Below are 207,500 nucleotides of genomic sequence, written 5' to 3'. Positions count from 1 at the left end.
GGTGTGTGTGTGCATGTGTGTCTACCCCCTTCCCTCCAGACACTCCACAGTCATACACCATTAGAAATGCAAAGCATTTCTCTCCCAGCAAGGAATCCCTGATTATATTCTCCTGATAGGGTCTGTGGTATGAACAGGGGAAGTGATTATATTGGTACTAGCTTGACAATGACATTATCCAAATAGCAATAATTGATCAAAAGATAAAGCCTTCAGTGTAAATCAATACTAAAACTGTCTCAACCTCGAGGCCTATTCCTGACGTTTATGTTAGCTAGAGCTGGGATGCTAAACACTGAAGGGTCCAACCATTTAATGTCCTAACAACACCGACCAAACCCACCATTTATCAAGGACATTTTACGGATGTCGATAATAATGATAAGTAGCCTTTACTAGAGGAATGTGAAGTTTAAAAATAAATAAGTCTGCTAATATGGGACTTTGCTAACGGAACAATTGATAGCTACAACATTCAAAGTAATAGTAGTACTTTTAAGGGTAATATAAAACATTAACTGGTACACATTAATGTGGTAAAGTTATCGTTCAATTTATGGTTATGGTAATTCAGTCAACTTATTTTTGTCCATATCACCCAGCTCTAGTGTGAGCACTGAGCAGGACTAAGTCTAGTCTATACCAGAACAGAATAGCTTGTGAATGTGTTTGCTTCCCTGCACATATAGGCTCAAACGGCAGGCAAGGATAACCCCATCCCTGTATTCCTGTACTGCCCCTACTGTCTCTCCCTCCTGGAGGCTGATATTATTAACTGGTGTTTATTTAGAGCAGAGTTCTCCTCTCCTACCCCCTCCTCCCAGGGAGCAAGGGCAGTCATTTTACTGTTCAACAGAGCAGACACTTCTCCTTGCCAGGGGCATTTATTCTCATTCCTGGTGCAAAAATCACAAATTAGCACTAGAAGTTACCCAGCCTCTGTCCATCCCCTCCACCCTGAGATTACACAGACCCAGAAAAGAACTTGAAAACAAATCCAATTTTGATAAACTCCCATATCTATTGGGTGAAATACCACAGTGTGCCATCACAGCAGCAAGATTTGTGACCTGTTGCCACAAGAAAAGGGCAACCATTGAAGAGCAAACACCATTGTAAATACAACCCATATTTATGTTTATTTATTTTCCATTTTGTACTTTAACTATTTGCACATCATTACAACACTGTATATAGACATAATATGACATTAAATGTATTTATTATTTTGGAACTTTTGTGAGTGTAATGTTTACTGTTAATTTTTTATTATTTATTTTACTTGCTTTGGCAATGTAAACATATGTTTCCCATGCCAGTAAAGCCCCTTAAATTGAATTGAATTGAGAGAGAGAGAGAGACCGAGAGAGCGAGAGAGAGAGACAAAAACAATCACATTTTATTTGTCACATGCGGCAAATACAACTGGTGTAGACTTTACCGTGACATGCTTGACCGATTGGCATTCGTCAGTCACGGTCAAAGACAAAGACAGTCATTACTCAGCCAGGGGGTGAGGGAGAGAATGTGTAGAGAGACCACTCAGACCATTTAGAACCCTCTGCATGGGGCGTCTGGGGGTTAGGGTGGCAGTGTCCACTGGGCAGCATGTCCAGGCTCTGACAGTACTTACTGGACATAGTCTGGGCTGTATCACTAGAAGGGATACAGCTTATGTCAAAAGAACGTCACACTCTCTCTGAATTCAGGGGAAATGGAAAGAGAGCCTGTGAAGCGACTTCTGCTTTCGGATGTTAACAAGGCGACACTCCACTTAACTCCTCCTCCACATGTACTGGATTGGTTGAAAAGTGCCAGGACCAGAAAGAAAGAAATGCCGCTCAGGCGTCAATTACTTACATCAAAACAGAACAACTGGGCGCGTTTGACATTGCAGCCGACTTTAAAGGTGAGTCGAGACAAATCACCTTGCATCATAAATAACTACTCAAGTTTCAAACTCACGTGGTAGTTTGACATCACTTTGACATAAGAGTGATTCCAAATGAAAGACCATGATTTGGGGGATTTTCACAAAATGTAATCCATAGAATGGTCCTTTGGAGGAAGGATTGTTTACATATATTTGACATGTGTATCTAAAAGTATAATTGAGAAATAATTCATCAAAGTTGGCATATTTATGGCATTTTGGCCTTACCCAGGCCTCCTTTAAGACTCCATAATGTTTCATCTGTAGGTGCTACAAAGCAAAATTAAGCAAAATTATTTGAATATGATTGTTGTCATGTGAAGCTTAACCGTTTCCCCTGTAATATGAGTAGTATTTAGATTTTGTTACATTTATGAATCTTAAAAAATATAAACTTTAATATTGAAAAGCCACCATTTTTGATTTGCCATTTTATATATACAGTGAGGGAAAAAAGTATTTGATCTCCTGCTGATTTTGTACGTTTGCCCACTGACAAAGAAATGATCAGTCTATAATTTTGTGGTCCTCTGTAGCTCAGCTGGTAGAGCACGGCGCTTGTAACGCCAAGGTAGTGGGTTCGATCCCCGGGACCACCCATACACAAAAATGTATGCACGCATGACTGTAAGTCGCTTTGGATAAAAGCGTCTGCTAAATGGCATATTATTATTATTATTATTATTATTATTATTATTATTATTATTAATGGTAGGTTTATTTGAACAGTGAGAGACAGAATAACAACAACAAAATCCAGAAAAACGCATGTAAAAAATGTTATGAATTGATTAGCATTTTAATGAGGGAAATAAGTATTTGACCCCTCTGCAAAACATGACTTAGTACTTAGTACTTGACAATGACCCAAAACACACGGCCAAGGCAACAAAGGAGTGGCTCAAGAAGAAGCACATTAAGGTCCTGGAGTGGCCTAGCCAGTCTCCAGACCTTAATCCCATAGAAAATCTGTGGAGGGAGCTGAAGGTTCGAGTTGCCAAACGTCAGCCTCGAAACCTTAATGACTTGCAGAAGATCTGCAAAGAGGAGTGGGACAAAATCCCTCCTGAGATGTGTGCAAACCTGGTGGCCAACTACAAGAAACGTCTGACCTCTGTGATTGCCAACAAGGGTTTTGCCACCAAGTACTAAGTCATGTTTTGCAGAGGGGTCAAATACTTATTTCCTTGACCAGCTATTGAAAGTGAATTGGGACATGAAAATATATCAGCTTAAACAAAATATAGATTTCTGGAAAACTCTGCCTATTTCCTTGGTTGGTCGTATAAACGCTATTAAAATGGTTGTCCTACCCAGGTTTCTTTACCTCTTCCAATGTCTACCCAATTTCATACCACAAAGCTATTTTAAGAAACTGGATTCAATAGTAACTCCATTTTTATGGGATAACAAGGCAGCCAGAATTGCAAAGAAGCATTTATGCAAGTACAAGATAGAGGGGGGCTTTGGCCTTCCTCACTTCAAACTGTATTATTGGGCTGCTAATCTGAACATTGTGTCTTTCTGGAGGGAAAGTTTACCTGAGATGAGACGGAAGGATATGCCTTCATGGCTTTTGATTGAGCAGGCCTCCTATCAACGTTCCTCACTCCCTGCACTTGTTAATAGCCCATCATATGTGAAAAAAGCCACTTATGACTCCAATCCAGTCATTTGTCATACTCTTAGGATCTGGAAACAGATTAGGGATTTTCTTAACATACCCACTGTGTACATAGACAGCCCGATTAGCCGGAATCATGCTTTCCACCCTGCAATGGATGATGTGGTGTTTTCACAGTGGAGGGAGAAGGGGCTCACAACAATTGGTAATCTATACATAGATGGTCAGTTAGCTTCATTTCAACAACTACAGGCAAAGTTCAACATGCCAACAACACATTTTTTCAGATACCTCCAAATCAGGAATTTCTTAAGGACACACATCCCACAGTATGGCATGAAGCCAAATAGTCCTACATTAGATAGCTTGATCCTTGTCAAACCCCATTCAAAAGGGTCGGTCTCCAGACTGTATGATGTGCTACAGGCCCACATAGAGGTATCCACAGACACCATTAAAAGGGCTTGGGAACAAGAACTTGGTTCAGAAATCTCAAATGAGGACTGGATAGAAGCTCTCAGGAATATAAACCACAGTTCAGTGAATGCCAGACACAACCTTGTACAGTTTAAGGTGATACACAGGTTACACTACTCAAAAGTAAAACTGCATAAAATATTCCCGGACACCTCACCACTGTGTGAGAGGTGCAAGCAGGAGGAGGGGACGTTGTCCCACTTATTCTGGACATGCCCTAAATTACAGGCTTACTGGGCTCTCATTTTTGATTACTTATCTAAGGCCTTTGATAGAGTTCTAGCCCCAGACCCATTGATCGCTCTGTTTGGTACAGTTGATGGGAATAACCAGGAGGGGAAAGCTGTCTCTCTTTGTACTCTATTAGCCAAAAGGCTCATATTGCAATTTTGGAAATTGGAGACTGTACCTACCTTTGAAATGTGGTTACGGGATTTAGGGAATGTAATCCATATGGAAAAGATTCGATACAACACCTCCAATAGAAGTCCATTGTTTTACAAAATATGGCAGCCGATACTGGATAAATGGTCTAGTCCCGCTTCATAACTGGGCTGACGATCTGCTGCTACTCTGTGCTGTACCCCACTCAATATTTATTTTTGGCTGAACTACACTGCTTGTAATGACTATATGCTGTCTTCTTATACACGTACCACCTAATAGGATTTTGTTTTATTTTGTGTATGAGTGAGTTAACTTTGGTTTTGTCCTCTAAACTGGCCATCCCATCCAACAGTACAATGAATGTCATTGTTTGTATTGCTGTCTCTTTTACTTTATTTTTATTGGAAAATAATAAACATATTATAAAAATTTTTTAAAAAATACTTATTTCCCTCATTAAAATGCTAATCAATTCATAAAATTTTTGACATGCGTTTTTTTGGATTTTGTTATTGTTATTCTGTCTCTCACTGTTCAAATAAACCTACCATTAAAATTATAGACTGATCATGTCTTTGTCAGTGGGCAAACGTACAAAATCAGCAGGGGATCAAATACTTTTTTCCCCTCACTGTATATAGTTGAACATAATATACTCTATAAGCATCCCAAAGTTCAAGAGTGGGATCCCTGCTAGTTTTAAAGTTTTGGCCCATTTTATACAGAGAAATTGGAACAGTAGGCAATGTAACCAATCACAGCCCTCCTTTTACTTGTATCATTGCACATCCTGCAAATCACCAGCAGAGTGTGACCATTTTGAATCCATTTTCACATTCACTCTGTTGGTAATGCTTACAAATTGGATCATAACTCTAAAAGTGGCAGAGATTCCACTCTGGAACTTTGATTTGCCCGTAGAGCAGGGATGGGCTGCTGGAAGCCCGCGGGATCACAATTATCCCATGTCAGCTACAGTGGAGGCTGCTAAGGGGAGGACGGCTCATAATAATGGTAGGAACAGAGCAAATGGAATGGCATCAAACACCTGGAAACCATGTGTTTGATGTATTTGATACCATTCCACTGATTCCGCTCCAGTCATTACCACGAGCCCCTTCTCCCCAATTAAGGTGCCACCAACCTCCTGTGGTCAGCTATCTAAACTTGTTTCATGGTCGAATTACTGGCCGTGGGGCCCCCATTGATTTTGTTAGTCAATCTCACTCAGATATCATATTAAAAACATCAAAAATGTCTCTCCACCCTATGGCAAAATGAGTAGAATTGCATGAAATTAGTTATCAAATTGCAAAATCTTCTCTCCGCCCCATGGTAAAATGTGTAGAATTGCAGCAAACTTGCTTTAAAACAAACATTTTCTCTACACCCAATGGCAAAATGTGTAGAATTGCACGAAATTAACTCTAAAACTCCGCTTTCAAGAGGAGGGCCACTAAAATGTTTTGCTCGCAATGTGTGTGTGGGGGGAGGGAGGTTTGGATGTGCATACGCAGACCCGCAAGCAACTGAGGCCCCTCATGATAAGTTGCCCATCCCTGCCATAGAGTATATTATGTTATTGAAATCAAAATACTATTCATATTACAGAGCAAGTGTAAAGCTTCATATGATCCAATGTTTGCTTTGTAGCACCTACAGATGAAACACTATGGAGTCCAAAGGAGACCAAAGGAGGCCTGGGTAAGGCCAGAATGTAGAAAATATGCCAACTTTGATTAATTACTTTGATAAAATGTCAAATATGCATCAACAATCCTTCCTCCAAAGGGCCATTCTATGGATTACATTTGGTGAAAATCCCCAAAAGCATGGTATTTTTTTTTCCTGGTTTCATATGGAATCACTCATGTAAATTGTATCCAACCAGGCTAGTGCCCAATCATCTCGTGCAAATATAGGGAAGGATCTGAGCCGTACTGCACTGTAGTCTAAGAATCACTGGAAGAAAATGTTTTGTTTGTTCACACAGCGAGGATATATCAAACTCAACTCCTTTTAAATATTAGGCTACATTTCACAATCAAAAGTTATTACGTAATGATGAACCATGATGGAGTGGAAGCAAATCATTCAAAAAGTCTCTTCTCTTTTTAGGAGTTTGTCTACAGACAAGAGTCGTCAGAGCACTCAGAAAGCTGAGAATATCCTAAATGTAATCTTTTCACTCTGCCAAGTACAGAACTCAGAGACGCCATCATCAGATTAATATATGAATTGCTCTGGCTGTGTTTCAAACGGCACCCTATTCCCTATGTAGTATACTACCTTTTGACCAGGGACCTATGGTCTCCTGTCAAAAGTAGTGCACTAAATAGGGAGCCATTTGGGAAGCACACGCACACATGCACACACAGTGCCCTGTCAGAAAGTAGGCCTCCATTACCAAAACAACTGTCACTAAAAAGAGCCCTCATCAACATAAAGCTATACAAAATTTAACACATACTTAGAGCTTTGTAAATCCATTCCATTCCCACCTTTAAAAAAAATTAATCTAATTCTAGTGGAACCCTTGTTGTGGGAATAATAATAATAACAGCAGAAGCAGAGAGCAATTTACATTTCAACGCCTATTACCACTGCTGTCAGTTACTAGAGCAATTAACGAAGGTGACAAGACATTTTTCTTTCAATTAAACAATAACTGGTCATCCAGAAATTGATTTGAAAACTAATTTTGCCTGCTAAGAACCAAGGTGACGCTATGACACACACAGACACACACACACACACACACACTGGGAGACTGGGCTACAGAATTAATTGCTACAGATGTAGGATCTTAATTTGAGCCAGTTTGCTAAAGCAGGAAAATAATCCTGTAGCAACAGGAAATTGAATTATTATGTGGATTATAGTGAATGGACATTTTTGTAGGGGTTGATACAAATTTCGTAAGGGAAAATCAAGTCTGAAATTTCAAAGTGGAATTAAAAACTTCAGAAGCCTTTTTAAACCTCAAATACACTACACGTTTTAAATGTACAGCATTGCAGGGTGATCAAATTAAGATCCTACACCTGTATGTAGGAATTTAATTTACACTGTGTGATACGATTTCACAAACAGAAACATAACAGTTTTAATAATACAAATAATAATAACAAAGACTAAAAAGGTCCTTCCAACAATATTGTTCAATGAAAAATATAGTTTTATAGCTGCCTAAACTAATTCCATACAGGTAACCCTACAGGTTTCTTTGAAACATTGTCTTTTCGATCAATCAATCAATCGCTTTATTGTCTCAATTGGAAATGTGTAGTGCAATCAGGGCAAAACTTTAAAACAACAACAATCACACAACAAAGTGTAGGCTACTGTTTGAACCATCCTGCACACCACAAACAGACAGACACATTCAGACTGTGTATGGTTGTATTATACCTCACTAATACTCTAATCAAATCTCTGATGCCTGAATGTGAATGGCTTCGCTGCATACCACAGCATACCAATAACCATAACCTCTGTGGCTGGCACTCCAGACACGGGTTCAAATATTATTCAAAATAATTCTTAAATACTTGACCTGGGCTTGATTGTGCTTGCCTGGTGCAATGGAAGTATGGAACCAATAGAATTGTCACAAAAGAGCAATACCTCACCCATCTGCCACTCCAGGAAGACTAAACAAATGCTCAAAGTATTTGAAAGATGTCAAATAGTATGTGAACCCAGTTCTGCTGGGCTGGCGCTCGTCTTAGCTGAGACCCTCTAGAATGTTTGATTGGCCTCATAAGCAGACGCCCTACAAAGTAAATTGACAATCGAATACAGATGCATGCGAGAATAGAGGGATGAGAGGAGAAAGGTTTATGACTGGTTATGGATCCTGAATCAACCTCTTCTCTTCTCCTATAATTACACCAGTCATCATTATAATACGCTTTTTCCCCTTCACACACACACACACACACACATATGCACACACATACACGCACGCACGCACACACACCACACAGTCGTAGGCACACACGCAAAACACACTCACTCAGCTATCTTTACGGCCTCATTCTGTTCAGTCGAGTAGCAATGAAGTTTAGAAGTTTAGTTCAGATTGTATTCTATTCCTTCATTGTGACAGACGGACAGTGAGGGGGGAGGAAAATGATTGAACATTAAATTGTGTTTTAGAAAGAAAATAACAAGGATTAGCTGTAAATCCTGACTGAGCCTCATCCCATCATCCTGGTACTGTCCCAAGTGGCACCCTATTCCCTAGCTAGTGCACTACTTTTGACCAGGGCCCATAGGGAATAGGGTACCATATGGGGACCCGTGAAATGCAGAACGAAGTCACAAAGTCATCTGCACTGTTTTTCTTTTTCTTTCTGGCAGCTAGACACTTAATCCCACTAAGATTACTGCAGATAATCCTTCTAAATGCATTGGATTAGCAATCAGTAAAATTACCCAATAGATTTATCGAATCTCAGTGAGATTAAGACACACAGCGAATCCACCTGTTTTTTAAAGCACGCCTGGGCCATTCCTGGGCCTTACTCGCTAATAACAGAATTATGTACATTAGTCTATGAGAAACACAGACACAGAGACACAAACACACACCTACACAAACACAGTCGGTCAAACCCTGCGGATCAATAGCTGAGACAAACCAAGCCTCATCCCAACTTCCATCTCTCACTGCGTTTAATGAACTAGTTAGCAGTACATTGTGTGATGGTGCGTTGAATGCTACCACCAGTCCCTGTATGGGGGGGGTCCGGCTGCTATAGTAGACTACCACCAGTCCCTGTATGGGGGGGGGTCCGGCTGCTATAAGACACTACCACCAGTCCCTGTATGGGGGGGGGGGGGTCCGGCTGCTATAGGAGACTACCACCAGTCCCTGTATGGGGGGGGGGGGGGGGGGTCCGGCTGCTATAGGAGACTACCACCAGTCCCTGTATGGGGGGGGGGGGGTCCGGCTGCTATAGGAGACTACCACCAGTCCCTGTATGGGGGGGGTCCGGCTGCTATAGTAGACTACCACCAGTCCCTGTATGGGGGGGGGGGGGGGGGTCCGGCTGCTATAGGAGACTACCACCAGTCCCTGTATGGGGGGGGGGGGGGGGGTCCGGCTGCTATAGGAGACTACCACCAGTCCCTGTATGGGGGGGGGGTCCGGCTGCTATAGGAGACTACCACCAGTCCCTGTATGGGGGGGGGGTCCGGCTGCTATAAGACACTACCACCAGTCCCTGTATGGGGGGGGGGGTCAGGCTGCTATAAGACACTACCACCAGTCCCTGTATGGGGGGGGTCAGGCTGCTATAAGACACTACCACCAGTCCCTGTATGGGGGGGGTCAGGCTGCTATAAGACACTACCACCAGTCCCTGTATGGGGGGGGGGGTCCGGCTGCCATAAGACACTACCACCAGTCCCTGTATGGGGGGGGGGTCCGGCTGCTATAGGAGACTACCACCAGTCCCTGTATGGGGGGGGGGTCCGGCTGCTATAGTAGACTACCACCAGTCCCTGTATGGGGGGGGGGTCCGGCTGCTATAGGAGACTACCACCAGTCCCTGTATGGGGGGGGGGTCCGGCTGCTATAGGAGACTACCACCAGTCCCTGTATGGGGGGGGGGGTCCGGCTGCTATAGTAGACTACCACCAGTCCCTGTATGGGGGGGGGGGGTCCGGCTGCTATAAGACACTACCACCAGTCCCTGTATGGGGGGGGGGTCCGGCTGCTATAGGAGACTACCACCAGTCCCTGTACGGGGGTTCCGGCTGCTATAAGACACTACAACCAGTCCCTGTATGGGGGGGGGGGGGGGTCCGGCTGCTATAAGACACTACCACCAGTCCCTGTACGGGGGGTCTGGCTGCTATAAGACACTACCACCAGTCCCTGTATGGGGGGGGGGTCCGGCTGCCATAAGACACTACCACCAGTCCCTGTATGGGGGGGGGGGGTCAGGCTGCTATAAGACACTACCACCAGTCCCTGTATGGGGGGGGTCAGGCTGCTATAAGACACTACCACCAGTCCCTGTATGGGGGGGGGGGTGGGGGTCCGGCTGCTATAAGACACTACCACCAGTCCCTGTACGGGGGGTCTGGCTGCTATAAGACACTACCACCAGTCCCTGTATGGGGGGGGGTCCGGCTGCCATAAGACACTACCACCAGTCCCTGTATGGGGGGGGGGGGGGTCAGGCTGCTATAAGACACTACCACCAGTCCCTGTATGGGGGGGGTCAGGCTGCTATAAGACACTACCACCAGTCCCTGTATGGGGGGGGGGTCCGGCTGCTATAAGACACTACCACCAGTCCCTGTATGGGGGGGGGGGGGGGGGGGGGGTGTCCGGCTGCTATAGGAGACTACCACCAGTCCCTGTACGAGGGTTCCGGCTGCTATAAGACACTACAACCAGTCCCTGTATGGGGGGGGGGGGGGTCCGGCTGCTATAAGACACTACCACCAGTCCCTGTACGGGGGGTCTGGCTGCTATAAGACACTACCACCAGTCCCTGTATGGGGGGGGGTCCGGCTGCCATAAGACACTACCACCAGTCCCTGTATGGGGGGGGTCCGGCTGCTATAGTAGACTACCACCAGTCCCTGTATGGGGGGGGGGTCCGGCTGCTATAAGCCACTACCACCAGTCCCTGTACGGGGGGTCTGGCTGCTATAGGACACTACCACCAGTCCCTGTATGGGGGGGGGGGGGTCCGGCTGCTATAGGAGACTACCACCAGTCCCTGTATGGGGGGGGGGTCCGGCTGCTATAAGACACTACCACCAGTCCCTGTATGGGGGGGGGGGGGGGGGGGGGGGTCCGGCTGCTATAGGACACTACCACCAGTCCCTGTATGGGGGGGGGGGGGTCCGGCTGCTATAGGAGACTACCACCAGTCCGTGTATGGGGGGGGGGGGTCCGGCTGCTATAAGACACTACCACCAGTCCCTGTATGGGGGGGGGGGGTCCGGCTGCTATAAGACACTACCACCAGTCCCTGTATGGGGGGGGGGGTGGGGGTCCGGCTGCTATAAGACACTACCACCAGTCCCTGTATGGGGGGGGGGGTGGGGGGGGGGTCCGGCTGCTATAGGAGACTACCACCAGTCCCTGTATGGGGGGGGGTCAGGCTGCTATAAGACACTACCACCAGTCCCTGTATGGGGGGGGTCCGGCTGCCATAAGACACTACCACCAGTCCCTGTATGGGGTGGGGGGGGGTCCGGCTGCTATAAGACACTACCACCAGTCCCTGTACGGGGGGTCTGGCTGCTATAAGACACTACCACAAGTCCCTGTATGGGGGGGGGGGGTCCGGCTGCTATAGTAGACTACCACCAGTCCCTGTATGGGGGGGGGGTCCGGCTGCTATAAGACACTACCACCAGTCCCTGTATGGGGGGGGGGGTCAGGCTGCTATAAGACACTACCACCAGTCCCTGTATGGGGGGGGTCAGGCTGCTATAAGACACTACCACCAGTCCCTGTATGGGGGGGGTCAGGCTGCTATAAGACACTACCACCAGTCCCTGTATGGGGGGGGGGTCCGGCTGCTATAAGACACTACCACCAGTCCCTGTATGGGGGGGGTCAGGCTGCTATAAGACACTACCACCAGTCCCTGTATGGGGGGGGTCCGGCTGCTATAAGACACTACCACCAGTCCCTGTATGGGGGTTCCGGCTGCTATAAGACACTACCACCAGTCCCTGTATGGGGGGGGGGGGGGGGTCCGGCTGCTATAAGACACTACCACCAGTCCCTGTACGGGGGGTCTGGCTGCTATAAGACACTACCACCAGTCCCTGTATGGGGGGGGGGTCCGGCTGCCATAAGACACTACCACCAGTCCCTGTATGGGGGGGGTCCGGCTGCTATAGTAGACTACCACCAGTCCCTGTATGGGGGGGGGTCCGGCTGCTATAAGCCACTACCACCAGTCCCTGTACGGGGGGTCTGGCTGCTATAGGACACTACCACCAGTCCCTGTATGGGGGGGGGGGGGTCCGGCTGCTATAGGAGACTACCACCAGTCCCTGTATGGGGGGGGGTCCGGCTGCTATAAGACACTACCACCAGTCCCTGTATGGGGGGGGGGGGGGGGGTCCGGCTGCTATAAGACACTACCACCAGTCCCTGTATGGGGGGGGGGTCCGGCTGCTATAGGAGACTACCACCAGTCCCTGTATGGGGGGGGGGGGGGGGGGGGGGGTCCGGCTGCTATAGTAGACTACCACCAGTCCCTGTATGGGGGGGGGGGGGGGGGGTCCGGCTGCTATAAGACACTACCACCAGTCCCTGTACGGGGGGTCTGGCTGCTATAAGACACTACCACCAGTCCCTGTATGGGGGGGGTTCCGGCTGCCATAAGACACTACCACCAGTCCCTGTATGGGGGGGGTCCGGCTGCTATAGTAGACTACCACCAGTCCCTGTATGGGGGGGGGTCCGGCTGCTATAAGCCACTACCACCAGTCCCTGTACGGGGGGTCTGGCTGCTATAGGACACTACCACCAGTCCCTGTATGGGGGGGGGGGGGTCCGGCTGCTATAGGAGACTACCACCAGTCCCTGTATGGGGGGGGGGGGTCCGGCTGCTATAAGACACTACCACCAGTCCCTGTATGGGGGGGGGGGGGTCCGGCTGCTATAAGACACTACCACCAGTCCCTGTATGGGGGGGGGGGTCCGGCTGCTATAGGAGACTACCACCAGTCCCTGTATGGGGGGGGGGGGGTCCGGCTGCTATAAGACACTACCACCAGTCCCTGTATGGGGGGGGGGGGGGGGGTCTGGCTGCTATAGGAGACTACCACCAGTCCCTGTACGGGGGGTCCGGCTGCTATAGGAGACTACCACCAGTCCCTGTACGGGGGTTCCGGCTGCTATAGGACACTACCACCAGTCCCTGTATGGGAGGGGGTCCGGCTGCCATTAGATACTACCACCAGTCCCTGTATGGGGGGGGGGTCCGGCTGCCATAGTAGACTACCACCAGTTCCTGTATGGGGGGGGGGGGGTCCGGCTGCTATAAGACACTACCACCAGTCCCTGTATGGGGGGGGGGGGGTCCGGCTGCTATAGGAGACTACCACCAGTCCCTGTACGGGGGGTCCGGCTGCTATAGGAGACTACCACCAGTCCCTCTATGGGGGTTCCGGCTGCTATAGGACACTACCACCAGTCCCTGTATGGGGGGGGGGGGGGGGGGTCCGGCTGCTATAAGACACTACCACCAGTCCCTGTATGGGGGGGGTCCGGCTGCCATAAGACACTACCACCAGTCCCTGTATGGGGGGGGGGGTGGTCCGGCTGCTATAAGACACTACCACCAGTCCTTGTATGGGGGGGGGGGGGGGGGGGGGGGGGGGTCCGGTTGCTATAGGAGACTACCACCAGTCCCTGTATGGGGGTTCCGGCTGCTATAGGACACTACCACCAGTCCCTGTATGGGGGGGGGTGGGGTCCGGCTGCTATAAGAGACTACCACTCCTGGATCTCACTTGACTCAAGCAGCAAGCAGCAGATCTTATTTGACTCCACACACACACACACACACACACACACACACACACACACACACACACACACACACACACACACACACACACACACACACACGCTATAAGAGCCTATCATTCCTGGACTCTAGCATTAAAGCAGCAGCCAGTTTAATCTCAGTTTAATCAAGGCCTCAGTGTTTGTAGACAGCTTTAACAAGATGATGAGGCTTCAGTGTTTGTAGACAGCTTTAACAAGATGTCACTGACTGGGCTAGGAATGAAAGTCCAGGAACTTAGAGGGAGGGAGGGAGGGAGGGAGGGAGGGAGGGAGGGAACCGAAAAGTGAACTGATCCTGATTAATGACGACAAGAGGGAAAGCGAAAGGGGGGAAAAAGGAAAAACAAGGACATACTGTAGCTGGCAGGGAGGTAGGGTAGGATTGGGGGCTGTGCCCAGATATCCAGTATGGTGGTGGTAGACATTTGCCCCCCTCCATGTAGACACTATTCTTAACAGCAGGTTACATAGTGCCATCTGCCTGATCAGACAGAGAGCTAGTCCATTAATGTCCACCCTCCAACTCCACAGACAGACACACACACCCACCCACACACACACCCCTCCTGCTCTCTCTCTCCCGACAGCTCACCACCCCAGCTGACATTTTGAGCACCTGCTGTCCAACCTCTGTCTAAACATAATCAAGGAAGAATTAGAAACTCAATGATCCTAATAATTAAACTTTAATAGGAGATATAAAGCACCCTGATGTCCTGATAAAGCTGAGGAGGAGCTGTGGAAAGCAGCACTATGTTACACACACAGCAAATTGGCCAGTGTTGATTTTTCAGAGTAACATTTCTAGTGTTGATTCAGGAGTTAAATTCACTCTGTACGAGTGAGATTAACACTAAGTGGTGTAAAATAACCCCAGTGTTGGTGTTAATAACCAGAGTTATTGTTTTACACTGTGGAGAGCAAAACAGTCCCATCAAAACCACACCTATCATTATCATATTTCCCAGCATGCTATGTGGGTTGATTTTTTTATAGGACTGTTTTTAATATCTGTGTTTTTGCATGTACATTGATTAATTGATTAATCTTATGCTACACAAAGATAAATAACATACATTTTTCTAAAATAATCAAATTAGTTAGTTACATTTATTGCCCCCATTATTGAAATGGTTGTTCCGGTTTAAATGGTTTAGGTAGTGTTTTTTATGAAGTCTCCTAACCCTGACAGTCATTCTGAATGCAGGTTGTGGATGAATAAAAATTCCAACTGTTGGATATCCTAACGCTGGCTGGATTCAAATAGGAATTACACCACTTTGCAAGCCAGCATAATGTGACTTGCAGGCCTGATGTGGCCTGTAAACCAGGAGTTTCCTAACACCACTGTGTTAGGGTAAAACTAGGCCATCAACCAGGCCAATAAGCACGGCCTTATGATATATGTAATGTATTGTCATAGAGTTTAATTTGAATGTCTAAAAGCATTGTATTTGAGACAAATAATTAGCTAAACCTGAAACCTCATCTAAATTTTGAAATGAATAATGTGGCAATTAAGCAAGTTGAGGAGACTAAACTGCTTGGTGTAACCCTAGATAGTAAGCTGACATGGTCAAAACATTGATTTAACGGTTGCTAAATTGGCACTAGCACAGGAACTCACTTGGTGAAGGTCACAGGCCTTTAAACTGCAAGACTTCAACAACCATGTCTCTGTCGCTAACAAATACAGTCATGGGTGTTGACTCTAGAATTTACTTTAAAAGAAAAGGAACCCTGGGAAATATGCAAATAAGGATTTAAACCATACAGTGTTAAAACAACACCCCAGAAATGATTTACTGTAACACTTAAAGGTGTTAATTTCTTACACTGAGAAAGTGAGTCCAGTTTACTCTAAATCAAGTGTTATGTTTTACACTGTAGGTGTTGTGTATTACTCTACAGTAGAGCTATGCAAACACCACAATCATTTGAACACTTTAAGAGTTGAATGGGGAACACTGCAACAGAGTTACATCTTTAACACTTTCAAACGTGTTATTTTAACACCAGTTCAGTGTTCACTGAAAATAGTGTACATTTTACACTGTCAGATTTAAATGTACACCATTGAGTTTGCTGTGCAGACAGAGCATACACACAGAGCATACACACAGAGCATACACACAGAGCACACACACAGAGCACACACACACACAGCATACACACACAGAGCACACACACACAGAGCATACACACAGAGCATACACACAGAGCATACACACAGAGCACACACACACAGAGCATACACACAGAACATACACACAGAGCATACACACAGAGCATACACACACACAGCACTATGTCACACAGACATGAAATGTCCTGCTGAAGTATTTAATTGTTAATGAAAGTAGAAAAGTCAGAAAGTCAGACAGGTTAAATGCATGTTTGTATTCCAAATAATGTTTCAGCCTTTGTTTATACAGGTTAGTCTCAAGAGAGACTTGTATGAGTTCAGACTGGTTAAAACCTTTTACTGCAGTGGGCTAAATCAGGGTCACACAGAGTGTTTCTTGGTAGTCTTAAACAAATCTACTTCGAAACAAAAGTATACACCTCATACACATGGTTATGGGCTTACAAAAAGAAGAGACCTGTACCATGTCAGATATAGATTTGAAATGTATTACATTTTGTGTTTGCATCCCAATATTACACTTTACATACATCACAGAAGACTGAAATATAACAAAACCGTTTGACATAGATTCACTGGATTTTCGGTGGGTATTTTTGAAATAAAGTTAATTAATTATGAAATTATGACAAATATTAATAACATTCCACCCATGAGGCCACTAGAGGGCGATATGGTAATTTGACTGCAGGAAAGGGCTACATATTTTAGATGCAACACTTACAGTGTAAGCACATTCCGTTTCTGCTTTCTACGGCTGATATAGAACAATAAACATATTCCTTATGCAAATGCTCCGTATGTTCCATCTGGCCGTATGCATTCATACATAAAAGACACAGGCAAACCGACACATCCCCTATGCTAATGTTCTGTGTTATTTGCGTCTTGTGAATGTGAGTACAGATGCTGCTGGCTCAAATAGAGGTTATGTACCAAGATGTTAATGTGCATTTAAAAAAGGCTGGTAACACAGGAGACAGTAATAACCATTGAGATCGAATCTATCGATCTCTCTCTACAGTAATAAAATAATCTTTAAGCACTGCCACTTTAGTTCCATAGAGACATATCTTCTTCACATTTAAAATGACCACTAAACCTCTGATGCCCCCGATGGTTATTCAAACGTAATATCAATGCACTGAACTGTTGAAATTAAGAATGGACTAAAATATACAGCCGAGGGAGAGGGTAACACAGCTGTTTCGTATTTTGGCCTTCGCTGGAAATTAGTAAAGGTAGCCAATTAAACAACACTGTGGAAAAACACTGGGGGAAAACCGCTGGACAAGGCTACATTTATTTCTGAAACAATGTTTGCTTGACATGATCGCAGTGTGAGGTTACGCGCTGCCGGTAACTGTGGGTTCACTATCAAATTGCTCCATTATAAGGGATGGACCAACCATCATCACAACAAACAATAATTGGAACACAATTCTATCATCCAGAAATGCATGGGTTCCTATTCTGCTATTTAGCACAATGTTTTATATTGTTCTGGCTCTCTGCCATACAGTAAGTAGATGGTGAGTAACACAGGCGCTCTGCCATACAGTAAGTAGATGGTGAGTAACACAGGCGCTCTGCCATACAGTAAGTAGATGGTGAGTAACACAGGCGCTCTGCCATACAGTAAGTAGATGGTGAGTAACACAGGCGCTCTGCCATACAGTAAGTAGATGGTGAGTAACACAGGCGCTCTGCCATACAGTAAGTAGATGGTGAGTAACACAGGCGCTCTGCCATACACTAAGTAGATGGTGAGTAACACAGGCGCTCTGCCATACAGTAAGTAGATGGTGAGTAACACAGGCGCTCTGCCATACAGTAAGTAGATGGTGAGTAACACAGGCGCTCTGCCATACAGTAAGTAGATGGTGAGTAACACAGGCGCTCTGCCATACAGTAAGTAGATGGTGAGTAACACAGGCGCTCTGCCATACAGTAAGTAGATGGTGAGTAACACAGGCACTCTGCCATACAGTAAGTAGATGGTGAGTAACACAGGCGCTCTGCCATACAGTAAGTAGATGGTGAGTAACACAGGCACTCTGCCATACAGTAAGTAGATGGTGAGTAACACAGGCGCTCTGCCATACAGTAAGTAGATGGTGAGTAACACAGGCGCTCTGCCATACAGTAAGTAGATGGTGAGTAACACAGGTGCTCTGCCATACAGTAAGTAGATGGTGAGTAACACAGGCGCTCTGCCATACAGTAGGTAGATGGTGAGTAACACAGGCGCTCTGCCATACACTAAGTAGATGGTGAGTAACACAGGCGCTCTGCCATACAGTAAGTAGATGGTGAGTAACACAGGCGCTCTGCCATACAGTAAGTAGATGGTGAGTAACACAGGCGCTCTGCCATAGGTTGGTGTGAATAACAATAGAAAAGGAAGTGAACTACTGTTCTGCTAATCTCTCCAGCCACCTGTCAGAATAAAATACCAGGAAGAGAACACACACACACACACACACAATTAGCGTGCTTCTACAGATAATGGGCTGTTCATTACCAGACTACTAGTAACCTAATTTCTCTAACCTCTACATTAAAAACATACTCACATCATACACTGTATCATCGACAGGGCTGTAGTGGAACAGGTTGAGAGCTTCAAGTTCCTTGGTGTCCACATCACCAACGAACTATCATGGTCTAAACACACCAAGACAGTTGTGAAGAGGGCACGACAAAGCCTATTCCCCCTCAGGAGACTGAAAAGATTTGGCATGGGTCCTCAGATCCTCAAAAAGTTATACAGCTGCACCATCGAGAGCATCCTGACTGGTTGCATCATCGCCTGGTATGGCAACTGCTCGGCCTCCGACCGCAAGGCACTACAGAGGGTAGTGCGTACGGCCCTGTACATCACTGGGGCCAAGCTTCCTGCCATCCAGGACCTCTATACCAGGCTGTGTCAGAGGAAGGCCCTCAAAATTGTCAAAGACTCCAGCCCCCCTAGTCACAGACTGTTCTCTCTGCTACCGCACGGCAAGCAGTACCGGAGCGCCAAGTCTAGGTCCAAAAGGCTTCTCAACAGCTTCTACCCCCAAGCCATAAGACTCCTGAACAGCTAATCATGGCTACCCGGACTATTTGCACTGCCCCCCCACCCCCCTCTTTTACGCTGCTGCTACTCTGTCTATTATTTATGCATAGTCACTTTAACTCTACCCACATGTACATATTACCTCAATTACCTCAACTAGCCGGTGCCCCCGCACATTGACTCTGTACTGGTACCCCCTTGTATATAGTCTCCCTACTGTTGTTTATTTTTTTACTTAACACTTTTTAAAAAACATTTCTTTAAAAATGCATTGTTGGTTAAGGGCTTGTAAGTAAGCATTTCACTGTAATGTCTACACCTGTTATATTCGGCGCGTGTGGCAAATACAATTTGATTTGATTTGATTTGGTATCCCACAAAGGCCCACAAAAAGTGTGGCCCTCAAGGAAAGTCTTAGCAAACAAATCCTGAAATAGAAATGATGCTTTCTCTCAACCCACAATGAATTACTGCAGAACTGCTCAAAGTCAATGATTCACCATATGTAGTGTGTTTGTTTCTATGACCACCAATCCACCAGTCAATCCAGCAAGTCAGCACTTTACACCCGCCAACACTAGAGGGCAGCAAACACATAAAAAGCACACTGCCTGCATGTTGTAAGCTTGTAGAGTGAAACAACTTTCCATAGATTATGAAAAACCACAGCTTTTGCTGATTTACACCCTCTGAACTGTTGAAAGTTCATTTATAAAAGCACCTTACCAGAAATAACACACATAGAAAATCCATGGCTTTGCTTGTTTCACAGCTTCCTACATTAAACCATTGTAACTCAGTTTAAAAAGCACCTTACTGGCATTAACAAATACAGAAGAACTGTTTGCATGTCATGAGGTTGTAGTGTGAAACAGCTGATCACCATAGGTATGGCTTCCCTTGTTTCAGTTCAAACTGCATTAAAGCAGTGCAAACACAACAAAATGCATTGCATGTAGCCACAGTTTGACAAACTCCTGCATCAAACCAATGTAAGTTAATAACAAAGCACCGTACCTGCGTTAACTATGGCATCAACCTCGAGGATGGTGATGTCACCCTTGTAGAGAGATACTTTGTCTCTCAGAAGGTCCTTCCCCTCCTCTTCCTCAGTCACTAGAAACAACAAGAGCAGGGGTGTGTTCATTAGGCACACCGTACAGGTACACAAGAGCAGGGGTGTGTTCATTAGGCACACCGTACAGGTATACATTTACATTTTACATTTTAGTCATTTAGCAGACGCTCTTATCCAGAGCGACTTACAGTTAGTGAATACATATTTTTTTTTTTATACTGGCCCCCGTGGGAATCGAACCCACAACCCTGGCGTTGCAAACGCCATGCTCTGTCAACTGAGCTACATCCCTGCCGGCCATTCCCTCCCCTACCCTGGACGACGCTGGGCCAATTGTGCGCCGCCCATGAGTCTCCCGGTCGCGGCCGGCTGCGACAGAGCCTGGATTCGAACCAGGATCTCTAGTGGCACAGTTAGCACTGCGATGCAGGGCCTTAGACCACTGCGCCACTCAGGAGACAGGTACACTCAGACTCAGGTACACAAGAGCAGGGGTGTGTTCATTAGCCACACCGTACAGGTACACAAGAGCAGGGGTGTGTTCATTAGCCACACCGTACAGGTACACAAGAGCAGGGGTGTGTTCATTAGCCACACCGTACAGGTACTCTTAAAGACAGGAGCAGAAATAAAGACAGATAACTCACATTTTTTTAGCTTAGTTCCTCTTGTTTACTGTCCTTGTGGAATACAGTACATCTGGAATGATGTACCATATCGTTGTTGTCCTATAGACTAGTGCATTATTTAGGGTTTATAACAGTAAACTTACAGACACAAACACACAACCTGCCAGCAAGCCAGACAGACAAACACTCAGACAAACACAGACATACAGTGCATTCAGAAAGTATTCAGACCCCTTCCCTTTTTCCAGATTTTGTTACGTTACAGCCTTATTCTACAATACAGAGAGATCCTTGATGAAAACCTGCTCCAGAGCGCTCAGGACCTCAGACTGGGGCGAAGGTTCACCTTCCAACAGGACAACGACCCTAAGCACACAGACAAGACAATGCAGGAGTGGCTTCGAGACAAGTCTCTGAATGTCCTTGAGTGGCCCAGCCAGAGCCCAGACTTGAACCCGATCTAACATCTCAGGAGAAACCTGAAAATAGCTGTCCAGCGACGCTCCCCATCCAACCTGACAGAGCTTGAGAGGATCTGCAGAGAAGAATAGGAGAAACTCCCCAAATACAGGTGTGCCAAGCTTGTAGCGTCATACCCAAGAAGACTCGAGGCTGTAATCACTGCGAAAGGTGCTTCAACAAAGTACTGAGTAAAGGTTCTGAATACTTACGTAAATGTAATATTTCAGTTTTATATTTTTAATAAATTTGCTAAAATGTCTAAAAACCTGTTTTTCTTCGTCATTATGGGGTATTGTGTGTGGCTTGATGAGGGAAAAAAACGATTTAATCCATTTTAGAATAAGGCTGTAAAGTAACAAAATGTGGAAAAAGTCAAGGGGTCTGAATACTTTCCGAATGCACCGTATATATATAGACAGACAGACAGACACAACTGGGGTAGGGGTATGTATTGAATGCATGAGAAAAAGTTACCAACTACAAACAGATTCATTTGTGTACTGTAGTGACACATTCACGAAAGTGTTCTGCTCACAGGAGGCTGGTGAGGGGAGGATGGCTCACAATAATGGCTGGAATAGAGTGAATGGAATGGCATCAAACACATGGAAACCATGTGGGTGATGTGTTTGATACCACTCCATTCATTCCAGCCATTACTATGAGCCTCCCCAATTAAGGTCCCACAAGCCACCTGTGGTTCTGCTAAATATGCCCACCGACATTTCAGATTGAATCTACAAAACCCCATAAAACAGCTTCAAAATAATATTTCTACATTTATACCACGGTGGCACACACACACACACACACACACACACACACACACACACACACACACACACACACACACGAACAAACACAGACATCCAGTAACTAAGGAAATTCAGTGTCAGGCATCAGATTATGATAATCACATCAGGACTGTGTTCCATATGGCACACTACTGCCAATATACTACGTTTGACTAGGGCCTTATGGGCCTAATAGAGACTGGGTAATTAACATTGATTCCTACAATACAGTCAGTACCACATGCCTGCAGGTTGTGTGTGTGTGTGTGTGTGTGTGTGTGTGCATAACATGTATCTATACAGGTACTGGCTGGCCTACCCTTCTCCTAGACTTTGATTGTTGTTTTCATGATATGGTTAGATGTTTACATGTATTTATTCATTCATTTTACTATAGTAAATGTTTTATTTTATTCACTTTTGAGATTATTCTTGTAATGAAAAGCACCTTACAAATGTAATATATTATTATTACCATTATTATGTGGCCAAACTAGTCTGAAATGTTTCTATGTCTGTGTCAACGTGTAGTCTAGTCAAGAGTTAAATTGTACAATCTGATATAAAAACCTTAATCATCATAGGCATAGACAACTCTACGATAACATATTTTTCTTCCAAGACAAAGCTAACTTTATAAGCGAGATGGGCAAACTGAAAAGATTACAGGCTTGGATTGATTCCTCTGTCCTTGTCTCTTCCCTTGAAGGGCAGATGTATTTTCCCATGAATTAAACCTCACCAGGGTTGAGGGTAGCTGAAGGATGGGACTAAAAACAAACAAAAGATAACTAATGTAAAATATACTTTGTCTGTAAAATGTATATAGCATGTATAAACTGGAAGTAGAAGCCTACATGTTGTTGTCCATTAGTTTACTCCAATTAGGGGAGGGGTGGTAGGGTTAGGGGAAAATAACAAAGGAGAATATATTTTTAAAAATATATACAGTACCAGTCAAAGGTTTGGACACACCTACTCATTCAAGGGTTTTTCTTTATTTTTACTATTTTCTACATTGTAGAATAAAAGTGAAGACATCAAAACTATTAAATAACACATATGGAATCATGTAGTAACCAAAATAAAGTGTTAAACAAATCAAAATATATTTTATATTTGAGATTCATCAAATAGCCACCCTTTGCCTTGATGACAGCTTTGCACACTCTTCGCATTCTCTCAACCAGCTTCATCTGGAATCCTTTTCCAACAGTCTTGAATGAGTTCCCACATATGCTGAGCACATATGCTTTTCCTTCACTCTGCCGTCCGACTCATCCCAAACCATCTCAATTGTGTTGAGATCGAGTGATTGTGGAGGCCAGGTCATCTGATGCAGCACTCCATCACTCTCCTTCTTGGTCAAATAGCCCTTACACAGCCTGGAGGTGTGTTGGGTCATTGTCCTGTTGAAAAACAAATGATAGTCCCACTGAGCCCAAACCAGATGAGATGGCGTATCGCTGCAGAATGCTGTGGTAGCCATGCTGGTTAAGTGTGCCTTGAATACTAAATAAATCACAGACAGTGTCACCAGCAAAGCACCCCCACACCATAACACCTCCTCCTCCATGCGGAGATAATCTGTTCACCTACTCTGCGTTTCACAAAGACACAGCGGTTGGAACAAAAAATCTCAAATTTGGACTCATCAGACCAAAGGACAGCTTTCCACCAGTCTAATGTCCATTGCTCGTGTTTCTTGGCCCAAGCAAGTCTCTTTTTCTTATTGGTGTTCTTTAGTAGTGGTTTCTTTGCAGCAATTCGACCATGAAGGCCTGATTCACACAGTCTCCTATGAACAGTTGAAGTTGAGATGTGTCTGTTACTTGAACTCTGTGAAGCATTTATTTGGGCTGCAATTTCTGAGGCTGGTAACTCTAATGAACTTAATCCTCTGCAACAGAGGTAACTCTGGGTCTTCCTTTCCTGTGGCGGTCCTCATGAGAGCCAATTTCATCATAGCGCTTGATGGTTTTTGCGACTGCACTTGAAGAAACACTAATGTATTTGTCCTCTTGCTCAGTTGTGCACTGGGGTCAAAGTTCTTGAAATGTTCCGTATTCCGACCTTCATTTCTATGATGGACTGTAATGATGGACTGTTGTTTCTCTTTGCTTTTTTTGAGCTGTTCTTGCCATAATATAGACTTGGTCTTTTACCAAATAGGGCTATCTTCTGTATACCCCCCCCTACCTTGTCACAACACAACTGATTGGTTCAAACGCATTAAGAAGGAAAGAAATTCCACAAATTAACTTTTAAGAAGGCACACCTGTTAATTGAAATGCATTCCAGGTGACTACCTCATGAAGCTGGTTGAGAGAATGCCAAGAGTGTGCAAAGCTGTCATCAAGGCAAAGGGTGGCTATTTGAAGAATGTAAAATCTCAAATATATTTTGATTTGTTTAACACTTTTTTGGTCACTACATGATTCCATATGTGTTATTTCATAGTTTTGATGACGTCGCTATTATTCTACAATGTAAAGAAATGTGTACAAATAAAGAAAAACCCTTGAATGAGAAGGTGTGTCCAAATTTTTGACTGGTAGTGTATATCTTTTGTATATATACAGTATTTTCACAAAATATATGGGGGGTTGGAAATTATGCAGACAATTACACTGATGGAAGCCACAGTCTATCTGCAATATTAAAGCTGATCTACCCTCCCCATGGTGGCCATGAAGGGTTATGTCAATCTTATGACAGTGTTATTAAGCTGTTATGTCAGGCTAGAGTTGAAGATTGAAATTGGGAAGTTGTTCCCTTTGAATGTCTCTTCAAGTGAACTAGCTTGTTCATTGTTCAGATTCATTGCTTAGTCTGATTATTAGCAGTCTCCACATCAGTAGGCTCAGGCTCTGGGGGGGGGGGGGGGGGGGGATCTCTCTGGACTTGTTCTAATACTTTAGAAATGCATCCTTCCTTCCTTCCTTGTTTCCTTGAGGTAAGCACATACTTTTTAGTGATTGGATAGGTGTAAGGTAACTACCCTATCACTTTCACCAATACTCTACCAATTCAGACCTGTGATTACTTCAAGAAAGGAAGGAAGGAAGGAAGGATTTCTGAAGAATTCGAACAAGTCCAGCCTGCTGTGTGTATCTCTCACCTTCTGTGCTCTGAGACTGTTTCCAGGTGTTGATTTGTCCAGAGGTACGTATTCAGACCGACGGTACTCCTTACGCCTCTCCTCCGATGACATATTCAACACTCTGCCTGAAGGAAAGAATAGATAGACCATTTCAGAACAAATTACTAAATTGTAGAACAAACTACTCCGTTTTAGAACAAACTACTCAATTTTAGAACATTTTAGTCCATTTTAGAACATAATAGTTCATTTTAGAACAAACTACTCCATTTTAGAACAAACTACTCCATTTTAGAACATAATAATCCAAACAAATAATGTTTTCGTCATGCAAACAAATGAGTGAGTGTGGAACAGACAAAATAGTCCATTTTCAAAAAATTATGAAACAAGACAGGTGAAGCTGAGCTAAGAATATCATAGTAGGACAGAGCCAGTCTGGACATCCAGGCTCAGAATATTGTTGCAGCACCAGAGAGAAAAGTTTAGCGATTGAGGCGAGATGAGGTGAGGTGAGCCAGATTGCTGCTGGGCAAATGGTATTTTTGTCTGATGCATTGTTACATGTTGCCAGCACTTCATGTATTTTCCTGTATTTATGGCAGTATACTACTTGCCAGTGATAAAAATAAAAAAATGGTTAATTCGTTCATTTAATGCAGGAAGTTGTGTTTGTAAAAGTTTTCAAGTAAGACTTGAAATAAGTGACATGATTTTCAGGTGAAGCTGAGCTAAGAATCTTACAGTCACTAAATAAGCCACTCCCTCCTTCCTATTCCCCCACCACCCCGCCGGTTAAGAGCACTTGGCCAGTAACAAAAGGTTGCGGATTCGAATCCCTGAGCCGACTATGTGAAAAATCTGTCGATGTGCCCTTGAGCAAGGCACTTAACCCTAAATGCTCCTGTCAGTCGCTCTGGATAAGAGCATTTGCTAATTGACTCAAATGTAAACGTAAAATGCCTTATAGTAGCATATTGTAAGCTACAATGAGAGCATCTTTGACTAGGCCTAACACTTTATAATGGTGTGACTAGGCCTAACACTTTATAATGGTACAGAATTCTTAGAGATGACGATGGTTTTGTAATAGCCTACTGGGCAGTGGGCTGTGTGTGGGCTACGTCTTGTCTGGTTCACATTAGGATAATAAATATATACACTGTGATATGTTAATCTACCTGAGCTGAGGAAAGTGTTTAGAATGTTAGAAGAAAATAGACAAATAAAACACACTTAAGCCAATGATAAAATCCTGACAACATTGTAACTATAACAGTTATTATTACCTCTCTATATCTATGTAGCATAATATGTGTTATTCATAATAAGAAAATAGTATTATAGGCCACACATTGGGCTTATATTACACATAGGCTAACTGTTTACAATAGCCCCTTCATGCCATGACAGACTTAGCTACCTACCTACCTACCTACCTACCTATTCATCTATAAGTCGTGCTCTCTCTTGGGAGCCATTGTCATTCATTCTAACAGGTGAACTTGCAGAAATAGACGGCCTAGTGGACAAGCCTCGAGTAGCAGCTATATTGCCTTGTTAAAGTCCACCAACGCACCGTGTGTATATATATGTGTGTAAGCTAAACGTGGGTTACTGTTATGACAGCAGCGGTGTGGTAATGGTGCGTTTGGCTAGTATGGTTCGGTACCAGGCAGAGGCACCGGCGCATCCTGCTTAGCGCAACATCTGTAGGCTTCGCGGGCTCGCATATGTCCGGATGCTGGTGCATGTAGCCAGCCCTATAATAAGTGCCTTCTAATTAACAGCCGGTGCTCACAGATATCCTGGACTGTCAGATAGATCGTCTATGGCAGACAGTCAGCTGTAAAGGCATGGGAGACATGGAGAGAGATGATGGTACAGATTCATTGTAGTGGTCCCCAACCCAAAAATAAGTATTCTTACCTTTCTCTGTCTTCCAGTCCTTTTTCTTTTTGCTCATGGTGCCGTGGTGATTGGACTTGGAGTTCGTGTTTTTTGACTGTGGCAACCCCAGACTCGAAGCGTATGGTAGGACCGGGGAACTGAAAGAGAAAGTAAAACAATCCTGGAGCTAGCAGCTTAACCCACGACGTCTCTCTCACCTGTGAAACTGTCAAGATTTCTATGGACCTCAGTAATGCAGGCTCGATGCAACCTAGCGTGATGAGCACCGTAAAATACGTGTTGTTGGAATCACGGCCAAGCGATTGGCTGTCGGAGACAAGGAAGTAGATGTGCGATAGGAGCGCCTGATGTGGCAGTCAGAGTGATTGGCCACAATAGCGGAATTTGCTGTTCGCCATCAAAATAAAGTCCCCCATTGAAACTGATCCAAACGGATCCAAATAGTGGAATAATGCCATATTTGGAATAGATAACGCTAAACAAGGTTGGAATGTTGTTATATAACTTAAAAATAAATAGACTGCACAACTGCAATGGGGACATATATGCACTGTACAGCTTTACCAACTCCTCTCTTACTTCATTTGGAATTGTAATCTTTGGGTGTCACGGAGAAGGCAGATACCCCATTTCATGGGCGAAAACTTCATAGGTAAGGCTGTACAGTGCATATATAAATGCCCCAAATGTAATTATCTAATACATCCACAGCAGTGGAGGCTGCTGAGGGGAGGACGGCTCATAATAATGGCTGGAACGGAGCAAATGGAATGACATCAAACACATGGAAACCATGAGTTTGATGTATTTGATACCATTCCACTGATTCCGCTCCAGCCATTACCACAAGCCCATCCTCCCCAATTAAGGTGGGTTTTTTGTCAAATTAATAAATAATTGTATTGATTTATTTATACAGCATTCCAACCTTGTTTAGCATTATCTAGTCCAAATATAACATTATTCCGCTATTTGGATCCGTTTGGATCAGTTTCAATGGGGGACCATTATTTTGAAGGCAAACCACAAATTCCACTATTGTGGCTAATGCTTATTGTGGCTAGCTTCACACAGGTAAGCGCCATGAGGTAGGTTAGGTTGATTCGTCCTACTCCACGGCTTGACGTGCGAGGTGGTCGGGTAGCAACGCCAGGCTGTACCGTTGTCAATCTGGACAGCAGGCTAGATGGTGAGAATGGTGACAGGGCCATAGCATAGATATGGAAAGAGGCCTCATCATTGTATCTGTGCCATTATGGCGTCTGTGACAGCATGGGCAGCACCATTGAGGCTATCTCCATTTTGAAGTAGTCCATTTACTTCTTCACGATTGGCTGAACCCTCATGATGACCCGGTTGCACATGACTCCAAAAGGGTCACCAGGAGGGATCAGCCAATGAAGTTGGAAGTCCCAACCAATGTTCCCTCTAAGCTGTGCATGGGCGTTCAGCTTCCCTCAGACTGCCACCAGAAGAAATATGAGCCCCAGCAGAGAGAAGCACGAGATTGAACTTCACTCAACTTTCTAGAGTTTTCCCCTTTAAACACTATCAACGTTTTGTTCTACTGTAGGAATTGTGATCGAATCAATGCAATATTAGCCACTTTCAATGTAATATACCGAAACAAAACGAACTATGCAAGATTTAGTATGCAAAACGAACTGTGCAAGAGATTTTCTTGTAGGCAGAGCGCATTGGAATAGGCTTCTATTGCATTGACAGGCACGACTCAGCCTGTACTCTACACAGACTGGTGGACCATAACCAATCAGAGCTGCAGTAGGCCTATATGCAAATAGCCATTGCCATATATGGATCTGTGCCATTCACTTTGAACTGGACTGTGTTTAGTTTACAGTGGTAGCGAGTAGATGCGCTTGTTTTGAGATCAAATGCATGTAGCTACTTGTGCACATTTGTTCATATTCTTTGCTAGTTAGTGAGTTATTAGCCCAGTTATAGCTAATTTCTAGTCAACAATGGGGAGTGGTTGCTTCCAACAAGAGCACAAAATGTGTGCATTTCTAGCCATCTTTAAAAGGGAAGTGTTGTATTTCGAGACGGTCGTGAATAAGCCAAGTAGCCAATAGGCAGAGGGTAGTATAATTTGTCTGATTCTCTGTAATGATGGTATGGGAATAATAATGAATCTTATTTTGTAAAGTCATTTCATGCATCAAACACAATATTTTCAGTCACCTCCTTGTCTGAAGGACAAGTGAATAAACAGGTTAATGTCAAGCCCTGCATGTTTTTTTTTTTTGTCTTATGGAATGTAGACATTGAACACCGCACATTGGTTGCTACTGTAGGCTGAATGATAGAACAGCTATTTCCATGTTAAAATGTTATGGAATGCATTAAAAAAAAGTATGGTAGGCCACTCTGGTAGGCCTACATTATGATCAAATAGTCACAGTAGCCACTGTTAAAACTGTAACTTAAAGAGGGTACAGCCTCAGTGTTCACAGTAAATGCGCGCCGAAAGTTTCACAGAATTTACACAATGTTCAAATTTGCGCTCAGCAGACCTGAAATTTGGTCAGTGCCTAAAAAAATTAGAGGGAACAGTGGTCCCAACCAGTTGACTATATTAAAATGGTGGAAGCCCTCAATGGCTCTGCCCATGCTAATACGGCCTTTTGGCCACTAGAGGCCTCTGTCATTTTCTATGGGCCGTAGCTACATATGAGGACACTGTGGTCTGGACGGACCTCTGGAATTGTTTCTAATTTGATTTTATATACAGTACCAGTCAAAAGTTTGGACACACCTACTCATTCAAAGGTTTTTCTTTATTATTACTATTTTCTACATTGTAGAATAATAGTGAAGACATCAAAACTATGAAATAACACATATGGAATCATGTAGTAACCAAAAAAGTGTTAAACAAATCAAATTATATTTTTCAAAGTAGCCACCCTTTGCCTTGATGACAGCTTTGCACACTCTTGCCATTCTCTCAACCAGCTTCATGGAGGTAGTCACCTGGAACACATTTCAATTAACAGATGTGCCTTGTTAAACATTGATTTACATTTTAGTCATTTAGCAGACGCTATTATCCAGAGCAACTTACAGTTAGTGCATACATTATTTTAATACTGGCCCCCCGTGGGAATTGGCATTGCAAACAACCCTGGCGTTGCAAACGCCATGCTCTACCAACTGAGCCAGCCATTCCCTCACCTACCCTGGGCCAATTGTGCGCCATGAGTCTCCCAGTCGCGGCCTGCTATGACAGAGCCTGGATTCGAACCAGGATCTCTAGTGGCACACCTAGCACTGCAATGAAGTGCCTTAGACCACTGCACCACTCAGGAGATACAGATTTGTGGAATTTCTTTCCTTCTTAATGCGTTTGAGCCAATCAGTTGTGTTGTGACAAGATAGGGGTGTTATACAGAAGATAGCCCTATTTGGTAAAAGACCAAGTCCATATTATGGCAAGAACAGCTCAAATAAGCAAAGAGAAACGAAGGTCCATCAATACTTTAAGACATGAAGGTCAGTAAATCCGGAAAATTTCAGGAACTTTGAAAGTTTCTTCAAGTGCAGTCGCAAAAACCATCAAGCGCTATTATGAAACTGGCTCTCATGAGGACTGCCACAGGAAAGGAAAGGAAGACCCAGACTTACCTCTGCTGCAGAGGATAAGTTAATTAGAGTTACCAGCCTCAGAAATTGCAGCCCAAATAAATGCTTCACAGAGTTCAAGTCACAGATACATCTCAACATAAACTGTTCAGAGGAGACTGCGTGAATCAGTCCTTCATGGTCGAATTTCTGCAAAGAAACCACTACTAAAGGACACCAATAAGAAGAAGAGACTTGCTTGGGTCAAGAAACATGAGCAATGGACATTAGACCGGTGGGAATCTGTCCTTTGGTCTGATGAGTCCAAATTGGAGATTTTTGGTTCCAACCGCTGTGTCTTTGTGAGACGCAGAGTAGGTGAACGGATGATCTCCGCATGTGTGGTTCCCACCGTGAAGCATGGAGGAGGAGGTGTTATGGTGTGGCGGTGCTTTGCTGGTGACACTGTCAGTGATTTATTTAGAATTCAAGGCACACTTAACCAGCATGGCTACCACAGCATTCTGCAGCGATACGCCATCCCATCTGGTTTGCGCTTAGCGGGACTACTATTTGTTTTTCAACAGGACAATGACCCAACACACCTCCAGGCTGTGTAAGGGCTATTTGACCAAGAAGGAGATTGATGGAGTGCTGCATCAGATGACCTGGCCTCCACAATCCCGACCTCAACCCAATTGAGATGGTTTGGGATTAGTTGGACCGCAGAGTGAAGGAAAAGCAGCCAACAAGTGCTCAGCATATGTGGGAACTCCTTCAAGACTGTTGGAAAAGCATTCCAGGTAAAGCTGGTTAAAAGAATGCGAAGAGTGTGCAAAGCTGTCATCAAGGCAAAGGGTGGCTATTTGAAGAATCTAAAATCTAAAATATATTTTGATTTGTTTAACACTTGTTTGGTTCCTACATGATTCCATATGTGTTATTTAATAGTTTTGATGTCTTCACTATTATTCTACAATGTAGAAAATAGTAAGAATAAAGAAAAACCCTTGAATGAGTAGGTGTGTCCAAACTTTTGACTGGTACTGTATATAGAGTGCATTCGGAAAGTATTCAGACCACTTGACTTTTTCCACATTTTGTTACGCTACAGCCTTATTCTAAAATAGATTTTTTTTAAATCCTCATCAATCTACACACAATACCCCATAATGACAAAGCAAAAAAGGTTTTTAGAAATGTTTGCAAATGTATTTATTTTAAAACCCAGAAATACCTTATTAACTTAAGTAATCAGACCCTTTGCTATGAGACTTGAAATTGAGCTCAGGTGCATCCTGTTTCCATTGATCAGCCTTGAGATGTTTCTACAACTTGATTGGAGTACACCTGTGGTAAATTCAATTGATTGGACATGATTTGGAAAGGCACACATATGTCTATATAAGGTCCCACAGTTGACAGTGCATGTCAGAGCAAAAACCAATCCATGAGGTCGAAGGAATTGTCCATAGAGCTGGATTGTGTCGAGGCACAGATCTGGGGAAGGGTAACAAAAAATGTCTGCAGCATTGAAGGTCCCCAAGAACACAGTGGCCTCCATCATTCTTAAATGGAAGAAGTTTGGAACCACCAAGACTCCTAGAGCTGGCCGCCCGGCCAAACAGAGCAATCGGGGGAGAAGGGCCTTGGTCAGGGAGGTCACCAAGAACCCGATAGTCACTCTGACAGAGCTCCAGAGTTCCTCTGTGGAGATGGGAGAACCTTCCAGAAGGACAACCATCTCTGCAGCACTCCACCAATCAGGCCTTAATGGTAGAGTGGCCAGACAGAAGCCACTCCTCAGTAAAAGGCACATGACAACCCGCTTGGAGTTTGCCAAAAGGCACCTAAAGGACTCAGACCATGAGAAACAAGATTCTCTGGTCTGATGAAACCAAGATTGAACTCTTTGGCCTGAATGGCAAGCGTCACATCTGGAGGAAACCTGGCACCATCCCTACGGTGAAGCATGGTGGAGGCAGCATCATGCTGTGGGTATGTTTTTCAGCGGCAGGGACTGGGAGACTAGTCAGGATTGAGGGAAAGAAGAACGGAGCAAAGTGCAGAGAGATCCTTGATGAAAACCTGCTCCAGAGCGCTCAGGACCTAAGACTGGGGCAAAGGTTCACCTTCTAGCCAAGACAACACAGGAGTGGCTTCAGGACAAGTCTCTGAATGTCATTGAGTGGCCCAGCCAGAGCCTGGACTTGAACCCGATCGAACATCTATGGAGAGACCTGAAAATAGCTGTGCAACTATGCTCCCCATCCAACCTGACACAGCTTGAGAGGATCTGCAGAGAAGAATGGGATAAACTCCCCAAATACAGGTGTGCCGAGCTTGTAGCGTCATACCCAAGAAGACTCGAGGCTGTAATCGCTGCCAAAGGTGCATCAACAAAGTACTGAGTGAGTTTCTGAATACTTATGTAAATGTCATATTTATTATAAATACATTTCTAAACTTGGTTGTGCATCAGGAGTTTTCCTCTTGTTATGTCAGTCACTGACAATCACTCAATTAGCTCATGTCAGTAAAATATTATTATATTGGAAAACTAGTTAGTCTAGCCAGCTATCTAAACTACTGACCGGGCACACAGGGCAAGTGCCCAGGGGCCCTGACCTCCAGGTGGCCCCAATTGATTTAGTTAGTTACTCTCACTCAGATATCATATTAACATGGCAAGTCATGGCAAAATGTGTGGAATCGCAGGAAATTAGCTTTAAAACTGCAAACATTTCTCCCCACCCAATGGCAAAATGTGTAGAATTGCAGGAAATTAGCTGTAAAATTGCAACAATTATTAATAAAATGTATCTGTATATATGAAATTATACTTTTTAATCCCGGTGATAATGTGAGTTAATGTGTAGTGGCTATTTGTATAGCTAATAGGCTATGTGTTTGTAGATCGACTGAGGTGAATGAAGCTACAGCAACCAATGTTCTAATGTACAGTGCCTTGCAAAAGTATTCATCCCCCTTGACGTTTTTCCTATTTTGTTGCATTACAACTTGTAATTTAAATAGTTTTTTATTTGGATTTCATGTAATGGACATACACAAAATAGTCCAAATTGGTGAAGTGAAATGAAAAAAATAACTTGTTTCAAAACATTCTCAAAGATAAATAACGGAAAAGTGGTGCGTGCATATGTATTCACCCCCTTTGCTATGAAGCCCCTCAATAAGATCTGGTGCAACCAATTACCTTCAGAAGTCACATAATTAGTTAAATAAAGTCCACCTGTGCGCAATCTAAGTGTCACATGATCTGTCACATGATTTCAGTATATATACACCTGTAATGAAAGGCCACTAAGCAAGGGGCACCACTGAGTCTGCAACACCACTAAGCAAGGGGCACCACCAAGCAAGCGGCACCATGAAGACCAAGGAGCTCTCCAAACAGGTCAGGGACAAAGTTGTGGAGAAGTACAGATCAGGGTTGGGTTATAAAAAAAAATCGGAAACTTTGAACATCCCACGGAGCACCAATAATCTATTATAAAAAAATTGAAAGAATATGGCACCACAACAAACCTGCCAAGAGAGGGCCGCCCACCAAAAGTCACAGACCAGGCAAGCAGGGCATTCATCAGAGAGGCAACAAAGAGACCAAAGATAACCCTGAAGGAGCTGCAAAGCTCCACAGCTGAGATTGGAGTGGTCCATAGGACCACTTTAAGCCATACACTCCACAGAGCTGGGCTTTACGGAAGAGTGGCCAGAAAAAAGCCATTGCTTAAAGAAAAAAAGAAGCAAACACGTTTGGTGTTCGCCAAAAGGCATGTGGGAGACTCCCCAAACATATGGAAGATGGTATTCTGGTCAGATGAGACTCAAATTTAGCTTTTTGGCCATCAAGGAAAATGTCTGGAGCAAACCTAACACCTCTCATCACCCCCGAGAACACCATCCCTACAGTGAAGCATGGTGGTGGCAGCATCATGCTGTGGAGATGTTTTTCATCGGCAGGGACTGGGAAACTGGTCAGAATTGAAGGAATGATGGATGGCGCTAAATACAGTGAGGGAAAAAAGTATTTGATCCCCTGCTGATTTTGTACGTTTGCCCACTGACAAAGACATGATCAGTCTATAATTTTAATGGTAGGTTTATTTGAACAGTGAGAGACAGAATAACAACAGAAAAATCCAGAAAAACGCATGTCAAAAATGTTATAAATTGATTTGCATTTTAATGAGGGAAATAAGTATTTGACCCCTCTGCAAAACATGACTTAGTACTTGGTGGCAAAACCCTTGTTGGCAATCACAGAGGTCAGGCTTTTCTTGTAGTTGGCCACCAGGTTTTCACACATCTCAGGAGGGATTTTGTCCCACTCCTCTTTGCAGATCTTCTCCAAGTCATTAAGGTTTCGAGCCTAACATTTGGCAACTCGAACCTTCAGCTTTCTCCACAGATTTTCTATGGGATTAAGGTCTGGCTAGGCCACTCCAGGACCTTAATGTGCTTCTTCTTGAGCCTCTCCTTTGTTGCCTTGGCCTTGTGTTTTGGGTCATTGTCATGCTGGAATACCCATCCATGACCCATTTTCAATGCCCTGGCTGAGGGAAGGAGGTTCTCACCCAAGATTTTACGGTACATGGCGCCGTCCATCATCCCTTTGATGCGGTGAAGTTGTCCTGTCCCCTTAGCAGAAAAACACCCCCAAAGCATAATGTTTCCACCTCCATGTTTGACGGTGGGGATGGTGTTCTTGGGGTCATAGGCAGCATTCCTCCTCCTCCAAACACGGCGAGTTGAGTTGATGCCAAAGAGCTCCATTTTGGTCTCATCTGACCACAACACTTTCACCCAGTTCTCCTCTGAAACATTCAGATGTTCATTGGCAAACTTCAGATGGGCCTGTATATGTGCTTTCTTGAGCAGGGGGACCTTGCGGGCGCTGCAGGATTTCAGTCCTTCACAGCGTAGGGACTCAGCATGGAGCCCCAGGCTGAGGGAGATTGACAGTTATTTTGTGTTTCTTCCATTTGCGAATAATCGCACCAACTGTTGTCACCTTCTCACTAAGCTGCTTGGCGATGGTCTTGTAGCCCATTCCAGCCTTGTGTAGGTAGTTTGGAATCTGATTGATTGATTGCTTCTGTGGACAGGTGTCTTTTATACAGGTAACAAGCTGATATTAGGAGCACTCTCTTTAAGAATGTACTCCTAATCTCAGCTCGTTACCTGTATAAAAGACACCTGGGAGCCAGAAATTTTTCTGATTGAGAGGGGGTCAAATACTTATTTCCCACATTAAAATGCAAATCAATTTATAACATTTTTGACATGCGTTTTTCTGGATTTTTTTGTTGTTATTCTGTCTCTCACAGTTCAAATAAACCTACCATTAAAATTATAGACTGATCATTTCTTTGTCAGTGGGCAAACGTACAAAATCAGCAGGGGATCAAATACTTTTTTCCCTCACTGTACATGGAAATTCTTGAGGGAAAACTGTTTCAGTCTTCCAGAGATTTGAGACTGGGACGGAGGTTGACCTTCCAGCAGGACAATGACCCTAAGCATTCTGCTAAAGCAAAACTTGAGTGGTTTAAGGGGAAACATTTAAATGTCTTGGAATGGTCTAGTCAAAGCCCAGACCTCAATCCAATTGAGAATCTGTGGTATGATTTAAAGATTGCTGTAAACCAGCGGAACCCATCCAACTTGAAAGAGCTGGAGCAGTTTTGCCTTGAAGAATGGGCAAAAATCGCAGTGGCTAGATGTGCCAAGCTTATAGAGACATACACCAAGAGGCTTGCAGCTGTAATTGCTGCAAAAGATGGCTCTACAAAGTATTGACTTAGGGGGGATGAATAGTTATGCGCACTCAAGTTTGTTTCACAAGAAAAAATATTTTACATCTTCAAAGTGGTAGGCATGTTGTGTAAATCAAATGATACAAACCCCCCAAAAGTCCATTTTAATTCCAGGTTGTAAGGCAACAAAATAGGAAAAATGCCAAGTGGGGTGAATACTTTCGCAAGCCATTGTATGGGGTCATTTTTGCCTGTTTTTGCTGTTCTCCAAATAGCATTTTAGAGTTTTTAAATTGTATAGAAATACAGAAAATGAGCTTCAACTTTCTTTGGAATTCACTAAAACTCAAGACCTTGGCTATGGCCCTGTCTATGATATTATACTAAACAAAAATATAAACGGAACATGCAACAATTTCAAAGATTTTACTCAGTTACAGTTTATATAAGGAAATCAGACAATTGAAATAAGGAAATTAGGCCCTAATCTATGGATTTCACGAGACTGGGAATAAAGATATGCATCTGTTGGTCACAGATACCGTAAAAAAGGAAGGGTAGGGGTGTGGATCAGAAAACCAGTCAGTATCTGGTGTGACCTCATGCAGCGCGACACATCTCCTTTGCATAGACTTGATCAGGCTGTTGATTGTGGCCTGTGGAATGTTGTCCCACTCTTCTTCAATGGCTGTGCGAAGTTGCTGGATATTGGCAGGAAATGGAACACGCTGTCGTACATGTCGATCCTGAGCATTCCAAATATGCTCATTGGGTGACATGTCTGGTGAGTATGCAGGCCATGGAAAAACTGGAATATTTTCAGCTTCCAGGAATTGTGTAGAGACATGGGGCCGTGCATTTTCATGCTGAAACATGAGGTGATGGCGGCAGATGAATGGTACGACAAAGGGCCTCAGGATCTCGTCACGGTATCTCTGTGCATTCAAATTGCCATTGATAAAATGCAATTGTGTTTGTTTTCCGTATCTTATGCCTGCCCATACCATAACCCCACCGCCACCATGGGGCACTCTGCTCACAATGTTGACATCAGCAAAAACCGCTCACCCACACGACACCATACACGTGGTCTGCGGTTGTGAGCCCGGTTGGACGTATAGCCAAATTCTTTAAAATGACGTTGGAGGCGGCTTATGGTAGAGAAATTAACATTACATTCTCTGGCAACAGCTCTGGTTGACATTCCTGCAGTCAGCATGCCAATTGCATGCGCCATCAAAACTTGAGACATCTGTTGTGTGACAAAACTGCACATTTTAGATTGGCCTTTTATTGTCTCCAGCACAAGGTGCACCTGTGTAATGATCACGCTGTTGAATCAGCTTCTTGTTAGTATGTGGTCCTCTGTAGCTCAGCTGGTAGAGCACGGCGCTTGTAACGCCAAGGTAGTGGGTTCGATCCCCGGGACCACCCATACACAAAAAAAATTTATGCACGCATGACTGTAAGTCGCTTTGGATAAAAGCGTCTGCTAAATGGCATATTATTATTATTATTATTGATATGCCACACCTGTCAGGTGGATGGATTATCTTGGCAAAGGAGAAATGCTCACTAACAGTACACTCGTAACAACCTAAGCGTTATGAAACTTCTATTCAATTAAATAAACCCCACAGAGCAAATAAGCCATACATTTTTGTTGTTGGCCAAATTAGACACTCATTGACCTCCATACAAAAACTCCTTACTTAGTGGGCGAAAAAATTGAAACACGCCACCTGCTGGAGGGAGCTAGATTTTCAGCCGAGTTGGGCATCTTTCTTTAACTGTTCCTCTCTGGCTAAGTCTGCCAGGTTATCTGATGGGAGCAGCTAACATATAGCGTTTGATCACGTGCAACTACGTCAACGATTTTAATTGGCTGATGCACATTTTGAGAAGGAGACTAAGTTTAAACATAAACATTTTCTAATGTTCGCAAATAATATGTACACGTGAGTTTTAGTCTTGCTCTCCATCACACAGACCCTTCAGGGATTACGAGGGAAGTTACTGAAACAAATGTATTGTATTTGTTGTTTCTGAATTGTTCCACTTCCATCTGCAGAGTGACCACACCCACAAAGAAAATGACTGCAGATACATTTACACACCATGATTTTATTAGAGGTAGTGAGGTATAAAGAATCTGCTTACATTCATTCAGTGATAAAATAATTTAAAAATAAAACATTTATAACTTTCCATGTTACAATCTATGCAATACATTAGAGTGCATTAGAAAAAAATAAAAACAAATGGAAACTTTTCAGAAAGGCACTTCTAACTTTTGTTCTAAATGTATGGTTGTCCTTCAGTAAACGTTGTGTCTTGGTCGTTCTTAAGGAGGCCTCAGCTCAGCTGTTATAGGGTGAAGTTGACCCTAGACACTGATCTGGTCAGTTTAAAATTTCCCCCACTAATGGTTAAGGTTAGGATTGGGGGAGGGGAAGCTGATCCTAGATCTGTACCTAGGGGAAACTTCACCCCGGAGCCAACTCAGCTAGTTAGCGTTTGGAAAGCTGGTCAGCCAACCAGTCCAGTCCCTCCAACAGACCTGAACCCATGGTCGCACAGGTAGCCTGGACAAACCACTGAGGAGAGAAGAGAAACAGTCAGTCATTAACAGGTAGCCTGGACAAACCACTGAGGAGAGAGGACAAACAGTCAGTCATTAACAGGTAACCTGGACAAACCACTGAGGAGAGAAGAGAAACAGTCAGTCATTAACAGGTAGCCTGGACAAACCACTGAGGAGAGAGGACAAACAGTCAGTCATTAACAGGTAACCTGGACAAACCACTGAGGAGAGAGGACAAACAGTCAGTTATTAACAGGTAACCTGGACAAACCACTGAGGAGAGAAGGGAAACAGTCAGTCATTAACAGGTAGCCTGGACAAACCACTGAGGAGAGAGGACAAACAGTCAGTCATTAACAGGTAACCTGGACAAACCACTGAGGAGAGAAGAGAAACAGTCAGTCATTAACAGGTAACCTGGACAAACCACTGAGGAGAGAGGACAAACAGTCAGTCATTAACAGGTAACCTGGACAAACCACTGAGGAGAGAAGAGAAACAGTCAGTCATTAACAGGTAGCCTGGACAAACCACTGAGGAGAGAAGACAAACAGTCAGTCATTAACAGGTAGCCTGGACAAACCACTGAGGAGAGAGGACAAACAGTCAGTCATTAACAGGAAACCTGGACAAACCACTGAGGAGAGAGGACAAACAGTCAGTCATTAACAGGTAACCTGGACAAACCACTGAGGAGAGAAGAGAAACAGTCAGTCATTAACAGGTAGCCTGGACAAACCACTGAGGAGAGAAGACAAACAGTCAGTCATTAACAGGTAGCCTGGACAAACCACTGAGGAGAGAGGACAAACAGTCAGTCATTAACAGGTAACCTGGACAAACCACTGAGGAGAGAGGACAAACAGTCAGTCATTAACAGGTAACCTGGACAAACCACTGAGGAGAGAAGAGAAACAGTCAGTCATTAACAGGTAGCCTGGACAAACCACTGAGGAGAGAAGACAAACAGTCAGTCATTAACAGGTAGCCTGGACAAACCACTGAGGAGAGAGGACAAACAGTCAGTCATTAACAGGTAACCTGGACAAACCACTGAGGAGAGAGGACAAACAGTCAGTCATTAACAGGTAACCTGGACAAACCACTGAGGAGAGAGGACAAACAGTCAGTCATTAACAGGTAGCCTGGACAAACCACTGAGAAGAGAAGAGAAACAGTCAGTCATTAACAGGTAGCCTGGACAAACCACTGAGGAGAGAGGACAAACAGTCAGTCATTAAAACAGTCAGTCATTAACAGGTAACCTGGACAAACCACTGAGAAGAGAAGAGAAACAGTCAGTCATTAACAGGTAGCCTGGACAAACCACTGAGGAGAGAGGACAAACAGTCAGAGTGCATTATTTACCAAATCTGGGCAGGGATTCAATCTGAGGTGCATTGTAGTATGTTTAACATTTAAAGGGATACATCAGGATTTGGGGAATTAAGCCTTTTATCTACTTCCCCAGAGTCAGGTGAACTCGTGAATACCATTTTTATGTCTCTGCATGCAGTTTGAAGGAAGTTGCTAATTAGCGTCAGCGCAATTGCTAACTAGTGTTAGCGCAATGACTGACAGTCTATGGTAACAGATAGCATGTTAACTGCTAGCATGCTAGTAGATACCATAGACTTCCAGTCATTGTGCTAACGCTAGTTAGAATTCTCTCGTGAAACCTTAGAGATTCTAAATGGTCATACTTACAGGAGTACTCAGTTGAAGTTTTCTCAGTCCCAGTTTATTTGTGATGTCACTGACAGACATGGCGTTGGGAAGGTCCTGTTTGTTGGCGAACACCAGCAGAACTACATCTCTCAGCTGGTCCTCTTCAAGCTGTGGGTCAACAGCACAGAACACAGGGAATCAGAACAGCCACAGCACTCACTGAGTTATTACACTTTTCTCTGTAATGTTGCATCAATTATTTTTACAACTAAACCAAGATAGACCACAGCCTGTCGTTTCCAGTGGGAACAAATGAGTCATAGTGGGTAGAACAAGCAAGGAGGTGGGCACGCGTTCTAGCATAAATCTGCATATTTCCGTTAGGGAACGCCTCCTCTGTGAAGTGCACGTGTGCAATAACTAAATTCGCCTTTGCACTCCTTCTAAACAACGCAATTTTTAACAACTTTTGCAAAGGGTAAAGTCTACAAAACTTATTCCACTCTGTTCATAACAGATTTTAGTATTGGGAACAGAAAACTGTATTAAGATCAAATGTTTAATCGATGAGAAAATTTGCAGAATGTCGGCCAAAATCCATGTCGTTCCATCTTCTCCCACTGCCGGCCAGTGGGCTTCCTCTCACTACCATATTTGGTAGTGAGTGGAAACGCTAAGCGGATGCTTCACATTTATACATCCGGTGAAATATCTGTCTCATTGTTTTATCTGTGGTTGCATCCTGTGTGGAGGATCAATAACACAGAACACAGGGAATCAGAACAGTCACATTAAACAGGAAAACACTCTCTTCTATATCTATTAGAACAGTCATATTACTGTATTATTACATTCCTTGTAGGTAATCAGAAAGGTCACACTATACCGTTACTACGCTCCTCTCCGGTGGCCAACAGCAAACTTAAGAGTTGCTATAGGAAAGTGTGGAAAGATGAATGGAAGGACAGATGACTCACCATGTTCTGTAGTTCCTCTGTAGCATCATTTATCCTCTCAGGATCGTTGCTGTCTACCACAAATATAAGACCCTGGATGAAGACATTGGAACACAGACACACGCTTTTAAGGAATGAGGAAAATTTGAATTTGAGTTCATTTTTTGAATTGACTGGATATGAAATGGATCCCATATTTAAGGCTGTTTGGGTTAGGTTTAGTTGAGGCTGTTGGGGTTAGTTGAGGTTGTTAGGGTTAGGGTTAGTTGGGACTGTTAAGGTTAGTTGAGGCTGTTAGGGTTAGTTGAGGCTGTTAGGGTTAGTTGAGGCTGTTAGGGTTAGTTGAGACTGTTGGAGTTAGGGTTAGTTGAGAGTGTTAGGGTTAGGCTTAGTTGAGAAGGTTAAGGTTAGTTGAGACTGTTAGGGTTAGGGTTAGTTGAGGCTATTAGGGTCAGTTGAGGATGTTAGTGTTAGTTGAGGCTGTTAGGGTTAGGGTTAGTTGAGATTGTTAGGGTTAGAGTTAGTTGAGAGTGTTAGGGTTAGTCCTACCTGAGTGTTCTGGTAGTAATGCTTCCACAGAGGTCTGATGACGTGCTGACCACCTACATCCCACACCGTGAAGCTGATGTTCTTGTACTCAACCGTCTCCACATTGAACCCTATGGTGATCAGCACAAAGGACATTCAGCTATGCTCTGTCTAGCAGTCCTGGGTCAAATACATATATGAAGCGCAGGTTGTCAATCAGTGCATATACCCTATATATCAATCAATGCTTACCAATAGTGGGGATAGTAGTGACAACTTCTCCAAGTTTTAGTTTGTACAGGACTGTGGTCTTCCCTGCAGCATCTAACCCAACTGTGGGAACAATATGGATCATTTTAAAACCTAAGTAATATTAATAATATGCGTATAATATAGGCCTATGTAAAATCAATCAAACAAAGTAAATGTTTTCACACATTGTAACAAATACATTGCAACATTGTAATAATAACACAATGTCATTAACAAAATTGTAAATAAGTCTTACCCATCAGAATTCTCATCTGTTTCTTCTCGAAGAAACGAGAGAAGAGTTGCGAAACCATAACACCCATTATTGCTAAAAATATGTTTTGCTTTATCAAATAATCCAAAAGGAGCAAAATGTCACGATCTGCAGCAGCCAATCTCGCTCTTCAACCAATTCTGCAGGGGTAGACAGCGGCACACACTGATTTATACAACCGGTTTGCATTGCGCTGCTTATATAGTCTACTCAGCCACAGGTGCAACGGGACACCAACACAGCGCACTGTCATTTCAGCCTGGTCACACAGGTACAACATGCAAGTGACTGCTCCGATTCCTCTCTACCCGTTTCCTCCACGTCACTTTCACTTTGTTGGCCTCGGAATACAGGATGTTGTAATGTTTCTCATGTGTAGAGATATAATCTGATTGGTCTACAAGGCTGCTATTCATTCACTGTTATCTAAATACTGTCTGAAGTTAAAGTCGATGTCACACGAAACAACCTGTAATGCAATTTTTGTTGCTGGCAACAGAGTTGCATCTGGGTTGCTTCGTGAGTCAATTTCAATCGCGTTTAAGTTGCTTCGTGTATCAGCAAAGTTGCTTGAGATCATGTCACTTGCTACTTGCATCTGCAACAGAAATTGCCTCCAGGTTGCTTCGTGTGACTGTCGTCGGCTCTACAGAGAAATAGGTCAACTCCTCGGTGTGTGTGTGTGTGTGTGCGAATTTCACAATGCTCCCTATTCAAGCAAAATAACAGAGAAAGCAACTGTGATGAAATAAAGACAAACCATTTAGTAATGAGATACTAGTGTGTTGTTCATTCACATAAAAATGACTTCCTCTAAATGAAAGCTATTATTGCACAGAGTTTCTAAACCCAGAGGCGGAACATCGCGAGACTTCCGGGAACGCTGGCGAAACAGACATGGCCGGGGTTTTGAGTTTGAGAGGTCAATGATAGAAGTGAAAAATTCTTCCTTAGTTGTTAATTTTCTTGAAATCTAAAAGCACAGCCTAGATTCGTGCCAATGTTTTAAGTAGTAGAACATGGTATTACTCCAAACTCGTGAACGTGACAAGCTGACACGTTTTCATTTTCGTCAAAAGCAACTTTATATCGAACAAGTGCCTTTGATTTGACGGCCTGAACTTTCGCAGTTTGGCGCGAGACGATGACGTGTTTCTATGCATGACTTTAGTTAGCCATAGTCGCCGTGACATCGCCTACAAGTGTGATCGGGATATCTATCGGAGAAGCAGTTTTAGCATATCTTCATACTGTACTGTCTTTGATTATAGTCTGTAAACAGGGCTTAGCTACATACAGTATGAGGACACCGAGGTTTGGACCTTATTTTTTAGAATAACAAAAACACGTCATCAGTGGGGGGTGCCCAGGGGCGCTGACCTCCAGCGGGCCCCCATTGATTTTGTTGATCAGTCTCACTCAGATGTCTTATTAACATGGCAAAAATTATGGCAGAATGTGTAGAATTGTAGGAAATTAGCTTTAAATCTGCCAACATTTATCCCCACCCCAATGCAAAATCTATAGAATTGCAGGAAATTAGCTGTAAAACTAAAAAAAAAAGTATATAGCTAATAGGCTATGTGTTTGTAGATCGACTGAAGTGAAAGCTACAGCAACCATTGTTCTAATGGCTGGGGTCATTTTGCATGTTTTTGCTGTTCTCCAAATTAAACTAATTAAACATTGTAGAAATCATGAAAACAAAACATTGTAGCAACCCACACAGTAGGAAACATTGTAGCAACCCACACAGCAGGAAACATTGTAGCAACCTACACAGTAGGAAACAATGTAGCAACCCACACAGCAGGAAACATTGTAGCAACCTACACAGTAGGAAACAATGTAGCAACCCACACAGCAGGAAACATTGTAGCAACCTACACAGCAGGAAACAATGTAGCAACCCACACAGCAGGAAACAATGTAGCAACCCACACAGCAGGAAACAATGTAGCAACCCACACAGCAGGAAACATTGTAGCAACCTACACAGCAGGAAACATTGTAGCAACCTACGCAGTAGGAAACATTGTAGCAACCTACACAGTAGGAAACATTGTAGCAACCTACACAGCAGGAAACATTGTAGCAACCCACACAGTAGGAAACATTGTAGCAACCCACACAGCAGGAAACATTGTAGCAACCCACACAGTAGGAAACGTGGGCTAGACTAGTCTCTGCCATGGAATAAAAAATATATAAAAAACAAACAGTGTCAAAGCGACCAGAATACCATGTAATCTCTTTCCAGTTTCGAAGTAGTTTTATGAATAATGTATCATGCCTACAAACAAACAAAACATACACAAATTCACCTTTTTATAAACATTTGTGTCTCTTCTAGTCTGTTTGTCACGCCCTGGCTCGGGGGACTCTCGTATGTTGAGCCAGGGTGTTAGTTTCTATGTTTTGTGTTGTGGGTCTAGTTTGATTATTTCTATGTTGGCCTGAGTGACTCCCAATCAGAGGCAACGAGTGTCAGCTGTCAGCTGGTTGTCTCTGATTGGGAGCCATATTTAAACAGTCGGTTTTTCTTTCGTGTTTGTGGGATTTTGTTTCTAGTCTGTTTATGGTAACCGTGAACTGTCACGTATCGTTCGTTGTTTTGTTCGTGTTTCCTTCAGTGTGAATAAATATGTTTGCATTCAACGCTGCGCATTGGTCCTCTCTGTTAGACGATCTTGACAGAAAATCCCACCACAACTGGACCAAGCAGCGAGTCGAGGAGCCATCGCCAGGGAAATCCCTAGCAGATCTCCGTGGCAGCCTCGACTGGGTCAAGCCGAAAGAAGAGCGGAGAGAGTGGACTTGGGAACAATGGAGGAAGAGTTTCGACTGGGTCAAACCAATTGAGGAGCTGAATAGCGGGAGTTGGAAGCAGAAGAGCGAGAGTTGGGCGAGAACTATAGAGGCCTGGCCCACGGGGAGGAGAGACCCCCAGAATTTTTTTAGGGGGGGGCTCACGACGTCGGGGCAGCAGGAGGCCGCGGTAGAGCGGTCCAGCGGGTTGGCAGAGGAGGCCGCCAGGTTACGGGGGCCACTGGCCGAAGAGGGGGTGGAAGGTGTAGAGGCACGGCGAGAGGTACTGGGGTGTGTTACCAGTCCGGTCCGGCCCATTCCAGATCCCGGCGTAGGACCAGTGGTGTGTGTCCCCAGTACGGTCCGGCCTGTTCCTGCTTCCCGCACCAAGTCTGTGGTGCGTTTCGTCAGCCCTGTCCGGCCCGTTCCTGCTCCCCGCACCAAGTCTGTGGTGCGTTTCGTCAGCCCTGTCCGGCCCGTTCCTGCTCCCCGCACCAAGTCTGTGGTGCGCGTCGCCAGCCCAGTCCGGCCCGTTCCTGCTCTCCGCACCAAGTCTGTGGTGCGTTTCGTCAGCCCTGTCCGGCCCGTTCCTGCTCCCCGCACCAAGTCTGTGGTGCGCGTCGCCAGCCCAGTCCGGCCCATTCCTGCTCCCCGCACCAAGTCTGTGGTGCGTTTCGTCAGCCCTGTCCGGCCCGCTCCTGCTCCCCACACCAAGCCAGTGGTGTGCGTCGTCAGTTCAGCACGGCCCGTGCCTGTTCCCCACACCAAGCCAGTGGTGTGCGTCGTCGGTCCGGCACGGCACGTGCCTGTTCCACTGGTGCCTGGTCCGTCGCCGGTCAGATGCGTTACGCCGGAGCTAGAGCAATCCGCTCCACCAGTGTGCAGTCCAGCTCCGGTCAGCAGGGCCAGACCGGACCAGGGGTACTTTGGGGGGTTAGAGAGCGAGCGGGGATCATGCCCGGAGCCGGATCCGCCGCCTAGGCGGAGTGCCCACCCGGTCCCTCCCCTGTTGTGTTTCGTTGGCGCGGTCGGAGTCCGCTCCTTTAGGGGGGGTACTGTCACGCCCTGGCTCGGGGGACTCTCGTATGTTGAGCCAGGGTGTTAGTTTCTATGTTTTGTGTTGTGGGTCTAGTTTGATTATTTCTATGTTGGCCTGAGTGACTCCCAATCAGAGGCAACGAGTGTCAGCTGTCAGCTGGTTGTCTCTGATTGGGAGCCATATTTAAACAGTCGGTTTTTCTTTCGTGTTTGTGGGATTTTGTTTCTAGTCTGTTTATGGTAACCGTGAACTGTCACGTATCGTTCGTTGGTTTGTTCGTGTTTCCTTCAGTGTGAATAAATATGTTTGCATTCAACGCTGCGCATTGGTCCTCTCTGTTAGACGATCTTGACACTGTTCTCTGACCAGATAAGGGAGTTGACCTTGGCTTAGGTCTATATAAACTGACAGACTTTAAAACATGGATAAAACAAACTTCCAATAAATAATCAATCAAAATCGATCTGTAACACTAAGAAGCTTGAGATAATATGATATAATGTAATGCCTTATATTACAACATCAGATACAGTGCATTTGGAAAGTTTTCAGACCCCTTGACCTTTTCCACATTTTGTTACAGCCTTATTCTAAATGTGATTCATTTGTTTTTTTCCCTTCATCAATCTACACACAATACCCCATAATGACAAAGCAAAAACTGTTTTTTAGAAATTTTAGATGGTGCCAGGTTTCCTCCAGACGTGACGCTTGGCGTTCAGGCCAAAGAGTTCAATCTTGGTTTCATCAGACCAGAGAATCTTGTTTCTCATGGTCTGAGAGTCCTTTATGTGCCTTTTGGCAAACTCCAAGCGGGTTGTCATGTGTCTTTTACTGAGGAGTGGCTTCCGTCTGGCCACTCTACCATAAAGCCCTGATTGGTGGTGCTGCAGAGATGGTTGTCCTTCTGGAAGGTTCTCCCATCTCCACAGAGGAACTCTGGAGCTCTTTCAGTGACCATCGGGTTCTTGATCACCTCTCTGACCTAGGCTCTTCTCCCCAGATTGCTCAGTTTGGCCGGGCGGCCAGCTCTAGGAGTCTTGGTGGTTCCAAACTTCTTCCATTTAAGAATGATGGAGGCCACTGTGTTCTTGGGGACCTTCAATGCTGCAGACATTTTTTGGTACCCTTCCCCAGATCTGTGCCTCGACACAATCCTGTCTCGGAGCGGTACGGACAATTCCTTCGACCTCATGGCTTGGTTTTTGCTCTGACATGCACTGTCAACTGTGGGACCTTATATGGACAGGTGGTGCCTTTCCAAATCATGTCCAATGAATTGAATTTACCACAGGTGGACTCCAGTCAAGTTGTAGAAACATCTCAAGGATGATCAATGGAAACAGAATGCACCTGAGCTCAATTTCGAGTCTCATATCAAAGGGTCTGAATACTTATGTAAATAAAGTATTTCTGTTTTTTATTTTTAATAAATGTGCTAAGATTTCTAAAAACCTGTTTTCGCTTCATCATTATGGGGTATTGTATGTAGATTGATGAGGATGACATTTAATTTAATCAATTTTAGAATAAGGCTGTAAAGTAACAAAATGAATGAATACTTTCCGAATGCACTGTACGTAGTAGGCCAACTAGTTAATAATTACCAAAACAACACTGGTGAGGCCATGTCTGTTTCAGTTCAGGAAAACAGTACTAAATACTGTCGATTAGAAGCATGATTTCCTTTATTGGCCCCAAAATGACAAATGAGACTGAGCGATTATTCTCCCACACTGTAAAGGTTAATCCTCGGTTAGTCCTAATTTACATCTCCCTTAGGGAAATTGAAGCCCACTGTGCACAGACGTCAATTCAACGTCTTTTCCACGTTGGTTCAGCATAATTTCATTGAAATTATGTGGAAACAACGTTGATTCAACCAGTGTGTGCCCAGTGGGAGATCGCTATCTCAGCACAATGCTGTTTATTGGAAAATAAACTATATACTGTAGTTTAAATGTTTTTATACATCATACTGTTTATTTAATCAAGGGTCGCTGTCAGACATTCTCCATGCAATTGTGAAATCCTACCACTAGATGTCGATATTGCATCGTTAATATGTTTCCAAAAAATATGTCCCCGATGACCTTTAGTCTTGCTCTCCATCACAAGTTACTGAAATAATTGTCTTGTATTTGTTGTTTCTGAATTGTTCCACTTCCATCTGCAGAGTGACCACACCCACAAAGAAAATGACTGCAGATACATTTACACACCATGATTTTATTAGAGGTAGTGAGGTATCGGAAGTCAGGAAATAAATACAGGGGGATTGATAAAGAATCTGCTTACATTCATTCAGTGATAAAATAATTTAAATATAAAACATTTATAACTTTCCATGTTACAATCTATGCAATACATTAGAGTGCATTAGAAAAAAATAAAAACAAATGGAAACTTTTCAGAAAGGCACTTCTAACTTTTGTTCTGAATGTATGGTTGTCCTTCAGTAAACGTTGTGTCTTGGTCATTCTTAAGGAGGCCTCAGCTCAGCTGTTATAGGGTGAAGTTGACCCTAGACACTGATCTGGTCAGTTTAAAATTTCCCCCACTAATGGTTAAGGTTAGGATTGGGGGAGGGGAAGCTGATCCTAGATCTGTACCTAGGGGAAACTTCACCCCGGAGCCAACTCAGCTAGTTAGCGTTTGGAAAGCTGGTCAGCCAACCAGTCCAGTCCCTCCAACAGACCTGAACCCATGGTCGCACAGGTAGCCTGGACAAACCACTGAGGAGAGAAGAGAAACAGTCAGTCATTAACAGGTAGCCTGGACAAACCACTGAGGAGAGAGGACAAACAGCCAGTCATTAACAGGTAACCTGGACAAACCACTGAGGAGAGAGGACAAACAGTCAGTCATTAACAGGTAACCTGGACAAACCACTGAGGAGAGAAGAGAAACAGTCAGTCATTAACAGGTAGCCTGGACAAACCACTGAGGAGAGAGGACAAACAGTCAGAGTGCATTATTTACCAAATCTGGGCAGGGATTCAATCCGAGGCGCATTGTAGCATGTTTAACATTTAAAGGGATACATCAGGATTTGGGGAATTAAGCCCTTTATCTACTTCCCCAGAGTCAGGTGAACTTGTGGATACCATTTTTATGTCTCTGCATGCAGTTTGAAGGAAGTTGCTAATTAGCTTCAGCGCAATTGCTAACTAGTGTTAGCGCAATGACTGGAAGTCTATGGTAACTGCTAGCATGTTAACTGCTAGCATGCTAGTAGATACCATAGACTTCCAGTCATTGCGCTAACGCTAGTTAGAATTGGCTTGTGAAACCTTAGAGATTCTAAATGGTCATACTTACAGGAGTACTCAGTTGAAGTTTACTCAGTCCCAGTTTATTTGTGATGTCACTGACAGACATGGCGTTGGGAAGGTCCTGTTTGTTGGCGAACACCAGCAGAACTACATCTCTCAGCTGGTCCTCTTCAAGCTGTGGGTTAACAGCACAGAACACAGGGAATCAGAACAGCCACAGCACTCACTGAGTTATTACACTTTTCTCTGTAATGTTGCATCAATTATTTTTACAACTAAACCAAGATAGACCACAGCCTGTCGTTTCCAGTGGGAACAAATGAGTCATAGTGGGTAGAACAAGCAAGGAGGTGGGCACGCGTTCTAGCATAAATCTGCATATTTCCGTTAGGGAACGCCTCCTCTGTGAAGTGCACGTGTGCAATAACTAAATTCGCCTTTGCACTCCTTCTAAACAACGCAATTTTTTAAAACTTTTGCAAAGGGTAAAATCTACAAAACTTAGTCCACTCTGTTCATAACAGATTTTAGTATTGGGAACAGAAAACTGTATTAAGATCAAATGTTTAATTGATGAGAAAATTTGCAGAATGTCAGCCAAAATCCATGTCGTTCCATCTTCTCCCACTGCCGGCCAGTGGGCTTCCTCTCACTACCATATTTGGTAGTGAGTGGAAACGCTAAGCGGATGCTTCACATTTATACATCCGGTGAAATATCTGTCTCATTGTTTTATCTGTGGTTGCATCCTGTGTGGAGGATCGATAACACAGAACACAGGGAATCAGAACAGTCACATTAAACAGGAAAACACTATCTTCTATATCTATTAGAACAGTCATATTACTGTATTATTACATTCCTTGTAGGTAATCAGAAAGGTCACACTATACCGTTACTACGCTCCTCTCCGGTGGCCAACAGCAAACTTAAGAGTTGCTATAGGAAAGTGTGGAAAGATGAATTTACATTTTTTACATTTTAGTCATTTTAGCAGACGCTCTTATCCAGAGCGACTTACAGTTAGTGAGTGCATACATTATTTTTTTTATTTTTTTCATACTGGCCCCCCGTGGGAATCGAACCCACAACCCTGGCGTTGCAAACGCCATGCTCTACCAACTGAGCTACATCCCTGCCGGCCATTCCCTCCCCTACCCTGGACGACGCTGGGCCAATTGTGCGGCGCCCCATGGGTCTCCCGGTCGCGGCCGGCTACAACAGAGCCTGGAATCGAACCAGGATCTCTAGTGGCACAGCTAGCACTGCGATGCAGTGCCTTAGACCACTGCGCCACTCGGGAGACAAATGGAAGGACAAATGAATGGAAGGACAGATGACTCACCATGTTCTGTAGTTCCTCTGTAGCATCATTTATCCTCTCAGGATCGTTGCTGTCTACCACAAATATAAGACCCTGGATGAAGACATTGGAACACAGACACACGCTTTTAAGGAATGAGGAAAATTTGAATTTGAGTTCATTTTTTGAATTGACTGGATTTGAAATGGATCCCATATTTAAGGCTGTTTGGGTTAGGATACCTGAGTGTTTAGTTAAGGCTGTTAGGGTTAGGTTTAGTTGAGGCTGTTGGGGTTAGTTGAGGTTGTTAGGGTTAGGGTTAGTTGGGACTGTTAAGGTTAGTTGAGGCTGTTAGGGTTAGTTGAGGCTGTTAGGGTTAGTTGAGGCTGTTAGGGTTAGTTGAGGCTGTTAGGGTTAGTTGAGACTGTTGGAGTTAGGGTTAGTTGAGAGTGTTAGGGTTAGGCTTAGTTGAGAAGGTTAAGGTTAGTTGAGACTGTTAGGGTTAGGGTTAGTTGAGGCTATTAGGGTCAGTTGAGGATGTTAGTGTTAGTTGAGGCTGTTAGGGTTAGGGTTAGTTGAGATTGTTAGGGTTAGAGTTAGTTGAGAGTGTTAGGGTTAGTCCTACCTGAGTGTTCTGGTAGTAATGCTTCCACAGAGGTCTGATGACGTGCTGACCACCTACATCCCACACCGTGAAGCTGATGTTCTTGTACTCAACCGTCTCCACATTGAACCCTATGGTGATCAGCACAAAGGACATTCAGCTATGCTCTGTCTAGCAGTCCTGGGTCAAATACATATATGAAGCGCAGGTTGTCAATCAGTGCATATACCCTATATATCAATCAATGCTTACCAATAGTGGGGATAGTAGTGACAACTTCTCCAAGTTTTAGTTTGTACAGGACTGTGGTCTTCCCTGCAGCATCTAACCCAACTGTGGGAACAATATGGATCATTTTAAAACCTAAGTAATATTAATAATATGCGTATAATATAGGCCTATGTAAAATCAATCAAACAAAGTAAATGTTTTCACACATTGTAACAAATACATTGCAACATTGTAATAATAACACAATGTCATTAACAAAATTGTAAATAAGTCTTACCCATCAGAATTCTCATCTGTTTCTTCTCGAAGAAACGAGAGAAGAGTTGCGAAACCATAACACCCATTATTGCTAAAAATATGTTTTGCTTTATCAAATAATCCAAAAGGAGCAAAATGTCACGATCTGCAGCAGCCAATCTCGCTCTTCAACCAATTCTGCAGGGGTAGACAGCGGCACACACTGATTTATACAACCGGTTTGCATTGCGCTGCTTATATAGTCTACTCAGCCACAGGTGCAACGGGACACCAACACAGCGCACTGTCATTTCAGCCTGGTCACACAGGTACAACATGCAAGTGACTGCTCCGATTCCTCTCTACCCGTTTCCTCCACGTCACTTTCACTTTGTTGGCCTCGGAATACAGGATGTTGTAATGTTTCTCATGTGTAGAGATATAATCTGATTGGTCTACAAGGCTGCTATTCATTCACTGTTATCTAAATACTGTCTGAAGTTAAAGTCGATGTCACACGAAACAACCTGTAATGCAATTTTTGTTGCTGGCAACAGAGTTGCATCTGGGTTGCTTCGTGAGTCAATTTCAATCGCGTTTAAGTTGCTTCGTGTATCAGCAAAGTTGCTTGAGATCATGTCACTTGCTACTTGCATCTGCAACAGAAATTGCCTCCAGGTTGCTTCGTGTGACTGTCGTCGGCTCTACAGAGAAATAGGTCAACTCCTCGGTGTGTGTGTGTGTGTGTGCGAATTTCACAATGCTCCCTATTCAAGCAAAATAACAGAGAAAGCAACTGTGATGAAATAAAGACAAACCATTTAGTAATGAGATACTAGTGTGTTGTTCATTCACATAAAAATTACTTCCTCTAAATGAAAGCTATTATTGCACAGAGTTTCTAAACCCAGAGGCGGAACATCGCGAGACTTCCGGGAACGCTGGCGAAACAGACATGGCCGGGGTTTTGAGTTTGAGAGGTCAATGATAGAAGTGAAAAATTCTTCCTTAGTTGTTAATTTTCTTGAAATCTAAAAGCACAGCCTAGATTCGTGCCAATGTTTTAAGTAGTAGAACATGGTATTACTCCAAACTCGTGAACGTGACAAGCTGACACGTTTTCATTTTCGTCAAAAGCAACTTTATATCGAACAAGTGCCTTTGATTTGACGGCCTGAACTTTCGCAGTTTGGCGCGAGACGATGACGTGTTTCTATGCATGACTTTAGTTAGCCATAGTCGCCGTGACATCGCCTACAAGTGTGATCGGGATATCTATCGGAGAAGCAGTTTTAGCATATCTTCATACTGTACTGTCTTTGATTATAGTCTGTCACTAGGTCTTAGCTACATACAGTATGAGGACACACAGCAGGAAACATTGTAGCAATCTACACAGCAGGAAACATTGTAGCAACCTACACAGTAGGAAACATTGTAGCAACCTACACAGCAGGAAACATTGTAGCAACCTACACAGTAGGAAACATTGTAGCAACCTACACAGCAGGAAACATTGTAGCAACCCACACAGTAGGAAACATTGTAGCAACCCACACAGTAGGAAACGTGGGCTAGACTAGTCTCTGCCATGGAATAAAAAATATATAAAAAATAAACAGTGTCAAAAGCGACCAGAATACCATGTAATCTCTTTCCAGTTTCGAAGTAGTTTTATGAATAATTTATCATGCCTACAAACAAACAAAACATACACAAATTCACCTTTTTATAAACATTTGTGTCTCTTCTAGTCTGTTCTCTGACCAGATAAGGGAGTTGACCTTGGCTTAGGTCTATATAAACTGACAGACTTTAAAACATGGATAAAACAAACTTCCAATAAATAATCAATCAAAATCGATCTGTAACACTAAGAAGCTTGAAATAATATGATATAATGTAATGCCTTATATTACAACATCAGATACAGTGCATTTGGAAAGTTTTCAGACCCCTTGACCTTTTCCACATTTTGTTACAGCCTTATTCTAAATTTGATTAATTTGTTTTTTTCCCTTCATCAATCTACACACAATACCCCATAATGACAAAGCAAAAACTGTTTTTTAGAAATTTTAGATGGTGCCAGGTTTCCTCCAGACGTGACGCTTGGCATTCAGGCCAAAGAGTTCAAGCTTGGTTTCATCAGACCAGAGAATCTTGTTTCTCATGGTCTGAGAGTCCTTTATGTGCCTTTTGGCAAACTCCAAGCGGGTTGTAGCTACTAAATACAATATCCTTTTAGCCAGCTACATTCGTTCGCAGCGACGCCGTTTTTCAAACAAAGTCAACACCGCAGCCATTGCTAGCTAGCCAACGCTACCAGCTAGCAGTACTGTAGCAACTAAATACAATATAATTTTAGCCAGCTACATTCGTTCGCAGCGACGCCGTTTTTCAAACAAAGTCAACACCACAGCCATTGCTAGCTAGCCAACACTACCAGCTAGCAGTACTGTAGCAGCTAAATACAATATAATTTTAGTCAATGAGAATTTTGCAACATAAAGCTTCCCTTTCTGAACATTTGAGATGTGTAGTCCACTTGTGTAGCTAGCATGACTGACTTTGTGCTAGCTAGCCAACGTTTAATTATTGCTGCGTTATGAAAGGAACTAGACACGGACACGAATTATCTGTTTAGTGTGTTAACACACTATTGGTAGTTTGTTGTAACCAAGTATTGGTGCTAAACCGTGTGTTATTGGATGCTAGCATGCTAGTTAGCTATGGCGTCATAGGATACGGTGCCCTGGGCGGTTTTTCATGGAAGAATACTGTACCAAGTTAGCTTGCTGAATAAAGTAAGTTAGAGTCTATTCCTAGAAAAATTTAACCGTTGTAGTTTACAATAATTATAATTTCTAAAGTGGAAGTTGGGAGAGTTATATTCGGGTGTTTCAGTGAAACAATTATAGTTTCTGAGGTGGAAGTTGGGAGAGTTATATTTGGGAGTTGTGGTGAGGGAGGCCCCGCTCTCTCCTTTCCCAGATGTTTAGTTCATTTCATTCCGATCTCCTCTGCATTATTGTAGCCATTTGCTGCAGCCTGTCAACTATGCCTCTGCCTATCCCTGTTCTCTCCTCTCCGCACAGGCTACACAAACGCCTCACACCGCGTGGCTGCTGCCTCTCTAACCTGGTGGTCCCTGCACACACCACCCACCTGGAGTTCCAGGTCTCAGGCAGCCTCTGGAACTGCCGTTCTGCTGCCAACAAGGCAGACTTCATCCCAGCCTATGCTACCCTCCAGTCCCTCGACTTCTTGGCGCTGACGGAAACATGGATTACCACTGAAAACACTGCTACTCCTACTGCTCTCTCCTCGTCTGACCATGTGTTCTCGCATACCCCGAGAGCATCTGGTCAGCGGGGTGGTGGCACAAGAATCCTCATCTCTCCCAAGTGGACATTCTCAATTTTTCCCCTAACCCATCTGTCTATCTCCTCATTTGAATTCCATGCTGTCACAGTCACTAGCCCATTTAAGCTTAATATCCTTGTCATCTATCGCCCTCCAGGTTCCCTTGGAGAGTTCATCAATGAGCTTGACGCCTTGATAAGTTCCTTTCCTGAGGATGGCTCACCCCTCACAGTTCTGGGGGATTTCAACCTCCCTACGTCTACATTTGACTCATTTCTCTCTGCCTCCTTCTTTCCACTCCTCTCCTCTTTTGACCTCACCCTCTCACCGTCCCCCCCTACTCACAAGGCAGGCAATACGCTTGACCTCATCTTTACTAGATGCTGTTCTTCTACTAATCTCACTGCAACTCCCCTCCATGTCTCCGACCACTACTTTGTATCCTTTTCTCTCTCGCTCTCCTCCAACACTACTCACTCTGCCCCTACACAGATGGTAATGCACCGCCGCAACCTTCACTCTCTCTCTCCCGCTACTCTCTCCTCTTCCATCCTATCATCTCTTCCCTCTGCTCAATCCTTCTCCCTCCAATCTCCTGATTCTGCCTCCTCAACCCTCCTCTCCTCCCTTTCTGCATCCTTTGACTCTCTATGTCCCCTATCCTCCCGGCCGGCTCGGTCCTCCCCTCCAGCTCCGTGGCTTGATGACTCATTGCGAGCTCACAGAACAGAGCTCCGGGCAGCTGAGCGGAAATGGAAGAAAACTAGACTCCCTGCGGACCTGGCATCTTTTCACTCCCTCCTCTCTACATTTTCTTCATCTGTTTCTGCTGCTAAGGCCACTTTCTACCACTCTAAATTCCAAGCATCTGCCTCTAACCCTAGGAAGCTCTTTGCCACATTCTCCTCCCTGCTGAATCCCCCCCCCCCCCTCCTCCCTCTCTGTGGAGGACTTCGTCAACCACTTTGAAAAGAAGGTTGACGACATCCGATCCTCGTTTGTTAAGACAAATGACACTACTGGTCCTGCTCACACTGCCCTACCCTATGCTTTGACTTCTTTCTCCCCTCTCTCTCCAGATAAAATCTTGCGACTTGTGACTGCAGGCCGCCCAACAACCTGCCCGCTTGACCCTATCCCCTCCTCTCTTCTCCAGACCATCTCCGGTGACCTTCTCCCCTACCTCACCTCGCTGATCAACTCATCCTTGACCGCTGGCTATGTCCCTTCCGTCTTCAAGAGAGCGAGAGTTGCACCCCTTCTCAAAAAACCAACACTCGATCCCTCTGATGTCAACAACTACAGACCAGTATCCCTTCTTTCTTTTCTTTCCAAAACTATTGAGCGTGCCGTCTTTAGCCAACTCTCTTGCTATCTCTCTCAGAATGACCTTCTTGATCCAAACCAGTCAGGTTTCAAGACTGGTCATTCAACTGAGACTGCTCTTCTCTGTGTCACGGAGGCTCTCCGCACTGCTAAAGCTAACTCTCTCTCCTCTGCTCTTGTCCTTCTAGACCTGTCTGCTGCCTTTGATACTGTGAACCATCAGATCCTCCTCTCCACCCTCTCCGAGCTGGGCATCTCCGGCGCGGCTCACTCTTGGATTGCGTCCTACCTGACCGGTCGCTCCTACCAAGTGGCGTGGCGAGAAGCTGTCTCCGCACCACGTGCTCTCACCACTGGTGTCCCCCAGGGCTCAGTTCTAGGCCCTCTCCTATTCTCGCTATACACCAAGTGTCTTGGCTCTGTCATATCCTCACATGGCCTCTCCTATCATTGCTACGCTGACGATACACAACTAATCTTCTCCTTTCCCCCTTCTGATAACCAGGTGGCGAATCGCATCTCTGCATGTCTGGCAGACATATCAGTATGGATGACGGATCACCACCTCAAGCTGAACCTTGGCAAGACGGAGCTGCTCTTCCTCCCGGGGAAGGACTGCCCGTTCCATGATCTCGCCATCACGGTTGACAACTCCGTTGTGTCCTCCTCCCAGAGTGCGAAGAGCCTTGGCGTGACCCTGGACAACACCCTGTCGTTCTCCGCTAACATCAAAGCGGTGACCCAATCCTGTAGGTTCATGCTCTACAACATTCGGAGAGTACGACCCTGCCTTACACAGGAAGCGGCACAGGTCCTAATCCAGGCACTTGTCATCTCCCGTCTGGATTACTGCAACTCGCTGTTGGCTGGGCTCCCTGCCTGTGCCATTAAACCCTTACAACTCATCCAGAATGCCGCAGCCCGTCTGGTGTTCAACCTTCCCAAGTTCTCTCACGTCACCCCGCTCCTCCGCACACTCCACTGGCTTCCAGTTGAAGCTCGCATCTGTTACAAGACCATGGTGCTTGCCTATGGAGCTGTGAGGGGAACGGCACCTCCGTACCTTCAGGCTCTGATCAGTCCCTACACCCAAAGGAGGGCATTGCGTTCATCCACCTCTGGCCTGCTGGCTCCCCTTCCTCTGCGGAAGCATAGTTCCCGCTCAGCCCAGTCAAAACTGTTCGCTGCTCTGGCACCCCAATGGTGGAACAAGCTCCCTCACGACGCCAGGACAGCGGAGTCACTCACCACCTTCCGGAGACATTTGAAACCCCACCTCTTTAAGGAATACCTGGGATAGGATAAAGTAATCCTTCTACCCACCCCCCCCCTCACCCCCCCCAAAAAAAAAAAAAATGCCACTGCTATAAGGTGAATGCACCAATTTGTAAGTCGCTCTGGATAAGAGCGTCTGCTAAATGACGTTAATGTAAATGTTGTCATGTGTCTTTTACTGAGGAGTGGCTTCCGTCTGGCCACTCTACCATAAAGCCCTGATTGGTGGAGTGCTGCAGAGATGGTTGTCCTTCTGGAAGGTTCTCCCATCTCCACAGAGGAACTCTGGAGCTCTTTCAGTGACCATCGGGTTCTTGATCACCTCTCTGACCTAGGCTCTTCTCCCCAGATTGCTCAGTTTGGCCGGGCGGCCAGCTCTAGGAGTCTTGGTGGTTCCAAACTTCTTCCATTTAAGAATGATGGAGGCCACTGTGTTCTTGGGGACCTTCAATGCTGCAGACATTTTTTGGTACCCTTCCCCAGATCTGTGCCTCGACACAATCCTGTCTCGGAGCGGTACGGACAATTCCTTCGACCTCATGGCTTGGTTTTTGCTCTGACATGCACTGTCAACTGTGGGACCTTATATGGACAGGTGGTGCCTTTCCAAATCATGTCCAATGAATTGAATTTACCACAGGTGGACTCCAGTCAAGTTGTAGAAACATCTCAAGGATGATCAATGGAAACAGAATGCACCTGAGCTCAATTTCGAGTCTCATATCAAAGGGTCTGAATACTTATGTAAATAAAGTATTTCTGTTTTTTATTTTTAATAAATGTGCTAAGATTTCTAAAAACCTGTTTTCGCTTCATCATTATGGGGTATTGTATGTAGATTGATGAGGATGACATTTAATTTAATCAATTTTAGAATAAGGCTGTAAAGTAACAAAATGAATGAATACTTTCTGAATGCACTGTACGTAGTAGGCCTTCTAGTTAATAATTACCAAAACAACACTGGTGAGGCCATGTCTGTTTCGTTTTAGGAAAACAGTATTAAATACTGTCGATTAGATGCATGATTTCCTTTATTCCTTTATTGGCCCCAAAATGACAAATGAGACTGAGCGATTATTCTCCCACACTGTAAAGGTTAATCCTCGGTTAGTCCTAATTTACATCTCCCTTAGGGAAATTGAAGCCCACTGTGCACAGACGTCAATTCAACGTCTATTCCACGTTGGTTCAGCATAATTTCATTGAAATTATGTGGAAACAACGTTGATTCAACCAGTGTGTGCCCAGTGGGAGATCGATATCTCAGCACAATGCTGTTTATTGGAAAATAAGCTATATACTGTAGTTTAAATGTTTTTATACATCATACTGTTTATTTAATCAAGGGTCGCTGTCAGACATTCTCCATGCAATTGTGAAATCCTACCACTAGATGTCGATATTGCATCGTTAATATGTTTCCAAAAAATATGTCCCCGATGACCTTTAGTCTTGCTCTCCATCACAAGTTACTGAAATAATTGTCTTGTATTTGTTGTTTCTGAATTGTTCCACTTCCATCTGCAGAGTGACCACACCCACAAAGAAAATGACTGCAGATACATTTACACACCATGATTTTATTAGAGGTAGTGAGGTATCGGAAGTCAGGAAATAAATACAGGGGGATTGATAAAGAATCTGCTTACATTCATTCAGTGATAAAATAATTTAAATATAAAACATTTATAACTTTCCATGTTACAATCTATGCAATACATTAGAGTGCATTAGAAAAAAATAAAAACAAATGGAAACTTTTCAGAAAGGCACTTCTAACTTTTGTTCTGAATGTATGGTTGTCCTTCAGTAAACGTTGTGTCTTGGTCATTCTTAAGGAGGCCTCAGCTCAGCTGTTATAGGGTGAAGTTGACCCTAGACACTGATCTGGTCAGTTTAAAATTTCCCCCACTAATGGTTAAGGTTAGGATTGGGGGAGGGGAAGCTGATCCTAGATCTGTACCTAGGGGAAACTTCACCCCGGAGCCAACTCAGCTAGTTAGCGTTTGGAAAGCTGGTCAGCCAACCAGTCCAGTCCCTCCAACAGACCTGAACCCATGGTCGCACAGGTAGCCTGGACAAACCACTGAGGAGAGAAGAGAAACAGTCAGTCATTAACAGGTAGCCTGGACAAACCACTGAGGAGAGAGGACAAACAGTCAGTCATTAACAGGTAACCTGGACAAACCACTGAGGAGAGAGGACAAACAGTCAGTGATTAACAGGTAGCCTGGACAAACCACTGAGGAGAGAAGAGAAACAGTCAGTCATTAACAGGTAGCCTGGACAAACCACTGAGGAGAGAGGACAAACAGTCAGTCATTAACAGGTAACCTGGACAAACCACTGAGGAGAGAGGACAAACAGTCAGTCATTAACAGGTAGCCTGGACAAACCACTGAGGAGAGAGGACAAACAGTCAGTCATTAACAGGTAACCTGGACAAACCACTGAGGAGAGAGGACAAACAGTCAGAGTGCATTATTTACCAAATCTGGGCAGGGATTCAATCCGAGGCGCATTGTAGCATGTTTAACATTTAAAGGGCTACATCAGGATTTGGGGAATTAAGTCCTTTATCTACTTCCCCAGAGTCAGGTGAACTTGTGGATACCATTTTTATGTCTCTGCATGCAGTTTGAAGGAAGTTGCTAATTAGCGTCAGCGCAATTGCTAACTAGTGTTAGCGCAATGACTGGAAGTCTATGGTAACTGCTAGCATGTTAACTGCTAGCATGCTAGTAGATACCATAGACTTCCAGTCATTGCGCTAACGCTAGTTAGAATTGGCTTGTGAAACCTTAGAGATTCTAAATGGTCATACTTACAGGAGTACTCAGTTGAAGTTTACTCAGTCCCAGTTTATTTGTGATGTCACTGACAGACATGGCGTTGGGAAGGTCCTGTTTGTTGGCGAACACCAGCAGAACTACATCTCTCAGCTGGTCCTCTTCAAGCTGTGGGTTAACAGCACAGAACACAGGGAATCAGAACAGCCACAGCACTCACTGAGTTATTACACTTTTCTCTGTAATGTTGCATCAATTATTTTTACAACTAAACCAAGATAGACCACAGCCTGTCGTTTCCAGTGGGAACAAATGAGTCATAGTGGGTAGAACAAGCAAGGAGGTGGGCACGCGTTCTAGCATAAATCTGCATATTTCCGTTAGGGAACGCCTCCTCTGTGAAGTGCACGTGTGCAATAACTAAATTCGCCTTTGCACTCCTTCTAAACAACGCAATTTTTAACAACTTTTGCAAAGGGTAAAATCTACAAAACTTAGTCCACTCTGTTCATAACAGATTTTAGTATTGGGAACAGAAAACTGTATTAAGATCAAATGTTTAATTGATGTGAAAATTTGCAGAATGTCAGCCAAAATCCATGTCGTTCCATCTCCTCCCACTGCCGGCCAGTGGGCTTCCTCTCACTACCATATTTGGTAGTGAGTGGAAACGCTAAGCGGATGCTTCACATTTATACATCCGGTGAAATATCTGTCTCATTGTTTTATCTGTGGTTGCATCCTGTGTGGAGGATCGATAACACAGAACACAGGGAATCAGAACAGTCACATTAAACAGGAAAACACTCTCTTCTATATCTATTAGAACAGTCATATTACTGTATTATTACATTCCTTGTAGGTAATCAGAAAGGTCACACTATACCGTTACTACGCTCCTCTCCGGTGGCCAACAGCAAACTTAAGAGTTGCTATAGGAAAGTGTGGAAAGATGAATGGAAGGACAGATGACTCACCATGTTCTGTAGTTCCTCTGTAGGATCATTTATCCTCTCAGGATCGTTGCTGTCTACCACAAATATAAGACCCTGGATGAAGACATTGGAACACAGACACACGCTTTTAAGGAATGAGGAAAACTGGAATTTGAGTTCATTCTCTGAATTGACTGGATTTGAAATGGATCCCATATTTAAGGCTGTTAGGGTTAGGCTACCTGAGTGTTTAGTTAAGGCTGTTAGGGTTAGGTTTAGTTGAGGCTGTTGGGGTTAGTTGAGGTTGTTGGGGTTAGTTGAAGTTTGTTAGGGTTAGTTGAGGTTTATTAGGGTTAGGCTTAGTTGACTCTGTTAGGGTTAGTTGAGGTTGTTAGGGTTAGGCTTAGTTGAGACGGTTGGGGTTAGTTGAGGCTTTTAGGGTTAACTGAGGTTGTTAGGGTTAGGGTTAGTTGGGACTGTTAAGGTTAGTTGAGGCTATTAGGGTTAGTTGAGGCTGTTAGGGTTAGGGTTAGTTGGGACTGTTAAGGTTAGTTGAGGCTGTTAGAGTTAGTTGAGGCTGTTAGGGTTAGTTGAGGCTGTTAGGGTTAGGGTTAGTTGGGACTGTTAAGGTTAGTTGAGGCTGTTAGGGTTAGTTGAGACTGTTGGAGTTAGGGTTAGTTGAGAGTGTTAGGGTTAGGCTTAGTTGAGAAGGTTAGGGTTAGTTGAAACTGTTAGGGTTAGGGTTAGTTGAGGCTATTAGGGTCAGTTGAGGCTGTTAGGGTTAGTTGAGGCTGTTAGGGTTAGGGTTAGTTGAGAGTGTTAGGGTTAGAGTTAGTTGAGAGTGTTAGGGTTAGTCCTACCTGAGTGTTCTGGTAGTAATGCTTCCACAGAGGTCTGATGACGTGCTGACCACCTACATCCCACACCGTGAAGCTGATGTTCTTGTACTCAACCGTCTCCACATTGAACCCTATGGTGATCAGCACAAAGGACATTCAGCTATGCTCTGTCTAGCAGTCCTGGGTCAAATACATATATGAAGCGCAGGTTGTCAATCAGTGCATATACCCTATATATCAATCAATGCTTACCAATAGTGGGGATAGAAGTGACAACTTCTCCAAGTTTTAGTTTGTACAGGACTGTGGTCTTCCCTGCAGCATCTAACCCAACTGTGGGAACAATATGGATCATTTTAAAACCTAAGTAATATTAATAATATGCGTATAATATAGGCCTATGTAAAATCAATCAAACAAAGTAAATGTTATAACACATTGTTACAAATACATTGCAACATTGTAATAATAACACAATGACATTAACAAAATTGTAAATAAGTCTTATCCATCAAAATTTTCATCTGTTTTTTCTCGAAGAAACGAGAGAAGAGTTGCGAAACCATAACACCCATTATTGCTAAAAATATGTTTTGCTTTTTCAAATAATCCAAAAGGAGCGAAATGTCACGATCTGCAGCAGCCAATCTCGCTCTTCAACCAATTCTGCAGGGGTAGACAGCGGCACACACTGATTTATACAACCGGTTTGCATTGCGCTGCTTATATAGTCTACTCAGCCACAGGTGCAACGGGACACCAACACAGCGCACTGTCATTTCAGCCTGGTCACACAGGTACAACATGCAAGTGACTGCTCCGATTCCTCTCTACCTGTTTCTTCCACGTCACTTTCACTTTGTTGGCCTCGGGATACAGGATGTTGTAATGTTTCTCATGTGTATGTAGTATCTGAACATTTATAGCTTTAGCTGAGGTTTTCATATTGTTGGTTAAATGAACTTTGCTTTGCTTTGCTGAAACATCTGGAAAGTATTACTATAGGGGCCCCCTAAAACAGTGGAGATTGGGATATGTGGAGGCCAGGGATTGGTCTATTCAAAACACGCCATTTTATGTTACATGAAGCATAGGATATATACCATGTTTGAACAAAGGAAGTGGAGAGTGATCATATTTGAGATTGGGTTTGTTGCTCTCCAGATTCTGCAGAAGTCTGTAAATTGATGCTGAAATCTTTGATATAATAAACCATTATAATCAAGTACAGTGTCAGCGGATTTCTTATCAACACATCATCGCAGCATTGTTCGGCTACCACATGTAGAGATAGAATCTGATTGGTCTACAAGGCTGCTATTCATTCACTGTTATCTAAATACTGTCTGAAGTCAAAGCCGATGTCACGCGAAACAACCTGTACGCAATTTTTGTTGCTGGCAACAGAGTTGCATCTGGGTTGCTTCGTGAGTCAATTTCAATCGCGTTTGAGTTGCTTCGAGTATCAGCAAAGTTGCTTGAGATCATGTCACTTGCTACTTGCATCTGCAACAGAAATTGCCTCCAGGTTGCTTCGTGTGACTGTCGTCGGCGGTCAACTCCTCCGTGTGTGTGTGTGCGAATTTCACAATGCTCCCTATTCAAGCAAAACAACAGAGAAAGCAACTGTGATGAAATAAAGACAAACCATTTAGTAATGAGATACTAGTGTGTTGTTCATTCACATAAAAAATACTTCCTCTAAATGAAAGCTATTATTGCACAGAGTTTCTAAACCCAGAGGCAGAACATCGCGAGACTTCCGGGAACGCTGGCGAAACAGACAAGGCCGGGGTTTTGAGTTTGAGGGGTCAATGATAGAAGTGAAAAATTCTTCCTTAGTTGTTAATTTTCTTGAAATCTAAAAGCACAGCCTAGATTCGTGCCAATGTTTTAAGTAGTAGAACATGGTATTACTCCAAACTCGTGAACGTGACAAGCTGACACGTTTTCATTTTCGTCAAAAGCAACTTTATATCGAACAAGTGCCTTTGATTTGACGGCCTGAACTTTCGCAGTTTGGCGCGAAACGATGACGTGTTCCTATGCATGACTTTAGTTAGCCATAGTCGCCGTGACATCGCCTACAAGTGTGATCGGGATATCTATCGGAGAAGCAGTTTTAGCATATCTTCATACTGTACTGTCTTTGATTATTGTCTGTAAACAGGGCTTAGCTACATACAGTATGAGGACACCGAGGTCTGGACCTTATTTTTTAGAATAACAAAAACACGTCATCAGTGGGGGGTGCCCAGGGGCGCTGACCTCCAGCGGGCCCCCATTGATTTTGTTGATCAGTCTCACTCAGATGTCTTATTAACATGGCAAAGATTATGGCAAAATGTGTAGAATCTGCCAACAATTCTCCTCACCCCAATGCAAAATCTATAGAATTGCAGGAAATTAGCTGTAAAACTACAAAAAAAATTGTATAGCTAATAGGCTATGTGTTTGTAGATCGACTGAGGTGAATGAAGCTACAGCAACCAATGTGCTAATGGCTAGGGTCATTTTTGCTTGTTTTTGCTGTTCTCCAAATTAAACTAATTAAACATTGTAGAAATCATCAAAACAAAACATTGTAGCGACCCACACAGCAGGAAACAATGTAGCAACCCACACAGCAGGAAACATTGTAGCAACCCACACAGTAGGAAACGTGGGCTAGACTAGTCTCTGCCATGGAATAAAAAAATAAAAAAATAATAAAACAGTTTTAAAAGCGACCAGAATACCATGTAATCTCGCTCTTTCAAGTTTGAAAGTAGTTTTATGAATCATTTATAATACCTACAAACAAACAAAACATACACAAACTCACCTTTTTATAAACATTTATGTCTCTTCTAGTTTATTCTTTGACCAGATAAGGGCATTGACCTTGGCTTAGGTCAATATAAACTGACAGACTTTAAAACATGGATAAAACAAACTTCCAATAAATAATCAATCAAAATAGATCTGTAACACTAAGAAGCTTGAGATAATATGATTTAATGTCTTAAATGACAACATCAGATACATAAAAATGGTTTCCACGAGTTCATCTGACTTTGGGGAAGTAGATTAAGGGCATCATTTCAAAATCTCTTTCAAATAGCTACTTTGAGCGTTTGTTTTTAGCCTGCCTGGAGTGCCAGATGGGCGGGTTTGCGACTATTCTATTGGTTCCATTGCACCAGGAAAGCTTATTCAAGCCCACATAAAGTACTATAAATTATTTGAAATAGTATATGAACCCAGGTCTCATGCCTTTTGCCATCTATATCACTGTACCTGCTCTCAAAGAAGAGTATAGGCTAGTTATGATTACCATATTGATATTAGACATATACGTAGGCCTTCTAGTTAATTATTACCAAAACAACACTGGTGAGGCCATGTCTGTTTCAGTTCAGGAAAACAGTACTAAATACTGTCGATTAGAAGCATGATTTCCTTTATTGGCCCCAAAATGACAAATGAGACTGAGCGATTATTCTCCCACACTGTAAAGGTTAATCCTCGGTTAGTCCTAATTTACATCTCCCTTAGGGAAATTGAAGCCCACTGTGCACAGACGTCAATTCAACGTCTTTTCCACGTTGGTTCAGCGTAATTTAATTTAATTGACGTGGAAACAACGTTGATTCAACCAGCGTGTGCCCAGTGGGAGAGCTCTATCTCAGCACAATGCTGTTACTTGGAAAATAAGCCAGCAAGCACTGGGCTCGGGTAGTGCTGTTGAAATTGAAGTTGCTGAACTTCCAAGAGCTCACACACAACCTTATACTCAACAATCAATACTATCATGTTGAGGCTATATACTATAGTTGAAATGTTTTTATACAACATACTGTCTATTTAATCAGGGGTCACTGTCAGACATTCTCCATGCAATTGTGAAATCCTACCACTAGATGTCGATTTTGCATTGTTAACACCCCAACTAAATGTCCAGTCCCTGATTTTTAAAAATCCTTTGCTCTTGATCAGAAATGGCATAACATGCTTCTTTCATTTTCTTGGATAAAACCCCTCTTTTTACTTGCAGCAGGCCGAGCCAGCACAATACAAAATAACATAAAGGTGTTCCAGTGAGAGGTGGTGCCATAAAAGGGTTGCAATTCTATTTCAAATACTCGTTTCGATGTCTCACTATGGGATTCGTTCAGCGGGTCACTGACGGCTCGAAGAACCAATCACACAACGTCTGTTGGAGACCGACAGGTCGAGTGGCGAATAAGGTGAGCCCCTCTCCTCCTTATAAGGCACCACTTGCCTCTTTGCGGAAGAGATCACTACACTCCTGAAGCTCTCCTCAGCATGACTAGATCCCTGTCTTCCTATTGAACTGTTCTCAGGTCAACCGTGAGGTTAGCACTGCTGTCTTCCAACTGAACTGTTCTCATGTCAACCGTGAGGTTAGCACTGCTGTCTTCCAACTGAACTGTTCTTAGGCGAACCGTGAGGTTAACGCTGCCGAATGTAGACCCTCCGCTCCTGTCGATAGTGTTGAGTACTGACCGAAATATACGCTTTGCTTCGAGTATCATTTATTTTCTACTCCTCAGTCTCCGGTGGTAGCTAGCATCACAAAACTAGTTATCGAGACTTGGTTAGCCCACACCGTAAGGCTAGCTAGCTGGTTGAATCTGGCGCCCTTCCTAAATCAGTTGCCGAAGAGGAAGGAAACCGCTCAGGGATTTTACCATGAAGCCAATGGTTATTTTAAAACAGTTACAGAGTTTAGTGGCTGTGATAGGAGATAACTGAGGACGGATCAACAACATTGTAGTTACTCCACAATACTAACATAAATGACGTAGTGAAAAGAAGGAAGCCTGTACAGAATAAAAAATTTCCAAAACATTCATCTAAAGTAATACTGCAAAAAAATTGTCAGAGAAATGAACTTTTTGTTCTGAATACAAGCGTTATGTTTGGGGCAAACACAACACATCACTGAGTACCTCTCTTCATATTTTCAAGAATGGTGGTGGCTGCATCATGTTATGGTTATGCTTGTCATCGGCAAGGACTAGGGATTTATTTGGGGGGGGGGATAAAAAGAAACGGAATAGAGCTAAGCACAGCAAAATCCTAGTTTTGAGAAGTGGTGTGACCTACACAGATCATTCCTTAAATGCTCTGTATCCAAGGTTTCTATGCTTCATTGCAGGACCTTTTTGGACAGAGGGAAGATCTCTACTGCCAAGGTCTGTTTAGATCTCCACTGCCTGTAATACAGGCCTCGACAGTTACACAGTAGAACACCCTCTGTTATGTTGTTGATAAAGGGTGTGCGTCGCATACCTCCAGTCTTCAAGGCTTTAGACCCGTCTTGGGGCATGTCTGTTGTGCTTGATGCTTCCTCACGGCAGTCTCTTGAGGCGCTGGAAAGCGTGGAGATGTAATACCTCTCCTTCTAAACCGCTTTTACACCTGCAAAGTGAGTGAGTGGGCTGCACGCCCTGTTATTCGTGCCTACAGTTTGACCCAGGGTTCTCCTAGGTAACCGTGTTACCCAAATCCCGCCTTTATGCTTAAGGTCAGCGGCAACTGAGATTGTCTCGCATTAGAGCTTGGTTTCCATGGTTTCCACCCGTAGCTCTTCCAGTCTACAGTAGCGCGTTACACATTTGTTGGATAAAGCCAGAGTATTGCGAAAACACCTCTTTGTTATTTGGGCGCCTCCCTGCAAGTTGGGGCCTCCATCTTGTTAAGGGCTATCCCTTTCAGTGGAGGCTCCACAGTGGAGGAAGGGGAGGACCATCCTCCTCAGTGAAATTTCATTAAAATAAAAATAGTGAAACTTTTAGATATAACTATACTAAATATATTCATATGTCACCAAATAATTGATTAAAATACACTGTTTTGCAATGAAGGTCTACAGTAACTTCAACAGCACTGTCTGGGGTAGCCGGAGGACAGCTAGCTTCCGTCCTCCTCTGGCTACATTGACTTCAATACAAAACCTAGGAGGCTCGTAGGCCTCACCCCTTTCCATAGACATACATGGTAATTATGACCACATCCAGAGGACGGCCTCCAACCAATAAAAGCTTTTGCAGCATGAACTGACATGTTGTCCATCCAATCATAGAATTAGGATCTGAGCATGACCCTAGTGTGTTGTATTGGGATTGTGCTGCAGAGCATTATGAGGGTTTTATGTGTTGAGAAGCTTGGTGACATTGTTGGATAGAGATTAAGAATGAGCATTTTTTTGAAATTATTCAATTCAAATTAGTTTTTTCAAATTACAGGAGATGGAGGTGGTATATTATAAATTGTTTTGCCAACGCTGCCGAAAATGTTGTGGACTTTTTGTTGAAGAACCCCTTTCATTCTCTGGGGTACACGGAAAAGGTGCGAATTAAAAGCGAGGGTCGACCTCTGCCTGAGATCAGTTTCATGAAGAAGGATGAAAAGGTGAGGGCGTTCAATACCAACTGGTATCAAAAGTATAGCTGGTTAACTTAACAGGGACCCTTTCATCAAGCCGCCTGTATTGCTGGCCTTGCCTGCTTTTTGGAAAGTCTGAGCCTTGGTCAAAAGGTGGGTACAATGACCTGAAGAACATCGATCGTTCAGCTAAACGGAAAAACAAAAGCAGGGAGCATATAAATGCCCACATCAGATTCAAGTTTCTGGAAAAAAGCTGCATCGATTATGATGAAGTTCTGCGTATTCAAACTGCGCAACATAACGAGAAAGTAAGAAGAAACAGGGATGTTCTAAAGCGGCTAATCAAAACCACTGCGTTTTTGGGCATGCAATAATTGGCTTTTAGAGGACACGACGAGAGGGAAAGTTCCGCCAACAAGGGCAACTACAAGGAGCTTGCAGAGGTAATTAGACGTTACGATGCTTTACTTGCTCAACATATCGAACTTTCGACTGTCTTTTCTTGGATGTCGAAAACAATTCCGAATGATTGATAGCTTCCATCGCATCATCCATTAAAAGTTAGATTAAAGAGAGAGGTTGACGCAGCGCATTTTTTCGCGTGCGCTCAAGTAGGATTTCCACCTTTCTCCAGTATTTATTTAGCAAAGATGATAACACATAATCACTCCGGACAGGCACAAGAAAAAACTCATGACATAAATGTTGTAGCAGCCTAGACTACACCTAAACATCAGACATCTGACATTCTTTATGGGATGAAAACGAGAAAAAAATTCAGTCTTATCAACTGTAGGCTACTAATAAGAGCAGCTGCAAACAGCCTATGTGCCCTGTCCATCTGGTCAGGGTAAACTAATTGGTAACGTTATGTGTTTATAGTCCATTTGTGTGTCAGGAGAAAATGTGAACGTGATCAAATTTAGTTGATATGTTTTTAATCAATTTTTTAAAACTGGAATTAATCAATCAATCAATCAACATAATAGTGATGACAGATGTTTTTTATAAGGCCTACAGTTGCATAGGCCTGCATGATGCAAACATGCATAAAGCAAGCTCAGCCCTGTGAGTTCTATTGTCTATCAGTTGTTGGCTATGTGTCTGGGTAGAGGAAATCCCCCTCCTAATCTAGTCTAAATAAAATGTATATGAACAAATATAAGGTAGCTGCAGTTTGACAGGGTTTCATACCCCCCAGGGCCAGAATATTTTTCCCGGAGTTTTTTAAAACCATGTGACCTGATTAGGAAAAACTGGTCCCATCATAGCCCATATAAAACCTTTTTACAACTGATTTATCACTGTCATACCTTATAGGGTCCAGAGTTTTCCTAGTTAGGTTAACATATAAGGAACAACTCCAGGCCCCAGGGGGTAAAGACTGCCCCACTGCTCTGGGACCTATGGTGCCACCAGTCTGCTTGCAGTTGTCAGGTATGTGGATGATCAGGGCTTTATTCCGGAACGTTTCTTGGGCTACTTTGATGTGTCAAATGGGCGAGATGCGCAGTCTGTGTTTGAATTTATGAATTTTGAGATGTCAGAGTTTAATTTCATAGAGAAACTCGTTGTCCAAACCTACAATGTAATGTATCTGCTATTTGTGTTTACAGCAAATAGCAGAAACAGTCCCCTCCTGTTCCCTGATTAAGAGGTGATGACTACTCCACTCCACTACCATTGTCAACTTTCTACTGACATGAACTGAAGCCACGTCTCATGTGCCCGCTCATCCACTGGCACATTGAATGTTTCCCCTCCAAGCACTGTGAGTATCCCTATCAATTTTCTCTCTTTACTGTATGTAGAGTCAATCACATACACAAACACAATCACATTATTACACATCAATGATTTTACTCCTTGCTTGGACTAACTCATTCTTAGCTCTTTTGTCTAACTGTGTAGTGTGTTGTGATATTGTTTTTTGCCTTCCCAGTCAAATCCTGTCCTGCATTGGTCAAGCCTCTGAACACCTCAACCCATGCCTCATAACCTCATTCAATCACTGCTGTGATCTCTTTCAGTCACTGTGTAAGTAGCCCTCTCATTCCCATTCACCATAATATTGTACTATAAATGTATTTATTAAATGCTTTAGGTTAAAATAATTATTCTTTGACGATTTTTGAAACACACTTTGACGTCTCCGTGCGTACCGCGCCTATACCGTGGGTCTCCCATCCTCCTCAATTTTTCAAGTCACCAGCCTCCACTGATCCCTTTGGATAGTGGAGGCTATTGTATTGGAAAATATAAAAGCAAGGGTTAGAGCCCGGAAGCCCATATGGAAAATAAACATGAAAATCAAATAAGAATCTGGTATGGCAGAAGATTATTTGTACAAAAATCTAATAAGTAATCTATTAAGGATCTGGTACAATTTTGTATGTTTTTCCTTACACAGTATAATAATAATAATAATAATATATCAGTGGTGTACTTGTATATGTGTTAACTTATATGACATACACAATAATATTTTGTCTATGTCATGCCATATCTTTGTAGGAAATGCACCACAATCATGTATTCAGTTATATGAATTATATGTGTCATCTATGAATATTAAAAGTGTATGTTCTGAGAATGAGTACTACCAATGTGCTATCGTGAGAATGATTGTTGAGAGATCTCCACTTAATAACTAAATAGATTCACTGCTGCTATCAGTCATTCCTCCTCCTGTTCTCCTTTTCTCTGCTTCCTCCTCTCCTCCTTTTCTCCTCTTCTCTCCTCGCCCTTCCTCTCCACCTCCCCCTTCTCCTCCTCCCTCTCCTTCCTTCTCCCCCTCTCCTTCCTTCTCCTGCTCATCCCCTCCTCCTCTTCCTCTTCCTCTCCCTCTCCTCCTCCTCCTCTCCTCCCCTTCCTTCTCCTGCTCATCCCCTCCTCCTCTTCCTCCCCCTCTCCTCTTCCTCCTGTCCTCTCCGCTTCCTCCTCTTCTCTCCTCTGCTTGCATCGATGACGTCAGACAATGTGACACTTTCTGAAAAAAAAGTCCACCGCGAGGAGGAGCAGGAGGGGAGGAAGAGGAGAGGAGAACAGGGGGAGGAGGAGGAGGAAAGGAGGAGGAGGACAGGAGCAGGGCAGGAGGGGGAGGAGAAGAGAAGTGGAGGGAGAGGAGTTCCTTGGCGTACACATCACTGACAAACTGAAATGGACCACCCACAAAGACAGTGTGGTGAAGAAGGCGCAACAGAGCCTCTTCAACCTCAGGAGGCAAAGAAGTTTGGCTTGGCACCTAAAACCCTCACAAACTTTTACAGATGCACAATTGAGAGCATCCTGTCTGGCTGTATCACCGCTGGTACGGCAACTGCACCGCCCGCAACCGCAAGGCTCTCCAGAGGGTGGTGTGGTCTGCCGAACGCATTACCGGGGGCATACTACCAGCCCCCCAGGACACCTACAGCACCCGATGACACAGGAAGGCCAAAAAGATCATCAAGGACATCAACCACCCGAGCCACTGCCTGTTCACCACGCTATCATCCGGAAGGCGAGGTCAGTACAGGTGCATCAAAGCTGGGACCGAGACACTGAAAAACTGCTTCTATCTCAAGGCCATCAGACTGTTAAATAGCCATCACTAGCACATTAGAGGCTGCTGCCTATAGACATAGACTAGAAATCACTGGCCACTTTAAGAAATGGAACACTAGCCACTTTAATAATGTTTACATATCTTGCATCACTCATCTCATATGTATATACTGTATTCTATACTATTCTACGGTATCTTAGTCCATGCCGCTCTGACATCGCTCATCCATATGTATATATTCTTAATTCATTCCTTACTTAGATCTGTGTGTATTGGATATACAGTGGGGAAAAAAAGTATTTAGTCAGCCACCAATTGTGCAAGTTCTCCCACTTAAAAAGATGAGAGAGGCCTGTAATTTTCATCATAGGTACACGTCAACTATGACAGACAAAATGAGAAAAAAAATCCTGAAAATCACATTGTAGGATTTTTAATGAATTTATTTGCAAATTATGGTGGAAAATAAGTATTTGGTCAATAACAAAAGTTTCTCAATACTTTGTTATATACACTTTGTTGGCAATGACACAGGTCAAACGTTTTCTGTAAGTCTTCACAAGGTTTTCACACACTGTTGCTGGTATTTTGGCCCATTCCTCCATGCAGATCTCCTCTAGAGCAGTGATGTTTTGGGGCTGTCGCTGGGCAACACGGACTTTCAACTCCCTCCAAAGATTTTCTATGGGGTTGAGATCTGGAGACTGGCTAGGCCACTCCAGGACCTTGAAATGCTTCTTACGAAGCCACTCCTTCGTTGCCCGGGCGGTGTGTTTGGGATCATTGTCATGCTGAAAGACCCAGCCACGTTTCATCTTCAATGCCCTTGCTGATGGAAGGAGGTTTTCACTCAAAATCTCACGATACATGGCCCCATTCATTCTTTCCTTTACACGGATCAGTCGTCCTGGTCCCTTTGCAGAAAAACAGCCCCAAAGCATGGTGTTTCCACCCCCATGCTTCACAGTAGGTATGGTGTTCTTTGGATGCAACTCAGCATTCTTTGTCCTCCAAACACGACGAGTTGAGTTTTTACCAAAAAGTTCTATTTTGGTTTCATCTGACCATATGACATTCTCCCAATCCTCTTCTGGATCATCCAAATGCACTCTAGCAAACTTCAGACGGCCTGGACATGTACTGGCTTAAGCAGGGGGAAACGTCTGGCACTGCAGGATTTGAGTCCCTGGCGGCGTAGTGTGTTACTGATGGTAGGCTTTGTTACTTTGGTCCCAGCTCTCTGCAGGTCATTCACTAGGTCCCCCCGTGTGGTTCTGGGATTTTTGCTCACCGTTCTTGTGATCATTTTGACCCCACGGGGTGAGATCTTGCGTGGAGCCCCAGATCGAGGGAGATTATCAGTGGTCTTGTATGTCTTCCATTTCCTAATAATTGCTCCCACAGTTGATTTCTTAAAACCAAGCTGCTTACCTATTGCAGATTCAGTCTTCCCAGCCTGGTGCAGGTCTACAATTTTGTTTCTGGTGTCCTTTGACAGCTCTTTGGTCTTGGCCATAGTGGAGTTTGGAGTGTGACTGTTTGAGGTTGTGGACAGGTGTCTTTTATACTGATAACAAGTTCAAACAGGTGCCATTAATACAGGTAACGAGTGGAGGACAGAGGAGCCTCTTAAAGAAGTTGTTACAGGTCTGTGAGAGACAGATCTTGCTTGTTTGTAGGTGACCAAATACTTATTTTCCACCATATTTTGCAAATAAATTCATAAAAAATCCTACAATGTGATTTTCTGGATTTTCTTTTCTCAATTTGTCTGTCATAGTTGACATTTACCTATGATGAAAATTACAGGCCTCTCTCATCTTTTTAAGTGGGAGAACTTGCACAATTGGTGGCTGACTAAATACTTTTTTTCCCCACTGTATGTTGTGAAATTGTTAGATATTACTTGTTAGATATTACTGCACTGTCGGAGATAGAAGCACAAGCATTTCGCTACACCCGCAATAACATCTGCTAAACACGTGTATGTGACCAATAATGTTTGATTTGATGTATGCAATTGCTTTGAAATGTGTGAGACCTCAGAAGGCTTAGCTTACATGTCTCTTGTATGTTTTTTATATAATACATGCAACATTTCTGTTATGTCTAAATGTTAACCACCCACATAAGTCACATATTACAAGAATCTTCTATGAATCTTGTAAGTGTATTTGCTGCCATAGGTATTATTTACAAGTTCCAGGTAGAACAAATAAGAATCTTGCTAAATTCTTCTATATATTTTCCATATGGAGGGCTCGTTCCACCAGAGATATGGCTACCTCTTGGGCTCTGTTCTAAGGGATCACCTTACAGGCAATTTGCGTTACGGTATCTTGGGCCACCCCTCATACATTTATGAGCTATTTACCTGCTGCGCCTTCGTTGGTGGTCAGCGGGCTGGTGATTTTATTTGGCCCCCTAAGTTTTCTGAGCAAAAAATAATAAAAATGTTTGGACATAAAAGACTGTAAAAACACCAGCAATCGTATACAAATGTGAGCAAGATTTAAAATGAGTACGTTTTAGTACAATATGATATCTGTTTGGGTTTCTTGCAGTCAATTTGCAATCTACAAACAATTTGTAATTATATTCCGGCCCCCTGACCATCTGCTCAAGAAGAAATTATGATCCCTGCTCTTAAGGGGTGATGCTATTGGGACTACTCTGGCTTCGGAGAGCATATCCAATAGTGAGACAAATAAAAAAGTATTTGAAATATAATTTAGGGTTACTTGCGTAACCCCGGTTCTATGAGAATATGAGTGAGATGTCTCACCACATGTCCCTGCTGGCAAGAGTGCAAGGAAGAGATGCTTGAGAATGACAGGTCACTCGACCTGTCTGTCTCCAACAGACGTTGATCCCCTGAGCGAATCCCATAGTGAGACATCTCACTCATATTCTCATTGAACCGCAGGGTAACCATACGTTTTCTCTGCCAAATGTAACATTTTCAATTAACCTTCAACAGTTTCCATGGGTTTATTTACCCATCTGCCAAAACGGCACCGAGTCGGCACAGGATGCCCACTAGGTAAAGAGGCTGCCAAAGGGCGCAGTGGAGCCCTCGACAACTTGACAACTAGCCATTGAGATTGACTCGATTGATTTGTGAACACGCAAATCGAGTGATTGAGTGATTGAAGGGGTCAAAGGGTTTGGTTTGAGATTTAGGCTTAGTAAATTAAAAATAGGGTTGCAAAATTCCAGTAACTTTCCCCAAATTCCCTGGTTTTCCAGAAATCCACGATTGGAAGATTCCTGGAATAAGGAGAACATCTGGGAATCCTTTAACCAGGGTTTCTAGAAGATCTTGGGAAAGTTACCGTAATTGTGCATCCCTAGTTAAAAGTAGGTGATTGCTCTGATTACTGTAATTACCATAGTATAACTGTAACCCCAGGGCCTGATTACTGTAATTGCCATAGTATAACTGTAACCTCAGGGCCAGTTCTATCCCAAAGATTAGATTAGAACAGCTACTTGCTATCTTTACATAAAAAATAACCTGACAGAGACCGCCTGCCCAACCATCCATCGTCTCATGAATTAAAGAAAACAAGGGCTAATGTCTAGCAAACATTTTTCACCATAATTCTACCCCTGTTGGTGTTTTGCATGGCCAGTGGAACTTAACAGTTAAGTAAAACTGTCTATTGACTCTTTGAGGACGGATATGGGGAAGTTGTATGCTTGTATGATCACACTCAAGCTCAGGCCCCGTATTCATAAAGCGTCGCAGAGTAGGAGTGCTGATCCAAGGTCAGTTTAGCCTTTTAGAGTATGGTGAATACGACTATATGGACAGCGTGGCCTGATCCTAGATCAGCACTCGTACTCTTGAAAGCAGTATCCACTTCATGTGTAGCGAATCATTTATCTAAGCTTGTGAGATCAGGCTGGTTTTACGAGGCTATAAAAAATTATATTAAGAAAATGCAGCTTAGGAAAATCCATGTAGCTTAAATGTTCAAGTTGGCTGGACTTAAAATTGGGAAATTGTTGATCTGACATGGAATACTCCACCAACCCAATGATTTTTGCTCAATTTTAAAATGTAAGTGTGCTGAGACTCTGTGTTGGCTCAAAATACATGTCTTATTAACTAGTGAGCCATTCGACATGTTGTATTTTAGTCAATTTACTTGTCAGGGACCAGTTTATAATACAAAAATGTATTTCAGAGGATGAAATACTATGCAGTAAAACAGATGTAGCAAAAAAATAAGTAAGCAGATTTGTTCAAACCATTATTGAGGATGTTGTACCTGTTTATCTGGTCTGTGGTTAGTCACGACAGAAAAAAATATTGTCAGGGCAATTAATTGGATCATCACTGAAACTGGAAAGGAGTCAAAGGGGACTCTAAGGACAACATTAACATACTGTAGCTCTCTAAGCTCTTCAATGACTGACAAAACAAGAGGAAAACCGCTGATGCACTAACACATTTCTTGGGGTCCAGCAAAATTAAGGGAATTCTACAATTGTAAAAACAATACATTCACAACAGATTTCACAACACAATAAGTGTGTGCCCTCAGGCCACTACTCTACTACCACATATCTACAACATAAAATCCATGTGTACGTGTGTGTATAGTACGTATGTGATCGTGTGTTTGTATGCATGTGTCTGTGCCTATGATTGTGTTGCTTCACAGTGCCCGCAATTCCATAATGTGTATTTTTATCTGTTTTTTAAATCTAATTTTACTTCTTGCATGAGTTACTTGATGTGGAATAGAGTTCCATGTAGTCATGGCTCTATGTAGTACTGCGACCCATAGTCTGTTCTGGACTTGGGGACTGTGAAGAGACTTGGGGACAGGTGGCATGTCTTGTGGGTTATGCATGGGTGTCTGAGCTGTGTGCCAGTAGTTCAAACAGACAGCTCGGTGCATTCAACATGCCAATACCTCTCACAAATACAAGTAGTGATGAAGTCAATCTCTCCTCCACTTTGAGCCAGGAGAGATTGATGTTAGCTCTCTGTGTACATGTAAGGGCCAGCCGTGCTGCCCTGTTCTGAGCCAATTGCAATTTTCCTAAGTCCCTCTTTGTGGCACCTGACCACACGACTGAACAGTAGTCTACAGTCGTGGTCAAAAGTTTTGAGAATGACACAAGTATTTGTCTTCACAAAGTTTGCTGCTTCAGTGTTTTTAGATATTTTTGTCAGATCTTACTATGGTATACTGAAGTATAATTACAAGCATTCCATAAGTGTCAAAATCTTTTATTGACAATTACATTAAGTTTATGCAAGGAGTCAATTTTTGCAGTGTTGACCCTTCTTTTTCAAGACCTCTGCAATCCGCCCTGGCATGCTGTCAATTAACTTCTGGGCCACATCCTGACTGATGGCAGTCCATTCTTGCATAATCAATGCTTGGAGTTTGTCAGAATGTGTGGGTTTTTGTTTGTCCACCCATCTCTTGAGGATTGACCACAAGTTCTCAATGGGATTAAAGTCTGGGGAGTTTCCTGGCCATGGACCCAAAATGTCGATGTTTTGTTCCCCGAGCCACTTAGTTATCACATTTGCCTTATGGCAAGGTGCTCCATCATGTTGGAAAAGGCATTATTTGTCACAAAACTGTTCTTGGATGGTTGGGAGAAGTTGCTCTCGGAGGATGTGTTGGTACCATTCTTTATTCATGGCTGTGTTCTTAGGCAATATTGTGAGTGAGCCCACTCCCTTGGCTGAGAAGCAACCCCACACATGAATGGTCTCAGGATGCTTTACTGTTGGCATGACACAGGACTGATGGTAGCGCTCACCTTGTCTTCTCCGGAAAAGCTTTTTACCGGATGCCCCAAACAATCGGAAAGGGGATTCATCAGAGAAAATGACTTCACCCCAGTCCTCAGCAGTCCAATCCCTGTACCTTTTGCAGAATATCAGTCTGTCCCTGATGTTTTTCCTGGAGAGAAGTGGCTTCCTCGCTGCCCTTCTTGACACCAGGCCATCCTCCAAAAGTCTTTGCCTCACTGTGCGTGCAGATGCACTCACACCAACCTGCTGCCATTCCTGAGAAAGCTCTGCACTGGTGGTGCCCCGATCCCACAGCTGAATCAACTTTAGGGGACGGTCCTGGCGCTTGCTGGACTTTCTTGGGCGCCCTGAAGCCTTCTTCACAACAATTGAACCTCTCTCCTTGAAGTTCTTGATGATCCGATAAATGGTTGATTTAGGTGCAATCTTACTAGCAGCAATATCCTTGCCTGTGAAGCAGGTAACCATGGTTAACAGAGGAAGAACAATGATTTCAAGCACCACCCTCCTTTTAAAGCTTCCAGTCTGTTATTCTAACTCAATCAGCATGACTGAGTGATCTCCAGCCTTGTCCTCGTCAACCCTCTCACCTGTGTTAACGAGAGAATCACTGACATGATGTCAGCTGGTCCTTTTTGTGGCAGGGCTGAAATGCAGTGGAAATGTTTTTTGGGGATTAAGTTAATTTTTATGGCAAATAGGGACATTGCAATTAATTGCAATTCATCTGATCACTCTTCATAACATTCTGGAGTATATGCAAATTGCCAGCATAAAAACTGAGGCAGTAGACTTTGTGAAAATTAATATTTGTGTCATTCTCAAAACTTTTGACCACAACTGTAGGTGCGACAACAGGGCCTGTAAGACCTGCCTTGTTGACCTGCCTCAACTTCCACAATTTCCACATTATTCATTACAAGATTTAGTTGAGGTTTAGTGAATGATTTGTCCCAAATACAATGCTTTTAGTTTTAGAAATATTTAGGACTAACTTACTTCTTGCCACCCATTCTGAAACTAATTGCAACTCTTTGTTAAGTGTTGCTGTCATTTCAGTCGCTGTGGTAGTTGAAGTGTATAGTGTTGAGTCATCCGCTTTACTTAAAGCCAGTGGCATGTCGTTAGTAAAGATTGAAAAAAGTAAGGGGGCTAGACAGTTGCCCTGGGGAATTCCTGATTCTACCTGGATTTTGTTGGAAAGCCTTCCATTAAAGAACACCCTCTGTGTTCTGTTAGACAGGTAACTCTTTATCCACAATATAGCAGGGGGTGTAAAGCCATAACACATACGTTTTTACAGCAGCCGACTATGATCGATAATGTCAAAAGCCGCACTGAAGTCTAACAAAACATCCCCCACAATCTTTTTACCATTAATTTCTCTCATCCAATCGTCAGTCATTTGTGTAAGTGCCGTGCTTGTTGAATGTCCTTCCCTATAAGCGTGCTGAAAGTCTGTTGTCAATTTGTTTACTGTAAAATAGCATTGTATCTGGTCAAACACAATTTTCCCAAAAGTTTACTAAGGGTTGGTAACAGGCTGATTGGTCGGCTATTTGAGCCAGTAAAGGGGGCTTTACTATTCTTAGGTAGGGGAATGACTTTTGCTTCCCTCCAGGCCTGAGGGCACACACTTTCTAGTAGGCTTAAATTGATTATATGGCAAATAGGAGATGCAATATCAAGTTAAAGTTTACGAAATCACAGACCACTTTAATTATTATCTCCCTGTGTCATCTATGTGAATGTACAGCATATTCATCCCAATTTCTTATATAGTGCACTACTTTTGAGCAGGGTTATGGTCGAAAGTAGTGCACTATACAGGTAGAGGATGGTCGAAAGTAGTGCACTATACAGGTAGAGGGCTCTGGGGTATTTTTAGTGCCAGAGAGGGGTTGGGAGCTCCCCAGCACAGAGAAACTGAGACAACAGCTGCACAGTGATTCAGAAGAAGAGGAACTGAAATGTGAACACAAACCACACTTCAATGCACATACAAACCCACATTATTTTACTAACATGGCAGCATCCCAAATGATGTGCTCCTAATTTCAGCTCGTTACCTGTATAAAAGACACCTGGGAGCCAGAAATCTTTCTGATTGAGAGGGGGTCAAATACTTATTTCCCTCATTAAAATGCAAATCAATTTATAACATTTTTGACATGTGTTTTTCTGGATATTTTTGTTGTTATTCTGTCTCTCACTGTTCAAATAAACCTACCATTAAAATTATAGACTGATCATTTCTTTGTCAGTGGGCAAACGTACAAAATCAGCAGAGGATCAAAAACTTTTTTCCTTCACTTTACCTATCCTATGCTAACAGTGGCTAGCTATTGCTTTCAGTTTTACTCTCAGGCATTGGTTGTCAGACCTGAGACCTTGGCCACTGGTCCCACTGCACTGTACATACATGTATTTTGTGTTGTTGAACTATAGATCAATTGCCATATGGCTGTAAGCCATATGACATCATTCACTAATGTTAGCCTGCTGAGGAAAGGTCTCTGTGTGAAACCATTCTGGATACATCATCACCAAAACGCGTCGGTGGTATTACTGACGGAGGTTGTATTGTGATGGCTCGCTACAGTACAAAAACATGTCAACAGCTAGCTAGCAATGATTGTATGGACTATGGACAACAGTGGAGGCTTCTGAGGGGAGGACGGCTCATAATAATGGCTGGAACAGAGCGAATGGAGTTGCCTCAAACACATGGAAACGATTTGTCTGGTGTTGTTGATACCATTCCACAAGCCCGTCCTCCCCAATTAAGGTGCCACCAACCTCCAGTGATGGACAACCAAATGCTTGGTAGTGACACTGTGACTGTGATTACATAATTCTGCATCGTTCGCTTCCCCTCTCTCATCAACTCACCCATTCTCCCCCTTTCTCCCCCATCATAGTTTACTTTGATCTGTTATGTGTTAAATTAGTTTCGGTTCAGTTTCGAGGCAATTATCGGGGTGATTATCAACTGGGCACAGGAGAAGGAGCGGTAAACAGATTGAACGAGGTAAAACAGATTTAAGTTTCCCTGCATTAAAGTCCCCAGCCACTAGGAGTGCCGCCACTGGATGAGCGTTTTCCTGTTTGCTTATGGCCGTATACAGTTCATTGAGTGCGGTCTTAGTGCCAGCATCGGTTTGTGGTAGTAAATAGACAGCTACGAAGAATATAGATGAAAACTCTCTTGGTAGATAGTGTGGTCTACAGCTTATCATGAGATACTCTACCTCAGGCGAGCAAAACCTTGAGACTTCCTTAGATATCGTGCACCAGCTTTTGTTTACAAATATACATAGACCGCCACCCCTTGTCTTACCAGATGCTGCTGTTCTATCCTGCCAATACAGTGTATAATCCGCCAGTTGTATGTTATTCATGTCTTCGTTCAGCCACGACTCTGTGAAACATAAGATATTACCGTTTTTTATGTCCCGTTGGTAGGATATTCGTGCCTGTAGTTCGTCCACTTTATTATCAAGCGATTGTAAATTGGCCAATAGTATCGATGGCAAAGGCAGATTAGCCACTCATAGCCGGCTCCTTACCAAACACCCCGATCTCCTTCCGCGATATCTCCTTTTCTTTCTACTGCGAATGACGGGGATGAGGGCCCTGTCGGGTGTCTGGAGCAAATACCTCTCGTCCGACTCATTAAATAAAAATTATTTGTCCAGTTCAAGGTGTGTAATCGCTGTTCTGATGTCCAGAAGCTCTTCTCGGTCATAAGAGACGGTAGCAGCAACGTTATGTACAAAATAAGTTACAAACAATGCGAAAAAACACACAAAATAGCATGGTTGGTTAAGAGTCAATAAAACGGCAGCCATCCTCTCCAGCGCCATCTACAATGTAGAAAATAATACAAATATAGAAAAACCCTTGAATGAGTGGGTGTGTCCAAACTTTTGACTGGTACTGTGTATATACAGTGGGGAGAACAAGTATTTGATACACTGCCGATTTTGCAGGTTTTCCTACTTACAAAGCATGTAGAGGTCTGTAATTTTTATCATAGGTACACTTCAACTGTGAGAGACGGAATCTAAAACAAAAATCCAGAAAATCACATTGTATGATTTTTAAGTAATTAATTTGCATTTTATTGCATGACATAAGTATTTGATCACCTACCAACCAGTAAGAATTCCGGCTCTCACAGACCTGTTAGTTTTTCTTTAAGAAGCCCTCCTGTTCTCCACTCATTACCTGTATTAACTGCACCTGTTTTAACTCGTTACCTGTATAAAAGACACCTGTCCACACACTCAATCAAACAGACTCCAACCTCTCCACAATGGCCAAGACCAGAGAGCTGTGTAAGGACATCAGGGATAAAATTGTAGACCTGCACAAGGCTGGGATGGGCTACAGGACAATAGGCAAGCAGCTTGGTGAGAAGGCAACAACTGTTGGCGCAATTATTAGAAAATGGAAGAAGTTCAAGATGACGGTCAATCACCCTCGGTCTGGGGCTCCATGCAAGATCTCACCTCGTGGGGCATCAATGATCATGAGGAAGGTGAGGGATCAGCCCAGAACTACACGGCAGGACCTGGTCAATGACCTGAAGAGAGCTGGGACCACAGTCTCAAAGAAAACCATTAGTAACACACTACGCCGTAATGGATTAAAATCCTGCAGCGCACGCAAGGTCCCCCTGCTCAAGCCAGCGCATGTCCAGGCCCGTCTGAAGTTTGCCAATGACCATCTGGATGATCCAGAGGAGGAATGGGAGTAGGTCATGTGGTCTGATGAGACAAAAATAGAGCTTTTTGGTCTAAACTCCACTCGCCGTGTTTGGAGGAAGAAGAAGGATGAGTACAACCCCAAGAACACCATCCCAACCGTGAAGCATGGAGGTGGAAACATCATTCTTTGGGGATGCTTTTCTGCAAAGGGGACAGGACGACTGCACCGTATTGAGGGGAGGATGGATGGGGCCACGTATCGCGAGATCTTGGCCAACAACCTCCTTCCCTCAGTAAAAGCATTGAAGATGGGTCGTGGCTGGGTCTTCCAGCATGACAATGACCCGAAACACACAGCCAGGGCAACTAAGGAGTGGCTCCGTAAGAAGCATCTCAAGGTCCTGGAGTGGCCTAGCCAGTATCCAGACCTGAACCCAATAGAAAATCTTTGGAGGGAGCTGAAAGTCCGTATTTCCCAGCGACAGCCCCGAAACCTGAAGGATCTGGAGAAGGTCTGTATGGAGGAGTGGGCCAAAATCCCTGCTGCAGTGTGTGCAAACCTGGTCAAGACCTACAGGAAATGTATGATCTCTGTAATTGCAAACAAAGGTTTCTGTACCAAATATTAAGTTCTGCTTTTCTGATGTATCAAATACTTATGTCATGCAATAAAATGCAAATTAATTACTTAAAAATCATACAATGTGATTTTCAGGATTTTTGTTTTAGATTCCATCTCTCACAGTTGAAGTGTACCTATGATAAAAATTACAGACCTCTACATGCTTTGTAAGTAGGAAAACCTGCAAAATCGGCAGTGTATCAAATACTTGTTCTCCCCACTGTATATGTGTCCTTAATCAGTATAAAGAAGAAAATGTTGCTTACTTGTTGAGCAAAATCAAAGCTGTAATGCATCCTGATTATGTCTTTGCTTGCTGGTTCAGTAGGGCCCCCCAGAGACAACTGCAGGTCTTGACAGGTGGTCTTGCAGTCAGCAACCATCTTCTGGTAGACAGACCGCTCACTCTGAACAAGCAGGAGATGTTGCTCTTGCTTCTTCAGCTTGGCTGACTTAACAGCTTCTGGCAGATTGGCAGATCGGAAGACCTGATAGTTGTTCCTCTGGCACTGCCAGCACAAGCTTAGTGCTTAAGATGTGGGGCAGCAATTTTCTCCACAGATTCCTGAAGGAAGACAGCCCAACTACACATACCTCTGGAAAATGAACAAATAATGTGAGATCAATAAAAGTAGTGCCAATCATGTTGGAGGTAAATTAAATAATCAAAATGTGTTGTTTATGCTTTACATACCAAGTGTTGTCATCGATTCCTTGTAGAGAAGCCACACCGCTGCTTTTGTCACATGAGATGGCAGAAGCTTTCCACCAAAGTGTTTGTGTCCTGGGTGGTGTCCTGGTAATACTATTGCATTATCCTCTGTGTAGTTGTTGATGAAGTTCACAACTCACTGCAAGTCCTCATGCTTCAGGTGTAACCTGTGCTTGCTTGGGCCAGCTCTCACTTTTGATGGGAGGCATTTGACCATTCTCCTTGTATGACTGGTGGAGGAGAGTCAGGTGTGTTCTACTGATGCTGAAAGACAAATTCCAGATACCAATATTTTTTGCATTATTATACAATAGATATAATAATCAGACAGACACACCTGGCTAACTTGTTGGGTCAAGTAATCATCTGGTGAACTGGAGTCTTTTGTTTAGACATGTAGCTAGCTAGCTAGCTAGCTAAACAATGAACCATAATCCCAATCCACAGAGTACTAGCAATACAACCGATGGTCATAGCTAGCTAAAGTTAACCAGATAGGTTCAATGTTAGCTAGCTAACATTAGGCTATAACTAGCAATGCAAATGGCTTTCTGAGATAATATTACTACACAGATCATACACGTAATGTTAGCTAGCGAGCCAGCCCCCTAACGTCAGCTAGCTAGCTAAAAGTAAGCTTTAACTTGCAATGAAAACAACTTTCTGACAAAATTAGAAACGTATAATATCTGAAACTGTAGCTAGACTCTTACCCGTATACATGGATGAACGCTTTAAGGCAGACTGCAACCCCTTTCATTAAATAAGACATCCTGTGTTGTTTCCGTTTTGTTTGTACAGCTTGCTTGGCCCGTTGTGTCAAGTCACTCTGGTTCACATGTGCAATGCCATAAGAATCATCAGATCTTTCTCCCTCTCTGTCACGGATGCCATGGGGTTGCCCTTAGTTTGAAGATGTAATCCGGAGACAGGTGTCAATCAAACGTCAGAATTCTATTAATCTCCTTATCATCCTCTGCTTCTACCATACATTCCACTGATTTCAAAACTTGGTCAACTTCTTCCGTGACAACAACACTGTTGATCGCCGTTTCTTCCCCATCACTGTCATCAGAAGACTCTACAATGTCTTCTTCAATGAAAATGTTTTTACCTAAATCAGGGATTTCCTCATCGTCTGATTCATTTTCAGAGTCAGAGAGAGTCAGCATGGTACGATCGTCCTCCTGAAAGTAGTCCATCACAACTTTTTCCAACTGTCCTTTGTCGATAGCGCCTGATAAATTCAGGGCATCAATGTTATTGAGAGCAGTAGCAACACATTTGCAGTTCTCCATGGCTAACGTTATATATTTCGAAAAAACTGCAGTAGAAAGGATTATCTACACATAACGAGCAGCTCATTTTATAGACAGAAGATGCTACACGGCAGACCAATCCGAAACTCATTTCTCGGCATGTCCAGCCCATTCATTATCTCAGCCAATCATGGCTAGCGGGAAGGTTCCTGTCTTTTTCTGTGGCTAAACCAACTAGGCTTGTAATTTAATAACTTTATTCGTATTTATAGATGGCATACAAGTTTGTTATTAAGGCACATGAAAGGTCAAATGTTTCAGAAGGCATTTCTGCCAAAAAACGCATTTTGATAAAAAACTAAAATAAACATTTGAATCCCTCTCCTGTGAAGTCGTGACATGCGACATACGCCTTAGTTTCCTGAAACTAGTCACATTTGCTGATTCCTGCCAGTGACGCGCTGGTGTCAGTCATTACTATGGCAATTTAAAATGGCGCTGACCATAGCTCAAATAAACCTTGTCTTCTTAACATGGTTATTATGTCCTGTGTTGCTCATGCGTCATGTTCTTGATCTATTGCACTTCTTCAATGTTTCTTCAACTCTTTTTTAATGTGATGGTGCCCAAGCTCCTTCTGAGAAACAACACCGACACGTCCCACAAGGAAAACAACGTGGAGTCATAGACTGAGATGACGTCCCTCCACCACCGCCACCATCCGATGCCAAGTGGATGGGAAGCCCCATCAGTGAGCTGAGGGTGCCACAGTGTGGTCGACCTGAAAGATGCTCCTGTCCAGCACACTGGTCATGATGAGAGAGAGAGAGAGAGAGAGAGAGAGAGAGAGAGAGAGAGAGAGAGAGAGAGAGAGAGAGAGAGAGAGAGAGAGAGAGAGAGAGAGAGAGAGAGAGAGAGAGAGAGAGAGAGAGAGAGAGAGAGAGAGAGAGAGAGAGAGAGAGAGAGAGAGAGAGAGAGAGAGAGAGAGAGAGAGAGAGAGAGAAAATGATGAACACCAATGCTCATTATTAATTGGTGAAATTTAGCAAAACACATGCTTCATCATCTGGAAATCAGGTACTGCAAAGTTCAGAGACACCTGGGAGGACGTCCATGTGAAAATGCCCTTGTTCATAGAGCAACCTATTCCCAGTAGGAAATCAGGTACTGTCATGTTGAAATTGGACTCACTAACTACAAGTGTTCTTTTATAATTTACAACTCCTACATCTCTCCCCTTTAGGGAAAAAGCTGATATATCACCCTAACTAACTGTAATAAATCAATGGGACCACAATGGTAATAAGTCATTGATGTTATTGTGTTATCCCTGTAAAGTTGTTAAAATCTACTGTGTGCATATGTATTGTTTTTCACGGCAATAGATTAAAGTATTGATGATTCAAATCAACTTCACGTCCTTGGAAGAACTAACCCCTGCCTGACCTGTAAAATATGATAAGGAAAGATGGTTTCTTCCAGGAGGTGCAGGAACAGTAGGAACTGATCCAGAAGGTTTCTTCCAGGAGGTGCAGGAACGGTGGGAACTGATCCAGAAAGCTCATTAAAATGCTAATCAATTTATAACATTTTTGACATGCGTTTTTCTGGATTTTTTTGTTGTTATTCTGTCTCTCACTGTTCAAATAAACCTACCATTAAAATGATAGACTGATCATTTTTTTGTCAGTGGGCAAACGTACAACATCAGCAGGGGATCAAATACTTTTTTCCCTCAGTGTACATGCTGACCACACCACTCGGGTTGCAAAATAAATGTACACATACATGTTATTCAATCATTTCATCCAAACTGCTCATGCAAGTCAACGAGCGTCTTCTTCTTCTTTGATGAGGTTTAACGGCGGTTGGCATCCAATTTGTTGCATTACCGCCACCTACTAGACTGGAGTACAACTCCCTTATATTTTGCTTGAAAAATAAAATAAAATAAAGAAATACCCTACCATCTAACGCTACACTTACAAATTCAAAATTATTATTAATAATTAACACCACCCCACTCCACTATTTAAATATATTCATTCCTACCTCATGCCCTCAACCTGAGATGATGGAACATCACCACTTAACACTCCCTGTAACTCTTCTGATGTCAAGTCTCGCACACCCAAATACCTCTCTGCAGCTGCCACCACAACCTCAATTTTCTTAGACTTATGTTCCATCCCTGCAGAACAATTAATAACCATTGCTATAAATCCAATATTACTGAAACATATATCACTTGTTGGCCTATCTCTCTGCATTGGTACATCTCTACTACTCTCACCACTCCTCCCCCTTGACCCATCTTCCTCTACTTTCTTCACTGCCTCAGCATATGACAACTTCTTCACTACTCTTACCCTGGAAACCTCAACCTGCCTCTCTCGCATGGGACATTTCTGATCCCCAGCCCCATTAGCACCCCTACAATTAGCACATACCACTACTTTCCCCAATGCTACACATTCTTTTGTCTCATGCCCTTCTGCACACTTCTCACACCTTGGAACCTCCCTCCTACACACTGCTGCCACATGCCCATAAGTTTGACACCTGTAACATCGTAATGTATTCGGCACATAAGCTCGTACAGGATAACTTATATACCCTAACTTCACTTTATCAGGCAAAGACTCAACTTAAAAACTCAAAAGAACAGACAATGACTCCTCTGTTTCCCCACTCTCGCCCCCGTTTGTGTCGCACCAAACGACGAACATCACACACACCAGGAATCTTCCCCTTCAGTTGGTCAACTTTTACATTTACCGCTACCCCAGTAATCACTCCTTTTACATTTACATTTTAGTCATTTAGCAGACGCTCTTATCCAGAGCGACTTACAGTTAGTGAATACATTTTCTTTTTTCTTTTCTTGAGAGCGAAACAATTCACCATTCTTTCCCCCATTTGTCTAAATCTGAGCGCCTTCTCCCTCTGACCAACAGAAACACAAACAATTATCACTAGACCACTTCTGGTTACCCTCACCGATTCCACTTTACCCAACGCTCTTTTCACCCATCTTGAAACCACAAATGGATCAGCCAAAAGGCAAGGCTCCACTTTTTCCACAAACTTCACTCCTACTGTCACAGACTCATCTTCATCCTGACCCTCTGTGCAATCCTCGAGCTCTGAGTACTTCACCACACCTACCACCTCCAATACTTCACCCTCATTCACTTCCATTTCTCCTCCTGTCTTCAGCTCACTTTGCTTACATTTCCTACCATTCTTCTTTAACAAACCTTCTCCCTTTTTTCTGCCATTTTTAACAGACTCAGGCTCACAGTCTTCCTCCCTCTCTCTCTTAGACCTCCTCTGCCTCTCTTTTTCCCTCCATTCCTCCTTCGTCATCCAGGTATACGTTTCCTTATGATAATACTGCACTTCTCCTGACATACATCTGTTTCTTGCTTTCTCAAGGGACTCCATATACCTTTCTACACTTATTCATAGCGCTTTTGATAAAATATGAGCAATAAACTTCGGTCCTTCTTCGCTACCTGGGCGTCCTTTACTCGAGCTCTCCGCACCCAACCGTCAACGAGCGTCTGCGTAGCCAGGCGCTAAAATAGACCTTGGTTCTATTTTTTTTACGCATGACGCGCTACAAGTCCCACCTCTCCCATCTCCTCATTGTTTTTTTAGGAGCATATACCCACATGGGTCATTGAAGCTGAACTAAGGTCCACACTCCAGTCCAGTCCAGTTGGTGGTGGTAATGCACCTCAAAGTTGGTTGCCAACCGCCATATAAAATCCAAAGAAGAAGAAGACCGAAGAGGAGAGATTACTAGAAATTAACTATGTTTACTCTTTTATCTGTGGATTAATTGTCTGTGCATTTCAGGTAAAATAACAACCCAATGTTTATATCCCAGGACAAATTAGCTAGCAACATTTGTGCGTTTCGACCTGTCCCCAAATTAATATAGTTGGTTCAGAGTTCGTTTTGATATTTCAACCTGCGTTACCTGATCACGTCTGGTGTGGATGGACAAAATCAACTAACTGTTAGTCAGCATGTTAGTCATACATTTTACATGTGGGTCGCCACGAGAATCGAACCCATAACCCAGGCGGTGCAAGCGCCATGCTCTACTAACTGAGCTACAGAGGACAACATTTCTCCTCAACCAAATGCAGGAATCCATTATTTGTGTTAAGAATGTTTGTGGTGTTCGGTCAAATGTGTTCAAGAGAAAACGATACATCAAATCCAAGATTGTAGAAATAATAAATGTTGTTACCTGAAGTGACCATGAGGTGGCGCCAAGACCCCAGAAATCAAGGCGAAGACAGTTACTGGCAAAAAAAGGCAAGTGCCTCCCGTGCAGAACATTTTTAATGACATTTATTGGTGTGCATTCCTCATTTTAAAATGCCATATTGAAATACAATGCCGCTCATGCAAAGAGATGTGTCTACACAGCGTTTAATTTGTACTGCAGCAAGGTAAGAAATAATGTTATTTAGTAATGATCAAATCAAATTTACACATATTTAACAGATATAATCGCGGGTGTAGCAAAATGCTTATGTTCCTAGCTCCAACAATGCAGTAATACCTGACAATATAAAACAATACACGTAAATCCAAAAAATAAAATATAATAATAATATAATTTAGTGATCAGATTTAGTGATCACACACACAATCATCATCATCATGTTTTGAGAACCACTACTAAACTCATCAAGTGTTTATTATCCATGATGATGATACCAGTCAGATTGCCCAGCAGAAGGTATCATAAACCACAGTGCTAGTGGTGTAGTGATCTAGGTTCAGACACAGCACAGATGGCTCATTAGTCAATGATCATATTGGCTGTGTAAGTCAGAGGCAGTCACAGTCTGTGCCCAAGAATGCCAAGGTAACCTGTCTAAATGACTACCGCCGCGTAGCACTCACATCTGTAGCCATGAAATGTTTTGAAAGGCTCATGGCTCACATCAACACCATCATCCCAGACACCCAGGACCCACTCCAATTCAACAGATCCACAGATGATGCAATCTCTATTGCACTCCACACTGCCCTCTCCCACCTGGACAAGAGGAACACGTATGTGAGAATGCTGTTAATTGACTACAGCTCAGCGTTCAACACCATAGTGCCCTCCAAGCTCATCAATAAACTCGGTTCCCTGGGTCTGAACACCTCCCTATGCAACTGGATCCTGGACTTCCTGACGGGCTGCCCCCAGGTGGTGAGGGTAGGCAACAACACATCCGCCACGCTGACACTCAACACTGGGGCCCCTCAGAGGTGCGTACTTAGTCCCATCCTGTACACCCTTTTCACCCACGACTGCGTGGCTACGCCCGACTCCAACACCATCATTAAGTTTGCTGATGACACGACTTGGTAGTCCTGATCACCGACGACAATGACACAGCCTATAGGGTGGAGGTCAGTGACCTGGCAGTGTAGTGCCAGGACAACAACCTCTCCCTCAACGTCAGCAAGACAAAGGAGCTGATCGTGGACTACAGGAAATGGAGGGCCGAACACGCCCCCATCCACATCGACAGGGCTGTAGTGGAGCGGGTCGAGAGTGGCAATATCGTCCAAGTTCCTCTGTGTCACTAAGGAATTAACATGGTCCACACACACAGCAACACAGTCGTGAAGAAGGCACGACAATGCCTCTTCCCACTCAGGAGGCTTAAAAGCTTTGGCATAGGCCCTCAGATCCTCAAAAAGTTATACAGCTGCACCATTGAGAGCATCTTGACTGTCTGCATCACTGCTTGGTATGGCAACTGCTTGGAATCCGACTGTAAGACACTACAGAGGGTAGTGTGTACGGCCCAGTACATCACTGGGGCCGAGGTCCTTGCCATCCAGCCCTAAAGATTGTCAGACTCCAGCACCCAAGTCCCAGACTGTTCTCTCTGCTACCGCACGGCAAGCAGTACCGATGCTCCAAGTCTGGAGCCAACAGGACCCTGAACAGCTTCTACCCCCAAGCCATTTTTATATTATTTTATTTCACCTTTATTTAACCAGGTAAGCCAGTTGAGAACAAGTTCTCATTTACAACTGCGAGACTGCTAAATAGCTAACCAAATAGCTGCCCGCACAATCTGCATTGACTCTTTTTGCACTAACTCTTGACTCCTCACATATGCTGCTGCTACTGTTTATTATCTATCCTGTTGCCTAGTCACTCTACCTTTATGTACATTCACTACATGACCAAAAGTATGTGGACACCTGCCCGTCGAACATCTCATTCCTTAATCATAGGCATTAATATGGAGTTGGTCCCCCCTTTGCTGCTATAACAGACTCCACTCTTCTGGGAAAGCGTTCCACTAGATGTTGGAACATTGCTGCGGGGACTTGCTTCCATTCAGCCACGAGCATTAGTGAGGTCGGGCACTGATGTTGGGCGATTAGGCCTGGCTCACAATTTGCGTTCCAATTCATCCCAAAGGTGTTCGATGGGGTTGAGGTCAGGGCTCTGTGCAGGCCAGTCAAGTTCTACACCGATCTTGACAAACCATTTCTGTATGGACCTCGCTTTGTGCACGGGGGCATTATCATGCTGAAACAGGAAAGGGCCTTCTCCAAACTGTTGCCACAAAATTGGAAGCACAGAATCGTCTAGAATGTCATTGTATGCTGTAGTGTTAAGTGTTCCTCCACCAAACTTTAGTTGGCACTATGCATTGGGGCAGGTAGCGTTCTCCTGGCATCCGTCAAACCCAGATTTGTCCGTCAGACTGCAAGATGGTCAAGCGAGATTCATCACTCCAGAGAACGTGTTTCCACTGCTCCAGAGTCCAATATCGGTGAGCTTTACACCACTCCAGCCGACACTTGGCATTGCGCATAGTGATCTTAGGCTTGTGTGCGGCTGCTTGGCCATGGATAGCCATTTCATGAAGCTCCCGATGAACAGTTCTTGTGCTGATGTTGCTTCCAGAGGCAGGTTGGAACTCAGTAGTGAATGTTGCAACCGAGGACGGATTATTTTTACACGCTACGCGAAATCAGCACTTGGCGGTCCCGTTCTGTGAGCTTGTGTGGCCTACCACTTCACGGCTGAGACGTTGTTACTCCTAGACGTTTTCACTTCACAATAACAGCACTTACAGTTGACTCGGGCAGCTCTAGCAGGGCAGAAATTTGACGAACTGACTTGTTGGAAAGGTGGCGTCCTATGACGGTGCCACATTGAAAGTCACTGAGCTCTTCAGTACAGGCCATTCTACTGCCAATGTTTGTCTATGGAGATTGCATGGCTGTGTGCTCGATTTTATACACCTGTCAGCAAGGGGTGTGGCTGAAATATCCAAATACACTAATTTGAAGGGATGTTCACATACTTTTGGCCATGTAGTGTACACTGAGTGTACAAAACATTAGGAATACCTGCTCTTTCCATGACAGGCTGACCAGGTGAATCCTGGCGAAAGCTATGATCCCTCATTGATGTCACTTGTTAAATCCACTTCAATCAGTGTAGATGAAGGGGAGGAGACAGGTTAAATAATAATTTTTAAGCCTTGAGACAATTGAGACATGGATTGTGTATGTTTGCCATTCAGAGGGTGAATGGGCAAGACAAAAGTTTTTTCATGCTCAACAGTTTCCCATGTGTATCAAGAATGGTCCACCACCCAAAGGACATCCAGCCAACTTGACACAACTGTGGCAAGCATTGGAGTCAACATCGGCCAGCATCCCTGTGGAATGCTTAACACCTTGTAGAGTCCATGCCCCGACGAAATGAGGCTGTTCTGAGGGCAAAAGGGGGTGCTACTTAATATTAGGAAGGTGTTCTTAATGTTTTGTACACTCAGTGTAGTGCATAGCTCAGAAGGACTGAGTTCAATGGAAGTAGGACCATCCACCTTGCAAGAACCCCCATCTGGCTTGAACTTAGGCTCTCTCTCTCCAATTCAACCATCGCGATAATTTCAATAACAATCATTGTCAAAGCAATAAACCCAAGCCATTTCAATGTTTCATATACAATTTATATTCATATATAGTAATTTCATATTGTACAAAGTTACATTCTGAACTGCACATTCTGAACTGCAAAGGCTCTTTCATAGAAATAAATACTGAAATGGCAAAACTGCGATATGAGGCATCTCTTCTCCTGGAGAGCAGACAGACAGACAGACAGACATACACATACGCACACACACACACATGCACAAACACACTCAGACCGGCACAAAGGCACACACGCCCTCGTTCACTCCTCAGGACAGACACTGGAGTAACACTCATCAGCACAATCTGCTGGTACACAGACCAGACACTGGCCAGGGAAGGGCCTGTGAATAAGCATTTCACTGTTAGTATACACCTGTTGTTAACGAAGCATGTGACAAATAAGATTTGATTTAATTTGATTTGATCATCTGGCTACATATGCATGTCTCTAAGGACAGCAACTGTAATACGTAATAGCCTAGTATTGCTGTAGCTACAGTGCATTCGGAAAGTATTCAGACTCCTTCCCTTTTTCCACATTTTGTTACTTTACAGCCTTATTCTAAAATGGATGAAAATATTTTTTTCCCTCATCACTCCACAAAGAGATGGCAAATAGGTCTGTCTGTACAACCGATTGGCAAACGTACTGCAGATTGAGAAATCATGTGACTAAACTGAATAAAAACAAGAAGAAACTACACTATGAATCAAAGATAAATGACATAAAGAATGATATTAAAAAGCTTTGGAGCACCTTAAATGAAATTTTGGGCAAAAAGTCAAACTCCGCTCCATCATTCATTGAATCAGATGGCTCATTCATCACAAAACCCACTGATATTGCCAACTACTTTAATGTTTTTTTCATTGGCAAGATTAGTAAATTTAGGCATGACATGCCAGCAACAAACGCTGACACTACACATCCAAGTATATCTGACCAAATTATGAAAGACAAGCATTGTAATTTTGAATTCCGTAAAGTAGTGTGGAAGAGGTGAAAAATTGTTATTGTCGATCACCAATGACAAGCCAACGGGGTCTGACAACTTGGATGGAAAATTACAGAGGATAATAGCGGACGATATTGCCACTCCTATTTGCCATATCTTCAATTTAAGCCTACTAGAAAGTGTGTGCCCTCAGACCTGGAGGGAAGCAAAAGTTATTCCCCAACCTAAGTATAATAAAGCCCCCTTAACTGGCTCAAATAGCCAACCAATCAGCATGTTTTCAAACCTTAGTAAACTTCTGGAAAAATGTGTGTTCGACCAGATAAATGCTATTTTACAGTGAACAAATTGACAACAGACTTTCAGCACGCTTATAGGGAAGGACATTCAACAAGCACAGCACATACACAAATGACTGATGATTGGCTGAGAGAAATTGATGATAAAAATATTGTGGGGGATGTTTTGTTAGACTTCAGTGAGGCTTTTGACATTATCGATCATAGTCAGCTGCTGTAAAAACGTATGTGTTATGGCTTTACACCCCCTGCTATATTGTGGATAAAGAGTTACCTGTCTAACAGAACACAGAGGGTGTTCTTTAATGGAAGGCTCTCCAACAAAAGATTAGAATCAGGTAGAATCAGGAATTCCCCAGGGCAACTGTCTAGGCCCCTTACTTTTTTCAATCTTTACTAACGACATGCCACTGGCTTTGAGTAAAGCGGATGACTCAACACTATACACTTCAACTACCACAGCGACTGAAATGACAGCAACACTTAACAAAGAGCTGCAGTTAGTTTCAGAATGGGTGGCAAGGAATAAGTTAGTCCTAAATATTTCAAAAACTAAAAGCATTGTATTTGAGACAAATCATTCACTAAACCCTAAACCTCAACTAAATCTTGTAATGAATAATGTGGAAATTGAGCAAGTTGAGGAGACTAAATTGCGTGGAGTAACCCTGGATTGTAAACTGTCATGGTTAAAACATATTGATACAACAGTAGCTAGGATGGGGAGAAGTCTGTCTATAATAGATCGCTGCTCTGCATTCTTAACAGCACTATCAACAAGGCAGGTCTTACAGGCCCTAGTTTTGTCGCACCTGGACTACTGTTCAGTCGTGTGGTCAGGTGCCACAAAGAGGGACTTAGGAAAATTGCAATTGGCTCAGAACAGGGCAGCACGGCTGGCCCTTACATGTACACAGAGAGCTAACATCAATCTCTCCTGGCTCGAAGTGGAGGAGAGATTGACTTCGTCACTACTTATTTGTGAGAGGTATTGACATGTTGAATGCACCGAGCTGTCTGTTTGAACTACTGGCACACATCTCGGACACCCATGCATACCCCACAATACATGCCACCAGAGGTCTCTTCACAGTCCCCAAGTCAAGAACAGACTATACATTTACATTTTACATTTTAGCAACACAAACATAGACATGCATACAAACACATGATAACATACACAATATACACACATGTACACATGTATTTTGTGTTATAGAGTAGTAGAGGCCTGAGGGCACACACTTAATATGTTTTAAAATGTATAACTACCGTAATGTTGCTGGACCCCAGGAAGAGTAGCTGCTGCTTTGGCAGCAGCTAATAGGGATCCATAATAAATACAAATACACAGTACCCCATAATGACAAAGCAAAAACAGGTTTTTAGAAATGTTAGCAAATAAAAACAGAAATACCTTATTTACATAAGTATTCAGACACTTTGCTATGAGAATTGAGCTCAGGTGCATCCTGTTTCCATTGATCATCCTTGAGATATCATCCAGAAGCCAACTTGATTGGAGTCCACCTGTGGTAAATTAAATTGATTGGACATGATTTGGCACACACCTGTCTATATAAGGTCCCACAGTTGACAGTGCATGTCAGAGCAAAAACCAAGCCATGGGGTCGAAGGAATTGTCCGTAAAGCTCCAAGACAGGATTGTGTCGAGGCACAGATCTGGGGAAGGGTACCAAAAAATGTCTGCTGCATTGAACGTCCCCAAGAACACAGTGGCCTCCATCATTCTTAAATGGAAGAAGTTTGGAACCACCAAGACTCTTCCTAGAGCTGGCCGCCTGGCCAAACGTAACAATCGGGGAAGAAGGGCCTTGGTTCAAGAACCCGATGGTCACTCTGACAGAGCTCCAGAGTTCCTCTGTGGAGATGGGAGAACCTTCCAGAAGGACAACCATCTCTGCAGCTCTCCACCAATCAGGCCTTTATGGCAGAGTGGCCAGATAGAAGCCACTCCTCAGTAAAAGGCACATGATAGCCTGCTTGGAGTTTGCCAAAAGGCACCTAAAGGACTCTCAGACCATGAGAAACAAGATTCTCTGGTCTGATGAAACCAAAATTGAACTCTTTGGCCTGAATGCCAAGCATCACGTCTGGAGGAAACCAGGCACCGCTCATCACCTGGCCAATACCATCCCTACGTTGAAGAATGGTGGTGGCAGCATCATGTTGTGGGGATGTTTTTCAGCGAAGACATTGCAGGAGTGGCTATGGGACAAGTCTCCGAAAAAGAAAATGCCGCCGACAGAGAGGGCTGCCTTGCTTCTAGCTCTTAGGAAACTTATCAGAGCGGCGGTAACTCACCAGCACTACCAGCATTACGACCAGGAATACGACTTTCCCAAAGCTGATCCTTTGTTCGCACCCCCCAGGGCAATTGAACTGATTCCAGAGGCTGACCCAAAACAACGCCGGCGGAAAGGTACTCGTAGTGGCTTTCTAGTCCAATTTAGGAGGTGTGCACAACACTCACCACTTCCAAGTATATTACTCACTAATTTACATTTTAGTCATTTAGCAGACGCTCTTATCCAAAGCGACTTACAGTTAGTGAATGCATACATGTTTTTTTGTTTGTTTGTTTTGTTTTTTGTTTTTTTTCATACTGGCCCCCCGTGGGAAACGAACCCACATCCCTGCCGGCCAAACCCTCCCCTACCTTGGACGACGCTGGACCAATTGTGCGCCGCCCATGGGTCTCCCGGTCGCGGCCGGCTGCGACAGAGCCTGGACTCGAACCAGGATCTCTAGTGGCACAGCTAGCACTGCAATGCAGTGCCTTAGACCACTGCACCACTCAGGACGTTGACAATCACAATCAAATGCAGACCATATTATCTCCCAAGATAATTTTCTTCGGTTATAGTCATGGCTGTGTATATCCCCCCTCAAGCCGATACCACGACTGCCCTCAAAAAACTTCACTGGACTTTATGCAAACTGGAAACCACATATCCTGAGGCTGCATTTATTGTCGCTGGGGATTTTAACAAAGCAAATTTGAAGAAAAGGTTGCCAAAGTTCTATCAACACATTGACTGTAGTACTTGCGCTGCTAAAACACTCGACCACTGCTACTCCAAGTTCCGGGATGCATACAAGACCCTCCCCCGCCCTCCTTTCGGCAAATCTGACCACGACTCCATTTTGCTCCTCCCTTCCTATAGGCAGAAACTCAAACAGGAAGTACCTGTGCTAAGGACTATTCAACGCTGGTCTGACCAATCGGAATCCACGCTTCAAGATTGTTTTGATCACGCAGACTGGGATATGTTCCGGGTAGCTTCAGAGAATAATATTGACGTATATACTGATACGGTGACTGAGTTTATTAGGAAGTGTATAGGAGATGTTGTACCCACTGTGACTATTAAAACCTACCCTAACCAGAAACCGTGGCAGATGGCAGCATTCACGCAAAACTGAAAGCGCGAACCACCGCATTTAACCATGGCAAGGTGACTGGGAATATGGCAGAATACAAACAGTTTAGTTATTCCCTCCACAAGGCAATCAAACAGGCAAAACGTCAGTATAGGGACAAAGTGGAGTCGCAATTCAACGGCTCAGACACGAGACGTATGTGGCAGGGTCTACAGACAATCACGGACTACAAAAGGAAAACCAGCCACTGACGTCTTGCTTCCGGACAAGCTAAACACCTTCTTCGCCTGCTTTGAGGATAATACAGTGCCACCGACGCGACCTGCTACCAAGGAATGTGGGCTCTCCTTCTCCGTGACCGACATGAATAAGATATTTAAGCATGTTAACCCTCGCAAGGCTGTCTGCCCAGATGGCATCCCTAGCCGCGTCCTCAGAGCATGTGCTTCAAGGTGGCCACCATTGTCCCTGTACCCAAGAAAGTAAAGTTAACTGAACTAAATGACTATCGCCCCGTAGCACTCACTTCTGTCATCATGAAGTGCTTTGAGAGACTAGTCAAGGATCATATCACCTCTACCTTACCTGCCACCCTAGACCCACTTCAATTTGCTTACTGCCCCAATAGATCCACAGACGATGCAATCGCCATCACACTGCACACTGCCCTATCCCATCTGGACAAGAGGAGTACCTATGTAAGAATGCTGTTCATTGACAATAGCTCAGCATTCAACACCATAGTACCCTCCAAGCTCATCATTAAGCTCGAGGCCCTGGGTCTGAACCCCGCCCTGCGCAACTGGGTCCTGGACTTCCTGACGGGCCTCCCCCAGGTGGTGGAGGTAGGAAACAACACCTCCACTTCGCTGATCCTCAACACTGGGGTCCCACAAGGGTGCGTTCTCAGCCCCCCTCCTGTACTCCCTGTTCACCCATGACTGCATGGCCAAGCACGCCTCCAACTCAATCTTCATGTTTGCAGACGACACAACAGTAGTGGGCTTGATTACCAACAATGACGAGACAGCCTACAGGGAGGAGGTGAGGGCTCTGGGAGTGTGGTGCCAGGAAAATAACCTCTCACTCAACTTCAACAAAACAAAGGAGATGATCGTGGACTTCAGGAAACAGCAGAGGGAATAACCCCCTATCCACATCGACGGGACTGCAGTGGAGAAGGTGGAAATATTCATGTTCCTCGGCGTACACATCACTGACAAACTGAAATGGTCCACCCACACAGACAGTGTGGTGAAGAAGGCTGAATACATTTGGCTTGGCACCTAAAACCCTCACAAACTTTTACAGATGCACAATTGAGAGCATCCTGTAGGGCTGTATCACCACCTGGTATGGCAACTGCACCGCCCACAACCACAGGGCTCTCCAGAGGGTGGTGCGGTCTGCTCAACGCATCAACGGGGGCAAATTACCAGCCCTCCAGGACACCTACAGCACCCGATGTCACAGGAAGACCAAAAAGATCATCAAGGACAACAACCACCCGAGCCACTGCCTGTTCACCCCGCTACCATCCAGAAGCTGAGGTCAGTACAGGTGCATCAAAGCTGGGACCGAGAGACTGAAAAACAGCTTCTATCTCAAGGCCATCAGACTGTTAAATAGCCTTCACTAGCACATTAGAGGCTGCTGCCTATATGCATAGATTAGAAATCACTGGCCACTTTAATAAATGTAACACTAGTCACTTTAATAATGTTTACATATCTTGCATTACTCATCTCATATGTATATACTGTATTCTATACTATTCTACAGTATCTTAGTCTATACCGCTCTGACATTGCTCATCCATATATTTATTTATATATTCTTAATTCCATTGCTTTACTTAGATTTGTGTGTATTGGGTATTTGTTGTGAAATTGTTAGATATTACTTGTTAGATATTACTGCACTGTCGGAGCTAGAACCACAAGCATTTCACTACACCTGCAATAACATCTACTAAACACGTGTATGTGACCAATAGAATTTGATTTGATGTCCTTGAGTGGCCCAGCCAGAGCCCAGACTTGAACCCGAACGAACATCTCTGGAGAGACCTGAAAATAGCTGTGCAGCGACGCTCCCCATCCAACCTGACAGAGCTTGAGAGGATCTGCAGAGAAGAATGGGAGAAACTCCCCAAATACAGGTGTGCCAATCTTGTAGCGTCATACCCAAGAAGACTCAAGGCTGTAATTGATGCCAAAGATGCTTCAACAAAGTACTGAGTAAAGGGTCTAAATACTTATGTAAATGTCTAAAAACCTGTTTTTGCTTTGTCATTATGGGGTATTGTGTGTAGATTTGAATCCATTTTAGAATAAGGCTGTAGCGTAACAAAATGTGGAAAAAGTGAAGTGGTCTGAATACTTTCTGAATGCACTGTATATATTTGGTAAAATATGACTTGTAATAATAGTGTTTTGAAGTGAAGAGATGCTGAGACAAATAAGGTATTCATAGTTTGTCTGTCTCTATTTTGCTCCTGCCAGTCGCAAGTAATTAATTTTGTTTGGTTTATTGCAGAATTCTTACGTTAGATTATTCTCTGCTTCTTTATTACAATGTATTGCCTCAATCTCTAGACTCCATTGACTTTACATAGGCTATTTTAAAATGGGGTCTGGGATAGATGTTGTCATTTACAAGGCCAGGCAGCGCATGGAAGACCTGGATTCAGTCACGGTGACAAGATAGCTGCTTAATTGGCCAGGGCTCTGTCGCCAGTCCAGTCTGCACCTGCGTGGCCTGTCTAGTGGCCAATTGGCCATCCTTCCTATCTCTTCCTTCTTCTGTAGTTCCTCCTCTTCTCTCTTCCTTTCTTATTTTTTTGTCCCTCTCTATCTCTCTATCTCTCTGTCGCCAGTCTGCACCTGCCCTGTCTAGTGGCCATCCATCCTCTGTTCTCTCTTTCCTCTGTCTCCCCTTCTCTCTCTCTTCTCTCTCTCCCTTCTCTCTCTTCCCCCCTACCTTGCTGTGCTGCTGGTAGCTACAGTCCAGTCAGAGAAAGCCTCCTAAAGGAACACAACATCAGCACTTGCCTGCTATCTAGCTAAACAGTCCCTACAGAAACACAACATCAGCACTTGCCTGCTATCTAGCTAAACAGTCCCTACAGAAATGGGATCGATCTGCCTGAATTGCAGCAGTGGAAATATTCTGTTTAAAAAGACAGGTGACATCTTGACCTGAGAACTCCATATAGAGGATGGCTCTAAGTGGTTCCCTAGTCATTTTGTCAACTGAGCATAACAAAACAAATCCTGACTCTTTCTAGATTTCATTCATTGAGGTTGTTCTTCTAGTATAGTTTAGGTACAGCAACAGGAGAATGGAAATTATTCAAAGACACATTCATTATTGTTGATGTTTCTCGTCTCAAGAAGAAATATATCCCTCCCTATTCCAAGCATGTCAGTAGTGTTTATCATTCGGCACAAAACTGTGTAATGGATGTCATGTATGTATGAGAATTGCAGTGCTGTGGTAGCAGCTGTACATACTGAGGGGAAACAGGAGTCGAGATGTAATTTAATCCTTTTCCATCGAAAGGTCACATTTAGTAGGCTGTCAGAAGAAAACACCTGCCTGACATGACATGACATCACAAAGAAACACAAAGTATTATTCCATTCTTAAACCTGTCAAATAGATTGCCCAACACTATGTATGTCATAAATCATGTTATATAGTGGAATATTTACATTGTTCTTACATTGATAATGAGGAAATATAAAGTTATATATTTTTCGCACAATATAATTCAAGCGTTGTCTACTTGTAACAGGAGTCACCTATTTTCTGAAACAGGTTCCAAAACAAATAAATATTAGATACCAGATTCTAGAACATTCAAAAACCTTTTTGCTATTCTCTCTGACAAGCTAATACCTTGATGTACAGTATAGCAAAAAAAAGTGTTAGTGAACGTCATTCAGTTTTGCCAAATGCTAGGCCATATGAAACTGCCCTAGCTGTCTGAAGAAAATCCATTGTACCAGTCCCAAATAGGATCCTATTCCCTATATAGTACACTACTATTGACTATGGCCCATATGACTCTAATAAAATCCCTGCTCTTAATTGGATGTCAACAACATTGGTAAGTGATTGTTGGGAAAACACTTTAAACATCTCAGAGGTGGGTTACATTGACAGCTCAACAATTTCATTTATAGTGGCCATACAAAAAGAAATACAAATTGGGGTTTGTTTTGGGCTATATAAGTCAATGGTATTGGACACTTACCGTGCACTAGTGATGCGCGGGTCAGCTGTTTGTTCACCCGCACCTGCCCGCAATTGCTAATAATCCATCCGCAACTGCCCAACTATATGTGATAAAAATAAAATCTGAGGCCCACACCTGACCCTAACCCGCTAATATAGAAAATGCGATTCTTTATATATATATTTTTTGACAGGATTTTTAGATAGGCCTATGTTTCTGCTTATAATTTCCGACATTTTGGTAGTGTCACGTTAGTTTCAGGACGGGTCAGACCAAGGCGCAGCGTGAAAGGCATACATGTTTATTTCACCGATAAACACACGAACAAAACAACAAACCAAACGAAACGTGAAGTCCTAAGGCTGAACACAATACAAGCCTCTAAACACTGAACAAGATCCCACAACTAATGAGTGCCAACAGGCTACTTAAGTATGATCCCCAATCAGAGACAACGATCGACAGCTGCCTCTGATTGGGAATCACACCCGGCCAAACATAGAAACACACAACATAGAATGCAAAACATAGAAATACTAACATAGATATCCACACCCTTGTCTTGTTTTGTATGCTTTGTACAAAATAATAAAATGCAGGACGACAGGATATTTATAAACGTAGCTCTTTATTAACTAGCTATAACTGGCATGTCCATGTGTCTCTGGCCATGATCATCTTAGAATGACCTCACCACCTGGGTGGTCTTAACCAATCATAGCACAGTATGATATGACAGTATAATGCATCCAATTACAATTCAGTATGCTGACACATATGAATATTACAACCCTGACTCAACATACAAGAATCCCACAAGTCAGGGCGTGACAGGTAGGGTATTTGTTAGTCAACTTGTCTATAATTAGATACATGCAGCTTCTCTTCTGTCATTTTATGTTGCCCTAGAAGACTAAATAAACCCTTTTTACCAGAATGTCATACATCAATAGAATGAATGGTTCAAGAGTCGACATCGGTAAAGTTAGTTTTCTATTTCATCTCTGTTTCTCTCGCACAGCAAAGACGCGCAGCAAAGACCGGGGAGAAAATGCAACATTTCAAAATGACATCAGTTTGACCAATTTTAAGGAATTTAAAAGCTGTTAAAAACGACCCAACATGTTTTTGATTTCAGTTTGGCTTGGATGCATATTTTATGTGGTTGAAATGGCCTACTATCAGCTTGTATGATGCTGATAAAGTAACACCTTTACAGACAGTCCCTAACTACTCATTCATTCTCTCAAAATGCTGAAAGAAATAAATCATATTTCTCCACTCCTGTTCCCGGGTCAAAATGTATGTTTGGTGTATAATTTTACTGCAATAAATGCTTCATTCTCCAGGAGTTAATATTATACACCTTCCTAATATTGAGTTGCACCCCTTTAGCCCTCAGAACAGCCTACATTTGTCAGGGCATGGACTCTACAAGGTGTCAAGCGTTCCACAGGGATGCTAGCCCATGCTGAATCCAATGCTTCCAATGCTTCCTACAGTTGTGTCAAGTTGGCTGGTTGTCCTTTGTGTGGTGGACCATTCTTGATACACTTGGGAAACTGTTTAGCGTGAAAAACCCAGAAGCGTTGCAGTTCTTGACTCACTCAAACCGGTGCGCCTGGCACCTATATCCATACCTAGTTCAAAGGCACATCAATATTTTGTCTTGCCCATTCACACATACACAATCCATGTCTCAATTGTCTTGAGGCTTAAAAATCCTTCTTTAACCTGTCTCCTTTCCTTCATCTACACTGATTGAAGTGGATTTAACAAGTGACATTAATAAGGGATCATAGCTTTCACCTGGATTCACCTGGTCAATCTGTCAAGGAAAGAGCAGGTGATCCTAATGTTTTGTACACTCAGTGTATCAGGCTATGTGAGAGGTTATAGACCTACAGTCAGTGTCCAGATTTCAGTCAGGCTACTATTCCATTTAACCCATCTGAACAGTAGGCTACAGTTCCCTTGACGTGCCATTTTGAAGTCCCTGTGACTGTCGAATTTGAATAGCGCTTCACAATCATCACACATTACATTGCTGGCTCTGCTATCATCCTCTTTTACCACTTAACCAAATCTTTCCCAAACATTAGACTACTGTTCTAACCCTCCCTTCTCTTTATTTTAAACTCTCCATTTGGCAGCTTTTCTCTTATTAAATTGAACTCTGACATTGTCCTTTTTGCCTCAGTGGATAGATGTAAACCTTTTCTGCCCAAATTCCCACAAGCATTTGGCAATTGGCGTGTATTTGGCACGCTATAGATAGGCCTATGAATTGCACGAGAAATATACATTTATGGATTTTTAATGCATTGATTTTCTCTTTATTCAACCCGTCCACAACCCACCCACCCTACATCCACAATATTTCATGACCCTAAACCCGGCCGCCCCGCGGATATAACCGTGGGAACCGCGGGTTATGGGTCAACCGGCGCATCAATACTGTGCACACCTCAAATTAAAGTGTCAACTGTGGTTCCTGATAAATGTCATCATGGGATGCGTCCCAAATGGTACCCTATTCCCTATATAAAGGGGATAGGGTATAGGTTGCTATAAAGAGAATGGGGTGCTATTTTGGATGCACTCTAGGGCCTAGGCTGTTTTATTGATTCCTGTTTTATATCACTGAGGGAAAACACTTCTATATGAAGCTTGTTTAATTTTCTCACATCCACCCATTTAATTCAGATTTTGACTGAGTAATTGATCTGTGTTTTAGCAACCCAATTTGCAGACGGGCTGAAGGGAGAGAAGGGGTTCGCTTCCGATAAAAAAAGTGATAAATGCAAAGAGATGGGGCCAGAATGTAAATGTAAATCAGGTTAAAATGTTTGTTTTTTCCTTTCATTCATTTTTTTGTTGTTAGTTTAAAGAGGTGGGGTGGAGATGTCAGTGAGTATGATGGGTCTGAGTGTCAGGGTAGAACGAGGGATGAAGGGAGGAGGGAGATGGAGGGATGACTGGCAGGTGATGACAGGGCAAGCACTCTCATAGAATATGCATTCTAGAAGATGCACCTAATGAATAGTAGAAAAGCCTGTGACGGACAGCGTCAGATTTGTTTTCCTTTTCCTCTCTGATGTTGGTGGATATGACCGGACACAAGTGTTTCATCTTTACACAGTCACATATCCGGAGAGTGAGCCAGCCAGCCAGCCAGCCAGCCAGCCGAGCATTCATGCTTTATTGTATAAGACTGGAGAGGAAGAAGAGGGTAGAAGAGGCAACGGTAAATCTTGACTTGAGTCTCTCTCTCCATCTTTGGCGGCCTCCTCTCCTCTCGCCTGATTTACTTTGCCAGGTCGATGTGATGTATAGACCTGTTTCAAGTCATACAGCCAGTGTTAGTTCAGTTGATTTGATGCACTGTCTCCCTGTGATTTAACAGTCAAACCGGGGCTATGCTAGCTCGGCTGTATTCCATCAGGCCCTACTTTATTAATTATGCCCAGAGGACTGGTTTATGATGTCACCCTGGTCATTACTTATGACAGCATTTAGTCAGGCCCTGTTTGCTGTAATATAAACGTCCCTCCCGTGGCCCAACACTAAATCGCCAGTCAAGGCTCCCTGTTGCTACTCTCCCCCTGTTCAGGAAGTGAACACACTGTCCTATCCTGCACACACACACACACACACACACATGCGTGTACACACACACACACACACACACACTCTGCTGGGTCATTTGCATCGGTTCCAGAAAGAAGCTACGTTCAATCACGGCCCGCTTGTTCCCTCCCTGCAACCTTGATGAAATTGCTCCGTGATTGATCACACTGGCATTTGGCAGCCGATACGGCTGTAAATAAATACATGGTAGTAAATACCATCTATATTTCGAGTTCATGGATGGTTGGTGTGTCATCGAAGCGTTTTGATCTCGCAATATTGTTATGAATGAATGTACCACAAAGGCAGAAATTCTCCACCGGAGGATATGCACAGTATATAATTTACAGTAGATAAAATGTGTCTGTGAGGGAAAAAAGTATTTGATCCCCTGCTGATTTTGTACGTTTGCCCACTGACAAAGACATGATCAGTCTATACTTTTAATGGTAGGTTTATTTGAACAGTGAGAGACAGAATAACAACAAAAAAATCCAGAAAAACGCATGTCAAAAATGTTATACATTTATTTGAATTTTAATGAGGGAAATAAGTATTTGACCCCTCTGCAAAACATGATTTAGTACTTGGTGGAAAAACCCTTGTTGGCAATCACAGAGGTCAGACGTTTCTTGTAGTTGGCCACCAGGTTTGCACACATCTCAGGAGGGATTTTGTCCCACTCCTCTTTGCAGATCTTCTCCAAGTCATTAAGGTTTCGAGCCTGACGTTTGGCAACTCAAACCTTCAGCTCCCTCCACAGATTTCCTATGGGATTAAGGTCTGGAGACTGGCTAGGCCACTCCAGGACCTTAATGTGCTTCTTCTTGAGCTACTCCTTTGTTGCCTTGGCCGTATGTTTTGGGTCATTGTCATGCTGGAATACCCATCCATGACCCATTTTCAATGCCCTGGCAATGCCCTGGCTGAGGGAAGGAGGTTCTCACCCAAGATTTGACGGTACATGGCCCAGTCCATCGTCCCTTTGATGCGGTGAAGTTGTCCTGTCCCCTTAGCAGAAAAACACCCCCAAAGCATAATGTTTCCACCTCCATGTTTGACGGTGGGGATGGTGTTCTTGGGGTCATAGGCAGCATTCCTCCTCCTCCAAACACGGCGAGTTGAGTTGATGCCAAAGAGCTCCATTTTGGTCTCATCTGACCACAACACTTTCACCCAGTTCTCCTCTGAATCATTCAGATGTTCATTGGCAAACTTCAGACGGGCCTGTATATGTGCTTTCTTGAGCAGGGGGACCTTGCGGGCGCTGCAGGATTTCAGTCCTTCACGGCGTAGTGTGTTACCAATTGTTTTCTTGGTGACTATGGTCCCAGCTGCCTTGAGATCATTGACAAGATCCTCCCGTGTAGTTCTGGGCTGATTCCTCACCGTGCTCATGATCATTGCAACTCCACGAGGTGAGATCGCATGGAGCCCCAGGCCGAGGGAGATTGACAGTCCTTTTCTGTTTCTTCCATTTGCGAATAATCGCACCGTTGTCACCTTCTCACCAAGCTGCTTGGCGATGGTCTTGTAGCCCATTCCAGCCTTGTGTAGGTTTACAATCTTGTCCCTGACATCCTTGGAGAGCTCTTTGGTCTTGGCCATGGTAGAGAGTTTGGAATCTGATTGATTGATTGCTTCTGTGGACAGGTGTCTTTTATAAAGGTAACAAACTGAGATTAGGAGCACTCCCTTTAAGAGTGTGCTCCTAATCTCAGCTCGTTACCTGTATAAAAGACACCTGGGAGACAGAAATCTTTCTGATTGAGAGGGGGTCAAATACTTATTTCCCTCATTAAAATGCAAATCAATTTATAACATTTTTGACATGCGTTTTTCTGGATATTTTTGTTGTTATTCTGTCTCTCACTGTTCAAATAAACCTACCATTAAAATTAGACTGATCATTTCTTTGCCAGTGGGCAAATGTACAAAATCAGCAGGGGATCAAATACTTTTTTCCCTCACTGTATTGGTTCTATGACAATTTAGGCCTAGTTCCTGCTCTTTAGCAAGATAATATTATCTAGTCACCATAGGTTGCTAAAATTCAAAATGATCAACTTATTATTTAATCATGCGGGATTAAAACCTAAACCGCTAATAGACTAATAATGTCACAGCTGAGCTCCTTGTGGTAAACAAACAACCAACAGAAACAAACGTCTTCTGGAGCCTGATGCTGTGGAACATCTGGCTCTGCTGCCAGACATGGTCCAATTAGCACTGAGGACGTCTGAGTTACCAAGGTAACTACACATACAGTCTGTATGTACCCACTGAATCACTCACACACCGAGTTGTTAGAACAGGGTTTCACTTGAAAGGTCAAAACATGACACACAATTGTAGAGTGTCTGAGCTGATACCAAGATATCACACACACTCTGCCCCATTTAACCTATTCACTGAATAACACACCTAACAGTGGGGTTGACCCGAAAGGTGAAAATATGACACACAATTTTAAGAACTTACATTCAAATCAAATCAAATCAAATTGTATTTGTCACATACACATGTTTAGCAGATGATTTATGCGGGTGTAGCGAAATGCTTGTGCTTCTAGCTCCGACAGTGCAGTAACATCTAACAAGTAATATCTAACAATTTCTCAACATATACCCAATACACACAAATCTAAGTAAGGAATGGAATTAAGAATATATACTGTACATATATGGACGAGCGATGTCAGTGCGGCACGGACTAAGATACAGTAGAATATTATAGAATACAGTGTATACATATGAGATGAGTAATGCAAGATATGTAAACATTATTGAAGTGACTAGTGTTCCATTTCTTAAAGTGGCCAGTGATTTCTAGTCTATGTCTATAGGCAGCAGCCTCTAATGTGCTAGTGATGGCTATTTAACAATCTGATGGTCTTGAGATAGAAGCTGTTTTTCAGTCCCATAAAGACTGAGGGCATCTGAGCTGTGGACCAAGGTAAATCCATACATAGGGCTTACATTGACATTTTAGTCATTTAGCAGACTCTCTTATCCAGAGCGACTTACAGGAGCAATTAGGGTTAAGTGCCTTGCATAAGGGCACATCGACAGATTTTTCACCTAGTCGGCTCGGGGATTAGAACCAGCGACCTTTCTGTTACTGGCACAACGCTCTTACCCACTAAGCTACCTGCCGCCAGGGCTACACTCTGTCCCGTGTACTCACTGACTGACAGTCTGACATTGTGAGTGGGTTAGCCTAACATACAACAGTGGACAGTGGGGTTGACCCAAAAGGTCAATACATGACACACAATTTTGAGAACTGGCAGAAAAATATTTGCGGTGAGGTATTTAAGTATCAGTATAAAAAATCAAAAAATCCAATACATTTTCTCGGGAAAACGCTTTCAGTGTAAACTTAAACGACTAAACCAGATATAAAGTATGTAGAAAAGATAATGTACCTATATATTTTAACTAACAATCACTGAAATAAGAGCTAGACAGTCAGGGAGATTTGAAAATTCCCAAAACAATTAATTTAGCAGTATATATTTTGTAATTATGTTTGAGAAAAGAACACAGCATTAGCCATGGCAAAATGCATAGAATTGCAGGAAATGTGCTTTAAAACTGCCACATTTTCACTTGGCTGCATGGCAAAACGTGTGAAATTGCAGGACATTTGCTTTAAAAATGTAAAAATGTATCTCGGCTCCATATAGAAATGTGAAAATTGCAGGAAATAGGCTTAAAAATGCAAAAAATTATCAACACCGCCAAGATGGGGCCGACTGCGCCCCCTTCCACGCCCACCACCTAAGTCCCTTTTTGAGCCAGAAAAAACCCTGTATAGATGTTCTCTTATGAAAGGTTTATGTCCTATTAGTCATCTGAAGCTGTGGCCAGCTGGCCGGCCTGTTAGACCATGGCTGTGTCTGAAATGACACGCTAGTCTCTAAATAGTGCACTACCATAGGGGGCTCTGATCAAAAGTAGTGCACTATACAGAGAATAGGGTGCTATTGTGGACACAGGCCATGATGAAAGACAATGCACATCTTCAGCCGGAACACTTTCATTAGCAGGCACTCCAGAATCTGTCAGCCAAGCAGTCAGTAATCAAGTTGCTCCCCAGAGGGATGGTCATGGAATTTACTAAAAACTATCTGCCTTTGGAACGAAATATGTGCTTTTTAAAGGTAGTATGGCAGGGATAATTTCGAATATGATTTGTTTGATTCTGTATACTTTTACACTGAATAAAAATATAAACGCAACATGCAACAATTTCAAAGATTTTACTGAGCTACAGTTCATATAAGGAAATCAGTCAAGTCAAATTAAATAAATTCAGTAGGCCCTAATCTATAGATTTCACATGACTGGGAATACAGATATGCATCTGTCGGTCACAGATTCCCCCCCCCCCCCCCAAAAAAAAAAAATAAATAAAAAAAATAAGTAGGGGTGTGGATCAGAAAACCAGTCAGTATCTGGTGTGACCACCATATCTCCTTCGTATAGAGTTGATCAGGCTGTTGATTGTGGCCTGTGGAATGTTGTCCCAGTCCTCTTCAATGGCTGTGCGATGTTGCTGGATATTGGCGGGAACTGGAACACGCTGTCGTACACGTCAATCCAGAGCATCCCAAACATGCTCAATGGGTGACATGTCTGATGAGTGTGCAAGCCATGGAAGAACATTTTCAGCTTCCAGGAATTGTTTAGAGATCCTTGCGACATGGGTCCGTGCATTATCATGCTGAAACATGATGTCATGGCTGTGGATGAATGGCATGACAATGGGCCTCAGGATCTTGTCAGGTTATCTCTGTGCATTCAAATTGCCATCGATAAAATGCAATTGTGTTCGTTGTCCGTAGCTTATGCAAACCGCTCGCCCACATGATGCCGTACACGTGGTCTGCCATCTGCCCAGTACAGTTGAAACCAGGATTCAACCGTGAAGAGCACACTTCTCCTGCGTGCCAGTGGCCATCGAAGGTGAGCATTTGTTCACTGAAGTCGGTTACGACGCCGAACTGCAGTCAGGTCAAGACTCTGGTGAGGATGACGAGCACTCAGATGAGCTTCCCTGAGACGTTTCTGTGGCATTGTGTTGTGTGACAAAACTGCACATTTTAGAGTGGCCTTTTATTGTCCCCAGTACAAGGTGCACTTGTGTAATGATCATGCTGTTTAATCAGCTTCTTGATATGCCACACCTGTCAGGTGGATGGATTATCTTGGCAAAGGAGAAATGCTCACTAACAGGGATGTAAAGAAATTTGAGAGAATTAAGGTTTTTGTGCGTATGGTAAAATTATTTCAGCTCATGAAACATGGGACCAACACTTTACATTTTGCATTTATATTTTTGTTCAGTGTACATGCATTACTAAAATGTTTCTATGCAAGTTTGTGGTATATATTTTATTTTAGGCTACATGTTCAAATGATAAAGGCCATTTCCTGAAAAGAGCATCAGTAAACCTCCCCGAAATAGTAAGACCATGTGCATTTTGCGTAGACCAAACAGCACAAGTGGTTTCTTGGCCCCCAGATTTGAGCTAACTTGGCAATAATGAGTCTGAAAATTGAGCAGCTAGTCAGAGATGGATTGAGCAGCCGCCTGAGGTCCTCAGAGAGAGCCTAATGAAATCTATTACCTGTCGGTGAGGTGCTGCTGCAGCCTGGACCAGAGATTAATGGAGGGCCCAAGCCGAATGGGCTCGGTCCCCATTACGTTCCTCCTCTCTCTGACGAACACCAAATTGGGAACTAGCACCCTGATTTATGTATTGTATTGGTCAGCAGTTAGGATGGTTGGCCTGTGTGCAGAGAGTCAGTTGTATTCCCTCGATTTGAACAAGGACAAAAAACTACCTTCATCATTTTTTCTTCAACCTTTCATTTGTGAGAAGGTTGATTCTCTGTCCTCATGGTGCCTTTGTAACAGGTTTTGTGCGATTAGTACAGAACAGGCCTATGATGTGCATAATCTATTCTACATTAGTATCCTACCACTGTGCTCTTTCTCAGTTACATTTTATGCCACAAATTACTACCACTTGTATATTTGAAAACCATCAATACGGAAAAGGAATTTACTTAATCATGGTAATTCTCTTGAGCATATATGACCCTCGACTGTGGCTATGCTGGTTGATTTGAACAGCCCAGGAGTGGGGCCTAAATTAGTCGAATTAATTGACTTATTATCATTCAGCGGCCTTGTTTACTTTAATGACCAAACTAATTGTTTTGCCGTCTCTTAATCAATTCCTTGTCTACTTCCAAAATGGCACCCTATTCCCTATATAGTGCACTACTTATGACCAGAGCCATAGGATGCCATTTCAGACACAGCCTTGTCTTTTCCCAAAGCCGATCCTTCTCCTTAAAGGAGAAGTTGACCTAAAATCCAGAATTTCCCAAGTGATTCCATACATTGAAACTAGTTCAGTGGAGTTTGCTCTCTCCCTCTCTCTCTCCCTGTAGTGTAGAAGTGAGACAGCTGAAAAGAAATGGGTCACGTGAAGTATCTGGCTGCAGGCCCCTTGCTCTGCTCCGCTGTGAGGGAATGGCTGTTTCAGAATGGCTGTTTCAGGGAAACCCTGCCACGTAAAAGGACACGATATTCCCTTATTTGGAGCTTGAAGTAGCCTACGTTAGTTGTCATACAAAAAACAACTTACAACGACGAAAGACTTGCAAGTGATGAAGAAGACTACTGGAGAGGAGCCGACGGTTGTCGAACCGTATTTATTTGAGCCTGAGTATTCTGATGAAGAATTGAGGCAAATTGAGCTTCAGATGGCCGCCGCGGCTCTAGCCACCAAGGCCGCAGCGGGACGACGGCCCCATCCCATCCCCAGAATGAACGCAGATTGGTGGTGCAGTTGTGGTAACTGTGCTCCGATGCAGACACATGAAGAATGATTATGCTGCAGAGAATTTGATGGCAGGCGGTCTAGCAGTTAAGAGGTTGGGCCATTAACCAAAAGGTTGCTGGTTCGAATCCCCGAGCTGACTAGATGAAAAATCTATCTGTGCCCTTGAGCAAGGCACTTAACCCTAATTGCTCCTGTAAATCACTCTGGATAACAGCGTCTGCTAAATGACTCAAATGTAAATGACATGACTCCAATTGTAATAGAAATGGAGGAGCTTAAGATGATGAGGAGCAATTAGTTTGCTTTCGGGACCACAGCGATTTTGATGCCCACAAAAAAATAGTATCCCAAAAATACACTGGAGACGCAACCTTGTTCCAGCTGGGCCCTATGGACAGTTATCCAACGAGTACATTTACTGTATTGAATGATTGCGTATCATAAACCTTACCATTTGTAGGTTTTATGTTTTCACATTAGCCCAAACACTATCCAGATGTTTTCACGTGATCACAATTTTTTTATTGGTACTAACCATCTTCTGCATCTCTTTTACTGGAAAACTGTGAAATTGTGCCACCTTCCCTAGATGTCCTATATAAACTGCAGCCAGGGACCAGCTCGCTCTTGCTGCCCTCTCTTCAGATTTCCACTTTTCAGAACTGACAGGACCTATGATAACTCGCTCAACTTTCGAACCAGCTCCTTCTCCCACCAAAAAGTAAGGGCATATTGTGTCATATTACATAGCAGGGATTCCCCAAAGAGAGCACATGCTCAGTTGTTACAAATTTCCTGACCCACAACCAATAGTCATTTTGAGAAAAATAGCTAATTCGGCCATAGGCTTTCTATAAAACAATGTATTTGTCCACATTTTGCAGATTCCTGAAATAGCCATTCCCTCACAGTGGAGTAGAGAGAGGCCTGCATCCAGTTAGTCACGAGTCACGGGACCCGTTTTTTGTATCTGTCTCCACTACAGGGAGGGAGAGGGCAAACTCCACTGAACTAGTTTCAATGTAAGGAATCACTTAAGAAATTCTGTATTTTAGGTGAAATTCTCCTTTAAGGAATGAATGAACCAATCTATCACCATGGCTTAGGAGCAGACACAGACCCTGGTTTGTAGTTTTTGGAATCGCAGACTGCAGCTTTATATGACCAAACTAATGAATCACCCCTTTGGCCATTTAGTCCACTACTCCACATTTACTCCACTAATAAATCAAGTAAGTCTGAGTCAAGTGCTAACTGTAAATCGCTCTGGATAACAGCGTCTGCTAATTGACAAATAAAAATGTAAACGCGAGTCAAGAAATCACTTCTTGTCTTTTCCACAGTTCTGCTCTTTACTGTCATTATTATTGTCAGTTTAAACATGATTTCCTCTCCCATGGGGAAGAAAAATAAATAAATTAGATGAACTATGAACTAAATCGTATAAAATGACAATAAAAACATTGAAAATAAGTAATCACTTGTCTTTTCCCCAGCCGATCCCTCTCCTTAAAGAAGGGATGGACCACTCCATCACCCTGTCTATTGGCCAATGCCTTCCTCTGTACCTTCCCCTTACTCAACTCTAGGAAGTCAATGTATTCCAACTACCCTGACGTTGACTTCTGCAGGTGTGTTAAAGCCAGGTTGCCATCTCCCCTCTTTGGTCACAAAGGAGTCACATTGTTGTAAAATAGTTAATTTAGTTTGTATAATGATAATGTATGCCATTTTAGAATTTTACAGTGAGGGAAAAAAGTATTTGATCCCCTGCTGATTTTGTACGTTTGCCCACTGACAAAGACATGATCAGTCTATAATTTTAATGGTAGGTTTATTTGAACACTGAGAGACAGAATAACAACAAAAATAATCCAGAAAAACGCATGTCAAAAATGTTATAAATTGATTTGCATTTTAATGAGGGAAATAAGTATTTGACCCCTCTGCAAAACATGACTTAGTACTTGGTGTCAAAACCCTTGTTGGCAATCACAGAGGTCAGACGTTTCTTGTAGTTGGCCACCAGGTTTGCACACATCTCAGGAGGGATTTTGTACCACTCCTCTTTGCAGATTTTCTCCAAGTCATTAAGGTTTCGAGGCTGACATTTGGCAACTCGAACCTTCAGCTCCCTCCACATATTTTCTATGGGATTAAGGTCAGGAGACTGGCTAGGCCACTCCAGGACCTTAATGTGCTTCTTCTTGACCCACTCCTTTGTTGCCTTGGCCGTGTGTTTTGGGTCATTGTCATGCTGGAATACCCATCCATGACCCATTTTCAATGCCCTGGCTGAGGGAAGGAGGTTCTCACCCAAGATTTGACAGTACATGGCCCCGTCCATCGTCCCTTTGATGCAGAGAAGTTGTCTTGTCCCATTAGCAGAAAAACACCCCCAAAGCATAATGTTTCCACCTCCATGTTTGACGGTGGGGATGGTGTTCTTGGGGTCATAGGCAGCATTCCTCCTCCTCCAAACACGGCGAGTTGAGTTGATGCCAAAGAGCTCGATTTTGGTCTCATCTGACCACAACACTTTCACCCAGTTCTCCTCTGAATCATTCAGATGTTCATTGGCAAACTTCAGACGGGCCTGTATATGTGCTTTCTTGAGCAGAGGGACCTTGCGGGCGCTGCCAATTGTTTTCTTGGTGACTATGGTCCCAGCTGCCTTGAGATCATTGACAAGATCCTCCCGTGTAGTTCTGGGCTAATTCCTCACCGTTCTCATGATCATTGCAACTCCACGAGGTGAGATCTTGCATGGAGCCCCAGGCAGAGGGAGATTGACAGTTCTTGTTTCTTCCATTTGCGAATAATCGCACCAACTGTTGTCACCTTCTCACCAAGCTGCTTGGCGATGGTCTTGTAGCCCATTCCAGCCTTGTGTAGGTCTACAATCTTGTCCCTGACATCCTTGGAGAGCTCTTTGGTCTTGGCCATGGTGGAGAGTTTGGAATCTGATTGATTGATTGCTTCAGTGGACAGGTGTCTTTTATACAGGTAACAAACTGAGATTAAGAGCACTCCCTTTAAGAGTGTGCTCCTAATCTCAGCTCGTTACCTGTATAAAATACACCTGGGAGCCAGAAATCTTGGCCATATACCATAAACCCCCGAGGTGCGTTATTGCTATTATAAACTGGTTACAAATGTAATTAGAACAGTACAAATAAATGTTTTGGCATACCCATGGTATACAGTCTCATATATAACGGCCTTCAGACAATCAGCGTTCAGGGCTCTAACCAACCAGTTTATAATTTAACATTAGGGTATTGAAAGGTGTCTCTATGAACATAATCTATTGACATCAAAGAGGCAATGGCCAGTAGAATACCTCTTACAAGTCAAGTGAATATTCACAGTTCTGAGAACAGATGTTGATATCTGGAAGTGCGCTCACTACAGTTATAAAAAACAAGTGCAGATAGATATAGATGTCTGAAACTAGTCTCATTTCCATGAGGGGGCACTAGCCTACTGGCTTTGCTTTCCACACTAATCACTGTGTCATCTGTAATCTTCTCTCTGAGTAGTTATTCAGCATATCTCTTAATATTAGTCTGAAAGCAGACCAACGTAAAAGTTTCAGTAACCTCCACAAATAGTTACAGTGAGGGAAAAAAGTATTTGATCCCCTGCTGATTTTGTACGTTTGCCCACTGACAAAGAAATGATCAGTCTATAATTCTAATGGTAGGTTTATTTGAACAGTGAGAGACAGAATAACAACAAAAAAATCCAGAAAAACGTATGTCAAAAATTTTATAAATTGATTTGCATTTTAATGAGGGAAATAAGTATTTGACCCCCTCTCAATCAGAAAGATTTCTGGCTCCCAGGTGTCTTTTATACAGGTAACGAGCTGAGATTAGGAGCACACTCTTAAAGGGAGTGCTCCTAATCTCAGTTTGTTACCTGTATAAAATGCACCTGTCCACAGAAGCAATCGATCAATCAGATTCCAAACTCTCTACCATGGCCAAGACCAAAGAGCTCTCCAAGGATGTCAGGGACAAGATTGTAGACCTACACAAGGCTGGAATGGGCTACAAGACCATCGCCAAGCAGCTTGGTGAGAAGGTGACAACAGTTGGTGCGATTATTCGCAAATGGAAGAAACACAAAAGAACTGTCAATCTCCCTCGGCCTGGGGCTCCATGCAAGATCTCACCTCGTGGAGTTGCAATGATCATGAGAACGGTGAGGAATCAGCCCAGAACTACACGTGAGGATCTTGTCAATGATCTCAAGGCAGCTGGGACCATAGTCACCAAGAAAACAATTGGTAACACACTACGCTGTGAATGACTGAAATCCTGCAGCGCCCGCAAGGTCCCCCTGCTCAAGAAAGCACATATACAGGCCCGTCTGAAGTTTGCCAATGAACATCTGAATGATTCTGAGGAGAACTGGGTGAAAGTGTTGTGGTCAGATGAGACCAAAATGGAGCTCTTTGGCATCAACTCAACTCGCCGTGTTTGGAGGAGGAGGAATGCTGCCTATGACCCCAAGAACACCATCCCCACCGTCAAACATGGAGGTGGAAACATTATGCTTTGGGGGTGTTTTTCTGCTAAGGGGACAGGACAACTTCACCGCATCAAAGGGACGATGGACGGGCCATGTACCGTCAAATCTTGGGTGAGAACCTCCTTCCCTCAGCCAGGGCATTGAAAATGGGTCGTGGATGGGTATTCCAGCATGACAATAACCCAAAACACACGGCCAAGGCAACAAAGGAGTGGCTCAAGAAGCAGCGCATTAAGGTCCTGGAGTGGCCTAGCCAGTCTCCAGACCTTAATCCCATAGAAAATCTGTGGAGGGAGCTGAAGGTTTGAGTTGCCAAACGTCAGCCTCGAAACCTTAATGACTTGGAGAAGATCTGCAAAGAGGAGTGGTACAAAATCCCTCCTGAGATGTGTGCAAACCTGGTGGCCAACTACAAGAAACGTCTGACCTCTGTGATTGCCAACAAGGGTTTTGCCACCAAGTACTCAGTCATGTTTTGCAGAGGGGTCAAATACTTATTTCCCTCATTAAAATGCAAATCAATTTATAACATTTTTGACATGCGTTTTTCTGGATTATTTTTGTTGTTATTCTGTGTCTCACTGTTCAAATAAACCTACCATTAAAATTATAGACTGATAATTTCTTTGTCAGTGGGCAAACGTACAAAATCAGCAGGGGATCAAATACTTTTTTCCCTCACTGTATGTATATATAGTATTTTAGGGGGCAGTTTCCCAGACACAGATTAAGCCTAATCCTGGACCAAAAAGCATTTTTGATGGAGAAAACTTTAGGACTAGGCTTAATCTGTAGTCTAGGACTAGGTTTAGGCTTAATCTGTAGTCCAGGACTAGGTTCAGTCTTAATTTGTAGTCCAGGACTGGGTTTAGGCTTAATCTGTAGTCCAGGACTAACTTTAGGCAACCAGTAAACTTCCCCATTGTGTACTGCTTTCATGTCAAACTACACATGATCAGTGCATTGGGGTCGGGTACACTTAAACATTGAACACTGATACCTTTGCATAGTTTTACAGTGCCTTTAGAAAGTATTCACACCCTTGATTTTTTTCCAAATATTGTTGTTAAAAGGTGGGATTAAAATGGATTTAATTGTCTTTTTTAAAATCAACAATCTACACAATTATAACATTTGTAAAAATCTACAAAATAAAACACCATCTTGATTACATAAGTATTCAACCCCCTGAGTCAATACATGTTAGAATCACCTTTGGTAGTGATTACAGCTGTGAGTCTTTCTGGGTATGTCTCTAAGAGCTTTGCACACCTGGATTGTACAATATTTGCACATTATTCTTCAAGCTCTGTCAAATTGTTTGTTGATCATTGCTAGACAGCCATTTTCAAGTATTGCCATAGATTCTCAAGCCAATTTTAAGACAAAACTGTAACTAGGCCACTCAGGAACATTCAATGCCGTCTTGGTAAGCAACTCCAGTGCATATTTTGCCTTGTGTTTTAGGTTATTGTCCTGCTGAAAGGTTAATTTGTCACCCAGTGTCTGTTGGAAAGCAGACTGAAACAGGTTTTCCTCTAGGATTTTGCCTATGCTTAGCTCTATTCCGTTTATTTTTATCCTAAAAAACTCCCTAGTCCTTGCCGATGACAAGCATGCCCATAACATGATGCAGCCACCAACATGCTTGAAAATATGAAGTGGTACTCAGTGATGTGTTGTGTTGTATTTGGCCCAAACATAATGCTTTGTATTCAGAACATAAAGTTAATTCTTAACCACATTTATTGCAGTTTTACTTTAGTGCCTTATTGCAAACAGGATGCATGTTTTGGAATATTTTAATTCTGTACAGGTTTCCTTCTTTTCGCTCTGTCATTTAGGTTAGTATTGTGTAAAAACTACAATGTTGTTGATGCATCCTCTTTTTTCTCCCATCACAGCCAATAAACTCTAACTGTTTTATAGTCACCATTGGTGTCACACCCTGGCTATGGGACTCTAGTTGTTGAGCCAGGGTGTGTTTGTTCTATGTGGTGTGTTTCTATGTTGGGGGTTCTAGTTCGTCTATTTCTATGTTTTGCCTGAGTGACTCCCAATCAGAGGCAACGAGTGTCAGCTGTTGGCTGGTTGTCTCTGATTGGGAGCCATATTTAAACTGTCTGTTTTCCCTTTGTGTTTGTGGGTTTTTGTTCCGTGTTGGTCTTTGTTACCGTTGGACGTTACGAGTCGTTTATTGTGTTGTTCGTGCTTTAATTAAATAAAGTCTAAACATGTTCGTTCAACACGCTGCGCATTGGTCTACTTCTCTCCCTGACGATCGTGACAGAAAAACCCACCAAGACTGGACCAAGCACCGTGTCCAGGAACCATCACCAGGGAGATCGCTAGCAGATCTCCGTGGCAACCTCGACTGGGTCAAGCCTAGTGAGGAGCAGAGAGGGTGGACTTGGGAACAGTGGAGGAAGAGTCTCGACTGGGTCAAGCCAAAGGAGGAGCAGAATGGCTGGAGTTGGAAGCAGGAGAGCGAGAGTTGGGCGAGAAATATAGAGGCCTGGCCCACGGGGAAGAGAGACCCTCAGAAATTTTTTAGGGGGGGGGCTAACGCCGTGGACGACGGGCCAGCAGGAGACCGCGGCAGAGCGGCCCAGCGGATTGGCAGAGGAGGCCGCCAGGTTACGGGGGCCACTGGTCGAAGAGGGGGTGGAAGATGTAGAGGCACGGCGAGAGGTACTGGCGTGTGTTGCCAGTCCAGTCCGGCCTGTTCCTGATCCCCACGGAGGGCCAGTGGTGTGTGTTCCCAGTACGGTCCGGCCTGTTCCTGCCACTCGCACCAAGTCTACGGTGCGCATCGCCAGCTCGGCCCGGCCCATTCCTGCTCCCCGCACCAAGTCTGTGGTGCGTTTCGTCAGCCCTGTCCGGCCCGTTCCTGCTCTCCGTACCAAGTCTGTGGTGCGTTTCATCAGCCCTGTCCGGCCCGTTCCTGCTCTCCGCACCAAGTCTGTGGTGCGCGTCGCCAGCCCAGTCCGGCCCATTCCTGCTCCCCGCACCAAGTCAGTGGTGCGTTTCGTCAGCCCTGTCCGGCCCGTTCCTGCTCCCCGCACCAAGTCAGTGGTGCGCGTCGTCAGCCCGGCACGGCCCGTTCCTGCTCCCCGCACCAAGTCAGTGGTGCGCTTCGTCAGCCCGGTTCGGCCCGCTCCTGCTCCCCGCACCAAGTCAGTGGTGCGTTTCGTCAGCCCGGCTCGGCCCGCTCCTGCTCCCCACACCAAGCCAGTGGTGTGCGTCGTCAGTCCGGCACGGCCCGTGCCTGTTCCACCGGTGGCGGGTCCGGCACCGGTCAGGTGCTGCGTCACGCCGGAGCTAGAGCAATCCGCTCCACCAGTGTTCAGTTCAGCTCTGGTCAGCAGGGCCAGACCGGACCAGGGGTACTTTGGGGGGTTAGAGAAGGAGTGGGGGTCAAGCCCGGAGCCAGAACCGCCGCCGAGGAGGTATGCCCACCCAGCCCTCCCCTGTTTTGCTCTTTTTGAGGCGCGGTCGCAGTCCGCGCCTTTAGGGGGGGGTACTGTCACACCCTGGCTATGGGACTCTAGTTGTTGAGCCAGGGTGTGTTTGTTCTATGTGGTGTGTTTCTATGTTGGGGGTTCTAGTTCGTCTATTTCTATGTTTTGCCTGAGTGACTCCCAATCAGAGGCAACGAGTGTCAGCTGTTGGCTGGTTGTCTCTGATTGGGAGCCATATTTAAACTGTCTGTTTTCCCTTTGTGTTTGTGGGTTTTTGTTCCGTGTCGGTCTTTGTTACCGTTGGACGTTACGAGTCGTTTATTGTGTTGTTCGTGCTTTAATTAAATAAAGTCTAAACATGTTCGTTCAACACGCTGCGCATTGGTCTACTTCTCTCCCTGACGATCGTGACAATTGGCCTCATGGTGAAATCCCTGAGCGGTTTCTTTCCTCTCAACTGAGTAAGGAAGGATGCCTGTATCTTTGTAGTGACTGGGTGTATTGATACACCATCCAAAGTGTAATTAATAACTTCACAGCTTCTTTTTTTTTTACCTGTCTACCAAAAAGTGCCCTTTGCGAACCATTGGAAAACCTCCCTGGTCTTTGTGGTTGATTCTGTTTGAAATTCACTGCTCGACTGAGGGACCTTACAGATAATTGTATGTGTGGGGTACAGAGATGAGATAGTCATTCAAAAATCATGTTAATCACTATTATTGCACACCGAGTGAGTCCATGCAACTTATTATGTGACTTGTTAAGCACATTTTTTCTCCTGAACTTATTTAGGCTTGCCACAACAAAGGGTTGAATACTTGACTCAAGACATTTCATCTTTTCATTTTTAATGAATTATTAAATATTTCTAAAAACAAAATTCCACTTCGACATTATGGAGTATTGTGTGTAGGCCAGTGACAAATTCTCAATTTTATCAATTTTAAATTTAGGCTGTAACACAACAAAATGTGAAAAAAGTCAAGGGGTGTGAATAGTTTTTGAAGGCACTGTATATGGAGCCAAATCATCTGATATGGATCAGGTTAGCTTCCCCAATTACACAGACAGTGTTGGCATGTATTTTATCTACAGCACTACAGCACATGGACATAGAACAGTTCATCATAAATTCAATTGAGCACATGTTTTAAGAGCCACTGTACTGGTGTGTCCTTATTTCATTACTTTATTACATTTACAATATTGTGCAGATCTTTATGATTCAGTTTGACTTATATCAACATTGCATGGCTGTTATTTCATGTGTTTTCAGGGCAAGAGTGAATGAGAGAGGGGTATTATCTCTCTAGACGTAACTCTTTCTCTGTCAGGTCAGTGCTACCCTGCCGCAGAACTATTTCCATCAGAGGATCAACATGTGAATCTGACAGCAGGTCACAGTAATGTTGACCTCTACCCTCTGTTGACCTCAGAGATGAGCAAATGAACCAACTGGTTCACAGCAGATGGGTATACTACAAAGCAGGGTCAATGAGTTAGTCAGCTAACTTGCCTAAATGTTCTGAAGTAACATTTACTTTTTTTAGAAAGATAAGCTTGAAATGGGCTTGGTCTAATTGACTCAACAACCAAAAACACATAAGTTCTTAAGGAACCAGAAAATCAATAGTTATTTTGGGTCGTTTATTCAAGTTAGCTGGCTAACTCATTGAACCTGCGTTGTAGTATACCCCTCTGGTCTGGTTCAGAGGTCAAAGTGGTCCGCCCGCATCACATACATGTAATATTTCTGTGTTTCCAACATTTCATATCGTCTCCGGATTCGACATATTCTGAGGATAACTGCTATGGTAATTCAGTGCTCATTCTTGGTCATTCAAGTGTACAGTCCACATAATCTTGAATGAACTATGAGAATTCATAGCTTTTAAAACTTGTGTAGGAATGACCACTATCAGTTGAAAATGTCAGTTGGGATTTCCAGTTTCTGATTATGCATGTTTATGTTGTTGTGGTATTTTTCTTACTGGTGACAGATCCAAATTCTCCTTGTGGGATTAATAAAGTTGATTCAAACCGACCCCAAGGTTTGTCCCTTGGAGAAGATCCGATAGCACCAACATAATTCGTTTTTTAAAATGTAGGGTGTAGATCAGCTTTGATATTGCAGATAAATTGTAACTTCCATGAATGTACAGTGAGGGAAAAAAGTATTTGATCCCCTGCTGATTTTGTACGTTTGCCCACTGACAAAGAAATGATCAGTCTATAATTTTAATGGTAGGTTTATTTGATCAGTGAGAGACAGAATAACAACAAAAAAATCCAGAAAAACGCATGTCAAAAATGTTATAAATTGATTTGCATTTTAATGAGGGAAATAAGTATTTGACCCCTCTGCAAAACATGACTGAGTACTTGGTGGCAAAACCCTTGTTGGCAATCACAGAGGTCAGACGTTTCTTGTAGTTGGCCACCAGGTTTGCACACATCTCAGGAGGGAGTTTGTCCCACTCCTCTTTGCAGATCTTCTCCAAGTCATTAAGGTTTCGAGCCTGATGTTTGGCAACTCGAACCTTCAGCTCCCTCCACAGATTTCCTATGGGATTAAGGTCTGGAGACTGGCTAGGCCACTCCAGGACCTTAATGCGCTGCTTCTTGAGCCACTCCTTTGTTGCCTTGGCCGTGTGTTTTGGGTTATTGTCATGCTGGAATACCCATCCACGACCCATTTTCAATGCCCTGGCTGAGGGAAGGAGGTTCTCACCCAAGATTTGACGGTACATGGCCCCGTCCATCGTCCCTTTGATGCGGTGAAGTTGTCCTGTCCCCTTAGCAGAAAAACACCCCCAAAGCATAATGTTTCCACCTCCATGTTTGACGGTGGGGATGGTGTTCTTGGGGTCATAGGCAGCATTCCTCCTCCTCCAAACACGGCGAGTTGAGTTGATGCCAAAGAGCTCCATTTTGGTCTCATCTGACCACAACACTTTCACCCAGTTCTCCTCTGAATCATTCAGATGTTCATTGGCAAACTTCAGACGGGCCTGTATATGTGCTTTCTTGAGCAGGGGGACCTTGCGGGCGCTGCAGGATTTCAGTCATTCACAGCGTAGTGTGTTACCAATTGTTTTCTTGGTGACTATGGTCCCAGCTGCCTTGAGATCATTGACAAGATCCTCACGTGTAGTTCTGGGCTGATTCCTCACCGTTCTCATGATCATTGCAACTCCACGAGGTGAGATATTGCATGGAGCCCCAGGCCGAGGGAGATTGACAGTTCTTTGGTGTTTCTTCCATTTGCGAATAATCGCACCAACTGTTGTCACCTTCTCACCAAGCTGCTTGGCGATGGTCTTGTAGCCCATTCCAGCCTTGTTTCTACAGGTAGGTCTACAATCTTACATTTACATTTACATTTTAGTCATTTAGCAGACGCTCTTATCCAGAGCGACTTACAGGAGCAATTAGGGTTAAGTGCCTTGCTCAAGGGCACATTAACGTCATTTAGCAGACGCTCTTAGCCAGAGCGACTCACAAATTGGTGCGTTCACCCTATAGCCAGTGGGATAACCACTTTACAATTTGGGGGGGGGGGGGGGGGGGGGGGGGTAGAAGGATTACTTTATCCTATCCCAGGTATTCCTTAAAGAGGTGGGGTTTCAAATGTCTCCGGAAGGTGGTGAGTGACTCCGCTGTCCTGGCGTCGTGAGGGAGCTTGTTCCACCATTGGGGTGCCAGAGCAGCGAACAGTTTTGACTGGGCTGAGCGGGAACTATGCTTCCGCAGAGGAAGGGGAGCCAGCAGGCCAGAGGTGGATGAACGCAATGCCCTCGTTTGGGTGTAGGGACTGATCAGAGCCTGAAGGTACAGAGGTGCCGTTCCCCTCACTGCTCCATAGGCAAGCACCATGGTCTTGTAGCGGATGCGAGCTTCAACTGGAAGCCAGTGGAGTGTGCGGAGGAGGGGGGTGACGTGAGAGAACTTGGGAAGGTTGAACACCAGACGGGCTGCGGCATTCTGGATGAGTTGTAGGGGTTTAATGGCACAGGCAGGGAGGCCAGCCAACAGCGAGTTGCAGTAATCCAGCCGGGAGATGACAAGTGCCTGGATTAGGACCTGTGCCGCTTCCTGTGTAAGGCAGGGTCGTACTCTCCGAATGTTGTAAAGCATGAACCTGCAGGAGCGGGTCACCGCCTTGATGTTGGCGGAGAACGACAGGGTGTTGTCCAGGGTCACGCCTAGGCTCTTCGCACTCTGGGAGGAGGACACAGCGGAGTTGTCAACCGTGATGGCGAGATCATGGAACGGGCAGTCCTTCCCCGGGAGGAAGAGCAGCTCCGTCTTGCCAGGGTTCAGCTTGAGGTGGTGATCCGTCATCCATACTGATATGTCTGCCAGACATGCAGAGATGCGATTCGCCACCTGGTTATCAGAAGGGGGAAAGGAGAAGATTAGTTGTGTATCGTCAGCGTAGCAATGATAGGAAAGGCCATGTGAGGATATGACAGAGCCAAGTGACTTGGTGTATAGGGAGAAAAGGAGAGGGCCTAGAACTGAGCCCTGGGGGACACCAGTGGTGAGAGCACGTGGTGCGGAGACAGCTTCTCGCCACGCCACTTGGTAGGAGCGACCGGTCAGGTAGGACGCAATCCAGGAGTGAGCCGCGCCGGAGATGCCCAGCTCGGAGAGGGTGGAGAGGAGGATCTGATGGTTCACAGTATCAAAGGCAGCAGACAGGTCTAGAAGGACAAGAGCAGAGGAGAGAGAGTTAGCTTTAGCAGTGCGGAGAGTCTCCGTGACACAGAGAAGAGCAGTCTCAGTTGAATGACCAGTCCTGAAACCTGATTGGTTTGGATCAAGAAGGTCATTCTGAGAGAGATAGCAAGAGAGTTGGCTAAAGACGGCACGCTCAATAGTTTTGGAAAGAAAAGAAAGAAGGGATACTGGTCTGTAGTTGTTGACATCAGTGGGGTCGAGTGTTGGTTTTTTGAGAAGGGGAGCAACTCTCGCTCTCTTGAAGACGGAAGGGACATGGCCAGCGGTCAAGGATGAGTTGATCAGCGAGGTGAGGTAGGGGAGAAGGTCACCGGAGATGGTCTGGAGAAGGGAGGAGGGGATGGGGTCAAGCGGGCAGGTTGTTGGGCGGCCTGCAGTCACAAGTCGCAGGATTTTATCTGGAGAGAGAGGGGAGAAAGAAGTCAAAGCATAGGGTAGGGCAGTGTGAGCAGGACCAGCAGTGTCATTAGACTTAACAAACGAGGATCGGATGTCGTCAACCTTCTTTTCAAAGTGGTTGACGAAGTCATCCACAGAGAGAGAGGAGGGGGGGGGGGGGGGGGAGGATTCAGGAGGGAGGAAAATGTGGCAAAGAGCTTCCTAGGGTTAGAGGCAGATGCTTGGAATTTAGAGTGGTAGAAGGTGGCCTTAGCAGCAGAAACAGATGAAGAAAATGTAGAGAGGAGGGAGTGAAAAGATGCCAGGTCGGCAGGGAGTTTAGTTTTCTTCCATTTCCGCTCCGCTGCCCGGAGCTCTGTTCTGTGAGCTCGCAATGAGTCATCAAGCCACGGAGCTGGAGGGGAGGACCGAGCCGGCCGGGAGGATAGGGGACACAGAGAGTCAAAGGATGCAGAAAGGGAGGAGAGGAGGGTTGAGGAGGCAGAATCAGGAGATTGGAGGGAGAAGGATTGAGCAGAGGGAAGAGATGATAGGATGGAAGAGGAGAGAGTAGTGGGAGAGAGAGAGCGAAGGTTGCGGCGGCGCATTACCATCTGTGTAGGGGCAGAGTGAGTAGTGTGGGAGGAGAGCGAGAGAGAAAAGGAAACAAAGTAGTGGTCGGAGACATGGAGGGGAGTTGCAGTGAGATTAGTAGAGGAGCAGCATCTAGTGAAGATGAGGTCAAGCGTATTGCCTGCCTTGTGAGTAGGGGGGGACGGTGAGAGGGTGAGGTCAAAAGAGGAGAGGAGTGGAAAGAAGGAGGCAGAGAGAAATGAGTCAAATGTGGACATAGGGAGGTTGAAATCCCCCAAAACTGTGAGGGGTGAGCCATCCTCAGGGAAGGAACTTATCAAGGCGTCAAGCTCATTGATGAACTCTCCAAGGGAACCTGGAGGGCGATAGATGACAAGGATATTAAGCTTAAATGGGCTAGTGACTGTGACAGCATGGAATTCAAATGAGGAGATAGACAGATGGGTTAGGGGAAAAATTGAGAATGTCCACTTGGGAGAGATGAGGATTCCTGTACCACCACCCCTCTGACCAGATGCTCTCGGGGTATGCGAGAACACATGGTCAGACGAGGAGAGAGCAGTAGGAGTAGCAGTGTTTTCAGTGGTGATCCATGTTTCCGTCAGCGCCAGGAAGTCGAGGGACTGGAGGTTGGCATAGGCTGGGATGAAGTCAGCTTTGTTGGCAGCAGAACGGCAGTTCCAGAGGCTGCCTGCGACCTGGAACTCCAGGTGTGGGGTGCGTGCAGGGACCACCAGGTTAGAGAGGCAGCAGCCACGCGGTGTGGTGCGTTTGTGTAGCCTGTGCAGAGAGGAGAGAACAGGGATAGGCAGAGGCATAGTTGACAGGCTGTAGCAAATGGCTACAAAAATGCAGAGGAGATCGGAATGAAATGAGCTAAGGATCTGGGAGAGGAGAGAGCAGGGCCTCCCTCACCAAAAACTTCTACCTCAGAAACTAAAATTGTTTCACTGAACCACCCGAACAAAAACTCTCCCAACTTCCACCTTTAGAAATCAGAATTGTTGTGAACCACAGCGGTTCAATGTTTAAAGGAATAGACTCAACCCACTTTATTCAGCTAGCTAACTATGACACCATAGCTAACTAGCAAGCTAGCATCCAATAACAATAACACACCGTTTAGCACCAACACTTGGTCACAACAAACCACCAATAGTGTGATAACACACTAAACAGATCATTCGTGTCTGTGTCAAGTTCCTTTCATGACGCAGCAATGATTAAACGTTGGCTAGCTAGGACAAGTATATTGTATTTGGCTACTACCGTACAGTTAGCTGGTCGTGTTGGGTAGCTAGCAATGGCCACTGTGTTGACTTTGTTTGAAGAACGGCTAGCTAGCTAGCTTCGTGCTACACCCGGCACACAATGGCTATTGTGTTGACTCTGTTCGAACAGTCGGCACGGCCGAAGACACTGCCAAGACACACCAATAGTGTGATAACACACTAAACAGATCATTCGTGTCTGTGTCACGTTCCTTTCATGACGCAGCAATGATTAAACGTTGGCTAGCTAGGACAAGTATATTGTATTTAGCTACTACAGTACAGTTAGCTGGTCGTGTTGGGTAGCTAGCAATGGCCACTGTGTTGACTTTGTTTGAAGAACGGCTAGCTAGCTAGCTTCGTGCTACCCCCGGCACACAATGGCTACTGTGTTGACTCTGACTCTGTTCGAAAAAACAGCTAGTTAGCTCGCTTCGTGCTACAGCCGGCACGGCCGAAGACACTGCCAACCTACAGTAACTAACCACAACAACCCACGATGCCTAGCTATGACGCCGTAGCTAACTAGCAAGCTAGCATCCATTAACACACAATTTAGCACCAATACTTGGTTACAACAAACTGCCAAGAGTGTGTTAGCACACTAAACAGATAATTCATGTCCGTGTCTAGTTCCTTTCATAACGCATAACGCAGCAAAAAATTAAACGTTGGCTAGCAGCACATTAACATTGGAAACAGCTCTCCACCGTTGCTAATCGTTACCAGTAGCTACCCGCTAGCTAGCTAGCCTCGTGCTTCGATACTAACCTACTATTACCTACGGAAACCTACAATAACAACAATACTAACCTATGATAAATACAATACCTAACTACAACTAACTACCTACCTACGATCTAATACATGGTTAAGCTTTACTCAACACCATATGAGAAGCTTACCTCCTGCTTACCTCCAGCTAGAGAAAAACACAACCTCTCCCGACGTTGCCTCTCCCTGACATCCTTGGAGAGCTCTTTGGTCTTGGCCATGGTAGAGAGTTTGGAATCTGATTGATCGATTGCTTCTGTGGACAGGTGTCTTTTATACAGGTAACAAGCTGAGATTAGGAGCACTCCCTTTAAGAGTGTGCTCCTAATCTCAGCTCGTTACCTGTATAAAAGACACCCGGGAGACAGAAATCTTTCTGATTGAGAGGGGGTCAAATACTTATTTCCCTCATTAAAATGCAAATCAATTTATAACATTTTTGACATGCGTTTTTCTGGATTTTTTTGTTGTTATTCTGTCTCTCACTGTTCAAATAAACCTACCATAATTGTCTGCATCACTTCCAATCCCCCATATGTTTTTTTTTTCTGGCAAATATATACAGAATTGTTGTTGCTGTGGTGGTGCAGTTTTACTTTAGTGGAGGAGCTTTTACTTCTAACATCGACTTTATAGGATTAATGCAATGTAATACTAGCCTATCTCAGTAACTCCTTAACCGAGACTGGAGCTGCAGTCCTGCTCTTGCTGCTCTGTAGCCATCTCTGGCTGCGCCCCAAATGGCACCCCATACTCTTTATAGTCCCTATGGGCCCTGGTCAAAAGTAGTGCACTATATAGGGAATAGGAAGCCATTTCGGACGCAGATAGTGTGATTATCCAAATGGAGGAGGGGATGAGATTAACATCGACTCCAATGGCTCTCTGACAATAGAAGATAGAAAAGGAGGAGGAGGAGGTCAGTGACTGTTTGCTGACTAAGACTGTAACGGCCCCTTACTGACTATCAGTGACTGTTTTCTGACTGTAAGACTGTAACGTCTCCTTACTGACTGACCATCAGTATTTAATTCAGCCGGTTGGATAAGGATTTCATGAAAGAAAACAAAACCAGGAAGTCCTCTACTTTGGAACTGAGATGGAAGCTTAGCTAGCTGACAGTACACGCATTTGGAACTGATCTGCAACCCTGATGATGATGAAAGACAGTATATGAAGGTGGATGAGCATGGCGGTAAAGTTGATTTGAGATGGACTGTAACTGTACAGCAGTAGGAGAAACCCTGTATGGCTGAGCTGAGTTGGTCAGTCTAGTGGCACTTGGACACAAGCCAAGGCTGATTAACCTTGGCTGAGTTGCCTGGGGGACGGAGAGGGTAGCGCCGCCTGTGAGAGGGTTCCTATTAAATTACTAGAGGGGCTACGCTGTCATAAACCCTCAAAGTTCTAGAATGGTAAGAAAATGGCAGCCATTATGGTCAGAGAGAATTCCAAACCAGTCTAATTGGAATGAATGTCAGTAGAGGCATTGGTGATGCATTTCCTGCTTTTACTTATGCAGAAAAATGTCAGTAATGCATGTGAGGTATCAGAAATGGCGTAATATCATTATTGTTAAACTAAGTCATATGATTATAAATGCAGTTTATACGGGTTTTATATATATATTCTGTAAAAATAGCCTCTAAAATATCTGTAAACCATACGTTTCTCAATGTTTGTTTTCTTGGATAGTTGTCAGTGTTATAATATGATACAATATCAGTACTTGTTGCATTTACAACTTGTCTAAGTCCTATTGTCATAAGACCTTTGTAGTATTGTAATTCCTAATTCTATGGGGGAAACACCTAATGACCCCCCACCCAGGCTACACCACAACAGCACTGATTGTTGAATGTGTGTAAATGGCTTAGGCCAGTGACACTTGGACACATCTGCCATTGAAATCCTTGGGTGGGCCGCCTAAATCCAAACTGGAATTTAAAAAATATATTTTTCTTTAGAAATATATTTTCGGGATGGAAAAACGCTTTCAGTGTAAACTTAAACGACTAAAACCAGATCAAGTATCTAGAAAAGATAATGGACATATGTATTTTTTAAATATCTTTGAGCAATAACAAACAACAAAATAAAAGCTAGACAGTCAAGGAGAATAAACAACGGATTTAGCAGTATTGATTTTGTTATTATGTTAAGAAATTAGGAAATTAGCTTTTAAACTGAAACATTTTCTCTCAGCTCCATGGCAAAATGTGTAGAATTGCAGGAAATTAGCTTTAAACTGCAAAAAAAGTCTCACCACTAAACTGTTTCTCAAATTCAGTTGCGTAGACGGGCAGACCGCGCCCATTGCCACGCCCCATGCCACACACCCCTGCCACGCCCACCACATACGCCCCTTTTTAATCCAGAAAAAAACCCTGCTCAAGCTAAGGTCTGATTAACCCGTTCCTGAGAAAAGGTAGGGGGCAGGGGAAACCCCCCAGGGGAAACCCCGAAGGACCACCCAAGGACCCCTGATTGGTCATTCAGAAGAGTGCTGTTTTGGCAGCACCCTCGGCCTCCGCTTTAAAATAAAACAGAAGCATTGTTTTATCCCATCCTCAGCAAGCTATCTTTTAAAACTCACTGAATATAAATGTATCTGTGATTCATTAATTTAATTTGTAGTCTATTGCGGTCCCATTTTAAAAAGCTTTTAGTTGTTTGTTTTAAGTTTTTCCAAGCCAGCATTTTCTCTCTGTAAAGTAGATTTGGTTCTGTTCTGTTGTAAGTTTCTCTACACAAATCAGAGTTCTAGTCTAATGGAAACCGTCTGCACTCTGCAACACACGTTACGCGTTACATCACATCTCTACATGAAAATCTTTTGATGGATTGTTATTGGCATTATATAATTGTTGTCTTAATTTCCCTGTTCCCAAAATACCATATTCATATTTGTGTTCTATAACTAAAAGCCTGCTCTTACCAACCATTGGCTGGCTAGCTGCTTGTCAAAGAAAGGTTGTCCTGTGGCTACATAGTTAACATGACGCAAGATTGTTTCTAGTGGCTACAATGACAGCAAAGAAAAATGAAAGCCAGGGGGGCTCTCAGCCTCGCATTAAGCCTTGTCATTATTTAATTTTGCTCTCATGAAATTCCTTTCTCTCTGATTGATTGAAATGGCATGCCGGTGAAGGGCAACGCAGGACACACACACAGAGAGGAGTTCAAAAGACTTGGCCGTTGGTAGCGAGATGGTGATGGCCTTAATGCTGGGTTAGAATGAAGACATTCAGTTCAAATAGCCCCACTACTGCACCTCCACAGGCAGGCAGCTTTTGTTCCGGGCCGGGGGAGATGACATTTAGCCTCCTGAGGTCCCTGCTCCTTTTAAAAGGGACATGAGGCCTTGTTAATGTAGCCCTGGGGTTGCGGGGAGGTGGAAGGGGGCCACGGTTTTCTCTTTCTTTCTCTTTCATCCTTTTCCTTTTTGTGTGAGTGCTGTGGAGTGGAGTGACATATGAGTGTGACTTTGTGATGGGACTGAGGCCTGGGGCCGACTGCCATTGTTGTAACGATGTAAGAAGGACTTTCTACATAACCATCCCGGACCCGGCTGCAGTGAGTGAAAGATGATTCTAATTCAAATCAAGAGTTAAAGCTTGACTGAACTCACATGGATGGACAAAGTGGAGGCCTTGTGCCTGTGCTCTCTCTCTCTCTCTCTCTCTCTCTCTCTCTCTCTCTCTCTCTCTCTCTCTCTCTCTCTCTCTCTCTCTCTCTCTCTCTCTCTCTCTCTCTTCTCTCTCTCGCTCGCTGTTTCTCTTTCTCTCCTCTTCTCTCTCTTTTTGTCTCTCTTCAGTGCTGGTGATACTGGGTGTCGTCTCTTCCAGTTATTTTTTTATTTTAGTTATGAAATCAAAGAAGTGGTAGTTGGTATTAATGGCTGTGATGTCGTGTCCCCAGAATCACTTGCAAAAGAGAAGCACTGTCTATAAAGCGTTATAAAGTGTTAAGCAATGTACACTGTTAAAGAGATTGAACAGGATCTTAAGCACTTACAAATTCATAACATATCATACGAATTGCAGGATGTTATAAAAAATATATATATATCATACAAAGTATGATGACGTAGTTTTCGGGGACCCATTTTGGCTCGTGAGCACTACTTTCAAAACTACTGGCTGAAATTATACAGAACCGTTTAAATTCCACTGTTAGAAACAAGTAAACTAGATTCTAAGTGTATTTAATCAGCCTTTGAAAGACTCACTTTGAGACATAACATTTACTCTCACTTTCAGGCTGTTTGAGGGGTCCTCCCCAAAGAAGATGGAGAAACTTAAAACACTTCTGTGCTATTTTAGAAGTGTAACCTGAGCAAAGTAAGGTTTTGTATTATCAAATCAATGTTATGTAAATTATTTTCTATTGGTTTCAAACCAAAAGCATTGATGATTTATCTAACTTTTTGGAAAAAGTTAAAAGTAATGCACTTCATGTGAAATTATTGCCTATTCATTCTATCCAATAATTGTATGGTTTTGATCAAAATAGGAACAAAGGAAAATGTTTCACTGAATGTTGATCAGCTAAAAAGGCTGTTCCTTTTGCTGTGTTCCAGCTCCACATAACGTGTAGGAATCAGACGATAGGCACAGCATGCTACAGGTAAGATGTAGGGAAGAGTTGACCACTCCATATGAGTACATATATGGCCTGCGTCCCAAATGGCACCCTATTCCCTATAAAGTACACTACTGTGTGTATGCATGCTTGTGTTCATTCGTCCGTTCGTGTGTGTGTGTGTCAGAGTATGTGTGTGTGTGTCAGAGTATGTGTGTGTGTGTGTGTCAGAGCATGTGTGTGTGTGTGTGTCAGAGTATGTGTGTGTGTGTCAGAGCATGTGTGTATGTGTGTGTCAGAGTATGTGTGTGTGTCATAGTATGTGTGTGTGTGTGTCAGAGTATGTGTGTGTGTGTGTCAGAGTATGTGTGTGTGTGTGTCAGAGTGTGTGTGTGTGTGTGTGTGTGTGTGTCAGAGTATGTGTGTGTGTGTGTGTCAGAGTATGTGTGTGTGTGTGTGTCAGAGTATGTGTGTGTGTGTGTCAGAGTATGTGTGTGTGTGTGTGTGTCAGAGAATGTGTGTGTGTGTGTGTCAGAGCATGTGTGTGTGTGTGTGTGTGTCACAGTATGTGTGTGTGTCAGAGTGTGTGTGTGTGTGTGTGTGTGTCAGAGTATGTGTGTGTGTGTGTCAGAGTATGTGTGTGTGTGTGTGTGTGTGTGTGTGTGTGTGTGTGTGTGTGTGTGTGTCAGAGTATGTGTGTGTGTCAGAGTATGTGTGTGTGTGTGTCAGAGTGTGTGTGTGTGTGTGTGTGTGTGTGTCAGAGTATGTGTGTGTGTGTGTGTCAGAGTGTGTGTGTGTGTGTGTCACAGTATGTGTGTGTGTGTGTGTGTGTGTGTCAGAGTGTGTGTGTGTGTGTGTGTGCTGGGACTGGGGTCGAGGCCCTGCTCTCCCGCTGCTCTACCCCGACCGTTCTATGTGTGTGTGTGTGTGTGTGTGTGTGTGTGTGTGTCAGAGTATGTGTGTGTGTCAGAGTATGTGTGTGTGTGTGTCAGAGTGTGTGTGTGTGTGTGTGTGTGTGTGTCAGAGTATGTGTGTGTGTGTGTGTCAGAGTATGTGTGTGTGTGTGTCAGAGTGTGTGTGTGTGTGTGTGTGTGTGTGTCAGAGTATGTGTGTGTGTGTGTGTCAGAGTGTGTGTGTGTGTGTGTCACAGTATGTGTGTGTGTGTGTGTGTGTGTGTCAGAGTGTGTGTGTGTGTGTGTGTGCTGGGACTGGGGTCGAGGCCCTGCTCTCCCGCTGCTCTACCCCGACCGTTCTACTCTCTCCCTGTCAGGACGGCCCCCTCTCCCTTTCACCTTTTGTTTGCCTGCGGAGGCTGTGCCACAGGCTGACAGCTGATGGGTGCACATGACCAGATCCAGTTGGGGCCGGGGCACCCTGCCTGCCGTCGGAGTGATTGGGCCTCTGGTGAGGAGGGGCTCTCTGACAGCTTGTCAAAGACGGACAGCAGCAGACTTGGAGAATGTGTGTGTGTGTGTGTGTGTGCGTGCATGCGTGCGTGCGTGCGTGCGTGCGAGTGAGTGAGTGCAGCATCCTGGGCCCCCCGCCGACCCCCTACTGTCCCAGAGTTGAGTGACCAGTTCAGTGAGATCATATGCCAGACAGACAGACAGACAGACAGACAGATAGACTGCCAGTCACTGCCTCAGTCTAGTGTGAAAGGGTGAGACTGGGTGAGACAGACAGGGTGAGACAGACAGGGTTGGCCCTGCCTGGCCTGGGCTGTCTGAGGGCCAGTGAGCCAAAACTGACAGTCCTGAAAATGGTGGATTATACGGTTTCCTACGCAGCAAAACAATCTGTATTCCTGTCTATATCAAGCCTTCAAGAACCTTGTTCGTTGTTTTGTTGTGAAATGGTCAAAAATGGAAATAGACAGACGTAGTGCTGTAAATTGGCAGCTTCATTATGCCTGTTATAGAACTTAGTTCATTTGCAGAGAAAAAGGAGAACTTCAACTTACAAAATAAAAGGAGGACGTCATACACAGATTGTCAAGAGGCACGCTCCTCAATTTAGCAGCGGCTGGTCGTGACTGGACTGGGCTAGGAGTGTCCCAAATGGCACCCTATTTATTGTGTAATGCACTACTTTTGACCAGTGGACTATATAGAGAATAGGATGCCATTTGGGACGCAGATTGTGAGTGACTGGGGTGCGGAGAGCAGGACAGCAGTACTGCTCTGTTCTGTTGTGATGTTGGCTGTCTCCTGGGCTGGCATGGCAGCTCCTAACTAAGTGCTGCTCCCAGGGAGAAGTCGGTTTGGCACGAGGGGGACAGATGTCCAAACAGCCACCCTCCCTCCAGCACACTGGGCCACTACCATCCCAATCAGCCTGAGAGAACATAAATATCCTGTCAGAATGAGGGGGGGGGGGTATTTTTGTATATTTTTTCCTCTACACAATATGAATCATATCTGAAAGACCAAAGAGAACTTTGTTTGGCATTTTAATTGATCCACTTTTTCTTTTTAGTGCCCACTGCTCACAAACTGAAATCTCATATTTGCATAGTAGACAGACAGCACACATGTAATATATCACAGATCATGCACAGTAAGATCATACATGTTCCCTGTTCTTTTCCTCTTGAGGTAACTGTACCCTCACTCTGCTGCTCTGGTCTCTGCTCTGCTGCTCTGCTATGTTGCTCTGCTCTGGTCTCTGCTGATCTGGTCTCTGCTCTGGTCTCTGCTCTGCTGCTCTGGTCTCTGCTCTGCTGCTCTGCTCTGGTCTGCTCTGGTCTCTGCTCTGGTCTCTGCTCTGGTCTCTGCTCTACTGCTCTGGTCTATGCTCTGGTCTCTGCTCTACTGCTCTGGTCTTTGCTGCTCTGGTCTCTGCTCTGTTCTCTGCTCTGTTCTCTGCTCTGGTCTCTGCTCTACTGCTCTGGTCTCTGCTCTGGTCTCTCCCTCTGGTCTCTGCTCTGGTCTCTGCTCTGGTCTCTGCTGTGCTCTAGTCTCTGCTCTACTGCTCTGGTCTCTGCTCTGGTCTCTGCTCTATTGCTTTGGTCGCTGCTCTGGTCTCTGCTCTGATCTCTGCTCTGGTCTCTGCTCTGATCTCTGCTCTGGTCTCTGCTCTGGTCTCTGCTCTGGTCTCTGCTGCTCTGGTCTCTGCTCTACTGCTCTGGTCTCTGCTCTACTGCTCTGGTCTCTGCTATGGTCTCTGCTGCTCTGGTCTCTGCTCTGGTCTCTGCTCTGGTCTCTGCTCTGTCTCTGCTCTGGTCTCTGCTGCTCTGGTCTCTGCTCTACTGCTCTGGTCTCTGCTGCTCTGGTCTCTGCTCTGGTCTCTGCTCTACTGCTCTGGTCTCTGCTCTGGTCTCTGCTGCTTTGGTCTCTGCTCTGGTCTCTCCCTCTGGTCCCTGCTCTGGTCTCTGCTGTGCTCTAGTCTCTGCTCTACTGCTCTGGTCTCTGCTCTCTGCTCTACTGCTCTGGTCTCTGCTCTCTGCTCTACTGCTCTGGTCTCTGCTCTGGTCTCTGCTGTGCTCTAGTCTCTGCTCTACATCCCAATCAGCCTGAGAGAACATAAATATCCTGTCAGAATGACGGGGGATCATTTTTGTATATGTTTTCCTCTACACAATATGAATCATATCTGAAAGTCCAAAGAGAACTTTGTTTGGCATTTTAATTGATCCACTTTTTCTTTTTAGTGCCCACTGCTCACAAACTGAAATCTCATATTTGCATAGTAGACAGACAGCACACATGTAATATATCACAGATCATGCACAGTAAGATCATACATGTTCCCTGTTCTTTTCCTCTTGAGGTAACTGTACCCTCACTCTGCTGCTCTGGTCTCTGCTCTGCTGCTCTGCTATGTTGCTCTGCTCTGGTCTCTGCTGATCTGGTCTCTGCTCTAGTCTTTGCTCTGCTGCTCTGGTCTCTGCTCTGGTCATTGCTCTGGTGCTCTGCTCTGGTCTTTGCTCTGGTCTCTGCTCTGGTCTCTGCTCTGGTCTCATCTCTGCTCTGCTCTAGTCTCTGCTCTACTGCTCTGGTCTCTGCTCTGGTCTCTGCTCTGGTCTCTGCTCTACTGCTCTGGTCTCTGCTGCTCTGGTCTCTGCTCTGGTCTCTGCTGCTCTGGTCTCTGCTCTACTGCTCTGGTCTCTGCTGCTCTGGCCTCTGCTCTGGTCTCTGCTCTGCTGCTCTGCTGCTCTGCTCTGGTCTCTGCTCTGGTATCTCCCTCTGGTCTCTGCTCTGGTCTGCTCTGGTCTCTGCTCTGGTCTCTGCTCTGGTCTCTGCTCTACTGCTCTGGTCTATGCTCTGGTCTCTGCTCTACTGCTCTGGTCTTTGCTGCTCTGGTCTCTGCTCTGTTCTCTGCTCTGTTCTCTGCTTTGGTCTCTGCTCTACTGCTCTGGTCTCTGCTCTGGTCTCTCCCTCTGGTCTCTGCTCTGGTCTCTGCTCTGGTCTCTGCTGTGCTCTAGTCTCTGCTCTACTGCTCTGGTCTCTGCTCTGGTCTCTGCTCTATTGCTTTGGTCGCTGCTCTGGTCTCTGCTCTGATCTCTGCTCTGGTCTCTGCTCTGATCTCTGCTCTGGTCTCTGCTCTGGTCTCTGCTCTGGTCTCTGCTGCTCTGGTCTCTGCTCTACTGCTCTGGTCTCTGCTCTACTGCTCTGGTCTCTGCTATGGTCTCTGCTGCTCTGGTCTCTGCTCTGGTCTCTGCTCTGGTCTCTGCTCTGTCTCTGCTCTGGTCTCTGCTGCTCTGGTCTCTGCTCTACTGCTCTGGTCTCTGCTGCTCTGGTCTCTGCTCTGGTCTCTGCTCTACTGCTCTGGTCTCTGCTCTGGTCTCTGCTGCTCTGGTCTCTGCTCTGGTCTCTCCCTCTGGTCCCTGCTCTGGTCTCTGCTGTGCTCTAGTCTCTGCTCTACTGCTCTGGTCTCTGCTCTCTGCTCTACTGCTCTGGTCTCTGCTCTCTGCTCTACTGCTCTGGTCTCTGCTCTGGTCTCTGCTGTGCTCTAGTCTCTGCTCTACATCCCAATCAGCCTGAGAGAACATAAATATCCTGTCAGAATGACGGGGGATCATTTTTGTATATGTTTTCCTCTACACAATATGAATCATATCTGAAAGTCCAAAGAGAACTTTGTTTGGCATTTTAATTGATCCACTTTTTCTTTTTAGTGCCCACTGCTCACAAACTGAAATCTCATATTTGCATAGTAGACAGACAGCACACATGTAATATATCACAGATCATGCACAGTAAGATCATACATGTTCCCTGTTCTTTTCCTCTTGAGGTAACTGTACCCTCACTCTGCTGCTCTGGTCTCTGCTCTGCTGCTCTGCTATGTTGCTCTGCTCTGGTCTCTGCTGATCTGGTCTCTGCTCTAGTCTTTGCTCTGCTGCTCTGGTCTCTGCTCTGGTCATTGCTCTGGTGCTCTGCTCTGGTCTTTGCTCTGGTCTCTGCTCTGGTCTCTGCTCTGGTCTCATCTCTGCTCTGCTCTAGTCTCTGCTCTACTGCTCTGGTCTCTGCTCTGGTCTCTGCTCTGGTCTCTGCTCTACTGCTCTGGTCTCTGCTGCTCTGGTCTCTGCTCTGGTCTCTGCTCTGGTCTCTGCTGCTCTGGTCTCTGCTCTACTGCTCTGGTCTCTGCTGCTCTGGCCTCTGCTCTGGTCTCTGCTCTGCTGCTCTGCTGTGCTCTAGTCTCTGCTCTACTGCTCTGGTCTCTGCTCTGGTCTCTGCTCTACTGCTCTGGTCTCTGCTCTGATCTCTGCTCTCTGCTCTGCTGCCTTGGTCTCTGCTCTGCTGCTCTGGTCTCTTCTCTGGACTCTGCTCTGCTGCTCTGGTCTCTTCTCTGGTCTCTGCTCTGCTGCTCTGGTCTCTTCTCTGGTCTCTGCTCTGCTGCTCTTCTCTGGTCTCTCCGCATCCTCTTTACCTCAGATGTTGATACTGCACTCAGCTGTCTACATGTGTGCACTGCCCCTCTCTCTCTCTCTCTCTCTCTCTCTCTCTCTCTCTCTCTCGCTCTCTCTCTCTCTCTCTCTCGCTCTCTCTCTCTCTCTCTCTCTCTCTCTCTCTCGCTCTCTCTCTCTCTCTCTCTCTCTCTCGCTCTCTCTCTCTCTCTCTCTCTCTCTCTCTCTCTCTCTCTCTCTCTCTCTCTCTCTCGCTCGCTCTCTCTCTCTCTCTCTCTCTCTCTCTCTCTCTCTCTCTCTCTCTCTCTCTCACTCTCTCTCTCTGACTCTTTCTCTCTCTCTCTCTCTCTCTCTCTCTTTCTCTCTCAATTGAATTCAATTCAAGGGCTTTATTGGCATGGGAAACGTATGTTAACATTGCCAAAGCAAGTGAAGTAGATAGTAAACAAAAGTGAAATAAACAATACAAATTAACAGTAAACATTACACTCAGTAGTTCCAAAAGAATAAACACATTTCAAATGTCATATTATGTATATATACAGTGTTGTAACAATGTGCAAATAGTTAAAGTACAAATGGGAAAATAAATAAACATAAATATGGGTTGTATTTACAATGGTGTTTGTTTTTCACTGGTTGCCCTTTTCTTGTGGCAACAGGTCACAAATATTGCTGCTGTAATGGCACACTGTGGTATTTCACCCAGTAGATAAGGGAGTTTATCAAAATTGGGTTTGTTTTTTAATTCTTTGTGGATCTGTGTAATCTGAGGGAAATATGTGTCTCTAATATGGTCATACATTTGGCAGGAGGTTAGGAAGTGCAGCTCAGTTTCCACCTCATTGTGTGGGCAGTGTGCACATAGCCTGTCTTCTCTTGAGAGCCAGGTCTGCCTACGGCAGGTATTCTTAATGTTTTGTAAACTGTGTATTTTACATTTGTATCTTAAAGGAAAATCCCACCCAAAAACTATCTTTTGGTATTTGTTTCATTAGTCCATTGTTGACATAGTCCCAAACTGTTTTCTTGTCAGATATGTAACTTTCAAAATACAGAAATCATTCCTGTATGATGCAAAATTAGATTAAATAGGCTATTATGTCACTCCTAATCCTATCGCACATCAATACTGTAGCCTACCCATACTGCTACACACTGTCAAGGCTACCGGTCTATTTACTTTCGAGCATGCTTGGCTATTGAATGAGCGATTGATAAATGGTAGCCTACTATTTGTTGTGTAGCTGGAATAATTTAAACCAGTTATGTCAGAAAAGGAGAGACTTCCTGACATATGAATATGATTTAGGCCCATATAATAATAGTAAAAAAACATTTTAGACGACATGCTGCTATGCAATCTCCTTCCCAACAGCAAATGCATCCGTTTTATCATTAGGCCTACGTTTTAATGTTTTTATTAGCTTACCATTATTATAATTCCAGTGAATTAAACACCTCCCATTTCCCCCAAACAAACAACAAGCCTATTTGCATGCAATAGGGCTACAGTTGATCAACCTTCAGGATATTGTGCTCACGCATGGTTTGAGATTTGCGTGGAGATACGCACACTTTCCCGTCAAGTTCAAAATTGATTAATACCAACCTTTGCGGGAAAACTGGCGCACACAAGGTTTAGTCTTTTTTGTGTGCATGCACCATTGATAAATTAGGCCCCAGAGCAGAGGGCGACCATTTTGAATCCATTTTCACATTCACTCTGTTGGTAACGCTTACAAATTGGATCATAACTCTAAAAGTAGCAGAGATCCCACTCTGGAATTGTGATATGCCCGTAGAGCAGAGTTCCCCAACTGGTGATCCAAACCAGTCAGGTTTCAAGACTGGTCATTCAACTGAGACTGCTCTTCTCTGTGTCACGGAGGCTCTCCGCACTGCTAAAGCTAACTCTCTCTCCTCTGCTCTTGTCCTTCTAGACCTGTCTGCTGCCTTTGATACTGTGAACCATCAGATCCTCCTCTCCACCCTCTCCGAGCTGGGCATCTCCGGCGCGGCTCACTCTTGGATTGCGTCCTACCTGACCGGTCGCTTCTACCAAGTGGCGTGGCGAGAATCTGTCTCCGCACCACGTGCTCTCACCACTGGTGTCCCCCAGGGCTCAGTTCTAGGCCCTCTCCTATTCTCGCTATACACCAAGTCACTTGGCTCTGTCATATCCTCACATGGCCTCTCCTATTATTGCTACGCAGACGACACACAACTAATCTTCTCCTTTCCCCCTTCTGATAACCAGGTGGCGAATCGCATCTCTGCATGTCTGGCAGACATATCAGTGTGGATGACGGATCACCACCTCAAGCTGAACCTCGGCAAGACGGAGCTGCTCTTCCTCCCGGGGAAGGACTGGCCGTTCCATCATCTCGCCATCACGGTTGACAACTCTGTTGTGTTCTCCTCCCAGAGTGCGAAGAGCCTTGGCGTGACCCTGGACAACACCCTGTCGTTCTCCGCTAACATCAAGGCGGTGACCCGATCCTGTAGGTTCATGCTCTACAACATTCGGAGAGTACGACCCTGCCTTACACAGGAAGCGGCACAGGTCCTAATCCAGGCACTTGTCATCTCCCGTCTGGATTACTGCAACTCGCTGTTGGCTGGGCTCCCTGCCTGTGCCATTAAACCCCTACAACTCATCCAGAATGCCGCAGCCCGTCTGGTGTTCAACCTTCCCAAGTTCTCTCACGTCACCCCGCTCCTCCGCACACTCCACTGGCTTCCAGTTGAAGCTCGCATCTGCTACAAGACCATGGTGCTTGCCTACGGAGCTGTGAGGGGAACGGCACCTCCGTACCTTCAGGCTCTGATCAGTCCCTACACCCAAACGAGGGCATTGCGTTCATCCACCTCTGGCCTGCTGGCCCCCCTACCTCTGCGGAAGCACAGTTCCCGCTCAGCCCAGTCAAAACTGTTCGCTGCTCTGGCACCCCAATGGTGGAACAAGCTCCCTCACGACGCCAGGACAGTCACTCACCACCTTCCGGAGACACTTGAAACCCCACCTCTTTAAGGAATACCTGGGATAGGATAAAGTAATCCTTCTACCCCCCCTTACCCCACCCCAAAGAAAGAAAAAAACATATTGTAAAGTGGTTATCCCACTGGCTATAAGGTGAATGCACCAATTTGTAAGTCGCTCTGGATAAGAGCGTCTGCTAAATGACGTAAATGTAAATGTAATGGTGGCCCGGGGGCCGAATTTGCCCCCCCCCCCCCCAAAGTTTTGTGAGCAAAAAATAGGTATATATTATTTTGGAATTTTCATTGCATTGTTGGACATAATACACCAGGAAGACCCCAGCTCTAAGTGATTTTAATTGAGGAAATATGTTCCTAAGTATTCCCACACATAATAGAGAGACACGTGATTGTATACAAAAGTAAGCAATGTTTGAAATTATGTTTTAGTCAAATATCTTTTCTGTTTGGGCTTTTGTAGTATTTGTAGTATACCATCCGCTCAAGAAAAGAATCAACCCATGGCTGAATGTAGTTGATGATCCCAGCCATAGAGTATATTATGTTCAACAATATATAGAACATTTTACCAAATCAAAAATGTTGTATTTTTCAATATTCATAAATGTAAGAAAATTGTTATTGAAATCAAAATACTACTCATATTACAGAGCAAGTGTAAAGCTTCATATGATACCAATGTTTGCTTTGTAGCACCTACAGATGAAACACTATGGACTCTTAAAGGAGGCCTGGGTAAGGCCAGAATGTCACAAATGATTCAACTTAAATTAATTATTTCTTAATTATGCTTTGAGATACAAATGTCCAATCTACAGTTGAAGTCGGAAGTTTACATACACCTTAGCCAAATACATTTAAACTCAGTTTTTCACAATTTGTGACATTTAATACAAGTAAAAGTCCCTGTTTTGGTCAGTTAGGATCACCACTTTATTTTAAGAATGTGAAATGTCAGAATACTAGTAGAGAGAATGATTTATTTCAGCTTTTATTTCTTTCATCACATTCCCAGTGGGTCAGAAGTTTACATACACTCAATTAGTATTTGGTAGCATTGCCTTTAAATTGTTTAACTTGGGTCAAATATTTCGGGTAGCCTTCCACAAGCTTCCCACAGTAAGTTGGGTGAATTTTGGCCCATTCCTCCTGACAGAGCTGGTGTAACTGAGTCAGGTTTGCAGGCCTCCTTGCTCGCACACGCTTTTTCAGTTCTGCCCACAAATTTTCTATAGGATTGAGGTCAGGGCTTTGTGATGGCCACTCCAATACCTTTACTTTGTTGTCCTTAAGCCATTTTGCCACAACTTTGGAAGTATGCTTGGGGTCATTGTCCATTTGGAAGTCCCATTTGCGACCAAGCTTTAACTTCCTGACTGATGTCTTGAGATGTTGCTTCAATATATCCACATAATTTTCCTTCCTCATGATGCCATCTATTTTGTGAAGTGCACCAGTCCCTCCTGCAGCAAAGCACCCCCACAGCATGATGCTGCCACCCCCGTGCTTCACGGTTGGGATGGTGTTTTTCGGCTTGCAAACCTTCACCTTTTTCCTCCAAACATAACGATGGTCATTATGGCCAAACAGCTCTATTTTTGTTTTCTTCAGACCAGAGGACATTTCTCCAAAAAGTACGATCTTTGTCCGCATGTATAGTTGCAAACCGTAGTCTGGCTTTTTTATGGGGGTTTTGGAGCAGTGGCTTCTTCTTTGATGAGCGGCCTTTCAGGTTATGACGATATAGGACTCGTTTTACTGTGGATATAGATACTTTTGTACCTGTTTCCTCCAGCATCTTCACAAGGTCCTTTGCTGTTGTTCTGGGATTGATTTGCACTTTTCGCACCAAAGTACGTTCATCTCTAGGAGACAGAATGCGTCTCCTTCCTGAGTGGTATGATGGCTGCGTGGTCCCATGGTGTTTATACTTGCGTACTATTGTTTGTACAGATGAACGTAGTACCTTCAGGCGTTTGGAAATTGCTCCCAAGGATGAACCAGACTTGTGGAGGTCTAAACGTTTTTTTCTGAGGTCTTGGCTGATTTATTTCGATTTTCCCATGATGTCAAGCAAAGAGGCACTGAATTTGAAGGTAGTCCTTGAAATACATCCACAGGTACACCTCCAATTGACTCAAATGATGTCAATTAGCCTATCAGAAGCTTCTAAAGCCATGACATCATTTTCTGGAATTTTCCAAGCTTTTTAAAGGCACAGTCAACTTAGTGTATGTAAACTTCTGACCCACTGGAATTGTGATACAGTGAATTATTGTCACGTTCGTTTAAGGACGGGTCAGACCAAGGCGCAGCGTGAAATGCGTACATGTTTATTCCACCGATAAACACACAACAAAACAATAAACAAATGAAACCTAAGGTTGAACACACAACAAACCTATACACGGAACAAGATCCCACAACTAACGAGTGCCAATAGGCTGCCTAAGTATGATCCCCAATCAGAGACAACGAGCGACAGCTGTCTCTGATTGGGAATCACACCCGGCCAAACACAGAACTACAACACCTAGACTGAAACATAGAAAACACACCATAGAACACCACACCCTGACTCAACATATAAGAGTCCCCTGAGTCAGGGCGTGACAGTACCCACCCCCAAAGGTGCGGACTCCGACCGCACAACCTTTACATAACAGGTTAGGGGCCGGGTGGGCATTCCGCCTCGGAGGCAGATCCAGCTCCGGGCGTGACGACCACATACTCTCCGCCTCCCTGTTGCGCCCCTGGTCTGGTCTGGATCTCGGCGCGCTGTTTCCCCTCTCCTTCCTCCCACGATACTCCAAGCCCTGTCTGGACCCTGGTGTGGGAGACCCCGAACCTGGAGAGGGGCTGACGTCTGGGTCTGGACTGGAACCTCTGACCGGAGCTGGACCGGACGCCGGTGGAGCGGGCTGCTCAGGCTCCGGACTGGAGCCGCTGACCGGAGCTGGACTGGGCACCGGTGGAGCGGACTGCTCTGGTTTCGGAGTGGAGCCGCTGACCGGAGCTGGACTGGGCACCGGTGGAGCGGACTACTCTGGCTCCGGAGTGGAGCCGCTGACCGGAGCTGGCCTGGACCCTGGTGGAGCGGACTGCTCTGGCTCTGGAGTGGAGCAGCTGACCGGAGCTGGATCAGGCACCGGTGGAGCGGACTGCTCTGGCTCCGGAGTGGAGCCGCAGACCGCTGACCGGAGCTGGACTTGACCCCGGTGGAGTGGACTGCTCTGGCTCCGGAGTGGAGCAGCTGACCGGTGCCGGACCAGGCACCGGTGGAACGGGCACGGGCCGTGCCGGACTGGGGACACGCACCACTGGCTTGGTGCGAGGAGCAGGAACAGGCCGGGCCGGACTGGGAACACGCACCACTGGCTTGGTGCGAGGAGCAGGAACAGGCCGGGCCGGACTGGGAACACGCACCACTGGCTTGGTGCGAGGAGCAGGAACGGACCGGGCCAGACTGGCGACACGCACCACTGGCTTGGTGCGAGGAGCAGGAACGGGCCGGGCCGGACTGGGAACACGCACCACTGGCTTGGTGCGAGGAGCAGGAACGGGCCGGGCCGGACTGGCGACACGCACCACTGGCCTGGTGCGAGGAGCAGGAATGGGCCGAGCCGGACTGTGGAGGCGGACTGGAGGTCTGGAGCGGAGAGCTGGCACAACCCGTCCTGGCTGGCTGCCCACTTTCGCACGACACGTGCGGGGCGCTGGCACAGAACGCACCGGGCTGTGCATGCGCACTGGCGATACAGTGCGTTTCTCCACATACCTGGGTTCCTCTATTAACCCCCGCTCCTTATATTGCCTAACCAGCTCCTCTCTCCGTGCCTCTACTTCCTCCTTCTCCCTACGAGCCTCCTGCAGTGCCTCCTTTTGAATGGATCTCTCCCGCTCTAGTCTAGCTATCAGCCCCCGTAATGTGGTGGCCTCCTCTCTTACCCTGCAGAACCGATCCTTCTCTCTCTCTCGGCACTCCTCCTCCAGTGAGGACTCCTCCGGGAGCCCCCACGAGTTAGGGAACAGACACTCATCGTCGTCGTCATCCTCCTCAGGATAGAACTGTTCCCACTCTTCCTCCCATGGTCGTAGGGACTCAATCTGGAAACCCACCGGGTGCAGTGGTCGGGGCTCTTCTCTCTCGCTCCCCGACCACCCCTTTAGCCCCCCCCATTTTTTTTATTGGGGATGCTTTTCGGGCTTCCTCCTCGGCTGGCGCCTTCTGTGTTGCCGTTGCTCCTCTCCTGCCTGGGCTTCCTTCTTCGCCCATGGTCCTTTTCCCGCAAATATCTCCTCCCAAGACCAAATCTTCCCCACCTGTGTCCAGGGTGTTCGGTCCTCCTGGGCACGCTGCTTGGTCCGTGTTTGGTGGGATCTTCTGTCACGTTCGTTTAAGGACGGGTCAGACCAAGGCGCAGCGTGAAATGCATACATGTTTATTCCACCGATAAACACACGACAAAACAATAAACAAACGAAACGTGAAGTCCTAAGGTTGAACACACAACAAACCTAAACACGGAACAAGATCCCACAACTAACGAGTGCCAATAGGCTGCCTAAGTATGATCCCCAATCAGAGACAACGAGCGACAGCTGTCTCTGATTGGGAATCACACCCGGCCAAACACAGAACTACAACAACTAGACTGAAACATAGAAAACACACCATAGAACACCACACCCTGACTCAACATATAAGAGTCCCCTGAGTCAGGGCGTGACAATTATAAGTGAAATAATCTGTCTGTAAACAATTGTTGGAAAAATGACTTGTGTCATGCACAAAGTAGATGTCCTAACCGACTTGCCAAAACTATTGTTTGTTAACAAGAAATCTGTGGAGGGTTGAAAAACAATGACTCCAACCTAAGTGTATGTAAACTTCCGACTTCAACTGTATACAGTGCCTTAACTTTTTCCACATTTAGTAGTGTTACAGCCTGAATTTACAATGGATTAAATTGAGATTTTGTTTCACTGGCCTACATACAATACCCCATGATGTCAAAATGGAATTATGTTTGTAGAAATGTTTACAAATTAATTAAAAATGAAAATCTGAAATGTCTTGAGTCAATAAGTATTCAACCCCTTTGTTATGGCAAGCCTAAATAAGTTCAGGAGTAAAAATGTGCATAACAAGTTACATAATAAGTTGCACTGTGTGCAATAATAGTGGTTAACATGATTTTTGAATGACTACCCCACACATACAATTATCTCTAAGGTCCCTCAGTCAAGCAGTGAATTTCAAACAGATTCAACCATAAAGACCAGGGAGGTTTTCCAATGCCTTGCAAAGAAGGGCACCTATTGATAGATGGGTGAAAATAAACAAAAAGCAGATGAACACCCTTTGAGCATGGTGAAGTTATTAAATACACTTTGGATGGTGTATGAATACACCCATTCACTACAAAGATACAGTCAGTGGAAGTGCTGGCAACACTGGCTGCAGCAACCCATGGGGAGGGGGTCACACTCGGACAATAAGAGAGGGGGCATATTATTGTGGCCCTGGTGGCAAAAATAATCAAAGGTCTGACTGCACGGAGATGCTTGGGAAAAATGGTTACAACGGGGTTCCAGAGTGTTTGTGTCTCAGGTGAAGAGGGTGGATCTCATCTCCATCACCTAGCACTTGACATAGGTTAATCAAATCTCAAATTATTGTCAAATTTTTGCTCAATCTTGCATGCTTTCTCAAACAGCTGTAACTGTATATGCATTCGTAAATCAGGTCCTTTCTTGAGTTGGGCTCTGGGATGTAACAACCGTTGATGATCTGAGCTTATGGTTGATTGTGGAGGAAAGGGATTGAGTGTGTAAGAGTATGTGCGTGTGTGTGTGTATACCACATCTGTTGCAAGGGGGTAAGGATGTTAGGGAGAATATAGGATGAACCACAATAATTGTTTGGTAAAATAATAATTGCTTGACAAAAATGTAATGTAATACAATGGCAATCCGGGTTATAGGTAACAATCCTTCGCATGAACTGCCGACGTTATTACGCATATTAATTGATAATGATGGAAAATAAGATATGCAAGATATTTGAATAGCTATGTATACTGTATATTGATGTGAGAGCATTGGAAATGCTTTTGGCGGTTTACCTGCTTCTGTTTTGTGGGTGGCACTGTTTGCTGTTTTCGAAGGATGGGTCCTGGCCTCTCGGGGGGCCTAGGGATCCAGGGGGATGGGGGTGGTATGCCGATCACTGGGATGACAACCCAACTTGGGATGGGGAGGTGTTTTAGCGGGGGGAATAGTGGAGAACAATTGGAGGGTTACTTAGTAGCAATGCAAATATCATGGTACAGCTATATGGACACTCAATCACTATGGTATTTATTAGTAAATTTACAAACATATATTATGATAAATAGATTTGAAACTTGTATCTCATTATGGTAAGTGGTGAAGTAAGTATAGCCAGTTATAATTGTAATGGCTTAGCAGATAATAATAAAAGAAGAACAATATTTACTTGGCTCAAAGAGAAGGAATATAATATCTATTGTTTACAGGATACTCATTCAACAATTCTAGATGCAGTTGTGTGGGAAAAGGACTGGGGGGGGCGAAATATACTTCTCCCATGGGCAAAGAAACTCAAAAGGGCCGATGATATTAATTAACAGTAATTTCGATTAGAATGTGAAAATTGTCCAAACAGATCCGCAAGGTAGATGGATGATTTTAAATATGTTATTGACCATAAACAGATATGGCTCATTAACCTTTACGGACGAAATAATGATGATCCACACTTCTTTGACAATATATATAATAAATGATCAACCCTGCAAGCAATACAGGACTCTATTATTATGGTGGGAGACTATAATACTGTTTTAAATAGCTCAATGGACCGTAAAGGAAATCACACTACAAACTATCACCCTCATGCTCTTAAGGAAATCATGAATGTCATGGATACATTAGAACAAGTAGATATATGGAGGCTTAAATATCCTGACCTAGTGAGATATACATGGTGGAGACTCAATCAAGCTAGTCGTCTTGACTTCTTTCTTATGTCATTCTCGTTGGCACCAAAAGTTTAAAAAGTGTTGATAGGGGACAGAATGCGGTCGGACCATCATATAATTGGCATATACAGTTGGGGAAAAAAGTATTTAGTCAGCCACCAATTGTGCAAGTTCTCCCACTTAAAAAGATGAGAGAGGCCTGTAATTTTCATCATAGGTACACGTCAACTATGACAGACAAATTGAGGAAAAAAAATCCAGAAAATCACATTGTAGGATTTTTTATGAATTTATTTGCAAATTATGGTGGAAAATAAGTATTTGGTCACCTACAAACAAGCAAGATTTCTGGCTCTCACAGACCTGTAACTTCTTCTTTAAGAGGCTCCTCTGTCCTCCACTCGTTACCTTTATTAATGGCACCTGTTTGAACTTGTTATTAGTATAAAAGACACCTGTCCACAACCTCAAACAGTCACACTCCAAACTCCACTATGGCCAAGACCAAAGAGCTGTCAAAGGACACCAGAAACAAAATTGTAGACCTGCACCAGGCTGGGAAGACTGAATCTGCAATAGGTAGGCAGCTTGGTTTGAAGAAATCAACTGTGGGAGCAATTATTAGGAAATGGAAGACATACAAGACCACTGATAATCTCCCTCGATCTGGGGCTCCACGCAAGATCTCACCCCATGGGGTCAAAATGATCACAAGAATGGTGAGCAAAAATCCCAGAACCACACGGGGGGACCTAGTGAATGACCTGCAGAGAGCTGGGACCAAAGTAACAAAGCCTACCATCAGTAACACACTACGCCGCCAGGGACTCAAATCCTGCAGTGCCAGACGTGTCCCCCTGCTTAAGCCAGTACATGTCCAGGCCCGTCTGAAGTTTGCTAGAGTGCATTTGGATGATCCAGAAGAGGATTGGGAGAATGTCATATGGTCAGATGAAACCAAAATAGAACTTTTTGGTAAAAACTCAACTCGTCGTGTTTGGAGGACAAAGAATGCTGAGTTGCATCCAAAGAACACCATACCTACTGTGAAGCATGGGGGTGGAAACATCATGCTTTGGGGCTGTTTTTCTGCAAAGGGACCAGGACGACTGATCCGTGTAAAGGAAAGAATGAATGGGGCCATGTATCGTGAGATTTTGAGTGAAAACCTCCTTCCTTCAGCAAGGGCATTGAAGATGAAACGTGGCTGGGTCTTTCAGCATGACAATGATCCCAAACACACCGCCCGGGCAACGAAGGAGTGGCTTCGTAAGAAGCATTTCAAGGTCCTGGAGTGGCCTAGCCAGTCTCCAGATCTCAACCCCATAGAAAATCTTTGGAGGGAGTTGAAAGTCCGTGTTGCCCAGCGACAGCCCCAAAACATCACTGCTCTAGAGGAGATCTGCATGGAGGAATGGGCCAAAATACCAGCAACAGTGTGTGAAAACCTTGTGAAGACTTACAGAAAACGTTTGACCTGTGTCATTGCCAACAAAGGGTATATAACAAAGTATTGAGAAACTTTTGTTATTGACCAAATACTTATTTTCCACCATAATTTGCAAATAAATTCATAAAAAATCCTACAATGTGATTTTCTGGATATTTTTTTCTCATTTTGTCTGTCATAGTTGACGTGTACCTATGATGAAAATTACAGGCCTCTCTCATCTTTTTAAGTGGGAGAACTTGCACAATTGGTGGCTGACTAAATACTTTTTTCCCCCACTGTACATTACTCTTACTGAATTTCCACGTAGGCGGGGATATTGGAAATTTAATCAAAGCCTATTGGATTATAACTTGTTTTTAACTAGGACAGAGGAATTTATAACTGTTTTTTTCCGACATAACATAGGTACAGCAAATCCCCTTATTGTATGGGACACTTTTAAATGTGCCTTTAGAGGCAATTTAGGTAAAAAAGAGTCCATATGTCACGCCCTGGCTCTGGGGACTATTAAATGTTGAGCCAGGGTGTGGATTTTCTATTGTTTAGTTTTCTATGTTTGTGTTCTAGATCGTTTAGATTTATGTTGGCCAGTGTAGTTCCCAATCAGAGGCAGCTGTAGCTTGTTGTCTCTGATTGGGAACCATACTTAGGCAGCCTGCGGGCATGTTACTTTGTGGGATCTTGTTCCGAAAGGTTTTGTGTTTAACCCAGGACTTCACGTATCGTCTGTTTTGTTGTTTTTGTTTGTGTGTGTGTACTTAAATAAAATGTACGCATATCACGCTGCGCCTTGGTCCGCTTCATCATATGACGATCGTGACAGAAGATCCCACCAATTAAGGACCAAGCAGCGTGTCCAGGAGCAAACGCCGGAGGTAACGCTAGTGGATGTCCTCCTCGGTTGGGGGAAGATCACCGAGGAGGAGGCCGTCCGCTACCGGAGGGCGATGAGGGAGGATGTCCAGGCAGGAGAGGAGAAGCGGCGCCAACCGGGCCGTCGTCGGACAGGCGAGAGGCAACCCCAATAATTTTTTGGGGGGGGGCACACGGCATGGACGACGGGGCTGCTGGAGGCAGCTACAGGGCGAGTTTGTGGACTAGGAGAGGAGGCCACCAGGTTACGGGGCCATTGGTCAGGAGGGAGAAGGAGAGTGTGGAGGCACGGCGAGAGGAACTGAGTAGGCAGCAGAGGGAGCGGAGGTTTATGAGGAAACCCAGTCCCGCTCCTCGCACCAAGCAAGTGGTGTGTGTCACCAGTCCGGTCCGGCCCGTTCCTGATTCCCGCACAAGGCCAGTGGTGTGTGTTCCCAGTACGGTCAGGCCTGTTCCTGCTCCCCGCACTAAGTTAGTGGTGCGTGTTCCCAGTACGGCCCAACCCGTTCCTGCTCCCCGCACTAAGTTAGTGGTGCGTGTTCCCAGTCCGGCCCAACCCGTTCCTGCTCCCCGCACTAAGTTAGTGGTGCGTGTTCCCAGTACGGCCCAACCCGTTCCTGCTCCCCGCACTAAGTTAGTGGTGCGTGTTCCCAGTACGGCCCAACCCGTTCCTGCTCCCCGCACTAAGTTAGTGGTGCGTGTTCCCAGTACGGCCCAACCCGTTCCTGCTCCCCGCACTAAGTTAGTGGTGCGTGTTCCCAGTACGGCCCAACCCATTCCTGCTCCCCGCACTAAGTTAGTGGTGCGTGTTCCCAGTCCGGCCCGACCCGTTCCTGTCCCTCGCACCAAGCCAGTGGTGCGTGTTCCCAGTGCGTGTTCCCAGTACGGCCCAACCCGTTCCTGCTCCCCGCACTAAGTTACATAGGTACAGCCCGGTCCGGCCGGTTCCTGCTCCCCGCACCAAGCCTGTGGTGCGTGTCGCCAGCCCGGCCCGGCCTGTTCCTGCTCCCCGCACCAAGTCAGTGGTGCGTGTCGTCAGTCCGGCACAGCCCGAGCCTGTTCCACCGGTGCCTGGTCAGGTACCGGTCAGCTGCTCCACACCGGAGCCTAAGCAATCCGCTCCACCGATGTCCAGTCCAGCTCCAGCCAGCGGGACCAGACCAGGGGCGCTACGGGGGGGTAGGCAGCCTGTTTTTTACTTAGGCAGCCTGTTTTGCACTTGTCATTTGTGGGATCTTGTTCCGGAGAGGTTTGTGTTTTGTTAACCTTAGGACTTCACGTATCGTTTTGTTGTTTTGTTTGTTATTAAAAAGTACTCATTAAAAGATGTACGCCTATCACGCTGCTCCTTGGTCCGCTTCCTGTAACGATCGTGACACCATACTAACAAAGGAAATAGAAGGTCTAGCAGAACAGATAGATAGCAATAAAAACTGTAACATAGAGGCTCATTATAAATGAGAGGAAAAACAAAAAGAAATGGAGAAACTTATTCAAGAAAGATCGAGTGTAATATATTATAAAAATAAAGAAAACTGGATGGAATATGGGGAAAAATGCACGAAATTCATTTTTAATCTTCAACATAGAAATGCTACCAAAAATAATTTACTGAAACTGGTTACAAATGACGGAGTCACCCATGATTCACCAAATTATATTTTGAAGGAGGAAGCAAAGTACTTTAAGCATATGTTTTTGTTTCAGTCGCCTCCATCTCCTCTAACTGAAGCTAATTGTAGGGATGTTTTTTCTATTGATAATGTAAAATTAACAGCTATACAGAAAGACTCATGTGAAGGTGGAATTACAGAGGAGGAAAAGGTGAAATTACAGAGGAGGAACTTCTGGATGCAATTTAAGACTTTAAGTCCAGGAAAACTCCAGGGTTGGATGGCATACCAGTCGAGGTATACCAAACCTTTTTTGATATACTCAGTGGACCGTTATTAGCATGTTTTAACCACTCCTATGTAAATGGTAGATCATCAGACACTCAAGAAGAAGGTCTGATTTCAAATATACTAATTGATTAAAAAACCATTAAAATATATATATATATATTTAAAAGGTATAATCTTCATAAATTATATCATAGGTAGGACTGGTGGAGTTATGTCGCACATGCAGCTAACAAAAACATATGGAAATGTCTGCTCTACCCAAAATTACAACCAAATAATTGCAGCATTACCGCAAAAATGGAAGAGGAAAGTGGAAGGGGGAAAAAGTAAGGAACTTGTTTGTCAGCCCTGCATTAAAGAACATAATTGGTTAAAGAAAATTGTGATAAATAAAAAAGTATACCAGTTTCAGTTAAGGACCAAAAGATTGACAGCCGTCCCATATACAGTTGAAGTCGGAAGTTTACATACACTTAGGTAGACATTAAAACTCGTTTTTCAACCACTCCACAAATTTCTTGTTAACAAACTATAGTTATGTCATGGCTTTAGAAGCTTCTGATAGGCTAATTGACATCATTTGAGTCAATTGGAGGTGTAGCTGTGGATGTATTTCAAGGCCTACCTTCAAACTCACTGCCTCTTTGCTTGACATCATGGGAAAATCAAAAGATATCAGCCAAGACCTCAGAAAAAAAATTATAGACCTCCAAAACATGCATCCTGTTTCCAATATGGCACTAAAGTAAAACTGCAAAAAAATTCGTTAAGAAATTACGTTTTTGCCCTGAATACAAAGCATTATGTTTGGGGCAAATCTAGGGAGTTTTTTGGGGGATCAAAATAAACGGAATAGAGCTAAACACAGGTAAAATCCTAAATGAAAACCTGGTTCATTTACTTTCCAACAGACACTGGGAGACAAATTCACCTTTCAGCAGGACAATAACCTAAAACACAAGGCCAAAATATACAGTGGAGAATACAGTACCAAGAAGACATTGAATGTTCCTGAGTGGCCTAGTTACAGTTTTGACTTAAATCAGCTTGAATATCTATGGAAAGACTTGAAAGTGGCTGTCTAGCAATGATCAACAACCACCTTGACAGAGCTTGAAGAACTTTTTTTAATAATAATGTTCAAATATTGTACAATCCAGGTGTGCAAAGCTCTTAGAGACTTACTTGGCTCTTAGAGACCAGCCAGACTCACAGCTGTAATCGCTGCCAAAGATTCTAACATGTATTGAGAATACTTATGTAAATGAGATATTTATGTATTTCATTTTCAATAAATGTGCAAACATTTCTAAAAACATGTTTTCCCTTTGTCATTATGGGTATTGTGTGTAGATGGGTGAGAAAAAAAAATATTTAATTCATTTTGAATTTCGACTGTCACACAACAACATTTGAAATAAGTCAAGGGGTATGAATACATTGCATTCGGAAAGTATTCAGACCCCTTGACTTTTTCCACTTTTTTGTTACGTTACAGCCTTATTCTAAAATGGATTAAAACAAAACAAAAATCTCATCAATCTACACAATACCCCATAATGACAAAGCAAAAACAGGTTTTGGGGCATTTTTGCAAATGTATTAAAAATAAAAATATATATATCACATTTACATAAGTATTCAGACCCTTTACTCAGTACTTTGTTGAAGCACCTTTGGAAGCGATTACAGCATCGAGTCTTCTTGGGTATGACGCTACAAGCTTGGCACACCTGTATTTGGGGAGTTTCTCCCATTCTTCTCTGCAGATCCTCTCAAGCTCTGTCAGGTCGCTGCATAGCTATTTTCAGGGCTCTCCAGAGATGTTCGATCGGGTTCAAGTCCGGCATCTGGCTGGGCCACTCAAGGACATTCAGAGTCCCAAATCCACTCCTGCGTTGTCTTGGCTGTGTGCTTAGGGTCGTTGTTCTGTTGGAAGGTGAACCTTTGCCCCAGTCTGAGGTCCTGAGCGCTCTGGAGCAGGTTTTCATCAAGGATCTCTCTGTATTTTGCTCCGTTCATCTTTCCCTCGATCCTGACTAGTCTCCCAGTCCCTGCCGCTGAAAAACATCCCCACAGCATGATGTTGCCACCACTATGCTTCACCGTAGGGATGGTGCCAGGTTTCCTCCAGACATGACGCTTGGCATTCAGGCCAAAGAGTTCAATCGTGGTTTCATCAGACCAGAGAATCTTGTTTCTCATGGTCTGAGAGTACTTTAGGTGCCTTTTAGCAATCTCCAAGCGGGCTGTCATGTGCCTTTTACTGAGGAGTGGCGTCCGTCTGGCCACTCTGCCATAAAGGCCTGATTGGGGGAGTGCTGCAGAGATGGTTGTCCTTCTGGAAGGTTCTCTCATCTCCACAGTGGAACTCTGGAGCTCTGTCAGAGTGCCATCGGGTTCTTGGTCACCTCCCTGACCAAGGCCCTTCTCCCCCGATTGCTCAGTTTGGCTGGGCGGCCAGCTCTAGGAAGAGTCTTGGTGGTTCCAAACTTCTTCCATTTAAGAATGATGGAGGCCACTGTGTTCTTGGGGACCTTCAATGCTGCAGAATTTTTTTTGTACCCTTCCCCAGATCTGTGCCTTGACGCAATCCTGTCTTGGAATCTGCGGACAATTCCTTCGACCCCATGGCTTGGTTTTTGCTCTGACATGCAATGTCAACTGTTGGACCTTATATAGACAGATGTGTGCCTTTCCAACTCATGTCCAATCAATTGAATTTACCACAGGTGGACTCTAATCAAGTTGTAGAAACATCTCAAGGATGATCAATGGAAACAGGATGCACCTGAGCTCAATTTCAAGTCTCATAGCTAAGGGTCTGAATACTTATGTAAATAAGGTATTTTTGTGTTTTATTTTTAATAAATATGCAAACATTTAAAAAAATAACTGTTTTTGCTTTTATCATTATGGGGTATTGTGTGTAGATTGATGAGGGGAAAAAAATATTTAATCAATTTTAGAATAAGGCTGTAATGTAACAAAATGTGGAAAAAGGGAAGCGGTCTGAATACTTTCCGAATGCACTGTACTTTCTGAAGACACTGTATATGGCTGGCTAGGGAACTTAATAATGCTGTGTACGCTTCACCCATAATCTGAAGGAGGAAATAACAACAGAACAGACAACAGGTAACTCACAGCAGGGTTGCTGTAAATGACAGAACCCTTCAGTCCTTCAATCCTACCCGTCAGATGGCTCTCACAGCACCAGCCATCAGTCCAGAGGACCTACTGCTGTGACAATCACTTCCTGGAGTAGTTACCCTCTCCCTGTTCTTTCCTCTAATTGGCTCTTCCTAACATCGGCCCCATCAGTGACTGGTTAGTAGTAAATGTACTTTTAATCCGTCTGTCTGCATATTTCAAGACATGGCATGTGGGGGTGTAGTGAGATACCCAATGGGCTGCACGATTCTCTTTTCATCACTCATCTTGAAAAAACGTATACTAAAAACTTGGAAATCAATCAATCTGACATCATTAACACAATGGAAAAATCAAATGATTTATTATTGAAATATTGAAAGAGCATGGGCTATTTAAGGCCAACAATCATGCAGGCACTAGGGATAGGGGTGTGAACATGCGGGTCTGGGCAGATGAGATGTAGTCATTGTTTGTGTGTGTCTGTAAGCTGTTGTTCGTATGTATACATTTGTATATGGAGTGAAAAATAAACAAATAAATTGTCCACGGTGCTCTGTTGATTGCTCAGTCTGTTTGTGTGTGGGGTAATTACTGATTACATCAGGTGCTTGTTGTGAACGGTGTAGTCCTGATAGACAAATAAACAAACACGGATGTATTTACTTGTACTGTAGTTACAATCAAGATATCCTGGTTTATAAAGGGCTGCTCAACTTGACACACAAGCGGAATTATTTAGAACCTGAACATTCATATTCTTGAACAATGAAAACAGAACAGAAACCCTTCAACATCCATGATCTGTGTCTATGCTGAACCCAGCTCTGGTGTGTTTTAATCAATACTGTGCTGTGTCCATTTTACAACTGAGTAACTAAAAAAATTATCCTCTCCGATAGATCTCTGCTGCCCTGATAAAGAGTATTTAAAGGGGGTCATGTCTGAATGCATTTTGATAACTGAAGTGAATTGAAAGGCTGCGTGCAAGGACAAATGTAGCTAGCGCTCACTCCGCTCTCTCTCGGCCTAGTGCCTAGTGAATGCTGGCTGAGATGCATTTTAGCCCAGGGCGCACACTGGCTGGCTGAATGGCCCAGTAAAACCCATCTCGCCCTGTTTAAGCAAGCGTTAAGATGAAATAGTAAGAATGAAAATAGTGTGATCAGAAAAGTAGATTTTTTCTTATGGCACTGAATTTGTCATTTAAGTTTCACTCCTATTTCTATTGGTGAGAACCCGGTTCCTGTCAGTTAATTGTGCAACGATTTTCTGTTGACTTTCCCAGAAATACAGTATGGCCAAAGCATTACAGCATTGGTTTTAATGTCACTGTTGAAAAGAAAATGGCTGAGTCATCCATGTATAATTTCTCAAAATATATTGCTTGAAATTAGCCGCAGCCATAAGTGACTGGCCATTACTCTGCAAACTGATCTCATAGCTCTTGAACGATGTGAACCTGTCTGTCCCAACAAGTGAGGATGAATCAGTCATGGAAGAGGAGAATGTGGTGAGATGACTGGGGTGATTAGTGAGATTTTGACTGAGGAGAGAGGGAATTCTGCCTATGCTGTGTGTGTGTGTGTGTGTGTGTGTGTGTGTGTGTGTGTGTGTGTGCGTGCGTGCGTGCGTGCGTGCGTGCGTGCGCGCGCGTGCGTGATTGTGAGTCGGCCTGTCTGGTACCATGCTGTGAAGATTCCCCTATCTTTCTTAATCAGACACACTCGACAGGCAGGCACTATCAGCCTACACACACTCAGACACACAAACACGTACACAAACACTCCGTCTACACACACTCAGACACACAAACACGTACACAAACACTCCGTCTACACACACTCAGACATACAAATACGTACACATACAATCCGTCTACACACATAAACACGTACACAAACACTCCGTCTACACACACTCAGACACACAAACACGTACACAAACACTCCGTCTACACACACTCAGACACACAAACACGTACACAAACACTCCGTCTACACACACTCAGACACAAAAACACGTACACAAACACTCCGTCTACACACACTCAGACACACAAACACGTACACAAACACTCCGTCTACACACACTCAGACACACAAACACGTACACAAACACTCCGTCTACACACACTCAGACATACAAATACGTACACATACAATCCGTCTACACACATAAACACGTACACAAACACTCCGTCTACACACACTCAGACACACAAACACGTACACAAACACTCCGTCTACACACACTCAGACACACAAACACGTACACAAACACTCCGTCTACACACACTCAGACACAAAAACACGTACACAAACACTCCGTCTACACACACTCAGACACAAAAACACGTACACAAACACTCCGTCTACACACACTCAGACACAAAAACACGTACACAAACACTCCGTCTACACACACTCAGACACAAAAACACGTACACAAACACTCCGTCTACACACACTCAGACACAAAAACATGTTCACAAACACTCCGTCTACACACACTCAGACACAAAAACCCGTACACAAACACTCCGTCTACACGTACTCAGACACTCACTCCCCCCTCCCCCCACACTTGAAAAGACCCACTGTTGTAAACTACTATTTGTTTAAAAGACTGCAAAACAATGAAAAATATAAGTTTTATTGAAGTTATCCTACAAGGACACACACAGGGAAATGCTGAAAACATACAGTATGACACATCACCAACCCTCCTGTACGTAGCTGACTGTGTCTTAACACCACGCAGGTCACTTTTCTGAGGTAGTGTTCTGCTCTGTTCTGCGTCATGTCGTTTCCTGGTCAGGAGGATTGAATCATCTGTTCCCCTTCATCCTATTTATACTTTTGACCGCCCTGATGGCAGACACACAGAACAGCCCAGCCAGGCAATCAAGGCAAATTCAATTAGACCCGGGCACTTTGGCAAATTTCAATGGGGTAAGATCCATTAAACCCCCCCACCAACTTATGTCAAGACGTATCATGATTTAATACCACCGGCCCGGCTGGCTAGCAATGATACAACAGACTTGGGACTTGGGGGTGGGGGGGGGGGGCAACAAAATGCTGGTGGTGGTGGGAAGGTTTAATAAAGATGACGGAAGGGGAGAGTCCATTAGTGGAACAGGGACAGGTCTTCATGCACTGAGGTAATGAATTCTGTTGCTGCTGTAATAACGCTAAGTGGTGTAAGTGGAGGGGTGAGAGGAGGGGAGAGGAGGGCAGGGGAGAGTGTGGCGGGGCAGGGCCTGGTGGCGAAGGGAGGGAGGCTGAAGGTGACTCCTCTCTGAGAAGTACCCTGTCCCTCATCCCTCCTCTCCCTGGCTGGCTGGTGGAGAGGGTTAGAATGCCGATTAGGTGGGTGGAGCTGCAAAACTCTGGGTGCTTGTGAGTTCCTGGATGGAATATCCCCAGAATTGTCCGTGCCCGAAAGAATCAGAACCGTGATGTATCATGGGTAAATCGTGACTGACTATCTACAAACAATATTGAGTAGTTCTGATGCAAGGTTATGTGTTGATCAGTCAGTCTCGACTCGCCGGCTCAAGTTGTCTGCGATGTTGAACGGTCCCATTCACTTATATGGCCTAGGTTGTGTCCCAAATGGCACCCTATAGGGAATAGAGTGCCATTATTGTACTTATGTAGACCCACAGTGTGGGCTCATATATGACTATATGTACAGCAGAGTATGTATGCATGCTTATAAAGACTACAAACTGTTTCTGTTGGTATTAAGCTGAATACTGCTGGTATACAGTTTGTGTTTGCTGAATGTTCTGAGACTGAGTACATTGTGTGGGTGTGTATTTTTGTACTGTGTTTGTATACGTTTTAAAATAAATGTATTGTACTGTATACAGTAACAGTTGTCTTTTAAAAGGCGAGGAAGGAGGCAGATGGTCAATGATTCTGTTTATCTTGATACTGAAGGCTGGTCAGTGATTCTGTTTATCTTGATACTGAAAGCTGGTCAGTGATTCTGTTTATCTTGATACTGAAGGCTGATCAGTGATTCTGTTTATCTTGATACTGAAGGCTGGTCAGTGATTCTGTTTATCTTGATACTAAAGTTTTTATTGACATTCTGGTACTGAGACTGAAAGTAACCTCTCGAGGGAAATCGCCACTCTTTTCCTTGAAAAGCTGCAGATTAGATTTGTTTCTGACCTTTCTCTGTCTCCCTAGTGGCCAGTCCTCAACAAATTAGAGAGATTATATTTGTCAGAAACAATGAATGCTGAGAACTGGCATATTTACCCAGCAAAGCATTGAAGTGAATGAACGTCCTAATCATCAAATCCAGTCCTGGGCCTCTAGTCTGGCCTGTGCCCTATCAAACTGCTCTGGTGTAAGAGGGGGAAAAGACTGCTTTTGATTGTGTGGCCTTATGAAGACTTGCTCTGGTGAAATAGATCAAATGCCAACCATTGGCTTTCCAGAGAATCCAAACGTTTGTTTTGTTTGAAATGAGAGCCTTTGGTCATCCTCTTCCAAGAGAATGTGCTATCAATATCACACTACTCCCTTCAATGGACGGTGTGACAGTCAGAGTCAGACAGACACAGTTTAGCATTCGAAAGGAATTATTCAGATGGTCCACTTGTGATGAAGGTCAAACGTATCTGTCTATCTGCATCCTGAAGTGCAGGAATGAATGTGTTATCTCTCAACTGCCAATAAAGACAAAGGCCTTGGCTGCATCCCAATTGTCACCCTATTCCCTTTATAGTGCACTATATAGGGAATAGGGTGCCATTTGGGATGCATACCTTATCTATTAACCAAGCTCCTCTCCAGTCCAGATGCTGGCATTTCCCTTTTACAGTTTGTAGATGAGTTACGCCGTCTTGCTCTCCGACTGCCAGAAGCCATCTAGTAGAATAGATTTCCAAAGCTCTTAGTGCCTTGGCTCAATCTCTATAACTGTATTTTATAGCTTACTTTACCTCAATCGATACCATCTGTTATCTTAATATCAGGCAATCAGCCAATATGCAATCATCATAATAGTATTAATCCATTTTATTTGTAGAGCGCCTCTCATTTACAGACAGAAATCACAAAGCTCTTTCCATTATGACCAGCCATTGAAGAAAAATTATTTAATAAAGTAGTTAAAAGCTTTAAGCAAGAATTAAAAAGATAGCTAATGGTTATGTCGATTGCTCAAAATGTAGCCTACTTAGGTTTTGAACAGTTCATCCTTCTGTAACATTCTCAGAACTGTAATCTAACACACACACAAGAGATGCTGCATCAACGAGGCAGGCATTACCAGGACTTACCAGGTCTCCCTTGGAAACAGTGGCAGTTGTTACCGAGCGGACTATCCTGGTACTGTACATACTGTACATACATCAAATGAAAAAATCGATCAATCCTGAGCTGATTCTTAGTGACCTACCAGGCTTGTCAAATAACATGGCTCGTATAATGTCTCCTTCTGGAGAGCAGAGGTACTAACCCACTGACCAGAGGGCTCTCCTCCAGTAAACAGCCCGTGTTTGTACACACACCGCAAACACACACACACACACACAGCTACCGCAGGTACTAATGACGCCTAATGAATGAGAGGTTAATTTGTACCTACGTTTTGTTCTGAACGCTCCCCCTCCATCCCTTCCTCCCCTGTGGGCTGGGCTGTTGCTAGGGCTGTTGCTAGGGTGCGTCACAAACGGCATTCTTCAGATTTCCTTTATAGTGCACTACTTTTGACCAGATCCCATAGGGCTCTGGTCAAATGTTGTGCACTATATAGGGAATAGGGTGCCACTTGGGACGCAGTCTAGCTCCCTCATCTACCCAGGGGGGTAATAAGTTGACCTTACTGTTGATGGAGACAGCTGCTCTCCTGTGGCATCAGTTCATCAGTTCACATGGTACAATTACAAAAAGAGAGATTGGCTGGCTGTAAAGATCACAGCTATCCTGACATTTTTTTTCTAATGACATCCCACCTATTCCAATAATATCACGTTTTTTGGCCATTGTCTGTCACTGTCATTTGTCTGTAATTTATGCTCAATTGATGCTCTCATTCAATGAAAGTGCCATAGGCTAACATTAAAGGGACAGTGCAAGATTTGTCTATAAAGGGACAGTGCAAGATTTGTCTATTTACCTAGAGTAAGATGAACTCATGGATAGCATTTTTATGTCTCTGCGTGCAGTTCGGAGGAAGTTGAAGGTAGTTTTGTCAGCCAATGCTAAAGCAATGACCGGAAGTCTACCAGTAGACCTCCAGTCATTGCGCTAACGCTAGTTACCTTCAACTTCCTTCAAACTGTACGCAGAGACATAAAAATGATATCCCTGACACATACACAGGCTACGCAGAGAGCTCCCTATGGGATGGAAAACATCAGGACAAGACCCAAAGGTGCTTACTGATCAGACAGTAAAATATATAGTACATATTTAAGGGATTTCACTTTGAAATGTTATACAATAATGATTGCCCAATTTAGCAAGAGCATAGACATTTTCTGAAATTACAATGTGAAAATATGACATGTAGCTCCTTTAAAATGACTGCACACACACACACACACACACACACACACAGATACCTGGCAGAGAAGGTGCACAGAGATCGTAGCAATGGACGCTCTGAAGTTCAGGAACTTCCCGGAACAGTTTCACCCTGAGAAAATGAACAGAGAACTGAATAAGGTTAGTAGTCGTAACTCAATAAGATGAGTATGGTTCGTGGCTGGCGAGTTGGGAGAATTATACTAAACCAAAAGTAGGCTACAAAAGCTTTCTAAACAGTACAAAACACAATTAATGTACAAAAAACTTAATTCATGTACACCATTCAGTACAAAACACCCAATTCATGATGTAACCTTTTGGCAACTTACAAAATTAACGTTGTCGTTGTGTGGGGTTGGGGCTGTGGTAGCATCCCAAATGCACCCTATGCCCTATGTGGTGAATACTTTTGGAATAGGGTGCCATTTGGGAGCACCCATTCTCTGCTGCGTATAACTGATGTGCTTTAAGTGAAATTTGTTGTCCGTTTTACTGTAGACACAAATATGAACATTCTGTATTATTAATGACTGTGGAAGGAAGGAGGGGGACACAGTACAGCTACCGCTCTTTGATGTTAGGCTTTGATCTTCCATCCGTGTGTGTTGTGCCTTGTGCCTTAAAATAATTATATGCATCAGTAAGAACCTTAATTGGCATTTAAGTTCAAATTAGCCTCCTCACGTTGATGTAATAGCTTTAGTGTCGAGCCATTGCATACAGTCAGACAAACACAACGCAATGATTTCATAATCGCTACTGCCAAATGTGAAGTTATCTGAAATTACTAACATGTTTACTGTTCCTGAGGTAAACATTGGAGTAGATTCAAGCCTGGTGGTGGCGTGTGAAGCATGTCATCTTGAATGATAGGATATTAGGTGGTTAGGCTAGTTGGGCATACTTATCATATTCCATGGCCATCACAATCCACTACAGTGCTACGACTATTCTACTACAAAACGTATACTACGGTACTACTTAATGCTATGACTATTACTACTACATTCTACTCCTTCTACTATTGCTACAACATTCTACTATTATTGCCACATTCTACTACTACTTCTATTACTACTACATTCTACTATTACTACTACATTCTACTATTACTACTATTACTTCTATATTCTACTACTATGACTACTAAATTATACTATTACTACTACATTCTACTACTTACTGCTACAACTATTACTACTACATTCTACTACTACGACTATTACTACTACATTCTACTACTATTACTACTACATTCTACAACTTACTGCTACAACTATTACTACTACATTCTACTACTACGACTATTACTACTACATTCTACTACTATTACCACTACATTCTACTACTTACTGCTACAACTATTACTACTGCATTCTATTACTACAACTATTACTACTACATTCTACTACTACGACTATTACTACTACATTCTATCATTACTATTACATTCTAATATTACTACTACATTCTACTACAATGACTATTACTACTACATTCTACTATTACTAATACAATCTACTACTACTACTACTACTATTACTACTACATTCTATTACTCCTACATTATACTACTACTGCTACTACTATTACTAATACTTTCTACTATTACGACTATTACTACTACATTCTACTACTATTACTACTTCATATTACTATTACTACTACATTCTACTATTACTACTACATTCTACTACTTATTGCTACAAATATTACTACTATATTCTACTATTACAACTATTACTACTACATTCTACTACTATTACTACTACATTCTACTATTACTACTACATTCTACTACTACGACTATTACTACTACATTCTACTACTATTGCTACTACTATTACTACTACATTCTACTACTGCTATTACTACTACATATACTACTGCTGCTACTACTATTACTACTATATTTTACTACTACTACTATTACTACTACATTCTACTACTACCACTGCTACTACTATTACTACTACTGCTACTACTGCTACTACTACTACATTATACTATTACTCCTACTACTATTACTACATTCTGCTAGTGTTACTATTAATATATTCTACTAATGCTACTATTATTACTACATTCCACTACTACTACTATTACTACTACATTCTACTACTATTACTACATGCTACTGCTGCTACTATTACTACTACATTCTAGTACTGCTACTATTACTACTACATTCTACTAATGCTACTGTTACTACTACATTCTACTACTATTATTACTACTATATTATACTACTGCTACTATTACTACTACATTCTACTACTACTATTACTACTACATTCTACTACTACTACTATTACTACTACATTATACTACTACTACTACTACTATTACTACTACGACTACTACTACAATCTACTACTACTACTACTACTACTACTACTACCATTACTACTACATTCTACTACTATTACTACTAATATTACTAGTACATTCTACTGCTACTACTACTACTACTACTACTACTACTATTACTACTACTACTACTACTACTACTACTACTACTACTTTCTACTACTATTACTTCTACTACTACTACTACTACATTCTAGTATTACTATTACTGCTACTACTATTACTACTATATTGTACTACTACTACTAGTACTACTACATTCTACTACTACCACTGCTACTACTATTACTACTACTACTACTATTACTACTAAATATATTACTACTACTACTACTACTATTACTACTACATGCTACTGCTATTACTACTACTAATACTAATACTGCTGCTGCTGCTGATACATTCTACTTCTACTACTACTACTACTACCACTACTACATTCTACTATTACTATTACTACTACTACTACTACTACTACTACTACTACTACTACTACTACTACTACTACTACATTCTACAACTATTATTATTACTACTACATTGTACTGCTGCTACTACTACTACTAATATTACTACTATATTCTACTACTACTACTACTATTACATTCTATTTCTAATACTACCACTACTACTACTACCACCTCTACTACTACCTCTACTACTTGATTATACTACTACTACTACTACTACTACTACTACTACTACTACTACATTCTACTACTACTACTACTACTACTACTACTACTACTACTACTACTACTACATTCTACTACTACTACTATTACTACTACATTCTACTACTACTACTACATTCTACTACTACTACATTCTTCTAGTACTACTATTACTACTACATTCTATTACTATTACTACTACATTATACTGCTACTATGTTCTACTACTACTATTACTACTACATTCTACTGATACTACGTTCTACTACTATAATATAATAATATGCCATTTAGCAGACGCTTTTATCCAAAGCGACTTACAGTCATGTGTGCATACATTTTTACGTATGGGTGGTCCCGGGGATTGAACCCACTACCCTGGCGTTACAAGCGCCATGCTCTACCAATTGAGCTACAGAGGATACTACTACTATTACTACTACATTCTACTACTACTACTACTACTACTACATTCTACTGCTGCTACTACTACTACTACATTTTACTACTATTACTTCTAAAATTACCACTACATCCTACTGCTACAACTACTACTACTACTATTACTACTACTACTACTACTACTACTACTACTACTATATTATATTACTATTACTACTACTACTACATTCTACTATTACTGCTACTACTATTACTACCTTCTGCTAGTTTTACCATTATTACATTTTACTACTGCTACTATTACTACTACATTCCACTACTAGTATTACTCAATCAATTTCAATCAATTTTATTTTATATAGCCCTTCTTACATCAGCTAATATCTCGAAGTGCTGTACAGAAACCCAGCCTAAAACCCCAAACAGCTAGTAATGCAGGTGTAGAAGCACGGTGGCTAGGAAAAACTCCCTAGAAAGGCGAAAACCTAGGAAGAAACCTAGAGAGGAACCAGGCTATGAGGGGTGGCCAGTCCTCTTCTGGCTGTGCCGGGTGAAGATTATAACAGAACCATGCCAAGATGTTCAAAAATGTTCATAAGTGACAAGCATGGTCAAATAATAATACTACATTCTAGTACTATTACTACATTCTACTACTGCTACCATTACTACTACATTCTACTATTGCTACTACTACTATTACTACTACTACTATGAATACTACTACATTCTACTACTACTACTACTACTACCACTACTACTACTACTACATTCTACTACATTCTACTACTACTACTACTACTATTACCACACCATTCTACTACTATTACTACTACATTCTACTAGTACTACTATTACTACCACATTCTATTACTATTACTACAACATTCTACTACTACTACTATTACTACTACATTCTACTACCACTACTACTACTACTACTATTACTACTACTACTACTACTACATTCTACTGCTACTACTACTACTACTACTACATTATGTTACTACTACTATTACTACTACATTCTACTGTTGCTACTACTACTACTACATTATACTACTATAACTTATAAAATGACTACTACATCCTACTACTACAACTACTACTATGAATACTACTACATTCTACAACTACTACTACTACTACCACTACTACTACTACTACTACTACATTCTACTACATTCTACTACTATTACTACTACATTCTACTACTACTACTATTACTACAACATTCTACTACCACTACTACTACTACTACTATTACTACTACTACTACTACATTCTACTGCTACTACTACTACTACTACTACATTATGTTACTACTACTATTACTACTACATTCTACTGCTGCTACTACTACTACTACATTCTACTACTATTACTTCTAAAATTACCACTACATCCTACTGCTACAACTACTGCTATTACTACTACTACTACTACTACTACTACTACTACTACTACTACTACTACTACATTATATTACTATTAATATGGATAAGAGCGTCTGCTAAATGACCAATTATTATTTATTATTATTAATACTACTACTACTACTACTACATTCTACTATTACTGCTACTACTATTACTACATTCTGCTAGTGTTACCATTACTACATTTTACTACTGCTACTATTACTACTACACTCCACTACTAGTATTACTACTACATTCTAGTACTATTACTACATTCTACTACTGCTACTATTACTACTACATTCTACTACTACTACTACTATTACTACTACTACTACGAATACTACTACATTCTACTACTACTACTACTACTACTACTATTACCACTACTACTAGTATGTGGAACGCTGTGGTCGGGAGAGGTTGTGTTTTCTCTAGCAGGAGGTAAGCTTGAGGTAAGCTTGGCTTCTTATATGGTGTTGAGTAAAGCTTAAACCATGCATTTGATCGTAGGTAGGTAGTTGTAGTTAGGTATTGTAGGTAGTTTATTTAGGTAGTTATTGTAGGTTTCCGTAGGTAATTATTGTAGGTAAGTATTGTTTACGGCGGAGCCCGGAGAAAGCACGAGGCTAGCTAGCTAGCGGGTAGCTACTGGTAACGTTTAACAACGGTGGAGAGTTGTTTCCAATGTTAATGTGCTAGCTAGCCAACGTTTAATTTTTGCTGCGTTATGAAAGGAACTAGACACGGACACGAATTATCTGTTTAGTGTGTTAACACACTATTGGTAGTTTGTTGTAACCAAGTATTGGTGCTAAACTGTGTGTTATTGGATGCTAGCATGCTAGTTAGCTATGGCGTCATAGTTAGGCATCGTGGGCTGTTGTGGGTAGTTACTGTAGGTTAGCATTGTTTTTTGGCGGTGCCGGGTCTAGCACGAAGCTAGCTAGCTAGCCGTTCTTCAAACAAAGTCAACACAGTGGCCATTGCTAGCTAGCCAACACGACCAGCTAACTGTACTGTAGTAGCTAAATACAATATACTTATGCTAGCTAGCCAACGTTTAATTATTGCTGCGTTATGAAAGGAACTAGACACGGACACGAATGATCTGTTTAGTGTGTTAACACACTATTGGTAGTCTGTTGTAACCAAGTATTGGTGCTAAACTGTGTGTTATTGGATGCTAGCATGCTAGTTAGCTATGGTGTCATAGTTAGGCATCGTGGGCTGTTGTGGGTAGTTACTGTAGGTTGGCATTGTCTTCGGTGTAGCACGAAGCTAGCTAGCTAGCCGTTTTTCGAACAGAGTCAACACAGTAGCCATTGTGTGCTGTACTGTGGCAGCTAAATACAATATATTTGTGCTAAGCTAGCCAACGTTTAATTATTGCTGCGTTATGAAAGGAACTAGACACGGACACGAATGATCTGCTTAGTGTGTTAACACACTATTGGTGGTTTGTTGTGACCAAGTGTTGGTGCTAAACTGTGTGTTATTGGATGCTAGCATGCTAGTTAGCTATGGTGTCATAGTTAGCTAGCTGAATAAAGTGGGTTGAGTCTACTCCTTTAAACATTGAACCGCTGTGGTTCACAACAATTCTGATTCTAAAGGTGGAAGTTGGGAGAGTTTTTGTTCGGGTGGTTCAGTGAAACAATTATAGTTTCTGAGGTGGAAGTTTTGGTGAGGGAGGCCCTGCTCTCTCTTCTTCCAGATGTTTAGTTCATTTCATTCCGATCTCCTCTGCATTATTGTAGCCATTTGCTACAGCCTGTCAACTATGCCTCTGCCTATCCCTGTTCTCTCCTCTCTGCACAGGCTACACAAACGCCTCACACCGCGTGGCTGCTGCCTCTCTAACCTGGTGGTCCCTGCACGCACCCCACACCTGGAGTTCCAGGTCTCAGGCAGCCTCTGGAACTGCCGTTCTGCTGCCAACAAAGCTGACTTCATCCCAGCCTATGCTAACCTCCAGTCCCTCGACTTCCTGGCGCTGACGGAAACATGGATTACCACTGAAAACACTGCTACTCCTACTGCTCTCTCCTCGTCTGACCATGTGTTCTCGCATACCCCGAGAGCATCTGGTCAGAGGGGTGGTGGCACAGGAATCCTCATCTCTCCCAAGTGGACATTCTAAATTTTTCCCCTAACCCACCTGTCTATCTCCTCATTTGAATTCCATGCTGTCACAGTCACTAGCCCATTTAAGCTTAATATCCTTGTCATCTATCGCCCTCCAGGTTCCCTTGGAGAGTTCATCAATGAGCTTGACGCCTTGATAAGTTCCTTTCCTGAGGATGGCTCACCCCTCACAGTTTTGGGGGATTTCAACCTCCCTATGTCCACATTTGACTCATTTCTCTCTGCCTCCTTCTTTCCACTCCTCTCCTCTTTTGACCTCACCCTCTCACCGTCCCCCCCTACTCACAAGGCAGGCAATACGCTTGACCTCATCTTTACTAGATGCTGCTCTTCTACTAATCTCACTGCAACTCCCCTCCATGTCTCCGACCACTACTTTGTTTCCTTTTCTCTCTCGCTCTCCTCCAACACTACTCACTCTGCCCCTACACAGATGGTAATGCGCCGCCGCAACCTTCGCTCTCTCTCTCCCACTACTCTCTCCTCTTCCATCCTATCATCTCTTCCCTCTGCTCAATCCTTCTCCCTCCAATCTCCTGATTCTGCCTCCTCAACCCTCCTCTCCTCCCTTTCTGCATCCTTTGACTCTCTGTGTCCCCTATCCTCCCGGCCGGCTCGGTCCTCCCCTCCAGCTCCGTGGCTTGATGACTCATTGCGAGCTCACAGAACAGAGCTCCGGGCAGCGGAGCGGAAATGGAAGAAAACTAAACTCCCTGCCGACCTGGCATCTTTTCACTCCCTCCTCTCTACATTTTCTTCATCTGTTTCTGCTGCTAAGGCCACTTTCTACCACTCTAAATTCCAAGCATCTGCCTCTAACCCTAGGAAGCTCTTTGCCACATTTTCCTCCCTCCTGAATCCTCCCCCCCTCCCCCCCCCCCTCCTCTCTCTCTGTGTATGACTTCGTCAACCACTTTGAAAAGAAGGTTGACGACATCCGATCCTCGTTTGTTAAGTCTAATGACACTGCTGGTCCTACTCACACTGCCCTACCCTATGCTTTGACTTCTTTCTCCCCTCTCTCTCCAGATAAAATCCTGCGACTTGTGACTGCAGGCCGCCCAACAACCTGCCCGCTTGACCCCATCCCCTCCTCTCTTCTCCAGACCATCTCCGGTGACCTTCTCCCCTACCTCACCTCGCTGATCAACTCATCCTTGACCGCTGGCCATGTCCCTTCCGTCTTCAAGAGAGCGAGAGTTGCTCCCCTTCTCAAAAAACCAACACTCGATCCCACTGATGTCAACAACTACAGACCAGTATCCCTTCTTTCTTTTCTTTCCAAAACTATTGAGCGTGCCGTCTTTAGCCAACTCTCTTGCTATCTCTCTCAGAATGACCTTCTTGATCCAAACCAGTCAGGTTTCAGGACTGGTCATTCAACTGAGACTGCTCTTCTCTGTGTCACGGAGGCTCTCCGCACTGCTAAAGCTAACTCTCTCTCCTCTGCTCTTGTCCTTCTAGACCTGTCTGCTGCCTTTGATACTGTGAACCATCAGATCCTCCTCTCCACCCTCTCCGAGCTGGGCATCTCCGGCGCGGCTCACTCCTGGATTGCGTCCTACCTGACCGGTCGCTCCTACCAAGTGGCGTGGCGAGAAGCTGTCTCCGCACCACGTGCTCTCACCACTGGTGTCCCCCAGGGCTCAGTTCTAGGCCCTCTCCTTTTCTCCCTATACACCAAGTCACTTGGCTCTGTCATATCCTCACATGGCCTCTCCTATCATTGCTACGCTGACGATACACAACTAATCTTCTCCTTTCCCCCTTCTGATAACCAGGTGGCGAATCGCATCTCTGCATGTCTGGCAGACATATCAGTATGGATGACGGATCACCACCTCAAGCTGAACCCTGGCAAGACGGAGCTGCTCTTCCTCCCGGGGAAGGACTGCCCGTTCCATGATCTCGCCATCACGGTTGACAACTCCGTTGTGTCCTACTCCCAGAGTGCGAAGAGCCTTGGCGTGACCCTGGACAACACCCTGTCGTTCTCCGCTAACATCAAGGCGGTGACCCGCTCCTGCAGGTTCATGCTCTACAACATTCGGAGAGTACGACCCTGCCTTACACAGGAAGCGGCACAGGTCCTAATCCAGGCACTTGTCATCTCCCGTCTGGATTACTGCAACTCGCTGTTGGCTGGCCTCCCTGCCTGTGCCATTAAACCCCTACAACTCATCCAGAACGCCGCAGCCCGTCTGGTGTTCAACCTTCCCAAGTTCTCTCACGTCACCCCCCTCCTCCGCACACTCCACTGGCTTCCAGTTGAAGCTCGCATCCGTTACAAGACCATGGTGCTTGCCTATGGAGCAGTGAGGGGAACGGCACCTCTGTACCTTCGGGCTCTGATCAGTCCCTACACCCAAACGAGGGCATTGCGTTCATCCACCTCTGGCCTGCTGGCTCCCCTTCCTCTGCGGAAGCATAGTTCCCGCTCAGCCCAGTCAAAACTGTTCGCTGCTCTGGCACCCCAATGGTGGAACAAGCTCCCTCACGACGCCAGGACAGCGGAGTCACTCACCACCTTCCGGAGACATTTGAAACCCCACCTCTTTAAGGAATACCTGGGATAGGATAAAGTAATCCATCTACCCCCCCCCCCCCCAAAAAAAAAATTGTAAAGTGGTTATCCCACTGGCTATAGGGTGAATGCACCAATTTGTGAGTCGCTCTGGATAAGAGCGTCTGCTAAATGACGTAAATGTGCCCTTGAGCAAGGCACTTAACCCTAATTGCTCCTGTAAGTCGCTCTGGATAAGAGCGTCTGCTAAATGACTAAAATGTAAAATGTAAATGATACTACTACTACTACTACATTCTACTACTACTACTACTACTACTATTACTACTACATTCTACTACTATTACTACTACATTATACCTCTATTACTACTACATTATACTACTACTACTATTACTATAACGTTCTACTATTATTACTGCAACATTCTACTACTATTACTACCACATTATATTACTGTTACTACAACATTCTACTACTACTGCTATTACTACTACATTCTACTACCACTACTACTACTACTACTACTACTACTACATTCTACTACTACTACTACTACTACTACTACTACTACCACTACTGCTACTGCTACTGCTACTGCTACTACTACTACTACATTCTACTACTATTACTACTACATTCTACTACTACTACTACTATTACTACTACATTCTACTGCTGCTGCTACTACTACTACTACATTCTACTACTATTACTACTACTACTACTACTACAACTTCATTCTACTACTATTCCTACTAATATAACTACTACATTCTACTGCTACTACTACTACTTCTACTGCTGCTACTACTACTACTACTACTACTACTACTACTACTACTACTAGTACTACATTCTACTACTATTACTCCTATTCCTACTACTACTACTATTACTACTACTACTACTACTACTACTACTACTACTACTACTACTACTCCTACTACATTCTACTACTACTACTACTACTACTACTACATTCTACTACTATTACTACTACATTATACTACTACTACTACTACTATTACTACTACATTCTACTACTATTACTACTACATTATACTACTACTACTATTACTATAACATTATACTATTATTACTACAACATTCAACTACTATTACTACTACATTCTACTACTACTACTATTACTATAACATTATACTGCTGTTACTACAACATTCTACCACTATTACTACTACATTTTACTACTACTACTATTACTACTACATTCTACTACTATTATTACTACATTCTACTACCATTACTACTACATTCTACTACTACTACTATTACTACTACATTCTACTACTATTACTATTACTACTACATTCTACTACTACTACTATTACTACTACATTCTACTGCTACTATTACTGCTACACTCTGACCCCTACTGCTACTACTATAACTATACACCTTATTTGATCCTAATCAAGTGGAGGGTAATTGCATCAGAATTCTTCAGGTATCCAGTTCCTCTCCTAGTACTCACTCTCTGATAGAAATGGACAATGCGAAATCAAGACGTTAAGTTGACGTTGTCAAGTCTCACTTCAGAAAGCAACGGAAATATATTTGACAGTTCTGACAGGAGGTGGAACACCCGAACATGGAGATCACTCTTGTTTAGAGGGTTGTTTAGCTAAGTGTCACATCTGCCCTTTTAAACCCCAGGAATGGACCACTGGACAGACGGGTCCGGATGCATCCCAAATGGCACCCTATTCCCTATGTCGTGCACTACTTTTGACCAGGGCCCATGGGAATAGGGTGCCATTTGGGATGCAGCTGGGGAGGAGGGGTACTCAACATTTATTCTGACTCTACTCACCTCATTTCCCATGTGAAAATTGATGTCCAGAGCGCCTGCTTATATCCATCATTTAATTTGCTGTGGGGTGTTTGGGGTAGATGCCAGGCTTAAAGGTAAGCTTTGGGCAGCACTCAAAATGACTGGTGGTACATTGACATTTTAGTAATTTAGTAGGCACTCTTATACACTTCTTGAGGTGGACTGAATATGTGCCCGTGCTCATTTTTGGTGCTGGTACCGTGATCCAGCCCAAGTCAAGCACTGCTTTTATCCAGGGCAACTTACAATAAGTGCATTTAACTACAGTAGGTGAAATAACACAATCACATATCACAATCCTTGCAATTAAAACCTGTTTCAAAAAATTGGCTAGCACTTTATAATAACGCCACGTAATAAAGCATTTATATAATGGATTAGTAAAAATGTCACTCAGAACATTTGTAAGGTATTTAGAAAGTATAAATAGCCCTCATTTTAGATGAAGCTACGCAAAAATACTTAACTAATGATTAGTAAATGGTTTATAAGGACCTATATTAAACATCTTATGAATGATCTTATAAATCATTATTACATGCTGTAAAAGTTGTTTATAAATGTGTGAATAACTAGCTTACTAACATTACCAAACGTGTACTAAAGATTAATACATGGTGAATAAACTACTTACTAATCCATTATCAATGCTTTATTACGTGGAATTACGTAGTTATTATAAAGTGCTACCAAAAATGGCCCCTATCAGTATAACATGAAAACACATATTCTGAAGAATCCATGAATCCTTTAAAAACCCCTAGATTCAATCTAACATATAAAAAAATCCCCATCAAAATCCGTCAATTTAAACTAGAGATATGTTAGTTTTTTTTGCATTGGATGCTTTTCAACCCACCGCGTCCGCAGATGTCGCACTTCCGCATCTGCGCACTTCCGCATCTGCGGTGAAAGGTGACAGAGAAGGAGCGGTGTTTGTCAGACCATGAGACATCCCAAAAATCGGTTTCTCACGAAAACGTCTGTAGCGTCCGAACGGTTTGACTTACAAACTATAACCACTCTATGGAAAGGGGAGACTCTCACGATGGTGTACTCCATTTTGCTCTACGACCCACACAAGTGTCGATGTGCCAACTTCTGTTTGTAGCGTCCAAACCGTTTGGGCTACAAACACTGTGAAAGTGTCAGGGACTTGTCTGAAGGTAACCAGTACCGTTTTAAAAAAAATGAATGGAAGTATGAAGGTAGTTTTGTTCCTACCCAAAAAAGGGATTAAATATGTGTAAATTAAAAAAAGAACCGCCCACCCCCACCCCCCACGGCTTAGACTTTTAAGAATTAACATTCTTCTTCTGTGGCTCTGTGTTGACGTGGTCCAAAGTGGACTGGGCTGCTGAGTAAAGGAGAGAGGATAATGAAAAACCAAGCTCCAACGGGCCCTGGGAGAGTCCCAAATGGCACCCTATTCCCTATAATATAGTGCACTACTTTTGTTTAGTATAGTGCAGTAAATAGGGAATAGGGTGCCATTTGGGACGCAATCCAGTTAGTGTGGCCTTTCTCTGGTTAGTCTTGGCTGTGGAATACGTTCATTTACTTAAGACCTATTTGTCTGCCCACCTCTTATTGATCAAACGACAACGTTAATATTTTTCATTAATAGTGGAATTGATCGCCTGCCCCAGCCCACCTATCCATTATGGACCTACAGTGCCTTCAGAAAGTATTCATACCCCTTGACTTAATCCACATTTCGTTGTGTAACAGCCTGAAATCAAAATGGTTTAAATATTATTTTTTTCTCACCCATCTACACACAATACCCCATAAGAAAAAGGTTAAAATTAGTTTTCAGAAATTTTAACAAATGTATTTAAAATAAAATACAGAAATAGCTCATTTACAGTACATTCGGGAATATTATTAAGACTCCTTCCCTTTTTCCACATTTTGTTACGTTACAGACTTATTCTAAAATGGATTAAATAGTTTTTTTTCCCCCCTCATCAATCTACACATAATACCCCATAATGACAAAGCAAAAACAGGTTTTTAGATTTTTTTGCAAATGTATTAAAAATAAAAAACGGAAATACCTTATTTTCATAAGTATTCAGACCCTTTGCTATGAGACTCGAAATTGAGCTCAGGTGCATCCTGTTTCCATTGATCATCCTTGACATATTTCTACAACTTGATTGGAGTCCACCTGTGGTAAATTCAATTGATTGGACATGATTTGGAAAGGCACACATCTGTCTATATAAAGTCGCACAGTTGACAGTGCATGTCAGAGCAGAAACCAAGCCATGAGGTCGAAGGAATTGTCTGTAGAGCTCCAAGACAGGATTGTGTCAAGGCACAGATCTGGGGAAGGGTACCAAAATATGTCTGCAGCATTGAAGGTCCCCAAGAACACAGTGGCCTCCATTATTCTTAAATGGAAGACGTTTGGAATCACCAAGACTCTTCCTAGAGCTCTTCCTAGAGCTGGCCACCCGGCCTACCTGGTCTCGGGATCGAGTGGCGCAGCGGTCTAAGGCACTGCATCGCAGTGCTAGAGGCATCACTACAGACCCGGGTTTGATCCCGGGCTGTATCACAACCGGCCGTGATCGGGAGTCCCATAGGGTGGTGCATGACAGCACACCTGGAGTTTGCAAAAAGGCACGTGAAAGACTCTGAGATCATAAGGCAAAAGATTCTGTGGTCTGATGAGACCAAAAAAATTAAATTTGGCCTGAATGCAAAGCGCTATGTCTGGAGAAAACCAGGCACAGCTCATCACCCGTCTAACACCATCCCTACCGTGAAACATGGTGGTGGCAGCATCATGTTATTGGGATGTTATTTAGCGGCGGAGACTGGTAAGGATAGAGGGAACAATGAATGGAGCCAAATAGAGGCAAATCCTTGATGAGAACCTGCTTCAGAGTGCAAATGACCTTAGACTGGGGGCGAAGATTTATGTTAGAACAGGACAATGACCCCAAGCAATACAGCCAAAGCAACGCTGGAATGACTTCAGAACAAGAATGTGAAAGGTCTTGAGTGGCCCAGCAAAAGCCCAGACTTGAATCCCATTGAAAATCTGTTGAAAGACTTGAAGATTGCTGTTCACCACAGCTCCCCATCTAACTTAACAGAGCTTGTGAAAATCTGCAAGTAAGAATGGGAGAAAATCCCCAAATCCAGATTTGTAAAGCTGATACAGACATACCAAAGACAACTCAAAGCTGTAATCGCCACCAAAGGTGCTTCTACAAAGTATTGAATCAGCTATTTCTGTATTTCATTTTCAATAAATTTGTAAAAATGTCTAAAAACAGGTTTTCACTTTGTCATTATGGGGTATTGTGTGTAGATGGGTGAAAAACATATTTAATCCATTTCTAATTCAGGCTGTAACACAACAAAATGTGGAATACTTTTCTGAAGGCACTGTATGTCATCAGTGTTCCTGTATCACTGTCTATAGGCAGGGGCTCAGAGTAGGATACCACCAGCTTACTTCACTACCACTACCACTTAGTGCCAAGTGGTGCTTTAAAACAATAAATACACTGGCTAAAACTGGATCCTAGTGCTTTATGCTTAAGGCTAAACTTTTGGAGAGAGATAGTTGTCTAAAGCTTACAAGGCATCTGTGGGTTATTTCCTTCAATAATCAAAGGGTATATATCATATTATTTCATTCAAACAGCAAAAAACTAGCGTTAGCTCAATGACTGGAAGTCTACCGGAACGGCTAGACATAAAAATAGTATCCATGAGTTCATCTGACTCTGGGTAAAAAAAATCTTCCACTGTGTTTTTTATCCTCATCCTCTACCTTCTCTCCACCATCGTCATTTTCTGCCCAGAGAAACCAGCGCCAGCAGCATGGACTTTCCTTATCTATATATATCAGCATGTATCCCATTTAGTTCATTAGCCAAGCATCGGTCCAGAGCCAGACAGGGAGGGCCCCTCTCTCTATGAAGTCAACTGGCAGTGTTACCACACTGTCTTCTGAATGGCATGCCTCTGAGGAGAACAGACACTTAATATAGCCCAATGTGCCCCTCTATTTACATGGTCTATCTCAAATACCTCCATCCATACTTAGAATTGTGGGAATAGTTGAAAGAGTGATGACAACAGGAAAAAGGAGGAAAGGAAAGTCTGTGAAAGAAAAATTAACTAGCTTCAGCCCCCACTGTTGCAGACGTTTATTCAGCAACGTTCGTAGCTTGTTACTGTTGCTTCTCTCTGTTCCCGGTTGCTTCATTAATCAGCAGACTTTATTTCCAGCCTCTTTATTAAACATTCACAAGTCTCTGGGGCCAGACCCTGGTGTCCCCTGCTCACACGGTGACTAGGGCTGGCTTCTCAGTGGGGGACTGAGGAAGTGGGGGTGGAACCAACCTATCCCCGGGATCATACACTGAGTGTACTAAACATTAGGAACACCTTCCTAACATTGAGTTGCACCCCTTTTGCCCTCAGAACAGCCTCAATTCATCAGTACATGGACTCTACACAGTGTCGAAAAGCGTTCCACAGGGATGCTGGCCCATGTTGACTCCAATGCTTCCCACAGTTGTGTGAAGTTGGCTGGATGTCCTTTGGGTGGTGGACCAGTTCTTGACACACTCAAACCGGTGCGCCTGGCACCTACTACCATACCCCCTTCAATGGCACTTATTTTGTCTTGCCCATTCACCCTCTGAATGGCACACATACACAATCCATGTCTCAATTGTCTCAAGGCTTAAAAATCCTTCTTTAACTTGTCTCCTCCCCTTCATCTACACTGATTGAAGTGGATTTAACAAGTGACATCAATAAGGGATCATAGCTTTCACCTGGTCAGTCTATGTCATGGAAATAGCAGGTGTTAATGTTTTGTACACTCATTGTATACCTTTAACATTCAAGTTCAGCCCTGGTGTGAGACAATGACTTCCACAGCCAGTTTAAATTGTGCTGGCTGTATCTGGTTGTGTGAGAGTTGTTGCTGTCTTTAGGACATTAACCCTATGATCCTGTCATCCTGTGTTGTACTGCATCTGTAGAGCGCATCGGTCCTGTAGAGACTGTTTCTCTCCATCTCTCCCTCTCTCCCTCTCTCTCTCTCCCCTCTCTCTGTCTCTCGTCCTCTCTTTCTCTTTCTGTTTCTCTCCCTCTTTCTCTCAATCTCCCCCCACCCCCTCCCAGCTCTGCTCCAGATGCTGGCAGCTGCCAAGGCGGGCCGAGACGTGGCCTACTTCACCATAGGTGACAGCGACCTGATGACAGACTTCCACGCCATGCACTCCTTCCTCACACAGAGACAAGTCAGCGTCGGTAACACACACACACACACACACACACACACACACACACACACACACACACACACACATACACAGTCCTTCTCTATATCTGCCATGTGTACTACCATGTCCCTAACCCTCACACAGAAGCATGTCAGTGTCTGTAAGTCACATCTCCCTCTCCATGTATAGGCTACTCCCATGGTGCTCTCTCTATACTGTACTACTGAAGGGCATTAGATTATTAAAAAGGCTGCGGATACGACTTTTCTCAGACATTTTTATCCTGAAGCTTCTGCAGGTGTTTCTTTATCTCTACTTTAAGCACACACTTGTTTTGGTCTCCTTCCATTCACATTTCTCACTTTTTTACTGGTGAAATGTCCATGTAGCATCTGCATACCAACCATTTGATCTCAATCAGTTTCATGGGAATATGCATTTAGATCTTCTTGAGATATACAGTGTTGTTTTGAAGTAGCCTAAAGTGTTGTTTTGAATGATGTACAGTGAGCGTATTTTAGAGCAGATGGTGTACTGTAGCGTAGCGTACCTGTCTATTTTGCCTAGTGGTGCACGCTGTTGAGTTCTGGCCACATTAAAGAAAAATGTGGTGGTGTTTTTGTCTTACTGTAACGTTATACTATACTACTATATTCGGTTCTGTTATGTAGAATAGATTGATTCAGCCAGACATTGATTCAGCTTTGATCTAACTTTATTATTCGAGCACCATTCGACAGAGTAGCCTGTTCTCTACGAGTAGAGAATAAACACGCGCAGAATGTGATCCACAACGTGATCCAGAATGTGATCCACAACGTGATCCACAACGTGATCCAGAATGTGATCCACAACGTGACCCAGAATGTGATCCACAACGTGATCCAGAATGTGATCCACAACGTGATCCACAACGTGATCCAGAATGTGATCCACAACGTGATCCACAACGTGATCCAGAATGTGATCCACAACGTGATCCACAACGGGATCCACACAAAAGCAGAAGCTTCCAGATCTTTAGTCCGGGGAAAAAAGGGCTGGGAGTAGTCTGATCTGGGAAAAGTCTGATCTGCAGCCACTCCGTATTAAAAACACATCTCCCTCTCAACCATGTCTACTGTACTCCCCTGGCTCAGATCAGATCCTTTGCTTTGATGAATGAATGAATGAATGAATTCATAAAGCTTGTATTGTAGTCTCTTGTTTGTTGCTCTCCATGTCTACTGTACTCCCATAGCTCTTTACATACAAAACTGAAATGCATTGGAGGATTTTGCACATTGCAAAGTCGAACACCTCGTTATGATATTGATTACAGTATTATGTATTTTTGATGTACAATCACATAAACTGTACAATCAATAAAAATTACAATACCATTTTCAAACGTGTGCCCTCTGTTAGATGCTCAGCTGGTCTTGCGTTAGATCAGACACTTTGGTGCTTTGGTGAATGAATGAAATACAGATCATTCTGTTGTTGCAGGACATTTCCGACACAGCAGGAAATGCAAATTTGTAGAGTATTCAAGGTTGAAAAAGCCTTCTAAAGTCCCCTTTAAAATGTCAGACTTGATTTTCCCTTACGGAAAATGTATCAACCCCTACAAAAATTTCTATTAATTATAATCCACACAATATTTCACATTTCCTGTTGCTGCAGGATTATTTTCCTGCTGTGAGAAACTGGTCAAATTAAGATCCAACATTTGTATCTGACGTAGTCTCTTGTTTTTGGGTCTGTGTATGGTCTCCTGGGTCAGTACTACAGCTCAGTGTGTCAGAGCTGCCTCACCCGCCGTCCTGACATCAGCCTCTACTCCTTCATCTACCAGTAGGTCGGCTCTGGCTCCCCCTAGACCATAAACACCCCCTATACCCCCCGCGCCACAGACGCCAGACAGACCGTCCCCACAGACTGCCACTAAGGTCAGGTGGTCGATGAGTCACCACCCCTCCCTCCCCATACTGAAAAGCCACAGTAACACAGGTCCATAGCTTATCTTAAATGTAAATCTATTACCTTCTTGTGATTCATACATTTCTATTTACAACGTAAAGTAAATGGAGGAAATGCCATTTGATACATCGTCCGCTGTTTGCTGTTAATTTCGATAGAATGGCAGAGGGAGGGTTTTAGTCCGCTATTCCCCAGTGAAAGTTAGTCTTCTAATTCTGCTGCTAGTAGCTAATAAACAAATGGATGGAGCTTCGATATGGTGCGATTGTGATTTTTAATGGTGAAGCAAAGGTTGCCATCCATCTTATGAGACTGTCATGTTTCCTTTTTTTACGCCCACACATATCCAGACTAATTGAATTGGTTGTCAGAAATCCAGTAAAAGGAAATAATGAATAGAGCAGTTCTTAGAGAGGAGAGAGCTTGGAGCAATCTCTAAAAGAGGTTTTGATTTAAAGCTAGATTTTTCCAGTTGCTCTTAGGGAAATCATCTTCAGTCTTCGGCTAGTCAGACTATTTTCTGCACTGGATAGAAGCTTACTGTGTGTGTGCCATGATCATTTATTTTCTTTAAAATATTTCAGAATATCTTGACCATGGTTATATTATTGTTAGGCTCTTTTCTGTGCCACATGCAGGTTTAGAATGTGAACAAGTGTACTTAATGTTCAATAATTGTATGTGATTTTTTTTCAACTATAAACAGTATGTCTGCGGCGTCTGCATCTCGGACTGTATTAAGATAGATAATACTGTATACCTCAACATCTTGAAACATTGAAAAGTGAGAAACTGGTTTTGAAATGTTTTGTGTGATTGATTATCTTAAAAAAAAAAAAAAATTACAACTTTGTAACTTCTTTTGTACAAATATTGTTTTCGTCTTCAGTTTGTAGTATGATCCTAGGCACCAATACTGAATATAACATTGTACTGTCTTTCAAATGGCTTTTTTCATACTTCATAAAGTTGTTTTAATTTACACTATAAAATGTCACACTTGATTTGCCCTAACAATATATGTATTAACCCCTACAAAAATGTCCATTAATTATATTCACAGAAACAACGGTACAGATTATAATGAAACCTTAACAACTCCAATGACTGATGGTTCTATTCGGGTGGACGTTAGGTTATATACAGGCCGAGTCCCAGGCAGTTCCAGTCCCCAGCTCAGCTTTAACGTTTTGAATCCTCTCAGAACCGTCACCTTGCCCTTTCACTCATGGTTTAATAAGGTCATACCTTTTATATAAACTGTACATGACACCTCATTAAGTGACGACAAGATCTAGTCAGTCTCAGTCAGCCTGCTAGCTAGAGGGAGGATGAGGATTGATTTCCCTGCCAGCTAGAAACTTGTCTTATTTTCATATGAATCAAGAGCAGGTCTGCATCCCAAATGGCGCCCTATTCCCTATATAGTACACTACTTCAACCTGGGGTACAATAATCCGGGACACTGAAATTAGTGTGATATGTTACATTTGGAATGGTATTAATTTGTGGATGTCCATCATCTATTTCATATGATATGTTACGAACTACAATGAATATGATATATTACGAATTACAATTCATATGATACTAATTTTATTATCCCGTTTCGTTTACTATGTTACGTCTAATCTATGAGATCAGGCTGACTACTTTCGACTGGAGCCCTAGTCAAAAGTAGTGCACTATATAGGGAATTACCTATCGTTCCCTTAAGAGAGTGGTGGTGGTGCGTTTGGAGTAAGGTTTCTGCTGATGTTAATGTAACGTCACCTGTCTAACTAAACCAACACCCTGAGAGACTACAGTAGGGGAGAGGGGTAAGTTGAGACATTTTTTACATTCAGCATTCTTCTGTCAAGGGAAATATAGTACTCTTTCTAACAAAGACATCTACATACATTTCCGGATGTTGTGTATCCCTGGAAATAATCAGAATTCATGTAAGTTTTGAAAACATGGGGTAAGTTGAGCCACCTACTTATTTCTGTACTGAATGAAATATTACTACTACCTTTTTAAAACCATGTCTATCTTTATTTCCCAAACACAATTCAACACAATCACAATCGCTTTGTCTTTTAATCATTTTAAGCATCTTTTAACAGAGGCTTAACACCTAACAAACATTTTGTACTTTGTTTTACACATTTAACATAGGCCAGGCCCTGTTGTTACCTCATATCCCAGCGATAATGCCTTGCATTACACCTGGGAATAAAAAACGTTAATTTGCTCAACTTGCAATTGGCTCAACCATTGGCTCAACTTACCCAAAGGCATATATTTTTCTACTATATTAGCCCACACGGCTACAAGGATGCACTTTCATTTTAGTTTTGGGACCTCATATTGAAGCTTATAGACCCCAACTGATGTATAGAACAATCTTAAAAGTATCTACTTTGGTTTAGATGCAAGCCTCATGAAACCTCTTTTAACACAAAATGATTTGACTTGGTGAAAATAGTTTTTTGGGACCTAACTTGCTCACCACTTTTTCCATGTGGTTTCTTCCTTCACAGACTCCATGAAATGATGACCTCTGCCTAAATATTTGGTCAAATGGTTAATTTTGTGTATGGTTTCCTAGAAACAAGGGTGGCTCAACTTACCCCTTTGGCTCAACTTACCCAACTCTCCCCTACAGTGTGTGAAGTGTCTCTCAGTTTGTCAATAAAACATGTTGTTCAAAGCTGTCATAGATAATAACGGCTGATATTGGTGATGTTTTGTGAAGAAAGACACAAACAAGACTCTTTCTACAGTTTATTTTTATTTTGGTTTAGTGTCTAATCAGTTGTGAAATATCCATACACTCATAAAAGGATAGTATTATCAGAGAGGAAGAGGCAAATTGAGAGGTTTTACTCAGCCCAAAATCTGTCCATGAAAATAAGCCCACGAAGTAAGGAATTTTTGTATGGAGGTCAATGAGAGAGTGGCGAATTTGGTCAACAAAAAATGTAATTGCTCATTTGCTAGGTGAGGCTTATTTGATCGAATAGGTGTTTCGTTATGGTTAGGTTGTTACGAATACATTTTGGCAACTTTGAAAAAAATAACTATATCGAGTTGTGCCTGTTGTAATAGAGATAGATGGATGACTCATCATGGATATAATCTGTTTTAGCATGGACATTGCCATTGAAGGCTTCCACCATTTTAAAAATAGTAAACTGGGTAGGGATTCCTATGAGTTAGGCGCAATAAGCCAATTAAGAAGAAAATGTACTACTTTAAAATGGAGATAGCCTCAATGGCGCTGCCAATGCCGTCACAGACTCTATAATAGCACAGACAAAGATGAGTCCTCTATCTCTATGACCGGTTGTTCACACATTGGCTAGAATGGTCCCACTTGATCTCGCCTCCTCCCACCTGCCTTCCATCTTTGAGGGCATGTATTTCCATTGTTAGTGCGGTCACTCGACTATCTTGTCAATTATAATAGACACTTTTTTATATTATTGATGGAGAATGCATGATTAAACATTTTCAAAGGCATTTGAAATATGAATAGATCATTTGTTTGTATGAGGAATACATGCCCCGATCCTGTATTGTATAATAATTACTGTATAGGAAACAGTATGAATATCCAATGAATGCTTCCCCAGTGTGTTGAGTATTGACTGCTCACCAGGTATATGTGAACGACAGCAATATCTCCCTCCATCCACAGGGAAGGGTGCTGTGTGTCTATGGAATTAGAGCCTGGTGTGGGGGGTCTACCTCTGTTGCATGCTAATATCAAAAGGCTCTTTGGTGGCAGCCTTCACAAGGGAGACCCTCCAGAGCAAAGCAGAGAAGCTCATTGATTGTTCCTTATTTGATGGGACCCCATACGTGTGTGTCTGTGACCTTTCAGACACCATCTGTCACAAAACATGATCACTTACATGTTTATCATGTCTTATTCATGGCCAGTTTTTGCACAGCATTATCATAAATTAAAGCTTAATATCTTGCTTACCATCTCACTTTTAGAATACTGCTAAATATTGATTAGGGGAGCCATGTACTGCAAAAGCTTCATACCTTACTGTAACTACTAAGCTTTAGTGTCATAAAGAATCATTAGAATGTTGAGATCATGTATAGTATTTGCTTTATTCCACACTGCAGAGCTGACTGGGGGATCTTTCACAGTGTTTTGAATAAAGCTAAGGGAAATCAAACAATGTGAGGCTAACTCCTGTAGGGAGTGCTTTATGGGGGTGGACTGTACTGGGGAGTGAGCTGGCTTGTCGGGGGGGGGGGGGGGGGGGGAGACAGAATGAGAGCGAGAGACTGAATGAGAGAGAGACTGAATGAAAGAGAGACAGAGAGGAGGATGGTGTCTGGACAGACAACGAGGGATCCTGAAACCAGAGCTCACCAACCCAACACACTGCAGTATACAGGGCTGCTGTGATTCTGCTGCCGTTAAAGCAGCCTCAACCCAGCCTGTATCCATAGAAATAGTGATTATATTATATTCATTCTATTTCTATGCCTGCATCATCAGCCACTAAACAAACCAACTGTCATCTCAAAGAAGTTACTACATTAACCATGACAGCTGTGCCACAGAAAATATAGAAAGCAAAAGGCTCTCCGAGACATTTACAACGAGAGCACGTAAGACGGGAAAACAAATCATTATGGATCTTACACATCCACTGAACTGCCAATATGTAGTACTGCCATCAGGGAACAGACTCAGGTCTTTACCTCTCCACCCTCTCCGAGTTGTGCATCTCCGGCACTGCTCATTCTTGTATTGCGTCCTACCTGACAGGTCGCTCCTACCAGGTGGCGTGGCGAGAATCCGTCTCCGCACCACGTGCTCTCACCACTGGTGTCCCCCAGGGCTCAGTTCTAGGCCCTCTCCTATTCTCTCTATACACCAAGTCACTTGGCTCTGTCATATCCTCACATGGTCTCTCCTATCATTGCTACGCAGACGACACACAATTAATTTTCTCCTTTACCCCGTCTGATAACCAGGTGGCGAATCGCATCTCTGCATGTCTGGCAGACATATCAGTGTGGATGTCGGATCACCACCTCAAGCTGAATCTCGGCAAGAGCTGCTCTTCCTCCCGGGGAAGGACTGCCCGCTCCATGATCTCGCCATCACGGTTGACAACTCCATTGTGTCCTCCTCCCATAGTGCAAAGAACCTTGGCGTGACCCTGGACAACACCCTATCGTTCTCCGCTAACATCAAGGCGGTGACCCGATCATGCAGGTTCATGCTCTACAACATTCGCAGAGTACGACCCTACCTTACACAGAAAGCGGCACAGGTCCTAATCCAGGCACTTGTCATCTCCCGTCTGGATTACTGCAACTCGCTGTTGGCTGGGCTCCCTGCCTGTGCCATTAAACCCCTACAACTTATCTAGAACACTGCAGCCCGTCTGGTGTTCGACCTTCCCAAGTTCTCTCATGTCACCCCGCTCCTCTGCACACTCCACTGGCTTCCAGTTGAGGCTCGCATCTACTACAAGACCATGGTGCTTGCCTACGGAGCTGTGAGGGGAACGGCACCTCCTTACCTTCAGGCTCTGATCAGACCCTACACCCAAACGAGGGCACTGCGTTCATCCACCTCTGGCCTGCTAGCTCCCCTACCTCTACGGAAGCACAGTTCCCGCTCAGCCCAGTCAAAGCTATTTGCTGCTCTGGCACCCCAATGGTGGAACAAGCTCCCCCACGACGCCAGGACAGCGGAGTCACTGACCACCTTCCGGAGACACTTGAAACCCTACCTCTTTAAGGAATACCTGGAATAGTATAAAGTAATCCTTCTACCCCCCCCCCCTCCCCCCATTAAAAAAAAAATAAAAAATAAAAAAGTGGTTGTCCCACTTGCTATCATAAGTTGAATGCACCGATTTGTAAGTCGCTCTGGATAAGAGCGCCTGCTAAATGATGTAAATGTAAATGTTAAACCACTAACAGCATTGTACCGGCATCAGTACGGCTTTAAAATGAAAATGTATGGGTGACTTATGTTTATCTTGTATAACACAGCTCTTTAATTAAATAGATTTATGTGACTTACGTATATCTTGTATATACCTTGTAAGGATTTGTATCGGTCATGTGAATGTTGCTGTTTATATGCTTACTATATATTTGATCTTATCCAACTTGCCACAACTGAAGTTCATTCTGGAAAAATAAAGCAATTCAATCCTCATGTCATTTATACGGTTGTATCCCAAAAGGTCATCTCTAACGTCATTGTATTTATAATGAATAGCCAAGATGTTGAAATTCATATTGATCTTATTTGCATAGCATTTGCATAGTATATTTGATAACTACTGATGAATCTCTGCAGTATGTGGAGGATGGTTGCAAGCTTCTGTTGGCTCCAGATAAGAGACATTATCAACATAATGTTAATCTGTTTGATGCAACCATTTTAATTTGGTTCCTTTAAATTATCGATCGGTTCAAGACATAAAATACATAACCATATACACTGAGTGTACAAAAATTAAGAACACCTTCCTAATATTGAGTTGCCCTCAGAACAGCCTCAGTTAATTGGGGCATGGACTCTACAAGGTGTAGAAAGCATTCCACATGGATGCTGGCCCATGTTGACTCCAATGCTTCCCACAGCTTTGCCAAGTTGGCTGGATGTCCTTTGGGTGGTGGACCATTCTTGATACACACTGTTGAGCGGGAAAACTGTTGAGCGGGAAAAACACATCAGCATTGCAGTTCTTGACACACTCAAACCGGCGTGCCTGGCACCTACTACCATACCTCGTTCAAAGGCAGTTAAATCTTTTGTCTTGTCCATTCACCCTCTGAATGGCACACACACACAATCCATGTCTCAATTGTCTCAAGGCGTAAAAATCCTTCTTTAACCTGTCTCCTCCCCTTCATCTACACTGACTGTTGTGGATTTAACAGGTGACATCAATAAGGGATTTATAGCTTTCACCTGGATTCACCTGGTCAGTCTATGTCATGGAAAGAGCAGGTGTTCTTAATGTTTTGTACACTTTATTTTTATATGCCCTAGTTTTGTTAACGTTAATTGTTTCAATAACTAGGATAGCTTTATGTGAAGTGCACCACAGATGCTATGGCATTGGCACCTACCAATAGCTAGTAGATATCAAAAGAGATTATTCAGATGATACAGGTGGTATACAGCTAATTAATCATCGAAGGGATTCATTAAGAAATTGGTATTTGGGCAAGCTTCCCATCACTGCTACCTCTTGTTAGAGGGTTGCTAGCCCATTGGACGAGGGTATAGTCAAAGATACTCCAAGAAAGGAGAAGATGCTAATCTTTTGGGCCAATGAATGGAGAAATGCATAAAGCTCGGAGCATCGCTTGTAGAAAGTCCGGGTATAAGTTGAGAAACTGCTTATTTAGCTCCAGAGTATGTAATGTCACGATTCCAAAGATATACGATTTTACAGAGAACAAGTTAAATATCTCAAATGTGCTTCTAGTTCACAAAGGCCAATTGACTCCTTGACCCAGAATCTCCTAGAATGCCCCGCACTGCCCGTTGACAACACACGGGCAACGTACTCAATGGGCGTTAATACAAATAGTTTGAAGTGTAGGGTATTTCGCTAAATCGTCTTTGGTACAGTTAATCTATGGCTGCACAATGACACTGCATTATCAGCCAAACAGTTGTTAAACAAGGTAGGGTTTAGCAAGAGTTGTTTTGGCCCTTAAACGAGTATCAACACCATGCATCATGCATATGCATAGTGTGACAGTGAGTGCTATGCTATTGTAGGCCGCTCTGGATAAGAGACTTCTGCTAAATGATGTAAATGTAAATGTAGGCTGGCCTGTTTAGAACACATAAACAATAGCATTGCTGATCGTTCAGATTTCCTCTGTGTATTCTCCTCATTGTTTGACTAATCAGAATAATGCAAGCAGAATCAGTGGTTCTGAAGGAGGAAGTTGCCATTGGACCAGGAACCATCTCAGCGTGTTACAGCCAGGGCCACAGGCGAGACAAATTATCCTCACACAGCACCGGGGCAGGAACAGTGGCACCGTTCCTACCGCTGAAAATCCGCCGAGGAGAAGAGAGGAGGACAGAAAGAAAGTGAAATATTTAGGTCAGAGTTCAGACATGCTCACAGCCATGCAGCGAAAATAGTTTAGTTTGGGAAATCACATCCGACATTTAGTGAGTTCATTTTTTCCTCATGTTGACGTCAGAGAGGGAGGATGGATATTGACTGAGGTAGCTGGAGGTGAAGTATGAAGCAGCTGAGCGCTGATGGCCAAGCAGGAGGACTCAATACCATACATCTGAGTTTAGTATAATGGGCTGGTTGCAGACATCCAGTTTTCATACTTCAAAATAAAAACACACAATTTCACCAAGTGTAACAAAACAGCTGGGTGAGCAAATTTGGTCTGGCGTCTGCATGGGAAAGATGACATGTTAATTATGTTATTATTATTATTATTATTGCCTAATTAACTTTTTGACAGTAATGATACATGTACATGATCACATTCACATAATAATATGACACTAGTGCTTACCACTTTGGGGCTGCATAAATAAACTGATTGTCAGTATTTTATAAGACAGTAGCATGATGATTATAACACGGAATTACCATTTCCGTCGTCAAGTCAAGGGGGACATACATGCAGGCTGCCTCCCAAATTGCACCCTATTCCCTATACAGGCTCTGGTCAAAGTAGCGAACTATATAGGGGAAGGGTGCCATTTGGGACTCAGCCCTAAACTGTCCAATGGCACTGGCTGGATTTGAAGTCTAATTTTGCATTGCCATTCAATAATCTTTCTCTCCTGGAGCTTGTTTTGAACCCCAGCAGTAGCACCTTGTTGGGCCTGTAATTGCACACTTGTTGCAACGTCTTCTTTCCATGAACTATATAACACCATCTGCTCTGTATCCACACTAGAGTCAACCAATCATATCAGAAAGAGAAACAGATTCTCTCTTTCCCTCCCTCGCTCTCTCTCCTCTGGCAGTGATGTCAAAGTGCCACAGGCAGCAGCTTATTAGGGGAACACGAGGGAACGTTATTTTAGCTTTAAAAATGGCATAAGAGTTTCTAATAGGATCAGGATGTTGGAATCCTAGGGTTCGGTAAGGGCGTGAGGGAGAGGGCAGTATATGTTGACTATATTGCCATGTAAAGCTATGGAAGTCAACCGCAGTCAACCACAGTCAACTGCAGTCAACAGCCTGGCAGAGACAGCTGTGTTTCTCTCATTTCAAAGCAGCCATTGACAGATGTTTCTTCCACATTTCAAAGGAGACATTTTGCCAGGTTTTGGCCCTTGATCATTTTTTAGGATATGATTAGATTCCCTTCACATCTGTTTTAGAGGGGAAATAAGACTTTTCAGTGGAGAAAGTTGCAGACTAGCAAGGAAGTTTTGCAGAGTGATTGCTGCCTGGACTTTCTGGACTAATTTTTTGTTCGATTTGGGTTTACTGGTCTGGTGCAGTCCTTTCCTCTGCATATTTATTTATCAATGTTAATGTTATACAGTGGGGCTGCCTGTACCTTTGGCTGAGCAGGATTTGTGACACTGGCCTGTGGAGAGAATAGAGTGTGTGTGTGGGAGTGTGAGTGTGCGTGGCAAGGACCTCCGCTGGCTTTGTAAACAGGGGGTTGAGTGGCTGTCAGGCTAGTCAGTGTTGTATTGGCAGAGTGGACCTCCAGGCCCTCTCCATGCACTAAGGCTCATTAAAGAGCTGTCACTGCTGGGCTGGGGTTTGGGGTGGCAGGGTTGGGGTAAGCAGGGCTTGGGAGGGTGGGAGTGGCAGGGCTGGGGGTGGGGTTGGGAGGGATGGGGACGGCTGGGGATGGCAGGGCAGCACACCATGCCACAGCCCCAGTGAACAGCTCTCTGCCTGGGGGTGAAGGGGGAGACATGGAGGGGGGTGCCCTGGTCCTGGGGGTGAAGGGGGAGACATGGAGGGGGGTGCCCTGGTCCTGGGGGTGAAGGGGGAGACATGGAGGGGGGTGCCCTGGTCCTGGGGGTGAAGGGGGAGACATGGAGGGGGGTGCCCTGGTCCTGGGGGTGAAGGGGGAGACATGGAGGGGGGTGCCCTGGTCCTGGAAGCCCTGGCTAGCTGTAGATAGGTTGACTAGTAGATGATCTGGGGTTTTGACATTACAGTACATACTCTAACTCCTGTGTGGTTTTGAAAGTAGAAAGAAAAGCTCTTCATTCTTCTTCATTCAATATCAATTTGTTTGTCTCCAATTTCTCTGTAATATCCGGTTCTGTGTTACAAGGCTAGTACGGTGGTAGAAAAGAGCTGTTTCATGGTATGCCATAATAGGCTATCAACTACATGGTCGTTGTTCCAGTGTTTCTCACAGTTAAAAATGAATATAAATTGGATCCTCTCCTCTAAAGGCCCTCAGGGTATTGTACAGAGACATCCCTTATAATCAAAACATTTATGATACATGTTAGAATTATTGCAAGCACCCTTAAAACACTAGGGATTGTATGAATTCTAATTGAGATGTGAAATGTTTAGATCCTTTTATCTTTGATTGCCCTCTTAACATCGTATTGATGCGGAAAGTGCCGATTTAATTCACAGTTTGTATCCTAAATGGCCCTGGTCAAAAGTAGTACACTATATAGGGAATAGGGTGCCATTTCGGATGCATCCATGGACTGTTTTTAGGGAGTGGGATATAGCATGGATGCAGTTCAGTTGTAATATATTATTATAAAACATCTGTTCGATAACTCAATGCTCTGTGATTATTCACTAATGATTATACTAATAAGGGTAATTTGCGTTGTGTAGCATTGTGAGGTTGACCCAGCGGTTAGATTAGAATAGTGGAGTCTGACAATGACAATGTTTTTATTAGCAAATGTGAAGATAAATAGCCGGTGAAAACTGTACAAGTATTTACAAAAGAAAGTAATAAACTGGACAAAATGATAGGCCTAATACACCTAAAACCACATAGGTTAGAGTACTCAAACAGAAACCCAGGCTTCAAATATGCCTGTTTAACAACCTTCCCCTGCCTCTGTCCGACAAACAAAGAAATGACAGGTGCCTAAAGTGCGGAGGAGAAGCACTACACAGACAGGGGTTTAAACACAGACAGGGGTTTAAACACAGACAGGGGTTTAAACACAGACAGGGGTTTAAACACAGACAGGGTTTTAAACACAGACAGGGTTTTAAACACACACAGGGGTTTAAACACAGACAGGGGTTTAAACACAGACAGGGGTTTAAACACAGACAGGGTTTTAAACACACACAGGGGTTTAAACACAGACAGGGGTTTAAACACACACAGGGGTTTAAACACAGACAGGGGTTTAAACACACACAGGGTTTTAAACACAGACAGGGGTTTAAACACAGACAGGGGTTTAAACACACACAGGGGTTTAAACACAGACAGGGGTTTAAACACACACAGGGGTTTAAACACAGACAGGGGTTTAAACACAGACAGGGGTTTAAACACACACAGGGTTTTAAACACAGACAGGGGTTTAAACACACACAGGGGTTTAAACACAGACAGGGGTTTAAACACACACAGGGGTTTAAACACAGACAGGGGTTTAAACACACACAGGGGTTTAAACACAGACAGGGGTTTAAACACACACAGGGGTTTAAACACAGACAGGGGTTTAAACACAGACAGGGGTTTAAACACACACAGGGGTTTAAACACAGACAGGGGTTTAAACACAGACAGGGGTTTAAACACAGACAGGGTTTTAAACACAGACAGGGGTTTAAACACAGACAGGGTTTTAAACACAGACAGGGGTTTAAACACAGACAGGGGTTTAAACACACACAGGGGTTTAAACACAGACAGGGGTTTAAACACAGACAGGGTTTTAAACACAGACAGGGGTTTAAACACAGACAGGGGTTTAAACACACACAGGGGTTTAAACACAGACAGGGCTCTCACCAGTAGACCGTCAAGGCTCATCCTCTCCTCCAGGAGAGGACAGTAGAAAACGAGACAACAGAGTGGGCATCTTATCGTTGATAACAGGGCCTCTACAGCAGGTGGCGAATCAGCCGACGCCTCGGACCTCCATGGCTGGTGGAAAACGCAGGTAGCCAGCACGTGGCTGCGCTTGTTGGAGTGGTAATACCAGTCCTTGCCACCAGGGCAGACTTCCCAGTTGTGGCGACAGTCACATGCTCAGCTTCTCCTAGGCTGCGTTTACACAGGCAGCCCAATTCAGATATTTTTTCCACTAATTGATCGTTTGACCAATCACATCAGGTCTTTTCACGTCAGAACTTTTTCAGAGCTGATCTGATTAGTGAAAAGAATATCAGAATTGGGCTGCCTGTGTTAACGCAGCCTTAGGTGTGCGGGTATCACATTTGCACAGCTCCTTCCCCAGAGACAGGCCTCACCCCATCACCTCAAGCAGAAACTATTGCACCTGGAAGAGCTGCTCCAGCAGTGAGTCGGCCTGGTAAATGTCTGCCCAGTGCTGCCAGGCCTGTGGGAATTCACAGATAGAGGCCCTGATGATATCTGTAGCCCCTTCGAACAGGTAATCCTCTGTGGTCAGCCACCAGAACCAGTGGTCAGCAGTGTTCACCAACTCGAGCCTCACGTCACCTTCGTCCATCATGTCAAATCAAATCAAATCAAATTTTATTGGCCACATGCGCAGAATACAACAGGTGCAGACATTACAGTGAAATGATTACTTACAGCCCTTAACCAACACTGCATTTATTTTTAATAAAAAAGTAAAATAAAACAACAACAAAAAAGTGTTGAGAAAAAAAGAGCAGAAGTAAAATAAAATAACAGTAGGGAGGCTATATATACAGGGGGGTACCGGTGCAGAGTCAATGTGCGGGGGCACCGGCTAGTTGAGGTAGTTGAAGTAATATGTACATGTGGGTAGAGTTAAAGTGACTATGCATAAATAATTAACAGAGTAGCAGCAGCGTAAAAAGATGGGGTGGGGGGGCAGTGCAAATAGTCCGGGTAGCCATGATTAGCTGTTCAGGAATCTTATGGCTTGGGGGTAGAAGCTGTTGAGAAGTCTTTTGGACCTAGACTTGGCACTCCGGTACCGCTTGCCGTGCGGTAGCAGAGAGAACAGTCTATGACTAGGGTGGCTGGAGTCTTTGACAATTTTGAGGGCCTTCCTCTGACACCGCCTGGTATAGAGGTCCTGGATGGCAGGAAGCTTGGCCCCAGTGATGTACTGGGCCGTACGCACTACCCTCTGTAGTGCCTTGCGGTCGGAGGCCAAGCAGTTGCCATACCAGGCGGTGATGCAACCAGTCAGGATGCTCTCGATGGTGCAGCTGTATAATTTTTTGAGGATCTGAGGACCCATGCCGAATCTTTACAGTCTCCTGAGGGGGAATAGGCTTTGTCGTGCCCTCTTCACAACTGTCTTGGTTTGTTTGGACCATGATAGTTCGTTGGTGATGTGGACACCAAGGAACTTGAAGCTCTCAACCTGTTCCACTACAGCCCCGTCGATGAGAATGGGGGCGTGCTCAGTCCTCTTTTTTTTCCTGTAGTCCACAATCATCTCCTTTGTCTTGGTCACGTTGAGGGAGAGGTTGTTAACCTGGCACCACACGGCCAGGTCTCTGACCTCCCTATAGGCTGTCTCATCGTTGTCGGTGATCAGGCCTACCACTGTTGTGTCGTCGGCAAACTTAATGATGGTGTTGGAGTCGTGCCTGGCCATGCAGTCATGGGTGAACAGGGAGTACAGGAGGGGACTGAGCACGCACCCCTGAGGGGCCCCCGTGTTGAGGATCAGTGTGGCAGATGTGTTGTTGCCTACCCTTACCACCTGGGGGCGGCCCGTCAGGAAGTCCAGGATCCAGTTGCAGAGGGAGGTGTTTAGTCCCAGGATCCTTAGCTTAGTGATGAGCTTTGAGGGCACTATGGTGTTGAATGCTGAGCTGTAGTCAATGAATAGCATTCTCACGTAGGTGTTCCTCTTGTCCAGGTGGGAAAGGGCAGTGTGGAGTGCAATAGAGATTGCATCATCTGTGGATCTGTTGGAGCGGTATGCAAATTGGAGTGGGTCTAGGGTTTCTGGGATAATGGTGTTGATGTGAGCCATGACCAGCCTTTCAAAGCACTTCATGGCTACAGACGTCAGTGCTACGGGTCGGTAGTCATTTAGGCAGGTTATCTTAGTGTCCTTGGGCACGGGGACCATGGTGGTCTGCTTGAAACATGTTGGTATTACAGACTCAGTCAGGGACATGTTGAAAATGTCAGTGAAGACACTTGCCAGTTGGTCAGCACATGCTCGGAGTACACGTCCTGGTAATCCGTCTGGCCCTGCGGCCTTGTGAATGTTGACCTGCTTAAAAGTCTTACTCACATCGGCTACGGAGAGCGTGATCACATAGTCATCCGGAACAGCTGGTGCTCTCATGCATGCTTCAGTGTTGCTTGCCTCGAAGCGAGCATAGAAGTGGTTTAGCTCGTCTGGTAGGCTTGTGTCACTGGGAAGCTCGCGGCTGTGCTTCCCTTTGTAGTCTGTAATAGTTTTCAAGCCCTGCCACATCCGACGAGCGTCAGAGCCGGTGTAGTACGATTCAATCTTAGTCCTGTATTGACTCTTTGCCTGTTTGATGGTTCGTCGGAGGGCATAGCGGGATTTCTTATAAGCGTCCGGGTTAGAGTCCCGCTCCTTGAAAGCGGCAGCTCTACCCTTTAGCTCAGTGCGGATGTTTCCTGTAATCCATGGCTTCCGGTTGGGGTATGTACGTACGGTTACTGTGGGGACGACATCATCGATGCACTTATTGATGAAGCCAGTGACTGATGTGGTGTACTCCTCAATGCTATCTGAAGAATCCCGGAACATGTTCCAGTCTGTGCTAGCAAAACAGTCCTGTAGCTTAGCATCTGCGTCATCTGACCACTGCAGCCAAGCTGTATCATATAGCTTGACTGCACTCCTCACTGTGGCAGGGTTTTCCGGAACTTCTGACACCATTTATGACATCGATTAAAGACAATCTGAATCAAACAAAGTAGAGCTCTTTCAAAGGAAAACCCCAGGCTCAATAATATGCCAACCTTACCCTGTCTCTGTCCCTCAAACAAAGAAATGACAGGTGCCTAAACACAAATACTCATGATGCAACTGACCATTGGGAAACCATTGCACATATCTGGTCAATGAACATTCAAAGCACATGTTGTTTAGATAATAAACATATGCATTTATAACAGCACACATATCAATAACTGTGCTAAACCCAAGCTTTAGATAAGCTACCACCGTACTACAATACTCTATGCCACATGTGTCAAACTCATTCCGCGGAGGACCGAGTGTCTGTCTGTCTTCTTCTTCTATGGTATAATACTATAATGGCGTTCGCAACAATTTGATGTGCATTCCGCCACCTACTGTGCGGGTGAATAATAAGGATCCCAAAAAAGGAAACAATGTGGGTAAAAATAAATCAAATATCATACAAACTATCAAAACAGAAATTAACTAAACAAAATCAACCTGCTCTTCTGTAAAAAAATGAATTCTAATCAGGTCCCTACACAGGCTCAAAAGACTCCTGTGTCACGACTTCCTCCGAAGCTGCTTCCGTTCCTGGTTCGGGCAGGCTTCGGCGTTCGTCGTCACCGGCCTTCTAGCCACTGCTGCTCCTCATCTCATCATTCCATTTGTTTTGTCTTGTTTATTACACACACCTGGTTCATATCCCCTCATCAGTACTTGTATAAGTGTTCCCTCTGCCCCCTTGTCTTTGTGTGTGATTGTTTATTGTGAAGAGAGTGAAGCTCGGTTGAGCTCCTTGTATTTTGTATTGCCGGGTAATTTTCCCCGTGTGCCTTGTTGGTTCCAGTGCGCCTGTTTTGTGCACTGGACTGTTTTGATGCATTACTGCGTAACTATGTATTTCGGAATAAATCCTGTTATTCTGTGATTTACCCTCCTGCGCCTGACTCCTTCAAATCACCCATCACAGCGAGACATTTCCTAGTGACAATAGTCCTTGCAGAGCTTCTGCCGTGAAGTCTTGGAGCCCCAAAAACTTCTCGGCTGCAGATATAATGATATCCAGCTTCTTGGACTTCTTAGACACTTGTGCTGTACAATTAATCACTGTGGCTATAAATGCAACAAAATCTACTTTCTTCACAATGAGTGTATTCAGATCACTCGATTGACTTAAAACACTAGCAACTGGTTGCAATGCATCCACCGCCATATCTTCAATACTGTTGCCTCTTCCTCCTTCGACTCTCTTCACTGCCTCCAGACCTGCTGTACAGCCCTGATCCTTGACACTTCAACCTCCTTCCCCCTAACAGGGCACACAAGGAAGTCCGAAGTATGATCCCACCACAGTTGCAACATTTTCCATTGACAGATTCTTCAATACTATACTTCTCCCGTCTGCAAACATTTGACACGTGACCATATCCTTTACAATTTCCACACTGTAATGGTTTGGACACAAATGCTCTCACCTCATACACATATCCAAGCTTCACATATTCAGGTAGTGTCTCCTCAAACAACAATAATATCGATAGGCTTTTCTCCTTCCTTCCATTTACCATACGGGTCAGGCGACGTGCATTGACCACTCCTGGGATTTTCTGACTAAGGTCCTCACCATCTATATCGAACGAGACTCCAGCTATAACTCCTTTGGCAGGCGCCCTGCTCCGAAGATCAATACATGTTACTTCTGACGTGGACAATTTTGCCAGATCCAGTGCACGCTTCTTCTGTTCTTCATCAACACATTTAACCAAAACAAGGCCTCTTCTAGTCACATTGATTGAATCCACCTTCCCCACTGCTCACTTCACAGTCCTCGATATTACAAATGGATTTCCCAAGTAAATCTCCTTGTCCAAAAAACACAGTCCAATAAGAAGTGCATTATGGGACCGGTCCTTGTCTTCTACCACAACTTATACTCATTTTGTTCCATTCTTTGATTTCATTATTTTCCATTCATTGTCAGACACTTCACTTGCCGCACTTTCAGATTCAAGCCATTTCCTCTCGTCCTGGTCCGCCACCTGTCTGGGTTTTCTCTCTTCCCTTGTACTTGATTGATGAATTAAGGTCACTGATTAGTAAGGAACTCCCCTCATCTGGTTGTCTAGGTCTTAATTGAAAGGAAAAAACTAAACCCAGCAGACGCTAGGCACTCCATGGAATGAGTTTGGCACCCCTGCTCTATGCGCTCTTGATTGTCATTTCTGTCACGACTTCCGCCGAGGCTGCCCCCCCTCCTGGTTCGGGCAGGCTTCGGCTTTCGTCGTCACCGGAGTACTAGCTACTGCCAATCCCATTCTCATCACACCACTTCTCATGTCTTGTCAATCACACACACCTGGTGCTCATTCCCCTAATTAGTATGTGTATAAGTGTTCCCTCTGTTCCTCTTGTCTTTGTGAGTGATTGTTTGTTGTGAGAGCGTGTAGCTCGGTTGAGCTACTATTCACTGTGTTTATGCCAAGGTGGATGTTTTCCCTTGTAATAGTTTCGTTTGACGCTTGGGGCGTTTGATTTATGTAAACGGAATAAACTCTGGACTTCGGTATTTTATCTCCTGTGCCTGACTCCTTCATTCACACCTCGTCACAATTTCTCAGACCAGGAAATGAACTCTCTTCAATAAACAAGGAAAACAATCAAGGAAAACAAGGTAAGCATCTACATTTAAGGTTAACCCTCATGATTTAATCATCAAACATGATTACTTCACAGTTGTACTCCCTGATCATAAATACATTAACATAAAGTTCACAGGAGGCTGCTGAGGGGAGAATGGCACGTAATAATGGCCAGAACGGAGCAAATGGAATGGCATCAAACACCTGGAAACCATGTGCTTGATGTATTTGATACTATTCCACTGATTCCGCTCTGTCACGGGAGCTGTTGGCGGTGGTCCTCGCTCTGGAGGAATGAAGACACTGGCTGGCGGGCGCAGTTCATCCATTCCGGATTCTTACTGACCACCGGAATTTGGAGCACATACGGGCAGCAAAACGGATGAACTCTCGTCAAGCCAGGTGGGCCCAATTTCTTACTCGCTTTCAATTCATTCTGTCCTACCGCCCAGGTTCCCAGAATGTGAAAGTCAACGCACTCTCAAGGATGCGCCATACCAGAGAAAGGAAGGATCTGGGGAGTCCTATCCTGCCCTCGTCTCTCATCCAGGCTCTGTCGTAGCCGGCCGCGATCGGTAGACCCATGGGGCGGCACACAATTGGCCCAGTGTCGTCCAGGGTAGGGGAGGTAATGGCCGGCAGGGATGTTGCTCAGTTGGTAGAGCATGGCGTTTGCAACGCCAGGGTTGTGGGTTCAATTCCCACGGGGGGCCAGTATGAAAATAAAAAAATAATGTATGCCCTCACTAACTGTAAGTCGCTCTGGATAAGAGCGTCTGCTAAATGACTAAAATGTAAATGTTGCACCTGTCGTTTGGGATGTGGACGAAGACACCCACCTTGGCTTCTGATGTCTCCCGCTATGTCAACTCCTGTTCCGTATGTGCCAAAACGAAGACACCTCGGAACGCCCCGGCAGGCAAACTAGTTCCTCTCCCAGTGCCTCAGCGACCTTGGTCACACCTGTCCATAGACTTTGTCACCAACCTTCCACGTTCTGACGGCTTCACCACAGTCATGGTGGTCGTAGATCGGTTCTCCAAATCATGCAGTTTTTTGCCACTAACTGGTCTTCCTTCTGCTCTCCAGGTCGCTGAGGTCCTGTTCCAACAGCTCTTCCGGCATTATGGACTTCCGGAGGACATCGTCTCGGACCGTGGCCCCCAATTCACCTCCCGAGTGTGGAAGGCTTTCCTGGAGAAGATCGGGGCCACGGCCAGCCTCACTTCCGGGTATAGGCCTCAGTCAAATGGGCAGTTGGAGCGCATGAACCAGGAGCTGGGGAGGTTTCTTCGTTGCCACTGTCAGGACCGGCAGGGTGAGTGGGCGAGGTTTCTTCCCTGGGCAGAATATGCCCAGAACTCCCTCGTTCACTCCTCCACGGGGCTCACTCCCTTCCAGTGTGTCCTGGGGTACCAGCCGGCCTTGGCCTCTTGGACACCCAGCCAGACCGACGCGCCCGCTGTCAACGAGTGGTTCCACAGGGCCGGACAGGCCTGGGACGCCGCCCATGTCCATCTCAAGAGGGCCATTCGTTGGCAGAAGGACCAAGCCGACCGCCACCACAGTGAGGCCCCTGTATTCTAGCCTGGTGATCATGTCTGGCTGTCCACAAAAAACCTTCCTCTCCACCTGCCCTGCAAGAAACTGAGCCCCTGGTTTGTGGGGCCGTTTAAGGTCCTCTGGCGGATAAATTAGGTATCATACCGGCTGCTCCTTCCCCCTCACTACTGTGTCTCACCCACTTTTCATGTTTCTCTCCTCAGGCCGGTGGTTCCTGGTCCTCTGGCAGATGCCATCCCCCGGGGTACGCCCCCCTCCGCCCCTGGACATTGATGGGAGTCTGGCGTATGCGGTGAGGGGCCTGCTGGACTCCAGGTTCCGTGGGGGACGGCTCCATTACCTGGTGGACTGGGAGGGGTATGGTCCTGTGGAGAGGAGCTGGGTTCCGGCTGGGGACGTTCTGGACCCCAACCTAATTCGGGACTTCCACTGTCGCCGCCCTGACCGGACCGCTCCTCATCCTCGGTGTCGTCCTCCTGGCCGGCGACGTCCTGGGGCTGGAGCCGCGAGTCCGGGGGTACTGTCACGTCTCCTCCCGTTGCTCCCCTCCGGCATTCTGATTCGCCGGTCTACTGAGCCACCGGTCTGAGCGCACCACCTTGGCAACACCGGAATGGAAACCCAACGCACCCTAATCACCTCCAGCGCACCTGCACCTCATCAACTCATCACCAGCCCTATTTAGCCCTGGATTATGGTGTTGTGTGTGATTGTTAAGCGTCGTGTCGTTTACTCTCTCTTTGTTATTCTCTTTCTCATTATTAAGTAAACCTTGACCTTGTTAATTCCTTCGTCTGCGTCCTACCTCTTCATATATCAGTACTCGTCACACGCTCCAGTCATTACCACGAGCATGTTCTCCCCAATTAAGGTACCACCAACCTCCTGTGATAAAGTTATAAACTGGGCAACGCATAACAAAAGGTTTTGCGCGCACAAACCTATTGATGGCATGCGACCACAACCCTCATGTCTCCTCACGTTTGCAGGTGATCAACAATCAAGACATTGAAATACATCGCTAATCCCACATTATATTCAAAAAATACATGTGCGTCTAATAAACAGTTTCATAAACATTGTCTGGTTATTCATAATCAGGCCTAACTTTAATCGTCACAAGCATACTGGAATACGAAGAACATTGACTACTGTGACATCTTCCCAGAGGCAATGCAATGACTTGGCAATAATCAACCTCAACCATATGCAAATGAGAACACTTCCTTTCAGTTTGTTTTAACACAACTTTTGATATGTGTTTCCTTTGGGTAACTGTAAACGTGGAGACAATTTGCGGTTATATGGCCATTCTCCAAAAATACCGTAATTCATTGTCCACGCTCCAGCCTCCTCAGAGCTAGTTTTCCTGACAAGTTTCCCTTCTAAAAGCAATAAAGTGAAGACACAGCCTCTGCTCTGCAGTAGCTACAGGACCATCACCATCCCACAGCAAGGACCCCATCTGGGCTTATTTACACTGAGACATACATCCCACTGATGATACCATCCCTCTAACGCCAGGCCCCATCACAACAAGAACACGTCAACAAGGAACGAGAGAAAGAACGAGAGAAGGAGATAAAAGAGATCTCGCAAGGAAAAGACAGAGAGAGACGGAGAGAAAAAAAATAAACATTTAAGGACTCCATCTACCCATGGTTTAGTGAATAGCTGAGGCTACACTTCCTTAACAGATTGGTGTATTAAACCTTTTACCTCCTGCTGTTCAATTACCCAAGTAACCTATAAACCTGGAGCTGAGCAGTGGTCCCGGGGGAGCCATCTCGGTGCTGTGGTCTGTTTAGAGCAATAACACTGTGATTTAGGATCATAGGATGAGTTTCCTAGCCTCCGCCATGATGGAGTACCTCTCCCTCTCTCTCTCTCTCTCTCTCTCTCTCTCTCTCTCTCTCTCTCTCCCTCTCTCTCTCTCTCTCCCGCTCTCTCTTTCTCTCACTCTCTCTGTCTCTCTCTCTCTCTGTCACTCTCTCTCTCTCTCGCTCTGTCACCAACCAATGCTGTCCCCAGCCTCCTATCAAAGAAGGACTCATTACTTTAAAAGCGACATCTCGCTATGTACATTCACTACCTCCACTTCCTCCTAAGGTCTTCACATAACAGCCCTCTGGAAGTAAATATAAACAACTCCCTTGTAAACAGACGCTGCATTCCAAATGGCACCCTTTTCACTATTTACTACTGTTGACTACGGCCCATAGGGCTCTGCAGTATATGGGAATAGGGGGCACACAAAGTCTGAGGTAAAGCTCCTGAGCCATAGCCTAGCTGTAAAAAGCACCAATGTTACTTTATGAACTGTATGGCCCATTGGTTTTTTTAATACCGTCTTATCATATCTCATAATTTGCCAGTGTGTTGTGGGTAAGAAGCTTATTACACTGGAATCCCAAGTGGGCCATACTGTGTAATGTGTGACTCCCATATGTCCTGTTCCCAATGGTGTTGCTAGTAGTGTGACTACACTGAGGGTGGCCTAGAGGTTAAGAGCGAATCCCTGAGTCGACTAAGTGAAAAATCTGTTGATGTGCCCTTGAGCAAGGCACAAATCGCTCAGGATAAGAGCGTCTTCTAAAATGTAAATGGACACTCCTATAGTACGCTCAGCTGTTTTTCTCACCACTAGGGTGCGCAGTGTCACCTCAGTATAGAACGACGACACACAAAAACATGTACTCTCATTAAATGACTAAAAGCGCTTGGACAGTTTAGGTTGACATTACATCCAGTATCTAAATGATCCACAGTTCTGTAAAAGCATAATAGTTTTGTTTTGTTGGCCCCCAGTTGAAATTGTTCTTATATTACAGCAGTAGCCATGTGATACTCTCACTACTGACTCCTAGAGATTGTAAGTATTATTTCAACCTGTGTACTTTGTTTTATAGATTGAGTAGGTATCCTAAAACACCATTAAACTGTACTGTAGGTTCAGGAGCCTATTTTTGCATCCTAAATGGCGCCCTCTTCCCTGTTTAGTGCACTACTTTTAACCAAGACCCCTTGTGTACTATGTAGGGAATAGGGTGCCAATTGGGACACAACCTCTTTTTAAGGAACATAGAAAAGGTGAGGCTTGATACAACCTAAACACACCAAGCAAGACATTATTCATCTCTCCTCTCCTCTCGTCCTGGCCTTGTGATTTATTCTCCTCCCCTGGTCAGAGGACAGGACGTGTATCAACAGCAGAATAGCTTTTGTCTCTTCTCTCTCTGTCAACAACAACAAACTGGCTGTCTGTAGATGGAACACTGGAACACATTGGCTACCGTTGCCATGGCGTTGGGGTGCTGCTTCCATCTTTTGGTGCTCCCGTCAGCTGCTTTAATGAATCACTCTAATTGGCTGAGTTGTTGGTTGCCGGCCGGTGTTGTGGGCTAGTGAGTAGTGATCTGACGCTCTACGGCATGTGGTTGTGGGAGGAGGACTGATTGATGGAGTAGCTGACAGCTATGGGGAAGTGGTGGTTGGCTGGGGGGTGGGGGGTGGGGGGGCGGATGCAGAGATGTAGTGTTGGCTGGGGAGAGGCTGGGGGTGGGGGTGGGTGGTGTGGGGTTGGCTGTGGGTGGGGGGTATATGTGGAGGTTGGCTGGGGGACTGTGGTATTTGGGCTGGGGAGCGGCTGGAGGGGTGGCTGTGGGGTTGTGATGATGGGGGGCTGCTGTGGGTTGTGAGGATGGGCGGCTGTGGGGTTGTGAGTATGGGGGCCGGCTGTGAGGTTGTGAGGATGGGGGGCGGCTGTTGGTTGTGAGGATGGGGGGCGGCTGTGGGGTTGTGAGAATGGGGGGCGGCTGTGGGGTTGTGAGGGGCTTGGGCTGTGGAGAGAAGCTGTGTTGGGTCTGGCTGCTCTTGACAGAGCCTCTGTTGGTCTCCTCACACCGCCTCTCTCCCCTGGGACACACTGCTGGGACCATCCACGGTCTGCACGTAATTAAGCTTTACTCCTTTTCTCTCCTCAGTCAGCCTCTCCTTCCCCGCTGCTGACTCTCCCTCCATTCCTCTCCCTCCACCCCTCTCCCTCCATCCCTCTCCCTCCATCCCTCTCCCTCCATCCCTCTCCCTCCATTCCTCTCCCTCCATCCCTCTCCCTCCATCCCTCTCCCTCCATCCCACTCCCTCCATCCTTCTCCCTACATCCCTCTCCCTACATCCCTCTCCCTTCATCCCACTCCCTCCATCCCTCTCCCTCCATCCCACTCCCTCCATCCCTCTCCCTCCATCTCTTTCCCTCCATCCCTCTCCCTCCATCCCTCTCCCTCCATCCCTCTTACATCCCTCTCCCTCCATCCCTCTTATATCCCTCTCCCTCCATCCTTCTTACATCCCTCTCCCTCCATCCCTCTCCCTCCATCCCACTCCCTCCATCCCTCTCCCTCCATCCCCTCTCCCTCATCCCACTCCCTCCATCCCACTCCCTCCATCCCTCTCCCTCCATCTCTTTCCCTCATCCCTCTCCCTCCATCCCTCTCCCTCCATCCCTCTCCCTCCATCCCTCTTACATCCCTCTCCCTCCATCCCTCTCCCTCCATCTCTTTCCCTCCATCCCTCTCCCTCCATCCCTCTTACATCCCTCTCCCTCCATCCCTCTCCCTCCATCTCTTTCCCTCATCCCTCTCCCTCCATCCCTCTCCCTCCATCCCTCTCCCTCCATCCCTCTTCCATCCCTCTCCCTCCATCCCTCTTACATCCCTCTCCCTCCATCCCTCTTACATTCCCTCTCCCTCCATCCCTCTCCCTCCATCCCTCTCCCTCCATCCCTCTCCCTCCATTCCACTCTTTCCATCCCTCTCACAGCTCATCTGTACACAGAAGCAAAAGCAGGTGGGAAGTGGCCTTAGCAGCAGTATAGGTCCCACATGACCTAAATGACAGTCTACATGCATACAAACTGCAAACTCATGCATTCTGGTTTACCCTCACTTGACAGTGGGATATTAGTGGCGTATATACAGTCTCTGTTCACCTGCCAGCCGTGACGACTAGGCTGGGATGTCCTTCAGAGTACTCACCCAGTCCACAAATACGCATCAGTGAGATGGGGCTTGTGAGGCAAGCAGTAGAGGAGTCACTATGCACTGTTCTTAATGAGGAGCTTCTCTCTCTGTCCTGGCGACTCGGATTGATCTACATAGTGGATACTTATACAACTAGCTCTCCTCTCTTCTCCTCTCTGAGCTGCTCTCCTCTCGTGCTGTGCTGTGAGACCAGGGCAGGCAGCCCAGAATCGTTACTCTGATGCGAAGATTAGAATTAAATGATTGTCTCCTTGTAATGCTTTTGTGGATGGTTGAGTCCTCCTCTTAAGATGACAGCCTGGCACAACCACTTATTCTCCTGAGAGACTCTCAACTCTCATCTAGTCATGTGGCTGCGCGCTCTGCATCTCTCTCTCTCTCTCTCTCTCTCTCTCTCTCTCTCTCTCTCCATCTCTCTCTCTTCTCCTTTCTCGCTTTCTCTCTTCTCTCTCTCTCTGTTTCTCTCTCTCTCTCTGTTTTTCTCTCTCCATCTCTCTCTTTCTCTCTCTCTCTGCATCCTGGTCAAAACTCTCTGGAGGGATTGACAGAGAGAGAGAGAGAGAGAGAGAGAGAGAGAGAGAGAGAGAGAGAGAGAGAGAGAGAGAGAGAGAGAGAGGAGAGAGAGGAGAGAGAGAGAGAGAGAGAGAGAGAGAGAGAGAGAGAGAGAGAGAGAGAGAGAGAGAGAGAGAGAGAGAGAGAGAGAGAGAGAGAGAGAGAGAGAGAGAGAGAGAGAGAGAGAGAGAGATGCAGAGTGGTGATATCTGAGTTGGTTTGGCATGTACAGGGGGGAAATATATACAGTCCCTTATCCTGTTCAAGGCTGTATTTCAGAAGGGTGTCCTGTTCTGTTGTATCATGGGCACAGTTTACATACATTTTGTGCATATCCAAATCTATCCAAATGGTTTCAGTAAAATCACACAGTCCTTCTCTATTAATTTCCAACTGAGTCTACAGTACTATTGACGTTTTCTGAGGATGGGAAATCAGTGGAAAATAGGAATCAGGACCTGATGATGATGATGATGGTGATGAAGATGCTAGTGGGTCCCTCATTAGGGGTTCTTATCTCCTTACTAATCAGAGCCCTGCTGGGGCCCTTCCTGTTGATGACTAAGACCCCCCGCCTGCTTCACCTACCTTTCTATACACACATACACACACACACACACACACACACACACACACACACACACACACACACACACACACACACACACGGTGCTGTTT

General features: G+C 44.1%; 4 protein-coding genes, 1 long non-coding RNA gene and 1 pseudogene across 7 annotated transcripts in view; 2 read left to right on the top strand and 4 right to left on the bottom strand.

Annotated features, from left to right (window-relative positions):
• Nucleotides 1–27,374, bottom strand: part of LOC311123960 (ADP-ribose glycohydrolase MACROD2-like) — a gene marked incomplete at its 3' end in the record, with an annotated part of 814,537 nt that extends 787,163 nt beyond the window's left edge. Inside the window, 4 exon segments of the mRNA XM_084158236.1 lie at nucleotides 20,208–20,306; nucleotides 25,275–25,310; nucleotides 25,313–25,381; nucleotides 27,186–27,374. Of these exon segments, the coding sequence (XP_084014362.1) occupies nucleotides 20,208–20,306; nucleotides 25,275–25,310; nucleotides 25,313–25,381; nucleotides 27,186–27,222 (241 nt within the window). The 5' untranslated portion in view covers nucleotides 27,223–27,374.
• An 11,259-nt stretch (nucleotides 27,375–38,633) lies between these two features.
• Nucleotides 38,634–43,107, bottom strand: LOC311131337 (ADP-ribosylation factor 4-like). The gene is made up of 6 exons (XM_084164273.1): nucleotides 42,774–43,107; nucleotides 42,518–42,598; nucleotides 42,287–42,396; nucleotides 41,759–41,830; nucleotides 40,821–40,949; nucleotides 38,634–39,126 (listed from the first exon to the last, which is right to left on the bottom strand). Exons 1-6 carry the CDS (start codon nucleotides 42,838–42,840, stop codon nucleotides 39,040–39,042), a joined length of 546 nt encoding a protein of 181 aa, XP_084020399.1. The 5' UTR covers nucleotides 42,841–43,107; the 3' UTR covers nucleotides 38,634–39,039.
• Nucleotides 43,108–49,204: 6,097 nt separating this feature from the next.
• Nucleotides 49,205–52,652, bottom strand: LOC311107521 (ADP-ribosylation factor 4-like). Its single transcript, XM_084150023.1, has 6 exons — nucleotides 52,329–52,652; nucleotides 52,073–52,153; nucleotides 51,842–51,951; nucleotides 51,259–51,330; nucleotides 49,960–50,088; nucleotides 49,205–49,373 (listed from the first exon to the last, which is right to left on the bottom strand). Exons 1-6 carry the CDS (start codon nucleotides 52,393–52,395, stop codon nucleotides 49,287–49,289), a joined length of 546 nt encoding a protein of 181 aa, XP_084006149.1. The 5' UTR covers nucleotides 52,396–52,652; the 3' UTR covers nucleotides 49,205–49,286.
• Nucleotides 52,653–59,818: 7,166 nt separating this feature from the next.
• On the bottom strand, nucleotides 59,819–63,396 carry LOC311128441 (ADP-ribosylation factor 4-like; the record flags this gene model as incomplete). The annotated part of the gene is made up of 6 exons (XM_084160585.1): nucleotides 59,819–60,344; nucleotides 61,087–61,215; nucleotides 62,025–62,096; nucleotides 62,843–62,952; nucleotides 63,074–63,154; nucleotides 63,330–63,396. The coding sequence occupies 6 exons, from the start codon at nucleotides 63,394–63,396 to the stop codon at nucleotides 60,258–60,260; spliced, it is 546 nt and encodes a 181-aa protein (XP_084016711.1). The 3' UTR covers nucleotides 59,819–60,257.
• A 5,781-nt stretch (nucleotides 63,397–69,177) lies between these two features.
• LOC311134663 lies at nucleotides 69,178–73,063 on the top strand. 2 transcript variants are annotated; one of them, XR_014613712.1, is made up of 4 exons: nucleotides 69,178–69,660; nucleotides 70,538–70,654; nucleotides 70,834–70,988; nucleotides 71,160–73,063. It is a non-coding gene; the product is annotated as an uncharacterized lncRNA (long non-coding RNA). The 2 variants fall into 2 exon arrangements; XR_014613713.1 differs by lacking the exon at nucleotides 70,538–70,654 and having other exon boundaries at nucleotides 69,182–69,660.
• An 11,466-nt stretch (nucleotides 73,064–84,529) lies between these two features.
• Nucleotides 84,530–181,870, top strand: LOC311123860 (poly(ADP-ribose) glycohydrolase-like; annotated as a pseudogene). Its single transcript has 10 exons — nucleotides 84,530–84,538; nucleotides 86,904–87,021; nucleotides 108,546–108,619; nucleotides 114,726–114,860; nucleotides 133,252–133,325; nucleotides 163,403–163,519; nucleotides 174,589–174,610; nucleotides 174,776–174,840; nucleotides 179,930–180,048; nucleotides 181,757–181,870. The product of its transcript is annotated as a poly(ADP-ribose) glycohydrolase-like (transcript).
• Nucleotides 181,871–207,500: the final 25,630 nt, after the last annotated feature.

This window comes from Coregonus lavaretus (genome assembly GCF_964263955.1).
Source record: "Coregonus lavaretus genome assembly, chromosome: 1".
Classification (NCBI taxonomy): Eukaryota; Metazoa; Chordata; class Actinopteri; order Salmoniformes; family Salmonidae; genus Coregonus; species Coregonus lavaretus.
This window is presented reverse-complemented; position numbering and strand designations above follow the sequence as displayed.

Bases quoted from the DNA above. Each gene is read 5' to 3' on its own strand.
- LOC311131337 (XM_084164273.1), bottom strand. From the start codon at position 42,840: ATGGGTGTTATGGTTTCGCAACTCTTCTCTCGTTTCTTCGAGAAGAAA. The intron at 42,397-42,517 runs GTAAGCATTGAT...TGATCACCATAG, and splicing joins CACTACTATCCCCACTATTG to GGTTCAATGTGGAGACGGTT. The intron at 39,127-40,820 runs GTAAGTATGACC...TTCTCTCCTCAG, and splicing joins AACTTCAACTGAGTACTCCT to TGGTTTGTCCAGGCTACCTG.
- LOC311107521 (XM_084150023.1), bottom strand. From the start codon at position 52,395: ATGGGTGTTATGGTTTCGCAACTCTTCTCTCGTTTCTTCGAGAAGAAA. The intron at 52,154-52,328 runs GTAAGACTTATT...TTGTTCCCACAG, and splicing joins ACAGATGAGAATTCTGATGG to TTGGGTTAGATGCTGCAGGG. The intron at 51,331-51,841 runs GTAGGACTAACC...GTCTTCATCCAG, and splicing joins ATTACTACCAGAACACTCAG to GGTCTTATATTTGTGGTAGA.